The sequence below is a fragment of the Budorcas taxicolor genome, chromosome 17, assembly GCF_023091745.1.
Source record: "Budorcas taxicolor isolate Tak-1 chromosome 17, Takin1.1, whole genome shotgun sequence".
Classification (NCBI taxonomy): domain Eukaryota; kingdom Metazoa; phylum Chordata; class Mammalia; order Artiodactyla; family Bovidae; genus Budorcas; species Budorcas taxicolor.
Genome location: NC_068926.1, coordinates 5317832 through 5606189, shown reverse-complemented (window position 1 = coordinate 5606189; position 288358 = coordinate 5317832). Strand labels below are relative to the sequence as shown.

The following is a 288358-nucleotide window of genomic DNA, read 5'->3' as shown; positions in this document are numbered from 1 at the left end:
TTGTTTTGGGAGCAGAAAGAAAAAAAAAACCCAACCATCCTCCCACCTGTGTCTAGTTAGTACAGACAGTCTTATTTACAAAGCAGAAACGGAGACATAGACGTAGAGAGCAAACACGTGGATGGCAAGGGGAAAGGGGGGTGGGGTGGGGTGGGAGACAGGGACCAATATGCGCATATGCTACTGATGCCCTGTATAAAGTAGCCACCTAATGAGAACCTGTACGGCACAGGGAGCTCTACTCAGTGCTCTGTGGTGAGCTGAATGGGAAGGAGATCCAAAAAGGAAGGGATATATGCACACATATAGCTGATTCACTTTGCTGTACAGCAGAAACTAACACAGCATTGTAAAGCAACTACACTCCAATAAAAATTAATTTCAAAAAAGAGAAAGCAAAGCAGCCGCCCTTGGACTCCCATTTTGTACATGCAGTGAGAGGGCTGCTCAAGGGCATCTAAGGGGAGAGCATGTGTAATAATGATTTCTCCAGGTTCCAGGGCTGGGCAAGCTATGCGTAAGAATTTATTAATCATTTAGACTTACTTGTAAATCTCAATGATTAATGACAACAGCAGATACACCATAATAAATAGTTACAGGAGTCAATGAAGTAAACTTATATGTGGCAGCAATGCCTAAACAATTAAGAGCTGGTATTTGAAGCCTCTATAGAATAAATTCTCTAGCAACTCTCCGCCCAAGTGACCCTGCTGGAGACTCCAGTACAGCAGGGGCCAAAGCTGTGTAGGTTTGGAGAAGGAAGGTTTGCAGTGTGAAGCCAGGGCCCCTTGAGGAATAAGCCCCAGGTCCAGGCCTCTTCTTTTTTTAGTATTAATTTATTATTTGGTTGCCCTGGACTTTAGTTGTGGTAGGCGAGGTCTTCACTGCGTCACGTGCATTTCTTGTTGTGGCTCACGGACTCTCTAGTTGCTGCACGTGGGTAAGTTGCTCCTCGCCATGTGGGATCTTAGTTCCCTAATCAGGGTTCGAACCCACATCCCCTGCCTTGCAGGGTAGATTCTTAACCACTGGACCACCAGGGAAGTCCCCAGGCCTTTTCTAATAATGATCTTTTTCTGGTGAAACGGGAATGACCAGCTGATGCCCTGGGTCAGGGAACCCAGTCACACCTGATCCTCTGGGTTAATCCACCCACCCAGTTCAAGGGAGTAGACCATCAGGAACAGAATCACCTTTGATCACTAAGGTGGTCAGAGCCAGAAAAGGGAAAGAATGTGCCTTCTTTCATGTGAGTTTATAGGAAGGACAGCGTCAGGAAGTGGGGAGTGAGGGGGCAGGGAATTATTCACTGTGCAAAGAGAAATGTTTGAGACTAGGTTGTCTCTAAGCCTGCAAATAAAAAATCTATAAACCTTCAGAATAGGATTATGAGAGTGAAAGTAATCTCTGGCCCAGGTCCCAACCGGGAAGTGCTTCATGGGGACAGCTTTTCTGAGCAAAACAAAGACAGTGAGTGACCCACTAGGCCTGTGGGGCCTGGCCTGGGGGCTGGTTGCTTAACGCTGATTGTCTTCTAAAGAGCTCTGCGGAGAGCAAAAGTCATACAAGCTTCTCAAGTTTTCTTCCTGGGAGAGCCAGCCTCTGGATTCCAGGCACTCCACCTGCCTTATCTGTCCTGTTGCCATTAAACAGGTGCTGTAGGCACAGGGTATACAAAAAGGATGACCACAGGCCCTGCCCTGCAGGCTGGGGCCAGCACAACTAGCTGCAGGAGGGTGTCTGGTGCCCAGAGCAAGGTGCCCCGCTGCTGCACTTCCACGAGGCAGATCCCGCTTCAACAGATTTCCTCTGCCTCCTCTCTTGGCCCTGTCGTGGATAAATGTACCCCAGACTCGCTTGCTCTCTGCGGTGATCTTTGGGAACAGATGTGCATGGAAGGCATCCGCTCCTGGCCCAGTCTGCCTGCCTGCTGTGAGTTAAATCCACACTTCCAGCCCCACTTTAGCAATGCCCCGGGCTGTCCGTGGCTTGTTCCTTCTTCCTGTCCCGGGACTCGGAGGGTCTGCGCAGACTGAGGTCCCAGGAAGGAGGGCTGGGCAGAACAGCAGGGAAATAAGCCACCTGGTGGCCCCCTCACACCCTGAGCCCTCAACCGAAACAGCACTGAGATGTTTCTTGAGCAATCTAAGCTAGGACGTAAATGCACAGCAATCATGGGAACGTCTCCACTTCAGCAGAGAAGCAAACCATCACCTCAAATCTGCCAAGAAGGAGAGAGCTCTTGGAAACAGTCTTTAGGGACCTTGACAAGAAGCTAACTACCATGAGGCTGAATACAATGTCGTTTTCTAGCCACATTTTTTGCAGTTCCGTATTTTGTGTTTGTAATCCCTAACCACTCGCTGTATCACTCTGCCCCCCACTTCTCCAGAAAGGTCCAAGGAAGGGGAGTCTCACTGAGCTGACTTCCAGAGTAGCAGAGTTTCTTGCCATCCACAGGCTGATTGTACAATTCCCCCTCTACAGAACCGGGACCCCTCTTCTCTACCTGACCTCCTCCATGCAGGAGAGCCACTGAGAACTCATTCCCTCTGCCTTTCTGCAGTTTATCTAAACGCCATGACACTGATCGTTCTGATGCACTCTCCCCCTCCCCACCTGTTTCTCAGGGTGCACTGCTATAGTCTGTGTTTCTAAAACCGCTTGTATCGACAGCTACGAGAGCCCAGTTGCATAGAGCCTCAATCTCAACTACTAAGAATGAAACTAGAGCAAGCCATTTGAATGGGTCCCTTAAAAGCTAGATGGATGGCAAACAAGCACGTGACAAGATGCTCAGTACCACTTGTCCTTGCTGCTGCTGCTGCTGCTAAGTCGCTTCAGTCGTGTCCGACTCTGTGCGATTCTGTGCGACCCCATAGACGGCAGCCCACCAGGCTCCCCCGTCCCTGGGATTCTCCAGGCAAGAACACTGGAGTGGGTTGCCATTTCCTTCTCCAATGCATGAAAGTGAAAAGTGAAAGTGAAGTCGCTCAGTCGTGTCCGACTCTTAGCGATCCCATGAACTGTAGCCTACCAGGCTCCTCCGTCCATGGGACTTTCCAGGCAAGAGTACTGGAGTGGGGTGCCATTGCCTTCTCTGACCACTTGTCCTTAGAGAAAAGCAAATTAAAGCCACACTGAGATACCACCACCTATTAGAATAGCTAAAACTAAACTACACCAACAATACCAACTGCTGGTGTGAAACAGTTGGTTTTGCAACTGAGGATGAAACCATCCTCCAACTGAGGATGTGAAACAAGTAGAATGTTCACACACTGCTGGTGGGAATGTAAAGTGGTACAACCATTTCAGAAATCAGCCTGCCAGTTCCTTATAAGGTTAAACACATACCATATGACCCAACAATCCCAGTCTTAGAAATAAAAACCTACGGACATATAACAAATTTGGTATGAATGTTTACAGTAGGCTTATTCAAAATTGCCCAAAGCTGGAAACAGCCTTAAGGGTGGTCCTTTCACTGGGAATGGATAAACGATGCTGTATCCATGTAATGAACTGTTACTCAGCAACGAAAAGTAAGGAACATTTTTAATAATACATTCTACAACAGGAATGACCCTCAAAAACTTTATACTAATAAAGGTCACAGGGACTTAAGATTCAGCATTCATCTCCGGTTTCTCAAACTATGAACGCTGGTGGTCTCCAAAGGTCTACCATTAATGGAGGCTGAGGAGCAGACAGAGGCAGGTTTGGAAGAAGAGAGTGTTAGATTTAGAACATATAATTTAGGTTTTAGCATTGTGAAAATAAGAAGACTTTATGTACCAATTAAGTGGGGCTACAATGACTATAAAAGGCAAAACTGTCTATAGACATAGACCTTTGTCCACACAGAGATAGTGCATGAGTCTTGGATTTGCCAGTCATTTTGCAAGACTTAACGCCAAAACAACAGATTTTCAGATTGTTAAAGTATTATTCTGAGGAAACAAATAGAAGAAAAAAACAACCCACTGCACTAAGTGAAAGAAGTCAGACTCAAAAGTCCACGTGATGCCTGCTTTTCCTCTATTATGATATTTTCATGGGAGTCTTGCAAAGGCAAAACGGTAGGGGCGGAAAACAGGCCTGGAGTTGCCAGGGACTGAGGGTGAGGAGAGGGGCTGGCTACAAAGTGGCATGGGGAGATTCTGGGAGTGGTGGAGGGTTCTAGACCCTACTTAGATCCCGCTTAGGGTGGTGGTTCCACTACTGTACACATTCCTCAAAGTCCACCAGAATTTACAGTGAGGATGAATTGTGCCCTATGTAAATTGTGCCTTAACTTTTAAAATTCGAAGCCAGAGATGGACTCTGTCTCTAAGCCGGCTGCATAAACACCCACGATGATGCATTCGCAGTCAGCCTCTCCTGAAGGGCCACGCCACTGCTTCTCTCCCCACAGTCGGATGAGAAATGTCAGCCTGTCGGCAGCATCTTGAGTGTATGCCTAGTCGTGTCCTGCTCCAGTATTCCTGCCCAGGAAATTCCACGAACAGAGGGCCTGGTGGGCTACAGTCCACGGGGGTCTCAAGAACCAGACACAACAGAGCAACTAAACTACAACCCCATCAGGGAGCCCTCACAGATATCGAGATAGAGAAGCTGTCGCCCCCAAAGCTTTCCTGGTGCCCCTTCAGTAGTCCCTCCTCCAGCCCTTGCTGGCCCCTCGCTCTCAAGAGCCACTAACCTGCTGTCACTATAGGTTAGTTGCAGTTTTACAGTTTTACATAAATGCAGTCATACAAAATCGCTCTTTTGGGGGGGAGGGTCTGGCTACTTTCAGAAAAATTATGTTAAGATTTATCCATGTTCCCACATGCATCAAAAATTCATTCTGTCTCAGCAATGAGATGGTTGGATGGCATCACTGACTCAATGGGCATGAGTTTGAGCAAGTTCTGGGAGACGGTGAAGAACCAAGAAGCCTGGCATGATGCAAAGAGTTGGACACAACTGAGTGACTAAACAGAAACAAAGGCTTCCACCATATGGCTACACCACAATCTGCTCCTGCTGCTAAGTCGCTACAGTCGTGTCCGACTCTGTGCGACCCCATGGATGGCAGCCCACCAGGCTCCTCTCTCCCTGGGATTCTGCAGGCAAGAATACTGGAGTGGGTTGCCATTTCCTTCTCCAACACCACAATCTAGTTACCATCTCTTGATGGACATTTCAATTGTTTCAAGGTTTGGAGCGGCCTTTCTCTTGAACCCATCAGGCTGGCGGTCCTTTAGGAAACACCCAGAGCTCCTCACTCTGGCTTCTTGCCTTGACCTCCTCCTAACCTGCCCCACAGAAATGGCAGGAGTCGTTCTGAAGTAGCAGATAGATAGGACCCAGGTTAACCTGCTGCAGCCAGTTTCACGCTAACCCTTTAAGACAAGGATCAGCGGGAATGACACACCCTGATTGGGTGAAAGACAAAACAGCCCTCCATAGCGGCCTCAATTTTGTGGTCGAGAGGATTTCCCAGACTGACAGGTGCACAGAAGGGGTCTGTTCCTTCGTAATATCATTACAATATCATTAGTATCGTGATTTTGACACACGCACCCTTGTGGGTTTTGTTTCTGGAAAGGTTCAAGATGGCGCCTGGTGGAAGCCCAAATAAGGAATTATAGATAAGGCGACCATAGGGGAGGGAAAAAGGGAGTCACCCTCACCTAAGTCCTGGAAGACTAACTCCATGTTAATAACCTAAGCTTCCCCTGTGGGTGTGTCTCACTCTGCAGGTTTGCCAGGCCACCATCCCACATGCACTGTACTTCTCATAGACTCCTTGTCTGCTCTGCAATCTCGGTCACTTTAATGAACTCTTTCTTCAAGCAGATGAGGACCTTCACCTGCAGAAAACTACTCCACAGAACGTGAGAACGGCAGTGGGGAGCACGGGCATCTCTTTAGGGCCCCTCCACTCCCTCCTCCTCCCCATTGCCCCCCGTTCCAGTGTCCTCTCAAATTGCAACTGCCCCTTGATTTGAGCCAGAAAGAGAGGCGACCTGGTGAGGGCTGGGGGAAAAGGGGCGGTTCAGTAGCAACTCCTCCTCTCTGCATCTGCAGCGTGGCTGGTCGCTGCGTTTCTGTACTGGCTCTCAGAACACATTTTTAAGAGCCCAGCATAGAATGTCCACGGCAGTGCTTCTTAAACTTTGATGTGAATGGAAATCATTATAGGATCGTGCTAAAATACAGATTCTGCCTCAGGCCTGGGAAACAGGACTCAGATTCTAGATTTCTAGCAAGATCCTAGATGACTTGATAAGGTGAGCCTCACACCACACTCTTGGGAAGGGGTCAGCCACAGGTGTGTAATCATTCAGTAATTGCTTTTTAACAAGAGTTTAAGCAGTGCCTGTAAAACTCCACTAAATACAGGCTGGTTGCAGTCTTCCTCTCTCCTGCAGAGCCCCACGGCTCTTCTTATCCAGCCTGGGCTTCCTACTAAACACCTCCTGTGCTCCCTCGAAGCCAGGAGGCAGAAGGACTGGATGATGTCAAATTGTAGAGGGTTAAGAACAGCATCCCTTGTTGGCAAAATATCTGCTACTTCTCTTCTCCTCTCCCTTCTACAATAGTTCCTTGGAAATATCAAGTTCAGGAACTAAGATTCTGTAGAAATGGGTTATAGGACAGGCTGAGAGACAGAAAAACGGGGAAAGGAAACAAGGATATTCAGAAGAAAGCCAGGAGGAACTCCTAAGTATGTTCCCAGGCTGATCCAGTGTCAGACCAAGGACCGAACAGGGAATCAGATGTGCTGTGAGTTTAAAACCTCAGTCCTCAAGAAAACTTTCCAAACAGGCCGTAACTGCTCCACTGTCCCCATAAATGCCCCTCCCCTTCCTCTCACTGGCCCTCAATAACCCCCATGTCTGAGCATCCCTTTGGCTCATTCTTTAGATTATATATACTTGGCACACAGAGCCTAATCCTAATGGAATCTTTTTTTCCATAGGGACCAGCCATCACAGACCTATCTCACGTGGAAATGAGCTGATAATGGTAACTGTGGAAAAATCTCAGCTCTCCGGGAGAAAAGTTTCCATAACGTGATTCACTCAATCATGCAAATGAACGCCCATCTCCCCTAATGTGCCGGGCACTGTGGACACAGCGCTGCCCTCGAGAGAAGACATGACACAGACTGCGGTATCTCCGCTCCTTCGTGTGGAGAGGCACGAACAAGCTTCTTAGGAGACCAGAGAAGAGAAGACCACTTCGAACCATGGTTACAGGGAAGGCGGCCTCGGGCAGATGGCACTTAGCTCATGAAAGCTAGGGAGAGGGTTTTCCCAGACTAAGTTACCCAGGTGAGAGGCCTGCTGTCTGTGGAGAAAGGAGAGGAACGAGGCAGGGAGATGCGGCCTGAGGCCTGAGGCCTACCTGCACGCTCAGTCACTTCAGTCCTATGTGGCTATTTGGGACCCTATTCACTGTATCCCACCAGGCTCCTCAGTCCATGGGATTCCCCAGGCAAGGATGCTGGAGTGGGTTGTCGTTTCCTCCAGAGGATCTTCCCGACCCAGGATCAAACCCGTATGCCCTGCATCTCCTGCTTTGCAGGCACATTTTCTTGCTACCTAAACTATATTTGATGACTAACTGAGGATACGGAAGTGACAGACCCCAAACGGTTCAAGGCTGTTGGCCCCAACGTGCTTGGATCAGAGAATGGAGAGTCGGGAGGTGAGGAGAGCAGTTAGGAGGCCTGCGTGTCAGTCCAGGTGGAAGGGCCTCAGCCAGGAAGAGGTTCTGAGAACAGAAAAGTGGTTTGGATGAGCGGTAGGGAAGCAAGATGCCCCCGGATCAGGCTGCTGCATGTCAGATGTAATGGAGAGCAGCTGCAAATTTGAGTCTTTCTGGGAGAATGACCGTTTTGAACCGTGAGTTTGGTCTTAGGGACATTGAGACATTTATGTGACTGTGCCCAGTAGGCAGTTAGAAACACAAACCTGCAGCTTTGTGAGCCACAGCCTCCTAGAAACACACACTTGGGTTGCTCAGGCCGAGGTCCTTCTACAAGCAAGCAAACAACAGGAGAACCTCCAGTAGCCCACCAGTGCCGCTCACTGGGGCTCAGAGTGGGTCAGAAAGCTCGTGGAATGCTCGTGTTTGTGGAGGGAACAGGCCCCTCTGCAGTAACAGATCTGGGGCTGAGCACGGCCCGCAGTGGAGGTGCATGCAGAGGTGCGGGAGCACAGCTTGCCGCAGGGGGAGGGCAGGCGCTTTTCTCTCAGGCCTACATTTCCCTGGTGCTGACAACGCCAGGCACTGGATGAAGCTCAGCTAAGTGCAGACTCACGCCAGTAGGTTCTGTCTGCCTTCTGTATGCAGAGCAGACGAACCACTCCAAGAAGGAAACAGAAGCAAACAGTCCCAGGGGCAAGAATTCAAGAAGCTGAGATGCCCCTGCAGTCAAAAACAAAACGATTCCAAGTGACAGCAGTGCTTACCATTGTCAAATGCTACCAAAAAGTCAGGAAGGAGAAGAACTGAGCAGAGGTGACCAAACTGGGGACTTAAAGGCCACCGTGACCTTTGGTAGCAATTTCAGAAAGACAAAAACAAATACTGTATATTAACACATATCTGGAGGAGGAAATGGCAACCCCCTCCAGTATTCTTGCCTGGAAAACCCATATACAAAGGAGCCTGATGGGCTACAGTCCATGGGGTTGCAAAGAGTTGGACACGGCTGTGCAACAACCCACATATTAATGCATGTATGTGGAATCTTGGAGAAAGGAATGGCAACCCACTCCAGTATTCTTGCCTAGGAAATTCCATGGACAGAGCAGCCTGGAGGGCTACAGTCTATGGGGTCCTAAAGAGTTGGACTGGAGGAGGAAATGGCAACCCACTGCAGTATTCTTGCCCGGAGGATCCCATGGGCTGAGGAGCCTGGCGGGCTACAGTCTAGGGGGTCGCAAGAGTCAGACGCGACTGAGTGACGAAGCACCGCACACGTGGAATCTGGGAAAGTGGTACAGATGAACCTATTTGCAGGGCAGGAATAGAGACACAGACGTAGAAAAAGGACTTGTGGTCACAGTAGGGAAAGGAGAGGGCGGGATGAATTGAGAGCGCAGAGCTGACGGAGATGTGCGAAATAGATAGCTGCTGGGAAACAGCTGTGTGGCTCAGGGGGCGCAGCTCAGTGTCTGCGACAACCCAGAGGGCGGCAGCCGGGTGGGAGGCTCTAGAGGGAGGCGGTGTATGTACACACAGAGCTGGCTCACTTTGCTGCAGGGCAGAAACTAATGCAACATTGTAAAGCGATTATGCTCCAATAATAAAAATAAAAAACCAAAATGTCAGTATTTTTAAAAATTATATATGTGTGTGTGTACATATGTATTTCTATACATATATATGTATATAGGAAAAGTCTTTAAAAAGTCAATAAGGAGAGCTGAGCAGAGGCCAGTCCCAACTGGGGACTTAGAGGTCATGGTGACCTTTGGTAGCAATACCAGGCAAGCTTCCAGGAAAGTCACATTCTAGGGAATTAAGGAAGGTGGAGGAGGGACATTGCGTGTAGATGTCTTTTTGAAAAATTTTGTAATAAAAGAGACAATGAGCGCTGGCAGCCAAGTGAGAGCAATGTAGGATTCCTCTTTCTTTTACAATAAGAGAGCCTGGGGCAGGTTGGTATTCAGAGGGAGAAAGAACCCATGGGCTGGGAATGTTCAAAGATGAAGGACGTAATTAACATACTAGATTCAAGAACGGAAAACTCTGCCGGACCGCCTGCCTCTGGCGGCCCTGCCCTGCCCACAGCCCTCAGTGGGGAAGTGGGGCCCCAGCCAGCATCCCTCTGGTTGGACCCCGAGTCCGTTCTGGAGCCGCCCTGCGGGTGTCTGTGGTTTCTCTCTTCTGCTCTATTTCCCTGGCAGTGAATCATTGGCCTGAAGCCCAGTTTCCTACCGGTATTAATCCTGCATGTTCTCACCTGCAAATAAACTTCTGCTCAGACCCAAGATCTCAAGAAACAGGTTTTTCTAGTCCTGAACACCAGAATCCCCTGATACCCAGTGACACCCCTTTAAGTGCTGACCACTCGTCCACCTCAATCTCTATGAACTCCAGCTTTGTGAACATGAACATCCAGGATTTGGGACTTGGTTTGGAAATTTTGCTAGTTGTCCTTCTCCTGAGACCTCACCTGGAAAAACACCCTTTTAACCTGTAACTATCGAATAGCTTGCTTTATTTGCCCCAAATAGCCAGTGTTTGGCTTTCTCCAGCTTGGGCAGCCTGCTGTTGCTTGCCCTTCGGGGTTGAGACCAGAAAAAACTGCTCCAGGGCGTGGGTGGGGGTGGGGTGAGGGCTGGCACACCCCTCCCTTCAGGAAGTTTAAAGGAGGGGAGAGTTCAAGGAATTCCAGCAGGCCAGCCTGAGCTCCCCAAGCTCCCCAATCAGTCATCAGCCTATCTGTCCTTTAATTCAGCCTCTGTAGCATCCACTTCCCTGTTTGCCAGAAAACGTTAGGGAAACACCCGCAACATGCCAGGCTCCAGAAACAAGAGAAAAAAACACCGAGAAAGCCTCAGGAAAGACTGAAACTGGCCCATCAGTGACTCAGAGACCTAGACATGCCTGAATCTCCCTGCTTTCAGCCAAAGAGAAAGGGGAAAACCTGTTTTATCTGCAATCTCAGCACTGGGGCTTCCCTTAACCAATAAGACCTCAGGCCTCTCTAACCCCCCCCCCCCCGCCCCCGACCCTAGTCCTCCCATAGGGGGTGGAGGAAGCAAAGCCATCCCTGGGCATTGCTGGGTACAACAGCCAGCACAGGATGCCAGGCATTTAAACACTGCAAGCCTGAAGGTGAGGGTGAATGAATGCAGCCTGCCTGATCATTCTTGCTGTTCATCATAGCAGCAGGAACATAAGCATATAAAAAAATTTTTATTTTGTATTGGGGTATAGCCAATAACAATATTGTGAGAGTTTCAGGTGAATAGCAGAGACTCAGCCACTCATATACATGTATCCATTCTCCCACAAACTCCCCTCCCATCCAGGCTGCCACACGACAATGAGCAGACTTCCCTGTGCTGCACAGTAGGTCCTTTTTGGGTGTCCATTTTAAATATACCAGTGTGTACACGTTCATCCCAAACTCCTTAACTATTCCTTCCCTCTCTCCTATACCCCAGTAACCAAGTTTGTTCTCTAAGTCCAGAGTCGGTTTCTGTTTTGTAAATAAGGAGCATGATGAGTATTTTGAATGTTTGAAACTCAGCTCAAACACCTGGCCCTGCTCCAGCAGAAGCCCCATCCCCAGCGGCATCTCAACCTTCTACTATTTAGCAGTTAAGAGAGCAGCAGGGGCCCCCACATCAGGGTCCCAATAAAACAACCATGAAGAACCATTTCCTTCGTAAACTGCTAAGAAAAAATGAATTGAACGTCCTTGAATCCACAGTTTTGTACACATGCTTAATTATTTCCTTTCAACAATTCCTGCTGCTGCTGCTAAGTCGCTTCAGTCGGGTCCAACTCTGTGCGACCCCAGAGACGGCAGCCCACCAGGCTCCGCCATCCCTGGGATTCTCCAGGCAAGAACACTGGAGTGGGCTGCCATTTCCTTCTCCAATGCATGAAAGTGAAAAGGGAAAGTGAATTCGCTCAGTTGTGTCCGACTCCTAGTAACCCCATAGACTGCAGCCCACCAGGCTCCCCCGCCCATGGGATTTTCCAGGCAAGAAGTCAAAGGAAAAACTTACTTTTGATAACAACTTATATTCTACATATATGAAGGTATGACTTTTTAAAGGATGCTTACCAATGCCGGGTATTTTTTCTTAGCAATTTACTAAGGAAGTGGTTCTTCATGATTGTTTTAATGTGCATTTCCTGGTGGCTCAGATGGTAAAGAATCCGCCTCCAGTGCAGGAGACCAGCATTCGACCTCTGAGTCGGGAAGATCCCCTGGAGAAGGAAATGGCAACCCACTCCAGTATTCTTGCCTGGAGAATCCCATGGACAGAGGAGCCTGGTGGGCTACAGTCCACGGGGTCGCAAAGAGTCAGACACGACTGAGTGACTAACACTCAATTTCCTTGTTTACAAGTTTTACAGAAATTTTTTTCACAAAATTTTAGCTAGTTGATTTTTTCTTATAAATACCCATTTTGATTGTTAACAGATTTTTTTCTGTTATTCTATTTTGATTAGAAGAGTTTCTTGTATATTAAGATTTTAAACCTTAGATCCGCTGTGTTGGAAATATCATTCAAGGTTGTCATTTGACTTTTAATGTCGTTTACAGTGGTTTTAAAAATATATAGACATGTTTAGTTTTTACTGTGTCCAATTCAGTAATTTTCCCCCTTATGTTCTGTCTTTAACATCATGTTCAGAAACCATTTCTGTACCTCAAGAGATTAATGTTCACTTTTATTTTCTTGCAGTTCTTTCCGAACAATAATATTTAATGGCTTTATTATCCAGTGAGAAAAACTGAAGAGAATCAGAACAACTCTCCAATGACTTGGCTGAGTACCCAACTCAATATCTACTTTGCTGTCATTTAAAAGATGTCTCTCTTGGGAAAGGACAGGATTCCATGGCACTTTGTGAGCCTCCTGGGAACTGCCTAGCATTCTGACTCCGGAAATTTTCCCGCATCCCCTGAGTCTTCATTTCCCATCTCAGAAGTTACCCGCTTGCGTCAAGCTGATTTCTTTGCTGCTGTTGATGGAAGCCATGGGTTTACCATCTGTGTGCGCTTGGACCACTCATCTTCCCCTCCAGTCTCCTCCAAAGAATATGTTTAGGAAAAATAAACACCTAGGGCTCCCAAAGACACTGAAAACTGGTCCAAGGACTCCAGCATTTCCTTTCTTAAAAAAGAAGATCATCACCTTTGTAGATCCTCACTAAATCTTCCTGCAGCACAGCCCACCCAGGGGACCGCCTCTATCTGGCTCCGATCCTCACTCGGTAAACTTGTTTTCCCGGCTCTTGTGGACGTTCTTGTGGAGTGGCCGAAGACTCGGGTATTCAGCAGCACCATCTCAGCGGCCACCGGAAGTGGGAAAAGAGCATCTAAGCGCAGGATCATCACGCGCTGCGGCACAGAGCGTCCCTCTAGACGAACTTTGCCAGGTGGGGCAATGCCTAAGCAAGAAGCTGACGCTCAACAAGACAGTCAAGCGAAAGGACCACTTGTGAGTGAAGAGCCAGGGAATTCCCGAACCTTGTAATATTTCTCCCTCCTCATTGTGAACAAAAATGAAGAAAAATATTTTCCCTGCATAATTTATCTTCATGCCCTCATTTCACCATCTTTTCCCCCTTGTATTACAGTTATTACAATTACCGCCATTGTGTTTTTTCTCTTGTATTACAATGACTAAAGAAAGATATTTTCCCTGCATGATTTATCTTCATGCCCTGACTTCGCCATCTTTTCACCCTCTGTTACAATTACTGCCAGGGTCTCTCAAGAGTCATCCCAGAGAGCTATAAGGACAAAGGTAGGAAGGAGAGGCACCTCGGCTGAGACAGGGATGGAGGGACTCTGTTCAACCCGACCGGATTCTTAGGAAACAGCCTCATTGAGCTAATCCAGGTTTTCTCCCTGCCCTCCCGCACACACCCCAGGAAGGTGCAGGAGGACAGGGTGTCTGCAGTCCCTGCCATGGACACTAGCACTGGGTCTGAAGCTGGCAGCATCCTGCTCCTTCTTCTGAAACAGAAGAGCTTCAAACTTAGGAGAGAAATAAATGCCTGTGAAATACCAGCTTTCAGGCATGTACCCTTTCTTCTCTCAGAAACAGACTTAAACAGTCAAGGAGTGCAGGACCGCTGGGGCAAAAGCAGGCTGCAACAGAGATGAAAAATCCTAAGACTCTCAGCACAGCACGCTACCACACTAAACCCAACCATCAACAGCTTGCTTTGTCTAAATACACTTTCCTTTTTAGAGTTTACTTTCAGATTTACAGAATTATTGTGAAGAGAGAGTTCCTGTATACCCAGTTTCTCCTGTTCTCAACATCTGAAGTTCGTATGGCACATTTCTTACAGTTAAAGAACCAAGTATAAATACATTATTATTAAAGCCATATATTATTGAGGTTCCTTGGTTTTTGTTTAATATCTTTTTTCTGTTCCAGGTTCCTATCCAGGACTTCTCCCCGCCACATTGCATGTATGTGCCATGTCTTTTTGGACTCCTCTTGGCTGTGGGTTTCTCAGACTTGACTTGTTTTGAGCACCTTGACAGTTATGAGAACTGGTCAGGTGTTTTGTAAAATGGCCCTCAGTTTGGGTTTGTCTGATGCTACTCTCAAGATTAGACTGAGCCACTCCGTTTTTAGGAGGACGATGACAGAGGCAAGGGCTCATGCTCATCACACCCTGTCAGGAGCACATACCATCAACCTTGCCCACTGTTGGCATTACCCTTGATCATCTGGCTTGACGTGGTATGGGGCAGGCTTCTCCACTGCGCAGTTGCTCTTTTTCTTGCCCTTTCCATTGACTTCCCTGGGGGTCTGATGGCAAAGACTCTGTGTTTCCAATGTAGGGGGCACATGTTCAATCCCTGGTCAGGGAACTAAAATTGTAGTGTGGCCAAAAAAAAAAAAGGAAGAAAGCTATTATGCTGAGGCCACACTTAAGGATTGGGGAGCTGTGCCCTGCGTTCTTGAGGAGAGGTTGTCCACATTAATGATTTGGAGTTCTTCTCTTCCACATTTATTTATTTTTATCACTATTGATAATATTATCATATTATAATACATTTAAGTTCTAAGTTACATACATTATAATTATAGTATAACTTTAGGTTATACTTCAATATGACTTTAACCAACAGGTTTTTTTTTTTACTTTTTATTACAAAATATTTTGAATATATATACAAAATTTTTTAAAAAAATAGTAAAATGAGCCCTCACATACCAGTCACCCAGCCCCAATACCCATTAAACAATGGCAATTCTACCCCCCAAAATCCTTAAGTATTTCTTTAAGTATCCCTAATAGACAAGGATTTTTTAATAAATAACTATAATACAATGAGCACAGCTAAAACAATTAATAAATCCTGAAAAGCGAATAGTCAAAATTCAAATGTTACATTGTTTCATAATCGTAAATTTTATAGTTTTCCTTGTAAATCAAGATCTGAATCAGATCCACACATTGTGATTAATGTGTGCCCATTAAGTCTTAAGAAATCTATAAATTCCCTTTTTTCTCTCTCTTTTTTTAAGTTTTGCAATTTATTTGATTGAGGGAACAATTCTACATCCTGAGAGTTTCCCACACTGGTTAGGCTGCTGATATTACTCAGGTGTAGTTAGCGATTCCTCCAGTCTCTGTAGTTCCTTTAAATTGGTAGCTGATGTAAAGCCACTGCTGGTTTTCAAAGCTTCATCAATCTTCAGTGCATAATGAGACAGAAGTTGTCTTTCCTTGTCAGTGAGAGCAAGCACAGGGAAGCTGGTCCGGGCAAGGTCACTTCTGAGCCTTGAACCAGCGTTGCCTTCAGGCGGATGTGTGCCACGAGCCTTCAGATCACCATCCTCGCCTGAAGCCCCCTGCAGGATGCCTGCTGGCTGGCTGTGGAAATGGAGGCATGCTACCTTGGCATGAACTGCGACAGAATCCCCCTGGAATTCAGGTTCAAAGTGGTCTGCACAGACCTCAACCTCCTGTTTCTATTAATTTTTAAACGTTTCTGAGGTTCTTTATAGGCAGCAGCTGATATGCTGTTTCTTTTTTAAATTTACTTATTTTTTAATTGAAGGATAATTGCTTTACAGAATTGTGTTGTTTTCTGTCAAATCTCAACATGAATCAGCCATAGGTATACATATGTCCCCTCACTCTTGAACCTCCCTCCCATCTCCCTCCCCATGCACCCCTCTGGGTTGATACAGAGCCCCTGTTTGAGTTTCCTGAGACATACAGGAAAGTCCCGTTGGCCATCTATTTTACATATGGTAGTGTAAGTCTCCATGTCACTCTCTCCATACCTCCCACCCTCTCCTCCCTTCTCCTTGTGTTTGTAAGTCTGTTCTCTATGTCTGTTTCACCATAGCTGCCCTACAAATAAATTCTTCGGCACCATCTTTCTAGATTCCATACATATGCGTTAGTATACGATATTTATTTTTCTCTTTCTGACTTACTTCATTCTGTATAATAGGCTCTAGTTTCATCCACCTCATTAAAATGGCCTCAAATGCGCTCCTTTTTATGGCTGAGTAATATTCAAATTAACTATTTAAATTCCTGTGCCCTGTGATCAGAAAGATCTGCTTAATAGGTGTGAAGTCTAGGTTTTGAAGAGGTTGGGATCTCTTGTTCAAAAGTAATAAGAATTTCAAGATGGCAACAGCATAGCTTTAAACCAAGTGCTGGGCCCTTCCGAATGTAGGACCCTGTGTGACTCCAGGATCCAAGAAGCCCTTCCTGCCTGAGATAATCCTTAGGAGGTAGATGGGGAGATGGGTACTCTTAGCATCTCGATCCCTTATACAGGCTGAAGGAAAGGCAGCTCTGCAGACAGGCCACTTCCAGCCAGAGCCCTCCAAGTTCTTGGTGGCACACCCAGGACACCAAGACATACCACCCTCCAGGGCAAAACCCTCGTGATCTGACTCAGGGACACCATCAGCAAAAGCCTTGGCTCTGCATCCAGGCAGGATGGAAGAGTTTTGGGGCAGGTTATCTAGCAGGCAAGAGCAAAACAGGACTCCGTGTTAGATCTATCTCTTTGACTTTAACCTTTGGTTTTCATTACTTTTGTTATTATAATCATACATCATGGCCTCCCTCAGGGAACCCTGCCCTCGTGTGAAAGCCTGCGGTAAAGAAGAAATTAACACAACCCCTCCCCGATGCTGGCCAAGCCAGACAAAACTAATGGCCTTTTCACTTTACTTCCTCACCTCCTCTCCCTCTCTGTCCTATAGAAGAAACTGGCATCCAGACCAATAAGCTGGCTTTGGGGGACCCTAGTTCGTAATCTTCTCTGTCTGCTGGCTTTCCAAATAAAGTCATTATTCCTTGTCTCCCAATTTATTGGCCTGTTGTGTGGTGAGCAGAGGAACTTAGTTTCAGTAACAGTTACACTTCTTGGCACCAGGGAGTTCAGATTCCAAGAGCCCTAGCTTTAGTGTTGTGATTATGTGGGAAATGTCTCTTATTCTTGAGATAAATGCTTAAGTATTTCGGGGTGAAGCATTAAAATGCTTGCAACTAATTTTCAGGGGATTCAAAATAGATTAGCCAAAAAGTTCACCTGGGTTTTCCATAATATGGAAAAACCCAAATATATATGCCACATACATAACATACACGTAGTAGTAAGGGAAGGCCTCTCTAAGAGTATGTCAATTGGAAATCTGGGGAAAGAACGTTCCAGAACAGAGAACCACAGGAGCAAGCCTTGAGCCAGGGTGTGGTAGCCAGGCAACCAGCGTGGCAGAGCTAAAAGCTTAAATTGAGGGTTTCAAAACCAAAGTAATACACCCCAAGATCCCACTGTATTCCATCACAGCGTTTGTCCCTGTAGGAGCTCATCCTGCTCCATCATCTGTCTGTTCCCCCCTCCCCCATTCAGCTAGAAGGGGAGGCTATTGGCGAAGGAAGCTTGTGTTCCTTACACTTCCTGTCCCACCTGGTCCCAGCACCCTGAAACGGGGTTGCACCTGGAGGACTCAGGGTTTGTCAGCTGGGCGACAGTGGATGAATAAGCAGCCAAAATGAGCGTCTAACTCAAGAACGTCCCCATGCCCGTTTCTCTTGCCCTCCCAGCACTGCTGGGAAGAAGGGAATCAGTGATGTCAATCACGTCGACCCGTCAGGGCTGCTGCAGCGTCTCTGGAGTATGAGACATTTCAAAGAAAGCTAAGGAGAGGAAAGAAAGTGCTTTTGCTAGAATGGCCAACATCTGTGGCAGAGCCAGTTGGGATGGGCGGAAGAGGCGGGTAAATGGGGAGCTTTCCTGCTGCTCAAATCATTCCACATAAACAGAGTTTGAGTCCCTCCCTTCCTTTCCTTTTGTGGACCCTCCTAAAATGTGGGGGGTGGAGGAGTCACCGCGCTGTATTTCATCTTTGCTCAGCAGCCCTCTCATATCAGAAACAGGAATTCAAAGGCCCCAGGAATAAAATGCCGTGTCGCCCCCTCACCAGGCTCCCCAGGGCGCTTCACAACCTGTTTGAATTAATCTCCTGATTAGGCATAAACCACAGACAGAGGTGACTACTAGAGTTTTTCAATCTGGAAAGACACAGAAGCAGGTTGATTTAAAGGGAGATTTATATTGACCTGCTTAGAATGATCTGGCAGAGTTACAGTGGAATTCAGGGCCACATTTTCAAAATAATTTTTAGCAGACGGGTCTAGTCTGGTGCCAAGAAAAAGAAAACAACTGTCTGGGAGATCAAATAAAATGATAATTCCGGACCTTGAGAAGCAGAATTGGGTACACACCGTAGAGCTCAGCACTCTTGTTGAACGTGTTTTAACAACAGCGGGTTTCTTAAAGACACCCCCACATGCAGTATTGAGCAACCTGTGAGGTTGCTTCCCTGCCTTGTGAAAATGTGTGCACTTATTCATTCTAAAACACCCTGAGCTGGTCAAATATTAAAAAGTAAAAATAGGACTTGTCATGTCAGACAGGATTTATGAACCAAATATGACTTGTACATCAGAGAGTAAATAGAAAAAGCATCTGAAGAGCTAGAAGTTTGAAAATCTGAAGTCTTTTTGCCCATCATTTCCCAAAGCCAAGCAAGCAAAATAAAAATTATGCCAGATGATTCCAGTGTTTGTTTCTGTTGGTGAGTTTAAAATCCTTTTAGGGAACAGTCCATCTGTTTAGACAAAAGAGCAGCAGGCCCTTAGCCTTGACACAGGTCAAACTTCTTAAGAGACTTGGCCCTTTGCCTCAAATAAAAGCTAGACACGCCAAGTCCATATCAGAAATAAAAGTGATTCCCTTCCAGAAATTAGTTCAGCCATTTGGCAAATGAATAGGTAAGTGTCTTGTTGGCAGACAGATAAAAGTGGCTTGAAAGTTTCTGTAGCTTCTCTCACAGTCAAAGAATAGAACGCTGGTGAAATGAACCAGCCCATTATGGACTAGAAAAATTGGAATTAAGTATTGTATTGCCGCAGAGCTTGTATCATACAAATAACTAATCTAACCAATCAATCACCTAACAATAATTAGAGATTCGCTTAAGAAGAATTGTCATCTAAATCTTCATCGTAGGTCATCATAAGTTTTAAGAACAAACTTAAAAACCACCAGCAAGGTCAAGCAAATCCCTCCAGATGGTAAGCAAGGGTTTAAAGATAACCTAGGAAATAAACGTAAGAGAAGGCCAAGCTCATTGTCTTACTTTTCTTTGGGTCTTTACTTCTGCTTCTTTTGCTTTCATACTGAGACAAGTCCTTTCTTAACAGCATCCAGCTAATGTCTTACGAGCTAAACCAGTAAGACCTGATACAGGGAAACATGCTATTGAGATATTCTCCAAAACACATTGTTTAAATAATAAGTGTTTTTAAAAATAGTTTGAAATCTGAAACTATTTTCTGCAACCTATGTCTGAATATTAGCGAACTTTTTAAAAGACCAACATTTCATGAATTCATTTGGGGAAAAATGTCGTTACATATGAATGTGTTAGTCACTTAATCATACTCTTTGCAACCCTACGGACTGTAGCCCACTAGGCTCCTCTGTTGGTGGAATTCTCCAGTCAAGAATACTAGAGTGGGGATTCCCTCCTCCAGGGGATCTTTCTGACCCAGGGATCAAATCCAGGTCTCCTGCATTGCAGGCAGATTCTTAACCATCTGAGCCACCAAGGAAGCTTGTTATATATGTTTACCAAAACAACATCTTTAATTTTTAAATCTCAGTTTCTTTATTCATATAAATGAAGTCCTTATTTCTATCTTATGATTGCTGCTAGAGACGAAAATGATTATATACTAAGATTCTCAGCAAAGAGGGATGATTATATGATCACATGTGCAGCTTTGGTCTCTCTTGCCTATAATGAAATACAACACTCATCCTCAATTTTCTGAGACTCACTATGTGCATAGAAATGCAATAAAGGCTTTGGTGCACACAGAGATGGCTCAGATGTAGATCATTTTGCTCGAGGTGTATAGGACAAGGAACACAGAGTTAATTAAAGGATTGGATTCTAGTTCTGGGTCTTCCACCCACTACCTGACTCTTGGCAAATCAACCTCTGGAGGTTTCATTTTCTTTATCTGTAATAAGAGGAAGAAACTAGATCAGTATTTCCAAACCTGGGGTCTATGGCCCACCCCACCCCCCCACCCAGGTGTCCAAGGATAATATTCAGGGTTATTAAACTTGTGCAGGGGGGGGAAATGCATTATATTTCCACTAACTGAAAATGAACATTTCCTCCCATTGTGAATTCAGGTAACAAGAAGGTAGTGTTAGCTATAGATCAGTTGTGCTTTGTCACCAGTAGAAACCATAGATATCTTCATTTGGCAATTGTTGCAGATATCTTGAAAAATTGCTTAGGCCCATTATTACTTTGAAATTATGGTAGTTATTAGACCAGCTGCTAGAGGCTTTTTAACTATCATCTTAATAAAAAGCTTATATATCTATTACTATATTACAATTTCATTTTAAAAATATGTAGAAAACTCCACCTTATATCCATTAGGATGGTTACAATTCTTTAGAAAAAGAAAATAACAATTGTTGGTAAGACTATAGAGAAAGTGGAACACATATGCACTGTTGGTGCAAATGTAATATTAACAAGGTGCAGACACTGTGAAAAGCGGTATTTTAGGGCCTCAAAAAATTAAACTTAGAATTACCATATGATCCAGCAATTTCACTTTTTTTGAGTAGATAGCCAAAAGAAAGAAAGAGCTCAAACAGTTATTTGTAAACCCATATTCATAGAAGCATGATTCACAATAGCCAAGAAATGGAACTCAAATGTCCATCATTGGATGAATGAATAAATAAAGTATGGACTATACTTACAACAGAATATTATTTGGCTATAAAAAGGAAGGAAATTCTGACACATGCTACGACACGGATGAACATTGAAGACATGATACTAAACGATGGAAGCCAGTCACAAGAAGGCAATACTTTCGATTCCCATTTTTTGAGGTACCTAAGAGCAGTCGACTCATTGAAAAAGACTCAGATGCTGGAGGGATTGGGGGCAGGAGGAGAAGGGGACGACCGAGGATGAGATGGCTGGATGGCATCACTGACTCGATGGACGTGAGTCTGAGTGAACTCCGGGAGTTGGTGATGGACAGGGAGGCCTGGCGTGCTGCGATTCATGGGGTCGCAAAGAGTTGGACACGACTGAGCGACTGAACTGAGCTGAAAAGCAGTCAAAAATATAGAAACAGGAAGCAGAAGGGTGACTGTTGCCTGGGGCAGGGTTGGGTTGGATGGAGACCAGAGTGTTTGTTTCATTGGTGCAGAGTTTCAGTTTTGAAGATGAAAAGAATTCTAGAGATGGATGGTGGTGATGTTTGCGCACCAGTGTGGATGCACTTAATGTCACTGAATAGAACATTCTATTAATAAAATGGTTAATATGATGAATCTTATGTGTATTCTATCTCAATATAAAGAATAATACTATATTGATAACTATATTTCAATGTGGTTGACATTTCTGGAATCTTATGCATTTTATTTTATGCATTTAAAAATATTGTCCTGAAAGGGGCCAGTGGGCTTCACAAGAATGCCAAAGGGATCCATGACAGAAAAAGACTAAAAACTCCTTAAAAATCTCCAAAGTAGTTGTCAGTTTGGAAACTCTAGAATTCTCTGAAATGGAAAAGGGAGCAAGAGAAAAAAGTTAGCTGTTTTATCAAATGAAAGAATATGGAAATCTTCACTATAAAGTATTTTTTCCTAATAAAAATTTTAAGCTGGATTCAGAAATATTTAAAATGTTCTTCAAGTCCCAAGAAAGAACAATCACATTATAAGCTGCCCTTTTCAAAGTGCTCACCTTGGGAATCTTGTCAGGTGCTCTATGAATGATTTTAATTATCAATTAGAACTAATCAAGCCAGATTTCTTTTTAGCATTTATCAAGATACTGTAGCAGGCTAAGGACTTTTATATCATTTTGCATGTAGAAAAAAAATGGGAAAAAAATCTCCTTTCCCTTTTTTAAAATCTTGGCTTCAAACAGGAAGAGGATAGTAATTCAAATCTTTAAGGCAGTTTATCTGCTCATTCACTCTGATGCCACTGCTATGGGAGCTGGCCCTCCCCTTGTCGGGCTCAACTGGTCCCATTGCAAAAAGCAGGCCAATCTGGGCAAAGGTCAAAAGGAATTTCCTTCAGAAGAAGCAAAGTCCACTCTATCAGTTCTACTTCTCTCACCCGGTCCCCAAGGTTTTCTCCAGTTACTGAAGTTCATTTTCAGTTGTAAATGACTTTTATATGAACTGCTAAATAGGGTGTCCTTTGTGCAGAGGTCTGTCCTACAGAATGTCTTCATGTTCCTTATCTCAGTCGTCCTGCTTTTGTCCCCCAGGGGACGCTGGCCACAAGTGTCTTTGATCAATGGGACTTGGGGCGGAGGAAGTACTGACATTTGGTGGTGAATGGGGGCCGAGAACGCTGCTACACCGTGCTGCAATGCGCAGGACAGCCCATTACCCCCAAGAAGAGGTCATCCTGCTCCAGCTGTTGTTCTTGTTCAGTCGCTAAGTCACATCCGACTCTTTCCGACCTCATGAACTGTAGCACGCCAGGCTTCCCTGTCCTTCTTTGTCTCCCAGAGTTTGCTCAAACGCATGTCCCTTGAGTCAGTGATGCTACCCAATCATCTCATCCTCTGTGGTCCTCTTTTCCTCCTGCCCTCAATCTTTCCCAGCATCAGGGTCTTTTCCAAACAATCGCAAAGTATTGGTGCTTCAGCTTCAGCGTCAGTTTTTCTAATGAATAATCAGGGTTGATTTCCTTTAGGACTGACTAACTCAAAGTGTCCGTAATGTTAAAATTGAGAAACCCTACTTTATCTGATTTTGTCCTAAAGCAAATTAGTCTCAGATGTCTCTTGGGAGCCATCTTGGGGGTGAGGCAGTGGGCAAGGAAGGAGAGCAGAAAGTCATACTAAGCACTTTAGGCTTTACTTACAAACACCTGTCATGCTGACAGCAATCACGTATCAAATGAAGAAATAGGCTTTGAACAAGCCACTTGTTGGGGCTGTAACGTGACAGGTGTAGAATGAACTCGGCCCAGGCTGGCCCCAAAGCCTAGGAGTTCTCTATTATTTGTGATCTAAGTACTGAAAATTCAGTGTAATAGGATGAAATCTCAAAAACCCAGGTCCTCAGTCTTTATTAAACCCTTATCATGTTAGGGACAGAGACCTAGGATCTCATATGAGACCCCATCCCATCTAGCCTAAACTTCTGTTGCTAAAGCAGCTTACCAAAGAAGCATTAGATTGTCTGAGTGGGGCAGAAATGAACTGAGGAGGAAAAAAATGAACCCATATGAAGTTACTAAATAGCACTTCATGTTGCTAAGTAGCACCACATATTATAGCACAAAGTATTGAACTGAAATAATAGCACAGTGTGTGGCAAGAGTTGAGTTATTTAGCATCAGCTGTGTGTGTGATGGGAGCTGAGAAGGGGCGCCTCCCGCGTGCATGGGTATAGACAGGATGGTTTGATGAAGGAACGCTTCCAGAGAGCACAGACTTTGAAGACAGAGTTAAATTCGGGAGAGGAAGGTAACTTCCCTGGTGGCTCAGACGCTCAAGAACCTGCCTGCAGTGCAGGAGATGCACGAGACTCGGGTCCCATCCCCGGGTCGGGAAGATCCCCTGGAGGAGGGGATGGCAGCCCACCCCAGTGTTCCTGCCTGGAGAATCCCGTGGACGGAGGAGCCTGGCGGGCTACAGTCCCTGGCGTCGCAGCGTCGGACACAACTGAGTGACTAACATACACACACACAAGGCAACTCGTTACTGTGATGAGTATGAGGTGCTTTGGCACCAGATGCCCTAGGTGTAAGTCCTTCTATCACTTAACAAGTGGTCTGACCTTGGGCAAAGCACTGAAACTTTTGGTGTTTGTTTTTTCTTGTGTAGAATCCAAATACTACATTTAGATTGCTAAGAGAATTAAGTAAGATAATGCACGTAAAGGCTTAGCATTGTGCTGGCCCCATGGTAAGTGCTCACTGACTGTTAGCTAAAAAAATTTAAAAAGACAGGGTATGTGTGTCTATGTGCACCTGCGTGTGCGTGCACCATGCCAACAGGGATTCCTGTTTGAAAGCAACAGAAGTCAAGCTAACCTAAGCAGGACCTAATTTTGCTACAATGTCCCTTCAAGGATTGACAGAAGGGAGGAAACCTGGCTTGAGAAGCCAAGGGCAGCTGGGTCACTGAAATTGCAGCCCTGATCGTGGGGTGACGGTCCTGCCTCCCACCATGACTTACCCAGGAGGGGGTCCCTCAAGGAGGAAGGGGACGAGGAAGTGGGGTAGCTCCTCAGTTAGCAAATATCTGCTAAGGTGGGTGTTGTGTTTGGGGGGAAATAGAATAGATTTTAGGGGTTTGATGGTGAGGGGTAACAGAAGGAAAGCCTCAAATATTGAACGGGCACAGGGTCGGAGGTGCAACGGAATCTTCCATGGGTGCCTGTAAGAGCAAGGAGAATGAAAGGAGGTGTCTGTGGAGGGAACTCAACTTCACCGGTAGGTGAAGGAGAACGAAGTCTTGCCTCTGACCGACCAGAGCAAGCAAGCAGAGGGACCTGCCACTAACTCAGAACTTCTTTTAAGTGTCCTGTTCGGTCTTTAAAGTTGCTATGGATCTAACCTTCTTGTTCCTAATAGGTTGGTTTTAATATATAATATGATTTACCTAAATTTAACTATACTAGTTAAACTTTTTAATGTTTTCCTCCCAAATCTCCAAGTAAAATGAATGTTTACAGGGAAATACGTTTTATCCATGTGTCTTCACACATCCACACCTAACCTAGCCTTTACTGTCCCGGGGGATACTCACAGTTTCAAGCATTCCTTCATCAAACATTGATTAAGGCCTGCCTAAGCAGACAGACATGCATAATAACCAGTGAGGCTCCTTCCCACATGGAGTGATGGTCTAAGTCAGGCTCTGGTCTAAGGAACATGAATCCTAGAGGGCTGTGAATGAATACAACTGGAGAAATACGGATGAGGCTGACCATGGAGTTGATCTCAGTTCAATAAACACCAACCATCAAATAGAAAAACAAGTTTACACCAAGCAGCAGTGGCAGCCAGGGAGAGGAGAAAATTAGAATGTGGGCAGAATTACCTAGAAAGACTTGTGAATGATGCAATTCCTGATAGAAATCTCTATAAGCAAGAGAGATGGCATGAAGGAGGCAGAAAGATTCTGCAGGGAAGGAGCTCTTGGCCTTGGTTTTGAAGAAGCTATCCAGACAGAAAAGGAGGGAAGGGCCTTGCAGGTGAGGAAGACTGGCCTAGTGACCCAGCGTGGGGTCTTAGGGTATTTTAAGCATGAGGGAAAAAATGGAGAGGAGACCAGGGATCAGACAGTGGTCTCTTTGTCTGTCAAATAAACGCTGAGACTTAATCTGAAAGCAGTGGGGAGTCACCGAAAAGTTTTAAAACAGGAATGAAATGATCAAATTTGTTTTCAAGAGACATAACTATGGAAGCATAGGGTGGGTCCAGAGCAGGCCAAGCCAGGGACTGGAAGACAACTTTTGAGAGCAGTGAGATAGTCTAGGCAAGAGCTAGTAAGAGCCTGAGATGGTGAGGATGGAGAGGAGGGTAGATCCAGCAGTGATGAGGAAGACGACGACAATCACAGCAGTAAAAATACTGGATAAGATGAATAAAACTATTACTATGGTCCAGGCACTGTTCTAAGGCCATTCGCCGAATTATTTCATTTCATGAATTCACTCCATAAATATTTATTGAACACCTACTATCTGCCAGATTCAGAGCCAGGCAATAGGACACAGTGATGAAAAAATCAATAAAAATGAAAAAAATCAATAAAAAATCCTCATCTTTACAGAGCTTACTTTCTACCAAGGGAAACAGGGTGATCAGCAAGACAGTAAATTTAGTAACTTTTTAGAGAATGCTAAGAACTAAGGAGAAACATCTAATGAAGGAAAGGGAAATAAAGTATTGTGAGGGTATAAAGATTTTAGAGAGCAGAGCGGGGCAAGGCCTCAATAAAAGAGGAGATTTGAATAGACTTGAAGAAATGAGGAAGCCAGGCACAGAGATGTCTGGGGCAGGGCACGGTACACAGAGCGGACAGAACGTGTGAGACACAGGCAGGAGCGTGCATGGTCAGTTCCAGAAACAGCAGGAAGGCCGGTCGGTCTCAGTCAGCAAGAGAATGCTGAATGCAGTGATGGAATCCTAATTTTGTCGAGACTTTGAAAGTCACGATAAGGACTTCGGCTTTTACTGAGTGAGCTGGAGAATGCTGAATGCAGTGATGGAATCCTAATCTTGCTGACTTTGAAAGTCACGATAAGGACTGCGGCTTTTACTCTGCGTGAGCTGGGACTGGGACACCTGGAGCAGGAGGGTGACATGGTGGGGACTTCAACTTTAGAAGCGTCACTCAGGCTGACTTTTGAGACTAGATTGCAGGGATCAGGGCAGACTCAGAGAAACCAAGGTGGTGCTGCCATCCAAGAGAGAAACGATGGCAGCTCAGGGATGGCGAAAAGTGACCTGTTTCTGATCAGAATTTGAAGGTTGACTCAATAAACTTTGCTGATGGATCAGATACTCTGTGTAAGAGAGAAAGAGACAGAGAAGAGAGAGAAGACAGGAACGAAGGATGTCTAAGGATTCTGGCTGAGCAGCTGGGAAAAATGGAATGGCCTTTAGGGGCAGAGTGGCAGGGAGGTGGATCAGCACTCCTGTTTGGGGCCTGATAAATTAGCAAAGTCAAGTTAGCATCTGGATGCGTTGGCCTGGACGTCAGGGGCGTGGTCTGTGCTGGAGATAAAAATTTAAGAATGATCAGCACATAGGGGATGTTTAAAGCTCCATGATATCAACTAGGGAGTGAATAAATAGGGAAAAATAAAACGGTTCAAGGACTAAGCCTTCTGACAATTAGAGGCTGAGGAGTTGAGGAAGAAAAAGAAACTCTTATAGCAGACGAAGACGGAGCAGCCAGAAAGCGGGAAGGAGAATAAGGATGTGTGTCGTCCTGGAAGCCAAGTGAAGAAAATGTTTCAAGGAGGAAGGTGTCAGAAAGATTTCCTGTGTGTGACTTGAAACTGCTGGGACTTCAGACAGGGGTAACAGTGGAGACACGGAAGCTGAGACTATCAAAATAATAAAAAACCCCAAGAATGCCTGGAGACTCAGTATTCCATCTGAGGACAAGATCATGGGTGAAGCAGAAGGAGGAGGCCTGCCCCACCTCCAGCCCCCGCAGAGGGCACAGGGGAAGCAGTATCCCCAAAGGACTGAGGCACGGTTCAGCGAGGGAGGGCAGGGACCGCTCAGGAGGGGTGCGGGATGAAGGATTTTGCTGATGATTGACCCAGGTTCCAAAACAATAAAGTCTGTCACTGTTTCCACTGTTTCCCCATCTATTTGCCAACAAGTGATGGGACCAGTTGCCCATGATCTTAGTTTTCTGAATGTTGAGCTTTAAGCCAACTTTTTCACTCTCCTCTTTCACTTTCATCAAGAGGCTTTTTAGTTCCTCTTCACTTTCTGCCATAAAGGTGGTGTCATCTGCATATTTGAGGTTATTGATATTTCTCCCGGCAATCTTGATTCCAGTTTGTGCCTCATCCAGCCCAGCGTTTCTCATGATGTACTCTGCATATAAATTAAATAAGCAGGGTGACAATATACAGCCTTGACGTACTCCTTTCCCGATTTGGAACTGGTTTGTTGTTCCATGTCCAGTTCTAACTGTTGCTTCCTGACCTGCATACAGGTTTCTCAGGAGGCAAGGTCAGGTGGTCTGGTGCAGCACTTTAGCTAAGACAGTGAAATTGGGAGTGAGTAGGGGTGGGGGTAAAGGCTCTGAGGTCATGCTGAAGGTTCTGGAGACTAAGGATGGTGACGGGGCAGCCCTTTCCCACTGGTTGTTGCTGCTCCCGTGATTCCCTCTCCAGACCCTCAGCCCAACATCTAGGATGCTGCCTATATGCAGAAGGAAAAGGCACCCCACTGCAATATTCTTGCCTGGGAAATCCCACTTCATGGCAAATAGATTGGGGAATCAATGGAAACAGTAACAGACTATCTTTTTGGGCTCCAAAATCACTGCAGATGGTGACTGCAGCCATGAAATTAAAAGACCCTTGCTCCTTGGAAGACAAGCTATGACCAACCTAGACAGCATATTAAAAAGCAGAGACATTACTTTGCCAACAAAGGTCCGTCTAGTCAAAGTTTTGGTTTTTCCAGTAGTCATGTATGGATGTGAGAGTTGGACTATAAAGAAAGCTGAGCACCAAAGAATTGATGCTTTTGAACTGTGGTGTTGGAGAAGATTCTTGAGAGTCCCTTGGACTGCAAGGAAATCCAACCAGTCCATCCTAAAGGAGATCAGTCCTGAATATTCACTGGAAGTACTGATGTTGAAGCTGAAACTCCAATACTTTGGCCACCTGATGTGAAGAACTGACTCATTGGAAAAGACCCTGATGCTGGGAAAGATTGCAGGCAGGAGGAGAAGGGGATGACAGAGGATGAGATGGTTGGATGGCATCACCAACTCAATAGTCATGAGTCTGAGTAAACTCTGGGAGTTGGTGATGGACAGGGAGGCCTGCTGTGCTGCAGTCCATGGGGTCACAAAGAGTCGGACAGGACTGAGTGACTGAACTGACTGACTGGCTGACCCAGGTTCCAGAGGACAGGTGAAAGTGTCTCAGGAGAGGCAGAGGGGGGCCAGATGAGGTCAGAAAAGGGGTGGGGGTTAGACTACCAGGTTTGAAAGATGGCCTGTGACTCCTGGGTCTTGTGGGGATGGATATCAGCGGGATAAGGCGCATGACAGGGTTAGTCCTGGTGGTCACCAGCAAATAGCAAGGGATCTTGGTGGTCTTTTTTCAAAAAGATTGTTTGATATGGACCATTTTTTAAAATCTTTATTAAACTTGTTACATTACTGCTTCTTTTTTTTTTTTTTTTAACATTTTTGGGGGTTTTGGCCTGAAGGCTTGTGGGATCTTAGCTGCCTGACCAGTGATCAAACCCACATTCCCTGCAGTGGAAAGTGAAGCCTTAACCGCTGAACTTCCAGGGAATTTCTGAATCTCGGGGTCTTGATAGGAGCTGGACAGGTTCTGGGGCTCACCTGATGGCTGCTGGGAAGGGTGTGGAGTCCTGCACAGGGCTGGTCTTACCCTGAGCTGGGCGCTCTCTAGGGCTCTATTTAATCCAAACAACACTGTGATGTGAGTACCTTCATTATTCTGATTTTACAAACGAAGATACGTTCAGAATGCAAGGAGGATGGAAAAGCAGCAGGACTTGGTGAATAAAGGCCTCAAATCGCAGGGCGTGTCTGGTCTTAATCATCAGTAAGGGAGTTGAGAAGAGAGGCTATTTGGGTGTGAGAGTGGAGAGAACTGACTGGGAAGTTGATTCCTGTTTAACAGGTTTTGAGTTGAAGCTGCAGGCAGAGGGGATTGGCAAATGGAAATGGGTTGAAGACAATGGGCCATCTAGAAGCGGGCTTGGCTGATGCATCAGAGCAGGGGAGACTGACTTAGAAGTCATCAGTCTGAGCCAGGGCATACCTTCCCACCCCAGATCTTCCCCAGTAGGGGTCTCACTACCACAAGAAAACAGATTTGTTTTCCAGGGATGAGAAACAGGAGACTAGAAATGGATTTCAGTTTTGAAATGTGATAAAATTTCAGCTGTTGCTCTCAAAATACCCATATAATACCTTCTCACCTGGTGTACTCTGAAGGCTTTTTTCTCAATTTTATTGCTGATGTAAGGCTGATGCTTTTGAAATATTGCTGTAACAGTGACCTCTAGTGTTATAAAGAGACCTCTACTAGCCTATGAGGCAGTCTGAACAGGAAAATTCCCTTAACCTAAGAGTCGCTGTGAAGATTCGTATTGCCGGAGGGTACCTTCATAAATTATTCAGTTCATCTCTCTGCCTTTAGGGAGGACATCACTTGAACAATTCCGGGTCGCTTCCCTTCAAGGCAGATGTAATGGAGCTTGAGAAAGTTCAGAGAGTAGCTACCAGAGTAAACAAGGGGAAAAATGTGCTTTCCTCTGAGAACAGATTTTTTGTAAGATGAAAAAGAATACACACAGACTAGAAAGTTGTCATGTGTGAAACACTGAGCTAATAGAACAAATGTTCAAGTGTGAGATCTCTTTGAAACCATGAAGAGAGGGCTTTAGGGTATCACCGGCTACCACTTCTGAGCATTTGCTCCATTTCAGGTATGCTCACAACCACCTTTGAGGTAAGAGCCTTTATTATCTCCATTTTACAGATAAGGGAACCAAGGTATAGCAAATTGATTGCTATTGTAATGAACCAAAATGACACAGCTGAAAGGGTGGCAAAATCAGGATTGGAACCTGGCTCCCTGACTCCCGAGTCTGTGCTCCTAACCTGTAGGCACAACAACCCTGAAACAAATGGGAATGCTAATTTAGATATAGGATGCACGTGAATCAATGAATCAACAAAAGACAAAAATACAAATTTGTTCAAGAAAAATGTGGGTGTGGACATGGCTGTTTGGGAATGACTGGGATGTTCCAGGCATGGATGGTTCCCTTCCATTTCTCACCCAGCTCAGTCCTAGCAAACCCCAGATCTACAGACCCTCAGAGAAGAAACCCCATGCAGACTGAGCCATGCATTTCAATTTTTTAAAATCCTCGTTAGCAGAGAAATTACTCCTGTCTGTCCTCAGTGAAGGTGGAAAGCATGCGGACAGAAACCTCTCTAACCTTTTCTATATGTGAATACCATTGGTGTCGCTCTTAAGCCATCTGGTCAACTCACCTTCATGATACACGGTCCCCCATGCATTCCAGTATCTCCACAGGTCTTTGTCTACCCTGAGGCTTTAAGGCATCTTATGGGAGTATTTTTAATCCTAAAAAAGAAGTCTGTGCTTACATACTTAGTAAATCATAAATATGTCTTCCTTCCTAATATTTATGCAGTGTTTCTCATTTTCAAAGGACTTCCGTATACTTTATCTTGCTTGATTCCCAAGTGTTTGACCCCATTTAACAGAAGAGAAAGTAGGGCTCTGGGAAGTGAAGTGATTTGCCGAAAGTCCCACAAAGTTGACAAGAAAAGAGGTTGCATGGTATTTGATGACCACCCCCCCCCCCCACAAAAAAAAAATCGGGAAGTTTTTTTAGAAGGCACGTAAGGGTTGGAAAATAACCCTTTTTGTCTTTTCTGTTTGTTTTGGTAGCTATCAGCATCTGATAATAGAAATATCTATTTCTTTTGCAAGCGAAAGTACAGCCTACCTTTCTGGTCAACCTGGGGGGTTTTCATTTATATAACTGGAGCTCTGAGCCTCTCATTGAACTTATGGGATTTAGGTAGCTGCCAACTCAGTGCCACCTAATTATTATTATGGTTCAGGCACTCTTTCAACCACCCTCCCTGTAACAATTCATGTGATCTTCACCACAACCCTGTGAGTGAAAGTGAAAATGAAAGTCACTGAGTCGTGTCCGACTCTTTGCGACCCCATGGACTACACAATCCATAGTTTTCCAGGCCAGAATACTGGAGTGGGTAGCGTTTCCCTTCTCTAGGCAATCTTCCCAACCCAGTGATCGAACCCAGGACTCCCGCATTGCAGGCAGATTCTTTACCAGCTGAGCCACAAAAGTAGAGTAAAATCTGTCTAAATTCTGCTATAAGCAGTAAGCATCCATCACAGACTGTGATCTGATATGAAGCTGTGCAGACAGGACAAATACGCTTCCTTTGATGCTGGAGGAATTTGGATTTCAGTAGGGTTAAATCACTTAGTGTTGGTCACACAGCGAGGCAGGCTTCTCTAGCGGCTCAGAGGGTAAAGAATCCACCTGCCAATGCAGGAGACCCATGTTCAGTCCCTGGGTTGGGCAGATCCCCTGGGGAAGGGAATGGTTACCCACTCAAGTACCTTTGCCTGGAGAATTCCATGGACAGAGGAGCCTAGTAGGCTGCAGTCCCTGGGGTCGCAAAGAGTCAGACACACTGAGCAACTAACACACTTTCACGTTCACGCAGTGAGGCAGGGCTGGTACCCAGTGGCGCCCTCCCGTGGTCAGACCAGTTGTCAAACATGCAGGTGGACGATGTCAGTGGACCAGGCCTCCCTGGCGGCTCAGCTGGGAAAGAATCCGCCTGCAATGCTGGAGACCCTGGTTCGATTCCTGCGTTGGGAAGAGCCACTGGAGAAGGGATAGGCTACCCACTCCAGTATTCTGGCCTGGAGAATTCCATGGACTACAGTCCGTGGGGTCGCAAAGAGTTGGACACAACTTTCACATGCTGGTGGGCAGTGCTGTTGCCTCAAACTCCCCTAGAATCCCCAGCACCCCTGCTGCCCAGGCTTCTTCCCTGCAAGCCCTTCAGATCGCGCTGCAGTCCAGCGACTCCCTGGCCCCTGTTCCAGGGGTGGTTTTGCCTGGCTCTGGCAGGCTCCCTTTAGGAACTGGCATCAGGGAGACAAGAGGGGACACGCCGGAAGGGGAGGGGACCAGAGAAGGGTCAGCAGCCAGGGACAGAAGAATTTGAGGGTTGCCTGCTGCCTGGGTGGTTTCATTTCCGCTCTGCATTATTACCTAAAAGACGAAACAGTTCTCGGCGACAGCAGAGGAAGTATTTCTCCTTTGTTTCACATTACCTGGAGAACTCTCAGAGTCTGAGCACGGAGGCAACCCTGTCTGTGCACTGGAGGCCTCAGAGGGGAGAGGACCAGCATTTGGAAAGAGCCAGAGGGCTGGAAATGAAGACTAAGTGATCCCTCTTCTTCCTGTTAGTTGGATCCATGATAACGTGTCTGTGTGTGCGCTCAGTCGTGTGCAACTCTGTGATCCACGGACTGCAGCCCGCCAGGCTCCTCTCGCCATGGAATTTTTCAGGCATGAATGCTGGAGAGGGCTGCCGTTTCCTCCTCCAGGGGATCTTCCTGACCCAGGGATCGAACCTGTGTCTCTTGCATCTCCTGGATCGGCAGGTGGATTCTTTGTCACTAGCGCCGCCTGGGGATCGTCCATGATGTTACACACACATAAAGCCCTCCTGTACCAGGTCACAGAGAAGACAATGGCACCCTACTCCAGCACTCTTGCGTGGAAAATCCCATGGATGGAGGAGCCTGGTGGGCTGCAGTCCATGGGGTCGCTAAGAGTCGGACACGACTGAGAGACTTCACTTTGACTTTTCACTCTCATGCATTGGAGAAGGAAATGGCAACCCACTCCAGTGTGCTTGCCTGGAGAATCCCAAGGACGGCGGAGCCTGGTGGGCTGCAGTCCATGGGGTCGCACAGAGTCAGACACGACTGAAGCGACTTAGCAGCAGCAGTACCAGGTCAGGCCCTTACCCAGGCCTCCGTAAATGTATATGTTTCTTTCTTGGCTGAGTTAGGATGTGAGTTGTTTTAAAAAGAGCTGTGGGTCAGATCTCAGCCTTGAATCTAGTAGGGGATTGCTATAGGTCCAGAGCAGGCAGGCAGCAGTCTGGAGGGGGTTACCAGAAAAGGAGATGCTGTTTGGGTCAAATAAAAAGTCTCTGAAATGGGCCAGTCATTAAAAATATCAGTGGCATGCCTGTTTGCTGATGTCGGAAGATGAATAGTAAGAGCGAGGATGTCTTAGGGAAGACCTGAGAGTAACTGATTCTTCTAAGTCAACCCTCTCAGTTCGTTCTCCGTCTCCTCAGCCGTTATCCTCATCCACCCGTCGGTACAAATACGCTCTCAGGGCACAGGGAAACAGAAACAAGAACAGAAGCAGATATCACAGGGCGAGGAGTCCAGACGGTGACAGATGACCGACGAATGGAGCCTAGAAACCAGCAAGGGTTTGTGAGGAAGCGTTCCTTAGTCAAGAAAGACAGTCCTCAAAGATTCGCTTGCTGAGCTTAATAACCTCCTTCCGACCAAGGGTAGAGCAGAAAGAGAACTGAGTCACAAGAGGCAGAAGATGATTGTATTACTCTGCTAGGACTGCTAACTTGAGAGACAACAACAAAAATTTATTCTCTTACAGTTCCAGAGCCCAGAGTCCAAACTGAAGGTGTTGGTAGGGCCGGGCTGCCTCTGAAGGCTCCAGGGGACGAGGCTTTCCTGTCTTCCAGCCTCTGGAGGCACCTGGCGTCCTGTGGCCGCTGGCAGCATCGCTGCTGTCTGCCTCTGTCTCCACAGAGCCTTCTCCTTTGCATGTCTGTTGGTTTCCTTCCCTCCTTTTATTTTCTCTGTGTGTGTGAGCTTTTTTCTTCCAGTTCTATTGAGATTTAATTGACATAACAGCGTTGTATCAGTTACAGGGTCATGATCTGACTTACATACATCATGAAATGATAACCATAATAAATTGTGAATATCCCTCACCTCGCATACAGAATTAAGGAAAAAAAAACGTTTCTCTTTGTGATGAAAATTCTTTAGATTTACTCTCTTAACAACTTTCACGTATAGCATGAAAGTGAAAGTGAAGTCGCTCAGTCGGGTCCGACTCTTTGTGACCCCGTGGACTGTAGCCCACCAGGCTCCTCTGTCCATGGGATTCTCCAGGCAAAAATACTGGAGTGGGTTGCCATTTCCTTCTCCAGGGGATCTTCCCAACCCAGGGATCGAACCCGGGTCTCCTGCACTGCAGGCAGACGCTTTATCCTCTGAGCCTCCAGGGAATACAGCAGTGTTGATGATGTTCATCATGGTGTGCCTTTCATCCCCAGCATTGATTTGTCTCATATCTGGAAGCTCATACTTTCTGACTGCCTCCAGTTCCACTTACCCACCCCCACAACCACCGCTCCCCACCTCTGGTAAACACAAATCTGATCTTTTTCTGTGAGTGTGTTTGTTTGTTGAGGTACGATGAACCTACTATGTCAGTCCCAGGCACAACTTCTCCTCCCCTTAGAAGAACACTGGTCATTGAATTTAGGGCCTGCTCTAAATCCAGGATGATTTCATTTCAGGATACTTAATTACATCTGCAAAGACTCTCCTTCTAAATAAGTCCACACTCTGAAATTCTGGGTGGATATAAATATGGGCGGGGCACATTGTGCAACTCACTACCATGTGGGACCTATTGCAGAAAATGGACAAAAGAGGAAACTGCATTTATAATGGAGAAGGGAATGGCAACCAACTCCAGCACTCCTGCCTGGAGAATCCCATGGACTGAGAAGCCTGGCAGGCTACAGTCCATGGGGTTGCAAAGAGTCAGACACGACTGAGCAACACACACACACACACACACACTCACAGACGCATACACACACACATGCATTTATAAGATAGGAAATTAACTTCCTCTTTGTGATTAGCCTGGCATTCTTATTACAGCCAACTATCTCATGCTCATTGACAGTTAAGGGTAAACTTGACCTTTATCTATATCCTGTAGGACGGAGGTTCCCAAACGCTCAGCGACAGAGCAGCACTGATCCAGGGCAATTTTCACAGGCCAAAGCATCTTTGCCCACAAACCCAGCAAGCCCTGAGTTGGAACCCTGGGGCCTCCAGCTGCCCAGCCTCAGCTAAGGGGAATCACTGAATAGGGGTAACTTTCATGCATTGGAGAAGGAAATGGCAACCCACTCCAGTGTTCTTGCCTGGAGAATCCCAGGGACGGGGGAGCCTGGTGGGCTGCCGTCTATGGGGTCGCGCAGAGTTGGACACGACTGAAGCGACTCAGCAGCAGCAGCATAGGCACCTGGGGGCTTCCCAGGTGACACTGGTGGTGAAGAACGTCCCTGCTAAGGCAGGAGATGCAAGAGACAGGGGTTCAGTCCCTGCGTGGGGAAGGTCCTCTGGGGGAGGGCATGGCAACCACTCCATTATTCTTGCCTGGAGAATCCCATGGACCGAGGTGGGCTATAGTCCATAGGGTCGCAAAGAGTCAGACACGACTAAGGTGACTTAGCAGGCACGCACGCATAGGCACCTGGGTCCTACCACTCCCGGATTCTGCAGGGTCCAGTGAGGAATAAGTATGGCATCAGAGCTCTCAGTGAACTTGCTTCAGTTTACATGAAACAGTCCAAATTTCCGGAAATGCCATGAAGAGTGTTACTTCCATTTTTTGTTAACAAATCTTTGAGAAACATAGTTTCATAGTGAATGATAAAGGCGAAATATAAGGATAAACTGAAAATTTCTGCTCTTCTTCATGGTATCTCATTGAACATATACCCACAAGCTGACAAATGTGCATCACACTCACAATTATATAAATGTAACACCGTAAAATAAAATTTCACGTTGCAATTCTCCTAAAGTCAAACACTAGGTATACATTTGTAAAATTATATTTCACCTGTATTTGTTGTCAGGCTATACCAACTGACCTTTATGCCATGTCCTTTTTACTTTTTATGTCAAATTAGTATTTCTCTAATGAAATAATAGCAAAAATATATTTCTACCTCACAGAATTTAGAGAGGGCAACTTTTTGCTGTTCTGTACCTTAAAAAAATACTGAATATATTTCACGTTTAATGACTTATTAATCTATTGCTTTGCAACACAAAATAATTACATGAATAGATTTCAGAATATAAAGGTTTTTCACCACAACGAAACATACCGTTTAAAGTCAAATTTAAAGGCAATATTGGTTAAAATACTACTATCTGAAATGTTTTGCTTTACAGTTTGCACTTGAGGGAAGGCCCTTTGGATGTCCTTTACACATCAACTCCTGGAGTGCATTTATAACATGATCCCATTTTACATTTCAATCCAAAACTTCAAGAGCATGGACTCTTTGCAAATCAAATGACAGCCATTGGTAGGCAAGATATTTTATCTGTAGCCCCTACCCATCTAGTCAAAGCTATATTTTTTCCAGTGGTCAGGTACGGATGTGAGAGTTGAACCATAAATAAGGCTAAGTGCCAGAGAATTGATGCTCTTGAACTGTGGTTGTTGGAGAAGACTCTTGAGAGTCCCTTGAACAACAAGATCAAACCAGTCAATCCTAAAGGACATCAACCCTGAATATTCATTAGCAGGACTGATGCTAAAGCTGAAGCTCCAATACTTTGGCCACCTGATGCACAGAGCCATCTCAGTGAAAAAGACCCTGATGTTGAAGAAGATTGAAGGCGAAAAGAGAAGGGGGCAGCAGGGTATCAGATGGTTAGACAGCATCAACGACTCAATGGACACGAACTTCCTCAGACTCCAGGAGACAGTGGACAGAGGAGCCTGGTATGCTGCAGTCCGTGCACCGCAAACTCCAGGAGACAGTGGAGGACAGAGGAGCCTGGTATGCTGCAGTCCGTGATTGCACAAAGAGTCAGATATGCCTTATCGACTGAATAACAGCAAAAACTTCACCTGTCCCGCTCACCTGAGTGCTCCCCAGGCACCCTGGGACCAGGCAGGTGTGAAGGCTGGAGAGCTGGGCACAGTCACCGTGCCCGGGGCATTGGGTTTCCTTTTTCCTGGCCCTCTACTGGAACTGACCCGCACGTGACAGCTCACCGCGATGACAGGTCCCTGGATCGTTCTCCCCATCAGTTCCAGACATCAGAAGACCCCAGTCCTCTTTCAGAAGGACACCCACACCTCCTTGTATAGAGGAACCTGAACACCTACTCTGTCCGAGGTGCCCCAAGGGGAGTGGCTTACGGTCTAACCCTGTCTTATTGTCATTTCCTCGTGGATGTTCCATCTGTGTAATTGCGTCTGTGCTTCTCTCCCTGTAAGCTTAGGGAGAAATGTCAAAGCTTTCAGGTGCTTTACTAGGAACCGCTTTTGTCAGCTACTGACAATTAGAAAAGCGCTACATCAGGCTGTCATCTAGTCTTTCTGAATAATTTCAGGTTTTTAGAAGCCATGGTCAGTTCACTTTAACTGTCTCTGAATTACAACCAGAGGCTTTATTTACCAGTCTCTAGTGCAAAGAGGTATGTCTGTTTTGTGGCTGACATGCTTTCCGATTCTAACTCGTGGAAAACTAACCACATACTTACCTTTGCCGGTATACGACATGCTTACCTTTGCCAGTATACGATATATGCGTCTCTCTGGCTGATTACAGTGAACTCTCTTATTCGCCTCCATGGAGATACATAGTTTAACTTGATGCATCAGATTGCTTGAATCCTGCATTCCAGAGAAGGAGCTGGTGTAGACACAGGAGATAAGGAGTCTAAAAAAGATGAAAAGCAGTTTCATCTTGGTCTTTTTTATGCTTCTGCAAATCATACATAAAATATATTATGTCCTTGGAAATGGCCCTTTTCTCTCTCCTCCTACCATCGTGTCACAGTCTAATATATCACAGTGTGAGCCAGATATGAGCACCCTTTTGGACTGAGCTGGCCAGTAAATTAACTTATGCTAAACGGCTGTCTGCCCACGACTGTCAACTCTGTCATCCTTGTCAGCCGCCTTTTCTTTCCTCCAGACATTTCATTTCACTGGGGATGACATTTCATTTCATTCTCAATACCACTTCATCTCTTTGCAATGGATGAAATTTTTCAGTGAACAGCATACGCGCTGACCTTTCTGAAGCCGACAAGGATACTCACACGCCCCCAACAAGTCCAGTAATAAAACAGTTTGAATTTCCTTCCAGTCTCTCCCAAGCTTGTCTACACTTTGGAGGCTGAGTTCTTAAAAAGGGGAACCTCTCCCATCTTGCTCAAATTGCCAAACTGGACTTAAGCCTTCATGATAGACACACACCATCAAGAATAATCTGTCACGTGAAAGTCTTTAATAGTGGGCAAAGGTCACCTAGGAATCAGAGATAAAGATACTTTCTGAGCACTTCCAGTGTGACCTTGGGTGCTGGCCTGGTCTCAGAGTCATCTTAGGAACACTTGACCCCCATGTGTTTTATGATAATAAGAAAAGATCTGTATTCTTGGCAAAGCAAATTTCTGGAAGTCTCCTAGAAATATACCGGGAACCTAAGTTCCTCCCACCTCTTCAGTCCCGCAACCACCTTTTCACACAACTATTTACTGAGGTCCTACAAAGCGCCAGGATTAGATATTGTACAAGGCTGGAAAAGATGGGTATGGCTTAATTCCTCATTGAGCTTATGGTCTGGCGGAGGATCTAGACAAGAAAACCACGAAGAAGCTGGCAAGTGTAGAACGCTGTGGGAGCACACAAAAGAATCCCTTCCACAGGTCTTGGGAATCAGGAGGGCTTCCAAGAGGAAGCAATTTTAAGCTGAAACCTGAAAGGTGAGTGGAAATAAGATAAGGGGACAATGAGGGGACCAATCTCCTGTGGGTTAAACATTGACCAGGTTTATTGTAGTAATCACTCACACACATACACACACCATTCTAGACTGACTCTAACTGAAATCTTACTATTTCATGCTTGTCTGAAATGCGAGGTGCAATTTCTGGCTTTACTGCCTAATCTCTACAGCGTGGGCTTGACTAAGTCCTCTCCTGGCATCACAGATCAGGAGCTCCTAGGAGGAGCAACGTCTAACTCTTTTGTACAGCAACAATTACCAAAATGACAATGACTCAAAATTCGACAATAACTCACATGTGTTAGTTTCCAAAGCACTAGCATGTGACATTTCATTCGATTCTTACAGTTTGACAGATTTTATTATTCCCATTTAACAGATGAAGAAACTGAGGCTCAAAGAAGTTAAATGATTAGACCATAACCACACAACTTGTAAGGAACAAATTAGGGCTCCTATCAAGATCTAAGCGGCTTTGAACAGTGTCTGGCTCATAGTAAATGATACATGGGTGTTGGTTAAATAAATAACCCCAAATGCTTATAAAACAGACTTTATGATTTCCCAAACAGAGCTTTCCCCTCAATCACAATGGTCTCTCTTGTGTCCTGTGGAGCAGGTGAGCTCCTTGAGGGTTTATTGGAGGTCACCTTAGGGATTCGAGGACAAGGCTGAGTTACTGGGGCTCAAGGCCACCCTACCCCCCACACATACACCAACCAGAAGGACTCTGCTTCCCCCCGCCCCAACAGTTCATCTGCTTGAAGACTTTCCTGGGGAGCAGGGGCATGCAGGGGAGCTGCTTCACCAGTGACCCAGAATGCATATAGTCTTTTTAAACTGAAGTATGTCTTGATGAAAGTGAAAGAGGAGTGAAAAAGTTGGCTTAAAGCTCAACATTCAGAAAACGAAGATCATGGCATCTGGTCCTATCACTTCATGGGAAATAGATGGGGAAACAGTGGAAACAGTGTCAGACTTTATTTTGGAGGGCTCCAAAATCACTGCAGAAATGAAAAGACGCTTACTCCTTGGAAGAAAAGTTACGACCAACCTAGACAGTGTATTCAAAAGCAGAGACATTACTTTGCCGACTAAGGTCCGTCTAGTCAAGGCTATGGGTTTTCCTGTGGTCATGTATGGATGTGAGAGTTGGACTGTGAAGAAGGCTGAGCGCCGAAGAATTCATGCTTTTGAAGTGTGGTGTTGGAGAAGACTCTTGAGAGTCCCTTGGACTGCAAGGAGATCCAACCAGTCCATTCTGAAGGAGATCAGCCCTGGGATTTCTTTGGAAGGAATGATGCTAAAGCTGAAACTCCAGTACTTTGACCACCTCATGTGAAGAGTTGACTCATTGGAAAAGACTCTGATGCCGGGAGGGATTGAGGGCAGGAGGAGAAGGGGACGACCGAGGATGAGATGGCTGGATGGCATCACGGACTCGATGGACGTGAGTCTGAGTGAACTCTGGCAGTTGGTGATGGACAGGGAGGCCTGGCGTGCTGCGATTCATGGGGTCGCAAAGAGTTGGACACGACTGAGCGACTGAACTGAACTGACTCTATTGTGTGTATACCACATCTTTATCCATTCACCTGTCAATGGACATTTAGGTTGCTTCCATGTCTTGACCCTTTCAAATACTGCTTCAGTGAACATTGCTGCTGCTGCTGCTGCTGCTGCTGCTAAGTCGCTTCAGTCGTGTCTGACTCTGTGCGACTCCATAGACGGCAGCCCACCAGGCTCCCTCGTCCCTGGGATTCTCCAGGCAAGAACACTGGAGTGGGTCAATGAACATTAGGGTGCATATATTCTTTAAGTACTGTTTTGGGGTGATGATGACGTTATTGGGAAGCTGTAACCTAAATGTGAGGAAGAGAAACAATAGCTTCCTAATTTCCAAATACTGTGTCCCATGGGGGAGAAGAGTTTATATTAAGGGAATAGTAGGTCGAAGTAGCATTATTTCCTGGGCATAGTGGGGTGGAAACCAGAACTTTTGAGAGATTTAAATTTAAACCCTGAACCTTCAACTGGCTAGGGTAAGCCTCAGTTTTATCATTTGTAATAATGGCACCAACACATTCCCTTTTTAGGACTTTCATGAGGATGCCCTCTGTTTGCTTCACTTTTGTATCCTGATGCCCAGAACAGTACCTGGCACATGGTGGGTGTTCAATGAACAGTGGGTAAATGAATGAACGGCAACTATGAAACTTTCTATAAAACCAGCATTTGACTCTTTGAAGGTGTGTTACTTTTTTCCTGGAAAGAAGAATCAACTGAATGGAGACAGAGAATGTTTTTGGAGAGGAAGTAGAATGAGACAATAATAATAGGTAACCCTTACAGGCTCATACACCAGATACCATTCTACATGCTCATGTGCCTGCATGCTATGTCGCTTCAGTCGTGTCCAACTCTGTGCAACCCTGTAGGCTGTGGCCTGCCAGGCTCCTCTGTCCATGGGACTCCCGTGCCCTCCTCCAGGGGATCTTCCTGACGCAGGGATCAAACCTGCATCTCTTGCATCTCTTACATTGGGAGGCAGATTCTTTACCAGTAGTACCACCTGGGAAGCCCTTACCTGTCCACACATATTATTAAATAATGCTGTGCTCTTAGGACAGTTACTTAACCTCTCTCTGCCTTGGTTTTTCCAACTCTAAAGCAGAAATAGTAAAAGCGCTGACCTCGTATGACCTCATAGCCTTGCCGTTGAGAGCAAAGTCAGTTAATCCATATACAGTTCTTATAACAATTCCTCATATGCAGTAAGTCCTCAATATGTTTTAACTCTGATTAGGTTATGAAATCACTACTCCATGTCTTACCAACGTGCTGTTTTGAGATGGAGTCAAGGTAGGCAGTGGGAGCATTTACCAGAGGACATAGGAGGTAAGCTGGGCCTTCACTCAGGATGGGTGGGCAGAGTGGAGTGGGAAGGGCCTCCATGAGGAGGCAGGATGTGGGGGACAGAGTTAGCCACCTTTTAAAATGCCTGCCTCCCCGCCTGACCACTCACTAGTTTTTCCCTGCGTAATAGCAGGACACTATCTGCCTCACAGGTTTATTGCTGTTCGGGTGTTATATGGCATAAAGAACATAAAATTCTGAGCACAGTGTCAGCACATTGGAAGCCTCCAACATAGGTAGCTTGTGTTACTACTGCTGGGCAGAAATACAAGTTTGTGAGAGATCTGAGAGAGTAGCAATGAAACCTGTATATTACCATATGTAAAACAGATCGCCAGTCCAGGTTCGATGTATGAGACAGGGTGCTCAGGGCTGGTGCACTGGGATGACCCAGAGGGGTGGGATGGGGAGGGAGGAGGGAGGGGGCTTCAGGATGGGGACACAGGTATACCCATGGCTGATTCATGTCAATGTATGGCAGAACTACTACAATATTGTGAAGTAATTAGCCTCCAATTAAAATAAATTTAAAAATAAAAAATAAATTTAAGAAAAAAGAAGAAGTTTGTGAGACCATGAGGAAACTCTCCACTTTCATCTAGGAACTGATCTAGCCCTGGCTCCCTAGATCCTATCATTAACTTAGTGATTGTTTTCACCTACATAAGACCTATTATTAGCACAAACCTGGTTTAAGTAGAGCCTTACATTTTAATGGTTTGGAATTGAGGGGTGGCGAGTGGGACCTGATTTTGACTAGACTGTTTAGAATAACTTTCATTCTTAACTTGGTTAAGGTTAAAGTTACTGAGAAACGAAATCACTAGCAAGTAAACCCAACAGTAACTGTAGCGGAGCAGGGAGTGGTGGGGGAGGCGGGGGTTGCTCTCTCATCCCACCCTTGCAAGCAGGCAGCCTCATGCTCCCTGTAAGTCACCTTGCTGCTGGGGCAGGAAGGAGTAACATGAGCCAGATGCCTTTCCAGCCACTCCTTAACATACTTGATATGAACTTCAAGCTCCCAAAATAATTTCCCTGACCTCAGCATTCTTCTGGACACGGCTTTTCCTTACTTGATCTTTCAGCCAACCCTACCCTCAGATTTATTATAGAAGCATAAGCTTAGGTCCCCTCTAACTTTTTCGTTCATATCTAGGGCAGGAATTGCTGTTTTGATCATTGTTTGGCTTCCTTGTGAAGATTCCATGCACATATGGAATGGAGGGCATTCTCTCCTTGGAGCTTGATTGCACCCAAGGGTGGCTTCTTGTAGATTTATCCACAACCTTTACAAAGTCCCAGGGCTTCACGGACCTGTCTTCTACAGTCTACATTTGGAGATCCTTCTTATATACAGCGCATGCATGGGAGCTAACTCACTTCAGTCATGTCCAACTCGGTGCGACCCTATGGACTGTAGCCAGCAGGCTCCTCTGTCCATGGGATTCTCCAGGCAAGACTGAAGTGGGTTGCCATGCCCTCCTAGAAGGGATCTTCCCAACAAGGATCAAACTCACGTCTCTTATGTCTCCTACATTGGCAGGCGGGTTCTTTATCACTAATGCCACCTGGGAAGCCCTATACTCAGCACAGAAAATAGCAAATTAAAAATCTCTGCATTCTTCCAGCTTGGCTTTATTGCCCTGTATTTCACCTGTCTAGGCCTAGGACCCTCTGCAGGAAAGCTTCCTGCCTAAAGCAGCTCACACCAAGCTCCTCTCTGCACTTTCGGAATTCTTGTGCTGTGCTGACTTGAAACTTAACATACAACGGCTTTATCATCCAGTGTGTTTATTCTGTCTCCCCAACCAGATGGCAAAATCCAAGGCAGGGATGAGATCTTCAGCGCCGCTTTATCTCCTCTCGCTACCTAGCACAGTGCATTGGCAGAGTAGGCTCTCGAAATATCTTCCTCCAGCGTGACAGTCCTCCTTCCAGTTCAGAAATCACTCAACTTATAATCATTCTACGGTTGAATCGTTATTTTCTTTGCTCCAAAAAAAGAAAATATGTCATTCTGAAGACATTAGCTTGGGGTCTGTAGGTTCAGTTTTTAAACCTAATGTTTTGGATGCTTCACCAGATAATAATATCACCATGTGTCAAAATGAGCATTTCCTGGAGACAGAGACTCAGCCAGAGACTAATTCTGGACTCTGTGTTCAGCTGCTAGAGAGCCACGGCCTCAGACAGTCCTATTTATTAGTTGGATTTGGCAAGGGGAGCTAATTCCTTGTTAAAATATACAAGCAAGCTATTAAAAATAACATTCAAAGAAGAAAATTAAAAATAACTTGCAAAAGACCAAATCGCTTAGCTCAAATACAAGTTTAGCGAAACAATTCTACTAAAATTTCTTTAAGTATTTATCAGTAACACTGAAGTGTTTGGCAAAGAAAAGTCAGAGCTGAGATGTTGGCTCAGTCTCCTCAGAGACCGAGGGTTTGGTTTTTCTTTTTCTAACATGCTGTGTAGCTTCGAATAACAAAAACTTTATATATGGTACTGAAATTTGAAGCAAATTCTGTGTGCACGTCCTGAAAATCCAAAGCTTTATTTGGATTCTTAGAAGACACTATTAATTAGAAGAGATTTAAAAACTACAGGTAACCTTCCTACATATTACTCTGAGTTTAATAGGAGAGGTGTAGACACTTCCAAATTACCTTTATTCCAAGTACATCTCAAATGTCAATGTATTTTTTACTTCTTTTAAAGTAAACCAAAAAAAAAAACCCCACAAAAATTCTATAAATTTACAATCTTAAAATTAAAAAAAAAAAAAAGAACCCCCCCCCCCCCCCCCCCCCCCCCGCCGCCACAGGTAGTATCTATCCAAAGTCTAAGCTTTTATAAGGTTCCCCTGGGCCTATGGAACTTGACTAGGATTTCTAGAGTTGCTCTCCAGAGCTTTGAACATCTGCATTTCTCATAGCAGTGGGCCACTTAGTCTTTAAAAAGTGTCAGCTTTTTAGTTTGCCTGATTAAAAATGTAGTATCATCTCCCTCAGGTCCTACAAAACCCACTAGAAGTACTTAACAGATTTCCCACGCAGTGAAACCATTCTCTCGGCAGTTAATTAGGAGCTGGGCCTTTCCTAGACTCAGGTGCTTTGGAAAAAAGTGAGTGAAAGTCGCTCAGTCGTGTCCGACTTTTTGTGACCCCATGGACTACACAGTCCATGGAATTCTCCAGGCCAGAATACTGGAGTGGGTAGCCTTTCCCTTCTCCAGATCTTCCCAATCCAGGGATCAAATCTGGTCTCCCGCATTGCAGGCGAATTCTGTACCAGCTGAGCCACCAGAGAAGCCTGCAATGCAGGACACCTGGGTTTGATCCCTGGATTGGGAAGATCCCCTGGATTGGGAAGATCCCCGGGAGGAGGCATGGCAACCCACTCCAGTATTCTTGCCTAGAGAATCCCCATGGACAGAGGAGCCTGGTGGGCTACAGTCCACGGGGCTGCAAAGAGTCGGACACAGCTGTGCGAATAAGCACAACACAGCACAGATGTTTTAGAGCTGATCAGCAAAGTGTGTCTTTTTCACACATTATTGAAAGTAAGAAAAAAAAAAGAAGGTTGCCTGAACTCTGAACTTGTGAAGAAGATCCTTAAAGATAAAAATCAAAAAAGCCATCTTCTAACCAGAGGCGTTATGCGAGATAGTTTTTAAGAAATCTGGCTTCTGGATAATGAAATAAGGTGGAAGTGGAACACTATGAGAAGAAAAACTTATTTTCAGCGAATGATTTTAAAGATGCCTGCTCCTGTCAATGTGCTCGTCGCAAAGCAGTGAGTGACACTCCAGCTGGGAACTGTGGACACACAAGTGACAACAGAATTTGTGGGCAAGAATGGCAAATAGTTCTAAAAATATATATTCTATCTTTTATGTTAAGGATATCTGCAGAATATGATTAAAACAGCGAAGACTCAAGAAATTAGAGAATGAATCCTATCTTTTGTGTTTTCCATGTCCTAAAATATACTTTTATTCTGCACCTTCTTGAGCCCCAGTCTGTAATATAGACCAACACATCTTGTTACTATGTGTATGTCTGTTAGCTGCTCAGTCATGTCCAATCCTCTGTGACCCCATGGGGTATAAAGCCCACCAGGCTCCCCTGCCTGTAGGATTTCTCAGGCAAGAATACCAGAGTGGCTTGCCATTTCCTTCTCCAGGGGATCTTCCTCACCCAGGGATTGAATCTGGGTCTCCTGCATTGCAGGCAGACTCTTTCCCATCTGAGCCACCAGGGAAGTTCTACTAGATAAGAAAAAAAGAAGAGAGAGAGAGAGAAATCGTTAGACAATCATTTGTTTTTAAACATTTATTTTGCCTTTTGTCATTGTTTTTCCCCTCCTCAAGTGTTTTCAAATCCTCCTTTTGAGGTTTAAACTTTAAAAAACATGGCTTTCAAATGGATTATTTACTTCTTTTCCAATAGTATTGAGGATGTTTTATTCCAAGGAGAATGTTTACTCCCAATAAGAGCATTGGCCTAACATAATTCAAGCTGTCCCTGAAAACCACACCTTGAAACAGAAAATTAGGAGAACCCTGGTTATTATTCTACCTGTGCTTCCTAATTACACACAGTAGTCATAACATTTATAGAGAGGTGGCAGGAGGCGAATCGAGAATGTTGATAGGAGACTGCTAAAACCTACTTTGCTTTGTAAAGATGGATGTCTTGCGGCATGATCTATCTATTCGCTCCATAGACATGCTTTTTTCTTCTAGGTTTATCTTAGCATAAAGGAAATGGTTTCACCACTTTGGGAGCGTGCATTGAGAGGAGAGGGGACAGTTTACAGAGACCTTAGATGAGCTCTGTTTCAGTCCTATTTCAGGAAAGGGAAGAGCTCTCTACTCACCCGCTGCCATCTCAGAAGTGTCCAAGGTTCATCCACCCTTCTCTTGGGCAGTTGAAGGCTAGGCTGCTCCTGTGGGAAAGTGGGTAACATCTGCCAAGTTCTTGGGGCTGAGACTGGATCATTTTTGCAAGGTGGTGTCAACTTAAAAAATATTCACAACCTAAAAGTTGAGAATAATGTTTTATTCAGTGGAGATTTTAGATACTTTAAGCCCAAGAGACAGCATCTCAAGTGACCCTGAGAGAACTGCTCCAAGGAGGTGAGGGGAGGAGCCAGGTTGTATAGAAGTTTTGCAACAAAGGGCAGGGAGTCTGAACATCTGAACAAAATAACAATATTATTGCTAATTAAAGAAAACCAGATAACCCAAGTTAAGGAATTTAGCACTTTTCTATGTATGGGAAGGTGCAAGAGTCTGGGTTCACTGAAATAATTCCTTTCTTGTGCACCTCAGCTATCAAGACAGTATCTTGTGTTTTGACATCCTGAGCTTCCTCTCCTCAGGGTTCACCATAGGGAGTGGCTGCAGTCTGATGGCTGCTAGACGGCGGGGATTCTTCTCCCTCCTGAGTTCCCTGAGGGCTCACTGGCTCACATAAGAGGGTTGCAATCGGTAATGACTGTGACATCCTTGTTTACTGATATGGCAGGAAATATTCCATTTATCAGTTTCCTCTCTTGGCCCAAAATTCAGCCCATATTTAGGAGACATATCATGACCAATTTTTGTCCCACAGTGCTGGGAGGTTCATCTCAGAGCAAGCAAAATTTCGTATTGATGTGCCATTCCAGGTGCTAATTTTTGGACTAGGCCCGACGATAGTTAACAAAAGATTCCATGGATCCTGTCTTACTAGTCAAGAAATGTTTTCACTTGTTGTGTCTTCCCATATCTAGAGTTGCACTATTACAATCACTGATTGCATACAGAACTGTATATCTGATGAGCTGCTTCAAGTCGCCTCAGTTCAGTTCAGTCACTCAGTCGTGTCCGACTCTTTGCGACCCCATGAATCGCAGCACGCCAAGCCTCCCTGTCTATCACCAGCTCCCGGAGTTCACTCAGACTCACATCCATCGAGTCAGTGATGCCATCCAGCCATCTCATCCTCTGTCATCCCCTTCTCCTCTTGTCCCTAATCCCTCCCAGCATCAGAGTCTTTTCCAATGAGTCAACTCTTCGCATGAGGTGGCCAAAGTACTGGAGTTTCAGCTTTAGCATCATTCCTTCCAAAGAAATCCCAGGGCTGATCTCCTTCAGAATGGACTGGATGGATCTCCTTGCAGTCCAAGGGACTCTCAAGAGTCTTCTCCAACACCACAGTTCAAAAGCATCAATTCTTCGGCGCTCAGCCTTCTTCACAGTCCAACTCTCACATCCATACATGACTACTGGAAAAACCATAGCCTTGACTAGACGGACCTTAGTCGGCAAAGTAATGTCTCTGCTTTTGAATATGCTATCTAGGTTGGTCATAACTTTTCTTCCAAGGAGTAAGCGTCTTTTAATTTCATGGCTGCAGTCACCATCTGCAGTGATTTTGGAGCCCAAAAAAATAAAGTCTGACACTGTTTCCACTGTTTCTCCATCTATTTCGCATGGAGTGATGGGACCGGATGCCATGATCTTTGTTTTCTGAATGTTGAGCTTCAAGCCAACTTTTTCGCTCTCCTCTTTCCCTTTTGAGTCACCTAGTCATCAGTATTGTTGTTGGAGGCCAAAACAACCTTATGAAATAGACAAGACGTGAGCCACATAGCTAGTAACATTGAAAAGTCACAGTGTAGCAGAGACACCAGCATAAACAGTTTGGAAACGAAGAACAAATTAAAACAGTGATTAGTACAACTAGTTGTAATCCAGTTGCAATAAACCATCAAATCCACAGTAGAGCCAGTTAGAGAAGCCAAATTCTGGCAGGATCAGGTACAGAGAAGAAGATAAATGCTTTATCTTGGCTTACCAAGGTATACTTTATCAACTTGTGCTCAGAGTATAAAAGTTTTATTGGAAAACAAAGGTTCAATCTAGTTTATTTTCCAAAGTCATAAAGTTATAAATTATATTCATCAGTTTATTCAGTTTCAGGTAATTGATTCCTATGTCTGCATGAAGTAATCAGCTTTTCTAAATTTAATTTTGTCATTTGTTACCCAGTTCAGTGGTATTATCTACAGGCTATCAGAAACTTATACTTGTTTCAAAAGTTCTTTTTATGAGTTTTATTGAAAATCTACATTTTGTAAAAGCAATGTAAAATTATGACTGTCTATAAAGGACAGAACTTAATTAGCATGGCTAATATAATTAGCAAGAAACTTGTATATTTCTTTAACATACAACATTTTAGGATAATAACTAGAATTATGACCAATAACATTGCATCAGGACATATCAGATGTTAGAGATTCCATTTACATTTTGGAATATTTATATTGATGACATTTATCTATGCATTGCAACCTGAAGTTCACCTTCAGTCATTTGATAATATTTCTGAATTTAAAATCCGAAGTAAATGTAGGTTAGCATTCCTCTCTGAGATGTCTCAGAGATGTTTCTTTGAAGCATCCAGAGTCAGCTGGAGGCTAAAAGAGCTTTACTTAGATTTTGTCATTTGGGAAGTTTGTTTAAAAAAATCAAAAAGTTTTATAATGCAACAGGATCATAAGTCACTGAAACGATACTTTTTCATTTAGCCAAAGTGACAAAACAATTAAAAGAAAACAAACAGAGATCACCTGGGGACACAGAAACTCACACCATCTGTTATCAGAAAGAGGCACTTTTAACAGAGAGAGAAATCAACTTTCTGTCTTGCATTATTAGCTTACTAAACAAAATTTATTTAGTTAACTTCAAACTAAATTTAATTATGTGATTGTGGTTTTCAGTCTGTCTGCTCTCTGATGGAGAAGGATAAGAGGCTTATGGAAGCTTCTTGATGGGAGAGACTGACTGAGGGGGAAATTGGGTCTTGTTCTGATGGGTGGGGCCATGCTCAGTAAATCTTTAATCCAATTTTCTGTTGATGGGTGGAGCTGAGTTCCCTCCCTGCTATTTCAGTTCAGTCACTCAGTTGTGACTGACTCTTTGCGATCCCATGACAGCAGCACACCAGGCCTCTCTGTCCATCACCAACTCCCGGAGTTCACCCAAAGCCATGTCCATTGAGTCAGTGATGCCATCCAACCATCTCATCCTCTGTCGTCCCCTTCTCCTCCTGTCCTCAATCTTTCCCAGCATCAGGGTCTTTTCCAACGAGTCAGTTCTTCCCATCAGGTGGCCAAAGTATTGGAGTTTCAGCTTCAGCATCAGTCCTTGCAATGAACACTCAGGACTGATCTCCTTTAGGATGGACTGGTTGGATCTCCTTGCAGTCCACGGGACTCTCAAGAGTCTTCTCCAACGCCACAGTTCAAAAGCATCAATTCTTTGGCCCTCAGCTTTCTTTATAGTCCAACTCCACATCCATACATGACTACTGGAAAAACCATAGCCTTGACTAGACAGACCTCTGTTGGCAAAGTATCATTTCTGCTTTTTAATATGCTGTCTGTCTAAGTTGGTCATAGCTTTTCTTCCAAGGAGCAAGAATCTTTTACTTTCATGGCTGCAGTCACCATCTGCAGTGATTTTGGAGCCCCCCAAAATAAAGTCTGGTACTGTTTCCATTGTTTCCCCATCTATTTGCCATGAAGGGATGGGACCGGATGCCATGATCTAAGTTTTTTGAATGTTGAGCTTTAAGCCAACTTTTTCACTCTCCTCCTTCACTTTCATCAAGAGGCTCTTCTCACTTTCTGCCATAAGGGTGGTATCATCTACGAATCTGAGGCTATTGATATTTCTCCCTGCAATCTTGATTCCAGCTTGTGCTTCCTCCAGCCCAGAGTTTCTCATGATGTACTCTGCATATAAGTTAAATAAGCAGGGTGACAATATACAGCCTTGACATACTCCTTTCCCATTTTAGAACCAATTTGTTGTTCCATGTCCAGTTCTAACTATTGCTTCTTGACCTGTATACAGATTTCTCAGGAGGCAGATAAAGTGGGCTGGTATTCCCATCTCTTGAAGAATTTTCCACAGTTTCTTATGATCTACCCAGTCAAAAACTTTGGCATAGTCAATAAAGCAGAAATAGATACTTTTCTGGAATTCTCTTGCTTTTTCTATGACCCAATGGATGTTGACAATTTGATCTCTGGTTCCTCTGCCTTTTCTAAATCCAGCGTGAACATCTGGAAGTTCATGGTTCATGTACCGTTGAAGCCTTGCTTGGAGAATTTTGAGTATTACTTTGCTAGCATGTGAGATGAGTGCAATTGTGTGGTAGTTTGAGCATTCTTTGGCATTGCCTTTCTTTGGGATTGGAATGAAAACTGACCTTTTGCAGTCCTGTGGCCACTGCTGAGTTTCCCAAATTTGCTGGCATATTGAGTGCAGCACTTCCACAGCATCATCTTTCAGGATTTGAAATAGCTCAACTGGAATTCCATCACCTGTACTAGTTGTGTTCGTAGTGATGGTTCCTAAGGCCCACTTGACTTCACCTTCCATGTGTCTGGCTCTAGGTGAGTGATCACACCATCATGATTATCTGGGTCATGAAGATCCTTTTTGTATAGTTCTTTTGTGTATTCTTGCCACCTCTTAATATCTTCTGCTTCTGTTAGATCCATAACACTTCTGTCCTTTATTGTGCCCGTCTTTGCATGAAATGTTCTCTTGGTATCTTTAATTTTATTGAAGAAATCTCTAGTCTTTCCTATTATATTGTTTTCCTCTATTTCTTTGCATTGATCACGGAGGAAGGCTTTCTCATCTCTCCTTGCTATTCTTTGGAACTCTGAATTCAAATGGGTATATCTTTCCTTTTTTCCTTTGCCTTCACTTCTCTTCTTTTTTAAGCTATTTATAAGGCCTCCTCAGACAACCATTTTACCTTTTTCCATTTCTTTTTCTTGGGGATGGTCTTGATCACTGCCTCCTGTACAATGTCACGAACCTCTGTCCATAGTTCTTCATGCACTCTATCAGATCTAATCATTTGAATCTCTTTGTCACTTCTACTGTAAATTGTAAAGGATTTGATTTAGGTCATACCTGAATGGTCTAGTGGTTTTCCCTACTTTCTTCAATTTAAGTCTGGATTTGGCAATAAGAAGTTCATGATCTGAGTCACAGTCAGCTCTTGGTCTTGTTTTTGCTAACTATATAGAGCTTCTTTCTCCATCTTCGGCTGCAAAGAATATAATCAATCTGATTTCAGTATTGACCATCTGGTGACGTCCATGTGTCAGATCTTCTCTTGTGTTGTTGGAAGAGGGTGTTTGCTATGACCAGTGTGTTCTCTCGGCAAAGCTCTGTTAGCCTTTGCCCTGCTTCATTTTGTACTCCAAGGCCAAATTTGCCTGTTATTCCAAGTATCTCCTGACTTCCTACTTTTGCACTCTAGGCCCCTATGATGAAAAGGGCATCTTTTTGGGGTGTTAGTTCTAGAAGGTCTTGTAGGTCATCATAGAACCGTTCAGCTTCTTCAGCATTACTGGTTGGGGCATAAGCTTGGATTACTGTGATATTGAATGGTTTGCCTTGGAAACAGAGATCATGCTGTCATTTTTGAGATTGCATCAAACATTTCGGAGTCTTTTGCTGACTTGGAGGCATAGAAAAATGCAAGTTTCCCTCTAGAAGGCCTTCGTTTAAAGTTTCACCAAGCCAGCTTTTTTTAACCTTAATTTAATTGTGTACACAATAGAAGAGCCCCTCATTTTTAGGGCTTGATTTCCTTTAACTCCCGATTAAGCAAATACTTGTAATTTTTGTACGTATATTTACCCAGTTGGGATATTAGCTGTGCTGTGCTTAGTCACTCAGTCGTGCCCGACTCTGTGCGACCCCATGGGCTGTAGCCTGCCCAGACTCCTCTGTCCATGGAGTGGGTTGCCATGCCCTCATCCAGGGGATCTTCCCAACCCAGGGATCAAACACAGGTCTCCCACATTGCGAACGGATTCTTTACCATCTGAACCACCAGGGAAGCCCTGGTGTTAGCTGGAGGCCGGCAATCTGTTGTTCTTTTTTTTTTTTTATTTTCGAAACTTTATTTCCCACTGTGAAGTCAGTTTGTCAAACCAAAATTGCTAGTGACGATTGTGTGTGATGGGCCCAGTGTGGTGCTTGAGAGTTTAGTTTTTCTGGTTTTGCCCCAGAGTTGTGTCAGCCCCCTCTTACATGTCTCAGGTGATTCCAATGCAGTTAAGACTTCCACAGGTGCTTATGTCGCAGAACGGCCAATTATTAGGTGAGTGCCTGGCTGAGCCGGTTAATTAAGTGTATGAGTTTCCTTACAGGGATAACTGCAAACCATGAGGTCTTTCCTCTTCCATTACTGCGTGTTTTCCTGAGAAAGCCACTGCCAGCCAGGAGGAGAGAATCCCTTGTGCAGAGCTCAGAGCCTCTCATAAGATTTCAGTTTCTATTAAGGTAACCAATTCTAGGAAAAATGACTGCCAATCTTCCCTCTAATAACTCCCTCTCACCTTACTCTGTTTGAGCAAAGTCTCCCCAGACTGTAAACTGAGGATAACCCTCAGTATCCAAACTGAGTCTTCCCAGTGCCTTTTTCACTGAGGATAACCTGCAGAGGATAACCACTCAGTATCCAAACTGAGTCTTACCAGTACCTTTTTCACTGAAGATAACCTGCAGAGGATAACCACTCAGTATCCAAACTGAGTCTTCCCAGTGCCTTTTTCACTGAGGACAACCTGCTCCAGCAAAATCTTCCCAGTGCCTTTCACTGAGCTTAACCTTCTCAGCCACCTATACTGAGCAAAATTTTCCCAGTCCTTCAACTGAGGATAATCCAGTTACTTCTTCTTGAAAGCAAGTTTCAAGGATAATTTTTCCCCAGTGAATAAAACTTCAGATCCTCAACCAATATGGGAGACCCTTGAACCAGGAGACACTCATTCAAATTCATCTGGACTCCCTGAGGAGGCAGATGGACACAAAAGTATACCTTGACACCTCTATGGGTATCAAGGCCCTGCATCCTCATAGAGTTCAGGCAGAAGAGAGGAATATGCTCTGGTCCCTTTGTGGTTGCTGTAATTGTTGACTTAAAAAATATTCACAACCTAAAAGCTGAGAGTTATGTTTTATTCAGTGGGAATTTTTAGCACGTCAAGCCCAGGAGACAGCATCTCAAGTGACCCTGAGAGAACCGTTCCAAAGAGGTGAGGGGAGGAGCCAGTTCATTTAGAAATTTTGCAACTGATAGCAGGGAGTCTGAACCTCAAAAGATTATTGTTAAAGAAAACCAGATAACCCGATTTAAGGAATTTAGTGCTTTTCTATGTCTGCGAAGATGCAAGAGTCTCGGTCCATTGAAATCATTCCTTTCACACGCACCTCAGCTATCTGCGGCCGGCGCTCTGTGGCTTCACACCCTGGGCTTTCTTTCCTCCGAGCTCACCATGGAGAGTGGCTGCAGTCTGACGGCTGCTAGCTGGCAGGGATTCTTCTCCCTCCTGAGTTTCCTGAGGGCTCACTGGCTCACATAAGAGGGCTGCAGTTGGTAATGACTGTGACATCCTTGTTTACTGATATGGCAGGGAATATTCCATTTCTCCGTGGTCACCAGAAAAGTACTGGCTGCTGTCAAAAGAAGACGCCCCAGGAGGCCACGAGGAGGGAGGGGTGCTGATGATGCCGCTCCCTGGCTGGGGCAGTAGACACTGCCCACCCCAGGGGCGCTGGGCCTTCTCAGAGCCAACTCAGCTCCCCTGGCTCCTTGACCCTCAAACAATGTCCCTCTCAATGGCCTGGGCTATAATCTTCCTCATTCCTGTGTGGCTCGCCAGGGCCTTTGTTTTCTCCCCACACCTGGAAGAAATCTTTTTTCATCTTGAGAGGACACTTCACTTTCCTCACACTCTCTTCTCTTACATGGTTCAGCCTTTGGAAAACAAAGATGAGACAACTTCTCCTTTTACTCTTTTTTTTTACTAGAGAGTGAATGCTTACCCAGGCCTGCCTGGCAGGCTTGCCCTCTACCTGCCTCATGTCACTTTTCCTCACCTGAGAGGCTTTCTTCCAGTTCTTTAACCTACTCAGGTCCCTTCCCTCCCAGAGCCCTTGCCCAGAACGTCTCCTTTCATCTCCTTTACCTCACTGACACTTATTTATTAGACAAACTTCAGGTCTCCGCTGACACTTCCTTCTTGACCTTGAGATTAGGCCAGTTTCCCATATTACATGATTTTATAGAAGCAGATACTACTCCTGTAGAGTGTTTAGCACGGTTGTAATTTTATATTTTGTGTGTCATTATTGAGTATAGTCTGTCCCCGCCCCCTGCCCCCCACTAGCCTGACAGTTTCATAATGGCAAGGATATTTTCACTCTCACCGTTACATCCCCAGTGCCTTACATAAAGAGTGTGACAGATTCTTGTGGAATAAACAGCTTTTTTTTCCCTTTGGGAGTCACTAGGCTTGAATTGAGTCTATTTGGAAAATTCTCTGAGAAACAAAACAAATTAGGCAATATCAGTCAGGACTTCCTAGGATTTCGCATGATTTCTCTAACAGAATAATTGAATATGGCAGATAATGATCAAATGCAGGGAAAATGACAAAGTCTAAGTCTCAGTGGCTGTTGTGGAAGGTTATTAGCCTTGTAATAGACTTAACCTGTACAACTACAACTCAGGAATGCAAGAACATACATTTAAAAAAAAAAATCAAAATTAAACTTTACTTGTCCACAACTCCTCATTCCCATTAAGTAGCAGAAAAACAACAATCTTTTCCCTTAAATATTACCTTTCTTCTGGTTTAAAATTTAATTTAATTTTAGAATTACTCAGACATTGTAGGGTTTAAACTGTTCAGCACAACCTCTCAAAGAGGCTGCAGGAACTTATTATAAATAGAAAAGGCACTACAAAAGAGTAAACTAGTCAGCAGAGGGTGATAACTTTCCTTTTAAGAAAGTTAGATTAGCTCCTTGCCTCTACGACACACAGGATAAACCCAAATATGAAAACAAAGCTTGTAAGCTACTAGAAGAAAATCCAGAGGACTATTTCATGGCCTTCAAGTAGGGATGAGAAAAATAAAACACTTAGCATAAATTTTAAAAAGCATGAGATTGTGATTTCAATTTTAGTAATAAAATGATCTGACTAGAAAACATACTTGAATTAATAAGAAATCTTGATGATATGACTGGAGGTAGTCAAAAATCACTCACTAGTCTCTATATTAGCAGTAGAGCTTCCTTGGTGGCTAAGTGGTAAAGAATCTGGCTGCCAATGCAAAATAAGTGGGTTCAATTTCTGGGTCAGGAAGACCCCCGGAGAAGGAAATGGCAACACACTCCGGTACTCTTGCCTGGGAAATCCCATGGACAGAGGAGCCTGGTGGGCTACAGTCCATGGGATTGCAAAGAGTTGGAGAGGACTTAGTGACTAACCAACAGCAACACAATAGCAGTAATCAGAAAATTAAAAAGGAAACTATTACGTTCATAGTGGCCATCAAACTATAAAATATTTAGGAATATTTAGGAATATTTAAGAAAATAAATATTTAAGAAAATAAAGGACATATATGGTCATCTGAAGACAACATCATGTTATGTAAATTGGTAGATATTTATATATACTTCCCTATACTTTTAAATTAAAAATTAGAGTATATCAGATTAGTGATTACTCTCTTGTGATATTGCATATGAGTCTTCTTTTACCACGCTTATTGTTGGCTGACTTTATAACAACTAAAATAGTTGCAGTGCATACGTCTGAGTCTTTTTTTGTTACTATTTGCTTTATTTTGCTTTCTTAATTTTTGGTAACTAATTCACTTAATTTAACTTGGTAGTTGACTGTTCATTGCAAAAACAGTATGAGAGTCTCCTGGATATTTAGAGTGTAGGGGTGGGGCAAATATCTCTCTGCAAACCACTCCAAGTGTTGAGAGAAGTAATTCTGAATCTTTTTTTGGAAGCGGTTGCTCAGTGGGGCAGGTAGTAACATGAAAATGACTCTTATCTCCAGGCTGAGTTATCTATTTTGCAATATGGAAAATAAGGTGTGGCATCAGCCAGCAACACTGGTGTGACTTTGCATTAACAACAGGGGAGTTTAGTGGCATTTAAAGAGGAAGTTAGAGGAAAACAAAACAAAACCTGGTCTTTATGCCTATTACAGGAAACAAGACTATATGTAATATCACTGAGTTCCCCAATTGAGCAAATATTAATCATATCAACAACCTGCTTATATTTAATAGGTACTCTTGGAAAGATATAATGGGATTAAACAGCAGCCCTTTAAAAAGCAAAACATGATCTTGTTGGGATTTGATGACTCAGAAAAAAATAAGTAAAAGTGGAATGAAATAGGGCTCTTATTCTTTTGATTTTTCTTCCTGATACATTGGCCAAGAGTTCTCCGATCAAGGAATCTGATTTCTTTGGACTTATATTGGGCTTATGCCCAAAGATGAACATATATTATAATTTATAGTATGTTAAACCAGTAAGTCTAGTTTTTCACCAATTCAATACTATGTATAGTTTCTGTTTTACTTGGCAAGAAATTTCCTAGCCTTGTGGTGGCAGTAAGGTGTTCAACAAGGAGAATCAGAAGATTTTAGTTCCAGAATTTGAAATTTAGAAAAATTTGAATTTAGAAAATATTCAGTTCATGCAAGCAAATTCGCAAATACACACAGTAAAAAAAAATTCTTAAAGTTTAGATGTTGATATTTCATCAATGTAAACATATATTTAATCAATTCTCTTAAAAACATTCAGATAGTTTTCAGCCTTTTGTTTTATTATAGGACTACAATCTGCTATCTGCATTCTGAAACATGAAGAGCTCTGAAAACCTTTTTGTAGCCTTGTGGTGGTAAAAGCTGACTGACATGAACTTATTGGGCAATAAAAACTATGAAGCTACTAAGCTATTTATAATCTTTACATATCTGACTTCAAGTGAATATGTTTCATTGCAAAATTATTAATGTTTGGTTGTGGGATGCTATCGTAGTATTCCCAGGGGTGCTATATAATATGAAGTCTATGCACATACTCTCTTTTTCAAACCTGGGAAATTCTGAAACATACATGCCTCCGAGGTTTTGGATATGGGACTATGGCCCCGCATTGCACGTGTGCCCAGTCAGTCAGCTGTGTCCAGCTCTGTGTGGACCCATGGACAGCAGCCCACGAAGCTCTGCTTCCTTGGCGTTTTCCAGGTAAGAATACTGGAGCGGGTTGCCATTCCCTTCTGCAGGGGATCTTCCTGACCCAAGGACTGACTAAGTCTCCTGCATCTCCTGCGATGGCAGGGGAATTCTTTACCGTTGAGCCCCCTGGGAATCCCATGGCCCTGTATACACACTACAACAAATATTCTTGTTATATTCTGTTTCGTTAGGATAAATTTTTGTCATGTACAACATATTTCTCAGTCAGGTTTTTAATGTTTAAATCTTCATTTTGGTATTTATTAGCTGTTGTTGTTGACTCACTAAGTCGTGTATGACTCTTTTGCAACCCCATGGACTGTAGCCTACCAGGCTCCTTAGTCCATGGGATTTCCTGTAACTATATCTATACTTAAATTTCCTCATTGGTAAAATGGGAATGATAATAATTGGAATTATTCTGAGGACTGAGTGAGGTAGCATGTGAAACACTTAGAATAGTTTGGTAATTAGTAAGCATTTAATACATGCCAGCTATAATTATAGTAACAGTGTACCAATTTTTATTTCTGACAGCAGTGCATCCATTTTTCCATCCTGCCTCTATTTAGTATTATCATTCTTCATAGTCTTTCTAATGTGCTAAGCCTTCCCCACAAAGCTATCCCATTTTGCTTATATTTCTTTGACTTCCAGTGTTGTTGAAAATATTTTCATACTCGAGTGTTCTCTTGAGTGTCATATTTTTTATAAGATCTTCTCTATTAAAAGATGTACCTTTTTTGCCCCTAGTGTTCACAAGTTTCTTCCCTTTCTCTCTCCACTTTTTTCTGTGTCCTTTCTTTTCCCCTTCCTCTCCTCCTTCCTTTCTTCCTTTTTGCTTTCTTTCCTTCTAAGTCTTTAATTCTTCTAGGATTCATTTCGAACACAACTTTAAAAACTCCCTTTCTCTTAGCCAATTGCCTCAATATCAGTTACTGAATAATCCGTCTTTTTCACCACTGAATAAAAACCATTTTTATCATATGCAAATTGTTTTTTTCTAGACATCATATGTCATTCTTTTGACTGACCTATTAATTCTCTTGCCAACATCATATTGCTTAAATGTTTGGTATGGGTCAAGTATTACTTATTTTTATTTTTCAAGAATTTCTTAGATATTGATACATTTTTATTTTTCCAGATACAAATCAGAATTATTTTTTCAAAAATTTCAAACAATGTTTTGCAAAATTTTCAACAAACCTGCAATGGGATTTTGTTTGAAATTAACTTGGAGGAAATAGGCACATTTCAATATTGAGTCTTCCCATTTGTTCAAGGACATGAAATATGTCCCCATTTCTTCTTAAAGTTTCCATAAGCTTTAAAGTCTTTGCTAATAGCTACTGCTAATTAATTAGTTCCGAAATATGCATGTCCTTTTAGTTTATAGCAAATTGAAAACGAAGCTGATTAATATGTGGAAAGTTAACCCTTGAACAATGTGGGGGTTAGGGGCACTGACCCTCCAGGATGTTGAGAACATGTGTATAACTCTACAGTGTGCCCTCTGTATACATGCATTCAACCAATGGAGGACCAGTGTAGTACTGTAGTACATATTTAGCAAAAGGAATCCACATCTAAGTGGACCCTTGCCATTCAAACCTGTGTTTTTCAAGGATCAACTGTACTTTCATCGGTATGGGGTAGTTGGATGACTCAGAATTCGTATGTTAAAGCCCTAACTCTCCAGTGTGATGGTACTTGGAGATGGGGCTTTGAGAACATAATTGGGGTTAGATGAGGTCATGAAGATGGGTCCTTCACAATGGGACAGTGCTCTTACAAGTGACATCAGAGGGCTAGCACTTTCTCTCTCCCTGTACTGACAAAGCAGAGGTCACATGAGCATCTGGAAGATTATAACTGTCTGCAGCCCAAGGCAAAATTCCTCACCATAAACTGACCAGCTGGCACCCTGATTTCAAGACTTCTGGCCTCTAGAACTGTGAGAAAATAAATTTCTGTTGTTTAAGCCACCCAGTCAGTGGTATTTGGTTATGGCAGCCCAAGAAGATTACAATAGTAGTGTATTTATTAGTCTTTCCCCAGACTCTGAGTTACCGTCAGACACACAGCCCAAGGAAACAGGACAATTCAATTAGCTAACGACAGGCTACTTAGAAAGCTACTTCGCAATGAGTACTTATTTTATTGAATTGCTTTCCATGAGGATCAATGAAGCTAAGTCCCCTTATTCCCTCATTCAAAACAGAAATAATTTTTTATTTCTACAGATAAATGGCATATTTCTAGAAATGTTGACTGTCCTATTTTACTGCACAGAAGAAATTTCAATGAGAAAATTCTCATTGGTGTTTAGTGAGCACAACACTAATACTTGGGCATATCTGGGAGTAGTAACCTGGAAGCACCTTTCAGTCATTCGCTATAGTTGTGGAACACTTCTGAGTTTGCTGAAAGCATTCACATGCAAATTGTTCTTTCATCTGCAAAATAAATTCAAATGAAGTGTCAGTCTCATTTTATGAATGAAGGAAACTGAGATTCAGAGAAATGAAACGTCTTTTGCAAGACAGGATAGGACTCTGACTAGATTTAATATATCCGGTGACTGAAATGTTTTCTGAGAACTTAATTGTATGCATACTGTGGCCCCTTTCTCTCAAGAGATCTCCTCCCAGCAACTAGGGTAGCTGCCTGCACTTAGCCTGGAAAACCTTTAGTGCTGACAAAGATGCAACCCACCACTGGACTCTGACTCTCTGAGCAGACCTGTGGAGTTATCTTCCCTGAGGGCAAACTTCTGTCTGCCAGTTTCTACGGAGCCCCTGCTGGAAGAGGGACTGAAAAGGCTTCTTTTAAAATCTGAGGCATTTGTGTTGCAAGCTCTCCTTTGACTCTTCCTCTCCTACTTTACTTCCCCTTCCAATTTTTCTGCTTTGTATAAGTTAAAAGGGAGGTTTAACATTTGATCTTAGGTCCAAATAAGAAGCCAGGCAGGTACCATAAAACCCAACAGGCCTTGATTTGCTCGTTGTCCTCTTTTATCCTGAACCAAACCCCTCACTGATGGAGTGAAACAGTGTCCCAAATTCAACATAAAACGTATCGCTTGATGAAGTAGAAACAGGCAAAAACATTGTTGAAACAACAGGAATTTGTAAGGAAGAATAATGTCATATTTAACTGAAAAACTAATGAATTGTAAATCAAGTTCTTCTTTGAAAAGACAAGTGACATTCAGTCCCAACTCTGTACTGACCGTGTGTGTGTGTGTGTGTGTGTGTGTGTGTGTGTGTGTGTGTGTGTGTGTGTGTGTGTCAGTGGCTCAGTCGTGTCCAACTCTTTGCGACTGTGTATAGAGAAGATAGATCAGGAGTGAGGCAGACAGTAGTGGCTGTCTTAGGGAAAGTGACTTTTTTGTTTTGTTCTGAAAATGATCTAAATCTATATATCTTGTATACTACATGGAATTGTGTACACCGTCAACAATTTAAAGTTTACCTTTGATTTAGATCTCGGGCACCTTTTTCTTAGTCTTCATAGGAGCCTTGTTTTATTTTATCACCTTGAGATTCATTATGCACAGAAGTAAAAAATGGATGATGTCATATAGAGGAAATGACTAGGTTCTTTCAACACTTTGGGAAGATTAAAGTTGTTTTTAAATATTTTCATAGAACTCCACCGAACTTCTGTGCTAAAATGGTACAGAGTACCAAATCAGAAAGCCCTGGTATTTCATTAGCAACAATGTCCTTATGAGAGAGGTCTGAATACAGCTATCAGCAAAGACTCAGGTTAGTCTCTGAAATACTTCTGACCTCAGAACCCTAAGTTCAAGGGGAAAAAACCCATAGAATTTTCTTTTATAGAGTACAGAAAAGAAGTATTGTGGTATATAGTTAGCAGAACACAGGACTAGGTGATGGGGAACTGTTGCGTTTTAGTTTTCATCCTGAGATTTTAACCAAATCACCGTTTCAGGTTTTAATTCCCTCATCTGTAAAAATGGAGATAATAATTCTTATGTCATCTGGAATCATTAAATAAAATATTTGATATCCAAATGGTATGAAGTGGAGAAAGAGAAAAAAGTTATTGAGGGCTCAGTATTTACCGGGTACTTTAGTTTCAAGTGGGGCTCTTAAGAGAGATCAAGGTCCATGATTCCATCACATTAAAATTTTAAATCAAGTCATTAATAAAAATGCTTTTAATTAAATATAAACAATCTATATTTTACTCTAAAAGGAACTTTAATATTAATACATTTTTCAGGCTTAACAACTACTAAATCTCAATGCAAAGTAAGTCAACAGTGGAAAATAAAAATACTTTCTATAAATAGTCACTTCCAAATGTGTCTTGTGTTGGCAGACTAATAACTCAGAATAAAAATCATTGGTATAATGTTTTATACTCTTTCAAAATACTTTTCAAAGGGGACACTAAATTAGATGTAATAACTTAAATGTATTTAAAATTTGACAACAAAAAAGTCAGACACATTGTTATATTTTTCTACTGGTTAAAGACTATTTTATAGAATATAAATAATTTCATACAATATTTTAAAACATTCTGAATACAAAACTCCCTCATACAGAAAGTTAATCCAAAATGCTACCCACTGAATTTGAAAAAAAAAAAAATCAAAATACGCTGAAAGAACAGTTTGTCCTGAAAACAAAATTCAGTAAAATAAAAAAAAATCCAATGATTGTTTCAGCTCTTAAAATCAGAAAACTAAGAATTACATATTTTCCTTTTTAGTAACTGCATATGTTTCTTCACATTTTTAAAGAGTAATCTTATTAAAATATAAAAAGAATTTAATACATATTTTAATAATATACTTTTCTGTTAAACACACACACGTATACATACAAATATTTAGGAAGAATCCATATCGTCTTCTGGTTATAGATGATTTAAGAAAACCTGATAAGGTCATAGTCTTTCATTTGACCTTATATAGAAATAATTTTAAAGTAGATGCATATTTTTAATCATCTGGGTTTATAATTGGGTCAAATTTGTTTCCAGTAATTTTTCATAATTTTTATTAGGATGACTAGCTAGTCATGAGAAAATAATTTAAAATTAGCACTTGATACTTGAGTCTAGTTAGTATATGTTTATAAAAATAAATATCTAACCGATAGATAGATGTTTTGGTTCTTAGATGAGGTAGAAAAATTAAAATATCTTACAACACGATCTGAACTTGAAAAAAATAGAAAATAGCAATCACCAGTTCAACCTGTGTGAATCAAATAGTTGGAGAGTTCTTTTTGTTTTTGACATATATGCCATATATTTCAAATATAAGGCCTGTGAAATTTATTTTCTGCTCCCCCAAATCTTACTAAATTGAAATTCATGTTTTTCATTTACTTCCTCATCATTTAATCTACCTAGGGAACTTTACTCTGCAGACAGACCAAAGATATCTGCAATTAAACCAAAAATTATTAGTTAGGCATTTTTTAGGTTTAAGAGGCATTTTTCCCTTTACATACCTTAAATATTAATAATAAAATACAATATAAAAAGCTCTATTATCTTCAGATGTTGTACAATAAATAATTACTTAGATGATAAGGAGTTAATAAAAATTTCAAGGTCTGCTAAAGAATTATGAAGCTCATCATTTATATCTTGACTTCTAAGAAAAGTTTTCAGAGTATCTAAAGCAGTTATTGCCTCATTTTTTGATGGTAAGGGGAGTTCGCTCTCCAGAGATCCACCGTCATCCTCCTCGTCAGAAGTGTAAAACCCAGCTTCCTCGGATTCCCTTTCTTTGCGGCACACAGCATCACCGCTTGGAGAGACTTGGGAGGCAGCCTCACAAGTCTCTAAGTCATCATCCAGGGCAGCATACTCTTCTACAGATAAGCCTTTGGGAAATTCCACTCCTGCCGCCTGGGCGTCGGCAACCAAATCAAGGCCAGTGTCTGCCTCTGCGTTTGCCTCCTCACTTTCGCCCCTTTGAGATTTGAATCCTGCCTCTTCATAGCTCTTCACAATGGTCTCTGGGGTGACAGCCCTCCAACAGAGATGCAATGTGTCAACTGCATCTAGAAGGGAAAAAGTAAATTCTTTGCTGCCTTCAACAGAGCTCAGAAATTTCTTAATAAGACAATGTCGATATTTGATTTTAAGGCTTCTAATAACACCTTGTTTCATAGCTATAAATTTGGAAGATAAACATGATGGAAAGAACGCTAATTCAATGGACTTCAGGTTTTTTACCTCTGGGTGTGCAGGAGAAGATTCAACAAAAATCACCACTCTTCTTTGCTGAGCTTGAAATCTCTCATCCAGCTTCTGCATCCACTGTTCAAACACATCTGCAGTCATCCATGCCATTTTGTTAGCTTCATAATACACAGGCAATGATTTTATGCCTTTGAAGCAATGAGGATTTCTGTTTTTTCCAATGAGAAGCAGAGGAAGTTTCTCTGAGCCGTCCATGTTTGTCCCAACCACCAGAGTTATTCTGTCTTTGCATAACTTGCCGATTGAACAGGTTTCTCCTTTAAATGCAAAGGTATTTGTAGGCAACATTCGATAAAGCAGCCCAGTCTCTTTTACATTAAAAACATTTTTAGGATGATAATCATTTAAATAATAAGGAAGTATGTTTTGGTGCCAGACAGCTGAAGGGTCTGCTGATACACCTGTGGCTTCTACAGGTTGAGCTCTAAATACTAGACCATACCTGGATTTAAACCGATCCAGCCAACCATTGCTGCACTTAAAATCATTATGTCCCAGTTTCTGGGCAAAGTCATTAGCTTTTAGCCGCAACATTGGGCCATTAACTGGCACATTCAGACACTGAGCGATTCGGTACCACCTCATTAGCGCCTCTTCCAGGTCTGTGTAAAAAGCAGTTCTCAGTCTTTTTCTCTTTGGATCAAATCTCAGTGATTCAAAGGCTTCCAGAACCTTGTCTTTATTCTTCATAATAGAAGACAATGAATTTTTCTTTATTCCATATTCAGCTGCAATCTCTGCTTTTTTCTTACCGCTTTCTACTGCATTTATGATGTCGATCTTTTCTTCAATGGATAGACTTTTTTTTTTCTTCACAGTTACAGGCAGAGTTGAGGCATCCACAGGAGCTTCGGCCATCTCACCCTGAGCTTATGTAGAGATGTTGTCTCTCTCTGGGTCTGTTTCTTTAGGAAAATTTATTTTCCAGTATGATACAAATTGCTTTTGAAGCCACTGCATATATTAAAAGTTGGTCAGTGTCTAATGGTCTTATTTCTGTGCAAATGGATGAATAAATACATTTCTTCAAAGGATCTGACTAAGAAAAATATTATCTGCAGCTAGAATATTTTAGAAGAGAAACCTCCTCCCCAGGACCTTGTGCAGTTCAGTTTATTCGGAGTTCCAGAAGTCAAGCTAAAATAGAAATCTCATTATGTCAAACCTGTCCAGTCCTGCTGATGTATTTTTGGAACTTCAATCCTTTAAGATGATCCATTTTATCCATGCGCGCATTCAACCTCCTCTTAATTCTCCACAGAAGCCCTCAGAGATAAGAAGAAAAGCAGTCAGAAATTTCATGCAAAACGTCAGCCGCTAATTTCCAAGTCTCTTTAGGGTGGAGAAGAAAATGGTAGAATCCTTCCAAGACTTGACAATATCCTCCGTCACTTGAAATGTTTAAAAAAAATAAAGAGGAATTTTAGCGATGATATGTCAATTTAATATCAAAAAATATTTATACTAATTAGTTATGCTTTTAATAATCATGAAAAGAATGGGAACATGTTTCTAAAAATACACTAACTGAAGCTTCCAGAAGAAATGCTTACCTCCCAAATGGTGTCTCTGTGAAAAGCTCTCCAGCTCTGCTCTGACCCCTTGAGTTTTCACTTGCCTTTGAATGCTTTGTAATATATACTTCTGGAATAAATCAGACAAATTTAGTCTCTTTTAAAAATGTGAGCTTACCAAAATTAAAGAACTAAAAATGATGCTGGGTAGATCTTTGGTGGCTGTTTTCCCCATGAAGTCACAGGCTGCCCCTCTGGCTTCTCCAAAAGAAAAACATAGTCAGACGGTGGTCACAAGGTCCAACTTTTAATAGCACATGGGAGACAGTGTCTCCCTTGTAGGAGTCTGGTAGAAAATGCTTCACTAAAAATCCCATCAAGTGATTCCACTACAAATTTTAAAAACTGAAATCTTATTCTAGTTGCTTAAAAATCTAGTAACTTTTTATCACTTTGACACATTGGCCGGATGCACAGAGGCCAGAAAATACTTGACAAAATGCATGGGAATAAACAAATTACTGAGAAGATATAATGTAAAAAAAACAAAAGAAGGAGAGAGATCATGGTCTCAACCTCTCAGGACCTCTACTTCTTTATCAGTAAAATAAAGGGCTTATCACAGTGGGAGAAGATGGGCCTTGGTGCCAGACACACCTGAACTGACAAGTGACTCCCAGTTAGCACTTAAGGTGACCCTGGGTAGTTCGCTTAAGCCTTTGAAGCCTTGGCCCCCTTTTCTGTAAAATAAAGGTACCTACAGCATGTGGAATAATGGCACATTCAGTGAGATTCAGTGAGAGCGTGTTAAGCACTTAGCACAGTGTTTAGCACCTTACAAAGTACTCAATAAATATTTGATGACCTCATCATCATTTTGTGGCTCAGCCGGTAAAGAACCCGCCTGCAGTGCTGGAGATCTGCGTTCGATCCTTGGGTTGAGAAGATCCGCTAGAGAAGGAATAGGCTACCCACCCCAATATTCTGGCCTAGAGAATTCCATGGACTGTATAACCCATGGGGTTGCAAAGAGTCGGACATGACTGACCGACTTTCCCTTTCACTGTGACTGCTGTGTCAACCTATAAAATTCTGAGATTTCATGAAAGCCTACTTCAAATGATAGCAAGAACCCCACCTTAAATATACACTGAACGCAGAACTCTTCTTAAGCCAAATAGTGCAGTGAGAATGGTCACCCTGCATGGGCTGGTCCCAGCCTTCCCAGGTAGCAACTCCCCGACTAGAATCCACAGGCTTTGGGCCTCCTACAGGCCAAGGGAACAAGCTAATCTGATGAACGGGGGTGGGGAGGGTTTGGGCGGGAGGGTTACTTCCTTCCCTGTGAGAGAGTAGACACCCCATTCCTCCAGTTCTCCTCTCTGTCCTTGGAGGTTTTCAAGATAACACATGCATTCTTTTTTTTTTTTTGCACAAAACTTTATCAAAATTCCTCTGCCTTTGTTGTCCAAAACAAAGAAGTAATTTTATTATAGGAAATAAAACCAGTAAAGGAAACTTTTGTTGTTGCTATTATTGCAAAAAAAGATCTTAATAATAATTATGAGAGCCTAGGGTGTTAACTTCCAAACTGCTTTACTTCCTGTATTCCAAACAACTCCGGAGGAAGGTAAAACTGGACTTCAAAGCTCATATGGTTATAACATGGTTGAATGCAGTCCAGAATCCAGGCTTTCCAAGGTCAAGTCCACCATTCTTTTTACACATGGCATGGCTCCTCTAACAGTTACACATTCTATGCCTCCAGCACCAAGCTAAAGATAGAGTTTCCAATGCCTTTCCAAACCTATCCCCTTCCACATATGCCCCAAAAGGCACTATAATGTTTCCACAGGAGAACAGCCATTATGAATTCTGGGGACATAAACAGAAACCATACCCCATATCCGATTTTAGGGTGAGCTTACTTTGTAAGTAAATAAGATTTGACCATTCAACTAAAAAAAATTCTTATATATGGAAACTACCTGCATATTTTTCTATTATATCCTAAAAATATACCATTATTTCAGAATAACAAATTAAAAACATCTTCCTCTTATTAGGAAGGATACCAACCTCCAGAAACTCAGGGAGCAAGAACCAATTTTTTAAGAAAAGTCAAAACCAAGGAAAACTACTCTCCAAGAGTAAAAGGGAATCTCTTCCTTCTTTCTGTTTGGTTGTTTTTGTTTTTTTTTCTTTCTTCCTCTTCTTTCCTTCCATTTTATTTCATTTGTCATGTATAAACCCTATCATCTCAAATAATAAGGATTATAGAAAAAGTGACTTGAATTTTCTCCCATATCCTATCGCAAATAAAGCAATATAATACATACAATCAGAGATGATTATCTTGATCAAATTGAAAATAGTGATACTTTTTTTAGGACGATAGTAGGATGTTTTTCCTGAGAGTTCAGTTCAGTTCAGTCTCTCAGTCGTGTCCGACTCTCTGCAACCCCATGAATCGCAGCACCCCAGGCCTCCCTGTCCATCACCCAGAGTTCACTAAGATGTCAATCAAGTCAGTGATGCCATCCAGCCATCTCATCCTCTGTCGTCCCCTTCCCCTCCTGCCCCCAATCCCTCCCAGCATCAGAATCTTTTCCAATGAGTGAACTCTTCGCATGAGGTGGCCAAAGTATTGGAGTTTCAGCTTTAGGATCATTCCTTCCAAAGAAATCCCAGGGCTGATCTCCTTCAGAATGGACTGGTTGGATCTCCTTGCAGTCCAAGGGACTCTCAGTTAACAGTATATATTTCCTTCTAAAACGGTTGTCAAAGTTACAGTTTTCCATGGTAAGATGCAATACATCTTTATTCCTGAAACAACCAAATTTCCAACGCCAAATCTGACAAGCTAGGCTTTTTCCCTAGCAAACTTGGGCAATACTGTCTAATCAATGAAGCTGAATTCATTGAGAATGGGAATTTTCCATTCTCCCACAGTCCAGTGGCTGGTTTTTTTTTTTTTTTTTGCAGGGAATGATGGCAGCAGCTAATACTTCTTAGAAGTAATAATTCTCTCAATCATGCTGCTCCTTGAAGATGGGCATGAATTTGAGCAAACTCCGAGAGACAGCGGAGGAAAGAGGAATTTGGTGTCCTGTTGCAGAGTCGGACACGACTGAGCGACTGAACTGACTGCCTGATAGCCCATGGGGTCGCAAAGTGTCAGACGCTACTTAGCGACTGAACAAAAACAACCACCCCTGGAAGACAGTACAGCAGAGAAATGCTGTACTACTCACTAGCAGTTAGGAACTATTTTCTCTGCACCAACGGCAAAGCTAACTAAAGACTAAGACTAGGCAACTCACTAAAACAGACTTACCAACCCAACTCCAAATAAAGAAAACAATTGTCTGTTCCACTGGTAGTAAGAGAAGCGTCAATCTTCCTTCAAAACAGGAGCTACCCTTTTGTTTCTGCTTACCAAAACAGCAGTATCTAGGGTGTGCCAGGATTCAGTAACATACATTGCTGGAAGGCACATAGATTGGTACAAAGCTTGCTGAGGGCAAATTAGCAATATAACATGAAAACTTTAAAAATGTGCGTAACGTTTTATCCAGCAAGGCCATACCTACCATTTTATTCCATCTCCCTCAAAATTATAGATGCAAAAATAATCTATCTTACAAATATATTCATTTTCTATTGCTGTGTAACAAATTAACAGACATTTAGGTGGGCTGCCATCTATGGGGTTGCACAGAGTTGGACACGACTGAAGCGACTTAGCAGCAGCAGCAGCAGCAGCAGTAGCTTAAAACAATATCCATTTATTATCTCACAGAACTAGCCAGAAGCCCAGGTGGGCTTAATTGAGTCCTCTGCTTAGTGTCTTAGAGGGCTGAAATCAAGATGCCAGTCAGGCTGGGCTCTATCTAGAAGCTGGGGGAAAATTTGCTTCCAAGTTCATTCAGGTTATCTGTGGGGTTCCCTGATAGCTCAGTTGATAAAGAATCCACCTGCAATGCAGGAGACCCTGGTTTGATTCCTGGGTCAGGAAGATCCGCTGGAGAAGGGATAGGCTACCCACTCCAGTATTCTTGGGCTTCCCTATGGCTCAGCTGGTAAAGAATTTAGACTTCTGTGGTTGTAGGACTGAGGTCCCTGGTTTTTTGTTGACTGTGAGCAGAGATTACCCTTAGCTCTTGGAGGCCTCTCTCAGGTACTGGCCTGAGGTCCTCTTTATTTCAGCAACAGAGAACCTTTCTCACGTCAAATCTCTCTCAAGCTTTAAATCTCTCTAATTTCCTCTGCTGCCATCAGCTAGAGAAAACGCTATGCTTTTAAAAGGTTTATGTAACCCAGTTAAGCTTGAAGGCTTTTGGACTGCAAAGGAAACCATCGAGAAAATGAAAAGACAGCTTACTTGAAGAATGATGTGACCAAGAAGGGGATAATATCCAAACTATATAAATAGCCCATACAACTCAATATCAAAAACCAAACAACCCAATTAAAAATAGGCAGAAGATCTGATTAGACATTTTTCCAAAGAAGATATACAGATGGCCAATAGGCACACGAAATGATGCTCAACATCATAATCCTCAGGAAAATGCAAATCAAAACCACAATAGGATATCACCTCATACCTGTCAGAAAGGCTATCATCAAGAACAATAACAAACGTTGGCAACAATGAGGAGAAAAGGAAACCTTTGTACACTGTTGGCAGAAATGTAAATTGGTGCAACAATATGGAAAATAGCGTGGAGGTTCTTCAAAAAACTAGAAATAAACTACCATATGATCCTGCAATTCAGTGCTGTATATATATATATACGTGGAGAAAACAAAAACATTAATTTGAAAAGATACACACACCCCACTGTTAATAACAGCCCTGCAATTCAGTGCTGTATATATATATATATGTGGAGAAAACAAAAACATTAATTTGAAAAGATACACACACCCCACTGTTAATAACAGCATCACTTACAATAGCCAGGATATGGAAACAACCTAAGAGTCTATCAACAGGTGAATGGATAAAGATGTATATTATATATAAATACATAATAGAATATTGCTCAGCCACAAAAAAGAATGAAATTTTGCCATTTGCAAAAATGTGGATGAACCTAGGGGGTATTATGTTTTGTGAAATAAGTCAATGAAAGACAAACACTCTCTTAACACGTTCATGTAGAATCTAAAACAAAGGAATGTATATAACAAAACAGGGACAGACTCACAGATACAGAGAACATGCTAGTGATTACCAGTGAGGAGAGGGAAAGGAGGAGGGCAAGGTACGTGTATGGGATTAAGAGATACAAACTACTATGCGTAAAATAAATAAGCAACAAGGATATATTGCATAGCACAGGAAAATGTAGCTATTATTTTGTAATAACTTTAAATGGAGTCTAATCTATAGAAATATTGAATCACTATTTTGTACATTTGAAACTAATATTGTAAATCAATGATACTTCAATAAAATACATAAAATATAAGATTCATGTAGTCAGTTTAGGACTAGCCAGATTAACTTCGTTTTGAGTAACTCAAAGTCAATGAGTAGTTACTTCAGTTACATCTGCAAAATTCCTTTTGCATATAATATAACATAATCATAGAATGATATCCTATCATGTTCGCAGAGGAAGGAATTATACAAGGTGAAAGTCATTGGAATTCATCTTAGAATTATACCACACAAGACTATTTCCTACATGGTTGTTTTATAATTATAGAGAAAACTTAAAGTAATCCAAATCTGTAACAAAAAAGATTAGATAAATAAGGAATAGCTATATGTTAAAATAGTATTGAGCCACTGAAGGAGAATGTTTAATGATATGAGGGAAATTTCATAATATATCAATATTGTGGGAAAAGCAAAATACAAAGTTGCATGCCAACAAATACAACCTGTACTGAAAGTTCCTTGAAGGCAGAGGCTCATGGGTATTCCTACAGCGCTTAGCGCCCAGCTAACTGTAGGTTCCCAATAACAATTTGTTAAATAAATGAAGAAAAAAATTTGCATAAGATATTGACCAAAATGTTGATGTTAACTGTAGACAATGGAATTATGTTTTCTCCTTTGTAGTTAGAACAATTTCTACTTTATGTTCTACCCATTCTACTTTTCATGGGGTTATTTAAATATTGCATTAATCAGTACCCTTTAATAAAGGGTTTACTTTCAGGGAATTACACTGTGCAATCAGTAACTAAATATGTCTTCATGAAAAGGAAGCTGTCGATAAAGAGTGATAAAATTACTGCGACACTACCAGAATTCCTCTAGAAAAGACCCGAGGGTCACACCTTCTTCTCTCTTTTGAGGAAACAACATTGATGAGCAGAATATAGTACTCAACATCATAATCCTCAAAGCAAAGAGAAAAGATTATGCCCATTGAATTCACTTGTAAAGGGAAAATAACAATATCCTTTAACCCACTGCCTGCTTTTCTTCCTGGTCAATAAATAAAAAATAGGCTGCTATAGTTCCCCTATAAGCCAAGCAAATAAATGTTACCTGATTTTTCTAAAGCTGAATAATAGCCAATAGCAGTGCAGCGGTAAGTGATTAGATAAGCCCCCTGTCATAAGCATATATGGCAGGCAGCTATTCCCTTCTTGTTATGCTTCTCCAAACACAATGCCAATTAAAAGAAAAATAGTAATCTTCTATTCTTCCCAAGGAGAATGGGCAGGAAGAATTCCCCAAGCTGTAGGGAAACAGGGAGGGAGGGGGAGGGAGGAAAGCAAAGAGTGAGAGAGAATCTCCATCTAAGCAGGATTCGGTTTAAAATAGTCTTTTGAGTCAGCATGAAAAAATTTCCCCAAACCCAAGAATAATAGCTACTACTTCCTTTTTCCCCAAAGAAAGTGCATAGACTTTCACTGTTTTCCATCACCAGCTGAAGCAATTTCCAGTGTATCCTTCAGGGCTTCCTACTTTCCAATTTCCCTGGGGGTAGCAAAAATCATAGGGGGATTAATCCTGTGTATAGCCTTGCACAGCATGACACTATGTATTAATACAAGGACTCACTGTGCACACTACCAGAATCACACTGGACCAGAGAGTACCTAAAATGATTCACAGCACCCTCACCAAGTAGAAGTTAGCATTAGTTCCAACCACATCTGAATTTCTATCAAAACCAGCAGCTGCCAAGAAAACGATCCATCGAAGGACGAATAACTAAACCAAGTGTCTACCTTTTTAATATCAGAAATACTTCTGAGCTTAACGGTCTAATAGATAACTTTAGTTAAATGTCCCCAAACTCAAGAGACAGCTGGCAGGAGTCTTTATAGCCCCAGCCAGCCCAGACAGTTAAGTACACATCTTTCTAGCACCACTGAGCACTGTCACCCACCTCTTCCCAGTCATCCTTTGGAAACTCTAGTCCTTGTACTTGCTGCTAAGTCCCATTCTGTTCCTATATAAGAAAAGCAGTAATTATTCTAGATGGGGATCCTTCTCTTATAATTGAGAAGACTAACAGGAATGCTTCGAACCAGAAAATCCACAGTAAACTGTAGAACTAGAGCTAAATGAACGGACATATATATTCATCCATTCCCCCTGGAGGAGGGCACGACAACCCACTCCAGTATTCTTGAATGGAGAATCCCCAGGGAGGAGGAACCTGGCGGGCTACAGCCCATGGGACAGTAAAGGGTTGGACGCGACTAAAGTGATTCAACATGCAACCACAGATTTATGTTTTGGGATTTCGTTACGGTTTTTGTCAGAGAAGGTGTCCTGGAAATGTCAGACAATAAATATTGATATTTACTTTGGAAATATTTGTAGTGCATTTACTCTTCACAGATATGGGATAGGCATTTGTACAGGGATGTATGGTTCACTATGCTGAAACTCCCTACAAATTCAGAGAGGCAGAATTCTGCCTTTGGGCACTTGGCCAATAAAAATGTCTTGTCAGCTAATTTGACAAGGCAGGTGAGAAGTCTGGTCTCGAGAGGTAGATTCCACGGAGTGCGCTGTTACCTTTGGCATTTCTGCAGGCGACAGGGCTGTCAAAAGCAGTCTAGAACCTGGAAGGGATACTAGCGCGGCTGTAATACCGGTACGTACTGTATGCAAATGAGCTTCAAGTGTCTAGCACCACTGCTGAGCCGTACTGTGAGGGGACAGGCAGAATAGCCAAAGTGCAGGTTGGGGCCTTCACTTGGGAGACTACCACGGGATCCGAGAGGACTGTTCGGAGGTCTCTGTAGACAGGGCAGTGATCTATTAAGCAATGGGGCAAGCAAAGAAAGCAGAAATCGGTCATCTGAGTAAAGAGGATCACGAGAGAAAAGTATCACGGATCCACTCTCTGCGAGCAAGCAGAGCAGAAAGTGATCACAAAGACAGCAAATCATAACTCAGGGATGCTGAACAAGGGAGTGTAGTCTGGTCGTCCAGAAGAGGGTGGGCGTGAGTGGACAGCGGTGGTGGGGGGGGCACTGGGGAAGGAGAGTGAGGCACCCGTATCCCGTCTGCTCCCTAAACCCCGCATTCCCTCCACCCTCTCAACGCCCGCGGAGTTGGAATAACCTTCTGCGTGCTCTCCGGCAGTTGAGAAAGAAGCTTTGGCTCTCCTGGGATTGCGAGGCGCCCTCCCGCCACCGGCTCACCATCTGCTGGGGGAAAGCTTAACGTGTGAAACTGAGGTGTGTGAGTGAGAAAGTTATGCTAAGGGCTCCTGGACCGCCCTGGGGCAAGCTCGGGCAGGTGCATCTGTACCCGGGCTCACACCCCTCTAGGACCTGGCCGCAGCCAGAAAATTACCCGGGCAACGGCGCCGGCTGAGTCCCGGATGTGGTTGCTAGGGCCGCAGTGGGCGGGACGGGGCCCGCCCCCCTGGAGAGGGGACCTCGCGGAAGGTGCGCTGGCACCATCGAGACGTGGCTGGGCTGGCCACATTGAGGGAGAGAGAGGCCATCCAGGGCCACGGACAACGCTACTTCCGGTCCCCTCACTTCCGGCTCCGCTGCTCCGGGTGCAGGAGCTGTAGGCCGCCGCTGGTGGAGAGGCTGCCGGTCCGAGTAGCCTCGGGGGTTGGACAGTGTGAGGCTGTGACAGTTGCAGTTGCTCCCCGCCCCGGAGGAGCCGAGGTGCGTGGCGGGAGGGGAAGAAGGAAAAGGCCCCGGTCGCGTTTCCGCTCACTTCTGGCCAGGGCTGAGGCGACTTCAGGGAGCAGAGGCGAGGATAATCCTCGACGTGAGTGCTGCCGGCTTCGCTGCAGACAGGTGAGGGCGGAGCTGCCCGGCTGGGAAGGAGGCGGGGTAAGGCTGCTTGGAGCTGGTTGCCCGGCCGGACACGTTGCCTCTGGGGTTCGCTGTTCCGTACTCTCAGAGGGCACTCCTGTCCTTAGACTGTGTGTGCCGTCTCTCTCTACCCAGGTACTCGGCCTTGGATTTCTACCCCCTCGTCCCTCTTGTCACCCTGAGTGTGCCCCCGAAACAGCCGGGTGAAGAGGTAGGACCGGCCCTCCCAGGGCGGCACCCTCCCGGTTGTGAATGCATTGAGTGGGGAAAGGGACTGCAGGATCCGAGTCTTTTCGACTGAGTCTGCGAGTGGGCCACCCTCAGGTTTGGTGTCCAGCCTGTATTGCTGATCTTCTTTCCCTGCATCCGCCACTTCCTCTCTCCCGCAGCGATAGTCCCTGCTCAGAGGTTCCTCAGGCTGTGGTGCAGGGAGGAGCCTTGCCTAGGAAATGTCCCAAGCCTGACTGTGCTGGTGAGGACGTCCAAGGAATGCTGGAGTTGGGAAGGAAGTTGTGCTGTCGTCTCGTCCGTTCCTCTTTGCCAAGTTACTACTGTTTACGTGTCTAGGAAAAAGGGAAGAGGTTTTTGTTGCTGTTTTTGTTTTTTTAAGAACAGTTTCTAGACCCTTTCCCCTTTTACTTTATTTTATTATTACTTCCTTTGTGTTCTTATCCGCCCTGTTGAGCTCTTTGATCTCAAAAAGTTTGTACTTTCCACTTCCTGCACATCCTTTTAACCATCCCCCTTTTAGGATTTCTGTCCCCCTCCCTTCCTTTTCGCCTAGATTAAAACATGTAATTTCTCTGAGTCGGTTCTTAAGGAAGAAAAAGATGGAAGATTTGAAGGGCTTTTGTTAAACTTGTGCTTTCACCTGCAAAAGTGGCAGGTGTGTGTGTGTTCCCATTTGCTGTTTAATTAACCTCACTGGTGTGGGAATGTGCACAAGAATTGGTTAAATCCTTCCTGTGTTAAGGCTGTAGGAGGTGGCCCTTTTATTGCTGCTCTTTCGATTTGAAGACAACAGATTACCTGTCAGTACTGTTTTAATCCCACTTTTGTTTTTCCTTGCTCAACCCTCCCTCCCAGCCACCAGGTCTAACGCTTCTTAACTGAGAAAACAGCAAATATTTCTAATTTTATTTTATTTTTTGGATTAAAATCTCTGCCTCAGTTACTTTCCTTCTTGTTCAAATTGATAAATTAGTTTGCCTAAATCCTGGGTCATGCCTTAGGGAGTCCATGGTCTGTGAGTTTCAGGGGACTTCCTCATCCCTACCCCCGAAATTATGGGCAGAGTTTTGTTTCAGTGCATTTTCTCCCCTCTGAAGAAAATTCTTAAATGAGGTATATAACCTCTAGTAGATTAAAAACCACTCCTTCGGCAATGTCTTCTTGAAGTTAATGAAAACCTTTTGTGTGTGTGTGTGTGTGGAGCTTTTTTTTTCTTTTCAAACTCTACATAGCTAGTTTGGGCACCATGGAGAGTAGAATGCAGAGATTCTAGCTTTATGGTGATGAAATCTCTAGGTACCTCAGAATTTCAGTGTTTCTAAATTCCTTTGTAGACCTAGAGAAGGAAGTAAGGCTGCCTACTTATTTAGTTCCTGATTTGTGGTTTTGAGGTTTCTTTTTAGGGATAGCTCTTTGTGGCCAATATTGTAGAGATCCAGTGGATTTATAAATTGATAGGTTTATGATTATTGAATACATATTAAATATCACGAACCCACTGGGTACAGCTCGGTAAAAGTTTAAACTTCTCCTGTACTTTATTTTCATTTTCTTATTTTTCACCTAAGGTATCTACTTCGGCCTTCAGCTTATTTAGAAAGGGCAAAGCATGTTTCACTGGTGTGGTCCCTAAGTTCTTGCTGCTCATCTTGACATCTCCTTTCTCTCCATATTACCTCTAGATTAAGAATTTAATGATAATTCTCTTTTGTGAATAAATTAGTATCCTTCCAAACTTAATGTCAGTTCAGAGTGCATATTGAAATTTGCTGATTTGATGAAGTGTTTGTTGATCAAGGGTTGACCTTCTAAAATGTTTGACGCCTATTTTATAGAATGTTTAAACTTGAAGAGAACTATACAGCTCATCATAGTCCATACAGAGTGACCAGTGTCTTCTGCTCAAAAATTTATTTTCCCTCTATCTAGCATCCTTACTTTGGTGGGGGGGGCGGGGCAACAGAAAACGTACCTTTATAAAAAAATGAACCACGCTAAATTGGTTTCCTTCTAAGGTAATGAGGAAGCCAGAAGACTGATACCCGGCTCCGTCCGTCTGTCTGCTTGCTGTGGGCCGGGCATCGTGCTGGGTGCTTTGTGTGACAACCCAGCTCATCCCACCCTCGCAGCAGCCGTGTAACTCAGCTAAGCCTTTCATTTCTGTAGATTAAGAGGGGCTTCTCCGGTGGTGCAGTGGCCAGTAATCCGCCTGCCAGCGCAGGAAAAGCAATAGACGCAGTCCCAAGGTTGGGAAGATCCCGGAAGAGGGCATGGCAGCCCACACCAGTATTTCTGCCTGGAGAATTCCATGGATAGAGGAGCCTGGTGGGCTATGGTCCGTAGGGTTGCAAAGAGTTGCACGACTGAGTGAGCACACACACAGATAAAGAAACTGGAACTAAATGGTTAACTGAAGCTCATCTGCTCAGAATTACACTGGTGGAGCCCGGGTTGAACCTGGGTTATCTGAATCCAGACTGAGCTACCGAATCCAGACAACTCCTGCTCCAGACTGCTGCTAGCCTGTTTTCTTTACATCTTTTCTGGTACAGGTTGGAGGTATTGCACCTGATTTTCTCTCAGACATTAAGAAGGTCTCTTCCTTTATTAATTTTCAACAATTGAACACTTGATTTCATATCAAAAAGTATGATGAAAAGAAATGAATTTGGAGGAGGCCTATGGAGTGTTATTTGATAGTTTTCCTATGGGGTAGATATAAGTCTCTGTGTGTGTGTGAGATGACATATGAGGAGTGGGAAATGTGAAAATAAGGCTTTTAAGTAATAGACTTAGCATTGTAAGAGTCTGGAGGTGTAAATACATTCCAGAATGATGGATTTGGGATGGGATAAGGAGTAAATTGAGGATGGAGTAAGTAAATTTAATAGAGAATTTAAGAGAATATGGTTATGGATGAAAAACTAATGATATATGTACAGACTGGAAAGAGTAGTTCCACGAAATATGGATGATGATGACTTAGGGACTCTAACGGTCTACAAGTCAGGTATTCACCAGCATTAGTTCTAGGAAGTATGAAAAAAAGACTAAAACAAAGGAACTTGAAAATAATCTTGTTCTCTTGAGTGTCTCCTACTTTAGCCAGTCATGGAAGCCACTGAACAGCTCTTACAAATCCTCAGCTGTTCTCTACAAAAGTACACATTTTCGTTTTCTCTTTGCTTTGTGACTTTCTCTTTCATCTTTCCTCCATGACTTCTAAACTTCTGCCTTAAAATAGTTACAGGCAGATACTGCTGGAAATCGCTCAAATGCTTTGTGAAAATTTGGTAGCATCTCTGCCATCCTGTCACCTGAGAATTTTTGTTTCCCTTTTTGTGTGTCTGTGTGGCGTTGGGCTCGCAGCTCCTCGATGCTCAGGCCTGATCCTTTGGGATCCTTTGGGAGAACTGTGGCGCCACTGTCTTTGAAGCAGAACCGTGAGAAAGACAATTTGGCGGTGAGACCTAGACCGTCTAGGGGAAGGAAGCTGCCAGCTCCAACGCTCTGCCAGCGTGAGACAGTGTGCTAGAGCGAGGTGTCCAAATTTTATTGCACCGTGGCACACATAAAATGATTATTTGTATGGCAGACTCCCTGGCTCCCTGAAAGCTGAGGGGCCAGGGAGTGGGGGAGGGGGCGGTCAGTATTTCAGCGCATCCGTAATTCATTCTTGGCACGTTGGTTGGAAAAGCTTTGTCCAAGAGAAGAGGAATATGGTGTTCTGGTAAAGTACTTCGTAAAGTACCTAATAAGGGATGGATCAGGAATTCACATCCCAGGTAGAAAGAGTCCCTGGGCTTAAGCCAGGGGAATATAACCTCTAGGATGGCTCTGTGTTTTGTTTCAGAGCTCTATTAAGCATCTAGGATAGCACCAGGATGTAGAAGTCCACAACAGGCTAGGCATTATGCTTTATAGATGCTTTATGTGTTTTAGGTAGTCTTATTTTCTGTTAAATAAGGAAATAGGTGTAGAAACCAGTAGAAGTAATTAGTCCAACAAATTGGACTAATTAAAGGAGACTCACAAAGTTGCTTGACTCCAAAGCATGTACTCTCTTTCACTGTAGTGACTAAATGAGTTTGTGACATTGTGGTTTCTGGTTAAAGTGTGAGACATTGGTGGCAGAGGGTGATGGTGGTGAAAGGGAGGTAAGCAAGAGGACTATTGTTTGTCTTTGGCAGCCTTGAAGTGGAGTTCTAGAGCTGATGGCTTTCTCATAGGATTTCCGAAGTGTTGGGGATGGGGACGGGGGAGAAGAGAACTGTGATCAAACTCAGAGAGAGTAACTGGAGCCGTTGATGCTCCTTCTAACAAAAGGGCTAAAAATGTAGATCCTCTTCACGTTTGACTGAATGTAAATTGTAGATTGTTTCTTAAAGGTGCGTTTATAGATTATTTTTGTTATTTCTGTATTTCCTCATTTTTCTGTATAGTGTATTATTTACTTTTAAAATTAAGCATATTTTCAGCATTACAACTAAGATATATTCTTGAAATAAAAATTCAGATAATGAGCAAATGGAATGGAAGAGTCTACTTCTTTAATCCCTCTATCCCTCACACCTGCTGTCAGTTAATTCACAAAGTAGATGTTGGGGATTGGATGAAGTTCATGAGAAAGCCCTAAACTGCTGCTGTCTGACAGAGTAGCCACGTGCCACATGTGGCTGTTTAAATTAGTTATGATAAAATAGGGGGGGTAGTCTCCACTTAATTGCCCAGCGCAGGTGTTGAATATTTCCAAAGACACTGGCCAGCCCTGCTGAAACTTTAAAATACTATATGGTTGGTGACATAATAAATATACTATTGAAATAAGATTTTTAAAAATATCTGTTTCGCGAGCTGTGTAGTTTTTGTTTTAGCTGATGAAATATTACTGCCATGTTTTTTCTCAGCTTTTTGTTTTAACTAAATCCAGATGGTCAGAGTCTAATATTTTCCTTGGATGTTTGGGGATTATGGTTAGCTGCTTTTCTAGGATAAAGATGTCAGCTTTTCTAAGGATGTGAGTGTTTTCTATCTCCTCTGAGCTCTAGGTCTGTATATCTTTAAGTTGGCACGTCTCTGGAATATATTAAAGATATCTCATATACAAGGTCTGAGACTAAACTGATGTCTCCCTCATTCTCAACCCCCGCCCCAATATGTTTTTTTCTCTTTCTTTGTTTTTTATTTTAGTGAATGACTCCATTATCTTTCCAGTTCGAAACTCCCGGAAAGTAGGAGTGACCCTTCACTCCCTCTCCCTGATATATCCAGTCTGTCAACAAGTTTTTATTAGTCTCACTTTCCAAGTATCTCTTAAATCTGTCGAGTGTTTCCCACTTCCACCACCACCACTTTCCTTTGTTACCGTATCTTGCTTGAAATTTCTACAGTAGCCTTCTTTCTTCCTTACCCACTTCTCCTTCAGATCATCTCTAATTCATTATGCATCCTAAAGGCACAGTGATTTATTTTGAAACACATCTGATTGTCAACTCTTCCCTCCTCCCTCCCAGTCTTTTTATGGCTTCTCATTGCTTTTTGGGTAAAAACGAAGCTCCGTAACAGCACTTAGCCCTCCAGCCGCAACTCTCCGTTTCACCCGCGCTGGCCATCACCAGTCCTTTGCGCTCGTCTTGCTCTTGTGTTACACGGCTGTGGCACACGCGTTTCTCCCTGTCTAGACCACTCTTTCTTTACTTTGTTTCACTTGTTGGCTTCTATCCTTCATCGCCTTGACTCCTCGACTGAAGTTTTGCTTCTTTAGCACATAATCTAACCTCCCCGATGAGAGTAACATCGTACATTTACCACAGTTGCAGTTTACATTTACATGTGTGATTGTGTGCTTGTCTTTCTCTTCCACTCTCTCCATTTCCATGCACACAGGAACCACATCTTATTTTCTTTGGCTCATTGACTCCCACGGACCTGTCTCAGTTCCTGACACCTAAATATTGATTGAATTTCCAAGTTGATAGTATGAAAGAGTTCAATTCATGGAGTTTTGTAATATAGGATTTTAAATATAAATGTTTATAAATATAACAGTTAAATTGCCAGTTATATTGTGTTTTCCAAGTGCATGAAAATATTTTAATAGCATAAGTTTGTATTAACAAAACAATACATATTATATAATACTATAGCACAATATTCTTTGATTATTTTATAGTAAACTTATTTTAGAATAGTTTTAGACTAACAATTATTGTAGAAATAGTGTATAGATTCCTGTGTACACTATTCCAGTTTCCCACATTATCAACATATTACGTTATATGGCACATTTGTGGCAATTCGTGAACCAGTATTTATACATCATTACCTAATGTGTGTGGAGATGCCTCGGTTTTCTCTGAACATGCTTTTTCTATTGCAGGATTCCACCCTGGAATAAATCCAGAACTTAGTTGTCATATGTCCTCTTAGCAGTCTCTCGTGAGGACACCTCGTTTTTGACGACAGGTGATAGTTTTGGGGATATCAGGTCAGGCGATTACAGTGCTGCGTGTGTCCTCGGTTGCCTCAGTCGTGTCCGACTCTCTGCGACCCCGTGGACCATGGCCTGCCAGGCTCCACTGTCCATGGGATTCTCCAGGCAAGGGCACAGGAGCGGGTGAGTGTAGATTGTGCCTTGGTTGGGGTTTGTGTGGTTCTTTTCTCATTATTCAACCGGGTAACGTGCTTGGGGAGAAAGACCACTGAGGTGAAGTGCAGTTCTTGGATCAAGAGTAGATACTGTCAGTCTGCCTACCATTGTTGATGTTAACTTTGATCACCTGGCTGTTGACAGCATCAGCTCTGTACATTGTAAAGTTACCCTCTGCTTTTTATATTGTACTTTTTAGAAAAAAGTCATTATATGAAACACACTCTTAATGCACGGGGTATTATCTTCTGCCTCCTTAACCGTGCTATGTACATAAATTTGGGGGATTTTTCTGCGAAGATTTGCCTCTTTTCTCATATTTATTTATTCAGTCATTTATTTATATCAGTATTGATTGACTCTTGGGTATTTTATACTTTGCATAAAATTCAGTCTTACTTTATACGGTAATATAGTATATAATCCATTATTTATTAATTTTGTTGCTCAGATTGTTCCAGCTTTGGCCTTTAGAAGCTTTTTCAGTTGGTTCTTATATTCTTTTGAGACTTTTTTTGTTGTTCTGTTCTGGTGGGGTTTTTTTAAAAAGCACATTCTTCTTTCCGGCAGTACGAGATGCTCCAGGCTCATCTTGTATATATCCTGCCCCAGTCCTAGAATCAGCCGTTTCTCCAAGAAGCTCCGGTGCCCTTTATTGGAGAATGGTATTAGAAACCAAGATCTGGGCACTGTGTGTGCTCACTGTTGCTAGGGTTGCTTCTAAGAAATATGCACTGATTCATGTAAATACACATATCTATACATATCTATTTCTTTTTTTTAATTTAAATTTATTTATTTTAATTGGAGGCTAATTACTTTACAATATTATATTGGTTTTGCCATATACCAACATGAATCTGCCACGGGTGTACATGTGTTCCCCATCCTGAACCCCCTCCCGCCTCCCTCTCCGTACCATCCCTCTGGGTCATCCCAGTGCACCAGCCCCAAGCATCCTGTATCTATTTCTATATAGCCATCTGTATGCATACTACTAAGCTGTTCCCTGATGCTGGGAAAGATTGGGGGCAGGAGGAGAAGGGGGCGACAGAGAATGAGATGGTTCGATGGCATCACCGACTCGATGGACATGGGTTTGGGTGGACTTTGGGAGCTGGCGATGGACAGGGAGGCCTGGCGTGCTGAGGTTCATGGGGTCGCAAAGAGTCGGACACAACTGAGCAACTGAACTGAACTGCTTCTTAGATTATTTACTCTGAGCTTTTTCCCATTGAAAAAATTACCTGTGAATATTGAGTGGTCTATTTTATACGGTTTTGGAAATTAATAACAGAACTAAAGGAACTCTCCAATTCTCTTGCTTCACTTCACTGCTAGTGTTCTGGACCTTAGCTAGCCATCTGTGAAGAATGAGGCCACAGTATATTGAATAATTTAGAGTTTATTTACAACTAGGTTTCTTTCCAGGGAGTAATTTAGCTTTGAGAGTCTTATCATTTGACTTCTCATTAGTTTTGCTGTAACACAGTCTGAATGGGGCAAATAAAAAGACTTCTCCAAACTGTTAATTTTGTCACTTGGTTAGAAGTTGGTGATAATGATGAGGATGAAAATAGTTGAATCTCTGTTATGTTGACTTTTAAATTGTTTCTCATTACTATATATAATTGAGAATTAACTATATTTTGTCAGAGTTTTCTACTTTTGAATTGTCTAGACTGTGTGTTTATCTTAATGAGCAACATGAACTGAATTTATTACTACCTAAAAGGACTAATGAGTGTCTAACAACATAGCTTTTACAGATACCAGATAGTTATTGAGATAAAGACAGCAGTATAATGCATATATATATGATTTTTTGAATCTTATTTGATTATTCTACTTATGAAAGAAAGTGTAATATACTTTGAACATATTGTATGGTAAACCGCTCTGAGTTCAACATCATTTGCATTGACTTCAGGGAAAAGGATTTTCCTTGTAGATTAAGGAAGCTATCGTCATAAAAAAAAAATTACACACTATTTTAGATTGTTTTGACTAAGAAAACTAAGTTTTTAGCTTTATAATTTTTTATTGTAAACCAGTCAGTGCAACTTAAAGATTAATATTGAATTATGAAATAAAAACAAATCTTAACCATTCTCTTTTATTTATCCACGAACAAGAAAAGATAGATATATTTCAGTAGATTCTATCTAGAGCAAAAGAAATAGAGCCACTTTCTTTTAATCAGTAACCAGTGTCTGAAATCAGTGACATACTCTGTCTAGAGAAGTTAAAGCAAGTTCAGACAAAGCAAGCCCAGGTTTTGCTACTGATTGCCCTCAATTTTCTGTTACCTACCTCACTAGCATTGTCAATGAGTTCCAGCAGAACTCCTTCATAATTATTTATAGTACTTCTCCAACTTTTTCACTAACGTAATCTACAAAGAATAACTCTTCAGGTAGTTCTTTGGAGACTTGTATTTCATCATAAAAATTCAAGAAGTTTCTTGGATGGCTTGTATGTATTTTATTCAAGTGAATTTTGTTTTAGATTTCGTAATAGCATACCTATTTTCATTCCAAAAATGTAAATTCTCATTCTACTATGCTGTGCTTGTGTATCCTGTTCATGTCTGCCGTGCTTATATTTGCTTTCCCGTGCCTTGAGCATACCTTTTCAGATGCCCTGTGATATGTGAGTACCTTAATTTGAAATGTTCACGTTATAATTTCTGTTCACCTTCCTTTCTTTAGTATTGTACTTCTAAATCTTTAGCTCCTCAGCATCATGGCAGTTGTAAATGCAGTTTTTTCTTTTCTGGTATCCATGGAGTCTTGTGTTTCTTTTTATCTTCCAGGGTCCTGGCAGATCTCTGCCTTCCTGTCCTCTCTTTCTTGGGTCCTGAGAAAAATCCTGAATGCATTTAACAGTTGTAGGATATTGAATTCTCCCTCATTAAACTCTTCTGCATTGGGACAGGTCCTTTACCACTGAGCCATCAGGAAAGCCCAGATATAGAACTGGTCCATTCAGTTTGTAGAAAACAAAATGTGATTGTGATAATAAATTAAAAGCAACTCCAAACAGTGGGATGAAGTATAAACTTTATGTAATATTAATTATACATTTTTACGAATGCTAATTAGTAATTCACTTTATAGGTCACTGGTTCTTACACTCATTAGTTAATGAACACTCTGGTCAATTTATAGAAGTAGAACCCCAGAGATGACAAGAGATTTTTGGCATCTAGTATAAACGAGGCTATGAAGCTTCAATGTTGATGGTAGTTTTGAAATAATGAGTTATCATTTTGAGGATCACTGTTAAATATAACTTTAAATTCGTGTAAAGATCAGAAAACGTATATCTTAAACAGCACATATTGCAAGTCACTTTTCCCTCCCAGAGTTGTAAGTTTTATTTTTCCCTCCAGCTTTTTTGAGGTATAATTGACATAAAGCACTGTCTAAGCTTAAGTTGTACAGCATAATGATTTGATTTACATGCATCATGAAGTGATTGTCACAGTAAGTTTAGTGAATGTCATTATTTTTAAATCTTGTCATTCCCAGTGTTGCCAGTTATTAAAGTTATGAACAAATGAACTTCTAAAAAATGTGAAGATTGGAACATTTAAATGATATGAATGAAACACAGACATAGTACCTGTCTCCGTAATTCTCAGAAATTTGATTCCCCCTTTCCCTATCTGCCAGGAGTTTTTTTTTTTAAATACTTAGCAGTTTATTATATATTAATAATAAAGGGTATGGTAAAGGACACAGATAGATAGCCAGATGAAGAGATATATTGGACAAGATCTGGAATGATTCTGAGAACAGGCGCTTCTGTCACTGTGAGTTAGGGTGTACCATGATTCCAGGACATGGATGTATTCACCACAGAGTTTCTCCAGACTGCGTAGTTCAGGGGTTTTTGTGGAGACTTCCTCAGCAAGCCATTTTCAGCTGTCAACTCAGTCTCGATCTCCTCTTGCCTCTGAAAGTTCCAAACTTCTAACCATGGCGTGGTCATTCCAGTAAGCAGCCCCCATTCTAAAGCTATCATTTGGTCTTCTGAGCTGTGTAATAATGATATGTTTTCCCATTTGGTGCTACTGGTTCATACACGGGAGCAGACAGCAAAAAAGAGCTCCCCTAGCTCTCTTCTGTTTTCCATTCCATGCGTCACTATCTCTGTGGGTTCCTTCCGACTTTGATTCTTTCCTCTCTGGAACAGGTTTCCTCCTTCTGTCTGAGGGTAATTCCTCTAACTTTGCTCAGGCTTCTTTACTGTTCTTAAAAAAATTTTATTTTGATCTGATTTTAGACTTGCAAAAATAGTAGTTTCCTTATACTTCTTACCTTCTTCCCCTGATGCTCACATAACCGTAACATAATTATCAAGAATAGGAAACTAACGTTGGTATAATATTATTAACTAAACTACAGCCGTAATTAGAATTTCACCAAATATTCAACTGACTGTCCGTTTTCTGTTTCAGGATCCTGTCTGGGAACCTGCATTGAAATTAGTCATTTCTCCAAAGTCTCTTTCAATATGTACATTTCTCACACTGTCCTAGTCTTTCATGACCATGTCACTTTTGAAAAGTACTGGTCAAGTATCTTCTAGAATGTTCCTCAGTTTGGGTTTGTCCAGTGTTTTCTCATCATCAGACTGAACTTATGCATTTAGGGGACGAATACTGCAAAAATGATGTTGTCCTCAGCTCAGCATCTTAGGGATTATGCTCTTGGTATGTCTTACTACTGGTGATTACTTAATCGCTTTGAGAGAGATCTGCTGAGTTTCTTTACTGTGAAGTGTGAGTTCTACATTTACAGTTGTTCTTTTTTCAGTTGAGTAGTTATGGGAGATAATTGCAGATTATGTGAATTCTGTTTCTCCTCCAACTTTTGCCCTTTTATTTTAATATCCGTCTGTAACACTTACTACCCAGGGGGCAAAGCTAGGAGGCCAGTACGTACATGCGTATGTGTGTATAGCATATATATACACACACACACATATATTAGAAACAGTACTGATAGCTGTTTCCAGTCCAGTACAACAGTGCTTATTTAGCATTTCTCCTTTCTTTGTAATTTTTCCTCCCACAGTGAGAAACTTAAGTTTTTAGTACCTACATTCTATTCACATATTTGTTCTGTTCTGTTACACACATAGAGTAGTTTGAGAATTATTAACCTGTACCCCTGTGAGAAATACTGTATTAATATGCTTTGTATCTAATTCTCTATCTTTAGCCTCGTAGTGTCCAGGCAGGATATTCTTCTGTCCTGCCTTTCCTTTGTCTCCGGCCCCCCATTCTTCCCCTCCCCTTTCTCCGCTTTCTTCTCCTCCTCCTCCCTTTGCCCATCCTCATTTCCCCCTTCTGTTTCCTGGGTTATTCTTGTTTAATACAGTTAGTTTCATTTATTATGATTTTATGCCATTTGAATTTCTCTCAAAGTTACTGTGGTTCTAAGAGTCAGAATTATTTAAAACTAAATATTCAAAGGAGTGCCACTTGTTCCTTATTCCTGCTCCCCTGCTCCCATTTCCTAGTCTTTTGCACCCCTTTCTCACCTGTTTCCTGTAGGTAACCTACCTCTGTAGGTTTTGGTTTATTCTATTTTTGTTCCAGTGAACAGAAGCATGTATTTTCAGGTATCCTTTCTGTTCTTACATTGAGACAGCATATCTGTAGGTACTTTTGAACTTTGCTTTTCTTGACTCATCACTGTGTCTTGGAAGGTGTTGCATATCATAGAGATCTTCGTTTTTTTCTACAGGTGTACAGTGCTCCATTGTCTGGGTGTGCCACAGGTTGGTCAGTCAGTCACCTTCCTATATGTAGACATTTAGGTACCTTTCCCCCAGTACTTTACATTTGTGAAGAATGTGGCAGTGTGTATGTAGTTTTATATTGCTGGTAATGTATTCCCAGGATTTATTCCTAGAAATGGACTGCTGCTAAGGCGCTTCAGTCGTGTCCGACTCTGTGCGACCCCATAGACGGCAGCCCACCAGGCTCCCCCGTCCCTGGGATTCTCCAGGCAAGAACACTGGAGTGGGTTGCCATTTCCTTCTCCAATGCGTGAAAGGGAAGTCGCTCAGTCGTGTCCGACTCTTCGCGACCCCATGGACCACGGCCTACCAGGCTCCTCTGTCCATGGGATTTTCCAGGCAAGACTACTGGAGTGGGCTGCCATCGACTGCTGGGTTCAGAAGTAAGTGCGTGTGTGATTCTGTCAGGCATTGCTGAAGTTCCCTCCAGAATGAATGTGCAGGTTTGTATTCCCGTCAGCAGTGTGCTGAGTGCCTGTCTCCTCACATCCTCAGGAACAGAAAGGTTTGTTATTTAAAAAATTTTCCTTATCTAATAGATGAGAAATGGTATCTCAGTGTTGTTTTAACCTGAATTTCTCTGACACAAGTGAATTTGATTATTTTTTATATTTTAAAGGCTATTTTAATCTTTTTTTTGTGAATTGTCTGTTCATGTCTTTTTCCTGCTTTCTGTTTTTTTGTTTTCTTCCCTTTGTTTTTAAGAGTTCTGTATGTTAGGACTATTAACCTATTGTTCAATTCAGTTCAGTCGCTCAGTCATGTCCGACTCTCTGCGACCCCATGAATCGCAGCACTCCAGGCCTCCCTGTCCATCCCATCTCCCGGAGTTCACTCAGACTCATGTCCATCGAGTCAGTGATGCCAACCAGCCATCTCATCCTCTGTCGTCCCCTTCTCCTCCTGCCCCCAATCCCTCCCAGCATCAGAGTCTTTTCCAATGAGTCAACTCTTCGCATGAGGTGGCCAAAGTACTGGAGTTTCAGCTTTCGTGTCATTCCTTCCAAAGAACACCCAGGGCTGATCTCCTTCAGAATGGATTGGTTGGATCTCCTTGCAGTCCAAGGGACTCTCAAGAGTCTTCTCCAACACCACAGTTCAAAAGCATCAATTCTTCAGCACTCAGCTTTCTTCACAGTCCAACTTTCACATCCATACATGACCACAGGAAAAACCATAGCCTTGACTAGACGGACCTTTGTTGGCAAAGTAATGTCTCTGCTTTTGAATATGCTATCTAGGTTGGTCATAACTTTTCTTCCAAAGAGTAAGCGTCTTTTAATTTCATGGCTGCAGTCACCATCTGCAGTGATTTTGGAGCCCCAAAAAATAAAGTCTGACACTGTTTCCTCTGTTTCCCCGTCTCTTTCCCATGAAGTGATGGGACCAGATGCCATGATGTAGCGTATGTTATAAGTATTTCCCTAGATTTTCAGTCCTCTTTTGTCTTTTTAACACTAATGTTATTCAGTTTTAAAATTATTTAGTCAAATTTATCAGTTTTTAAAATTGTCTCTAGATTCTTAGAAAATTTAAGGTACAACTCATCTGTGTTTTCTTTCAGCAATTTATTTGAGTGTTCATTCTTTATATCTAGATTCCTAGTTCATTTGGAGTTTATTCTTGTGAGATATGGATCTAATTTTGTATTTTTCCAAATGGCTACCTAATTTTCCTGGTATTATTTATTGGTAAGTCCATTTGTAATTAAGTGATTTAAGGTGTCATCTTTGTTATGTATTAAATTTGTGTGTGTGTATGGTCTAACTTGGCTTTTTATTCTGGTCTCTTTGTTTATTCTTGTGCTCCTGCCATGCTGCTTTAATTATAGATGCTTTATGGTATGTTTTCATGTCTGACAAATTTAGTCCTCTTGTGATGTTCCTTTTTCATTGTTTTCCTGGCTATTATTGCATGTTTGATTTTTCCATATCAACTGTAGTGTAACTTGTCTAACTGTATAATTTAACTTGTTATATATTTTTCTTGCATTGAATTTGTAAATTAAGTAAGGAAGAAATTACTTCTTTTAATATCATCATGGGCTTCCCTGGTAGCTCAGTGGTAGAGAATTTGCCTGCAATGCAAGAGATGTGCATTCAGTCCCTGGGTTAGGAAGATTCCCTGGAGGACATAGCAGCCCACTCCAGCATTCTTGCTGGGGAAACCCCATGGACAGAGGAGCCTGGAGGGCTGCAGTCCATGGGGCCACAGGAACTTGGACACAACTGAAGTGAAGGAGCACGCATGCACGTATGACATCATGGCTAAGAACGCGATACACTTTTATGTTTGCTTAGTCTTATCAGTTACGTGTTAACATTTTTTTCATATAGACTCTATGCAGTGTCTAATTTATTCCTAAGTTATTTAATCTTCTTTGTTGTTGTTATTGTAAATAGGATTTTTCTCTGCCATTAAGTCCTCTGATTATTCCTTTTCAATATTATTTCAAAAATTATCTGTTTTATGTACAGTAGTGTGTATATGTTAACCCAAAACTCCTTCTGTAAGTTAATTTTATATCCCACTTTTTCACTAAATTATTCTATTTTTTACATAGTTTTAGCATTGGTTTTTTGGAGTTTTTCAGGTGTACTATTATATGATCTGCAAAAAGAATGTTTACTTCTTTACCTATCTTATAATTGATTTTTCTTATCTGCTTGGATTGGCTAATACCTCTAGTTCAGTGTTGAACAGTAGCAGAGATGGTGGGCATCAACACCATCAGTACCATTGCTGCCAACAGTAGCATTGTTCTTAGTCTTAATGGAAATGCCTCTGTTATTTATTGAATAAGATAATGGTTGTAGGATTAAAGTCTGTATCGTGTTGAAGATGTCTCCCTTAATTCCTTCTTCCTTGATTATTGAATTGTGAATGGGTGTTGAATTCTGTCAGTAGATTTCTCATCTGTGTAGAAAACCATGTTTTTCAGCTTAGATTAATGACTTTATTATATATTAAAAGGTTTTCTTAATTGAACAGTCTTGCACTCCTGGGATAAATCCCACTTGTTCATGTTGTATTATTTTCTTAATGTGGTACTGGACTCAGTTGGCAAGCAGTAACATTGTTTTAAGAAGGAAATGGCAGCCCACTCCAGTATTCTTGCCTGGGAAATCCCATGGACAGGGGAGACTGAAGGGCTATAGTCTATGGGGTTACAAAGAGTCAGATATGACTCACTGCTTGACTGAGCTTGCACAAAAATTGTTCCTTCCATTGTGTTTCATGAGTTTTTTTGTTTCTCTGTTTCTCTGCGTTGTAGTACCTGATGTGGTGTTTTGTGCTTATTTATCTATCTCCTTGATTAGACTCAAAGTACGGTCACCCTTGGTATCTGTGGGGCATTGGTTCTTTTACACTCTCAGATAAGAAGGCCTTTGTATAAAATGGTACAGTATTTGCATCTAACTTATGCACATACTCCCATATACTTTAAATCATCTGTAAATTACTTATAATGTTATTGTTTAGTCGCTAAGTTGTGTCTGACCTGACTCTTTGACCCCATGAACTGTAGCATGCCAGGCTTCTAATATGTATTTAATCTGTACATATATATATAATATGTACACGTTAGTAGTATATAACGTAATGCAAATGTAAGTGCTATGTAAATACTTGCTGGTGTATGGCAAATTCAAGTTTTGCTTTTTGAAACTTTCCAAAGGGGGGTTTTCTTTTCCTTTTTAAAAAATATTTTCAATCTTTGTTTGAACCTGCAGATATGGAGGACTGACTACTCTTTTAGCTTGAATTAGATTTTACTTTTCCATCTCCTTATTGCTGTTGTTCGGTAACTAGGTCGTGTCCCACTGCTGAGACCCGATGACCTGTAGCACACCAGGCTTCCCTGTCCTTCACTGTCTCCTGAAGTTCACCCAAACTCGTGTCCATTGAGTCAGTGATGTCGTCCATCCATCTTGTCCTCTATCGTCCCCTTCTTCTCCTGCCCTCGATCTTTCCCAGCATCAGGGTCTTTTCCAGTGAGTCAGCTCTTCACGTCAGGTGGCCAAAGTCCTTCCAATGAATATTCAACGTTGATTTCCTTTAGGATTGACTGGTTTGATCTCCTTGCTGTCCAGGGGACTCTCAAGAGTCTTCTCCAGCACTACGGTTTGAAATCATTAATTCTTTGGTGCTCAGCCTTCTTTATGGTCCAGCTCTTATATTCATACATGATTATTGGAAAAACCATAGCCTTGACTATGCGGATTTTTGTCAGCAAAGTGGTGTCTCTGCTTTTTAATATGCTATCTAACTTTGTCATGGCTTTTCTTCCAAGGAGCAAGCATTTTTTAATTTCATGACTACAGTTACCATCTGCAGTGATTTTGGAACCCAAGAAAATAAAGTCTATCACTGTTTCCATTGTTTCCCCATCTGTTTGCCATGAAGTGATGGGACCGGATGCCATAATCTTTAGTTGAGTTTTAAGCTAGCTTTTTCACTCTCCTTGTTCACCTTCATCAAGAGGTTTTTTAGTTCCTCTTTACTTTCTGCCCACTTGACTTCACATTCCAAGATGTCTGGCTCTAGATTAGTGATCACATCATCATGATTATATGGGTCGTGAAGATCTTTTTTGTACAGTTCTTCTGTGTATTCTTGCCACCTCTTCTTAATATCTTCTGCTTCTGTTAGGTCCATACCATTACTGTCCTTTATCGAGCCCATCTTTGCATGAAATGTTCCCTTGGTATCTCTAATGTTCTTGAAGAGATCTTTATTCTTTCCCATTCTATTGTTTTCCTCTATTTCTTTGCACTGATCGCTGAGGAAGGCTTTCTTATCTCTTCTTCGCTATTCTTTGGAACTCTGCATTCAGATGCTTATATCTTTCCTTTTCTCCTTTGCTTTTCGCCTCTCTTCTTTTCACAGCTATTTGTAAGGCCTCCCCAGACAGCCATTTTGCTTTTTTTGCATTTCTTTTTCTCAGGGATGGTCTTGATCCCTGTCTCCTGTACAATGTTACGAACCTCATTCCATAGTTCATCAGGCACTCTTCTAGTCCCTTAAATCTATTTCTCACTTCCACTGTATAATCATAAGGGATTTGATTTAGGTCATACCTGAATGGTCTAGTGGTTTTCCCTACTTTCTTCAATTTGAGTCTGAATTTGGTAATAAGGAGTTCATGATCTGAGCCACAGTCAGCTCCTGGTCTTGTTTTTGCTGACTGTATAGAGCTTCTCCATCTTTGGCTGCAAAGAATATAATCAATCTGATTTCAGTGTTGGCCATCTGGTGATGTGCATGTGTAGAGTCTTCTCTTGTGTTGTTGGAAGAGGGTGCATTTTCTTGGCAAAACTCTATTAGTCTTTGCCCTGCTTCATTCCGTATTCCAAGGCCAAATTTGCCTGTTACTCCAGGTGTTTCTTGACTTCCTACTTTTGCATTCCAGTCCCCTATAATGAAAAGGACATCTTTTTTGGGTGTTAGTTCTAAAAGGTCTTGTAGGTCTTCATAAAACCGTTCAACTTCAGTTTCTTCAGCGTTACTGGTTGGGGCATAGACTTATGGCAGAAAGTGAAGAGGAGCTAAAAAGCCTCTTGATGAAAGTGAAAGAGGAGAGCGAAAAAGTTGGCTTAAAGCTCAATATTCAGAAAATGAAGATCATGGCATCCGGTCCCATCACTTCATGGCACATAGATGGGGAAACAGTGTTAGACTTTATTTTTGGGGGCTCTAAAATCACTGCAGATGGTGACTGCAGCCATGAAATTAAAAGATGCTTACTCCTTGAAAGAAAAGTTATGAGCAACCTAGATAGTATATTCAAAAGCAGAGACATGACTTTGCCGACTAAGGTCCGTCCAGTCAAGGCTATGGCTTTTCCTGTGGTCATGTATGGATGTGAGAGTTGGACTGTGAAGAAGGCTGAGTGCCGAAGAATTGATGCTTTTGAACTGTGGTGTTGGAGAAGACTCTTGAGAGTCCCTTGGACTGCAAGGAGATCCAACCAGTCCATTCTGAAGGAGATCAACCCTGGGATTTCTTTGGAAGGAGTGATGCTGAAGCTGAAGCTCCAGTACTTTGGCCACCTCATGTGAAGAGTTGACTCATTGGAAAAGACTCTGATGCTGGGAGGGATTGGGGGCAGGAGGAGAAGGGGACGACAGAGGATGAGATGGCTGGATGGCATCACGGACTCGATGGACATGAGTCTGAGTGAACTCCGGGAGTTGGTGATGGACAGGGAGGCCTGGCGTGCTGCGATTCATGGGGTCGCAAAGAGTCGGACACGACTGAGCGACTGAACTGAACTTACTTTCTGCCATGAGTGGGGTCCTCTCCATATCTGAGGTTGTTGATATTTCTCCCAGCAATCTTGATTCCAACTTGTGCTTCATCCAGCCCAGTATTTCACAGGATGTACTCTGCATGTAAGTTAAATGAGCAGGGTGACCATATATAGCCTTGTTGTACTCCTTTCCCAATTTTGAACTAGTCCATTGTTCCATGTCCAGTTCTAACTGTTACTTCTTGACCTGCAGACAGGTTTCTCAGGAGACAGGTGAGGTGGTCTGATATTCCCATCTCTTTTAGAATTTTCCACAGTTTGTTATGATCCATACAGTCAAAGGCTTTAGCATAGTCAGTGAAGCAGAAGTAGATGTTTTTTCCGGAATTCTCTTACTAACGGATGTTGGCAATTGATCTCTGGTTCCTCTACCTTTCCTAAATCCACCTTGTACATCTGGAAGTTCTCAGATCACGTACTGCTGAAGTCTGGCTTGAAGGATTTTGAGCATAATCTTGCTAGCATATGAAATGAGTGTGATCATATTGTAGTTTGAACATTCTTTGGCATTGCCTTTCTTTGAGATTGGAATTAAAAGTGATTTTTTTTCTAGTCCTGTGGCCACTGCTGAATTTTAATTCTTTATTTGTAGTTGGCATTCTCTAATGTTGTTGAACAAGTTAGAAGCAGAAATAGCCTCTGAAAGTTGTATTGAATGAAATCTGATTTTAGTGTTTGATTTTGACAATGAGCAGTTACATTTGTTACAGTATTAAAGAGCACTAGCCAGGGAACTGGAACATGTCTAAGTTCTAATCTGAAACTTTGATTTTATGTAGGCCATAAGTAATATTTTGGCTTTATCTTTTGATACCTTCACGTCTTTGGATATCAGTTTTTTTATCCGTCAAATCAAGTGGACACTTTGATCTTTTGACTTGTTTCATATCCAAAAGGATTAAATGAAATTATTTTTTAGTCATTAAAGTATGTATTTTTGCATTTTGCATAAAAACTTTTCCTAAATTTGTGTTTGTTTTTAGACTCACCTGTTACAATCCATAGATACTCATATGATTGTAGATAGTTTTGCAAAACAAATTCTGACTGCAAATAAATAATTTATGTTGTGGAATGTTTGTAAGAATATCAGTGAAGTGATACAGCTCTCTTAACTAAATTATTTAATGTGTGCTTAACACATTTTACTTTTAGGTATGTCTGACTGCAGCAATGATACTTCAACTCTTGGTACATCTAAACTAGCCACAGAAGAAGTCAAGTCTAGTTCTGAGGTGATTGGCTGATATTTATATTGTTTTTTTAAAGTCAACCCATATCAATCAAGTTTAGACTGTCCAAATTGAGTTAGTTTGTCTAACCATGTGCCGTTCTAAATAACTCTTCTACACACATAGACACAGGAAAGGCATGGGAAGAAAGAGAGCCATTTCTTCATAATTGTAAGTCAGTTATCATTTGCCTTTGAGCATATGAAATTCTACAGTATACCTGTCCCATAAAAATGAAATAAAAGTCGAGTCAAACTATAGTTTTAAATTTAAATATGCAGCGAAGTTTCTGTTGAAGTAATAGTAGTAATTGGTTCACATTTGTGCTCATCTGACCCTGTATTGTCTCTAGTTAATTATACATCAGAATCTAAGTGTCATGTTTAAAAAAAATACTGAGTTCTGGACTTTACCTCAGACTCACTAAATCTGAGTGTGTAGTGCTAGATACTGGGCTGTGTGTATGTTTTCCTTGTTGTTGTTTTAAATTCTATAGGTGATTCTGTGTCACCTCAAAACCACTGTTCTAGCTCATTAGAATACAGAAATATTAAGAAATTAATCTTACATTGAATTCAAGTAATCAGATATTTCTTTGAACATCTAATCCTAGTAACAGCTCTCAAATTTATAGTGGTTAAAGATTTACAGAGTAGCACTTTCATATTTTTCTACCTTGCCCCTCAGACTGATTTGATATAATCCAGTTAGGTAAGAAGAACAGCCGTTGTTTCCCTCATTTATTTGTTGAACATATTTTAACCTTTAGAGAGGTAGTAGCTGACTTTGGGCAACGGGGAGGTCTGGAGCATAACATGGGTTCTTCCGACTCCAGTGGCAGTGTTAAAAAGTCAGCTTGCTGTCTGTGTAGGTGGCAGTGCTAGGCATGATGTTTCATCATCGTCCCAAGACATTGAGTCTGTATGGCAAGCTTCAATGTAGGATTTAGAGCTAGATAATTTACTTTTCACTCAAAAGTCAAAGATGAGCTCTGGTTGGCAGAATATATATTGTCTGTGAGGGATCGGAATTCTTTGTGATTTAAAATAGTTTGGCTGTTTACCATTTGTCAAAGAAGTGTTGTAGTTATATTTAGTTCTGAGAACCTAGGGAATCATATATACCATATTTGTCTTAACTCGTGTTTTTTATTTTTTACGATCAGACCTCTGAATTTGTACTGTTGAGAGATGATCAGAAGTTTGACACCTGTGAACTATAGGGAGGATTGGCAGCCCAGCCAATGATGGGGCTTATAATTGTAAATAAAATTATTCTTTTTGTGGTTTACCACTGTGAGTTTCAGCTACTTGAATGTCACCCGGATAGATACTAAACTAGAAATTTCCTGCTCAGTAGAGAGTTAAACCTGGATGGCAGTGATCTGAAGGAATCCACTGCTAAGTAATTGTTCAGAATTTGTGTGTAAATTCATATCAGGCATTCTCTGTATTTTTAGCCATACCCAGGGATATTGTACTTGAAAGAAGAAAAAGAAAAACCAGGTGTGTGAATATAATCTGAATTTATACCCCAATTTAAAAGGTTTGTATGAGTTTATTACAGTTAACCAAAGTTGGATTTAGGAATATTTTGTGACTTTGAAATTGCTCATTTCTTAGAATTCTACTAACTTAAATATTCTTTTTTTCAGTATCCTTGATGAAAACATTTTAGGGCTCAAATTTGCTTATACGAATTCTTCTTTTATGTACTATAACTCTATTTGTATTTTGGCCATTAACTCTTAAATGTTCTATACATCAAACTTTCCAGTAATTCAGGATAATCATAGCAGAGCTTGGCACATAAACTGATGGTCAGTTTGATGAATGAATGAATTCTCACTCTACTAGTAAATGATATATGGATACTAGTTTCTTAGAGATAGAATATGATGACCTGAATTATAGTTTTCATTTTTCTAAAAGCAAAACAAGAAGCCAAAACTCTCAACATTTTGAACTGAGCCAAAAACATCAACCCTGCAAAGAAGAGACTTAAGGTTCATGTAGATTCTATATGACAGTACTGTGTGGGTCACAACAAACTGTGGAAAGCAAACTGTGGCGGCAGAGACCTGGAAGTCTTAACATCGATAATGAGGAAAGAGCTGTGATTTGAGCATTAAAGAAAAATGAATAAATTTAAGAAACTTAATAGGGAAAAATTATATAAAGACAGAAGCAAGGAAGTTGGGAAAACAGGTGTATTTTTGCCAACAACAACAAAAAGGGAAAGCAGAGTAGTTGCATTGGGTATTTATTAGTGTGTTTTAGGGTTTTTGCATTACTTTTCTGTCTGCCCTTTGATATAGTAACAGTAATGCATATACTTAATTCTAATACCCAAAAAACAGATATACAAATGTTTTTATTCCCTCTTTACATAAGTAACTCAGAGGTCTAAAAGTGAATTTGTTCAGATCCTGCACACAAGCTGCATGTTATTAGGGGAAATTTTAAAATAAGTAAACGAGAGTGTAGAATAATAATGCTTTTGGAGTGGTTCACATGAAGAATTATAGCAGTTCAGGAAGTGTCAGCCAGGAATATCCGTGAAGGTGGTCTTTAAACTGTCTTACAGTGTGGGGTAGCATTTGAGCATGTGACTGGTGATGGTCACTACCTGGGCAGTCATAGAGAAAGGAAACAGTCGTGTGTATGGGGAAGCATGAGTAAGTTTGATTTAATAGGGTATCTGAAGAAGCATAATTGGTGTTAAGATAGTTCAGGTCATGGAAAGATTGTGTCAGGTGGAGTTGGCTTTTATGTTGTAAATATATTGGGGAGGAAGACAGACATGTTAAAAAAATATATAACATATACATAAATTATAGACAACAAAGGTCCATCTAGTTAAAGCTGTGTTTTTTCCAGTAGTCATGTATGGATGTGAAAGTTGGACCATAAAGAAAGCTAAGTGCTGAAGAATTGATGCTTTTGAACTGTGGTGTTGGAGAAGACTCTTGAGAGTCCCTTGGACTACAAGGATATCCAACCAGTCCATCCTAAAGGAGATCAGTCCTGAATATTCATTGGAAGGACTGATACTGAAGCTGAAACTTTGGCCACCTGATGCGAAGAAGTGACTCATTTGAAAAGACCCTGATGCTGGGAAAGACTGAAGGCAGAAGTAGAAGGGGATGACAGAGGATGAGATGGTTGGATGACATCACTGACGCAATGGGCATGAGTTCGAGCGAGCTCCAGGAGTTGGTGAAGGACAGGGAATCCTGGCGTGCTGCAGTCCACAGGGTCGCAAAGAGTTGGACATGACTGAGCAACTGGGCTGAACTGAAATTATGTTTACTGCTATAAAGCAGGATAAGAGGCTAAAGAGTGATGAGTGCTAATTTGCATGGGTTGCTCAGGAAAGGCCCTTTCTAGGTGAGCAAATACCTCAGTGAGTTGAGGGAGGGGCATGTGAAAATATGGGAGTAAGAACCTTCCAGAAAGAGGAAACAGCAAGAGCAAAAATAAGATTGGTACGTTTGAAGAATAGTGGTGAGGACTCTGGCTGGAACTGAGGGTCAGTGAGAAAAGAGTGGAAGGAAATGCAGTAGCTAGCTGCTAAGATTTGCTTGGCTCAGAAATGAGAATGACAGACATGATTAGAAACTTGGGAGATCTGAAATGCAGGATTCAGGTAGCAAGTGGTTGGAAAATATAAGACAAATAGGTGTTGATGCTAGTAGATTAAAACATTTGTTAAGAAAAATGTGCAACATATGAAATAAAAGTGGAGTAGTAAATGGACTCCCGTAGACTCATCATCCAGATTATCATTGTTTCCACTTGACCACATTTGCTTTACCCATTCTTAGGTAGGATCATCTCCCTTTTAAAAACCACGAAATTGACAATGACAAGATGGAATAAAGACAGACAGAAAGAGCTTGGCCAAGACAGTAACATTTGTAACCTTATTTCAACTCTGTCTTGATACTGGTCTGTTTTAGAGAAATGTAGTTAGGGTACTGCTGCTGCTAAGTCGCTTCAGTCGTGTCTGACTCTGTGCGACCCCACAGACGGCAGCCCACCAGGCTCCCCTGTCCCTGGGATTCTCCAGGCAAGAACACTGGAGTGGGCTGCCGTTTCCTGACAAAGTTAGGAGTAACTGTGCTGGAACTCCAGTATTTGTCCTGTTGGTCCTTAGCTAAAATCAGTGTGCTAGAATTACAGCATCTTTATATAATGTTTTTAATTTCCTGAGCTATTTCACATTTGATTCTTTTAATAGCTATATGAGGTATAGGTTAAGAATCTTGTTTTATAAAACAAGTTAAGAATCTTGTTTTATAAAAGAGGAAATTGAGACCTAGGGAAGGACAAGTGACTTCTGTACAGTTATAAAAAGGGGCAGAGCCAGTCCTTAAATCTGTGTCTCCTGATAAGTTGATTAGTTCTCTTGAGATACCATGGATGGGCTTATTCACCTAATGCTCTTGAACCATGTTAAATTAACTTTGCCATAAATACACTAACCATGTTTTAAAGGCCATATTTTTACTGATTCAGATGGAAATTTCAAAGACTGAATTATGATTTTAATAGAATTGCTTTCTCTTTTTGTAGGCAAAAAAAGAACGTAATTTCATCTGACACAGAAGGCATTTGTGCTTTTTGATTTTAGAACAGAATATGGTCTCTGTTGACATGCATAATTAGTTCACTAAGCACTTCGACCTTCGTTGTCTGAAGCCATAACTAGAGCAATTAGAGTTGAATATTTGTGACTTCTTTTTCTTATTTTCCACACTGCTTGCTTTATTCATTGCTGTTTTGTTTAGGTTTGACTGAGATTAAGAAGTTAATCTTTTAAATTAGAAGAAAATATAACTACTTGATAGCAGAACAAAATACCTACTGATCATTAGAGATATTTCACAGTGCTTTTATAATGAATTTTCAAATAACATTTAAAAATGGTAGATAGAAGAAACAGTTGGAAAACTTGAAGCTTATTATTGTACTTTATTTTTACCTGCTCAGTGGCAAATTAGATTAAACAGCAATGTTAAACATGTGTGTTTTAGAAGAAGTAATGTCTTGTATTGTTCCAGAAGTCTAACTAAGGCTAAGACAAGTTCTTTTACATCCTTTCTGGAAAGTTTCTATCTTGTTCCTAATAAGCATTTTAGAAATTAGGTTTTACTGTTCTTAATGTAATGCATTGATAACATCAAGAAACTTACTTCCAGTATGCCTTCTGTTACACTATTAAGGTAGACTTCTAGTCTTTGGGTGAATTTTTGTTATTGTTGCATCTTTGATTTTCTGTGAAGTGCTTCCATCATCATAAATTGTTGCTGATTTAGTTGCTAAGTTGTGTCCAACTCTTCTCAACTCTTTGAACTGTAGCTCCCCGAAGCTCCTCTGTCCATGGGACTTCCTAGGCAAGAATACTGTAGTGGGGTGCCATTTCCTTCTCCCAGGAACTTCGCGACATAGGGATCAAACCCACGTGTCCTGCTTGTCAGGCAGATTCTTGACCACTGAGCAGCCTGGGAGCCCTTTTCTCTAGTTTTTGCTTTCCTGTTTTTTTTTTTTTTCATCGTGTTTGTTTGGTTATTTTGTTTGCTTTGCTTTGTTCCTTGTGGCACTCTACTTTGGTCTTGTTTTGTGGTTTAGTTTTGTTTCTGATTGGTGGGTACCATTTTTGGTCTTCTTTGCTCACCAGTCACTCTCTCGTCCTTCGTTTTCTTTGGGCCGTTTTGGCTTCGTTCGTGTGTGTGTGTTCCTTTGTTTTTGTATTCTGTTTGATTTTGCTTTTAACATTTGTCTGCGTTTCACTTTTTGTTTCTTGGTTGTGGGTGTGGTATTTTTGGAGGTTTTTGTTGTTTCTGGGGAGCTTGTGTGCGTGTGTGTGTTGGCTTGTTTGTTTTAATCCCCTTTATTGCCATAACAAACGGCTTGTGGAATCTTGGTTCCCTGACCAGAAGCTGGGCCTGAGTTGCTGGAGTGGGAGTAATGAATCCAGGGCACTAGACCCCCCCGAGAACTCCTGACCCCAGGGACTGTTAATCAGTGAGCACTCCCACGAAGACCTCCACCTGAATCCAAGACGCAGCACCACCCAACTGCCCGCAGCACCCAGCGCTGGATGCCTCACCCGAACAACAAGCAAGACAAGGACATAAACCCAGTCGTCAGCAGGCAGGCTGCCCACAGACACCCCAAAGCATATCACCGCACACAGCCCTGCCTATCAGAGGGAAAAAACTCACCTCCTCATCAGTAGTCATAAATGCTGACTGTCAAAATGTAAAGCCTTTTATAGTGTTAATCTCAAGGCGTTTTTTCAGGATAGAAAACATAAACAGTGTGAGAAAAAATTACTGGAGCTTTTTCTTTTAGTTTTGGTCTTCACAAGCTACAGAAAAGACTATAGACTGGGGGTTGAATTTATAGGAGGAGGAGTTATTGCACCAACCACAGGGGTGCAGAGGCAGTGAGCAGGCAGGTGCTCCGTGGGCCGGGACGGAGGCCGTCACGGGAGAATGGCGTCTGAGCGGTGACTGCAAGTGGGTAGGGGTCAGACTGTCGGCAGCTTTTTGTTTTTGTTTTTTGTTGTACTGATTTCAGGCTGTGCTGGATCTTGGCTGCCGTGAGGGCCTTCTCTGGCCGTGGGGAGTGGGGGCTGCTCTAGCTGTAGCACACGAACTCCTCGCTGCGGTGCCTTCTTTCATTGCGGAGCACGGGCGTCGATAGTTGGGGCCGGCGGGCTCGGTGATTGTGGCTCGCGGGCTCTGGAACTTGGCCTCAGGAGTTGGGGTGCACAGGCTTAGTTGTTTCACGGCATGTGGGGTCTTCCCAGATCAGGGATGGAACCCAGGGCTCCTGCATTGGCAGGCAGACCCTTAACCAAGCACTGGGGGAGCCCCATCAGCAGTTTTTTGAGCCATATTATAACATTGGAGAAGGCAATGGCAACCCGCTCTAGTACTCTTGCCTGGAAAATCCCATGGATGGAGGAACCTGGTGGGCCACAGTCCATGGGGTTGCACAGAGTTGGACACGACCGAGCGACTTCCCTTTCACTTTTCACTTTCATGCATTGGAGAAGAAGATGGCAACCCACTCCAGTGTTCTTGCCTGGAGAATCCCAGGGACAGGGGAGCCTGGTGGGCTGCCATCTATGGGGTCGCACAGAGTCGAACACAACTGACGCGACTTAGCAGCAGCAGCAGCGGCGGCATAGCTAGTGTAGTGTTGAGAAAGTTCGCTGGAGTGATGAATAGTCTTAAGGGCTTCACCAAAGAAGGCCCCGGTGTGGTTAGTCGTATGCTATGAAATGCGTTACATTTATGACATTGAAGTTGTATTTTGTTAAAGTGTAGTTGATTCACAATGCTCTGTTAGTTTCTGGTGTGCAGCAGAGTGGTTCAGTTATATGTATATACACACACACACACACACACACACACACATTCTTTTTCATATTTTTTTTCCAAAATGGTTTATTGGTGGTAGTGGTTTAGTTGCTAAGTCGTATCTGACTCTTGCGATCCCATGGACTGTAGCCTGCCAGGCTCCTCCGTCCCTGGGATTGTCCAGGCGAGAATACTGGAGTGGGTTGTCTTTATTACATGATACTAAATACAGTTCCCTGTCTGATACAGGAGGACTTTGTTATTTATTTTATACACAGTAGTTTGTATCTGCTAATTACAAACTCCTGATTTATCCCTCTCCCAGCCCCTTTCCCCTTCAAGAACCATAAGTTTGTTTTCTGTGTCTGAATTTGTTTATATTTTTGTAAATATATTCATTTGTGTCGTGTTTTAGATTCTACATATAAGTGATATCTTATAGTACTTTTTTTTTCTCTGATTTACTTCACTCAGTGTGACAATCTCTAGGTCCATCCATGTTGCTGCAAATGGCATTATTTCATTCTTTTTTTCTGGCTGAATAGTATCCCCTTGTGTACACACACACAGACACAGACACACACACAGACACACACACAGACACACAGACACACACACACACACGGACACACACAGACAGACACACACAGACACAGACACACACAGACACACAGACACACACACACAGACACACATACAGACACACACACAGACACACAGACATACACACAGAGACACACACAGACACACAGACACACACACAGACACATACAGACACAGACACGCACACACACACACACACGTCGTCTTTACCCATTCATCTGTTGATGGGCATTTAGGCTGCTTCCATGTGTTGGCTATTGTAAGTAGTGCTGCCGTGAACATTTGGGATGCATGTATCTTTTTGAATTATAGTTTTCTCCAGATATGAATTATAGTTTTCTCCAGATATGTGCCCAGGAGTGGGGTTGCTGGATCATATGGCAATTCTGTTTCTAGTTTTTGAAGTAATCTGGTGCTAGTGATAAAGAACCTGCCTGCCAGTGCAGGAGACATAAGAGACACAGGTTTGATCCTTGGGTTAGGAATATCCCCTGGAGGAGGATCCACTCCAGTATTCTTGCCTGCAGAATCCCATGGACAGAGGAGCCTGACAGGTTACAATCCATAGGGTCGCAGAGTCAGACATGACTGAAGCAACTTAGCATGCACACACTCAGACTGTTTTCCATAGTGGCTGCACCAACGTACAGTCCCCCCAGCAGTGTAAGAGGCTTCTCTTTTCTTTATTTCCTCTCCAGCACTTGTTTGTACACTTTTTGGTAATGGCCATTCTGACTGGTGTGAGGTGTAGTTTTGATTTGCATTTCTCTAGTAACTAGCAGTGTTTAGCATCTTCTCATGTGCCTGTTAGCCATCTGTGTGTCTTCTTTGGAAATATGTCTACTTAAGTGTCTCCCCATTTTTTGATTGGGTTGTTTGTTTGCTTGGTTATTGAGTTGTATGAGCTATTTGTATAGTTTGGAGATTAAGCCCTTATCAGTCACATCATTTGCCAGTATTTTCTCCCAGTTCATAGGTTGTCTTTTCTTTCTGTTTATAGTTTCTTTTGCTGTGTGAAAGCTTCTTTTGATTAGGTCCCATTTGTTTCTTTTTGCTTTGGTTTCTTTTGCCTTGGGAGACTGACCTAAAAAATCGTCTGTACAATTTATGGCAGAAAATGTTTTTCCTGTGTTTTCTTCTAGGAGTTTCATGGTGTCATGTTTTATATTTTAAGTCTTTAAGCCAGGGGTCCCAGCTTCCAGACTGAAGACCAGTACCTCTTGTCAGATCAGTGTCCTTAGATTAGAAATAAAGTGCACAATAAATGTAATGTGCTTGAATCATCCCCAAACCATCCCTGTCACGCCTGGGCAATGGAGAAATTGTCTTCTGTGAAATAAGTCCCTGGTTCCAAAAAGGTTGGGGACCACTGCTTTAAGCCATTTTGAGTTTATTTTTGTATATGGTGTGAGGGTGTGTTTTAACTTCATTGATTTACATGAGGGCGTCCAGCTTTCCCAGTACCATTTGCTGAAGAGACTGTCTTTTCCCCGTTGTGTATTTTTGCTTCCTTTGTTAAATATTAATTGACTGTAGGTGTATGGGTTTGTTTCTGGGCTCTTTGTTCTGTTCCATTGATCCATATATTTGGGTTTTTTTTTTTTCCTCCAATACCACACTGTTTTGATTATTGTGACTTTGTGGTATTGTCCGAAGTCTGGAAAGGTTATGCCTCCAGCTTTGTTTTTTTCCTTAGGATTGCTCTGGAAATTCTGGTTCAATATAATTTTAGGATTATTTGTTCTACTTCTCTGAAAGATGTCATAGGTAATTTGATAAAGTGAGTATGTATTAGACCAATAAGTTCTGCTATTATAAGAAGCAGTATGAGTCTGGGAGGGATTAGGGGCAGGAGGAGAAGGGGACGACAGAGGATGAGATGCTGGATGGCATCAGTGACTCGATGGATGTGAGTCTGAGTGAACTCTGGGAGTTGGTGATGGACAGGGAGGCCTGGCGTGCTGCGATTCATGGGGTCACAAAGAGTCGGACACGACTGAGCGACTGAACTGAACTGATGTAGCATCAGGCTATTTACAGGGTTTTTCAGCCTTAACAATATGACATATTTTGCTATAAGGTTTTTTATTGTGGGACATTATCCTGTGCATTGTAGGACCTCTGGCAACATTCCTGCCCTGCATCTTCAAGATGCCAGTAGCATGCCATCCTCAGCTATAACATACAGAAATGTCTTTAGAGTGTGGGGGGAGATGGGTACTAAAATTGACCCCAGTTAATAACTATGAAGTTATCAGGTAACGTCCATATTTTCTGGCAGCTGATGCTATTTGCAATAACAGGCTTAGTCCGTGTCTTGAAGCTCCTGATTCCCAGACATCCTAGTTGAGTTATGCAGCCTCCCACAACTAGGAGTAGGAAGTCCTAGATGCAGCTGTCTCTGGGGTTCTGGTATTAGCAAAAGGCAGCACTAATGACATAATTGGAAGCTGATGCTTCAGTCTTGAATTGTTGAAAGTGAAGGGTCAGATTATGACAAATGCTGCTCTAACTGTGTAGAATGATACGGAAATAGAGAAAACAGCAGTACAAGTGGTCAGCATCAAGGAAACAGTATGTTTGACTCATAAATGTCTGAAAGCAAGTATATTGGCTGGCATGACCCATGTGTTTCACTCGCCTTTGAGAGACTGTGTAATGTTGAGGTTAAAAAAAAGGCCTCTTGAAGCCAGTGTGCCAGATTGAATCCCATTTCATCACTTGGTAGCTGCATGTCATTGAGAGATTTCTTAATCTGTCTTCTTACCTGTAAAACAGATATAATAATGGTACCTAAGTTTGAGAGTTTTGTGGGTTTTGAAGGAGACAATGCACATTGAGCAATTAGAATTAAATCAGTTAATATGTGAAAAACATATACAGCAGTACCTGACATATAGTCAGTACTCATTGTTTTCATTGTAGGGCTCCATTTGCAAGAGGGTACATTATTTAAATTATTTTAATCCTTTAACCGACCTAGTCCTCAGTTTTCTTATCTGTTAAATTGGGAAAATTTTATCTCCCTCACGGGCTTCCCTTGTGGCTCAGATGGTGAAGAATCCACCTGCAGTGCAGGAGACCTGGGTTCAATCCCTGGGTCAGGAACACCTCCCGGAGAAGGAAATGGCTACTGACTCCAGTGTTCTTGCCTGTAGAACCCCATGGACAGAGGCCTAGAGGACTGCAGTCTACGGGGTCACAAAGAGTCGGTCACGACTGAGCTACTAACATTAACTCCTCACAGGGCAGTTGTAAATGTTAAAGGAAATACTTCAGGTAATAAGCTTGTTAGCATGGCACCTGGCATATATTGATAGAAGGCAGTTAAGAAAGGTCAGCATTTAGTTCTTACTGGCAAATTAGGGAACCATGCAGCTATCAAACAGATTTCATAGGTAATTCATTTACTAGCATTCTGAAAGGTTTCTGGAGCGTTTCATAGTTATCATTGATACTCAAAAGTACCAACAAAGATATTGTAGACTTCTTCCCATTTATCCAATTCTTGTAGTTCAGCTTTCAGTATCTTATGTTGCAAGCAGATGAAACCAATTCCAGGTCACTTACATAGAAAAGACATTTACTAAGAGGATCTGAGGTAACTTACAAGGATGTTGGAAGCCAGAAGCCAGGTTCCCTATCGGGGAGTATGCCCCAGATCTTGGTTCAGCACGGTTTCAGCGCGGGCACTGTGCTGCTGGGGCTGGGCAGCTGGCACTGCCAGGACTCTGGGTACTGGCTGTGGTAACTGGTGCTGCCCCCTGTAGTGGCAGCTTGGTCTCACCGCAGTTACTGCCGCCCCTCAGTGAGTTCTCATCACTCCTCTTGTCACTAGTTTCTGATCGCAGGCCTGGGGCACGTGCCTTCACAGAACCTAGGTTGCATGGCCAGTTCCCCAAAGCCTGGGAACAAACAATAATAATGTGACTTAGTAGAGCTTAGCCTGACACTTTTCTAAATACTTTTTATTTCATTTTATTGTTACAACAACTGAGGTAGGTACTACTATCATTTTACTGATGAGGAAAGAGAAGTTTAGGAACTTTGGGACTTTTAGGAAGTTTACATAATATGTGGAAGAGCTAGGGATTGAACTCAAGTCATCTGACTGCAGGTATTCGCTTGATTATCAGGTATTTTGAGCTTTTATATAAGAAGAAGCAGGTTCTGCCTTTCCCCAGCCTTATGTGGAGGCTTTCCCTGATATTAGAAGGGGACTGTGACTGGGCAGCCAGAAGAATGAGATACAGACTCAGTACTTGGCTAAAGTCTGACTTGGCAAACCAGTCATTGCCTCTGTTGCTGTTTTAAAAGCTCCAGGATGAGGGACACTGAATCTGAGGATCAGAGGGATTTTTTTTTTTTTAATGTTCTGCCATTTTTTATTCACTTAGAGGAGAATACTTGTGAGATTTCAGACTCTGGGTCAAATAGGGAATATGTGTCTATAAATAACACTTAGGATTGTGTGACGTTTTTATAGTGAGAGGGCATTGGCCTAGTTTATTTTTGTCCTGAACACCAGTTTTGGAAAATTGGTAAACTTTATTTGCTGCTGGGTCTTAGAGCTGCAAGTCAGTCCTTGCTGGTAGGTGGGCACTATATTCAGGACCATACACCTGCCACCACAAGACTGGTGTGGTCTCCCTAGGGGTGGATTTGGGGCTTTCAAGAAAAGCAGATCCTCTCCCATTAGAGGTGGTAGAATGGAATTTCACCCTGTGAAAAGCTGACTTTATTGAGGTACATTTTGCATATGATAAAACATGTTCATTTAAAATGTACAGTTGGATGAGTTGTGACAAGTATATACATCTGGGAAACCATAACCTCAGTGCAGACGCAGACAAAGCTTCTTGTGCACTGTTGCAGTCAGCCCTCCTGTATCCACCCTCCTCCTTGGGCAAGAGCTGGGCTATCATGATACCTTAGTTTTGTGTGCTCTGTGTGTGCTCAGCTGTTCAGTCATGTCCGACTCTTTGTGACTCTGTGGACTGTAGCTCTCCAGGCTCCGCTATCCATGGGATTTTCCAGGCAGAAATACTGGAGTGGGTTGCCTTTTCCTTCTCCAGGGGATCTTCCCAGCCCCAAGATTGAACCCCCATCTCTTGTATCTCCTACGCTGGCAGTGGATTCTTTACCACTGGGCCACCTGGGAGGACCTTCTTCATCTACAAAAGTGAGAATTTTGTGTTCTGCAGTTCTGGCATGTATGCTTTTTGTGTCTGGATTTTTGGCTCAGAATATTGGGATTAAACAACAGTTATTGTATACATCAGTAATTCACTCCTTTTTATTGCTGAGGAATATTCCATTATAAGTATAAACTATACCTTGTTTATCCATTAACCTGTTGATGGACATTTTTTTCTTCTTATTTTGGGCTCTTATAAGTAAGCCTGCTCAAACTACTGCACAATTGCACTCATCTCACACGCTAGTAAAGTAATGCTCAAAATTCTCCAAGCCAGGCTTCAGCAATACGTGAACCGTGAACTTCCTGATGTTCAAGCTGGTTTTAGAAAAGGCAGAGGAACCAGAGATCAAATTGCCAACATCCGCTAGATCACAGAAAAAGCAAGAGAGTTCCAGAAAAACATCTATTTCTGCTTTATTGACTATGCCAAAGCCTTGGACTGTGTGGATCACAATAAACTGTGGAAAATTCTGAAAGAGATGGGAATACCAGACCACCTGACCTGCCTCTTGAGAAATCTGTATGCAGGCCAGGAAGCAGCAGTTAGAACTGGACATGGAAAAACAGACTGGTTCCAAATAGGAAAAGGAGTACATCAAGGCTCTATATTGTCACCCTGCTTATTTAACTTATATGCAGAGTACATCATGAGAAACGCTGGACTGGAAGAAACACAAGCTGGAATCAAGATTGCTGGGAGAAGTATCAATAACTTCAGATATGCAGATGACACCACCCTTATGGCAGAGAGTGAAGAGGAACTCAAAAGCCTCTTGATGAAAGTGAAAGAGGAAAGTGAAAAAGTTGGCTTAAAGCTCAACATTCAGAAAACGAAGATCATGACAGATGGGGGAACAGTGGAAACAGTGTCAGACTTTGTTTTTTTGGGCTCCAAAATCACTGCAGATGGTGATTGCAGCCATGAAATTAAAAGATGCTTACTCCTTGGAAGAAAAGTTATGAGCAACCTAGATAGTATATTCAAAAGCAGAGACATTACTTTGCCGACTAAGGTCCATCTAGTCAAGGCTATGGTTTTTCCTTTGGTCATGTATGGATGTGAGAGTTGGACTGTGAAGAAGGCTGAGTGCCAAAGAATTGATGCTTTTGAACTGTGGTGTTGGAGAAGACTCTTGAGAGTCCCTTGGACTGCAAGGAGATCCAACCAGTCCATTCTGAAGGAGATCAGCCCTGGGATTTCTTTGGAAGGAATGATGCTAAAGCTGAAACTCCAGTACTTTGGCCACGTCATGCGAAGAGTTGACTCATTGGAAAAGACTTTGATGCTGGGAGGGATTGGGGGCAGGAGGAGAAGGGGATGACCGAGGATAAGATGGCTGGATGGCATCACTGACTCAATGGACGCGAGTCTGAGTGAACTCCGGGAGTTGGTGATGGACAGGAAGGCCTGGCGTGCTGCGATTCATGGGGTCGCAAAGAGTCAGACACGACTGAGCCACTGAACTGAACTGAAATGTGGGACGTTTGTTTTTATTTTTCTGGTAAATGCTTAGGTGTATGAGTCATGATCAAGTGTATGTTTAATTTCATAAGAAATTGCTAAGTGAAGTGGTTTTTTACATTTCCTCCAGTAGGGTATTGGAGAAGGAAATGGCAACCCGCTCCAGTATTCTTGCCTGGGAAACCCCGTGAACAGAGCAACCTGGTGGGCTGCAGTCCATGGGGTCGCAGAAGAATCCGGCATGACTGAGCGACTAAGCAACAGTTTATTTTGAACACCAGTTGTTTGTCAGATACTTACCTTACATCTATTTTCTCCCAACCTGTAGCTTGTCTTTTCATCTTTTAAATGGTGTCATTTTGAAAAGACATTTTTAATTTTGATGAAGTCCAAATTATCAGTGTTTCTCTTATTGTTTATGTTTTCCATTTCCTAAGAAAATATTTGCCTACTCCAAAGTCATTGTGAAGTCTACTAATAAACCCATCAAAGGCATTCTTCATTTCTGTTATAAGTGATTTTTATCTCTTGCATTTCTTTTTGGTTCTTTCTTAGTATTTATACATCTCAGTTCATGTTGTCCAGGTGTTCATGCATGCTGTCTGCTTTATCCATTACAGCCTTCTGAGCCACCGGGGAAGCCCATATTACTCATAGTTGTTTTAAGTTCCTAATCTGGTAATTCCAACATCTGTGCCATTTCTGATTGTGATGTTTGCTTTGTGACTTCAAATTGTGTTTTTTGCCTTTTGTAGACCTTGCAATTTTTGCCTGTTAATCGGACATGATGTATCAGGTGAAAGGACCTGCTGTAAATGTGGGCGTCAAGTGTAGGAGGAGGGGAGCGTTATATATCCTATGATTAGGTGTCAGTCTTCTAGTGAGCCTGTGCCTCTGGATTGTGACTTTCTCGAGTGTTTCTCATTTTTTCTCTCCTCTCTTTAGGTGGCACAGGATAGCTGGAATGTGCTGGGTGTGGCTGTTTCCCTGCTCAGCCCTGTTAGCTGCTGGTTATGCCCAAGCAGGCTAGGTTCTCGTTTCTCCTGAGGGTAAGCCTTGTTAAGAATAGAGTACTTAGGGACCTCCCTGGTGGGGCAGTGGATAAGAATTCCCCTGCCAAAGCATGGGACTCGGGTTCAATCCCTGGTCTGAGAAGATTCCACGTGCTGTGTGGAGTAGCTCAGCCTGTGAGCCACACTGCTGAAGCCCACACGCCCTGGAGCCTGTGCTCCAGAAGAGAGGAGCCAAGGATGGACTGCTGAGTGTGTTCCACAGTGGTTCCAGTTCTCACCACTTGCTGGAAGGATGAGGGCGTTTTTCTGTGATATTTACTGGGGTAACCTGGTCCCGTTCTTGAAAGCATTGTGGGTCCTTGCTTTTGACTGGGTTCCTCTGGAGTCTTTAACTCTCAAGAGTTGTCCACGCTGAGCCTCCAGCAACTCATTGATTACAGTTCAGATTTTCCTGCCACAACATTGGTTACTGAGGTGGTTCCCACTGGTTTTTGTTCTAGTAAGCCATGACTGTTTGCATTTGCCTCTGTCCAGTTTTGGGAGTAACAGTGTGCCCTGTGTCCTCCCCTCTTTTATGAATCCAAGAAGACTTGTTGAGTTTTTAGTGTGTTCAGTGTGCTTGTTAGAATGAGATGGTGATTTCCAAGCTCCTTAACGTGCAGAAACGAAAGCAGAAGTCCCCACCCCAAGATAACTGCTGTTCTGCCTACCGTAATCATACCTTACTGGTTTTCTTCTTGAATTGAATCATATAGTAGATACTCGTTGGGTCTGGCTTCGTTGGCTCAACATGGCCTGTAAGAATTTTCTGTTTTTAATACCAGTAGTTCTGTTTTATTGCTGTTCTGTTTTATTGCTACACTGCTGTAGTATTCCATTGTTTGATTACACTGCAGTTTCTTTCTCTGTTCTGCTGTTGATGGACATTGAGTTGTCTTCGGTTTTCAGCTGTCTTATGGGTAAAGCTGCTGTGAAAAGTCTTGTACTTGTTTTATGATGGACAGATGCACCATATTTCACGGGTGTGTTTCGTAGGAGGAGAATTTCTGGGTTGTAGAATAGGCACATGTTTAATAGTATTGCCAGAAAGTTTTCAAAGTGATTTTACCAAATTTTACTTGCACCAGCAATGTATGAGAACCGACATACTTGCTAACACTTAATTTTGTCAGTCTTTCTAAATTTGGCCGTTCTAATGGGTGTTAGTAGTATTCTGATCTGTAGTCTTAATCTGCATGACAAATTAAACTGAATGACAGGGCTGTCCTGGTGACTCAGATGGTTAGAGAATCCGCCTGACCCGGGTTCTTTTCCTGGTTCAGAAAGACCCCCTGGAGAAAGGAATTGCTACCCACTCCAGTATTCTTGCATGGAGAATTCCATGGACAGAGGGGCCTGGGGGGCTGTAGTCCACGGGGTCCCAAAGAGTCGGACACAAGTGACTTGTGGCTCTTCCCTAACACTGAGGTTGTATGTGTGCTGGAAGAGTGTAGTGCATGCTTGTAGCAGTGGTTCTCACTGCATTTTGAAGGAAGCGTTCTCTGCCTCTGGGGACTCTGCTGTACCCTCTGGTGAGTGACATGTTTGGCTTTCTCATTGCCCAAGCCAACAGTTGGGTAGGGAGCAGGGAGAAGGCCTGGATTACCCTACATCTCTCCCCTACTCTTGGTCCCCCACGATCTAGTCACTCTGTAAGGCTCCTACTTTACCTCCTGAAGAATTCTCAGAAAAGAACTCACCTTTTTCTGTTCCCACAGCCTTCATTTAGATCATTGTTATTTCTTACTCACGCTGTAAACTGCTTCCTAAATGGTTTTTCTCCTTCTAGCCATTCCTTCTTTCCCTTCAGTCTAACTGCCTATCAGGCTGCTCACTAAATAAGTTGATCAGATTTCTCTACTTCCCTCTGCACATCTCTTTTAGAAGCGCGCAGTTCTTGGTCCAGCGTTTATAAAGCCCATCGTGATAGTCCCCTACATACTTTGCTAGCCTCCTTGTCATTTTTATTTTTAAAACCTAATTTTGATAAAATTTCATACAGAAAAATTAAACTCTTTACCCAGATTCACCATTGTTTTGTCCTATTTACTTTAACATTTTCTCTTTAAATACAGAGTTTCTTCTCTTTTGAAGAGAACAGAAGAAACCAGTTCTCATTTGAGAGTGTTTTGCAGACGTTATGTACATTTGTTCCTAAGAACAAGGACTTTCTCTTATATAATCTTAGTACTTTTATCAAAATTAAGAAAACTATTAAGGAAATTGATACAGCTCTATTATTTAATCCACAGTTGTTCCAGTAATATTGTTCACGGCTATTCTCTCCTGCTTTGTGATCCAGTCTATAATACAGATCACAGTTGTTCCAGTAATATCCTTCACAGCTATTTTCCCTGCTTCGTGATCCAGTCTATAATACATGTTGTATTTAGCTGTCTTTTGTCTTGTCTGCTTTTATCTGCAACAGTTCATCTGCTTTTTCGTGAACTTAAGCTTTATCAAGTATAGGAGCCAGGTTTTCTACTATCTGCCATCTGTTTCCGTGATTTTTGGTCTTTATTATTTCCTTCCTGCATCTTACTTTTAGTTTAATTTGCTCGTTTTCTGTTTTCTTAAGGTGCAATCTTAAATTGTTGGTTTAAGATCTATTCAGATGTAAGCGTTTAAAGCTATAGATTGCTTTCAGCGATGGTTCCTTAGGTGCATCCCGCAAATACTGCTGTGGTGCATTTTCATTTTCTTTCTTTTTTTTTTCCTTCCCCTCCCCTGCATTTTCATTTTCATTTAGTTAAAAAATATTTTCTTTCTCTTGTGATTTCTTTGTTTTCATATTAATGTTTTAGATATGTTGTTTAGTTTCCAAATTTGGGGGAGGTCCCTGCATATCTTATGTGAGTTGATTGTAATTAAATTTCTCTGTGGTCATAGAACATTCTTTATATGGTTTCAGTCTTTTAAAATTTATTGAGTTATGTTTTATGGCCTAAAAGATGGTCTGTTTTGCTGAACACAGCATGTTCACATGAAAATAATATATATTCTGCCATTATTGTTTCCTATTCTGTGAGTGGTTGATGGTATTCAGATCTTCTGTGTTTATGCTGGTTTTCTTTGTCTAGTTCTGTCAGTTGCTATAAGAGTGATGGTAAAGTCTCCAACTGTGTGGAATTCTGTTTCTCCTTTTAATTCTGTCAATGTTTGTTTCATTTATTTTGAAGCTCTGTTATTGCAACCAACATAACACATTTTGATTGTTGTGTATTCCTAATGAATTGATCATTTTATCATTATGAAATATCAAGAGTGATACTACCCTCTTTATCTCTGGTAATACTTAAAAAAAAACACTATTTTATCAGATATTGTTAATAATAAAACTGTGCCAACTTTCTTACGCCTACTCTTTGTATGGTATATCTTTGTTCATCTATTTATTTTCAATCAGTAGTATTTATACCTTTGTCTTTAAAGTGCATCTCTTGTAGGGTCATTAAATATATGTATACACACACATATATTCAGGGGCTTCCCTGGTGGTCCAGCGATTAGACCGCTGTGCTTTCACTGCCAGCGGTCTGGGTTCAGTCTCGGTCAGGGAACTAAGATCCTGCAAGCCACGTGACAGGGCTTGCGATAGTGATCATAGTGCACATATTAAACTTGTCATATTTCACTTACAATTAATAGTGTACTGCTTTTCTCTTAAAACAGAAATTTCGTAACCTTTTGGGTCTATATTTCCCTTTTGTTGGTCAATCCTTAAGTCACGTGACCCCATGGACTGCAGCACGCCAGGCTTCCCTGTCTCCCAAAGTTTGCCCAAGTTCATTTCCATTGAATCGGTGATGCCATCCAACTGTCTCATCCTCTGTCGCCCTCTTCTCCTTCTGCCTTCAGTCTTCCCCAGCATCAGGGTCTTTTCCAGTGAGGCAGTATTTCCCTGGCCTCCCTTCTTGTTCTTTGATAGACTTGTTTTGTATATGTTACATCTGGGTACATTGTAAACCACAGAAATGATGTTATCAACATTTGCTTTAAGCAGTTATATGGTTTATAAAGAAATTGAGATGAATTGGTAAAAACAAAATGGTTTTTGTGTTTACCCAGGTAATTACCATTTCATTTCTTTCTCATTCTTTTCTGAACATTCATTTTTTTCTGTCTGGTTTTATTTCCCTTCAGCAGGAGAATTTCGTTTAGCATTTTGTATAGTTCCGGTCTGCTGGGGATGAATTCTCTTAGTTTTACTTGAAAATACCCTTAGTACCCTCTGTAATTCCTAATATTTTCCCTGGATATAGAGTTCTAGGTGGACAGCGTTCTTTTTACCAGTGTTCTCCTCTTTTCTGGCATTTACAGTTTTTGATGAGAAATCAGCCGTTTGTTGGAATTTTGTTTCTGATAGTAATATTTTTTTTCTCTTGCTGCTTTTGAGCTTACCTGTTTATCTTTAAATAGTTTGACTGTGATGTACTTTGTGTTTATTCTGCATGTTGTTCATTAAATATCTTGCATCTATAAATTTTTGTCTTTCATCAGATTTGGAAAAAATTGGGCCATTAGTTCTTCAAATACTTTTTCTGTATCCTTTTCTTCTAGCCATTTTACTTACAGATAAGTTGGAATATTTAATAGTGTCTTATGGTTCCATGAAGCTTTTCGTTTAGTCTTTGTTTTTGCTCTACTCTCTACCTTGGATAATTAGTATTTATTTAGTTTTACTTACTGTTTTGTATGTCATCTTCATTTGGCTAGGTCCATCTAGTGATTTTTTCTTTGAAAAATTGTGGTTTTCAATTCTATAATAGAATCCATTTGCTTCATTTTTACTGTGCTGAGAGAATTCTTATTTTTTTCCACTGAGATTTTTGATCCATTGAAAATGTTTCACTTATTTGCAGGTACTGTAGCTTTGTTTGAATCTGTATCCGTTCCAGTCTCTGCTTCATATCAGAGCCAGACTAAATTATTTTTCTTTTCTCCTGGGAATCCTGTGTCACTTTCTTGGTTCGTTATATATCTGGGAATTTGGGGTTGGATCCTGAACTTTTTGAACATTGAGATGTGGAGATCGGAGATTGCCTTACTGTTTTCCAGTGAGTATTACTTCCTTTGTTTTGGTTGCTGATTTTCTTGGCTGGGCTTGCATTACAAACTTAGTTTCTTGTCTGTGCAGGTACATTGAGGGGTTAGAGATCCCCTTTCTGGACCTTTCTTTTTCAGTATTACCCCCTTCCTTTTACTTTTGTCAGCTTAACTTTTCCCCAACTGAAAAGACTAGTTTTCCACTGGATGCCCTGACAGCTACTGGGTGCACAGCATGGACAGGATTTAGTTTTTGTCTACAAGCCAAAGAGATGGAAACTTCCTCGCATAGCTCCCTGTCTCCCCTTCTCCAAGCAAGCATGCTCTCTCCACTAGCTTCTCTTTGCTCTCCAGTGCCTTCAAATAATTGCTTTTAAATTGTGTTCAGTTTTTGCAGTTGTTTTCTATGCAGGGTTGGGGGGGTTTAGTATAGTTCCAGAAACAAAAACCTGCCTTCCTTCTTACCTGTCCTTGGAAGCCGCCTGTTGTGGTTTTTGCTCCTACCCTGCTTGCCGTCCCTTCTGAGTTTTCCTTTGCTGGTTCCCCCCGTGTCCAGGTATTGGCGTGTCCTAGAGCTCCGTCTGCACAGCTCTGCCATCTGCATTGACTTTCTAGGCCAAAAGCCAAGCCAGATCTGCGCGTGTGCTCACTCACTCAGCTGTGTCTGACTCTCTGTGACCATATGGACTGCAGCCCGCCAGCTTCCTCTGTCCGTGGGATTCTCCAGGCAGGAACGCTGGAGCGGGTTGCTGTTCCTCCTTCAAGGGATCTTCCCAACCCAGGGATCAAACCCATGTCTCCTGTGGCTCCTGCGTGATTCTTTACCACTGAGCCAGTCCCGAATCCATGGCTAGTTATTTACGTATTTTCTTTCGCTGCTTTGGTCTACAGCATCAGAGTTGACAGCAAAGTTGAGTAGTTGTGTAGGCTCACAAAAGCCTGTAGTGTTTGCCGTTTGCGCCTTTATAGAAAATGCTCGCTGACCCCTGATCTAGGTAATCTTATGTAGTCCAGGAATTTAAATGCCGTCTACAACACCAGTGACTTATAAATTTCTTATCCCCAGCTTCAAGCTTTCTTCTGGACTTCAAGCTCATACACCCAAAAGCCTGGTACCCTTACCTATACAAACCTTAATATATCCTGACCTAAACTCTAGCTGGTTTTTCTACCTCGTGCTCCACCCCGAGTCTTGCCTAGTTCTGTTAACAGCAGTTTCACTTTAACAGCTGCTCAGGCCGGAAACCTTTGTAGTTGTCCTTGACCTCTCTTTTTCCCATCTCTCACATCTGTCTGTAAGGAATTCCAGTTTGTTCTACCTTCAGGATATGTCTAGAATCTAACCACCTCTTACCTCCTCAGCCACTGTCACCCCACTCCAAGCTACCATTATCTCTTGCCTAGATTATCGCATAAAATTACTCTCCCTGCTTCTCCTTGTGCTCACTTATAGTTTAGTGCACCGCAGCAGGAAAAGAGTGGTCCTTAAATGTAAGTCAGATCATTTCACTCTAAAGTTCAGAACCCTCCGGTGGTTTCTCATTTCACTAGGAATAAATCTGGAAGTCTCGCCAGTGTCTTTAGCACCTCACGTGTCCCTGCCGCCTCTCACGTGGTCCTGCTGCCTCTCACGTGTCCCTGCTGCCTCTCACGTGTCCCTGCTGCCTCTCACGTGTTCCTGCTGCCTCTCCTGTGTTCCTGCCGCCTCTCACGTGTTCCTGCTGCCTCTCACGTGTCCTTGCTGCCTCTCACGTGTCCTTGCTGCCTCTCACATGTTCCTGCTGCCTCTCACGTGTTCCTGCCGCCTCTCACGTGTTCCTGCTGCCTCTCCTGTGTTCCTGCTGCCTCTCACATGTCCTTGCTGCCTCTCACGTGTTCCTGCTGCCTCTCACGTGTTCCTGCTGCCTCTCACGTGTCCTTGCTGCCTCTCACGTGGTGGTCCTGCTGCCTCTCACGTGTTCCTGCTGCCTCGCTGACGTTTCTCTCTGTTCTCCCCGGCTGCAAACTGCCTCCTGCTCCTGGAGAAGCTGGGCCTGTTCCCACCTCCCGTCTTTGTGTTTACTCTTTCCTCTGCCTGGGGCTCTCTACTCCCTCACTTTACTAATATGATGCCTCTTTTAAGTTTTTCCCTGACCACCTTGTTTAAAACAGCGCATTCACGAACAAATGTGTTTATATACATGCCCATTAGCATTTAGGACTGCATAATGTGTGTATTTATTTGTTTTTTTTCCCCAACTAGGATATAAGCTCTTTGAGGGTAGGAAGTTTTCTCTGTTTGGTTCACCACTCTGTCTGGAGTATCTGACATCCTGCCCAGCACATCAGAGAGCTCGATAAATCAGTTGAATCCATGAATGTGTGAATGAACAATCGCCATTCTAGCTAAATTGCTTTACTTGGGTTTCTGGAATATACTAGATTCTATCCTGCTCCTGTTATTCTTTCTATTTAGAATCTCTCCTTTACTGTGTCCCCATCTGTCATCCTACAAGGTTCAGCTAAAGTATCCACCCCTGATTAAGGTTTCCTTCTGAGTGCTTACCGTATTAAGTGCCTCCCTCAGGTGCTCACGACACTGTATTGTAACTGCTTTTTGCCAGCACTTCTAGTTCTTAGAAGCCAAGATCTGATTTCTGTTTCTGTTTTATCCCATGCATGTTGCATAGAAGATAGCAAGTGCCTGTTGAATCTAGCTGATGTTAGGAGGGAGAAAGCAAGAGCATATCTTACGATTTTTGGAAGAGTGATAATTATGTAGATAACAAACCTTAGTCTTTCTGGTTGGATTAGAGATCAAGCATCTAGTTAGTATCTGTGGTGGTTTAGTCACTCAGTCGTGTCCTATTCTTAAAACCCCACGGACTATATAGCCTGCCAGGCTCCTCTGTCCATGGGATTCTCCAGACAAGAATACTGGAGTGGGTTGCCATTTCCTTCTCCAGGGGATCTTCCCCACCCAGGGATCAAACCCAGGTCTCCTGCATTGCAGGCAGATTCTATCTCTTATTTGCAAGAAGTAGAAACTTAACTCCAGTAGCCTCAGATAATCTGGATATATTGTAAGGATGCAGTGGCAGTGAAGAAAATAGGGCTCTCAAAAGTATCCAAGATGATGAGACCCCTCCATGGAAAAGGGAAAGCCTCTTTAACAAATGGTGCCGGGAAAACTGTATATCAACATGCAGGCTGGACCCTATCTTATACCATACACAAAATCAGCCCCCAAATGTATCAGAGACCTAAGTGTAAGGCCTGTAACTGTAAAACTGAGAGGAAGTGCTTTTGATAGTAGTTTTGGCCGAGATTTCCTGAACATGACATCGAGCACTAGCAACAAAAGCAAAAATGGACAAATTGAACTACATCTAAACTGAAACCTTCTTATACATCAAATAGTTATCATACATCAAAATGTTTATCGCAACCAACAGAGTAAAAAGGTAGCCTACAGAATTGAGAGAAAATATTTACAAATTATACATCTTTTGAGATTAATATCCAGAATATGTAGAAAAGTCCTAGAAGTCAAGAAGTAAAACACAAAGAACCCAATTAAAATATGGACTAAAGACTTGAATAGACATTTCTTCAAAGATGATACATAAATCGCCAACAAACATATGAAAAAGTGTTCAACATCACTAATCATTCAGTTCCGTCGCTCAGTCTTGTCTGACTCTTTGCGACCCCATGAACCGCAGCACGCCAGGCCTCCCTGTCCATCACCAACTCCCAGAGTCTACCCAAACCCACGTCCATTGAGTTGGTGATGCCATCCATCCATCTCATCCTCTGTCGTCCCCTTCTCCTCCTGCCCTCAGTCTTTCCCAGCATCAGGGTCTTTTCCAGTGAGTCAACTCTTTGCATGAGGTGGCCAAAGTATTGGAGTTGCAGCTTCAAAATCAGTCCTACCAATGAACACCCAGGGCTGATCTCCTTTAGGATGGACTGATTGGATCTCCTTGCCGTCCAAGGGACTCTCAAGAGTCTTCTCCAATACCACAGTTCAAGAGCATCAGTTCTTCAGTCCTCAGCTTTCTTTATAGTCAACTCTCACATCCATGCATGACCACTGGAAAAACCATAGCCTTGACTAGATGGACCTTTGTTGGCAAAGTAATGTCTCTGCTTTTTAGTATGCTGTCTAGGTTGGTCATAACTTTCCTTCCAAGGAGTAAGCGTCTTTTAATTTCATGGCTGCATTCACCATCTGCAGTGATTTTGAAGCCCAGAAAAATAAAGTCAGCCACTGCTTCCACCGTCTCCCCATCTATTCGCCATGAAGTGATGCGACTGGATGCCATGATCTTAGGTTTCTGAATGTTGAGCTTTAAGCCAACTTTTTCACTCTCCTCTTTCACTTTCATCAAGAGGTTCTTTAAGTTCTTCACTTTCTGCCATAAGGGTGGTGTCATCTGCATATCTGAGGTTATTATTTCTCCCGGCAATCTTGATTCCAGCTTGTGCTTCCTCCAGCCTAGCGTTTCTCATGATGTACTATGCATAGAAGTTAAATAAGCGGGTGACAATATACAGCCTTGACATACTCATTTTCCTATTTGGAACCAGTCTGTTGTTCATGTCCACTAATCATTAGGGAACTGCAAATCAGAACCACAATGAGATATCTCCTGTAAGGAGATATCTCCCCTCCTGTGAGGAGATATCTCATTGTTAGGATGGTTACTATTTTAAAATTGTAAATAACAGTTATTGGTGAGGATATGAAGAAACTAGAGCCTTTATGCACTATTGGTAGGAATATAAAATGGTGAAACCGTTAATGGAAAATAGTGTAGTGTTTCCTAAAAACATTAAAAATAAACTTGTTACCAGAAGAGTTTGGGGTCTGGCTGCTTGCCACTGAAAAGCCAATAAACAGCCTAGGTTGGTGAAAAGGAAAGTTTGCTTTAATTCAGATGCTGGCAACTGGCTGGGAGGATGGACATCTGTCCAAAGGCTGACTCCCCCCTACTGGCAATCAGTGGGGCAAGAGCTTTTGTAGACAGAAGTGAGGGGAGGGGGACTACATGCAGAAAGAGCGCAGTCACCTCTGGCACTCATCTTCAAATTGGCCATCAGCGGTCTGACCAGTGTCATCTTGATTGTTTTAGGCACAGTTAATCTTCAGTTCCGAGGTCCATTTGTTCTTATTTCTTTGAGGCCAGTTCTCGGAATTGTGGCAGCTTACGCCATGCGCACAGTCTGGTCATCGTATAGCTAGCTTCTTTCACCTGGGATTTCAGTATCTGTAAGACAGCTCACACAGTATGGCTCAGGATATCGTCTGTAGTCCTTGAGAAGGAGCGAAGAGTCCTTGACTATGCTTAATGATCACATTATTTTTATTTTTCTCCTTTGACTGTTTTCCTTTGTTTCTGCATTTCTCGTTTCTCTGATTAAGCTTATTCTTCAACTAAAGTTTTCCACAGACAAAAGGCAGGCAAAGGACATGGGACAGAGGGGCAAGGACCATAGGGTCTTGCTGTGTTTCTGAATTACCATGTGGTCTAGCAGTCCCACTTTGGGGTATGTTTCCGAAAGAATTGAAAGCAAGATCTTGAAGAGATACATCCACACCCATGTTGATACAGCAATAGCAGCACTATTCATAATAGCCAAGAAATGGAAGCAACCTAAACGTCCATCGGCGAACTGAATAAATGTGGTATATACACGCAGTGGACATCAACTTAAGCAAACTCTGGGTGATAAATAGTGGAGGACAGGGAAGCCTGGCGTGCTTCAGTCATGGGCTTGCAAAGAGACAAACACGACTTAGCAACTTAACAACAGTATATGCAGCCGATTATTATTCAGCCTTAAAAAGAAGGGAGACTGACACATGTCCAATACGGATGAATCTTGAGGACATCATGTAAAGATGGAAGCCAGTCACAAAAAGTCAAATACTATATGACTGCCTTGATGTGAGGTGTTTAGAGCAATCAAGCTCATAGAAAGTAGAATGATGCTCACCAAGGGCTGTAGGGGAGCTGGAGGACGATGGAAATGGAGTCATTGTTTAATGGGTATAAAGTTTCAGTTCTGCAACATGGAAAAATTCTGGAGATTGATTACACAGCAGTGTAAATATATGTAACCCTGCTGAACTATACATTTAGAAATGGTTAAAAGGGTAAATTTTTATGATATGTGTTTTTTACCACAATAAAAAAATATAAAAGCAAGGTTTGTTTGATTATAAGGTCATAATTTGGAAAGAAAAGATCTAGACACAGATAATACTTTGTCAGCAAACTTTCACAAGTACCCTAGTTGGTTGACTCACTCAATATCCCCAGTTCAGACCTTCAGAAAGAGTTTGATTGCCTCTGGAAATTCCTCTTTTCTGTATTGGCAGTAATTTTCTAACCAGGTCCTGTTGTCATGCCTGTGAATTGCAAGGCCTTGTGTCAAGGATTCTTCTTTGGCTCAATCAGTGGCCACCTCTTAACTGAGGACTGTGAAAGAGGCAGTTTCTCTTATTAGAGATCAGTGAACGTCCGTAAATACATGCGTTCAGTTCAGCTCAGTCCATTGTGTCTGACTCTTCGCAACCCCATGGACTGCAGCACGCCAGGCTTCATACATGCATAAAGGTAGCCAGATATAATTTAAATAAGACATTTCAAATCCTTTTAAAGTAGATACTACTTTAGAATAATCATAAGGAAGATACAGTGGATGCTATGATGAGGGACTCAGTTACCTGCTTTAGGACCAGGGCCCTCCTTCCAGGACTGGTGCCTGCTGAGGGCTCATAGCTGAGTCTCTCCAGGAATTGCCTCTGCGAAAGAGAGCTGCGTTGTCCACAGTTATACCCCTGTCTAGCGGATAGCTTGCATCTAACAATCAGGTATGGATGTGGGAGCTCAAAGGCCTGGTCCCGTTGCCTTAATTTGGAACAGCTTAAGGAGCCTCGGCTTCAGCGCTCTGTGTAGGCTGGGCCGAGCCTTGTGGCATAGCAGCGCTGCGGCTCTGGGGGCCTCCCTGCCCTCACTCACGCTCGGGGAGGGCTCTACAGTAGGCCTCCTGTGCTCAGAGACTTCCCCAGAGTCCAGGCTAAAGCAGAGGGATGTTTTGTTTTCCTGCCTTCGACTTTTTGAAATCTTCTCTCTAAAATTTCTTTTTTTCAATTTTCAAGGCTTACATGAGATGTTCAGTTTATTAATTCCGTCACTAGTTTCAAGCCTGTGGTATGATAGACTCTGAAATATGGCATTTTTTTAAGCCAGTATTTTTTATAAGCTATTTTAAGAATGCAAGGAAATAACTAAGTTTTCTGAGAAATATTTTAAGTGATATTAATAGGATTTGACATTATTTTGAAAGTTCTTTTTTCATTGGCTTAACCAATTAGGATTTCAGTTTGACATTTTAGTCTTTTATTAAAACTGTCACCAAGTAATTAAAGTACACTGATTTTGAGGTACTTGATAATTCACTTTTTTTTTTTTTTTTGGTTTAGTTACTTCCCGTTAGTTTGTCTTCCCGCAGTGATATTCATAAGTAACGAACATATGGCTCCAAGGTCCATGAGTGGGACAGAGGAGTGCGTGTGGAGCCTGAGTGTATAATGATCAGTCTAACACCTCCGTAACCGTGAAGCAGACTTTTGATGTAACTACGTCCTTTTGACTCGGCAAGCCTTTGTTAAGAACCTCTTGCTTGTCGGACCCTGGGCCAGTCTGATGGAACAGCGATGGCCCTGATGTCTCTGCCCTCAGGGGCCTGACCTGGGGGAATGTATTGATTTGCTTAGATCTGTGTTCTGTTGCCCTGGGGATACAAAGATACAGAGATAGTCTAGTCAGCTTTGTGTCAGACATTAGAACATTATTACGTATTAATATAAAATTTGTCATGGTAAAGAAAGAGGTTTGTATAAGGAGTAGAAGTGTAATTAAGAGAGGATCTGTCGAAAGTAGAACATTTCTAGAGCGGCCAAGAAATAGGAATCTGGCCTAGGAAGACCCTACGATCTATGTAACCTATAGCATTCCAAAAGTTTTAGAGGATCCTCAAGAAAAAGGGACAGATACTTAACTGTCCTAGGTGTTTACTGAAGAGTCCAGTCATCTCCCACACGAAATCAGCGGTTCTTTTCCCTAGAGCAGTGACTGCCTTACTTGTTTTTTATACTCTGTGGAATCTAGTAGAGTGCCTTGCGCATAACAAGTTTCACTAAGTGTTGGTTAAATTCGTTTGTGCTAGCGTACCCAGTCGCTTCAGTTGTGTCTGACTCTTGTGACGCTGTGGCCGGTAGCCCACCAGGCTCCTCTGTCGATGGGATTCTCCAGAGAAGAATACTGGAGTGGGTTGCCATCCCCTTCTCTAGGGGATCTTCCCGATCCAGGGATTGAACCATGTCTGTTACCATTAGTGTTAGTGTTAGTGTTAGTCGCTCAGTCATGCCCGACTCTTTGCGACCCCATGGACCGAAGTCCACCAGGCTCCTCTGTCCATGAGATTTTCCAGGCAAGGATACTGGAGTGGGTTGCCATTTCCTTCTCCAGGGGATCTTCCCAACCCAGGGATCGATAGTGCCACCTTTTAAAATTTCTCTATACCAGTGTTTTTCAAAGTGTGACCTGTAGATCCAAGAATCTTTCAGGGAGCCTGCAAGGTTAAAACTATTTTCAGTAATGTGTGATAGTCACTCAGTCATGTCTGACACTTTGCAACCCCATGGACTATAGCCTGGCAGGCTCCTTTCTCCATGGAATTCTCTAGGCAAGAATAGAGGGATCTTCTCCAGGAGATCTTCCTGAGCCAGGGATCGAATTCAGGGGTCCTGCATTGCAGGCACACTCTTTATCCTCTGAGCTTCCAGGGAAGCCCATTTTCAGTAATATTATGACATTCTTTTCATTACAAAAATTTTTGTGTCATTTGCCCCCGGGCATCTACAATAAGGTACCTACAGTAAGATCAAGAAATCTAAGTTGAATGCAGTTTTAAAAGCCAGATGTGTTTTTATTATATTGGTATCATGTTTATTATATAAGGATTAGGTAGGCTATAATGGTGGCTTTTATGTGCTATAAACACGAATATAGTCTTTTGAATATTTGCCTTTTGTGATTTGGTGTTACTTACGACTATCTCTTTCCTCATTTTTTTAGGAGTCTACCATGGCTCAAGAATCTCCAAAAAGTTCAGCAGCAGAAATCCCGGTGACTAGTAATGGCGAAGTTGACGACTCTCGTGAACATGGCTTTAACAGGGTAAGAACCCTTCTGTCTCTCAACACAAAGACTTGTGATAAGCCCTTAAGTGCTGAGATGAAAGTAATAGAGTCTATTCATGATATAGGAACGTGTTCTTAGATTGACTGTATTCTGGAATCTAATATTATTATGGAGGGATGACTAGGTGGGTCATGTTAGTAATTTGTCCAGAATAAGCTTCTGGCCAGTAAAGCATTTAGGCTTTGATGTTACTATCTGTAATTTTATTGTATAATCAGAGCAAGAGTGTCTCTAATGATTTTGGCATATAACTTTATTAAAAAACTACTTTATTCTACTTGTGATAAAAAATATTAACTATAGGTTATTCTTTAAAACATTGGTCTCTTTTCTTAGTACATAATCCCTAAGTAGGTGCCTCTTCATTTTGCTGTTTACTTTCTAGAGTGACATATTTGACTGAGTGGAAAATGAAACTTGGGATCTGTTTAATTTTGATCTGCCTCTCATTTGAAACTGAAATTTAATGCATTTAAGTGGAAACACCATGGGTTTAGAGATAATGTGGGTTCAAATTTCAGCTGTGCCTTTCCTAGCAATGTAACCTTGGCAGATATTTACTTATTCTAATCTCTCTAAATGGGAATTTTATTTTTATGGTAATGTTAATGTTAAATGATATTAAAATAAGTAATATGCCTAATATGGTCCTAGAAATGAGAGTGATGTTAATTATTTCTGGAGATATTTCCTTTAAACATTCCTTTTTGACGTGTGTGTCAAACACTGACACGTGTACAACATAAAATAACTTGAAAAATACAGTTTTCATATTCATGAAAAAGTAATGGTTGAAAGATACTTGAATTATTTTACAGCTTAAATTGGACTCTTTTACTTCATATGTTTGAGAATAAAGTTCTTTATTTTAGTTTAACAGAAGATAATACTTTACTTTTAATTTTTAAAAATTTAATCATTTTTAAAAATATTTATTTTTGGCTGCATTGGGTCTCCACGGCAGCACATGGGCTTCTCTGTGGCGGGGGCGCAGGGCTCTGTGGCGGGGGCGCGGGGCTCTGTGGCGGGGGCGCGGGCCTCTGTGGCGGGGGCGCGGGGCTCTGTGGCGGGGGCGCGGGGCCCTGTGCTTGTGGCGCGGGGGTCTGTGGCGGTGGCGTGGGGCTCTGCGCTGGTGGCGCTGGGCTCTGTAGTTGCAGCACACAGGCTCTCTAGTTGGGGTGCAAGGTCTTAGTTGCCCCACAACGTGATGGATCTTAGTTCCCCGACCAGGAATTGAACTCATGTGTCCTGCATCAGAAGGCAGATTCTTAACCACTGGCCCATCAGGGAAGTCCCCAGAAGGTGATATTTTAGGTCACAGTTTCTCGTTCCCAGCATCACTGACATTTAGGGCCAGAGAAATTCCTTTGTGGAGGGTTGGCCCGTGCATGTAGGGTGGTTAGCAGCATCCCTGAGCTCTTCCTAGTAGATGCCAGTAGCCCCTCCAGTAGTTAACAAGCACAAATGTACCCAGGCATTGCCAAATGTCAGGGGTAGGGAGAAACTTGTCTCTGGTTGAGAACCGCTTTTTAGATAGATCATTTTAGTGGACTTTTGGAAAATTCCACTCTATTTCACTTATTTTTGGCTCAAGTCATTTAGAAGAAATAGATGTGTCTTCAAGCTTGGGATGTGTTTTTAATTGCAAGTGTTTTAACTTGGTTTATAAGGACCGACGGGCCAATACCGAGTGACTGACAGAATTTGCACACCTGGGACTCAGACAGCGCTGTAAATCAGCTGTGTGTGTACTCACTCAGCTGTGTCCGACTGTTGGCAACGCCGTGGTTGCCAGGCTTCTCTGTCCGTAGTATTTCCTAGGCGAGAACACTGGAGTGGGTTGCCATTTCCTCCTCCAGGGGAGCTTCCCGACCCAGCGATCAAACCGTTGTCTTTTGTGTATCCTGCATTGGCAGGTGGAAATCCTGAGCACTCGGAGGAAATTTTCACTTCAGATTTTAGTCTTTCTGGTATTCGAAAACACTGAGATATGCTTGCATGTTAAGGAAACTCAAGTTACCATCCTTAGACGTTCTACCAATAGCTTTATAGACTTCTGTTGATTTAAATAACTCATTATACCAGGATTTTGGTTAATGACTGCTTTGTCTTATTTTTGGTAACAGCCCCTTTTTGCGAATCTATCCTGCAGATATTTATTGCATGTATGTTGTGTACCAGGCACTAGGGATGACAGTGCCTGGGCCACAACAAAATAACAGAGAAGCCTGCCACCAGAGAGTCGGTGTTCTTACACACAGTCTGGTGAGACTTTCTATCTAAGAAGAGTGCAGCACGTACAAAACGCGGCATTGTTTTGAAGATTCACCTGCCATCTTTAGCTTGGGGTGGTTTTTTTGAGCTACAGCTTTTGCATAGTAAAAAATGCACATGTTGAGTGTGCAGCTCGGTGGAACCAGCGCCCACACCAATCTGGAGACCATCTCCAGGCCTTTCCCAGCCCCGTCACCCTCTTCTAGGCAGTACATCCCCCGCCCTTCCAGAGTCATTCCTGTCATCATTCTGGCACCACTGATTGCTTTTGACTGTCCTGAACTGCATGGAAGTGGAATTACACTCTGCGTACTGTTTTTGGACTGGCTGTCACGCAGCATTGTATCTGTAATGTTGCTTTGGCAATATCTAATTCTTCTTTTCCCCTGGAGAAGGAAATGGCAAATCACTCCAGGATCCCTGCCTGGAAAGTCCCATGGACAGAGGAGTCTGGCGGGCTGTAGTCCATGGTTCGCAAGAGTCGGACACAGCAACGGCTGAACCACCACCAGTTCTTTTTCACTGTAATACGGTTTTCCATTGTGTTAATACACCGCAGTGTGTGTTAATAGGCCCTGATTTGTTTATCCATTTGGTTTGTTTGTTTGTTTTTAAATTTTGTTTTTCCTTTTTCTTTTCTTTTTGTTTCTGGTGGGGTTTTTTTGTTTTTTTAAAAATGTATTTACTTTTTAATTGAAGGATAATGGCTTTACAGTTTGCTGTTTGTTCCGTCAAACGTCAGTGTGAATCAGCCATAGGCGAGGCCTAGGCTGTCTCCAGTCTGCCCCGCTGTGGCCGTTCTGGTACAGGTCTTTCGGTGCGCACGATCACCCGCTTCTGTGGGGTATTTACCATGCAGTGGAATTGCAGATCATGGGTACGTGGTGTTTGCCCTCGGTAGATTTTGTCAACTAGTTTGCCAGATGATCAAATTAGTTGGCAGTCCTGCCAGCGGTGAATCAGTGTTCTAGTTGCTCCACATCATTGCCAGTTTCTGGTGGTGTCACACTTGTAAGTTTTTGCCGTTCTGGTGAAATCGTAGCAGTTGCCTCTTAGTTTCACCTTGCATCTCCTTGATGACTAATGACGTCGAGCATGTTTTCAGGTTCTTACCGACCATCTGAATATTATCTTTTATGAAGTGCTTTTTCGAGTCCTTGGCTCGTTTTCCTGTGAAGTGGATGCCTTCTTCTAGGTCATTGGTCGCAGTTCTTTGCATGTTCTGGGTATAAGTCGTTTGTATGGATGTGTGTCTTGCAGATGTTTATCTCCAGTCTGTAACTAGCTTTTGTACCATATTAATGGTATCCTTAGATGGCCAAAGGCTAATTTTAATGAAGTCCAATTTATTAGTGTTTCTGTCCCTTTAATGATTTTTGTGACCCTTGTATCTTTGCCTGTCCCCATATCATAAAGATACTCCATCTTCTAAAAGCTTCTCTGCCTTACTTCTTGCACATAGGTCTGTGATCCATCTTGAATTTTGTGGATGGCATGATGTAGAAGTCAAGGCTCTTTTTTTTCCCCACGTGCATATCATGTGATATGCATCGTTAATTGAAAAAAAATCCTTTCTCCACTCAGGGGCCTTTGCTGTTGACCACGTGATCATATATGTGTAGCTGTGTTACTTGGCTGACTGTGTTATTTCTTGGTCTTTTTGTCTATCCTTGCAGTAATACCACACTGTCTTACCCACTTACCAAAGTAATTAAGTCTGAAATAAATAGTAGCTTCAGCCTTGGTACCTGGTAATTCCTCTAGCTTCGTTCTTCTTCAGGGTTACTGTGTACCTGAAACCTATTCATGAGTCTTTAGTTGAGTACCTTAATTTGCCTTTGAGTATCATTGAAAAGGTTTTTTTAATCCTTTCAAATTTTAACTTCAGAGTCTTTTTAGAGTGAAGTGAATTAACTCATATATCTGTGTAAGTTCTTTGCTTACATAGTCAAAACCAGTTAACTTGCTGCTTTATAAGTTAACTTCTTACTTAACGTCTACTTCTCTTTTTGGAGATTCCCCTATAATGTTTCATTTTCTGTTGAGGGATAGAGAAGGGAAAAAGGAAATGTTGTCCTGGAGGTCTCCTCTTAATAGGTATGAACTTTACCGGTAGGCAGAGTTCTTCCCTCATAGCTCAGTTGGTGAAGAATCCGCCTACAGTGCAGGAGACCCCAGTTCGATTCCTGGGTCAGGAAGATCCACTGGAGAAGGGATAGGCTGCACACTCCATTATTCTTGGGCTTCCCTTGTGACTCAGCTGGTAAAGAATCCACCTGTAATGTGGGAGACCTGGGTTTGATCCCTGGGTTGGGGAGATGCCCTGGAGAAGGGAAAGGCTACCCACTCTAATATTCTGGCCTGGAGAATTCCATGAACCGCACGCATAGTCCATGAGGTCGTAAAGAGTCGGTCGTGACTGAACGAGTTCATTTTTGCTTCACTTACCAGTAGGCGAGACTCCTTGGAAGCAACAATTCAGTCAACCAGTATACCCCACTTTACCTCCGTAAAGAAGCTCAACATCATAAAGCTTGTTTCTCTTTGTACCTGCTCTTATGAAAGAAAAAATATACCATGAGAGTTTCTTACATATTTAATATTTTAGAATAAAAATCACCTCTATGATCCCTTTTACTGAGTGAAAATAGTATTTCAATAGCATCTTTTGACTCCTTTAAACAAATTACACTCAAGACCTGTTAGGCATATATTTACCAACATTTTGGCACACTCCTTTATTTTCCTGAGCGATAAAAGGGAGATTTTATCAGTATTTAACATTAAATTCGTGTTTCTGTTTTCAAATAGATAGAAGTTCATAGAGAAAGTGGGTGTAATGTACTGAATATTGCTTAGCAGTATATAGACTAGTAAAGAGATTGTATAAAAAACTGCCTCATAACTAGAGTTTTCTAGTTTTAAAAGCGTGTTTTACTAATACACATCTTCTTTTATACATACCTGATGTCTAAAATTATGTAACTCACAACATTGTAAATGAACTATCCTTCAATTTTAAAAATTGATAACAGTGAATAAATCATATAATGGCTTTTATTTAATGCATATTACACTTTTAAAAGTATAAAGTCTTATACAAAATTTTATATATATATATATGTGAATGATATGAACGTGTTAGTTGCTCAGTTGTGTCCGACTCCACGACCCCATGGACTGTAGCCCGCCAGGCTCCTCTGTCCGTGGAATTCTCCAGGCAAGAACACTGGAGTGGGTAGCCATGCCCTCCTCCAGGGGCTCTTTCCGACCCAAGGATCGAATCTGGGTCTTCTGAATTGCAGGCAGATTCTCCATCTGAGCCAAAAGTTAAGATGGCTTATTAAGTTGCCATAACTTGGCTGGCCAGTCGGTGTCACTGTGGCCCAGGCAGTGAGAGAGTGAGTCGCTGCTTCTGTTCTCTCTGTGTCTTATTGCCACTGATTGCTTTTTCACTTGATTTCCCTTCTTAGTCTCCTATTATGAGAGGCCCTGGTGGACTGTACCTCAGCATCCACGTTGAAATAGAGGGTATAATGGGAGAATTTGCCCTAGAAACTCCCTGGTAGCAGCGTAACACCTGTTAATGTTTCGAGGTTTGTTACTTGTCTTAGAGGGGCAACAGCTATGTGAAGAGAGAACAGGATGATAATCTTAGTATTATTGCAGTTCTTTACAGCAAAACTATTTTTTCTCCTAAATAAAAAGCAATTGGTATTTTTTAAAGAGTAGTGTAAAGTTTAATCTCTAAAGAATACAAATGATTCTTTTACTTATAAGCTACATGCTATTTATAATTTATTCTGTTATATTGTTCAGTCACCCAGTCATGTCTGACTCTTTGTGACCCCCATGGACTGCAGCGCACCAGGCCTCCCTCTCCTTCACCATCTCCTGAAGTTTGCCCAAGTTCATGTCCATTGCATTGGTGATGGTATCCAGCCATCTCATCCTCTGAAGCCCTCTTCTCCTTCTGCCCTCCATCTTTCCCAGCATTAGGGACTTTTCCAGTGAGTCAGCTATTTGTATCACTTGACCAAAATACTGGAGCTTCAGCAACAGTCCTATCATTTCAGCAACAGTCCTACAGTGCTGGTCAGAATATTAGGTTAGAAATGTGCAATTTGTACCATGAGTTTAAAGAAGCAAATACTAGCTCCTTGTGAGTTAAATTGAAACTTCTTATGAATTAAGTTATATTTGGCAGATTTAGAAAAATTACCTTAGCTAAAATAAAACTTTTCCTCTGGTAGGCCCAAAACTAAAATTCCTAATTTAGCTTTTTCCACCTATGGACCTTGTCTCTAGAAAAACGTACGTATATACAAAACTGCCAAATCTTGTGTTCAATTTCAAGGAGTTTAGGATCACTTGAATTCTGCCTGTGGACCCTTGGGTTCCTATGTCTTAAATATTCCTGGTCTACAAGTTTTGAGTTAAATCACAGAATGTTAATTCAATAGAAGTACCTCGAAGATCCCTGGATCTCACTACTTTAGTTTACAACTGAGGAAAGGGGCCCTGAGGTTACGATGGAATTGCCTACACTGACTAGCTATACCAAAAACTTACGTGATTGGCTATAAGTACAGTGTGGCCAGGCATGTTCGTTCATTACCTTATCTCCAGGGCCTGGCAGCAGTGCTACACGTAATTGATAATCGGGCTTTCATTAGATGTTTGGTGAACGAATGAACAAATATTAGAATGAGAACTAGAAACACAGTTTCAAGAGTTCTGTGGAACAATGGGAAGAAATAGACTTTTAGACTGGACACATCCTGTGTCCTTAATTTCCCGGCGTGCATCATGGTCGCTATTGCTGCTGCTGGAAATTTTGTTGTTTTGAAAGTTTTTATTGTTATTTTTCTTTTACTCTTTTTTTGTTGTTGTTTTGTTAAATTGTTTTCTCCATTCCCCTGTACTTATCAGTTTGGATAGCAGTCTAAAGACTTGAGAAAGAATAGGAATTATAAGAGCCTGTTTGAACATATTTCCTCCCCTCACCTTAATAATGTAACTGTCCATTTATGTATCTGCTTTTCCCAAGAGCTTGCAATTACATTTAGGACAGAGATAGTATATGCACGCCGTACAGCTTATGGATCACAGTGATTTTTCAATAAAAGATTGAGTTTTAGTTTGACTTAAATCTAACATATTTTCTACCTCATTCATCCTACCCTGGAGTTTGAATAGCATGTGATGAATGTTTCTGCGTTACCTGAAAAATTTAGTAGCTCAGTCACATTAGATGAGGGCTTTTCCCTAAGGCCAGTTTTTACCAGATGTATATCTTGGACACTTTTAAAGGAATGGCAAATGTTTTTCAAGGATTGTTTAATCCTTGCAAATATAGATTCATTTTAATATTTTCTTTTTAAAGTATAGAATATATTCTTAGTACTGTTACCACAAATTAAATTTTTAAATGTGTTTATTATATATACATCTATTAAATTAACTCTGGATTTGTATTCCTGTTTGGGAAATACAAAATTGTGAATAAACATAATTTTTAATGAAAGGCTGAAGCCCTGTGTATCTTAGTTATAATTTTTAGATTGTGCCTTTATAAACAAATGCTATCATGGACAACTTTCACTATCTAGGAGAAATTGTTTTGAATGTAGTTACATAAACATATTTCCATAGTAATAGTTTTTGAATGAATTCGGAATTTTCTTGCTGCAAATTGGTACATGATTTCATTCTTATCAAACTTCAGTACTACTTAGAATTGAGACTATAGTCTGGACGCAGAGGTTGGGGTGGGACCAAGAGAACAGACAGTCAACTGTCAAAAGATAGTGATGCTTTAAATTCTTGTTAAAAGTTTGTTGAGTGACTGAGAGGGAAGTGGGCAGGGAGAGAGAAGTGAGATTGAGATTGTGTGTGCATATATCTGTGTGTGTGTTGATAAAATGGGGAAAGCTGGCAAGCCAGGAGATTTGCTGTCTGGATCACGAGAATTAACAGATATGAGAGGAGACTGTGGTCAGAAAATAAGTTGTTAGGTTTAAAATTCCAGAAGTGTTGCTTCCTAAGCAATGACAAGGTTCAAAGAGTGGCCCTGGGAGTCCCAGTTGCGTAAGTAGAATTGGGCGTGAAAGATGAAACGCATTGTAGCTGAGACCTAAGTGTAGGCTGGGTGTATTGTATTAGTTGAGTACATTTTTCATCTGCCGTTCCACTTTCTTGGCCCCTTGTCTAGCCACATATCACCAAGTCTGGGTCAAACTACCTACTTCACGCTTCCTACAAACATGCTGAGGGGGAGACTGACACATCTTTACAGACTGTTATTACTGCAGCCCATCATTCTACATCAGTGTAGGTAGACGGGCTTATGCAGTGGACTTTATTTCAAGTATTTCACAATTTATATTTTAAAAAACGCAACATACTACATGCTGGATGTACCATGTAGAATGTTTGATGAGCTGTGAAAACTCAGCTTAGATGCCTTATATATTGCTTTGGAAGGGTTGCAGATTGAACATAGAATCATTCCCTGAAATTGTGCCCAATGCAGCATGCAAAATGCTGGGAACACCCAGGATGATAGTAGGAGTTGTGGATAGAACAGAAACCCTGGGTGTGTCAGCGCCCTGGACTGGCTGAGAAGGTAAGTGACGGAGTGGAGTAGTTTGGGCCATCCACAGGGCGGTGAGGGGTGGAAGTGAGCTGCACAAGGACAGAAAGCGGTTCCCTATGGCAGAGCTCCTCAGGACGCAGACAGAGGGTTCCCTGCAGCAGAGTCATCTGGCTTACTTGTTTGAAATTCTGACTCCTGGGCTCCACACTCCAACTTAGCAAGAACTACAGCAGGCGGCTAAGAACTGCGTTTTTAGTAGTTTTCTCAGATGCTTCTTACCCAAGCTAAAGTTTGAGAACTGGTAGTTTACCGTGGAGAGCTGAGAACATGCTGCCCCTCCCTCTGCCCACTTGATAAGCAGAATGTTGGCGAATAGCCCGCTGTGACCCAGTGTAATTGTCAGAGAGGGCACCACGAGGAGGCTAAGGATGCTGTAGTATGCTTAGAGCCGGGTTGGGGGTGGGAAAGTCTGGTGAACCACAGCATTGCTTCTGGCAGACATTCCTTGTAAGTAGCTAACTGTCAAAACAACAAGAGGAGATTTTTAATTACCAGAGTTCATAAAATATTTAACACAGAATTTTCAAGCTGTTTCTTTTGAAATTATATAAATGCTATGGAAGGTTTTATTCGTTTTGAAGAATGAGATGTGTAAATTGAGAAAATTAAATTAAGTATTAGTATTATATATCTGCTGATGCTGCAAAGTCACATCAGTCGTGTCCGACTCTGTGCGACCCCATGGACGGCAGCCTACCAGTCTCCCCCGTCCCTGGGATTCTCCAGGCAAGAACACTGGAGTGGGTTGCCATTTCCTTCTCCAGTGCATGAAAGTGAAAAGTCAAAGTGAAGTCGCACAGTCGTGTCCGACTCTTAGCGACCCCGTGGACTGCAGCCCACCAGGCTCCTTTGTCCATAGGGTTGCTAAATGCTATTAGTGCCAGAAAGGAGTAAGGTAGATGGTCTTAGGGAGCTGCTGTCTTCAGGAAGAAAGAATACAGACAAATACTGTTGATACCGTATGAGAGGTGATGTTCTTAGCCTGGTATAGCATGGTGTGAGAGAAAGGGTATGAATGACTAGGGAATTGCTCTCCAAGCCAAATCTAAAGGATGAACTAACAGGTGAAGAAGGATAAAAATAGGCCCATCAGTAGGAGACCATAGAATTGAAAATTCACCATTATTGCAGTGGGGAGTATGGGGGCAGAGGTGTGCGAAATGCTGAAGAGCCAAGTAGGGATAAGGTTCTGTAAAACCTCAGAATCATGTGGAGGTTCTGACCCTACCTAAAAGTGGAGGACTTCAGACTTTACCTAGAATGATGTAAAAACTTGAAGGGCCTCGTGGCGTTTGCACTTTTGAAAGTTGTTTCTGCCTACTGTTCAGGGAATCCGTTTCAAGGCTGACGAGACAAAGGAGTTTCAGCTGGGTCACCACGGGAAGAAGGAGAGTGAGACTGTGGACTCTGCTCTCAGCAGAGAAACTAGAGCCTGTAAAGGACCCCGAGCCATTTTTAAAGCTGCAGATAGGAGGAAAACCTGGAAGATGCAGCGTGAGGAAACTAGAGGGAAGAGTCTGTAGTTTATAGACTGCTTGGAGAATCCGTACTGATGGTTGGTGCTTACAATGCAGTGCATGCCTAGCAATTCCTCCCTCTTAAGCTTTTTCCTCCTCTCTCTGAGTAAAAACGGAGTTCTCATCAATAAATCTCTAGTTCTGCTTCACTGTAGTGCTGTGCGTCTTATTAAGGATGTGTATTTTAAAGCACATTTGCCAAACATTTGGTTTCTTGTTAATTTTGCACTAACTTTAGTTCAAAAGTAGATTACTATGCTAAATTATAAGATTACATTTTTAACCTCATACTTACTCTTACCTCTGTTAAAATATGCAAATGGAAACAAGTCATTTTGGTTGAAAATGAGCCACCCCTTCACAGCTTTATGGAAGCTTAACTACAAGTATTAACTTATGTCCTTTGAAAAGAAACTGTACGTGAGACTTTTTTTGACAGAAGCATTATATTTTAATTGTTTGAAGATTTATTTTTAAAAGCTATTAAATACTCCAGTATTACAGTATTATCCTAGTAGCTTGAATAGGAAGTTAACTTCAGGTTTATACTGTTTTATTGTACAGTTGTTAAGCATGACTTTGCAGAGTCTCCAACCTTGAGTTGAATGTGAGCAATATAAAAATGCAAAGTAGGGATTTTACCTTGTTGGTTGCAAATAGGCTCGTTGTCTCCCAAGTACATTCTGGAAACTGTAGAAGGAAATGCAGCAGCAGCTACTTTAAAGGTCACTAAGGTAGTCACAGCCTTACCAGTGAGACATTTAAAAATTTAAGAGTTACGTAAGGCACATTTTAAAGTTCTTGTGAACTATGGGGCTAAATTATGTTAGAGAATGTGTGTGTTACAGAAAGCATTCAACAAGTTTGTAAAATACTGAGTGTTTTCTCACAAGTCATGCATTCCTCTCTCATAGAGCACATCGTTTTGTGTTGGAGCAACTTTGAACAGTCAGACAGCTATCAGAACGATAATTCTGTACACACTCTGAAGGGACCTATTCGTACCACTTTGGTAAGGCTCCTTCTGTTAGTAACAATTTAAGCAAAGGAGCCATAGTGCCTTTCAGATGTTACAGCTGTTTTACATAAAGGACAGGAGGCTCTTTTCCTGGAAGAACTTTTTGTTTGTTGAGTTAAGGACTCTTGGGAGACCATTGGGAGGGGTTTGAGTGAAATGTAATATCCTCAGAAAGCTAGCAGTTGTTTCTTCCAGAAACCATGCATGACAGAATGAAAGCATCCCGTAACTTCTTGAAAACTTAGGGGGTGAGAGGTGTACATCACACTTACTACTGAACCTGTTACTGTCTCCTCTCTTCCCAACTACTACATCTCTTTTTTGGGAATTTGCACACTATTTTATGACAGGACAGATGATTCAAATGAGTAGAGTTCTTGCAGTTAAGTTCTAAGAATATAGTAAACACAACTCTCTTGGACCTCTCTTCCCCTTTGTATGTTGTTTACAGTTTTTTATCCCTCATATTTTGAGAGATGTCTTCAACACTTTTTTACTTATGGAGAGCTGAAAAGCTGTCAAGACCTGAAGCAAAGCAATATCTAGGGAAACCACTCTATAAATAATTAACCTTAATAACCAAATTCACAAAGTTTAAGAAATATCTTCGTGCTTTGATACTATTTATTTTGTAAGTGATGATTATCTGGTTTTTAATATGTGGTTTTAATGTAAATACAAATAAAAGGATCACTAATATTTAAAACTAGAAACCATTAATTTAGTACATTAGTATATTAAAAAACAAACTGGGAAGGTAAGGATGATTTATTCAGCAAAATGAACAGACTCAGAGATTTGGTTTTAAAATAGGAAGTAAGTAAAAGTGAGGGTAAAGAGTGGTTTTAATTCGAAGTGCTCCCCCAAAACACTGCACAGATGAAAAAGATGTCCTGTGACAAGATTTTAAGTGACACTAGAATATAAGTGAAACAGAATGACAGATGTTGTCTGTTTTGTACCAGTAGGAAATTACAGGTGGAGAATGTATTTGCATTAGTATGTGTAAACTTGAGCAGATTCTGAAATAATGAGTTTTAAAAGCTATTTCTTAACTAAAGTGTTTAAAGAAAACATACTAGGTAAAATAAATTCCGAGTCTCTAATAAATTGCTAGTAGCTATTTACATTTATGATAGATTAATTACTATTGTTTTTTGATGCTTAGTCCTATTTCTGTGTGGCCTTTTTCCCATTTGTAAAATAGTAGTGATAATACTACTAAATGAGGTTATTTTAGGCAGTTCTTCCTTGTATAGTTCCAAATGTATTGATTTTGGTTGCTGCTGCTGTTGCTAAGTCACTTCATTTGTGTCCGACTCTTTCCAACCCTATAGACGGCAGCCCACCAGGCTCCCCCGTCCCTGGGATTCTCCAGGCAAGAACACTGGAGTGGGTTGCCATTTCCTTCTAATGCATGAAAATGAAAAGTGAAAGTGAAGTCGCTCAGTTGTGTCTGACTCTTAGCGACCCCATGGACTGCAGCCCACCAGGCTCCTCTGTCCATGGGATTTTCCAGGCAAGAGTACTGCAGTAGGGTGCCATTGCCTTCTTCTAATTTTGGTTGCTGTGGTTTAATTAAATAATGCCTGTCCCCAACACCACAGCTCAGATTGCTGTCACCACATTGTATTAAGTGTAATTGTGTAAAGTACACGGAAAAGGCAGTGGCACTCCACTCCAGTGCTCTTGCCTGGAGAATTCCAGGGACAGGGGAGCCTGGTGGACTGCCGTCTGTGGGGTCACACAGAGTCGGACACGACTGAAGCGACTTAGCCGAGGCAGCAGCAGTAGTATAAAGTTCAAACAGACTATAAATGGCGATGTGAATACCAGCACACATCATGATTGTTGTGTAATCATGTCACTTTCAAAATCTTTTGGTGATGGTCACTGTATTTGCTATTCATTTCACACAGATAGGAAATCATGTGGCCGTGTTATCATCTTGCTCATAAACCCATGTGATATTTTACAGAAGTGGATAAGCAAAAGGACATAGGTGAACGAAAATACAAGTGCAGCAAAGAAGTGAAAAAGAGTAACAGTGGAAGGAGTGAAATTCAGATCAGACCTAAACGAGTTGTAGAGGAAATAGCTGACCCATAGGTCTGTTGGCACTGTTGGAGGAGCTCTAGATTTGAGCCAGAGGAACTTAGTGAAAGCGCACTTAAAAACATAAGCGAGAAAAGAATCTTTAAAGTTTTGAGATGAATTTTTGAAGTTCATGGAATGATCGGTTTTTCCCATTAACCACTTTGCATGGTTTCGACCTGCTTGTTTAATTTTACAGTCTTGATCTTGCCCTGTCGTGCAGAGTGAGGACTGACTGTATATAAAGTGCTTAGGACAATCCCTGACACATAGTAAGTTCTTGAGAAACGTTTGCTATTGTGATTATTACTGATAGCACTGATTAGTTGTAAACATGATTTCAACAGAGGAGTGCGATGGCTAACTTCAACTGAGTGCCAAAAAATATGTACTGGGTATCTTACCCATATTACTGTATGTTTTTTTAATTTTGCTTTTTATCTTTGTGACTGCTGCTGGGACTTGGTTCCTGGGCATAGGCTTTCTCTCACTGCAGTGAGTGGGGCTCCTCTCTCCAGCTGCAGCACATGGGGCTCGTCACGGTGGTAGCCTCTTCCTGAGCTCTGGAGAAGCGTGGGCTCTTGGGCAGGCAGGCCAAGATGCCCTGTGGCCTGTGAGATCTTCCTAAAAACTACAGAACATCGTGGAAGGAAGTTAAAAAGGATCTAAATAAATGGAAAAGCATCTCACGTTCAGGGATCAGATGGGAATCTCCCCAAATTGATCTGATTGAGCACAATCTCTATCAGAATCACAACTGGCTTTTTTTTTTTTTTTGTAGAAATTGACAAACTGATCAGATGTAAACACAAAGGGTGCAGAATGCCCAGAGAATTGAAGAGCAGAGTTGTAGGGCTCATTACTTGTGATTTCAAAACTTCCTACCACAAAGCTACAGTAATTGGAACAATACGGTACTGACTTAAGGATGACATACAGATCACTGTAAGAGAATTGAGGGTAGAGAAATAGACCCTACATGTATGGTCAGTTGAGTTTCAGCAAGGGTGCCAAGGCAGTTTTCAGTGTGGAAAGAATGCGTCTATGCTGAGTCACTTCAGTTGTGTCTGACTCTTTGTGACCCCATGGACTGTGGTTCTTCAGGCTCCTCTGTCCATGAGATTCTCCAGGCAGGAGCCGTAGAGTGGGTTGCCATACCCTCCTCCAGGGCATCTTCCTGACCCAGGGATTGAACCTGCATCTCTTACATGTCCTGAATTAGCAGGTGGGTTTCTTACCAGTAGCGGCACCTGGGAAGCCCGTGGAAAGAATAGTCTTCAACAGTTGGTTCCGGGACAACTGGATATCCACATGTGAAAAATGAAGTTGAATGCAGACCACACACCATCGCCCTCACCATAGTTAGAAATTAACTGAAAATGGATCTATGACTCAAATGTAAGAGCTAAAACTATAAAACTCTTAGAAGAAAAACTTAGTGGTGAATCTTTATAACCTTGGATTAGGCACTTTAGTTTCTTAAATATGATGCCAAAATCGTAAGCAACAAAAGAATGAATAGGTAAATCAGACTTTATCAAAATTTAAAAGCTTTGTGCTTCAAAGAACACCATGAAGAAAGTAAACAGCCAAGAAAGTGGGGATAAAATATAAGTCATATGACTGGTAAGTGATTTTTATCTGTATCAGTGGAATGATAGATGCCCCAATTAAAAACGGGGCAATAGACTTGACTAGACATTTCTCCAGGGGAGATATTCAAATACAAATAAGCACATGTAAAGGTACTCAACATCACTGGTCATCAGGGAGATGTAAGTCATCACTTCAGTAAGATACTGCTTCACACCTGCCTAGTTGGCTGTAGCCAAAAAGACAGATAATAACAAGCATTGATGAAGATGTGGAGAAATTAGAACCTTCACACATTTCTTTTGGGAATGTGAAATGGTACAGCCCTTTCAGAAGACAATTCTGTCAGTTCCTTGAAAAGTTAAACATAGAGTTACTATCTGACCGAGCCAGGAACATAGAATAATGTCCAAAACTGGCTTGAAACTTCAGCATTCAAAAAACGAAGATCATGGCATCCAGTCCCATCACTTCCTGGCAAATAGATGGAGAAACAGTGACAGACTTTATTTTCTTGGGCTCCAAAATCACTGCAGATGGTGACTGCAGCCTTGAAATTAAAAGACACTTGCTCCTTGGAAGAAAAGCTATGACAAACCTGGACAGCCTATTAAAAAGCAGAGACATCACATTGCCCGCAAAGGTCCGTATGGTCAGAGCTGTGGTTTTCCAGTGGTCACGTATGGACGTGAGAGATAGACTGTAAAGAAGGCTGAGCGCTGAAGAACTGATGCTTTCAAATTGTGGTGCTGGAGAAGACTCTTGAGAGTCCCTTGCACAGCAAGAATATGAAACCACTTATTCCTAAGGAAATCAACCCTGAATGTTCATTGGAAGCACTGATGCTGCAGCTCCAATACTTTGGCCACCTGATGCGAAGAGCTGACTCATTGGTAAAGACCCTGATGCTGGGAAAGATTGAGGGCAGGAGAAGGGGACGACAGAGGATGAGACGGTTGGATGGCATCACCGACTCAATGGACATGAATTTGAGTAAGCTCCGGGAGTTGGTGATGGACAGGGAAGCCTAGTGTGCTGCGGTCCATGGGGTCGCAAGGAGTTGGCCATGACTGAACAGCAACAGTAACGACTGGAGTAAGCAGTACGCTGAAAGCACGTTAGTGCTGGTGAGGGGCTGGGGAAAGGTGGGAGTGGGAAGTGACCTCTAATGGGCGCAGTTTCTTTTTGGGGTGATGAAGATGATTAGACAGTGATGATGTCTGCACAACCTGTAAATATACAAACCCCACAGAAGTACATACTTTAAAATGGTAAACTTTATAACAGTGAAGTGAATTCACAGTACGGTGGATACTGTGTGTCTATCATTCAGTCAAGAAACAGCATCATTATGACCGTTTACATCACTGCTCTTTCCCCACATGAGCCATATGGCTCAGTCCCTCATTTTGTTCAGAATTCTGCACACATTTTACCTCTTCAGATAGACCTTCCCTGAATATCCCATCCAAAATAGCACCCTTTGCTTGTCACTCCGTATCCCTCTTCAGTTCAGTTCAGTCGCTCAGTCGTGTCCGACTCTTTGCGACCCCATGAATTGCAGCACACCAGGCCACCCTGTCCATCACCAACTCCCGGAGTTCACTCAGACTCACGCCCATCGAGTCTGTGATGCCATCCAGCCATCTCATCCTCTGTCGTCCCCTTCTCCTCCTGCCCCCAATCCCTCCTAGCATCAGTGTCTTTTCCAATGAGTCAACTCTTCGCATGAGGTGGCCAAAGTACTGGAGTTTCAGCTTTAGCATCAGTCCTTCCAAAGAAATCCCAGGGCTGATCTCCTTCAGAATGGATCGGTTGGATCTCCTTGCAGTCCAAGGGACTCTCAAGAGTCTTCTCCAATACCACGGTTCAAAAGCATCAATTCTTCAGCGCTCAGCTTTCTTCACAGTCCAACTCTCACATCCATACATGACCACAGGAAAAACCATAGCCTTGACTAGACAGACCTCAGTTGGCAAAGTAATGTCTCTGCTTTTGAATACGCTGTCTAGGTTGGTCATAACTTTTCTTCCAAGGAGTAAGCGTCTTTTAATTTCATGGCTGCAGTCACCATCTGCAGTGATTTTGGAGCCCCCAAAAATAAAGTCTGCCACTGTTTCCACTGTTTCCCCATCTGTTTCCCATGAAGTGATGTATCCCTCTTACCCTGCCTTAAAAAATTAAACTTACTACTTACTGCAGTTTATACTTGAACTGTGGGTTGGGTGTCCACCCTACCTACAGTCAAATTTTTGTATAACTTTTCCTTTGGTTCTCAGTATCCACAGTTCAGCCTCTGAGGAGTCAACCACCTTGGATCTTGTAGTACTGCAGTACAAGCATATTTATTGAAAAAAAAAATGCATATGAGGGGACACAGTTCAAGCCTGTGCTTTTCAAGGGTCTCCTGTGTTTTCCAGTCATGCATTGTCTCCGAGACGCTTATCTACTGTCAGTCCCCCCTTCCATCACGCCTCAGGTGTGTCTGCTGGACAGAGGGGTCCGTTTCCTGCAGCGCTCCCTGTGTAGCGGCTAGAGCAGTGGCTCTCGTGAACTTGGTGCTCAGTAGATGCTGATTGAATGAATAAATAAATCCTCTAGATTTCAGAGTTCAAGAAGTACTTTTTCTTTTCCTGTTCGGTTCTCCTGGACTTAGCCCCTATTCCAAATTCCTCTGATATGTCTTTACTGTGGCACCAAGTTCAACTTTTATATTAATGTTTGTATATCTTGTCTCTCCCTTATGTTATCTTTTTCTTTGCCCAGCAAGTCTAACATAGTAAGAATAAGCAGATACTCGATGAATTTTAAAGTGAGCTTGTTGCTGTAGCAACTCTGTTGGTTGGTTTGGGGATGTGCTGGGTCTTCGCCGCTGCGCAGCCATTTGGCTTGTTGTGGCGCATGGCCTTGTCACTGTGGTGGCTTCTCTCGTTGTGCAGCACGGGCTCCGGGGCCTGCAGACGTCAGTGGTCGTGGCTCCCAGGCTTGAGCGCACAGGCTCAGTAGCTGTGGCACATGGGCCTAGTTGCTCTGCAGCAAGTGGGATCTTCCCAAATCAGCGGTCAGGCCTGTGTCTTCTGTGTTGGCAGGTGGATTCCTTACGTTGAGCCACCAGAGAAGCCTGCAGCTTCTTAATCTATATGTGTTGTCTCTTAATTTAACAAATTCATTTACTTATTTGTCCAACAAATATTTATTGAATATGTTAGTGATAATCACTATGAGAAAAATAAAGATGGATAATCAGAAAAGAAGTTCCTGTGTGAAGGTTGCTGGAGTTTCAGATTATAGCTGTACATTGTATGTGGTGGAATAGGGCCTTAAGGCAGAATTTCAAAGACATCTTTTCGTGAAGAAGAACCAACAGGGTCCAGTCATAGACTGATTATGAAAATTGAGTAATTCCTCATATCCAAGCCAGAGGCAAGAAAGAACTTTTAGTTGGAAATCTGTGTTTCGTGGCGTTCTCTCTTTTCTTTTACTGTAAGACTGAATGTCAAATATTGTATATATTACAGTTACAAGCTAAATTGCAGTTAGGTTGGCAAATATCAGTAGTTTAAAATAAATCTAAATCGCAAGAAATTTTCTTTCCCTCACACTGATTGAAGCCCTGTGTACCTAGCTAACCTGCAAATCAAAGGGAAGCTTAATATTGCAAGTGAATGATTTATGTGAAACATCACCGAAGGCTCATCAAGATGATATTAAACATCAGTGAGCTTTTTAATATTAGACATGACTTTTTAGTCATCTTAATTCTTGAAATGATTTTCCTTATGTATCAGAAGATTCAGAATTTGACTTTGAATTTTAATATGTCTGATGCTTAAGTCTAAACTAGTGAAAGTATTTTGTATTTGGTATATGCTGTATCTCTTATAGCAAACCTTGCTTAGTTTGCTGCAGATATACATCATCTGGCACCGCCATGACAGCAGAAGGGAATACTAGATAGTAGAGAGAAAAATAGTTCACCCTGTGATTAACAGGACATAATTATGCTGGACTGCTATGTGATGGGAGATGTTTTACAAGATTTTCTCTTTTATTCATATGTTGCTAAGGATTTGAAGCGTTCATTACCAGCTGGACTTGGTCTCTCAGAAACGCAAATCACATCTCATGGCTTTGACAGTACCAAAGAAGGGGTTATTGAAGCAGGAGCATTTCAAGGTAAGGAACCCATTATTTTTAAAGATGAGTAGGGTAGAACATGGGAGAAGGTCACCAAAAGCTACCTTTATTAGAGTTAAGAACTTTGATTTCATGATAAAACACTGATTATAAACATAATCCTTTTTTCTTTAATTTAGGAATTGTTTTAATAGTTGTTTTTATATAAACAGATCAGTGTGCATAATAATTTCACTGATTACTACTTGAAAATTGGTTTTAAAATACCGAAATAAAAACTCAAAAATTATATCAAGAATGCAGATTTAAATTATTTTAGTGGTAACCACAAAATTTATGTCAATATTGATTTGTATAAATACATATTTCTTATTTCAAAGCAATTAGAAAATGAAACTTTTATTTTTCTCACTATATATGCTGTGTCAGAGGTCTCCCAAGAGCACCCTCCAATAAAGTAATTTTCAAAGAGGACTAACAGGACTCAGTGTGTAGTCATAATTCAGACTGTGATTGTAGCAGAGGTGTGCCGAGCACAGTCGGCAAATGCAAAGGGCACCTGCGGTGAAGACTGGGGTCCTTTCCCAGCCCAGTCACAAAGGACATGCTTAACTCTCCCAGGAGAGCTGTGGCAGCAGATGTGAAATGTCGCTACCCAAGGAAGGTAACTGAGTGCCTAGGGTTCTTACTGGAGACTGGTCACATAGGCACCCTCTGCCTAGCATGTGCCGGACTCCAGGCTCCCAGAAGGAAAGCATAAACGACACTGTGTGTATAAACAGTTTAGGCATAGTGAGCAAGTCTTACAAAATTCCGGGAATGGCAAGAATCACTCTGAAATTAAAGTTCTCAGATGCCATTTGAGGGCCAATCTTTTGTAAACTGGTCTTTTCAACAGTAAATAGTTAGACCTCGTATGTTAGCTCTTTTCTGCATACATCCCATGTATGTGTTTTTTTTCTTTTTTAATATAAAGAAAAATACTTCCTTTTTAAATACTCTTGCCTATAATACCCTTTTCAGGTATTTTTTTTCATTTTTACACAAGTGAGAGAAAGTAAAATCATGTGGATGTAAAAATAATTGTTTTCTTGACAGAGCTCTAGTTAAAGTAGCGATAGTTGGGTGTTCAGTGAGGTATTTTAATTTTAATACTGCATTCAGTTCAGTTCAGTTGTGTCCAACTCTGCAACCCCATGGACTGTAGCACGCCAGGCCTCCCTGTTCATCACTGACTCCTGGAGCTTGCCCAGACTCAGGTCTGTCAAGTCGGTGATGCCATCCAACCAGCTCATCCTCTGCCATCCCCTTCTCTTGCCTTCAATCTTTCCCAGCATCAGGGTCTTTTCCAATGAGTCAGTTCTTTGCATCAGGTGGCCAAAGTATTGGAGCTTCAGCATCAGTCCTTCCAATGAATATTCAGGGTTGATTTCCTTTAGGATGGACTGGTTGGATCTCCTTGCAGTCCAAGGGACTCTCAAGAGTCTTCTCCAGTGCTTTTTTTCCTCCAGTTCAAAAGCATCAGTTCTTCGGTGCTCAGCTTTCTTTATAGTCCAACTCTCACATCCATACACGACTACTGGAAAAACCAGAGCTTTGACTATACAGACCTAGTGTCGTAGCTTTTCTTCCAAGGATCTTTCTTCCAAGCATCTTTTAATACTGTATTATAATTTCACAAGTTGAGAGAAATATCTCCATGCCTTTGTACTCCTTAGCCCTCTTGCAGTATTCTATATTTTATTATACTAATGGCCGATATCTTAGTGAGAAACAACTTATATTTTAAAATATATTCCTTGCTAAATGGATCCTAGAAATAGGCATTTAGCATAACCCAGTATACTATCTTCTACAAAATGAGTGGGCTCTCTACTGACATGGTTTTTTTCACCCTTCATTCTTATGTTCACAAAAATAAAGATACAGAAAAGCAACATGTGCATCAGTATCTCAGTAGTCATTGCATAGCGTTGTGGTGGTGTTCTCTAGGCTTTGAATAACTTTGAATAACTTGAATAACTTTGAATTGGAGAAGGTTGACCGATTGCCTAAGATTATGACCTTTGAAGACACAAGGCACACTTTGTGTGACAGCATTTTCCAACCAGTCACCAATTTCCAAATTTAAATGTCAACATAGAATTAAAAAAAAAAAGACTTTTACAATTAAGATGTTTGAAGGTTTTCAGTGAAATTATTTAGCTGACGTTTGGTTTTATCCTTTCCCCCTTAAACAGAATAGTATATACAGTAATCAAAGTCAGCTGGCATTGTAACCTGTTGTACATGAACATGAAAATGCCAGTCAGTTTCACTTGCTTATAGATCCATTGTAGTCCCTCAGATTGGAATAAAAAATATGTTTTGTGATAATGGCAGTAATTTATGCCTCTTTGAATTGACCTTATAAAACACTTTTTAAAACAAGCTACATAGTTAATCAGTATGTTAAAAAGATAATCATTCTGTCATACTCAGATTTGTTAAGCATTTACTGGAAAGTTGTAGTTAAGTGTCCTTGTTTTGAGGCATGAACATGATTTTCTCATGTTTAAAATTTAGAATATGTTCTTATTGTTGTTCAGTTGCCAAGGTGTGTCCAGCTCTTTGCAACCCCCATAAACTGCAGCACGCCAGCCTTCCCTGTCCTCCACTATCTCCTGGAGCTTGCTCAAACTCATGTCCATTGAGTCAGTGATGCCATCTAACCATCTCATCCTCTGTTGCCCCCTTCTCTTTCTGCCCTCAATCTTTTGCAGTATCAGGGTCTTTTCCTCTGAGTTGGCTGTTCACATCAGGTGGCCAAAGTATTGGAGCTTCAGTTTCAGAATCAGCCCTTCCAATGAATATTCAGGGTTGATTTTCTTTAGGATTAACCTGGTTTGGTCTCCTTGCTGTCCAAGGGACTCTCAAGAGTCTTTTCCAGCACAATTCGAAAGCAACAGTTCTTCAGTGCTCAGCCTTCTTTATGTCCAGCTCGCACATCTATACATGACCACTGGAAAAACCATAGCTTTGACTGTATGGACCTTTGTTGGCAAAGTGATGTGTCTGCTTTTTTGAGTTTTGAGTTTTAAGCCAGGTTTTTCACTCTCTTCTTTTACCCTCATCAAGAGGCTCTTGAGTTCCTCTTCACTGTCTTGTCATTAGAGTTGTATCATCTGCATATCTGAGGTTGTTGATATTTCTCCTCACAGTCTTGATTCCAGCTTGTGATTCATTCCAGTCTGGCATTTAACATAATGTACTCTGCATATAAGTTAAATAATCAGGGTGACAGTATACAGCCTTGTCATACTTCCTGCCCAATTTTAAACCAGTTCATTTTTCCATGTAAGGTTCTAACTGTTGCTTCTTGTCCTGCATGCAGGTTTCTCAGGAGACAGGTAAGGTGGTCTGGTATTCTCATCTGTTTAAGAATTTTCCACAGTTTGTTGTGATCCACACTGTCAAAGACTTCTAGCATAGTCAGTGAAAGAGAAATAGTTGTTTTTCTGAAATTCCCTTGCTTTCTCTATGATCCAGTGGATGTTGGTAATTTGGCTTCCGGTTCCTCTGCCTTTTCTAAATCCAGCTTTTACATCCAGAAGTTCCAATTCACATACTGTTAAAGTCTAGCTTGAAGGATTTTGAGCATTACCTTGCTAGAGTGTGAAATAAGTGCAACTGTGTGGTAGTTTGAACATTCTTTTGTATTGCCCTTCTTTGGGATTGGAATGAACTTTTCTGGTCCTGTGGCCACTGCTGAGTTTTCCAAATCTCTGCATATTGAGTGGAGCACTTTAACAGCATCATCTTTTAGGACTTGAAATAGCTCAGCTGGAATTCCATCACCTCCACTAACTTTGTTCCTAGTAATGCTTCCTAGGGCTTCCCTGGTGGCTCAGAGGGTAAAGCGTCTGCCTCTAATACGAGAGACCTGGGTTCGATCCCTGGGTCGGGAAGATCCCCTGGAGAAGGAAATGGCAACCCACTCCAGTATTCTTGCCTGGAGAATCCCATGGACGGAGGAGCCTGGTGGGCTACAGTCCATGGGGTCGCACAGAGTCGGACACGACTGAGCGACTAAAAAGCCTAGAAAGCCTAAAGCCTAATGCTTCCTAAGGCCCACTTGACCTCACACTTCAGGATGTCTAGTTCTAGGTGAGTGTCCACACCATCGTGATTGTTCAGGATATGATAGTTCTGTGTATTCTTGCCACTTCTTAGTCTCTTCAGCTTCTGTTAGATCCATACTGTTTGTGTCCTTTCTGTCCTTTGTTGAGCCCATCTTTGCATGAAATATTCCCTTGGTATCTGATTTTCTTGACGAGATCTCTAGTCTTTCCCATTCTATTTTTTTCTTCTATTTCTTTGCATTGATCACTGAGGAAGGCTTTCTTATGTCTCCTTGCTATTCTCTGGAACTCTGCATTCAGTTGGGTATCCCCAAGAAAACGAAACGCAAGAAGATAAAAGTGGTTGTCTGAGAAAGCCTGAAGAATACCTTAGAAAAGAAGAGAAGTGAAAGGCAGAAGAGAAAGGGAAATATATACCAAACCAAATGCAGAGTTTCAGAGAATAGCAAGAAGAGATAAGAAAGCCTTTTTAAGTGAACAGAATTTAGGATATATGTCTCATGAAAAAATGTTAGGAGTTGGGGCTCTGTTAGCTTCTGGGAAAATGACTGAATGATAACTTTATAAGGACTCTATTACCATTTATTTTTCCATCTCTGGGGCAAATTTAGAAGAAATTGTGCTTAAATTCAGTGTAACAATAAATATTGAAATCTACCCAAGAGATGCATGGTAGAATCAATAACAGTGGAAACCGTGGATAAATCAGAACTCTGAAGAGTGAGTTGTTCTTGGTGTCTGAGTTTTGTTTCAGTGGGGTTCTGATCCTTGCATACACATTATTCATATTCCTAGACTTCTCCTGTTGAGAGAGAGCTGAGCTAATTCTCCAGATTCCATCAATTAGCAAGAGCCTAGAGTTTTAAGAATTATTTTTGTTGGAATGATTTACTTATTATTTGTGAGTGATTTTAGTAACTAAATTAGTCTGACTTAAAGATTTGAAGATACAGAGAACAATTAACCCTTGAAAGTAAATCAAATTGTTGAAGGTGTCTACTTACCTTAGCACTACGTCTTTTTGCTACTTTAGTTTGGAAAGTTCTGTATCACTTGTGACATATATGTTATACATATCTCATGTTAAATCATGGGGTTATTTCTTATGCAAGATTAATAAACAATAATAGCCAGAACAACAGAGCTCTGTTCCTGGGATTCTCACGAAATGGAATTATAGTAGTCATCATCTATTGAACTCTTCTTTGTGTAAAAGTAGAGATAGAGTTTTTGTTTAAAATAGTGATTGCAAACATGAACCCCCCTCCCACCTCCCTCCCCATAACATCTCTGTGGGTCATCCCCATGCACCAGCCCCAAGCATGCTGTATCCTGCGTCAGACATAGACTGGCGATTCAATTCTTATGTTTGGGAACACATGTAAGAATTAAAGATTTTAAAATTAAAAAAAAAAAAAAACTATAAAATTAAAAAAAATAAATAAATAAAAATAAAATAGTGATTGCATTGGATAATCCATTAAATGCCTTCCAGCTTAACAAGTAATTTATGGATTGATGTTTTTTGTATTGAATTTAATAATAGAGATATTATGGTATGGATTCAGAACATCTGAGAATCTAATAAGAAGCTGTTTAAAGCTCTCTGAGCCTCTTTTTTCCTGTAGTTTAGCCTCAAACTAGTTGATTTCTGTTGTCCCTTCCAGTTTTAAATTTTTGTGGTTCAACAGAATTTTTTTATGAAAGACAGATATCTCATTTTGAAAGGTAATGCCATTCTATTTAGATACATTGCGTGTTTTGGATTTTAATGTTAGATTCAGTCCAGATTAAGTATTCCATATTATTAAAACTGGTGACTGTTCCTGATCAGAACTTAGTATATCTAGGATATGAGAAAGTTGACATTCATTCTTATTGGAATATTTTAATTATGAATTTGATATGTTATGTGAAAACCGGAAAAGAGTATAGTTGTAATAAAATTATCTTAGAAACATTAAAATATATTCAGCTAAATGTGAAGGATGTTAATTTTTTCAGTTTCTTTTCAATGGTCACTTCCCTAAAGACGTACAACGTTTAGAATTTAAAATAGTCAATTGAAGCTGTACAGTTTTATGCTGGACATTAGCAACAATGTTGGGTACTCAGTTTTTCTTACTTTTTAAAAAAATTAGGGCTCAGAGATGTTGAGTAATTTGCCAGGGTGTTCCTGGTACTATTTGATAAATAGAGCCAGAATTTCAAACCCAGAGTTAGAATTTTAAAACTCAGTGTGTTTCATTCCAAAATTGTATTCTTTCCTCAGGTTCTCAAACTTAGCTGTGTTTGAGAATAAGTAGCTTTTAAAAAACTACTGTTGCCTAATGAGTAGCATGGTGACTGTGGTTAATAATAATGTATACTTGAAATTTGCTGATAGAGCTCAGGTTTTCTCACCACACACACAAAGATGGTAACTGTGTGAGGTGATGGATGTAATCATTTCACAGTGTATACATACATCAAAAAATCACTTTTTATACCTTACATATATGCTATTTTTATTTATCTAATAAATAAAAGCAGAAAGTCAACCTAATAAAAAAGCTAAAGCTCCCCCCCGCCCCCCGGAAAAGCTCTAAAGATAGCCTGTTTCAGTGATAATCAGTAGATCTTGTGGAATGTCTCAGGTATGTTTTAAAAGCTTCAGAAGTCTTATGATTAATCAGAATAATACTCTGTATTATCACTTCTCAGGCTTCAAAACACATACAGATCACCTGAAGATCTTGTGAAAATGCAGATTCTAGTTAAGTAGGTCTGTATTTCTGATGAACTCTGAGATGACATAATTGGCGGAAACCCCTTGCATCCACACTATGAGTAGCAGCGATCTGTACTAGGTGATACTTAATTTATGATTTGAAATTTGTGGCTGTAATTTCTGTGAAGGGTGATTCATTCACGTTTCTGTGAATGTTAATGATAAATTTGATACAGGTGTTTATGCCTTTGGATTTCTACTTGAAGAGCTTTCCTCCCTATGTTAGAGTAGCAAGTTATAAAATGTTGAGTTAAGCTTTAAAACCGTTAAGCTGTGTCCTTTAATCACATACTTTTAATTGATTTGAAAATAGCAAAGTCCAGGTAAAGTACTGATTAAACATGATCTTACCAAGTTTCTTCTTACAGTTATGTGTTTTGTTTGGTTTTAATAATTCTATGAAAAGTTTAGATAAGAGCTCATCCTGGTAGCATCCATTTCTGCATGAAAGCAAGTATATTAGTTCCCAGCTTTTAATCCTTTTTTTGAATATTTTGAAGGAAATGTCAGTACAGCTATATTCAAAATGTATATTGTGTGGAGGGAGAGAAGCATTTTCACAGTGAAATATCTGCCCTTTTCAGGTTCCCCAGCACCGCCTCTGCCATCTGTTATGTCTCCTAGCAGGGTGGCAGCTAGCCGACTGACTCAGCAAGGAAGTGATTTAATTGTTCCTGCAGGTATTCACTGCCCTGATTGGATAAAGCCCTTCTTGCTCCTGCTGAAGCTAAACTAACTCACTCAGTTTCATGTCGCTTGCTTTATATTCTTAGGTGTGTGTCATTCTGGCTTTTTTGGTGGCTGCCTTTTTTTTTTTAACAATAAGGAAAGTAATCTCTCTAGCCATAGCTTATCTTTCTGGCTTTTCAAAGTTTATTAGGCACAATCCCAAACATGAAATTTAATTAACTTTACAAGAAAAAAAGACATTAAAGTTCGATTCGTTTTTAATCTACCTTTCTTTTCTTTGCTCTGGAAAATGTTGCTTTACTTATATGATCCTAAACTCTTGGCTTTGCAGCTCTGCCATCTGTTCTCAGTTAAATAAAAGAGGACTTTCAACAGTTGGGTTGTTCATTATTTGGAACGAATCAAGTGGAAAAGGTTGTGTCTTCCTTTTTTCAACTTTGACTTAACAACTAGTTGTCAAATTGCCTCAAAATACTATGTAATTTTCTAGTTATGCCGAGTGAAAAGTACTGGGAAAAACCTATTTCTTTGCATTGGATTTGCTTTTCACTTTAATATTGCTGGACTATAAAAACAGGGCAGAAAGTAAACTCTGTGTTTCTTTTTACACAAAATGTTAATATCTTATATTTTGTTTATGTGAGAATTTTGTAAACTCTTAAATGCATTTGGCTTTGTATACTGTTCTCCTTAGATAATGGCTAAAACTGTGGTAAAGCCTGGCCTGGCTATAGGGGTGAGAGAAGAAATTTTTGCTGACTCTAACCTTTTAAAACCATTTTATAAAATATTTTCTCTTGTCTTTTTAAAAAATTTTTATTTTAAAATTATGATGTTTCTATCCCAAGTTATTAGCATCATAAATGTTACTAAATATGTTCTTCTGTGAAAAATATTTTACTGTGAGGAACTGTATAGTTGTGGAGTTGCTGTTATGTCATAATTTCTTAATTGTTGGAGTAATACATTATCAGGGCTTTATACTGCCTGTATTAATTATGGCTTTGGGGGATGTGCTGGGTTTCTTGAGAAAAACATGAGGCACAATGAAGGTCTTGTTTTAACAAAACCTCTTATACTACAGTAAGCTATTTTTGATGGCTATCTAAAGTTACAGTATTTTTAAACCCTCCAAAATTTTGGTAACATTGTATTGTTGCTCTCTTCTGTGTAGTATAATGAAAGGAGATCACTGTGAAGAGTGTGAGCCTTTCAGATTTTTAATGACAGTTTTTTTTAAGAATTATTAGGTTATAAGATAAATTGTGGAAATTTTATCTTCCTTGAAGTAAATAGCAGTTTAGAGAAGAAGGCCTATTGCAGCATTATTTTTTTTTTAAGAAGATGGACAAACCAAAGAAAAATTTTTTTTATTACAGTATCAGAAAATCATCCTTAAAATGATTCCAAGAAGTTCTGGTCCTTTACTTTGTGGGAACCTTCTTATTTCTCTAAATGCATAAGTGGTTCAACTTGAACCGCATCAGTATTTTGTTTTCTTTCTACTTGCCTGTGTGGCTTGCATTTTTATCTTTTGTTCTGACGTTACAGGTGGCCAGAGTACACAGGCAAAAAGCGGTCCAGTTCTTCTAGCAGACGAGACTAAGAATCCCGCGATGGAGAAGCTCGAGCTTGTCAGAAAATGGAGTCTAAACACCTACAAGGTGTGGCATTTTTTAAAATATTTCCACCCTGAGTAGCTCTAAGAATTTCATTTGAATGTTACTCAAGTTATTATTTTCCAATTATATAAATGTATAGGAGACAATAATGCTCTTTAAACATAAATATACAATTAAAAATAAAGTATTTTGTCTTACTGATCTTTGCATAAATGTAGTTTAAAAAGTCAATAGGTTGAGTTCTAAAAAGAGCTACTAAAGTTCTTATTAACTGACAGATAACACATAATTAAAGAAGAGATATGTTGTCTGGGAGCACATTTAGCTGTAGAACCGCCATAGATATGTTTGTCACAACCTCCATCTTCTTGATACTTTATAGCAGCAGAATGTCAAGAGAGGTATATGAGTTTTCCAAAGTTTGAAATTCTGTGATCTTATTGTAATAACTAAGCACTAAACTGTACAGACAGTATATGAATTGGATAGCAAAGATTTACAGTGTATTGCTTCAGAGTAAGTATTGATTAGTTTTCTTACATTCTCCTAAAGTAAATAAGCAAAATTTACTCTAAAGCAATACAGCTAAATTTGATGTGTTACAAATAGATAGCTCAAACCCCAAATGAACTTAGTGCCTTTGAATCTTAACAGGGATGAGACAGTAGAATTCGTAGAATAGTTAAGTGGATGAAAACCCTAACAGTTCTATTTAGAGCATCAGTGTTAACACGCGCTCTGTTTTTGAATTGGTAGTGGGCCTAGTGGTTTGTGAATCAGGAATTGTCTGTATTTTTACACAGGAGTCTCTTATGTATCTTCTAAAGAGCAATACAGAAGTGCATTTATCTTTTCAGTTAGTATTTTTTAAGTATGATATGCAATTTTCCACAAAAGTACAGGTTTTCTTAAGATGATAAAAGTGACCTGAAACTGCTGCATGAAACTTTCCAAAAATCATTTAGCTCATGTCAATGTAGAACTGAGAAATGCCAGTGGTAGCCGTCAACACTTGATGCCTGCTGAACTGTTCTTACTCAGGATATTCTGTTTGCCCACTGCCCCTTTTGTTCTCAAGGATGTGGATTCTCTCATTCCATGAATACTGTTTTTTCTTTTGTACTCCTTCATATCACAGCAGTTCATCCACATATTCAGATGTCTACTTCATCTTCTCACTGATTCCACATGCCCAGTTAATTATTAAAGGGCCTCTGCCTCTTTAATATTACTTGACTTTATCCTTGTCTCCATCTTAGCCTTCACAGCCGTGTGATTATTCTCTTACATTACTGTAGTAGCTTCTCAACAAATTATCTCATCCTACAGATTCTGCTCTGCCTGACATGGTTCGGTTTGCTTAATTCCTTCCCTCAATCCCCATCTACCTTTCGGTTTTTATCCTGCTGCTCCTCTCTTCCACCCGCAGGTCTCGTGATCCATACCAGCTTATCCAGAGATTCCCTAAACAAGCTGTGCTTTCTCACATCTCTACAGCCCTGTTCTGTATCTGCCCACTGCCTGAGATTCCCCTTCATACGCCCTTTCGTTTCACTTGTCTATCTTTCATACCAGCCTGAGTCTCACTCATTTATTTATTAAATTCATTTACTCAGCCATTCCTTTGTTCATTTTATTCCTGAAATTTAGCCACACATCTTGAGCCTAAAGCGTACAGGTCTTATTTTTGAACCAAATCCTAATAACCGTAATCTGACAAATGATCAAGTTTAATTCTTTGTCATTTTGGCCTTCCTCTCTTCTGTCAGTTGGGTTTTCCTGTTGCTTATCTTTTTTTTTCCTGTATGTGTGTTTTTATCAGCTGTTCTTTTCTTCTTTTACTTCTGCAATAATCAGAGTTGAATTATTATTAGTTTATAGTTATCTCTACCTTGACATGGGGCTTCCCAGGTTGCTCAAATGGTGAAGAATCCTTCTGCAATGCAGGAGACCCAGGTTTGGTCCCTAGGTCGGAAAGATCCCCTGAAGAAGGGAATGGCTACCCACTCCAGTATTCTTGCCTGGAGAATTCATGGACAGAGGAGCCTGGTGGTCGGGAGGAGTCCATAGGGTCGCAAGGAATCGGACACAACTTAGCAACTAACGCTTTTACTTTTTTTCTACATAAATATACCACATTCAGATTTTCTGTTATTGAAAATAACCAGACTTCATAATGTATACACATGGCATAGTACTACGTGATCATTCTTTCAGAGTGATCATTTTATTTTTAACTGAAAAATTTTTTCATCAGAATAATTTGTGTATCTCAATCTAAGTCAAAAGAGAGAAAGTTCTAGCTTACGTAATTTTATGGAGTTTGTAGCTCAGTGTGTCTGGACTGACATACAACTCTGTTCTGTCTTTTTAGCCTTTTTAGTCCAAATTATGAGCCGACATAGGATATTCATTGTCATTAGGATAATCCTTCAAGTGTTGATTCTGATTTGTGCTTATTATCCATCATACTCTGAGGAATTTGATTCTGGCTGTGACTTTGATTCTCTTTCATGGACTTAGTTTCTTCATGATTTTGTTTCTTAATTTCTTCTGTTCTCTGGCAGACACGTTAAAGTTTTCACTCAAAGAGAATATTAGCACTTCTTTATTGGTGTTTAATCAACGAAGTGCTAATATTGGCTCCAAGATTAGTCTGTTGATTAAAACCAAATATGTAATAGAAGTGATTTTAAGTTTAGGCTTTGAACCTATTTTCTTAAATATTATTTTAATCTACCTGTTTTATTCCAGTTTGAATCCAAAATTTATTTATTTTCTTATTTTTTCTCATCTGTAGGAATCAGTGTGAATAATAAACTCTGGTTTATCATTTTTGTATTTTGTATTTTTGTATTCTGTCTTGTTTTTTAAATAATAATCTCAGTTTTAGCATTCAGACCTATTTAATGTCTCTTCCAAACATTAAATTCTTTTTCAAAATGTTTTAAGAACTTGCCACCAGTATTCATACCTTTAGCAAATTAATATTTGTTGGCTTAAAGCCAGTATCTTTTAAACTCTCATTCCTGGCTTTCTTACCATATTGTCTTATTTATTTACTAGTTCATCTGTTTCCACTGTTCAGGTTCTGATATTTACTGTTATGCTCCCTTCTTCCCTATCCTTCAGTCTTAACAACTTTCTTAATATAGTATCTGTCTTTTGCTGCCATTGGCTTATTCTTTTCCTTGTACCTAATTGTTTTATTCTAAGCTGTTGGTGCTATTTAAATACTAATAGTATCCAGTGGTTATCTTATAAATTCATGATCTGTGTGGTGCTGATTCATGGTATTTTATACCCTGTTTATCATTATTTTATCCTCTCCCAAGTAGGAAATCTCTGTAGAGCAATAATTTACTTTTGCTTTTTCCTGCCTGTTTAACTTTACCCCATTTGTCCTTTTATCCTCAAAATAAATCATTAACTTATATGGAAAGCTGGACAGGACCACAGATCATGGTAAGTCATCTGCATTTTCAGGGACTTTGGAGAAGGGTAAAGAACTGAGAATTTTTAGTTGTCTTCTGTTTTAAACTTGCTTTATAATATATACCGAAGGTATATAATATATACCTTCGATTATGCACTTCAATTTCAGTATTTACTAGGAAGCAACTTAAATAAAATTCTGTTTTTTGGTGATCCTATGAGAAACTTGCTCTGGAACCCTGATGAGTGGGGAAATGCCTCGCAACTTTGTTTTCTCACTGCAGCTTTCTTTACAAAGCCCCACAGAGGCTGTATGTAGCATTCTCACCTCCAGATTACTTAGATTTCCTTGAGAGTGGTTAGTTATCTGTATTGGAATATAAGCTCTGTAAGTTCAGTTTCAAAATTGGTTTAAGGTGTCCAGATTTGATGCCTTACTCTTGCCTTACTTTTCCCATTGCCATAGCTTCCTGGAAACAACAAAAAAAAAATTTCCTCATTAAACCTTTGACCTTACTGTGTGCTTATCACCATTATTTCTGTAAAAAAATGACCACTCAGACAAAAGTAGACGTTTCTTTCATTTTGCCCAGTCTGCCAAGTTCCTTCAATGAATTCTGGCTTCTTGGTTTTCAGCAGACTATTATATCTGGATAGCTATGGAAAGTACCCCACATGCTTTGGCTTCAGTTCAGTTCAGTTGCTCAGTCATGTCCGACTCTTTGCGACCCCATGAATCGCAGCACGCCAGGCCTCCCTGTCCATCACCAACTCCCAGAGTTCACTCAGACTCACATCCATCGAGTCCATGATGCCATCCAGCTATCTCATCCTCTATCGTCCCCTTCTCCTCCTGCCCCCAATCCCTCCCAGCATCAGAGTCTTTTCCAATGAGTCAACTCTCGCATGAGGTGGCCAAAGTACTGGAGTTTCAGCTTCAGCATCATTCCTTCCAAAGAAATCCCAGGGCTGATCTCCTTCAGAATGGACTGGTTGGATCTCCTTGCAGTCCAAGGGACTCTCAAGAGTCTTCTCCAACACCACAGTTCAAAAGCATCAATTCTTCAGTGCTCAGCCTTCTTCACAGTCCAACTGTCACATCCATACATGACCACAGGAAAAACCATAGCCTTGACTAGACGGACCTTAGTTGGCAAAGTAATGTCTCTGCTTTTGAATATGCTATCTAGGTTGGTCATAACTTTTCTTCCAAGAGTAAACTCCTTTTAATTTCATGGCTGCAGTCACCATCTGCAGTGATTTTGGAGCCCAAAAAATTAAAGTCTGACACTGTTTCCACTGTTTCCCCATCTGTGTGCCATGAAGTGATGGGACCGGATGCCATGATCTTCGTTTTCTGAATGTTGAGCTTTAAGCCAACTTTTTCACTCTCCTCTTTCACTTTCATCAAGAGGCTTTTGAGTTCCTCTTCACTTTCTGCCATAAGGGTGGTGTCATCTGCATATCTGAGGTTCTTGATATTTCTCCCTGCAATCTTGATTCCAGCTTGTGCTTCTTCCAGTCCAGCGTTTCTCATGATGTACTCTGCATGGAAGTTAAATAAGCAGGGTGACAATATACAGCCTTGACGTACTCCTTTTCCTATTTGGAACCAGTCTGTTGTTCCATGTCCAGTTCTAACTGTTGCTTCCTGGCCTGGATACAGATTTCTCAAGAGACAGGTCAGGTGGTCCTGGTATTCCCATCTCTCTCAGAATTTTCCACAGTTTGTTGTGATCCACAGTCAAAGGCTTTAGCATAGTCAATAAAGCAGAAATAGATGTTTTTCTGGAACTCTCTTGCTTTTTCCATGATCCAGCGGATGTTGGCAATTTGATCTCTGGTTCCTCTGCCTTTTCTAAAACCAGCTTGAACATCAGGAAGTTCACGGTTCACGTATTGCTGAAGCCTGGCTTGGAGCATTTTGAGCATTACTTTACTAGCATGTGAGATGAGTGCAACTGTGTGGTAGTTTGAGCATTCTTTGGCATTGCCTTTCTTTGGGATTAGAATGGAAACTGACCTTTTCCAGTCCTGTGGTCACTGCTGAGTTTTCCAAATTTGCTGGCATATTGAGTGCAGCACTTTCACAGCATCATCTTTCAGGATTTGAAAGAGCTCAACTGGAATGCCATCACCTCCATTAGCTTTGTTTGTAGTGATGCTTTCTAAGGTCCACTTGACTTCACATTCTAGGATGTCTGGCTCTAGGTGGGTGATCACACCATCGTGATTATCTGAGTCGTGAAGATCTTTTTTATACAGTTCTTCTTGTATTCTTGCCACCTCTTCTTAATATCTTCTGCTTCTGTTAGGTCCATTCCATTTCTGTCCTTTATTGTGCCCGTCTTTGCATGAAATATTCCCTTGGTTCTCTAATTTTCTTGAAGAGATCTCTAGTCTTTACCATTCTGTTGTTTTCCTCTATTTCTTTGCATTGATTGCTGAAGAAGGCTTTCTTTATCTCTCCTTGCTATTCTTTGGAACTCTGCATTCAGATGCTTATATGTTTCCTTTTCTCCTTTGCTTTTCACTTCTCTTCTTTTCACAGCTATTTGTAAGGCCTCCCCAGACAGCCATTTTGCTTTTTTGCATTTCTTTTCCATGGGGATGGTCTTGATCCCTATCTCTTGTACAATGTCATGAACCTCATTCCATAGTTCATCAGGCACTCTATTATTATTCCTATATTAATAGTCCAGTATTCTTAAATCAATGCTAAGTTTGTCAGTTGTTTTAAATCATCTACCAAAATGCACAAAGCTTGAAATATGATTACATGAGAGAACTCATCTGACAGTATATAAATTAGCTAGGTAAGTTTTGAAAATCTCTCTGATTAGTAATAGTTAATAAGCATAATTGGTAAATTTTCTTTCTGAGTCCTGATGAACGTCTAAAGGGGACTGAAAGTTTGCAGTTTGTTAGGCTAGCTTGTTTGAAGCTAGAAATGTTGTATACCCTTTGCTTCAACGTTTGCACTTTGGATTACTGCTTTTATCTTTTTTCTTTTTTTTTTTTTCCTAAACAAAATACATCTTTCTACTTTTAGTGCACTCGACAAATTATCTCTGAGAAGCTGGGCCGTGGATCAAGAACTGTGGACCTTGAACTTGAAGCTCAGATTGATATATTAAGAGATAACAAGAAAAAATACGAAAATATTCTAAAACTGGCTCAGACCCTGTCGACCCAGCTTTTCCAGATGGTGCACACCCAAAGGCAACTTGGAGATGCGTTTGCTGACCTGAGTTTAAAATCACTAGAACTCCATGTAAGATTATTTGAAATAACTATCGGAGGGGAGAGGGGTGAAAATGGCAATAGGAGTGTTCTAAGAGGCAATTTGTTACATTTCTGATTTGTTGAACTCTTTAATAAAATTGGAATCTTGTGGTATTCTTTTAAGATATTTCAGATAATTTTCAAGAAGGCTCAGCTGACTTTTCTCAAAATACTGATCCAAAGAAAATGCCAGCTGGAGATTTCAGGGAAAGGGAACTTGGTTAGAGGAAAGGAAAAAGAGTACTCAGCCTGCGTGAGCCTAGGAAGAGTCATATATAATCATGTAAATAACTGGGTGTGGGTAAACAGTAAATTCAGGCACCTGTTGAAAATCTTGGGGCTTCCCAGGTGGCGTTAGTGGTAAGGAACTTGCCTGCCACTGCAGAAGACACTGGTGTGATCCCTGGGTCAGGAATATCCCATGGAGGAGAAAGTGGCAACCGTCTTCAGTATTCTTGCCTGGGAAATCTCCTGGACAGAGGAGCATGGCAGGCTGTTGTCCATTGGTTTGCAAAGAGTCAGACACAACTGAAGCAACTTAGCACAGCATGTTGAATATCTCTTACCTAGTCTCTGAATGTGCTAAACAATACTTGCTGCTAAGTCGCTTCAGTCGTGTCCGACTCTGTGCGACCCCATAGACGGCAGCCACCAGGCTCCCCCGTCCCTGGGATTCTCCAGGCAAGAACACTGGAGTGGGTTGCCATTTCCTTCTCCAGTGCATGAAAGTGAAAAGTGAAAGGTGAAGTTGCTCAGTCATGTCTGACTCTTAGCGACCCCATGGACTGCAGCCCACCAGGCTCCTCTGTCCATGGGATTTTCCAGGCAGGAGTACTGGAGTGGGGTGCCGTTGCCTTCTCCGAAACAGTATTTAGTTGACTTAATTTGTGATACACTTTTTCATTAGTATCAAGTATGAATTTTAGAATGAAGTTGTTTTTCTGTGTATATCCATATGAGTATGCAGCAGACAGCATTATTGATTTCCTGTGCTGTCTTTTTTTTGGCTGGCTCTTTGTCGCTGCATGTGGGTTTTCTCCAGTGACAGCAAGCAGGGGCTGCTCTGTGGCTGTGGTGTGCTGGCTGCTCACTGCGGTGGCTTCTCTTACTGGGAGCATGGGCCCTGGGTGCATAGGCTTCAGTAGTTGCAGCCTGTGGGTTCACTAGTCATGGCAAACGGGCTTAGTTGCTCTGCCACATGTGAGACCTTCTTGGACCAGGGATAGAACCTGTGTCCTCTGAATTGCAAGGTGGACTCATAATCACCGGACCACCTGTCTTTTTTTCCTCACCTGGAACCAAAAGATGTAGAAATCCCTTTTTTACGAAAATCCCCTACAGACAAATAACTTGAGAAGTTAGATCATTTAGAGCATTAAATTATTTGTTAAGAATCTGGAATCTTGGACAAAGAAAGCTTGGCTGGAGATGACAATATTGAGATAAATATTGAGATTCAGTTCTAACTGAGTCACTAGACAAAAAGAAGAATGAAACTAATATTTAGGAAGCTGAGTTATTGCAGCTGTTATTACTGAGTATCCACAATTTCAATGTGATGGGTGGAGTGCTTTTTAGCCATTATATCATGTAATTTCTCTAATAACACTGGAAGAAATGTTATCCTGACTTTATAGATGAGGAAATGGAGGCCAGGATGGTTAGGTAGTTTTTATAAAATCATGAAAAACAAAAGATGGAAGTGGAATTTATATTCAGGCCTTTCTGTCTCTTCCTGATCTCTGCCTGTCTCTTTAAGTGAGAGCTTTAGAAGGTGTGACCCAGAAAAAAGTCCCCACAGTATGGAAAGAGATGATCAGAGTATAGGGTCTGGAGAAGTACATCAGTGTTATCAGTGACGCTACATTGAATAGAGTCTATTAATTATAATACTTAACGCCAGCTGGGGACTTACTATACATCAGATACAGCTCTAAGTTTCTTACATGTGTGTTAGCTCCTCTAATGCTCAGTCTTAGTAGTACTTTTGTTACCTTTCTTTTACAGATATGAAGTCCTTTTAAAAAAGAAACCTGAGAGTATTCAGGTCCATTGTTGTTATTGTTCAGTTTCTAAGCCATGTCCAGCTCTTTGCAACCCCATGGACTAGAGCACACCAGGCTCCTCTGTCCTCCAGTGTCTCCCAGAATTTGCTCTAATTCATGTCCATTGAGTCAATGATGCTGTCTGACTATCTCATCCTCTGCCACCTGCTTCTCCTTTTGCCTTCAATCTTTCCCAACATCAGGGTCTTTTCTAGTGAGTTAGCTCTTCCCATCAGGTGACCAAAGGATTGGAGCTTTAGCATAGTCCTTCCACTGAATATTCAGGACTTATTAGGATTGCTGTCCAAGGGACTCTCAAGAGTCTTCTCCAGCACCACAATTCGAAAGCATCAGTTCTTTGGCTTTCAGCTTTCTTTATGGTCCATCTCTCACATCCATACATGACTACTGGAAAAACCATAGCCTTGAGTATATAGATCTTTGTTGGCAGTGTGATGACTCCGCTTTTTAATACACTGTCTGATTTGTCGTAGCTTTCCTTCCAAGGAGAAGCGTCTTTTAATCTCTTAGCTGCAGTCACCATCCATAGTGATTTTGTTGTCCAAGAAAATCAAGTCTATCACTGTTTTCACTTCTTCTCCTGTTTGCCATGAAGTGACGGGACTGGATGCCATGATCTTAGGTTTTTGAATGTTGAATTTCAGCCAACTTTTTCACTCTACTCTTTCACTCTTATTAAGAGTCTCTATAGTTCTTCTTCACTTTGTGCCATTTGAGTGATATCATATGCATATCTGAAGTTGTTGATATTTCTCCTGGCAGTCTTGATTCCAACTTGTGATTCACCCAGTCCGGCATTTCGCATGATGTACTCTGCATCGAAGTTAAATAAATAAGGTAATATACAGCCTTACTCCTTTCCCAATTCTGAACCAGGCCACTGTTCCATGTCCAGTTCTAACTATTGCTTCTTGAACTGCATACAGGTTTCTCAGGAGACAGGTAAGGTGGTCTGGTATTCCCATCACTTTAACAATTTTCCACGGTTTGTTGTGATCCCCACAGTCAGAGGGTTAAGTGTAGTCAGTGAAGCAGAAGTAGATGTTTTTCTGGAGCTCCTTTGCTTTCTCCACAATCCAATGAATGTTGGCAATTTGATCTCTGGTTCCTCTGCCTTTTCTAAACCCAGCTTGTACATCTGGAACTTCTCAGTTCATATACTGCTGAATCCTCGCTTGAAGTAATTTGAGCATAGACTAGCTAGCGTGTGAGATGAGTGCAATTGTGTGGTAGTTTGAGCATTCTTTGGCATTGCCTTTCTTTGGGATTGGAATGAAAACTGACCTTTTCCAGTCCTATGGCCACTACTGGGTTTTCCAAGTTTGCTGGCATATTGAGTGCAGTACTTTCACAGCATCATCTTTTAGGATTTGAAATAGCTCAACTGGAATTCCATCACCTTCACTAGCTTTGTTCATAGTAATGTTTCCTAAGGCCCACTTGACTTCACACTTAAGGATATCCAGCTCTAGGTGAGTGACCACACAATCATGATTATCTAGGTCATTAAGACCTTTCTTGTATAGTTCTTCTGTGTATTCTTGCCACCTCTTTTTAATTTCTTCTACTTCTGTTAGGCATGATAAAAGACAAAAATGGTAAGGATCTGCCCTTACATGAAATGTTCCCTTGATATCTGCAGTTTTCTTGAAAAGATTTCTAGTCTTTTCCATTTTATTGTTTTCCTCTTATTTCTTTGCACTGTTCATTTAAGAAGACCTTTTTATCTCTCCTTGCTGTTCTCTGGAACTCTGCATTCATTTGGATATATCTTTCCCTTTCTCCCTTATCTTTTGATTCTCTTTCTTTCCTCAACTGTTTATAAACTCTCCTCAGACAACCACTTTGCCTTCTTGCATTTCTTTTTCTTTGGGATGGTTTTGGTCACTGTCTGCTGTACAGTTTTGTAAACCTCAGTCCATAGTTCTTCAGGCACTCTATCAGATCTAATCCCTTGAATTGATTTGTCACCTCCAGTATATAATCATAAGGGATTTGATTTAGGTCATACCAATCTTCACCATCGGTGGCTGGGGCATAGACTTGCCTTACTGTGATGTTGAATGGTTTCCTTGGAAACGAACCATGATCATACTGTCATTTTTGAGATTGCACCCCAGTACTGTATTTCAGACTCTCTTGTTGACTGTGAGGGCTACTCCATTTCTTATAAGGAATTCTTGTCCGCAGTAGTAGATATGATGTTTATCTGAATTAAATTCTGCTATTCACATCCATTTTAGTTCACTGATGCCCAAGTTGTTGATGTTCAGACTTTACATCCCCTGCTTGTCCACATCCAATTTACCTTGATTCATGGCCCTAACATTCCATGTTCCTGTCCAATATTGTTCTTTACAGCATCAGACTTTACTTTCGCCACCAGACACATCCACATCTGAGCATCATTCTGGCTTTGGCCTCGGCGCGTCATTCTTACCGGCCCTGTTAGAAATTGTCCTCCGCTCTTCCCCAGTAGCATATTGGACACCTTCCGACCTAGGGAGCTCATCTTCCAGCATCCTGTCTTTTAGCCTTTTCATGGGGTTCTCCAGGCAAGAATACTGGAGTGGTTTGCCGTTCTCTTCTCCAGTGGACCACAGTTTGTCAGAACTCTTCAGTATGACCTGTCTGTCTTGAGTAGCCCTGCATGGACAGCGTGGCTCATAATTTCATTGAGTTACACAGCCCCTTGTCTGCGACAAGGCAGTGATCCATGAAGGGGATTCAAGTCTGTTGGACCCAGTTTTATTTTTTAATAACTTTATTTTTTTCTGTTTTTTCCTTAATTTTATTTTTGTGTTTATTTTTTTATGTTTGGCTGTGGTGGCTCTTCATTGGTGCGTAGGCTTTCGGTGGCTTCTCTTGTTACAGAGCACAGGCTCTGGAGTCCTCAGGCTTCAGGACTTGCCGCACGTGGGCCCAATAGGTGTGGCTCCTGGGCTCCAGAGCACAGGTTCAGTAACTGTGGCACACAAATTTCACTGCTCTGCAGCATGTGAGATCTTCCTGGACTAGAGATTGAACCCATGTCTCCTGCACTGGCTGATGGATTCTTTAACCTTCCACCAGGAAAGTTAGAGGACTGAGTTTTAATTTTTGGGTTTCTTATTTGAGCATTTCTCTTTGTAAAGATTGATATTTTATGACTTTTATTCTTTCTTAGAGATCTTCCAATGATAAATATACTAATTTTTAAAAATAGAATAAACGTTTTATCTTGCAACTACCATATGAGTCCATTGGAGATAAAATACACAGTATGGGATCTTATTTTCCTATATCTTAAGACATTTTGCTGTTTCCTCATCTTAGGAATTATTTCATTATTACTCATCAGTTTTTCCCTACCATGTTAAAAATGAGTAAGATAATAAGACGAAAGAATGACAGTATTGCCTAGCAGAATTACATAATAATGAGATAAACACTTTTTGTTTGTTTGCATTACCAAAAAAGAAATCTGGAGAAGCTATTTACATCGTCTTTTTTTTTTTTTTCACTTGAAATTTAAAAGTATTTTTTAACAAGGTCAGAATTCTCAAATAATATACCTCATATATTCAGTTCTAAAATTGATATGATCAAAGTTTTTATTTGTTCAGATATGTTCCTGATAATCAGTTAGTTAATCAAACTTAGACTGGAAAGCTTTCCCTGCTGAAAATCTAGTTGGTCCTTGCTGTCCATATGTAAAGGAGTTGTGTGTAATGTTTGCTAAGCCAAGACCAGTTTATTCAGAGAGAATGAACTAAAACTGGTGTTGAGTGATCTTTCCTCAGCTGTTTGTCCAGATAGACCTGAGCTTGAGAGTTAGTTGGTCACTAGGTTTACAAAGAAATGTGTATTGTTAATATTTATAATTTGAGGAGATTCAGTCAAAACACAAAAATTGTAGTCTATTTTATGTCTGAAAGTTTTAGCCAATTGTTACCTAATTTGGTTGTGAAAGTTAAAGCCTCTCTGATTAATAATCTGCTATATTTTTCTTCTTAACAGCTGTGCTTACAGTATAATAGAAACAAAACGTGGAAATGAAAATATTCTTTCTAGTACAAAGTAGTTTAACTTTTAAATTATTTGATTTTAGCTGTACATCTAAGCTAATGACAGTTTGGTTTACTAGACTTTTTCTGTAATTATATAGCTAGTTGTGATTTAGATTCCTGTTTATTTAAACATTGAAAGAAAAAACTTCTATAGCTAGATTTCTAAATCAAATATTTTCCCAATAGTGATGTGTTTGAGATTTTCTTTAGTCACATTTACTGATTTACAGCTGGATAAATTAAGGTGACTTTTTTTTTGTTTTAGGAAGAATTTGGCTATAATGCAGATACCCAGAAGCTGCTAGCTAAAAATGGAGAGACTCTTCTAGGAGCCATTAATTTTTTCATTGCCAGTGTAAACACTTTGGTGAATAAAACAATTGAAGATACATTAATGACTGTGAAACAGTATGAAAGTGCCAGGTATGTATAGATTTTCATTATATCATTTGTTTTACAGATAATACATAATTCAGGTAAGATTTGGGGTTGCCAAAAAGAGAAACCAACTCTGGTCAATACGAACAGAAAAAGAATGTGTTATTAGAGTGTTGTAGGAGAGCCCACATTGGAGAAGGAAATGGCAGCCCACTCCGGTGTTCTTGCCTGGAGAATCTCAGGGACGGGGGAGCCTGGTGGGCTGCCATCTATGGGGTTGCACAGAGTCGGACACGACTGAAGCGACTTAGCAGCAGCAGGAGAGCCCACAGAGCTAATAAAAAGGCAGGAGAACAGTTCTAGAAATGAGCAAGAGCCAAAGCCAAAATAATGCCTCAGAAGAATCTCATTAGGGTTCTGACGCCTGGGTGCCTCTGGTACTAGATGCTGCTACAGCTCACACAGATAAAAATTCCAAAGGCTCCTGAATACTTTGCTCATTGCCTTGAGGGCATCCAGCTGAGCCTTGGTCATGTGCCCACACCCTGCCCGTTTGCATTAGGAAGGTGGGGGCTCCCCGCTCCAGCTTTCTTGGCAGAGCGCAAGGCCTTGTTCTCCACCAGGCTGCCAGCAGGCGCCCTGTCTAATCTGGCCGGAGCCTGCCTGTTCAGCCACGCTGCTCCCCTGTAAGCGGCACAGTGCTTCTGCTACAGCCAGATGCATAGTTTCAGTTGCTTTGAATACAGAAGCTCATTTCTGCCTCCATAATTTTATGTTGGTTATTCAGATTCTAACCAGTCTTCAGTCTTCCAGATTTTATTTTTTACATAAATTATCTGCCTTGTATTTCCATGGTGGTTTATAGTACAGTGTTTTCATACTTTTTTTACACACCTCCACACACACATGATTTCTCTGTCTCATATCCATCCTGTTAGGTAAACAAAATACATATTAATAGATGCTTAGAAATGTCTCAAATGCAGCAGATCTATGATAGCATTTTTCAGGTTCTGATTCCAGACGCAGTTTTCTTCCCCTACTCATTTTTGTCCCCTTTTAGTTTTTTCCCTCTGAACACTTGATTTCTTTATTTTTTGGTATACTTTTTATAGCATAGCCAAAGATAGTACAGACTTCACCTTTTCGGTGTGTAACTTTACTTTTTGGCCTCTTGGTCTAGTTTAGTGATATGAGAAGTGCCTGTGGAAGTACTAGATGTATCTAGACTTTTTGCAGTTGAGTGCTTATTCTTAAGTATATATGTCCTTATGCTTTGCATAACTAAAAGCCCAAACCACATGGAAAGTTAACTGGTTTTCGTTTTTCTTTAATTGATAGTAGTTGCTCAAAACATTTTTATACCTTATAAACACTAACATAGTTTCTATTCAAGCTTTAAAAAGTTATTACCGTGTTCTTTCAATAGCTTACCTTTTTACACACACCCTCTTTCCTGAAATTTTCTTTTTTATGTTGACCTGTAGATTGGTTTATAGTATTGTTAGTTTCAGGTGCACAGCAAAGCAATTCAGTACACACATACACACATACTCTTTGTCACATTCTTTTTCATTATAGGTTATTATAAGATATGGAATATAGTTCCCTGAGCTGTGCAGTGAGCCCTTGTTGTTTATGTACTTTATATACACACACACACACAAATACACACATACTCCCCATTTTTCTTTCTCCCCAACTTTTCCCTTTGGTAACCATAAACTTGTTTTCAAAATCTGTGAGTCTCTTTCTGTTTTGTAAATAAGTTCAATTGTATCATTTTTTAGATTTCACAAATAAGTGATATTATTTGTCAAGTAAGTGATATGTGATATTTGTCTTTCTCGGTCTGACTTCACCTAGCGTGGTAATCTCTAGCTCCGTCTATGTTGCTTCAAATGGCAGTACTTCATTATTTTTTATGGTTGAATAATAACTTTAATTTTTTAAGGAACATCCGTAGTTCTCCATAGTGGCTGTACCAGTTTCCTTTCCCACTAACAGTGTAGGAGGGTTCCCTTTCCGCCACTCTCTCTGTAGCATCTATTGTTTGTAGAATCTTTTCTTTGCATAGACTTTGTGATAACGGCCATTCTCACTGGTGGGAAGTGATACCTCATGGTAGGTCTGACTTACATTTCTCTAGCAATTAGAGGTGTTGAGCATCTTTCCCTGACGCTGTTGACTATCTGGATGTTTTTGGAGGAATGTCTATGTAGATCTCCCCATTTTTTGATTGGGTTGTTTGTTTTTTTGTTATTGAGTTGTATGAGCTGTGTGTATATTTTGGAAATTAAGCCCTTGTCAGTCACGTTGGTCACCAGTATTTTCTGCCAGTCTGTAGGTTGTCTTTTCATTTTGTTTATGGTTTCCTTTGCTGTGCAAAAGCTTATAACTTTGATTAGGTTTCATTTGTTTATTTTTGCTTTTGGACACTGACCTAGAAGATCGCTACAATTTATGTCAGAATGTTTTACCTGTGTTCTCTTTTGGAAGTTTTTTTGTGTCATGTCTTATATTTAAGCCGGTTTGAGTTTATTTTGTGTGTGGTATGAGGGTGTGTTCTAACTTCATTGATTTACATGAGACCTTCTCGTTTTCCCAACACCAGTTTGCTGAAGAGACTCTGTTTGCCATTGTATAGTCTTGCCTCCCTTGTCAAAGATTAATTGACCGTAGGTGTGTGCATTTATTTCTGGGTTCTCTGTTCTGTTCCATTGACCCATGTGTCTGTTTTTATGCTAATGCCATGCTGTTCTGATTACTGTAGCTTTGTAGTATTATCTGAAGCCTGGGAAAGTTATACTTCCTGCTTTGTTCTTTTTCCTCCGGATTGCTTTGGCAATTCTGAGTCTTCCGGAGTTCCATATAAATTTTAGGATTGGTTTGTTCTGGTTCTGTGAAAAAGGTCATGGATAATTTTAATAGCAGTCACATTAAACCTGTAGACTGCTTTGGGTAGTATGGCTATGTTAACAGTTCTGATTCTTACAAACCGAGAGTATGGACTAGCTTTCCATTTGTTTGAATCATCTTCAGTTTCTTTATCAGTGTGTTACAGTTCTCAGCACATAGGTCTTTCACCTCCTTGGTTAGGGTTATTTCAACTCTGTTTTTCATGGTTTTATTTGTTATTTTTGACAATTTTAAATGGGATTTTTTTTCTTTTTAAAAAACTTTTACTCATTTATTTTTGGCTGTGCTAGGTCTTTGTTGCTGTGTGTGGGATTCCTCTGGTTGTGGCGAGCAGGGGGTACTCTGGTTGTGTGCATGGCTTACTGTGGTGGCTTCTCTTGTTGCAGAGCAGAGGCTCTAGGGAGTGCAGGCTGCAGTAGTTGCTACTCATGGGCTCTCTAGTGCACACTCAGTAGTTGTGGCGTATGGGCTTAGTTGCCCCACGGCATGGGGGATCCTTCTGGACCAGGGATCGAACCCATCACCTGTGTTGGCAGGTGGCATTCCCAACCACTGGACCACCCGGAAAGTCACCGGGAAGTCAAGGATTTTTTTTTTTTTTTGAAAAGTTTACTTTTGATCTTTGCATAAGAAGAGATACTTCTATCCTATGCTGTGTTTGTAGCTCTCATTTTAGTATTAACATATCAGATTCTCAATGACTTGGAAAGGAAGGTCAAGACAAGTATTTGTGGTTTGGTGGGAGAAGGGCACAAATAGATCTGTGTGCCTTATTTAAGTTTTGGACTTGGTTTTTTACTTTCTTTTATTGTTTGAAGAATTTAGTAATATAGTATTAAATCAGAAGATGGGAAAAAATGAAGAAATCTATTGAAGGGATGTCTCAGTAAAATATCCTTCAGTAGGACTTCCTTCAGTAACATTCCCAGTAGTTGGTTTTCCAATCTCTGTTTAAATCCTTTCATGGATATTCCCTGTATTTTTCAAAGGATATATGTTTATTATGTATATTTTTATTTGTATAGGCTATTTCTTCTCCAAATCTGTCTGTTCATTTTCATAGCATCCTAATTTGTTCATAATGAATGTTCTTCCTTTTATCTCATAATCATTTCCAACATTCTTATTTTCTAATCTAAAAATGATTGTTCTAATATCTGTAGTTTTGAAGTTGACATTTCTTTTGTTCTGAAAGTATCCCAGTTAAGAACTATGTGAATGTAGTTTCTATCTCTCTACTTTGTAATTGTCCACCTATCCTGATTTTTAAATATTAAGTATGTTTATTTGAAACATGTAATATCTTTCTCTTCAGCATTTATTTCTAACATGTTTTAAAAAATATTAACCCATATTAAAGAAAAATACATTAGATGTCACTTATCATACACAAAACATTTTATATTTAATTTGCAAAGGAGAAAAATAAACCTCTAGAGGTTAAGTGGGTTATTTATTTGGAACCGATTTCAAAGTTAAATGAAAATCCATAGGCTCCTGCCTTCTATTTTTGATCATCAGGCCTCAAACTTGAATTGGACTAGTCTCAAATTTTCACATCTAATTTTAAAAAGTAGCTTTCACATCTTATGAGGAATCTGACTTAATGTATAATATGATATAAAAAATCTCAACTTATCCAATAATATAGGTTCATTTGAAATTTTTGAACAGAATTATCAATCAAGTTTTATATACTGGATAGCTGGTTGTCAGGAAACCTTTACACAACCTCTGTATATACTTTAAAAATCAACAACAATAATGACCCACCCCATAATTTATTCTTGTATTGAAATTTCAATATATGATTTTATTCATTAAGCTTAGCTTGGTGGTTTACTCTTCTGTACCGTTTTTGGAGTAGCTGAGGCATTGACTAGTTGTAACACTAAAGCATTGCCTACTGAGGGATAACATTGAAAAAGAATCCCAGACTGAAAGTTTCTCAGTAGTTGAATTTTCTCCTCTGTCAAAACCAGAATTTATTGACTTTGAGGGCAAGGGTCAGCTATTTGATCGGCACAGAAAGTGACAGTGTAGGCAGATGTCTGGGGTGGCCTTTTAACGCTCCCTATTATGCATTGCACAAGTATTTCCTAGCTGTCTGGGGCTTCATGCATAGGAAATCTTATAACAGCCTATTCAAGACTTCCCCAGAGCAGCACCGACAAGGGAGCCAATTGTGGTCAGAACTTTTCAGATGTGGACACCTGTTTCCTATGTTTTACATAAGCCATAAAGTAACCAACTATCACTAACTTTATTGGTAGGGACTCAGTTCAGACTGGCAACCTTGAAGTGAAGAGTTGCATTTTGAAAACTTAGTATTTCTCTTCCTGGTGGTAGTGAGCACTCTTAGCTCTTAGGGAAAGTTTTACTTTGACATCATCTGCAAACTAAAAGTAAAAATTAATGTCAGTATTTTAACTCTGACTGTGTTTAAATTAACTGCTGTCATTTAAAGGTATACCCCATGGCAATGAAGAATATTTGTCTTCACATTAAATCACCACACATTGCTGTTTATTTTTGTTCTACTTATTTCTCTCTCACTTCTTACTGATTTTAGTATGTTTGCTTCAGCCCATCCCTCTTCTAATTTGGCTGAAATGATAAAGCACTCTAAAGATATTAGTTATTAGCAGGTGTCCTAAGTACTTTGTATATATGGGTTTTGGTGGGGAAAAAAATGTTTTTAGATTGTTATTCCCATTTCTGAAGCAGAAAATGAGAGCAAGAGGGGAAAGAAAAAAAAAAGCGTAAGACATTGGAGCCAGTGAAGGACAGAGTGGTCATGCAGTTTGACCACTGAATCCGTGAACTTTAACTGGCTATTACCATGTCAGTTGCACCTCCTAAATTTTTAGTAACTCTTCACCTCTATAGCTTTACTGTCATTGGTCATTGTCTTTCTGAATTCAGTGACTCATTTCTCTTTTGCCCATTGTCTTCTAATTGATTTCCTTCTGATTTCTTAACCTTCTCTAGTCCATCCTCCATGCATGACTTTACCACTAAAGTCATCTTTCTATCCTGAGCAAATAGGACATGGCACTTTCCAAATCCAAGTTCTTCCCTGGCTTTTTATCGCCTGTCCCTGGGTTCAGTCTGATCTCTGTAGTAATGGCCTGCATTGTTGCTGTTCGTTCAGTCACTCAGCTGTGTCTGACCCTGCATCCCCATGGACTGCAGCACGCCAGGCTCCCTGTCCTTCACCATCTCTTGGAGCTTGCTCAAACTCACGTCCATGGAGACGGTGATGACATCCAGCTATCTCATCTTCTGTCATCCCCTTCTCCTCCTGTCTTCAATTTTTCCCAGCATCAGGGACATTTCCAATGAGTCAGCTCTTTGCATCAGGTGGCCAAAGTATAGAAGCATTAGCTTCAGCATCAGTCCTTCCAATGAATGTTCAGGGTTGATTTCCTTTAGGATTGACTGCTTTGATCTCCTTGCAGTCCAAGGGACACTCAGGAGTCTTCTCCAACACCACACTTCAAAAGCATCAATTCTTCAGCACTCAGCCTTCTTTATGGCCCAACTCTCACATCCATACATGACTACTGGAAAAACCAAAGCTTTGAGTTTATGGACCTTTGTCAGCAAAGTAATATCTCTGCTTTTTAACATGCTGTCTAGGTTGGTCATAGCTCTTCTTGCAAGGAGCAAGCATCTTTTAATTTCATGGCTGGAGTCACCATTCACAGTGATTTTGGAGCCCAAGAAAAATAAAGTCTGCCACTGTTTCCATTTTTTCCTCATCTATATGCCATGAAGTGATGGGTCTGTATACCATGACATTAGTGTTTTGAACGTTGAGTTTCAAGCCAGCTTTTTCACTCTCCTCTTTCACCTTCATCAAGGCTCTTTAGTTCCTCTTTGCTTTCTGCCATAAGGATGGTGTCATCTGCATATCTGAGGTTAATGATATTTCTCCTGGCAGTCTTGATTTCAGCTTGTGATTCATCCACCTGGGCATTTTGCACGATGTACTCTGAATATAAGTTAAATAAAGCAGGGTGACAGTATATAGCCTTGACTCACTCCTTTCCCAATTTTGAACCAGTCTGTTGTTCCATGTTTGTTTCTTAGAGTATGGCCTGTAAGGTCCTGCTTAATCTCAATTCTGCCTTCCTGCCTGATAACTAATTCCTTTTGTAATCTTATTCCAACTTCAGGTTGTGAGTTACTGAATTACTTGCCCAATGTGTCATGGTATCTTACAAATCTATGCCTTTATGTATACTGTTCTCTTCCTGAAATGCTCTGTCAATTTCCCAGCCCCAATCCACCTCAAAACCTCTTAACCATCCTTTAAAACTTGTTTTAATTTTCTCCTGAGATGCTTGTTCAGATACCTGATTAAGTAATTCTTCATCTTGATTTCCATCTTCCTTTCCCCATGGCAGTATCCCTTATCTCATTTTGTTGTAGTTAAGAGCTTCTCTCAGTCTAGACTGTTAACTTCTTGAAGATAAGCTATGAAGATGGTAGATTAGCACAGTGCCTGAAACTTATAAAGTTAGCACTTAGTATTTGTTGAATGAATTGTATCATGAATGAACCAGTGATATGCTTTTGACCTTGAAAGGTGAAATTTATTAAATTCAATATGAGTCGAGAATAAATTGGGCTTGGTGTGAGGGACTCATGTTCTTTCTCGAGTCATATATACATTATAGAGTATGTTTAATTCCCCAAATAGATACAAATTGTACTATAGATAGTTTAATAAAGAGCTTTAGTTTTAGGGCATAAGTTTGTGGTGCTGATTTTGACTGAATTGCGATCACTGTCTGGTTGCTCAGTCATGTCCAACTCTTTGCGACCCCTTGGACTGTAACGCACCAGGCTTCCCTGTCCATCACCAGCTCCTAGAATTTGCTTAAACTCATGTCCATCCAGTCAGTGATGCCATCCAACCATCTCATCCTCTGTTGTCCCCTTCTGCCCTCAGTCTTTGCCAGTATCAGGGTCTTTTCTAAGGAGTCAGTTCTTCCCATCAGATGGCCACAGTATTGGAGCTTTGGCTTCAGCATCAGTCCTTCCAGTGAATATTCAGGGTTGATTTCCCTTAGGATGGACTGGTTTGATCTCATTGCAGTCCAAGGGACTCTCAAGAGTTTTCTCCAGTACCACAGATCAAGAGCATCAGTCCATCAATTCAGCTTTCTTTATGGTCTAAACCTCATACATGACTACTGGAAAAACCATAGCTTTGACTAGATTGGAATTTTGTCGGCAAAGTAGTGTCTTTGCTAATTAATATGCTATCTGGGTTTGCCATAGCTTTTCTTCCAAGGAGCAAGCATCTTTCAATTTCATGGCTGGAGTCACCATTTGCAGTGATTTTGGAGCCCAAGAAAATAAACTCTGTCACTGTTTCTGCTGTTTTCCCTTCTATTTGCCTTGAAGTGATGGGATTGGATGCCATGATCTTAGTTTTCTGAATGTTGAGTTTTAAGTCAAATTTTTCACTCTCCTCTTTCACTTTCATCAAGAGGCTCTTTATTGCTCATCGCTTTCTGCCATAATGGTGGTGTCATTTGCATATCTGAAGTTACTGATATTTCTCCTGGCAGTCTTGATTACAGCTTGTGCTTCATCCAGCCCAGCATTTCGCATGATATACTCTGCATAAGTTAAATAAGCAGGATGACAATATACACCCTTGAGATACTCCTTTCCCAATTTGGAACCAGTCCATTGTTCCATGTCCAGTTCTAACTGTCGCTTCTTTACCTGCATACAGATTTCTCAGGAGGCAGGTAAGGTGGTCTGGTATTCCCATCTTTTTAAGAATTTTCCACAGTTTGTTGTGATCCACACAGGCGAAGGCTTTAGCATAACCACTGAAACAGAAATAGATGTTTTTCTCGAGTTCTCTTGCTTTTTCTATGATCCAGTGGATGTTGGCAATTTGATCTCTGGTTCCTCTGCTTTTTCTAAAACCAGCTTGAACATCTGGAAGTTCATGGTTCATGTACTGTTGAAGCCTAGCTTGGAGAATTTTGAGCATTACTTTGCTAACGTGTGAGATGAGTGCAATTGTGTGGTAGTTTGAACATTCTTTGGCATTGCCTGTCTTTGAGATTGGAATGAAAAGTGACCTTTTCCAGTCCTGCGGCCACTGCTGAGTTTTCCAAGGTTGCTGGCATATTGAGTGCAGCACTTTTATAGCATCATCTTTTAGGATCTGAAATACCTTAACCAGAATTCTATCACCTGTACTAGTTGTGTTTGTAGTGATGGTTCCTAAGGCCCAGTTGGCTTCACATTCCAGGACGTCTGGTTCTAGGTGAGTGATTAAAACCATGGTGATTATCTGAGTCATGAAGATCCTTTTTGTATAGTTCTTCTGTGTATTCTTTCTACCTCTTAATATTTTCTGCTTCTGTTAGGTCCATACCATTTCTGTCCTTTATTGTGCCCATCTTTGCATGAAATGTTCCTTTGGTATCTCTAATTTTCTTGAAGAGATCTCTAATTTTTCAAATTCTGTTGTTTTCCTCTATTTTTTTGCATTGATCGCTGAGGCAGGCTTTCTTCTCTCTCTGCTGTTCTTTGGAAGCCTGCATTCATATGGGTATATCTTTCCTTTTCTCCTTTGCCTTTAGCTTCTCTTCTTTTTCATAGCTATGTATAAGGCCTCTTCAGACACCCATTTTGCCTTTCGGCATTTTTTTTCTTAGGGATGGTTTTGCTCACTGCCTCCTGTACAATGTCAGGAACCTCCGTCCAGAGTTCTTCAGGCACTCTCTCTATCAGATCTAATCCCTTGAATCTATTTGTCACTTCTACTGTATAATTGTAAAGGATTTGATTTAGGTCATACCTGAATGGTCTAGTGGTTTTCCCTACTTTCTTCAATTTAAGTCTGAATTTTGCAATAAGGAGTTCATAATCTGAGCCACAGTCAGTTCCTAGTCTTGTTTTTGCTGACTGTATAGAGCTTCTCCATCTTCATCTGCAAAGAATATATCAGTCTGATTTCAGTATTGATCATTGGTGATGTCCATGTATAGCGTCGTCTCTTGTGTTGTTGGAAGAGAGTGTTTGTTATGACCAGTGTGTTCTGTTTGCATAACTCTGTTAGCCTTTGCCCTGCTTCATTTTGTACTCTAAGGCCAAATTTGCCTGTTACTCCAGGTATCTCTTGACTTTCTACTTTTGCATTCCAGTCCCTTGTGATGAAAAGGACATCTTTTTGGAGTGTTAGTTCTAGAAGGTCTTGTAGGTCATCATAGAACCATTCCACTTGAGCTGCTTCAGCACTGGTGGTTGGGCATAAACTTGGATTACTGTGATATTGAATGGTTTGCCTTGGAAACAGAGAGATGATTCTGTCGTTCTTGAGATTGCTCCCCAAAACTGCATTTTGGACTCTTTTGTTTACTATCAGGGCCAATCCATTTCCTTCTAAGGATCTTGCCCACAGTAGTAGTAGATATAACTGTCATCTGAATTAAATTCAGCCATTCTGGTCCATTTCTAAAATGTTGATGTTCACCCTTGCCATCTCCTATTTGACCACTTCCAATTTACCTTGATTCATGGATCTAACATTCCAGGTTCCTATGCAATATGGTTCTTTACAGCATTGGACTTTACTTCCATCACCAGTCACATCCACAACTGGGTATTGTTTTTGCTTTGGCTCCATCTCTTCATTCTTTTTGGAGTTGTTTCTCCATTCACCTACTGAGCTAGGAGTTCATCTTTCAATGTCATATCTTTTCCATACTGTTCATGGAGTTCTCAAGGCAAGAATACTGAAGTGGTTTGCCATTCCCTTCTCCAGTGGACCAAATTTTGCTAGAGCTTTCCACCATGACCCATCTGTCTTGGGTGATCCCACACGGCATGGCTCATAGTTTCATCGAGTTAGACAAGGCTGTGATCCATGTGATCAGTTCAGTTAGTTTTCTGTGATTGTATTTCCTGTCTAAGTACTGAACAGTTGACACTACTGCGTAAGTCGCTGTTTAATGAGCAGAGTAATGCTGTTGCTACTTGGCTGCTATGACAGAGTGCTTGCGAGGACTGGGATCGTGCAGTGGCCATGCTGGGGTGACTGTCAGCTTTAATGGCGAGAGAGCATCAGGGGAGGGCCTCTCAGGGAGCGTGAGGTGATGAAGTGCTCCATAGGAGATACTGTGGTCATATTCTGAATACTAATGATATGGAAATCCACCTAGAGTTATTCTGTGCATACGGTAGCCACTCAGCACAGGTATCTGTGGAGCACATGAAATGACTAGCTTGAATTGAGATGTGATGGAAACTTAAACAGTGGATTTCAGAGACTCAGTCTCCCGCGCCCGCAAAGTACAGTAGCTCAGTAACAAATTTCTTACACTGATTATGTATTACAGTGATAATATTTTGGATATGTTGGGTAAAATAAAACATACTGTTAAAGAGATGAAGTTAACTTTTTTTTTTTTGGCTCTGCCTTTGTGGCAAGTGAAATCTTAGTTCCCTGACGGGGGATCAAACCTATACCCCGTGCTTTGGAAGCAAGAATTCTTAACCACTGGACCACCAGGAAAGTCCCTAACCTGGTTTTTAAATTGTGGAAATTTTACTTGCCAGTTGATACTGTGCTTGAAAAGGAAGAGTTAATGAGATTAAGAGACAGCCCCCCCCCCCAAAAAAAAGCAGCAGCTCCCCCACCACCATGCTTATATTAATAGCTCTTTGTAAGAAGATACTTGATTTTAAAAGCATAAAGTATCAAATATGTATGAGGATTATTATATATTAATGTATAATATGGGACTGTTGGGTAGTTCCACTTCACCTCCTGAACTTACTGCACACTGTCTTTGTAGCGTGCTTTACTTATTCCCCTCTTTCCAGAATTGAATATGATGCATATCGTACTGATTTGGAAGAACTGAATCTTGGACCACGTGATGCAAACACTCTGCCAAAGATTGAGCAATCACAGCATCTGTTCCAAGTACATAAGGAAAAGTATGATAAAATGCGCAATGATGTTTCTATCAAGTTAAAATTTCTAGAAGAAAATAAGGTAAGTGTATTCTCTACCTTCTGAGATTTTTTTGTCTCTGTTAACTCCTTCATCATAGAGTCGACCCTTGAACCACCTGGGGACCGGGGCACTGACCCTCCAGTGCAGTTGAAAGTCTGCGTGTACCGCACACTTGGCTCCCTGAATCCAGGGTTCCCCTGCGTCTGCAGCTCCGCATTTGCAGACTCAGCCCGCCATGGGTCAAGCAGTGCTGCAGGATTTACTGTTGAAGAAACCTCACATGTATGTGGACCTACACAGTTCAAACCCATATTGTTTAAGGGTCAACTTTGGAGTTGTTGGAAATGAAATTCCATTTATAAACAGTGTTTTCATGTCTATAAGTACAAAAAGTATATTTACCTTCACCTTTCTGTCATTAAAGTCATCATCAGCTGTGCTGTTCCAGTCTTTCACATGTAACAATTGGCAAAAAATACTTGATGTTGATCTTCAGACTAGTGTTATTATCAAGTGCTTTAAAAAGTTACATAATGGTATATTCTGTTCTGACTATTTTGAAAACTTTTTATTAATGGTAGGTACAGATTTCAGGAAGGGAACAGCATTCTTCTCAGTACCTAATGAATAAGGAATAACTGAAAGGTTCTGATTAGGGCTGCAATTAGCATAACCTAAAAGAAACAAGCCAAGAAATCAATTTTCCAGCTTATTTTCATGTAACATGAACACATCCAAAACCTAGAGCAGTGAGAGGTGATATGGACCTACTGTAGCTTTCGTTGGAGGTAGATGTGATAACAGGCTAGGGGTGCCGGTGTTTAACGTCACATGCATACTGGGATCGGGGAGAAGGATTGCAGTTCTCCTCCCAGGTGGGAACTCCACGCAGAAGAGGTGTGGCATCCTGTGGAGATAGGGTCTCAGACTGCACATTGGTGGTCCCTTTCCTGTCCTTTTCACATCCTCTGAGGTCATAATAGAACCTCAGCTCTGCTTTCTCCCAGGTACCTTAGTATTTTTCAGTTCTGTCTCTTGATATCTTCTTGTCTTCTTTAGTATTTCCTTAGAAACTCTTCTGGCTGCTATAAAAGCTCATAGATTTCCTTGAGACCAGGACTGGTCTTACCTTTTTTTTTTTCCTTTTACCCATGGTGCATGAAAAGTGCCGATTTTCCATTACACTGAAACCATTATGTTATCAGTAAAGGAAATCTCAGCAGAGTCATCAGACAGGTTGCTCAGCACTACTCAGACAAGAGCACAGTGAGCCTTTTAGTTTCATTAGCTGAGCACATGCTGTGGCACTCATTTTGGTCATTTGGTTTAATATTTTGAAGGATAAGAATATGTCAGTACTTAGATATAGACATATATTTTAGAATCAGCACTGTACAGCGTAGTGCTGCATAAAGTATGCTAGCGTTTTACGGGTTCTACCTGAAGCTGATTTGAATGGAAAAAAAGGAATTCATCTAGTTTGAGGGTCCAGGACCTCTGCTAGAAGAGGGAATGGTTTTAGGGAATCATTAAAATGGTAATTGTGTTCTCTTGGAACCTAATGGTATTTGTTGTGTGCTAGTCTCTGAATAGTGAGATTATAGGTATTTTTTTGTATTTTAAACATTTTCTATGAAAGGTTATGTTGCCTTTATAAAAAGGGAGATAAGCTTATTTTGAAATAATTAATGTCCCTAAACCACCCATGCGTATATGGTTCTTGACAGCAAATTATACAAGGGTAAATAATGGCTGTGTAACTGTAACTCTCTTACTGTATAGCTCTTCTTGAAACCTGGCAGTAGATCTCCAGATTTAGACATGAACCAGGGAAGGCACTTACTTGTTATTTACTAGGCATTTCACATCTATTCTCTCACTCATTCATCAAAACAGTCTTCAGACTCAGGAGACACACTGAGCAGTGAGGAAGGTCGGGAATAATACAAAATCGTGACTTAAAAACACTCTTCAGGCACCCTTGTAAAAAGCCTGGACTAGGGTAACTCCATTAGCCGAGAAAGGAAAGGGCAGTGGTTTCGAGGCTGCATGAGAGGAATTGGGAAATTGACAGAGGAAGCTAGTTTGGCCTGAAGGTTATGAGGGATGAAGGTGGGGAACTTGTTCTACTTAACTCAGTGTTTAGTTTGAAATGACGACAAAATACTCACATGGAAACAATTGGTAGGAAGTTTATGGTGTGGGTTTGCAATTTGGATGAACAGGGTCAGAGTTCCAGAGATTAAAGTTTAGAAGTCATTACTGTGACAATAGTATTGTCATTGTCTCACCTTCTCTTCTTTAGACCTTTCTTCAGTCAGTCAGTTCAGTCGCTCAGTCGTGTCCAACCCTCTGCAACCCCATGAATCGCAGCATGCCAGGCCTCCCTGTCCATCACCAACTCCTGGAGTTCACTCAGACTCACGTCCATGGAGTCCGTGATGCCATCCAGCCATCTCATCCTGGGTTGTCCCCTTCCCCTCCTGCCCCCAATCCCTCTCAGCATCAGAGTCTTTTCCAATGAGTCAGCTCTTCCCATGAGGTGGCCAAAGTACTGGAGTTTCAGCTTCAGCATCATTCCTTCCAAAGAAATCCCAGGGCTGATCTCCTTCAGAATGGACTGGTTGGATCTCCTTGCAGTCCAAGGGACTCTCAAGAGTCTTCTCCAACACCACAGTTCAAAAGCATCAATTCTTCGGCACTCAGCCTTCTTCACAGCCCAACTCTCACATCCATACATGACTACTGGAAAAACCATAGCCTTGACTAGACGGACTTAGTTGGCAAAGTAAAGTCTCTGCTTTTGAATATGCTGTCTAGGTTGGTCATAACTTTTCTTCCAAGGAGTAAGCGTCTTTTAATTTCATGGCTGCAGTCACCATCTGCAGTGATTTTGGAGCCCAAAAAAGCAAAGTCTGCCACTGTTTCCACTGTTTCCCCATCTATTTCCCATGAAGTGATGGGACCAGATGCTATGATCTTCGTTTTCTGAATGTTGAGCTTCAAGCCTATTTTTTTCACTCTCCTCTTTCACTTTCATCAAGAGGCTTTTGAGTTCCTCTTTACTTTCTGCCATTAAGGGTGGTGTCATCTGCATATCTGAGGTTCTTGATATTTCTCCCTGCAGTCTTGACTCCAGCTTGTGCTTCTTCCAGTCCAGCGTTTCTAATGATGTACTCTGCATAGAAGTTAAATAAGCAGGGTGACAATATTACAGCCTTGATGTACTCCTTTTCCTATTTGGAACCAGTCTGTTGTTCCATGCCCAGTTCTAACTGTTGCTTCCTGACCTGCATACAGGTTTCTCAAGAGGCAGGTCAGGTGGTCTGGTATTCCCATCTCTTTCTTACTATAAACTAAAAAAAAAAGTTACATTTATTCTCAAGGGTTTTATTTATATTCATAGAGAGCCTAGAGATACACTGTTTGGGGTTTTCCACAGTTGTCATCAAGCTTCAGTTTCAACTCAGTCAGCTTTGTCTAAAATAAAATCTGTAAAGAAACTCTTAACATTTTTATCTTTTGTGTTTAATTCTTTCAAACTATAAAGAGATAATGTTCCTTTTCTCAGTTATTTCAAGCAGTAGACAGCTGTGATTTGGCTGAAGACTTCAACTCATAAGAAGAGTTTTTTGTTTTCTCGCTTTTGCTGGAGCAGCTTCTGGATAAAGCAGGCCTCAGAGCTGCCACCAGCCCTGCTTGCTCTCTCAGCAGTCTGCAGTGCCTCACGTCTGGGGTTCTTCTGTTGTGAACTGCAGCTGAGTTTGTTCCTTAGTATTTCTTTTCTATGCAGTTGTCACGTAATCTGATCAGTGCTTGAATGTGAACAAAACATGAGCTTTCTATTTTTTAAATATCATATGTCGAATTTTTTTTAACATAAGTCACCTTAAACATTGGTGAGTGCTAATTTGTAACTTGATGGTGTCCTAAAGGCTATTGTTTTTTTCTAAAGCTGTTTGTGCACTTCCTTTTGCTGGGACATTGCGGGGACAGGGAGGGCCTTTTGATTATCCTGGCATTTGGAGTATCCTCCCATAGCAACACTCCTCTTATAAAATGTGAGGCCAGATAATCAAACAGCTAGAATATTGCAAAATTGAAAGCAAATAGTCGCTGAGTATAGGACTAAAGAGCGTCCTGTGACTCTTGTAATAAGTTTTAGTGGCCAAACATTGTGAGAATATTTTTGTTTATTTTGTTTTCAGAACTTAAGGAAAAAAATTGAGAGTGATTGGGAGGTAGATTCTTTGCTACTAGAAAATTGAGGTGTTTATATGTGCTTAGTCTAGCCTTTTTTCTCTCTGGCAAAACAAAAGGAATAGGTATGTATTAAAAATACCTGTGTGTCCTTACCTGGGTATGTATGTGTATGCATTAATGCTGAGAGCTGTGTACATATGTCCATGCTTGTCATTTACCCTTAATGGGAAAACTTGGATTCTTCTGCTGTTCACAGTCTATACTCTCTCTGTCCACCCCCTTACCCCATCCCCCCCCCAATATATTGTGTTTACCTTTAACCTAAACAAACCTCTGAATTCTCTTTCCTATTTACTAAACAAGATTAAGTTGCATAACAATAAGAGCACAGCTAATTAGGCTCTTATAGTGTTTCTGTTTTCATCAATATTTCTTTTTTCCTAGACTTTTAAATAATGTAACTTGAGCTATTTTCTGACTTAAGGCAGTTTACCTTTTACTGTTCCTCTCAAGGTTCAAAACAAAACATAGACTAAAAAATACAGTCAAGGTAAAGAAAACAGTCATTTTTGGCGCTTTGTAGACTTTGTTGGAATAGGTGCCATGCCTTCTTTTACAGCCTCATGATGCCTAGCAATGGTGTTAAATGTATAGTAGTCATTTAGCAAACACGTTTGCATTTCTTCCCAAAATTTGAGGCATGCTGCAGGGAAGGGAGGAGATGGAGGTGAGTAAGAATCAACTAGGACAGAGTAGATGCTTACCTCGCTGTTTGATTTAGTGAGGCCATAGCATGCTCTCTCAGAAATGCTTCTGTTGTCTGCAATATGTACTGCTTTCATGGAAAGAAAGCAAAAAATTAGAGGAAAATAAACACATCAATGTGAGAAGCCAATGTTTACTTTCTTTCAAAGCTTTTTATGGCTTAGAACCATGTAGAATGTGAAAAAAGTAATTTAAGATGATTAACATTTCCCTTAAGATAATTGTAATTTAAGAGTACAAGTAAATATCTTTTCAGGTCTATTAATATATTGTGGGGAGGACCCTGAATGTATCAGAGATTCAACAATAGTTTAGGGTATAAGCAAAGACTAAGAATCTCATTAATTTTGTTATAGTCTTACTTTAAGAAGGATGGAATATACTCTTACTTTAAGGTAATGTCAGTTAATTAGCTATAACCATTAACTGCACAGTTTTTTCTGTTATTATAGGGAGTTGGGGGTTGGGAGGCTGGGAGAAAAAAGATGAGCCAGACTTGGGATCTATCCTAGGGACATGTTTGATTAATATACTTAATTTTTAAAAATTTTCTTAAAAATTATAGTCATTCTTAAGATTAGGTTGATGAAAAGAACTTTACTCACATCATGTTTCATATAGAATTATAATACAGTGATAATCCTGTATGTTAGGATTTCTTTTCTGAGATATTACAGATTTATTTCGTATGTGTGTTATTACGAATTTAACTTATCAGAGACAAGTCCAGTAAACAAAAGAGGTGAGACAGAGAAAGAGGGGAATACATAGAAAATAAAAACAAGACACATTGTAAGTCGACTTCACTTCAGTTTTAAAAAACACAAAACAAAGTAAACACAGGACATGTGAGACAGCTATGTGTGTAGTTTTGGTGGCCCAGTGACTGTATACAGATACGTTCTGTTATAGGAACTACTCAAAGCCCACTACATTTTTATAAAATGCGCTGTAAATGCTGGGAAAGGCTAGGAGAGCAAACATATTCTTCTCTTTGAGAGGGTATGAGCCTCTGAGTTTAAAAAATGGATATCTGTTGCCAAATTTTAAGAAGCATGTTAATTGTTACTTAATATGTACAAGCAGATACGTTCTTGAAATCTTTTTCCCCATTCTCCAAAGAACTCTCATTTTTTACTCTGGACATTTTCAAAAGATTCGTGTCAGTGATTTACTGTCGTCTTTGTTTCTGTAACTGTAAGTATAAACAGTATTCTTGGTATTTGCTCCTAAATCATGTGAGGTTATTATATTCTATAGGTAAAAGAACCTGGTTCTAGGTAAAGCATAAGCCTTAATGGATTGAAAGGTGGCAGTGTAGTAAGCAGCCACAACACCGCCAAGTATGGTTACCTCCATTTGGATCCTGTGAAACAGTCCCTTACTCCTGCAGCTTTATTTCCAAACGTGATTCCTGAGTGGATTCAGTCATGTAATTTCATGTTGTTACTGTTTTTTATTTATTTAGCAGACATTTATCGTGTATTATATACTGTGTTCCAGGAGGTGTTCTGGGCATTCTTCTGGACCCAGTGAGCAAAAGTGAAAAAAGTTCTACCCTCCGAGTTTATAGCCTAGTAAAAGAAACAGGGAAGCCTGGCATGCTGCAGTTCATGGGGTCCCAGAGTCAGACACAACTTAGCAACTGAATAGCAACGAAGGAAGCAACACGGATCAAATCACACCAAAATTCATGTATATATGTGTATATAGACTGTGCCTGTGACCAGTGAGTGGGCAGGCTTCTCTTAGAATGTGATGTTGAAAGTTCACCAGGTAAAGTGAGAAGCAGAGTATTCCAGATAATTGGAACAGTCTGTGGGAGGTAAACAGGGGCCAAACCATGCCGGCCTTATAGGCCACGTTAGGGAAGAGCTTATTTGAGTGTTGGTGGGAATCCATTGCAGGAATTCTTGGCAAATGACAAGTCTTAAAATGGTTCAGAGGCTGTAGTAGAACATAAGAGTGAACACAGGAGTTTAAACAGGACGATGGGAGCGAGGATTGGGGTAGTGTTAGTGGAAGTGGAGTGAGCTGAAGATTTCAAGAGATACTTTAAATGGTAGCACAGAAATACATGTGAAATATGAAGAATAGATTGATATATAATTGGCAGCTTTGACTTTTTTAATTCCTTTATTCAGCAAATATTCAATACTTGTTTCAGTCACTGAGTTAAGTAGAAATATAATGGCCTTGCTGTCATAGAGTCAAGTAAGAGAAATAGACATTAACCAGCTAATTATAAAAAAAATACAAGCTGCGATTGGTGCTGTGAAGGGAAAATAGAGGGGTCTTATGATCTGATAGATAGAGTGCCTGATGAACTATGGAATGAGGTTCATGACACCGTACAGGAGACAGGGATAAGACCATCCCCATGGAAAAGAAATGCAAAAAGGCAAAATGGCTGTCTGGGGAGGCCTTACAAATAGTTGTGAAAAGAAGAGAAGTGAAAAACAAAGGAGAAAAGGAAACATACAAGCATCTGAATGCAGAATTCCAAAGAACAGCAAGAAGAGATGAGAAAGTCTTCTTCAGCGATCAATGCAAAGAAATAAAGGAAAAGAACAGAATGGGAAAGACTAGAGATCTCTTCAAGAAAATTAGAGATACCAAGGGAACATTTCATGCAAAGATGGGCTCGATAAAGGACAGAAATGGTATGGACCTAAAAAAGGCAGAAGATATTAAGAAGAGGTGGCAAGAATACACAGAAGAACTGTACAAAAAAGATCTTCACAACCTGGATAATCACGATGGTGTGACCACTCACCTAGAGCCAGACGTCCTGGAATGTGAAGTCAAGTGGGCCTTAGGAAGCATCACTACAAACAAAGCTAGTGGAGGTGATGGCATTCCAGTTGAGCTCTTTCAAATCCTGAAAGATGATGCTGTGAAAGTGCTGCACTCAATATGCCAGCAAATTTGGAAAACTCAGCAGTGGCCACAGGACTGGAAAAGGTCAGTTTCCATTCCAATCCCAAAGAAAGGCAATGCCAAAGAATGCTCAAACTACCTCACAGTTGCACTCATCTCACATGCTAGTAAAGTAATGCTCAAAATGCTCCAAGCCAGGCTTCAGCAATACGTGAATCGTGAACTTCCAGATGTTCAAGCTGGTTTTAGAAAAGGCAGAGGAACCAGAGATCAAATTGCCAACATCCTCTGGATCATGGAAAAAGCAAGAGAGTTCCAGAAAAACATCTATTTCTGCTTTATTGACTATGCTAAAGCCTTTGACTGTGTGGATCACAATAAACTGTGGAAAATTCTGAGAGAGATGGGAATACCAGACCACCTAACTTGCCTCTTGAGAAATCTGTATGCAGGTTAGGAAGCAACAGTTAGAACTGGACATGGAACAACAGACTGGTTCCAAATAGGAAAAGGAGTACGTCAAAGCTGTATATTGTCACCCTGCTTATTTAACTTCTATGCAGGGTACATCATGAGAAACGCTGGACTGGAAGAAACACAGGCTGGAATCAAGATTGCCGGGAGAAATATCAAGAACCTCAGATATGCAGATGACACTACCCTTATGGCAGAAAGTGAAGAGGAACTCAAAAGCCTCTTGATGAAAGTGAAAGAGAGTGAAAAAGTTGGCTTAAAGCTCAACATTCAGAAAATGAAGATCATGGCATCTGGTCCCATCACTTCATGGGAAATAGATGGGGAAACAGTGGAAACAGTGTCAGACTTTAATTTTTTGGGCTCCAAAATCACTGCAGATGGTGACTGCAGCCATGAAATTAAAAGATGCTTACTCCTTGGAAGAAAGGTTATGCCCAACCTAGATAGCATATTCAAAAGCAGAGACATTACTTTGCTGACTGAGGTCCGTCTAGTCAAGGCTATGGTTTTTCCAGTAGTCATGTATGGATGTGACAGTTGGACTGTGAAGAAGGCTGAGCACTGAAGAATTGATGCTTTTGAACTGTGGTGTTGGAGAAGACTCTTGAGAGTCCCTTGGACTGCAAGGAGATCCAACCAGTCCATTCTGAAGGAGATCAGCCCTGGGTGTTCTTTGGAAGGAATGATGCTAAAGCTGAAGCTCCAGTACTTTGGCCACCTCATGCAAAGAGTTGACTCATTGGAAAAGACTCTGATGCTGGGAGGGATTGGGGGCAGGAGGAGAAGGGGACGACAGAGGATGAGATGGCTGGATGGCATCACGGACTCGATGGACATGAGTCTGAGTGAACTCCGGGAGCTGGTGATAGACAGGGAGGCCTGGCATGCTGCGATTCATGGGGTCGCAAAGAGTCGGACACGACTGAGCGACTGAACTGAACTGATGAACATACAAAGGGAATATGTTTGACATGAGAGAGGCAGTGACACGGGAGCTGATATCCAAAGGGATGGAGCGGAGGTAACCAGAGGTGTATAGGGAAAGGAATGACGGGTGCGTGCTCAGTCGTGGCCTGGCTCTGCTGTCCATGGAATTCTCCAGGCAAGAAGACTGAAGTGGGTTGAAGATCCCTTTCCTCCAAGGGATCTTCCCAGCCTAGATCAGGGCTGAACCCAGATGTGGGATCAAACCCGCATCTCCTGTGTCTCCTGCATTGCAGATGGATTTTTTATCCCTGAGCCATAGGGGAAATAGAATATGCAAAAGCCAGTCAAAGGTCAGTGAGTCCAGAGCATGCGGAGAACCAGGGAGAGTAGCTCTGGATGAAGCTGGACAGATAAATCTGGCCAACACAAGGATGAAGTGACCTACATACAAGGTTGTTCCATCACGGTATCACTGGTAATATCAAAAGATGAGGAACAACTGAAACAGTTCAGCAGTAAAGAACAAGTTGAATAAACTCTGGTTCATTTATACAATGGAACACTTTTCAGCCATTAAAAACAAAAGACGGGATGTAATTAATAGAAAGATCCTCAGAGCATACTGGGAGAAGGCAATGGCACCCCACTCCAGTACTCTTGCCTGGGAAATCCCGTGGGTGGAGTAGCCTGGTAGGCTGCAGTCTATGGGGTCGCTAAGAGTTGGACACAACCGAGCGACTTCACTTTCCCTTTTCACTTTCATGCATTGGAGAAGGAAATGGCAGCCCACTCCAGTGTTCTTGCCTGGAGAATCCCAGGGATGAGGGAGCCTGGTGGGCTGCCGTCTATGGAGTCGCACAGAGTCGGACACGACTGAAGTGATTTAGCAGCAGCAGAGCATACTATTAATAATATATGAAAAGACCAAGGTGCACAGCAGTGTATGTGGTACAAAACCTTTTGTATAAGAAAGGAAAGACTTAAGAATGTATAATCTTATTTTCTTGTATTTGCATAAAGAAAACGCAAAGGAATTAACTAGTTAACGTTTTTTTGTTTTTTTTACCTGTAAGGGGAATAGAGTAGTTGGAGACAGGACTGAAAATCTTGATATATACTTCTATCCTTTCCATTTTGGTCCTACCTATTCAAAGGATGATTTTGATTTAAAAGAAAAGAAAATATGTATAGATAGAAAATGTTTGTTTTTAAATAGGGTACCTTCTGTTTTCAAAAAGAATCAACCAGATTTCTATTTTTTAAACATAATTTTATTACCTATGATCTGTAATTTTGCTCATGGCTTAAAATCAAGTGATTGATTCTGTGTTGGAAAGAATAGAAAAACAGTTCCATCTGAAGTGTGAGGTTAGAAATGATATGATAGTGCCTTCCATATACATCAGAAAATATTTTCTTGTATACTCCCATGTTTGCTGTGTTTAATGGTTTGACTTCCAGGTCCCTTTAAAACTTTTTAAACACACATGAAACAGGATAAATTTGCCTGTGATTTGCATTGCCTCCTTTCCCTTTTTATAAAAGAGATGGAAGTCAACTGTCTTTGCATCAATCATGCAGCTAAAAAGAATTGAGAGTTGTGGGTTAATTTTAAAATTAACAGCATCCAAGCCATACCTGTTGGCTGATTTTGAAATTAACAGCATCCAGTTACCTGTCTTAGTGATTTGCGGTCCTCAGCTGGTGAATGAGGGAGAGGGCACCCCTAGCCAGCCAGTGCTGGTTTCCAGCAGGCAGTGTGAAGGAAAGACATTTTGTACCCTAGATTTAAAAGCCTTCCCAAGGGGTAGCTCATGAATTGCTGTTTTTATATATTTGACTGTGTGTGTGTGTGTGTGTGTGTGTGTGGCAATTATGTTTGAAGTGCTCGTGTTTTCGTGACCTCTTGTGGTCAGAAGTTCATGATTCTGTTGCTTATCTTAGAGGGGAGGGGAGTGTTCAGTGCTTCTACTTGGAGTGTATAGGGTTCACTTATTACAGTTTAATTCTTGACCATTACTGCTGCATTGTCTCTGTTCTGTTAAATGCTGGTACTTGGGTGCGCCTCAGATCCACATTTCACTTACTTTGCCAGCCTTGATTATCACCCAAGTCAGTTTGCCAGTTTGTCAGTTTGTGATAAAGGTGAGTTTTTAAGTCTGCAACCAGTGTGAGATTTGAACAGATCACTGGTATCTGCATTCGTTTTATTATTTTTTTTTCTTCTACATTCGTTTTAGTTACAGTAGCATTACTGCATTTTTTTTTCTTTAGTTCTTAGTAGTTACCGTCTTGAGATTTACTTAAAAATAAACCCTTTAATTAGTGTCTCTGAGTAAAAGCTCAGACTAGACCAGCAGTGTTTAAGAACGTGACTTTGCGTTGTTCTTTTTGACCTTTCCTTGAAGTCCTCTAATGACTCGGTCCTTTCCTGTTGACCATATATATATTTCTTCCATGACTCATCTACACTTTGCTTTCTTAGATTTGAAATAATCACTTTATAACTAGATTTTTTTTCTTTATTCCTCTTAAATCTTGTAACATTCTGGTTTAATATTTCTTTAAGTTTTCAAAAGATCCCTTTTAAAAATTATTCAGTACATTTTTAAGGTGCTTACTTTGGGCTAAATCTAAGGAAATATTGTATAGTTCTATTATGACAAACTCTGCTAACAAGCAACTTACAGTCTCATGGAGAACATTTCTGTTTTATACAAAATGGTAACTGAAGCATGAGGAAGAACAAACCTGGAATTTGACGAAGAAAACCTCAGTGAGGGCTGGAAGAGGCGGTGTGGCTCAGTGAGGGCTGGAGTGGCAGTGTGGCTCAGTGAGGGCTGGAAATGGTTTGGCTCAGTGAGGGCTGGAAGAGGCAGTGTGGCTCAGTGAGGGCTGGAGTGGTGGTGTGGCTCAGTGAGGGCTGGAGTGGTGGTGTGGCTTGAGCCAGACAACAGAGTAAGGAACATGAGCACTGGCAGAAAGAGGCCAAAAAAAGTCTTCAAGAAATCCTGGATCATATGTTTCAATGATTTGTAAACTTTTGTTATATTTTCTGTTCTTTTCCTAAAGCAAAACACTTATAGACTTTTTTCTTTTTTTTTTTAAGAAAACTAATGGTTTTATTATAACAAATTTTGGTAAAGATTTTTCAGATTTAAACAGTTGTTAGGTGCCTGGGATGAGAATTTTGAAAGCTGTTGAAGAGGAAAAAAGTTAGTTTTCCAAGATAAAATACAGAACCACACTATGAAGGAAAACTATCTTGTGAATGTAAAGATGAGTTTGAATGGACCATTAGTTTATCTGTAAGATCCTATGGCCCTAAATTAATTTTAAGCTAGGAGTTCATATGCTAACTGGAAAGATTTATGCTATAAAATGTGTCCTCGAGCAACTTGAAAGTTTCTTTCTTTTTCTGTGTATTATTATGGCGTCCAGGGCTTTCTCCAGTCAAAGCACCAATCATACTGTGCTGTGAATGCCTGTTAATGTGTTTCTTCTCCTAGACGTGAGTGCCACGGGTACATAGTTAGGGCCTTCCCTTCCTATAGTATTGAACTGATGGACACGGCTCTTTGAGTAATCTGCATGTAGAGGACGTCTATCATCTTCTCAGCCAGCCACCTTTCCAATTAAAGTTGTATTCCTTGCCTTTAAAAAAAAAAATTAGAGGGAAAAGGTTGGAGATAACCTTGAAAAACAGAAGCCATATTGGTCACCTCTAAACCTGGAACCTTTGGAGGAAAGGGTGAGGACTGGGAGTTAGCTAGCTTAGGCATTTTTGCTAAAGGGGAGAAAACTTGTGCGAATCTGTTACTGGAGTTTACAGATTGCGTTCCATCAGTTATCTTCTTTTCAAAACAGGACTGCCCTTTTTTACCTCATGGCATTGGGCTCCACTCAGTCATGTCCGACTCTGCAACCCCGTGGACTGTAACCCTCCAGGCTGCGCAGTCCCTGGGGTTTTCCAGGCAAGAATACTGGAGTGTGCCATTTCTTTCTCCAGGGAATCTTCTGGCCCAGGGATGAAACCCGGGTCTCCTGTATTGCAAGCAGGAGCCACGAGGGAAGCCACTTTTTACCTCATAGGATGCTTTTTTCTTTTTTAACCTAATTGTCAATGATTTGTTGAAACCCATCCCAGTGAGTCAGAAAAATGAAATCTGTTCTTCCACCTCCATATTTGTCTTTCCGTCTCTCCCTCCCTTCCCCAGGTCCACACCCATATTTCTGATAGTGCTTTTCTTTTTCAGCTGGTAGTTGCTTTTATGACAAGCCATTTCCACAGCTATTACAAATAAAATTATACTTTGCAAACCTAATAAAAGGCCAAGACAGGTATATATTCCTGCTATTGCTATTCTGATTTCTTACTTACTGGAAAAAGATCAAGGATGCACAGAGAAAGCACATCATTATACATTTTTAAATAGTTGAGAAAAAAGAAAGGCGTTAATACCTTACATATTAGTGGTTGGAGACTTCTTACTAAACAGTGATTTTGTTCCAGCTTTTCCTTTCATGTTTAAGCCAAGCTACTGCCCCCAAATTACTGTACACTTAATATAAAACCCTATTTTATAGAATTACTATAAAGGAGAGCCAAATAAGTTTGAAGAACTTAACAATTGTAAATAAAATTATAAACTAATAACTTATTTTAACTAGAAATTACCTCATTTAAAGCAATTACCTCAGTGTCTCTGATAAGAAGGTATGTAATCTAAATTTGATTTGGAAAAAAGTTCATTTGGTAGAAATAAAGTACTTTTTTTATCATTTGATGTCTATGAAATAATACTTTAAGTTTTATAGTCAGTAACTTTGTAAATGGTATTTATCTTCTATTGATACATGCTGTGTAGGCAGGAGAAAGTTTTTAGTGTTATCCACTTGGTATCATTGAGTTAGACAAGTCTGCCTAGACAGCATATTAAAAAGCAGAGACATTACTTTGCCAACGAAGGTCCATCTAGTCAAGACTATGTGAGAATTGGACTATAAAGAAAGCTAAGTGCCAAAGAATCGATGCTTTTGAACTGTGGTGCTGGAGCTGGAGAAGACTTTTGAGAGTCTCTTGGACTGCAAGGAGATCCAACCAGTCCATCCTAAAGGAGATCAGTCCTGGGTGTTCATTGGAAGGACTGATGTTGAAGCTGAAACTCCAGTACTTTGGCCACCTCATGCGAAGAGCTGACTCATTGGAAAAGACCCTGATGCTGGGAAAGATTGCGAGCAGGAGGAGAAGGGGATGACAGAGGATGAGATGGTTGGATGGCATCACCGACTCAATGGACATGGGTTTGGGTGGACTCCAGGAGTTGGTGTCGGACAGAGAGGCCTGGCGTGCTGCGATTAATGGGGTCGCAGAGTCGGACACGACTGAGCGACTGAACTGAATTTGGTATCATGTATCAGTTCTGCTCTTAAATTTTTCTTACCCGATTTCTGTTTAAAACCCCAGCTTGTCTCTATATGTTAGCAGTCAGTGTTGAAGTTTGGTTTGCCCTTTAACAATTACAGTATCGTATGGTATATTTTAGGTCATTCACCAGATGTTGCTGTAGTGGTTTTCCTTTTGTCTGGTCAGGGTTGCTCTTTGGGAGATCTTTATGAAAGTTCTCTATGATTGACTTCATAATGATTTAGTGTATTTCTAAATTACTGTAACTGTTTCTGATGTTAGGTGTTAAAAATCGGTCAAATTTTTTGTCATCCCACAGGCAGAAAATGTTGCTTCTGTCTTCTATTTTAAATCTGGTTTTCTGTTGTGTTTTATTTAGCCTTATAACCACTTTAAGTTAGGAGATACATACATAAATAGATCAATATAGATTTTATTTTCCTGCTCTGTAATTATGGAAAGATTATATGAAAGTTTTTTATCACATATTCATATATTTAATATGAATATTTAATATTGCATTATTCTTCATAACTTTAGAAAGAATTCAGTTTTAGCTGCTCCAGCCTCTGTGTGCGTGCAGCTTGAGGACCAGAGACAGAACAGAAAGAAGGTTAAAGTGTCTTTTCTCCATCACTGCCCTTCCTTTAGTTGATCTGTTAAACCTGTCCGTGTTTATTTCGAACTTTGTTTAAAAGCTTTCTAAAATGCTTATCGCCTTATGAATAGAGGCAGGTTAGAATAGAGGAAAGAAGCCAGTCTTGGAATAGACATTCCTAAGTTCCCCAAATCCTGTCTGCTTCCTGGATGTCTAAAACTTAGGTGAACTCCTTAACTTTCTGAGTCTTTATGGTTTTAAATGATAACATGGAGAGAATAGAAGATTGCAAAGAGCAGATGTAAGGGTAACATTTGTCTGTTGAACAGGAAGAGCTTCACAAAAGTTAGGGGCACCTACTAAGAGCAGTCTGCCGAAAATTCTTGGCTGTTTCTTTGATACTGTATGCTCATAACTTCTCATGATTTTGTAGCACAAATGTAGAAGTAATCTGAAAAAATGTAATAACCCTAAAATATTTCCTTCAGCATTATGGCTTTTTGACCCTTCTTCTAAAAGTAGGGTTTGATCTTTTCCCCTCATTTTACTTTCTTCACGTCTCTCCACAAGTCAGTTCTAATTGAGAAGCCAGAATCTTGCCCAGACTGACCTTTATAAAGTGAACCTGATGAAAAAACCAAATACTTAAAATAATGCTTTTGAGTCTTGTTAAAATTGCTTATATACAGAGACAACAGCATAATATCATTACCATGGTTGCAAAAATTACCTTTAAAACTGTACCACAGCTGCTTTTCTAATAGTTGTTAATTTTTCCCTCTGTTGGTAATGGTTTATATTTATTTAATAACTAAAACATCCTAAGATTCTTCGTAGCTATCATAGCTTCATTGAATACATTATATGAGTGCATATCCTAGTGCAAATTAAAATTAGTCAAAAATAAGTAGAGAAAGAATAGAAGAAAATTTACAAGAAAAAGATGTAGTAAAAGCAAGATATTCTGGTTTTAATTCATTTAATTTAGAAGGTGTATTCTTATGATAATTGATTTATTAGTTTAATTTACCTTTATTTTTGAGTTACTAATGGTTGTATTAAAGAGTCAACTTACTATTCTTATTTAAATTTGCATCTGATTTGCAGACTTAGTACCAGAATCAAAACTTGCACTAGAATAACACAAAATCAATGCTAATAGAAAAGTGAGATAAGTTATCTGTTTTGGTATAAAACAGCTTCTGAGGTTAAAGTGACAGTGAAATTTTATACTTTATTTCCATAATTATAATTGAAAAGTTGTGAATCCCCAGAGCCTCTCTTTATACTAGAAACTTTTCTGAAGTGTGACTACTTTAAAATGCTTTTACACATCAACCTTCTCACAGTTACCAAAAGAATGTTTTTGTGAAAATGAATATTGTCTCATTTTATTATGAAAATTAGAATTTGGTCCTAAAAAGCAGCCTCTTTTCTTTCTGGATTAGGTTTCCCTGAGGGGTGGGGAGCCATTTTAAATACAGCTAATGTCTCCGTTTTGAGGCTCGGTTGGAGAAGGAAATGGCAATCCACTCCAGTACTATTGCCCGGAAAATCCCATGGACAGAGGAGCCTGGTAGGCTACAGTCCATAGGGTCGCAAAGAGTCGGACACGACTTACACTTATCCCTTAGGGTGTCTGTTAGGTTGGTTGACTCAGAGGGTGGGGACCGTTGTGTCAACATCAATAGGGCTAACTAAAAATTGTCTGATGCCCTTCCCACTTTCTTTTTGACTCTCTCCTAACTTTCGAGATTGTTGTAAGAGCTCTCTGCAGTTTAGTATTTGAATCAAATCCTGTGCTCTTTTATTGTCTTCTCCAATTCGAAAACATTGACAATTAAAATTCAAACCCAGAATTTTTTGTGGCCCAAAAAAACAATAATTAGCTAGACCCTATTTCTAAAAATTAGAATTTCACACTAAAAATACAGAAACCTTTTAGTTTCTCTGTAATTCCAGGAGCCAAGGGTCATCTGAAATTGGAAAACAAGAAAAGCGAAATACTAGAAGAGCAAGGCAGAAATATTGCTTTGTGACTCAAGTAGGTTTACTAGTGTGAAAACCTTAAGCAATAACTCAAAATAGGGAAGAACATTCATAAACTTGTACATAAACTTTCAGCTGAATTTAATACTTCTCTAATCGAAGTGCCAGTTTCTGTCCTTTAAATAGAAATAATGTTTTTCTACTGAAAGAAAGCCTTTCAACAGAAAGGTTTTCCAGAGCCATGTGAGTTTCCAAATATATGTATACTTCTATTTAGAAAGCAACTTTATCAGAAAGTTTCAGTAGAAAGGAACCATGAAAATTACCTGAATCTCAGTTTCTTCATTATTCAAGTGAAGAGAGAGTTTGCATGGTAAACTTGGGACAGAGACGGGAATGAAGCCCAGTTTCCTTGAACCTGTCATTCTCATTCAACTCTATCACCCTCTGCTGCAGTTAACAGGGGTCTCTAAGGGCAAAGAAAGGGATTATCTACTTCATGGACAGAGAAAATGGAACATTATTAAATGATTTATTTGTAGTAGATTTGCTTTGTTCCTAATCTGGTAAGTGGCATTTTTAGTGAAGGAAATTTTACTTGTGTGCTTTTGCAAAAATTCAAAACTCGTCACATAGCAGTTTGTAAGGATCGTAACATGATGTTTTAGAGACAGAAGTTTACCTTGAATTCTCTGAGGTGTATTACTTTAGACTCTACAGGCAAAGGTGAATGTCTTAATTATAAACAGAATTGATTTGTGGCTTTAGAGAGAAATAGAAACTAGAAAGATTATTTGAAACGTTCTAATTTAGTTTCATTTTTAAATCTATTGATTTATAGTCTTTATTTTTTATGCTATAATTGAGTCGTGAAGCTTCATCATTGTCCTGTTTTTTCCTTTACTTTTTTATTTAATTGGTGTACGTGTGTGCGTGCTTGTCATTTAGTCATGTCCAACTCTTTGTGACCCCACGGATTGCGGTCCGCCACCAGGCTCCTCTGTCCATGGAATTTTCCAGGCAAGAATACTGAAGTAGGTAACCATTTCCTCCTCCAGGGGATTTTCCCTACCCAGACAGGGATCGAACCCATGTCAATCTCCTGTGTCTCCTGCATTGGCAGGCAGATTCTTTACCACTGAGCTACCTGGAAAAGTCCCAATTGGGCTACACACAGTTTTTTGGGTTTTTTTCTTTTAATTTTTTAAATTGGTATGCACACAAAATACATACCCTTGGGCTTCCCAGGTGACTAAGTGTTAAAGAATCCGCCTGCCAAGCAGGAGATGGGGGTTCAACCCCTGGGTCTGGAAGTTCCCTGGAGAAGGAAATGGCAACCCACTCCAGTATTCTTGTCTGAGAAATCCCATGGACAGAGGAGCCTGGCGGGCTACAGTCCATGGTGTTGCAAAGAGTCGGATACAACTGAGCGACTACATACATGACAAAAATTCAATGCAGTGCATCCTCTTGCATCCCTCTTAGGTCAGTACCTAGTTGTGGAATAGCTGGGCTGTATGTACGATAACATGGGAATAGTAGGTGCGTGTTTAACTTTTTAAGAAATCGACAAACTTTTCCTCATTTCAGTTCAGTTCAGTTGCTCAGTCGTGTCCGACTCCTTGCGACCGCATGAACTGCAGCACTCCAGGCCTCCCTGTCCATCACCAACTCCTGGAGTTCACTCAAACTCACGTCCATCGAGTCCGTGATGCCATCCAGCCATCTCATCCTCGGTCGTCCCCTTCTCTTCCTGCCCCCAATCCCTCCCAGCATCAGAGTCTTTTCCAATGAGTCAACTCTTTGCATGAGGTGGCCAAAGTACTGGAGTTTCAGCTTTAGCATCATTCCTTCCAAAGAACACCCAGGACCGATCTCCTTTAGGATGGACTGGTTGGATCTCCTTGCAGTCCAAGGCACTCTCAAGAGTCTTCTCCAACACCACACTTCAAAAGCATCAATTCTTTGGCGGTCAGCTTTTTTCACAGTCCAACTCTCACATCCATACGTGACCACTGGAAAAACCAGAGCCTTGACTAGATGGACCTTTGTTGGCAAAGTAACGTCTCTGCTTTTCAACATGCTGTCTAGGTTGGTCATAACTTTTCTTCCAAGGAGTAAGTATCTTTTAATTTCATGGCTGCAGTCACCATCTGCCGTGATTTTGGAGCCCAAAAAAATAAAGTCTGACACTGTTTCCACTGTTTCTCCATCTATTTCCCATGAAGTGATAGGACCAGATGCCATGATCTTCGTTTTCTGAATGTTGAGCTTTAAGCCAATTTTTTCACTCTCCTCTTTCACTTTCATCAAGAAGCTCTTTAGTTCTTCTTCGCTTTCTGCCATAAGGGTGGTGTCATCTGCATATCTGAGGTTATTGACATTTCTCCTGGCAATCTTGATTCCAGCTTGTGCTTCTTCCAGTCCAGCGTTTCTCATGATGTACCCTGCATAGAAGTTAAATAAGCAGGGTGACAATATACAGCCTTGACGTACTCCTTTTCCTATTTGGAACCAGTCTGTTGTTCCATGTCCAGTTCTAACTGTTGCTTCCTGACCTGCATATAGGTTTCTCAAGAGGTGGTTGTAATATTTGACATTTCCACCAACAATATATGAGAGGCCAATTTGTTCCACGTCCTCACTGGTTTAAGTCAGAATTTCCCTAATAACTAAAGACGTTGGTCATCTTTTCATGGACTTATTTCCCATCTGTCTTTTGTTTTGGTTTTTGGTGACATGCCTGTTCAGACTTTTCCCCTACCTTTTGGTTAGGTTGCTTGTCGATTTCTTCTTCATGTGTAGTATTTTGTATATATTTTATGTGTATCAGTTCTTTGTCTAATAGGTTTTCCAGATGTTGTCTCCCAATATATGGCTTGCCTGTTCCTTTTTATAACAGTGTCTTCTAATTAATTTTGGGGGAGTTGCCATGCTGGGTCTTGGTTATTACGTGGGCTTGTCTCTGGTTGCAGCAGGTGGGAGCTACGCTCTAGTTGCAGTTCGAGGGCTTCCTGCTGCATCTGCTTCTCTTGTTGTGAGAGCGTAGGCTCCAGGGCACTCGGACTTGGGTAGTTGCGGTTCCGGAGCACGGGCTCTGCGGTTGTGGCACACAGGCTTAGATGTCTCGTGGCGTGGGGCCCTCCCGGATCAGGGGTCACTCATGTCTCCTGCACTGGAAGGTGGATTCTTCACCACCGAACCGCCAGGGAAGCCCATAACAGTGTCTTTTGAAGAGAAAACATTTTAATTTTGATGAAGTCCAGTTGATTGTTTTCTTTTTATAATTTATTCTTTGTGTGAGCTGTTTTAGGATTTTTGCCAAACCCAACATTAAGATTTTTTTCCTATGTTTTCTTCTAAAAGGCTTACAGTTCTTAGCTCCTACATTTAGGCCTGTGTTCCATTTTGAGCTGACTTCTGTATATGTGGTAAACTATAAGGGTCAGGACTCATTTCTCATGACTCGTTCCTTGGATGTCTTTTCCGTCTCTCCGCTCTCTTGCAGAGCTTTATCTAGCCATATGGCTTTGAATATCATCTGAACATTGTTGTATACTGACTCTTAATTTACCCCTCCAGCCTAGACTGCCGTATTGAACTCTGTCCAGTCTGACAGTTGTTGTTGTTGTTCAGTTGCCCGGTCGTGTCTGATCCTCACGACCCTGTGGATTGCAGCACGCCAGGCTTCCCTCTCCTTCACTGTCTTTCAGAGCTTGCTGAAACTCATGTCCATTGATGATGGAGTTGGTGATGCCACCCAGCCATCTCATTCTCTGTCACCACCTTCTCCTCCTGCCCTCAGTCTTTCGCAGTATCAGGGTCTTTAGTCCACTGCGTCAGCTCTTCACATCAGGTGGCCAAAGTATTGCAGCTTCAGCTTCAGCATCAGTCCTTCCAATGAATATTCAGAGTCGATTTCCTTTAAGATTGACTGATTTTATCTCCTTGCTATCCAAAGGACTCTCGAGTCTTCTCCAGCACCACAGTTGGAAAGCATCAGCCTTCTTTATGGTCCAACTCTCGCATCCATACATGACTACTGGAAAAGTCATAGCTATTACTGTACAGACTTTATCGGCAAAGTGATGTCTCTGTGTTTTAATACGCTGTGTAGGTTTGTCATAGCTTTTCTTCAGGCAGCAAGTGTCTTTTAATTTCATGGCTGCAGTCACCATCCCCAGTGATTTTGGAGCACAAGAAAATAAAGTCTGTCACTATTTCCATTATTTCCCCATCTATTTGCCGTGAAGTGATGGGACCAGATGCCGTGATGTTAGTTTTTTGAATGCTGAGTTTTAAGCCAGCCTTTTCACTCTCCTCTTGCACCTTTATCAAGAGGCTCTTTAGTTCCTCTTTGTTTTCTGCCATTAGTGTGGTGGTGGTCTCAAAATTACAGTTACCTGTTGAACATTTCATTTCATGTTTACTTGAAAAGTATCTCGAATTTGTCCAAAACTGAGCTCCTAATGTCCCCTTTCCCTTGCTCCACACCTGCCCCTCTCGTAATCTTTGCCACGTAACTGTATGTCAGCTTCAGTTGTTCAGAGCAAAATCTTCATGCCCTCTTTGTCCTCTTTTTCTTGCACCCCACCTCTTGCTCTTTCTGTTGGCTCAGCCCTCACACTGAGAAGCCCCCTCTTCTCACCGCTTGCTTGTCACTGCTCTAGTCCAGGCCGCGGTCCCCTCGCCTAGGTTGCTGCTGAAGCATTCTAACAGGTCTTCCCAGTTCTCCCCCCGCATGTGTATTATCTGAGTTAGGTATTGTCGTTTTCTGCTCAGGATCTTCTCATGCCTTATCATCTCCCTTAGAAAAGTAGCCAGAGTCTTTAATGACATCTGAATTCTCACACCATCTAACCCCTCATTACCTATTTGACCTCATCTCCCACCAGATTCTCTCAACTCCAGTCGCACTGGCCTGGTTAGTGTTTCTCCAACAATCCACCTGCCCACCACAGGGCCTGTGTACTTGCTGTTTCCTCTGTCTGGGGTCTTCTAAGTGTTTTAAATTTGGTTCATTTTCTTACTTCCCATGGCTTCCCTGATAGCTCAGCTGGTAAAGAAGCCACCTGCAATGCAGGAGACCCCGGTTCAATTCCTGAGTCGGGAAGATATGCTGGAGAAGGGAGAGGCTACCCACTCCCGTATTCTTGGGCTTCCCTGGTGGCTCAGCTGGTAAAGAACCTGCCTGCAATGTGGGAGAAACTGGATTCGAACCTTGGGTCGGGACGATCTGCTGGAGAAGGGCTTTCCCTTTGCTACCCACTCCAGTATTCTGGCCTAGAAACTACCATGGACTGCTTAGTCCACAGGGTCACAAAGAGTCAGACACCACTGAGCACCTTTCACTTCAGCTCAGTTCAGTCACTCAGTCGTGTCCGACTCCTTGCGACCCCATGGACTGCCCCACACCAGGCTTCCCTGTGCATCACCAACTCCCAGAGCTTGCTCAGACTCATGTCCATCCAGTCGGTGATGCCATCCAACCGTCTCGTCCTCTGTCATCCCCTTCTGCCTGTTCGTATGATTAGCTTTCCTCTGTGCATTGCGACACCTCTCCCGTACACACCGCTCATACTCTCCTTTGCTGCTTTGTTTTTCTTTGTAACATCATCTGACACATAAGTGACATCGTCTGACATACTGTGTACTTTACTGATTGTATTTCTCTTTATTCCCTCAATGGAATACAGGCTTTTTGAGAATTGTCTGTTTTGTTGCTTGCTTGCATTCCAGCCCCTAGACCAGACCCTGGTAATATTTACTGAGTGAATGAATGTAAGTAACATTTTAGGTGCAATATTTTTTTTGCTCTGAGTACAAAGTGGAGACATTATCTTTTTTAACCTTTCCTTTATTTTAATAATAAAAAGTGGTAAACACATTCAGAAGAGAGTTTCAACATACAGGCAAGATAGAAATAGTAATGACCGCAAATAGCAACCACTCCCCGCCACCCGGGTTAAGAAACAGAATGTCAGCGCTGCGGATGCCTCCTTGTTGCTTTCCCTTGTCTCACTTTCCCTCATCTGCTCCCTCTGTAATCTGTTCTGAGTCTTTCTTAGTGTGATTGTCGGTTTTCTGAGTAGTTTTACTACATGTGAATGTCTCCTTCAGTTACCTGTGTTTCTGAACTTTATATAAATGGAGTCCTGCTGTGAGTGTTCTGTCTTGTTCTCTCTGATCTTCCTGAGAGCCGTCCGTGTTGATGCATGGAGCTCTAGTTCATTTATTTTCACTATATATTAATAGTATCCCCATTGCATAAGGAAGCTGTAGTTTATCGGTTTTCCTGTAATTACAAATTTAGGGTTGTTTTCTTGTATTTTTATGCTAAAAACAGTGTAGTTATGAACATATTTGTGCCCATCTCATGTAAAAGTGTTAGTCGTTCAGTCGTGTTCAACTCTTTACAACCCTATGGACTGTAGCCCTCCAGGCTTCTCTGTCCATGGAATTCTCTAGGCAAGATATGGGAGTGGGTTGCCATGCCCTCCTCCAGGGGATCTTCCCAACCCAGGGACTGAACCCAGGTCTCCTGCATTGCAGCGGATTCTTTGCCATCTGAGCCGTCAGGAAAGCCCCATGTCTCGTGGAACACATGAGAAAGTTTTTCTGGGGCATGTTTTTATGAGTCAAATTGCTATTCCATAGGGTATATGCATCTTTAATTTTACTGGTTAATGCCAAACTGTTTTCAGAAGTAGTTGTACAGATTTATACACCAATTGGCAGTGTACAAGAATTACTACTAAGTTTTCCTAAGGTAGAAGATACAAATAACATCTCACCTCAGTCTTAATGTGTGTTTCCCTGTTTTCTTGTGAGGCTGGTGTCTTTTCAGATTTAACTGGCCGCTTCTGTTTCCTCTTCTGTGAAACGCACATCCATGTTACCCGCTCTTTTTGACTGGGTTGTTGGTGTGTGGGAGTCCTTCCCGTTTTCTGCATACGTACCCTTTGTCAGAGCCTGTAATGCAGACCCCTTCCGCACTTTTGTAGCTTGTATTTTCACTGTCTTTGGGTGAATAGGAATTCCAGATTTTAAAGTAATTGAATCTAACAGTCTCTTCTTCATAACTTATGCTTGTTTACCTTTAAGAAGTTCTTTGATACCTGGAAACTTTCCCACCCTTCTGTCCCAGTATACTGCCCTCAGAGCTCTCCTCTGACCAGTCCTTGACAGTCTCCAGAAGAGATCTGAAACTCAGTCACACTGGCAGAGGTGACTGAGAACAGGTCAGTTTTAGAAAACATTTTTACGTAAATAGGAATCAAATGAGACCTAGCCTGTAATGTTCTGTTTTACCTCTTTTTTTCTAGCTGTGATTTTCATTGTGGCATTCCTGGTGACTCTGGTAAAGAATCCGCCTGCCAGTGCGGGAGATGCAGGTTCTATCCCTGGGTCGGGAAGATCCCCTGGAGAAGGAAGTGGCAGCCCACTCTAGGATTCTTGCCTGAGGGATCCCAGGGACAGAGGAGCCTGGCAGGCTGAGTCTGTGGGGTCGCAAAAGAGTCGGACATGACTTAGCGACAAAACAACAGTTTTCGTTGATTCTAGTGGCTTACAGGGGAAAGATTTGGTCCTGAAATCAAACTCCACTCATGTAAGGTAAACCTAGGTTATAACTTTAATAATTTGACCTTATCTTAGCAGATACTTAGACAAATCAGTTTTCATTTTAAAGCTTGTTTTTAAAAGTGGTTGCCATGCAAAACTTTTCTGTCTAGACATAGAAAACGAGATCAATATGGATTAATTAAAGTCTGTATTAAGAATGTGTAAACACATTTTTAATGTAATACTGTTAACTTGAACGCTGTTAACCCAAGGATAGTTAGGAAGAAATTAAGTGCCTTCTTGGTGCTTGAAAAATGTGTTCATTTCAGAAGTACAGAATCGTGGGATTATAGAGGGACCCTTAGAGGTTCTTCTGAGATGATCCATCTGGCAGAGGAATTCCTTCTAAAGTATCTCTGCCTTTGGACTGAAGGCCTTGTCAAGGCAGGCAGTGTGGATAAACCAATTGTGTCCGTGCACTCCTGTCAACAAAGCTTATTTGCTGAGCGCACACCTTTTTTTCATTGTGCTTAGGTAAACTTCACCTCACTTTCTATCTTTGAAAAGCAAAAGACTGATTCTTGTTTCACTTACCACACTTTTCTAACATCAGTTGTATGTGGGTATCTTCCTTCCACACAGACAGTTCTCTGATTTTCTGGACACTAGCTGGGTGTCCTGAAATTCAGCTGGCTTCTGGCCCTGTAGCACACCCTGCAGCACCACCTGTGCACACAGTTGGAAACTCTGGGGCATTACCTGCGCTGCTGACTGGTCAGCTGTAAAGTGGTTCCCACAGCCCCCTCAGGAAGCTCAGTCGTTTGTTAGAGCAGCTCACAGAGCTCAGGAAGCAGTTGGCTTATTACATCACCAGTTCATTACGGAAGTGTTAAAGATGAAGACGTCCATTGGGCAAGGTCTGGAAGGGGTCTGAACACCAGCTCCTGTGCCCGTGGGGTTTGGAGGGCACCACCCTCCTTGTTTGTGAATGCGTCAGCCAGCCCAGACATTTTCCAGACTGGCTACTGCAGGGATTTTCACATGGGCTTCTTTGCGTGGGCACAGCTGACTAAGTAATTGTCCAGAGGGTGGGGGGGTGAGGGTGAAAATTCCCACCTAGTCACAGTTCAGTTCCCCTGGCAACCAGTCTCAAGCAGTGGTTATCTAGGGGCTTTCCAGGAATCTTATTAACATAAAGGCTGTTGTGGTTGAAAAGTGCTTGTTGTGGATAACAAGACTCCTTTCACCTTTAATAGCTCTGGGACTATTTCAGGAACTGAACCGGAGACCAAATATTACAACTAAAGATGCCTCCTTGGCTCTTATCACTTAGGAGATTAACAGGTTTTAGGAGCTCTGTGCCTAGAATGGGACCAAAACACAGTATGTATTTCTTATTATAAATCACAGGATCACACTCTTACGTCTTACAAGTTCCAAATCAGTGGGTTCTAAATAAAGGAAATTTTATCTCACTAAAAAAAGTCAATGTCATTTGGAGGCTTAAACCGTCAAATAGGTAAATTTAGATTCCACTGAAGTCAAAGGAGTAGTTACTCCGTGTCAGACCGTGTGCTAGGTAGTATCTCGTTTCATTTAACCTTTCCGCAGCACTACAAACGTATTTCTTGGTAATGGCAGCCCTAATAGACAGATGAAGACCTTGGCCAGTGAAGTTAGAAGGACCCTGTGCCTGATACCACTGCAAGGTGGGACAGCCGGGCCTGGCACACATGCTTCCTGATTCCAGAGCTCCTGGTAATTTCTATAAAAGAACTGTACTAGTAATGGGGATGTTTTACTAAGGATCTAGATGAATAACAAATACAGATTTGGGGAGGCTGTGCCCAGTATCAACTATACCTAATGCAAGTCTGACCAGAAAATTGGAAATAAAAGTTCTCAAAGAATCCATATTCCATTTACTCATAAACTGCACTTAGGTCTTGAGGTTGGTTAGTAGCAGTTTTGAAACCGTGTGACTCAGATTGGGACTTTCTTTTAGACCCATGTTCTTTTAGAATCACTCACCTAGTGACTGGACTTACTGAGGCCCAGGTTCTTTGTGTCTCAGCGCAGAAGGAATCCAGCAAGAGGCAAAATAATAGGCAAGAAGTAGTAGATGTATTGATAGAGGATGCTTGTGAGAGATGCGGTTGGGCAGTCAAGAGGCCTGTGCCCCAGAATTAAGCAGCTGCATTTTTATAATCAAAGGAAATCAGCAGAAGGATTAATCACTTAATGATGTGGGGGCACATCTCATGCTTTTATGGTTAAGCAAGCTGCTCTGTCCACGCTGTTCTGAGAGCTTTTTTGAGCGATCGTTAACTCACAGCAGCCTCCCGAAGCTCCGTAGGTTTCCCTCTGTTTGCAGTCCCCTGTTGGGACTTCTCCAGCTGCCTGCGTAACTGCGCTAGTCTCTCCGTATCAGTTTTCTGTGTAACTGCGCAGTTTTGCCTGACTTGTTTGAGTATCTGTTCCACAGCTGCTTTCTCTCGTAGTTTCTCTCATGTATCACAACCACCCTGCTTATTAGCTTTTCCTCCTCCTAGACCTATCGTTCTGCTTCTGATTTTCCTTCTTTTCACTGTGTTTTCTAAATCCTTATTAATTCCTAGGAGAGCACATTCTTAACCTTTTTCATGATGCATCTCTTTTGCTACCTAACAAAAACACCCACAACTTGGTGACCTAGAGCTCTGTTACTTCCCACAGTTGCCTGGTGGCTTTCAGCTGGAAGGCCGCCTGGGCTCTGGGAGCAGCTGGAACCATTGGACCTCTGTCCCTGTGGGCTTTCATCCAGAACGGAGGCTGAACGGGGCTTCCTCACACTGCAGTAGCAGTAATCCCACATGGCTGGCACTTGTTTATTAGGCCTCATTTTCCAGGTTTTATAGGCTCAGCTCATTGTCACTGTAGAAGCCTCCCCCAAGGGTGTGGATTGAGAGGGCTGATTGGAGCCGTTGTTGTAAGTTAATTATAACAGTATACTTTGCTCACCTCCTGACTGCCTTCTGTGTGCTTGGGCACTCAGTCGCATCCAACTCTCTGCGACCCCATGGACTGTAGCCCGCCAGGTTCCTCTGTCCATGGGATTCTCCAGGCAAGAATACTAGAGTGGGTACCCTATCCCTTCTACAGGGAATTTTCCTGACCCAGGAATCGAACCAGAGTCTCCTGCATTGCAGGTGGCTTCTTTACCATCTGAGCCACCAGGGAAACCCAGTTGCCTTCTCGGAACCTGCACTTCCTATGATCATACTGTCTCCTGAACAGTTGTCCCTGAGTGGAGGTCCGTCAACGTCCCCCTTATCTCAGAACCAGAGGGCCAGGTTCTGCCATCCCAATGTTCTTGTTCAACCTTTCTGGAAAAAACCCTCTTCTCCCCACAAGTGCCTTTAAGTTAACAAGATGTACTTTTACTACCCGTTTATCATATTAATCATCGCTTTCTACTGCCCTCTGCTCCAGTTACCCTCGTGTTCTTGCATCCCTAGGCCAGCACCTGATACACAGTGTTAAAGGTTTTGTGTTGTCCTTATACCTGGTACCAAAGCCTTTCATGTAGGAAGGCTGCAGGCCTTAAATTTCTGACCAGGTGGATTCAAGGTATTTTTTTTAGTTGTCATCATTTCATGCTATCTGGCCCTGTTAAACTATCTCCTTGCCAGAAACCTTCTTATCTCTGTCAGAGAAAAAGGAAAAAAATTCCTTTTATTTTTTTAAACAACTTCAGTTGAATCAGCAGCTTCAGATGCCCTGAATGTTAACCCATCTTCTTCTCAAGGCTTGAGCTACTCATTCCCTGGGGTCAGTACTTTTTTGTTTCTTACCTGCCTCCTACCTTCCCAATCCCTTAAGAATGTAAGCTTGGAAGAATCCATTTGAATCAGTTCTAATCAGGTGAATGAAACTGGAGCCTATTATACAGAGTGAAGTAAGTCAGAAAGAAAAACACCAATACAGTATATTAATGCATACATATGGAATTTAGAAAGATGGTAACGATGACCCAATATGTGAGACAGCAAAAGAGACACAGATGTTAAGAACAGACTTTGGGACTCTGTGGGAGAAGGCAAGGGTAGGATGATTTGAGAGAACAGCACTGAAACCTGTATATTACCATATGTGAAACAGATCGCCAGTCCAGGTTCGATGCATGAGACAGGGTGCTGAGGGCTGGTGCGCTGGGATGACCCTAAGGGGTGGGATGGGGAGGGAGGTGGGAGGGGTGCTCAGGATGGGGAACACATGTGCACCCGTGGCTGATTCATGTCAGTGTATGGCAGAACCACTACAATATTGTGAAGTAATTAGCCTCCAATTAAAATAAATAAATAAATTTTTTAAGAAAAGAATGTAAGCTTGGGAGGGAAGGAATGTTTTTCTGTATCTCCTAGAACAGTACCTGGCATTTAGAAGGTACTTAATCTCTGTTGAATGAATAAGTGAATGAAATAAAAAGTTTTCTAAGATACTTTAAGTAAAAATCTGTTACTGAAAGTGTGTGTAGAAAGTGAAAGTGTTAGTTAATCAGTCGTGTCCAACTCTTTGCGACCCCATGGACTGCAGCCCGCCAGGCTCCTCTGTCCACTGATTTTCCAGGCAAGAGTACTTGGGTGGGTAGCCATTCTCTTCTCCAGGGGATCTTCCCCACCCAAGGATCAAACCTGGGTCTCCCGCATCACAGGCAGATTCTTTACCTTCTAAGCCACAAGGGAAGCCCTAAGTGTGCATAATACAGTCCATTTATGTTTTTAAATATTGTATATAGCCCTAGAAAATTTCTCAACGGGCACACAGTAAAATGCTGACAGTGATTCTCTTGGGTGGGAAGGAGAGGGATAAATGCAGAGTGGAGACTTGACTTTATAATTTTGAGCATATGCCATTTTTACAATATTTTAATCTTAAAAATAAAGGCTTTACAAATCAAAACTGTCCAATATGAATATATTAAGTGTTTTCCTTTATAGAGGTACATAGACAAAGAAATGGCTAGAGACTCTGCATGTGAGTTAATAGTGAATACAGATATCTTATCGTATATGTTATATCCTATATCAGATGTTTTTACATCATTAAAAATTATTATTAAAAGTGCAGTTTTAGTGAATATTGGACTGGATGGGTAAATTTTATGCTTTATTGTTGAACAGTTTGTACTTATAAATAAAACTTGAGGAAACACTTCATATCTTTGTGATATTTTAAATAGAAGAGTCATAGAAATAGTGTTACCTGGTTAAAACATACTCATATCATTTGAAGTAATAAGCAGTTGAAAATAACTGAGGAGTATATGAACTTTTAAGTAAATTGCCTTTCAGGGCGGCTCTTGCCATCACTTCTTCAATCTTTGCAGAGAACAGCACTAGTGAAAGGTATCCAGCCTTTTAAATACTCAGTTTTCACTTAAAGTGTAGCCTTAATGTCCATACTTGGCACAGCTCATATATCATATAGTAGTTATTTATATATAATTTTGCTTCTTTGACTTTGGACATACTTAAAGAGGGAGCCACTGATACTTTTAAATTAAGGTATGCTCAGTAATGTTTGAATATGGTTAGCATCTTATTAAGCTGATCTGTTCCCTTCAGGGAAGGTAAAAAGCTATGAAAGGCTCAGTGACTTTGCAAAGCAGTGTACAGTTGGGGTGTGTGAAATACTTCGTCAAAACAAGTTTTCCTCAGGAGAGAGATGTTCTTTCATTAAGACATGTAACAAACCACCTTATATTTTATTATCATTGGTGTTCATGCTCGTTCTTATAACTCTCCTCTGTTCACAGGTTAAAGTATTACACAATCAGCTGGTCCTTTTTCACAATGCCATTGCCGCTTACTTTGCTGGGAATCAGAAGCAGCTTGAACAGACACTTAAACAGTTCCATATCAAATTGAAAACCCCTGGAGTTGACGCCCCGTCTTGGCTTGAAGAACAGTAAAATCCACCTGGAGACAAAGAGAAAGTCACATTGTTATATTTCTAAACAAACCTAGTAAGAATTAAGCAAAGCTGGGGGAAGAGGGAAGGGGTGACAACCATTGTAGTGATTCTTGCACAAACAGCTTTAATTTTTCCCTTTTTCATACTCTAACAATCGAGCTGTTAGATTTGATGGGAAGGTGGGTGGTTTTAATGTAAACATAATTTCTATAACCTGAACACAATAATCTTCTTTTTTGAGAAATCCTTTTGTATTGTGAGGGTTGATGGCTGTTTCTGTAGTTTGAAAACACCTAATATAGATTTGCACTGACAAAATAAAAATTCAAGGTTTTTGGTCCTGCAAATGAGGACCAGTTGTAACTTTTCCAAAGGAAGGTTTACATGATTTGTATCAACATCAGATATTTTATATAAGAATATATTAAACATCTTTAAGAGAGTCATTTTCATGTATTGTCTTAAAGAGAAAAAGAGACTATTTTACAGAGTAATATTATATGGTGTTCCTGCAGCACCCACACAGAGGCGGCAGCTCTGATGAATGACTGACTGGCTTGTGGAGTTGTGGCAGATACCTTTTTAAAAATGAATCTGTACCATTGTAGTTTTGTTTAGACTTTTTCTTCAAGACGCAGGAATCACACTGTCATTTCTTTGAGGCTTTTGAACTTAAGAATTTGCATCACCCAAAGTCATGGAGCGGTTCTGTTAGCAATTTCTTTTGATTCATAATGAAACCTGATTGAGAGAATTTTTTTGACAGATGGATCTGGAAGTAGAAATTCTGAATGGTTTCTAGAGTGGAAATCTGTGCTTATTAGAAAGCTAGTTTTTGGGTAAATTCCATTTTGACAGAAGTGAATTCCTAGACAGCTTTCACTGACTTCCATATGTAACAATACCGGTTAAGCCTTAAATCACAGATATGTGCCTTCTCAGATATAGTAATTCTCATTCAACCAGTGTACATAAATCCATAAAGAAGCCCCTTTCAGATAATGTTTGATGTGTCTGTTCCTTCCTTGGAAAGGAGCACTGTGTATAAATGTTGAATTTCTTTATATTCATTGAGCACATTTAAGGTTTATGGAGAAATCAACTTTTGAATTTGCCGTTTGGATTTTCTTTGTGCTTTTTGCGAAAGGGGAAGACGGAGGACTTGTTTGCCTTGAGTAAAGGAAAAATAACGTGGGTCAGTGTGGTGGCAGCAAGAAGACGGGGGCTGGAAAGGCCAGTACTGTTTCAGTTGCTCAGCACTGTTGGTCTTGTTTTATGGCCTTCTGTGTGATTTTATCAGTAATGTAACCCTTTTTCAGTATAAGTTCTCTTGATTTTTGTCATAAATTAATATCTTGAGATGCATCTCTTCACCTGTTCATTTCTTTTGTGTTGAAATGAAGTACTTAAAATTACTGTTATACCAGAACTTCATGGACTGTAAGATTTGTTATATATGTTCAAATGCCATTTAGCTGGCTTTTTAATTAATATGCTTGTTTTCAATGCTTAACACAGTGTAATGTGACTGTAAATCATAAACCTATTTTAAATCATTCCCTCCTGTATATTTGTACTCTGAGAGAGCCTTATTTTATTGTTCCAGCAGAATTACTACTTGTGATAGTTCATTTACATTCCCCAGAATGTGCCTCTGGTGTGAATTTTGTATTCTTATTAAAAGTGTTTGCTGCAGTACCTCATATCTCTCTCTGCCTCTTCATAATTCAGAATAAGGAACAGCTCTTTGGAAAAAGAGAGGCCGTATGATTTGCCTTTGGAAACAGGGACAATGACCAGAAAACGGTGCTTCTATCCCTTAGATTGTATTATTTCAGTAAGTTACTCTTCCCTCAGGGGGACTCTGCAGGGAGCAGAACGTGTCCACTCTTACACACTTCAGTGTAGCTCAGTAATTAAATCATCTCATTTTCAGAAGAAACCAAAATTTTCAGTAATGTTAAGCAGTGAGTACATGTGCCGAAGAAATAAGTGAATTAATATGTGGTTTAGTCGCTCAGTTGTATCCGACTCTTTTGTGACACCACAGACTGTGGCCCGCCAAGCTCCTCTGTCGATGGTGTTTCCCAGGCAAGAATATGGGAGTGAGTTGCTATTTCCTTTTCCAGGGGATCTTCCTGACCCAGGGACCAAACCCTCCTCTTCTGCGCTGGCAGGCAGATTCTTTACCACTGAGCCACCAGGGTAGCCAGATTAACATATTAGCCAGTGGTTTATTTACTTTGTTAGGAAAGCAACTCATATTCGTTGTATTAAGTAGAAAAAAAATTAGAAGAAAATCTCAAAAATTGAGGATAACTTCCCAAATCATTAAGTACTGCATGGGACCCCTTAACTCCCTCTGATGTTAGATACTTTAGTTACCAGTTGTTTGTATTATAGGCTCTAGTTTGAGTATCCTTTCACACACATGCAAACCAGGTTATTACCTTAGGTTAGATCCGTAGAGTGAATATGAGCCCTCACAAAGTGTATGAGTTTATTATGCATTGCCAGTTGTCTTTCAAGAAAGATTTTGTCAATTTATACACATGTGCCTGTTTAGCATATTTTTTAAAGCCAGTACACATAAAAGGACATCATGCATATAATCAGCAGAGCATCATTTTATAAATATTTAAGTGGAAAGGGAAAAATTGTCAAGAAGGTAAGGGCTGAACCATCAGGATTTGGGGAATTGTGGGGTGTGAGGCAGGGGATGGATAGAAATGTTTAACTTTTCTCTCATTAAAATAGAAATCATTCAAGAAAGAAAATGCACTGAAGAGCGAATCTGTGGAATTGAACTCTTCATCCTGTTAAAAGGTAAATGGAGGCATGTTAAAAATTGTAACGGTTTATATTTAAAGTTGATTGGAATCAAGCAGCGCCAACCCGAGACCTGGTTACCCTCCACCAGCAGGAGCTGGGCTTAAGGGAGACCGTGGGAGAGAAGGGGGAGGTACCAAGGAGGAAATATATTTGACCGGCTGCAGCTTAAGGGTTGCTTACTTGGGAAAGCCTAGTTGGCCGTCTGTGACTGGTTGTCTTGAGTTTTTATTTGTTTTTTTCTTTGTCAGTTGGCACCGGGACCTCAGTTCCCAAACCAGGTACCCAGCGGTGCGCTCCCTGCGCTGGAAGCGTAGAGTCTTAAGCACTACGGCCGGGGAAGTCCCTTCATCCTAAGTTTGAGGCACTTCGGACTTAGGTGTTGGTTTGCTTACATAGACTACTAAGTCATTAAAGCCACCTCAGTCTAAAGGCCTCCTTGTCTGTTAATTTAACAATCCCAAAGCCTCCAGAATGTTAGGGCCCTGCAAGGGCCTGGACTTAACAGAAGTAGTTTAGCTGAAATGTAGACTTTAAGAAGCATCTTTTCAATATTCAGAGCATATTGATAATATTACTGAAGTGTAGCCCAGAGAGTAAAACTAGGAGTTTCCTTAGAGCTACCTGTTTAAGGCCTCCCTTTTTTTTTTTCACAAAGGCCCCAAAACATCAAACTGACTTAGCCAACTCCCATCTCCAAATGTGATGCCCCAGGTGAGTATTTGCAACTAAATGTATGAATTCCTCTTCAAATCCTTGCAGTTTCAGCTGCAACTATATAACTAATTCAGTGTCAGCAGTGTCATTTCTTCTGTGCCTAGTCGCTCAGTCGTGTCCAACTCTTTGCGACCCCATGGACTTAACCTGCCAGGCTCCTCTGTCCCTGGGGAATTCTCCAAGCAAGATACTGGAGTGGGTTGCCATGCCCTCCAGGGGATCTTTCCCACCCAAGAACTGAACCAGAGTCTTCTGTATTGCAGGCAGATTTTTCACCAGCTGAGCTACCAGAGAAGTCTGAGTTAGCAGGGAAGCCTGTCATCTCTTCTACTAAAGCACTATATGGATAAATGTCTTCTCAGTTGAAAAAATAATGCACCCCCAAACAGACTCATATTAGATATATTTCAAAGTATATACAATCCACTGATCTTTAACTTAAAGCATTCTGAAATACTGTGAACCCAAAAAGGATTACATTAAGTAAAACTATACATATTGTGAAAGCTAAAAATAAATCTTTTAATCATGGGGCTGTTAATTTGAAGAAGAATGTGATACTTCATGTGCCCAGCCTCCTTTACCCTTCACTTGAGATGACTGTAAGTGTGAAAAATAAACGTGTATTTATCTAAACTGCTAATTCAGTATAACATCTGTAGTTAAGTCATACTGTTGTGAAGCACTAAGAAGGCCTGTATTTTGTAGTAATATTCCTTAATATCTTTCGCCAGTAGCTCTTGAACCTTTCTGGGAGGGTTGAGACTGTCTGAGATCCTTTATTGTAATCAAATTTAGGCCTTTAAAAAAGTATTCTCCCTGTAAGACTGCAAATTTTTATACTGGCTAAGATTGACTGTCCAGTTGTGAATAGGCTATTTTCTGACCAAAAGGCCAGTTATATTTTGCATTAGTCCTTAACTAGCTGTACAACAGAGCAGGACCTGTTAAAATGGAATGGCAGTGCAAACAGCTTACCACTGTTAAGGGCTTGCATTCAATTCTCTTCTGTGTTCCCACTTAAAGGTTTCCTGCTCGACAGGTTTCCTGACATAAATGGGTCTTTATAATAAATTGCCAAGTCGTTCTAATGTATGGAAAACTATGAAGTTCAGCTTTGTTTTTTGTGAAATAAAGGCGAAGGCAGTTTCTGTATATGAAATGAGAACTATTTATTATTCTGGTTATGACTCTGCTATGGGAAGAGTGTGTGTGTGTGTCACTTAGTCCTGTCCAACTCTGTGCGACCCCATGGACTGTAGTACACCAGGCTCCTCTGTCCCTGTGATTCTCCAGGCAAGAATACTGGAGTGGGTTGCCATGCCCTCCTCCAGGGTCGGGGGATCTTCTGACCCGGGGATCCAACCTAGGTTTCTGGCATCGAAGGCAGATTCTTTACCATTTGAGCTACGCTCCATGTGAGGGAGGGAAATTGGGCCCAGTCTGACAACCCTAACTCTGTTCCTGAGTAGTTACTTACGTTAGTTAATATGCTAGCAGGTCTGGGAATGTCAGTGACATTTTTGCAAATGAAACTTCCATTTAAAAAATAGCATTGATATATTTACACTTGTGTGTGAAATAGATACCTAGCGGGAAGCTGTTGTATATCACAGGGAGCTCAGCTTCATGCTCTGTGATGACCTAGAGGGGTGGGGGGGTCGGGGGGTCGGGGGAGGCTCAAGAGAGAGGGGATGTTTGTATACACATGGCTGATTCACTTTGTTGTACAGCAGAAACTAACACAACATTGTAAAGCGATTGTACTCCAATCAAAAGTAATAAATAAAACCAATTTGGTTTGTGCCCAAGCTAGGTTTTGCCAGAAGTGTCCTTTGTCAAAGACAGCTTTCTGCAACTGGTTCACTGTGAGTTGTTGATTCATAAGAAAAATGATAGAACCAGACACCACCTTGTTGGCCTTAGACACAAAAATAACTTCCTATAATATACTTTGCTGTTGCTTTGCTTTTGGTACAGGTATGTGTTTGTATAAATATCTTAGAAGTGAAATGTACATGAAGTTGTCATGGGGCACATAGGGGAGAAAAATGTAAACCCTACTGGTCTTCAGTATATGTTGGAGCTTTGATTATTGAATTTCTACAGAAGAAGCAAAATCTCACTTTAAAAAAAGAGTGGAGGGTATTATAGGGTACAGAGAAGGAGTGTAACTTTAGTCCTGTTGGCCTTGCTGAAAAGTTTTTAAATTACAAATTTTTTAGAATAGTGAATTAGGTACTGTATATGTGGATATATATGTATGCAACTTGGCTTTGATCCTCCCCCTAAGTGATTTCTAGGGGCTTCCCTGACAGCTCAGTTGGTAGAGAATCCTCCTGCAATGCAGGAGGGCCTGGTTCGATTCCTGAGTCGGGAAGATCGGCTGGAGAAGGGATGGGCTGCACACTCCAGCATTCTTGGGCCTCCCTTGTGGCTCAGCTGGTAAAGAATCCGCCTGCAATGCGGGAGACCTGGGTTGGATCCCTGGGTTGGGAAGATCCCCTAGAAAAGTGAAAGGCTACCCACTCCAGTATTCTGGCCTGGAGAATTCCGTGGGCTAGTCCATGGGGTCTCAAAGAGTCAGACGCGATTGAGCCGAGTTTCACTTCACAAGTGACTTCTAAATCTGTGTTAGGAAGCTTTTTCTGAAAGGCTACCTGAAGTTTTAGGCAGAGAATTGTACTTCTCTGCTTTGAGGGATGTATGTGTACTTACGGCTAGGCTTCAAGCTCTTGGGGAAAGCAGAGGGTGTTGCTTTTTATCCACTCGGCATCCCCAGCTCCTCGGATAGATTTTAACTCAAAGGAACCATGTAGTAAAAAAATGTGTCTGCTTTTTGATATAAAGTTCTAGTATAGAAAAGCATTTGGAGGTTGCACTGCCATTTCATTTGAATGAATTATAAATAAGGTGGTACATTTATATCAGTAACTTACTCTGAATCAACATCAGGGTGTTAACTGAGGTACTAGGATGTTTACAGATGAATGGCCAGTTTTGTGTTTTTTTTTTTTTTTTAATGAAAATGAGAGATATTGGAAGACTTAGAAAAATCACCATTTTACAGCCCCTACTGAAATACTGTTTCACACAGGGATCACCAGTGGAATGTAAAATCATTAGAGATTGAAAGAAAACAGATGATGTCCAAAATACAAAGCATTGCTTCACATATTACTCAATGTGAATGGGGGGAAAGGTGCCATTCCTAAGAGTTTTGCCTCAAGAGATCAAAGTTAACATCGCTAATAACCAGATAACCAGGTACCTCCAGGTATGATGAAGTGAAGTTATGCAACATCACTTGTGAGATGAGATAGTCCCGCTGGGATTGTTTGGCCTACATCTCATCAGGACTTTTACCTTAAATTCCAGTGAACAGAAAGTACAAGGGGATAAAGAACAAGTTAAATACCATAAGGAATTAATTGGACAAACCCAGAATCTGGAGCTTCCTACGAGACAACTGGCGTAGTTTCTTCAAGAAGTCGGTCAGGAAAGAAAAAATATTTTAGAAATTTGTTAGAAGATAAAAGAGACTTTAGATTACAGTTCGAAAAATAGCTATTGGCAGACTTAGAAAAATCACTTGAAACACCAGGGGAACAACTGAGCAATTTGTATTCGATACAACTGGGGACTTTTCATTCACTTTCCGAGGTGTGCTCTTGTGGTAAGGTAAGGGAACAGCCTTTTGGAGATGCAGGCAAAAAAGTACTGAAAAGTGAAGCGGCCTAGTGTCTGAAATGTACTCTCGAGTGGCTCAGCAGAAATATACACATCTCTACATACATGTTTGCAGAAAGCTGGAGGAAAGAGAAAAAGAAGGAGAAAAATGTCTTTAAATATGACCCCTGCTCAATCTTATGTATCCCCCTGGATGGAGGAGAGGTTGAGGGAGAATGGACACATGTATGACCGAGTGACTCTGCTGTGCACCTGAAACCATCACAACATTGTTAATTGGCTATACTCCAATGTAAAACCAAAAGTTTTTAAAAATAAAGAACAAAATAAATATGGCCCAATGTAATGGGTGGGTGGATGTGTGGGATTTCATTGTACTAGTCTTTTAACTTTTCCTCTTTTGAACTTTTTCATTATAAAAATTAGCAAGAAAATATCTAGGGTGTTTGGTCCAGAAATGCAAGTAGGCTTCTATTAAGGCCTCCGTCTTGCAGCAGCATGGCCATCAGGGGCTTCCTTTGGTTATAGCCAATGACAGCACTTGTTTCACTCCTGCAGCTATCAGAATCCCTTCACCAGCATGTACAAGAAATTGGTTTGTACTTGGAAGCACAGAAATTCAAAAAAGTGTAAAGTTGAACAGTTTTCTGTTTGTCAGTAAAGATTACAGAAACTTGGGACAATTGAAGAAGTAGAAATAATTTAGCATATGAGGCTAGTTAGAAAAAAAGTCTCGTGAGAAAACATGCATTCACTCAACTAGACATTTTTCTCATCAGCTTTCTAAATGGCCGTGTGAAGCTGTAAGAAACTGCGTGCATGCATGTCAAGTCACTTCAGTTGTGTTCTGCTCTTTGAGACCCCATGCACTGTAGCCCTCCAGGCCCCTCTGTCCGTGGGATTCTCCAGGCAAGAATAGTGGAGTGGGTTGCCATGCCCTTCTCCATGGTTATCTTGCCCACCCAAGGATTGAACATCACGTCTCGTACATTGCTGGAAGATTCTTTACTGCTGAGCACTGGAGAAGCCCCATAAGAAACTGTAAGGGAAGTTAAGTCCCAGAATTAAATAGTAACTTGGTGTTAATACCAATTTCTCTTCTGTCTCCATTTTTTCTGCTCATAAGCAAGCATAGATGACAGACTCAGTGTACTGAGACGCTATATTTCTTAAAGCTCAACTTCTTAACAGTTTCACTTACAATAACAACTTAGATTGCTTACTTTCAGGTAAATTACATTTATACATTGGTATAACTTATTTTCAATCTGAAAGATATCTAAATAGTTGGACAAATTGTCCTTAATTCACACTTGTTCATAAAATAGCTTAAATCTTTAAAGAACTCCCCAAATAATGGATACTTACATTGATCTCAAATTCTCTTTCTCCTTCCCTCACCCCTACCTTAGGTTGAGTGAGGAAAATCCCATGGATTAAAAGTTTCTAACTAGAAATAGAAGCAGTAAAAAAGCGCAGAGGATGTTTTGAGAATTTGAGTTTTTACCATGGCAATGGTTACTACATAATCACTGGTATGATCACGTGAGTAAAAAGGAAGACTCTGTGTAGGTTTAAACGGTCATGAGTATTTGCTGAACAAACCGGTTGGCCTGTCCATGTTGCCTTTCATCACCTGATCCCACTAACACCCTCAAAAGGGCCAGAGAGCCCCTGAAGTGGGTCGGGCAGTTCCTTCTTGGACTGGTGTTGGCTACCAGAGAAGGCCAGGCCTTTAGTTAGTCAGTTAGATTCACTTAGATTTCCCACAGTATGGACTTAAAAAAAAAAAACCTGTCTTCATGTTCTCTAAACAATTTTTATGTAAAAAACCTCACTACATTTTCTTCTTTAAAAAAACCACTGTGTTTGTTTATCTAGGCTGTCCTGGGGCTTCTTGCTGCACGGCCCTCCTCCAAGTGCGGTGAGTAGGGGCTCCTCTTGTTGCTCTGTGGGGCCTTCTCTTCTTGCAGAGCAGGGGCTCTAGGGCCTGGGGGCGTCAACAGTTGCGGTCCCTGGGCTCTAGAGCACAGGCTCAGTAATTGTGGTGGATGGCCTTTAGTTGCTCCAAGGCATGTGGGATCCTCCCGGATAAGGGATTAAATGGGTGTCTCCTGCACTGGCAGGTGGATTCTTTACCACCACTGAGCCACCAGGGAAGCCCTCCCCACTACATTTTCTTTGTGAAATCCAGCATTTCCCTCCAATTAAGGCAGCCATAAAAGAAGATAAATTAGTTAGGCACTGCAAATGAAGAGCTCTGAGTCTAATGATGAGACTTTTGTGTATATATGTGTGTATGTATACGGGTCTCCCTGGTGGCTCAGTGGTAAAGAATGCAGTGCACGAGCTGCAGGGGACACAGTTCAGTCCCTGCGTCAGGAGGATCCCCTGGAGGAAGGCATGGCAACCCACTCCGGTATTCTTCCCTGGAGGGCCCCATGGGCAGAGGAGCTGGGCAGGCGCAGTCCATAGAGTCAAAACGAGGCAGACATGACAGGCGGCTTGGCACACATGCACACGCGCACACACGCACACGCACGCACACACACACACACATATATATATGACCTCTCTAAACTCGCAAAGGAAGAGAAAGCATCACTCTTCATAGGAAGCTCTAGTCCTAACTTGCCTCTTTGTCCTTTAAAAGTAAAAACAGTGACATCCTAAGAGGCTGCTCGGCTGTCTTTGGGCTTTCAGGCTTTGGAGTCATGATGTGTGCTCATGACTAAAGCAATGAAAACAAGCCTTTTTTCCCCAAGACACAGTAGCTTCAGTCCAAGCCTCTCCAGACTTCCTTGCCAGTGACCTCAACACTGACCTTGACCTATCCCAGGAAGAATTCTGTTTAGTTCTTTTAGCTCATTTTTATGTGAATTTCTCTTCACTAGAAGTGAACTGGATCACCCAAATAATTCAGAGAACTTCATTCATGAATCACTTAATTTCTAGTGTGCTGGCTCTTCATCGTTATAGCCTCTCACTTCCCCACAGTGGCCTCTCTGGGACCCTGTACACCTGGCCTACAAAACGAGTTTCCAGAAGCAGTGGAAGAACCAGAAGGCTGTCTCTCCAAGGGCCAGCTTGGCTCTCTTCGTTCGAAATCCGAAATTCCCATCTCTCTTTGATTCTTAAGCCTCTGCATCAAATTTCAGAAGAGAGACAATTCCCATTGGCCATCTGTTTTATATATGATAATGTATGTTTCCATGTTACTCTACATCCTACCCTCTCCTTCCTCCCTCCATTCTGTATCCATAGTCTTTTCTCTGCCTGCATGCATCTCCATCGCTGCCCTGCAAATAGGTTCAACAGTACTGTCTTTCTAGATTCTATTTATATGTGTTAGTATACGATATTTGTTTTTCTCTTTCTGACTTACTTCACTCTGTATAATAGGCTCTAGGTTCATCTACCTTATTAGGACTGACTCAAATGTGTTCCTTTTTATGGCTGAGTAATATTCCATTATATTTATGTACCACAGCTTCTTTATCCATTCACCTGTTGATAGACATCTAGGTTGCTTCCATGTCCTAGCTATTGTGAATAATGCTGTAATGAACATTGGGGTTGGAGAAGGCAATGGCACCCCACTCCAGTACTCTTGCCTGGAAAATCCCATGGACGGCGAAGCCTGGTAGGCTGCAGTCCATGGGGTCGCGAAGAGTCGGACACGACTGAGCGACTTCACTTTCACTTTTCATTTTCATGCACTGGAGAAGGAAATGGCAACCCACTCCAATGTTCTTGCCTGGAGAATCCCAGGGATGGGGGAGCCTGGTGGGCTGCCGTCTGTGGGGTCGCACGGAGTCAGACACGACTGAAGCGACTCAGCAGCAGCAGCAGCAGCAGCAGAACATTGGGGTAAAGCAATTATCCTTCAATTAAAAATAATTTAGAAAAATTTCAGAAGAGAGAACGCAATCCCAATCACTCTTCTTCCCAAACTGTGTCAAAGCTAGAGGTGTTGTTTGGTCCAGGGTTGGGACACATTGACACACTGCTATGCAGTGGCCATCAGCGTGTCCTTGGACACATTTCATGTGACCAGCCTGTATGTGCCTGCATTTCTGCAGTTTACTATGGAATGTTACAGCATCTGGTTATTCTCTTCATGTGCTGTTCATCGTGCTCCAAAGAGCTGGAGTCTCCTTTGGTGGCTTCCTTTCTGGATTCTAGAAGCCTCTTGAGAGCAGAGCTGTTTTAAACGTGTGTGTAGCCCCCTCTATGCCTTGCACACAACAAGCATTCAGTTTTGTCCATAATGATGATGGTCATTGCTGGGGCTTCCAGTTTGGAAGGGTGGAGGTCCATCGGCACTGTTTGCCTGTGATGAGGACTGAGTCTAGTTGGCAGACAAAATGACAACCAGCGATTCATTGTCGGAGCCCTTGGAGCAGATACGATTAATGCTGAGACATGAAGATGAGTAAGGCGGCCCAGCCCTCCGACTTTGTGGCTTAATAGGGATAAAGGCCTTGCAAATCCTGGGAACCTGTGGTGTGGGGAATACGTGCTATTAGTGGCTGAGTGGGGAAGCAGCTCCAAATCGGACTGTCTGTATGAGCGTATGCTTTGGGTGCAGAGGGGTGTGTTTTACCCCTGCAGCTCTGTCACTGGAAACGCTCCTATCTGCTGTCAAACTAAGCCTTACAGAAGTCAAATCTTAAATATAATACAATGTTATTTATTTCTAAGCTTTGAATCTTAACACTATCCCCCACTGCTCCCAGTCAGTCAAACAGAATGCTTGGTTCCTTTCTTTCTAATATCAATAGCGCTAGAGTGTATTTAGACAAAAAGGCAGAACTAGCCTATGGCTCCTAGGTCATCAGGGCAGCCTTGTTGGTCAGAATATATGACTGACTTTGCATCTGGAAGTCAACTTGAATGCTCCCGTTTTTTGTTTTTGTTTTTTTTCAGTACCCCCATTTTTGAGAGGGAAAAGAAATTGATAACTAGTTCCCTAGCTGCTCAAATGTGTGGATTATAACTAGACACGGACTAGGGTGCATGTCTGTTTCAGCGTTTCCCAGGAAAGCCCTAGAATCCACAAAAATAATCTTCTGGAATTTGAAAACAATTCTGGTAAAAGTCCTTTATTGTGATATTGATGATTGCAGTCTAATGTAGAAGAAATCAGCTTACTTTGACAGGGAAGACACTCACATACAAAAAATGTGATTGGTAGTTTTACTCCAGAGTTTTAGCCCAAGTAGAATCCCACATGACTGTTAACAGTCTGATGCTAATAAGGATTTGGGGGTGAGTCATCATCTCTGTGGCTGCCCCTTCTCCCGTTATGCCTGCTCCAGTCTCCTGAATCAGCTTCTCTGATTTCTTTATGGTGCCTCAGCCCTGCCTGTCACACAGGACAAAGGTCTTTGAACATCGAGTGACCCTTGTAGACTCTGTACCATGAGCATGGGATCACAAGGGCCCCCCTTTTAATGAGTTCTGTGCGGTAGAGCTGCTGGCTAGAATGCCTTCCTTTTGCCCTCCCCTCCAGGAGACAAGGTTTAGCCTGACTCTGCACAGCAGGCAAACAGGGCCCTTGGAAATGAGTCTCATTATTGAGATCAACTGTGAAGAGGGCCTGCATGTAAAGGAAAGACTCTGAAGCTAGGAAATGTGTTCAAATCTTTGATAATAAGGAATATGAAGAGCAGAACAAGTCGTGTGAACAACTAGCATTTTCTCTGCTTTTCCTTATTTATCCTCCCCTTAAAATTGCAAGTGAGTCTTGTCTTTGTGGCCCCAAATTTGAAATAAATACAAATCCAGAGTGAAAGGGTATTCAGTTTTCCTGGGAAGAGAAACTCCCTTTGTGTGTGTGTGTGTGAAGCCATTTCAAAATTTTAAAAATTCCCTGTACAGTGTAAAGTCAAGTCCTCTGTGTCACTGTGTGCTTGCTGAGCATCCCCTCCCCCCATCGTAAACCAGACCCTGGGAGCAACACTGCTCACTCATCATCCCACAGGAAACACAACAACTCGAAACTCGAAAATTCAGAAATTCCTTCACCTGCTTCCTCAACAAAAGGATGTGGTGGGCAGTGAGTCTAGGGTTTTACTTAGAAAACCAGCGACATTTCAAGAAAAATTAGAGTCATTTGCTCTGTTCTCTAGCCTAGTCCTGAAACATCATCACTGATGGAAAAATATTTTATATAGGTACATTTTACTCTTTTTTATGACAATATACAGTTTACACAAAGTTGATCATATGCACAAGAACACTACATAAAATGAACCTAGAATGTGAGGGGAAATTTTTTCATCCGCTTTAACTACAAATGCCTGAAGATGTAATACCACTCCCTCTGTGAGTTAGATTAAATATAGGAGCCTCTTTCTTCAGGAGGGAGCCGGCAAGCTATTTAATTGGAGTGAAGATGAGAAGTCCTGGATTTCACGCCATGCACCCCCTGCCAGTTTTAGCCTGGTCAGCCCACAGAGGGACAGGACTGCGAGGGAACTGTGACACTGAGTGTTTTGACAGGGATCATCTTTGTGCAAAGGCCAGTCAAAACCTGAATAACGGTGCTTCCAACAAAAAGCTCACCCTCTTCACTTTCTCCAGAGTGGTGCATCTTCAGATTTCCCTGGCAGTCCAGTGGTTGGAAATCCGCTTGCCAATGCAGAGGACATGGGTTTGACCCCTGATCCAGGAAGATTCCACGTGCCCAGGAGCAGCTGAGCCAGGGCACCACAGCTGCTGAGCCTGGGTTCAGGAGTCTGTGCTCCACAAGGGACACCTCCGCACCACAGTGAGGAGCACCCCCGCTGCCCTAACTGGAGAAAGCCTGCAGAGCAACGAAGCCCACCACAGTCAAAAATGCATTAAGTAGTTTTTAAAGTGGTCCATTTTCATTATTTTTATAGATCTGGCTTGAGAAATATTAAGATGCTAATTGCTGTTGGCTAGTTTTGTTGTTTGCTATCATACCCAGAGTATTTACCTTCTTATTATGGAGTTAGCCAAAAAGTTCATTTGGGTTTTTCCATAAGATCTAACAGAAAAACCCAATGAACTTTTTGGCTGACCTAATAAAATGGCAGCTTAGTGCAAAGGGATTGTTCATAAACTAAATACAAACTCAGTTTCCCAGGGGAGCAAAAAAAAGAAAAGCTTTCCAAATTGCTAAGTCATCAACATGGCTTTTCTCCCACCTTCATACACTCTACAAAGCCCTGTATGGGACATACACAACACACACACACACACACACACCGTCGCATCCCGACACTGTTGGTTCGCTGGGTTTCTGTTTGGGGACTGCCCATACCGCGTGTGTTATGGTTTCAAATTACTGTTTGCTCTTCTAACTTCTTGGAAGGTAAACAACTTGGAAACAGAACCGGTAGCCAAAGAAATTGGCATCTGACACCCTCTTTACCTTAATTCCTCCTACTGAGACGCATACTTGTTTTTGATGATGGGTAGTGGAAAGAAGTGATATACTTTCATGTTTTATTTTAAAGCTATTTTTTCCTCATAATTTGAATGTTATAACAGCTAGACATACATTTGTAGTTAAAATCAACCAGTTTTCTAAGCACTGTACCAAATGTAAACTAAAAAGTCTAGCTGAAGGGTTTCTGGGTGAAAACTCAGTGATACCTGCAGCTTTTCTCTTACCTAAGTCTCCTTTTTCTTCCCTGTCTCCAGACACACACACGCATCTTAAAAAAGAGAAGGTGGACACTTTGCTCCAAGGAAACGTGGACATGTAGGGACAAGGGGCGTCTGACTACACCGGTCGTGCATTGGATAAGGACTGTCCGCAACCTCTCCCACCCGCAAACAAACGAGGCACTGCTGTTGACAAAGTTTCTGCATTTACCTCTGGCAAAGGAAAGGCCGTTATGCTGCCATGGATATCAATACCACGTGTGGAATCATTTTCTATTTACAACTTTCAGAAATCACTGCTTAGCATCCAGAAACAAAGTTTCTCCCCCGTAAGGAGCAAAGCCTAGATATTATTTCCAATGTTCATAAAAGGCGACTTGCTATTCAGATTTCTTAGCCTATCAAAATAAAGCCTCATTTTGTCAGTTCCAAGGGCGTTTGGAAAATTATAATAATGCAGTGTCTGCAGTTTGCAGTAAGGTATTGGATGCACATCTGCATCCGTAGTGATGTTATAAATTCTGCTCAGTTTACTCATTTTACGCTTTGGTTCTCTGAAGGAAACAAGGTCTAGCAATTTCTCTTAAAAATGGCTGTGGCTAGAAGGGCTGGTGAGACTTTGCCTTTGTCTGCAAGTCTGTTTAACTACAGAGTTGGTAAAGTTTGTTTCTTTTTGCAGTTTCCAATTGTTAAGTGTGAAGATATAGCCTATAACCTACTGAACAACTGATTTCATCAAATACATGTTTTAAGAAGAGCAAAGATGAAGTAAATCTCAGTCTATATTAGAGAGAAAGGGAGAGGGAAAGATTCAAAAATTAATTTGTGGCCTCACTACTAAGCCAGAGGGGACTCGGTGTGTCACTGCGGTCCCCAGAGGACCACACTCCTTGAGCAAATAAGCCTGTCTCAGAACTGTGAGGTCTTCCTTAGATTGCATCCTGACATTTGCCTCATTTTGGTTTGAAAGTTTTCTTTCGTGGCTTCCTGGGCGGCTCAGACAATAAAGAATCTCCCTGCAATGCCGGAGACCTGGGTTCGATCCCTGGGTCAGGAAGATCCCCTGGAGAATGGAATGGCAACCCGCTCCAGTATTCTTGCCTGGAGAATCCCGTGGACAGAGGAGCCTGGTGGGCTGCGGTCCATGGGGTCACACTGAGCCAGGCAAGACTGAGCGACTCAGCACCCACACCAAGAGATCCAAATCTGAAATGCTCCATGTAGGAGAAACTAAAAACTTCTCAGGCCGAGGAGCTGAGGCTGAAAGAAATACAATGAGCTGGGCAAAGGAAATGAAGCCCTCAGGGAAGGACAGCCTAGGGAGAGGGAGGGAGAGCTGCAAACAGAATTCTTCAGTAGGGCTTGCAGCTGGCACCTAGGAGGCCACTTTGAGCCCCTGCCACGCTCCCAGGAGGCCCAGCTGGCCTGGAGAGGTGCGGGCTGGCCATAGCCCAGGAGCCCAGAAGTAGCAGCAGCAGCAACCTCCTGGCCACAAACTCCAGGAGCTGCGCTGACTGGGCAGCCTGGCTTCAGGAGTCTTTCCAGGCTCCCCGCAGCGTGGCTCGCACATTACTAGGAAACAGATGAACTGCAGGTCTTAACTCCTGAGCACAGTCTTAGATGAGATGAAGGTGTGGCTCACAATGAGTGAAGGATAAATTGCCCTCTGGATTTGCAGCATCAGATCCAACCCAGTGGGACATTAGAGTGAGAACTGTGTTCTGCTCTATTCAAGGGCGTTTTGGCCGCCTCATATACACAACAAAGAGAAGAAGAATGAAAATAAATATGTCTCATTCAAGGTCAGCACACGGTGCTGCTCAAGGGAAATGGGAGGGAATCAAGGTGGCGGAGTACAAGGAAGTGGAACTCACCTCCTCCTGCAAATACATCAAAAATGCATCTCTATACAAACTGAGTGAAATGGGGTGCTTCACACTGCAGGAGACGAAGGAAGGATGCTGCCAGAGTGTCAGATGGAAGATGGCCATCTCCTCCCTGCAGGCACCTATGCAAACCTACAGAAGGTTTCAAACGGGTGGGTAATGGGATGAAATCAGGCTTTGAAAAACGCTGACCCGACAGCAGAGTCAGGAGAAGAGAGGCAGAAGCACTGCTGAAGCAGTGGATACAGGAGTCCAGGTTTCAATTGTCCAAGCTGCAAAATAGAAAAGGTAGGATTTCTAGGATGGTTGTGAGAATCAAGCGGGATGCCTGACACACAGCCAACAGCAAAGAAACATCACCTCCTCCTTCCTCTCACTGGGGCTGGTATAGTGGCGGTGGATGTAAAGTACAGATGGAGTAGATACCACTTGGTAAAGAGCAACAAATGTGGCAAATACTTGGATATAAAAAATGTAAAAGAGAAAAACAACCCAGAGGAAAACTGGGATTTTAAAGTTTAAAAATCTGGTCTTGGGATTTCCCTGAAGGTCCAGTGGTTACTGACTTGGACTTCCAATACAGAGGACGCAGGTTCCATCCTTTGTTGGGGAACTAAGATCCCACATGCCTTGTGGCCAAAAAACCAAGACGTAAAACAGAAGCTATATTGTAACTCATTCAATGAAGACTTTTTAAAAAATGGTCCGCAACAAAAAAATAGGTTTTTTAAAAAATCAGGTCTTAAATAAGAGGGGCAGGCGGAAGAGTACTAGTATTGAGAGACAGATGTGACTTTTGGACAAGGAATTTGGACTTGAACCATTACAGGGGCAGTGAGTACGGATACAGAGGTGGAGTCAGAAGTGAACTCACCTCGGAGCTCGAGTTCTCCTGCCTCTCAGTTTCCCCAGACACTCCTTAGGACACCTAGCTGGGTTGTGTTTGTCATTCTTTACTGTTCTTTTAAAAGCTCCCTGGGGAGTTGTATATCCAAGCATCAGGCTCTACAAACTCTGGACCCCTGTGGGTTGAAGTCAGAAGGCAGTACCCATGGGATAAGGGGAAATAAAGAAGCTAGAAGAATCCAGTTACTGTCCTCAGAGGACAAGAAGGGTCAGTAGAGGAGGCCGGAGAGACAGAAGGCCTGCAGTCAGGATGCTGCAGGGACATCAAAGGGCTGAAGGACTGAGGATGGGTCACTGGACTTGACCCTGCAAAAAAAAAAAAAAAGTGACATTTTAAAATGCATACTCAGTACATTGTGAGGAAGGGGGCTTGCTGAGCAAGAAGTGTCTGTAGATGCCTCATCAGGCAAGGTTAACATGAAAGAAGAGGATGCCGTTAGCACTTCACTTTGCTATTCTGTAATTTAACTTTTGGGCTTCCCTGGTAGCTCAGATGGTAAAGGTCTGCCTACAATGCAGGACACCCGGGTCGGGGAAGATCCCCTGGAGAAGGAAACGGCAATCCACTCCAGTGTTCTTGCCTGGGGATTCTCATGGATGGAGCAGCCTGGTGGGCTACAGTCCGTGGGTTCGCAAAGAGACACGACTGAGCGACTTCACTTTAACTTTTGTCTCTGTGGTCAGTATTCCTTTGAGGCCATCTCTTCTGTAACAGACACTCAGCACCCCTTGAGATTTTCCGCGGTCTTCCCTGGATCTCCTTTTCTTGATGGTAGTGTAAGCCTGCTGGGCAGGATTTTGTTTGGGGTTGGGGGGTTGTTTGTTCTCCGTTTTACCCTAATAGCTTCTCGTTTTCTATCCACGTGGAGGCCAGGAATTCTGTCCTGGGAATTCAGGGGCAGTGGACCAGGGCACAAAGGCGGAAGTCCTCAGGCACCAGAAGCTGGATAAGCCCTGGTCTGTTATCTGCTGAGCACAGAGCCAAAGGTAGCAATGACTTCATCCTCGCAGAGGGCACCTCCCCACCCCTGCAGCTGATTTCCCATCAGCCGCTTCGCTCGGGATGGGTTTTCTTTGACTACTCCTTTCTCACTGCCTGGCGTCACAAGTCACTTTGAAAAAAGATGCGATTAAACCGTTCCCGGGTTTCCTCCTGTGAGGGGCCTTTCCCAGACAGCTCTGTTTATCCAATCAGTCCTGGGGTGGACTTTTTCTTTTATATATAACTGAAAGGTTTCTCTTACCACTATCGTTGAGGAGATTAAAGAAAAAAAAAAAAAAGTAACTTACCGGATGGCAGGGGCCAGGGAGAAGCTGATTTGGGAAGCTACGGCCCGGCTGGGACTTGGCCCCGCGGGCTGGGACAGTTCACCCCGGTACTGACTCCTGCTCCCGGTAGAAACAAGTGTGTTAGGCAGAGGGTGGCTTGGCACGCGTTTGTGTGTGCGCGCGGGGTTTGAGCGTGCATGAATGTGCTAATATGCGTGTGCGCGCGCGTGTGCAGAGGCAATGGTGTTGGGGAGGCTGTCGCAGGCTGCTTTGTGGAGCCACTTGCCGGTTCAGAACCAGCTTGGCGCCTCCCTTTGCTGGTTCCAGGAAGACACCTGGTTCTTCTGCACAGTCCGTACCTCTCTGTCCCCTGCCGCCCCTCGACTTTCCTCCGTGGCCGCTCTGCGCCAGCCTTCGGGTGCCGGCAACCACGCCCCCGAAGTCCCGCGCAGGTGAACGCGGCAGTACCGGCGTGGGCGCTCACGGAGGGAGGGCGGAAGGGCCGAGCAGGAAGGGGCGTGCTGCCCTTTGCGGCTGGCGCAGGGAGCAGCCTGGTCTGCAGCATTGTTACCTGCGGCAGCGGCCGCGCCCCGCCCCGCGCCGTCCTGCCCCCTCGCGGTCCCGAGCTGACGAGGCTACAGCAGCAGGGAGGAGGCGGCGGCGCCGGGAGGCTGCAGACGGGTAGGAGAGGAGCGCGCGCGGGGAGCACCGGCCGCGGGTAAGTGAGCGGTGCGGCCCCAGAGGAGCTATCGCTGCTCGGGAGTACCCGGGGACGGAGAATCCGCCACTCCGGAGGAGCGGATCAGCCCGGACCCGGTGCTGGGGCGCCGAGTCTCGGCTGTCTTGGAGCTTCACCGGGAAGGCTGGGGAGGTTTGAGCTCCCCTGACCTTGTGGCTGCAGTCGCCCGGCAGCAAAAGACAGCGATCGACCCCTAGAGGGGAAGACGCTCCGGTCTGGACGCGCGTACGTAGAACCAGATAGGTCCCCGGACGCCTCCGGGTTAAACCTCGGCTGGCTGATTGAGCTTCAGCTGCGAGGACGCGGGTAAATTGCGCTCCCACTGGATCCCCGCCCATCCAAGAGCGCGCAGCGAGGGGCGCCGCGCCGGGTCCCTGGGCAGCTGGGAGCCACGACTCGCCCCTCCTGCCAGTGGGCGCGGGGCTGGCCAGAACGGCGTCCGGGTGATGCGGGCCGACGACAAGGCGGCACTCGCACTGGCACGTCCGCTCGGCCCGTGCGAAGTTCAGGTTGGAAGTTGAACCCTGCGCTCGTCCAAGTTGAGGGAGGAAGGGGTGGGCTGGCGGGTCACCTCCAGCAGCCGCGGTGCCCCAGCTCGGGGACCCGGGGCTGCCGGTTTAATCCCCTGACCAAACACCAGGCGTCTCCCGTCTGTTCTCGCCGGCTCTGCCCCGCTCCCTTTGGCTGCTCCGCACTGCGGCCGCGAGGCTCTTTCCCCCGCGCCCCGGACTCGGACCCCGCACCTGGGAAAGCGTCTCCGCGGAGATTCGAGAAGCGGGCGGAACCCGCAAACCGGGAGACCCCCTCCTTTAGCGTCAAGCCCAGGGACACCTCCCCTAGTGAGCGAGCCCCCCACTCCGCTTGGGGGAGCCGGGCTCGGCGGCGGGGCGGGGCCCCGGGGGTCGGCGGGGGCCCCGGAGGCGCGGGGCGGGATCGCCGACCGCAGCGGGGCCAGGGGAGGGCGCGTCGGTGCGGTGGTTGCTCCGGGACCTTCTGCCGGAGGACTCCCGCCCGGCGCTCCCGGGAGGCGCAGGGTCCGGCCGGGCCCCGGCGTCCGCCCGACGGGCCCGCGTGTCCCAGCGTCGAGGGCGGCCGGGCCTCCCGGCGCGCGCCCCGGGCCCGCCGCGGAGCCTGCGCGGCGCGGGGGGGCGTCTCTCTGGGCCGCGCACCGGCGCCCTCGCCCTCACCCTCCCGCCGCCGCCCAGATAAGGACGCGCAGGCGCCGGCGGCCCAGCCGGCACTGGCCGAACGGGGCTCCCCGGGGACTCGGGCGGAGGCAGCGCCCTCGGAGCCTTTCGTGCGGCCGGGCCGGTGGCGCTTCGGTGAGTGGCTGGGGCGGGACACGAGCCGGGGGTTGGGGATGGAAGGACGCGGTGGACCGCTCGCCAGTGCAGAGACCTGGGGAACTGCTGGGCCTTCAGAAAGAAATCGGGTCCCGGTGTCCCTCACGCCGACTCCTCGGGAGTCCATTTTCAAACAGCTGTTTGCATAGAAGCTGCCCCTGGGGTTTGACTGTCTGTGGCCCCCTCTCTCCTGACCCACGGTTGTCTTCCTGGAATGAATCCCAAGCGCTTTTTTCTCTTTAGAGCATCCTTGGGCGCCTGTGTGCTTTTTTTTTTTCCCCCTCCCTCTTGGTTTGGGGATATTGAGAGAAGCTGAAAATGTACATTCAAAACACAGGCGTTTTTCCCTCTGCTCCCACGGTGTTGCGCTCAGGGGTGTCTGTGGATTGTTGTGCGACAGCGGATTAACTGCGGGGACTGAAAGCATCTTGGGTTCTTCGCTGCTGGTGAAAGTGCCAAGGTGAAGAACTGGTTGGGTGTTGTCAGCTCTGGTTCCACTGTGTGGTTGACGTTTTGTGTTCAATAATCAAGAAAGGTTTTGAAAGGTAGATGATGGGGGGAGGCGTTTTCCCAGTAAGTTGGTGGGAGCAAACATTCTGTGTTTTAGAATTGACTGTTCCTTCCCCACCCTCTCCTCTCCCCCCAAATAAAACAGAGCTGTGGGTTCCTCTGCCTCTTCTCTCCACACCCGGCTTGCTCTGCCCCCGTTTGTCATCAGAAGGGTGTGGGACAGGCTTTCCTCCCACCTCATCTGTGACACAAGTCAGGAATCAAAGGGAGAGGTTTTTCTGGTAGGTTTTCCCTGGCGTTTACTTTTGCTTATTGTTGACCTAGCGGGTGAGTGATCAGCTGAGCAACAGGGCCCTACTAACCCTCTTTCAGGGAAGCTCTGAGCCCGGAAGGAGCTTTCAGGAACACGTTCTCCTCCTAAACACACTGTGAAATGAAATACACTTATTCTTTTCTTCCCTGCCACCCACTCCCTTCAAGAGCTTCAACACTGTTTCTGACACCAAGAGCAAAGGCAAGAGTTGGGCTCCTTTGAAGACCCTTATAAACATTCTCATTCTAAGACTTTTTGCTTACTGATCAGCTCGAACATCCCCTTATTAAAAACCCATAGTTGGAAGATGCTCAGCTGAGCTACAACCTCCCCAGGAGGGACCTCCACTTGGGTTTACCCCCAGTGGGTCCTGATTAGCAGTCAGGGGACTTGAAGAGAAGTTCTCATCTAAAGAGACGGATTGTGACACCTCTATGATATACTCAGGGCTGGGCATTTGTCAACCTTAGCAGCCGTCCCCCCTGCTGCTGAGGTCCCCAACCTGTAGGTGAAATGTTAAATACAAGCCTGTCTCTCTTTGCCCTGGGGGAGATTGATGAGACACTTGACATTTTCCAGATAGAGCCCAAAGCTCATTCCATCGTCCGGGAGGCAGCTGCCCACTGTGTGAAGCAGTCTGCTTCGGGGCTGTGTCACCTGGGTTCTCGCGGGCTTGGAGAGTTCACCTTTACATCTGTACTGCGGACAAGCTTTAATCTGGCACTTTGTGTGCCACGCTTTGTGTGTCCTCCGTTTTAGTACCTCATGGGACTGTGGAAAGGGTTAGAATGTCTGTCTGCACTTTCTTTTTCCTGCCATCTCTTTGACATTGGAAATCCTGGCCCAAGGGGGAAGCCCTGTCAAAGCCCCATTGAGGCTCCTAGCAAAAGCATTAGCATCTTAGCTAATCATTGCTGGAGAACTCATTCATTAGAAGCTGTTGGGGGCCTAGGATCCTTGTATGTTACCCTGGGAAAAAATTAGCCAGACAACATACCAGGCACAATGTTGTAAATTTTCTTTTGTTCCTTTAACTGTCTAAAATAGCATTCTTTCTCAAGACAGAATAGTGGTTAGAATCCTGCCCATGCAAAACCGACTAGTGTCACTTTTTACTTTGAGAAGCTTTAAGCTTGTACTTCCTCTGCAGAAAAGGCTATACTCAAAAGAACCTATGTGCTTGGGGCTTTGGTATTAGGAGACAGTGTTGTTGCACGACCTTTGAGGGCATAGTCTTTCTCTCTCTTTATTAGTATCTTCACATTAGCTATGGGAGGCTTAATGGCACAGCTGTGCATATACTAACACAGCAGCGAATGTGTTACTTCTTTCTAGGATGGGGGCGTTTTTAGCTCATCACCATTTTTAACAGGGATTATCTATAAACAAGTCAGCATATCTGGAATTGGAGGTGAATTGGAGGATTAGCAATTCTTCTATATATGAGATATTTCGTGTACAGAAGTATTTTAAAATATGTAAGGATAAACTGCCAAGATTACCTGTACAGTCTTGAGAGAAGAAGAGTTCAAATATAACTATAAACTGTAATTGACAATGAGTCATTTGCTTTAGGAGTGCCAACTATGAAAACAGCCTAGTTACGCCCCTAATGATAATTATGAAAATTCCTTTTAAAAGCTGGTTGCATCTCTAGTGAGTTGTAAGTTGGCTTGGATAAATATTTTCAGTTTTACTTTCTAAAATATTATCCCATGATGACACTTCACACAACAGTGTGAGTGTATTTAATGCCACTGATGTGCACTTAAAAGTGTTTAAAATGCTAAAAAAAGTTATCCAATTATCCTATTTTCTACCCATATATAATTTTTAGAACTTATATATTTAAATGCTTCGTAAAAACATTTGTTCTTGTGTAGAAATGTAATACACAATCACTAAGTATTGAGAAGGGACAAAGGTCACAAACCTAGTGACTTAGAAAGCAGAGACTGGAGATATTAAAGGTATGTTTCTAGTAGCCAAGGGCAACTTAGCATTTTACTTATACACCCAGTACGTATTTTAAAGCAAATGCAGTACTTGTGAAAATAAAGAGAAATTGTATATGCATCTGCTCCCAGTTGTTAGTAATAGCTGACCACGTACCAGGCGTCTTGGTAAGGGTGTACATGTATGAGCTCATTTATCTCATACAAACCAATGGAATGGTATATGCTTACAGTGTGGAGTACAGAGGAGGATGCTGAAAGGTAAGTTAAATAATCTACTTCAGCCCAGGTTGCACCCCCAAAGAAGTAGCAGACCTGGCATCTGAGGAAGAGACTCTGTTTTGGAGTCTTCCCTCCTCCTCCCGAGGCAGGCCTGCCGTTTGTGTGTGATTCTGTGTGAAACGTTTAATAACACTTACACCTGTAGAATTCTGCTGTGTTTGAGGAAGGTGCGTAAGTGAGTGCTGTAGAAGGGTGATTCCTCTCAGAAGTCCAGGCTAAAACGCCCCTCCCTGGGACCCTTTGTCACCTGGACGGAACAGCCCCCTTTTACACGCCCACACACTTGGGTGCACACGCCACAGCCCGCTCAGGGCCCTGTGCTCTGTATCTCCACTCACCTGTCCTCATAGCTGAAGAAATGTAGTTGTTTTGACCCCTGTTTTCACACCAGATTCCGCAACAGCTTCACACCAAAACCAAACATTTAAAGGTCAATAAAAACATAAGCCACTGAGATAAGCCCGTGACTGAGCAGATGAAGGGTAGACATGTGACAGGCGTGGTTCGGGCACCTCCCCTCTTGTGCAGGTGTCTGCTCTGCCAATAGTCTCAGATGGAGCAGAAGAGGCAGAGAAGCGCTCTGACGGTGCACAGAGTGTCTTAACACAGGCTCGAAAGCGCTGCTGCGGGAGCGAGCGTGGAGGTCACTCCCAGCCTCCTAAGTTTACAAACGAGAAAGCCCAAGTCTAGTGAGAAGAAGTGGCCCTTCTAAAATTGTAAGTAGGAAAGCTGGGTTTAGAGCTGGAACCTTTCATTTTCATGCCTGGCATTCTTTCCTCTGGGGAGAAGCAGCATCACCAAGTATAGGTGGAAGATGGTGGCCTTGATTCTGGGAGAAGGTTTGGCCATTAGTTTATCATATGTGCAAGGTGAAGGATGCCCTTTGACCCGCTGACCCGGGGATATGTCCCTGCTGGAGAAAGGCAGAGTCGCTAAGGCTGCAGCCATCTGGGTAATTTCCCCAGGGATGGAGATCCGCTGCCCCAAGGAAACGAGCCAGTTAGTGAACAAGTGGCTTATTCAGAAAGTGAGCTGAACCTATCGCAGGTTCTTGGTAAATATGTGTTTTATTGGTGAATGGAAGGTTTCCAGGTGGGGTTTACCATTGCTGCTTTGGCAGCATTTCGAGGTAGTAAAATTTGGTTCACGTTTAGAAAGCTATTAGGCCCTTTCCGTGCTCTTCTGGACGTGCGGCCCCTCATTGATTTTAACATCCAGCTGCTCTGGGAGGACTGGCACTGGCCTGGGAAGGGAGTCGCCATGTATCAGTGTTCTCCTGAACGGAACTGAAAGTTGTCTTATCTTTGCAGGTTTGGAAGAGGACACAGCACCCCGCTGCCTTTTCTCTGGCGGCCTACTAGCAGATGGAAAAGCATGGCACTAGTTTGATGGCTGTGTCTGCTTCCCCAGAGGCAAGAAACTGCCTCCTGAGAAGGCGACGGTGCTATGCATGTTATGAACTGTGTCTCCTTGGTCAGCGATAAAGGCAATGGGAACACCGCCATGGCAGCCGGCTTCATGACTGCGCAGGCACCGCCCCCGCCGCCTCCCCCGCCACCGCCGCTCGGTCCCTACTCGGGGGAGGGGCTTGCCCCCTCCCCGCCCCCTCCCCCTCCGCTGCCAGGGGCACCTCCGGGGCCCCCACCTCCTCCGGGACTACCCCCAAACTCTCACCTGAACGGCTACAGCCAGCTTGGTAAGAAAAAGCGGATGAGAAGCTTTTATTGGAAAACCATTCCAGAAGAGCAAGTTCGGGGCAAAACCAACATCTGGACCTTGGCAGCCAGCCAGCAGCATCGCTACCAGATCGACACCAAGACCGTGGAGGAGCTGTTTGGGCAGCAGGAAGATGCCACCATGGCTCCCCCTTCCAGGAGGGGAGGCTCTTTACACTCGTCCTTCAGGGAGGCCAGAGAAGAGGTAAGAGTGGCCCACGGCGGGGCGCAGCTCCTGGTGCTGCGTGGTTTTGTGTTTGGGTATGTGCCTCCGTTCCCAAACCTGCTAGAGGCACCGAGAAATGAGATAACCCGAGTGAACATGCTCTGAAAATGAAAGGAGGGCCCTATATGATGAGCCTGAGCTAAGCAGCAAGACAGTGTATGAGGCCTGCGAGCCGTATCCTCCCAGACATCCCAGAGGACCATGACCTCATGCGGAGAACATGCTGTCTGGGGCCTCACTGGCCTCCCAGCCCAGCCCTGCCTCCAGCACATCTGCATGTCCCACGCCCCTCCCTGCACCCCGGGTGGAAGAGCTCCGCTGAAACAGAACCCTGCGCTTCTGAACTCAGTTACTTGACATTCACTGGAGCTCTCTGAGACAAAATGTCTTTTATTAAATAGCATCATTAAGTAATGTACATCCTTAGACATTTATCTTTGTTTTTCCCTCCAGTTTTCTTTCCACACGTGTTTTGGGGTGGTCTTTATTCCTCTGGCCTCCTAATTAAATTTTGGCCATTGTGGAACGGAGATTTCTGACAGCTAAAGCATAACGCTATTTTCAGATAGACTTTCTACAAAGCACGTTTCCAGTGAACACGAACTGCGTTACTTTGAGAAAAATAGAAAGCTAGCAAGTTCTGAAAAGTTAAGTGAAAGCATGGCCCTAGAGAAACAGGTCACCATGTCTTATAGAAACTGAGGCAAAATGACCTTTGTAAGTATTCTCTGTTTAGAAACAGGAAGGTAAACTAAGACAACTCTACTTGCTAGAAGAAGTAATTAGGAAACCAAGAGGGAAAAGAATATTGACACCCCCCAAAATAGGGGCAATAGAAATGCATTATTTTTTAATCTGTTGGAAAGGAGCAAGGAAAATAGGTTAGAGATAGAGCTGACTAGATAGGAGAATGGGCAGGGCTCTGGAATGAAGTAGTAGCTCTCCACATTACTGAATTCTTGAGCTGGCAGTATTGACCTCTTTTCTCTGTCTGGGGGCCCTTGAAACTGGCTGTATGGTCCCCTGTTGAGACAGCCAAGTTTTTATGAAATGCGGAGAACCCTAGGAGTGGAATTAGGCGTGAGCTGAGAGGCGTGTGAGAGGAGGTCTCCAGGACATGCTCAGTGTCCTGGCTTTCCCTGCTCTCTCTCAGAAATCTCTTTGATTTCTGAGTGCATCGCTTCAGTAGCAGAAGGAGCAGGAAGTCGTTTCTTCAGTGCCCTGGCCTGTGACCTCACTTCCAGCAGAGGCGCCTGCTAGACAGTAGGTCATCCTCACCGTTGTTCCCCGGCTCTGCTTGCTGGCCTGCCAGCACTTTGAAGGAAAGAGTGGATCGGGGCCCGGAGTCAGAACACGTGTCTCAGGAAAGCCCATCACAGACAGAAGGGGGTCTGGCCAATGGGGCCCTCAGGGAGGCTGCCGGCCAGGTGTTCAAGAGGCTGTACGGAACTTGCTGCTGGATGTTTGTGATTTCAAGAGGGATTAAGACCCACTCTGATGGAAGGAACAGGAGGGGCTTGTAACATCTTTTCCCAACTAAGGCAGAAGCAGAAATGTCCGTATCTTTATCTTAGGCCAGATCTAAAATTCAGGTAAAAGAGTCTTTCTCTTCCCCGCCCTTAACTCTAGGTACATCTTTTCTTTTCTTTCTTTCTTTTTTTTTCTTTAACTTAAAAAAACAAAACAAAACCTGAAAGTGAATAATTATATTTTAAATTGTGGTGATATGTACATAGCATAACATTCACCCTCTTAAAATTTTTTAAAACTGTTTATTGACTTGGCTGTGCCAGGTCTTAGTTGCAGCGTGTGGGATCTGCTTTCCTGACCAAAGACTGAACCTGGGCCCCCTGCATTCGAAGCACAAAGTCTTAGCCGCTGGACCATGAGGGAAGCCTCTCTGAACAGTTTTTAAGTGTATCGTTTAGGAGCATGGAAACACTCACGATGTTGAATGGCCACCATCGCCATCCATCCACAGAAGTGCTGGCATCTTGCAAAATGAAAACTGTCCCCCCTGTCCTCTCCCCTCGTCCCTGGCAGCCCCCTTCCCCTTCTGTCTCTGTGAGTCTCACCACCCTAGGTACCTCGCACAGTATTTGTCTTTTTGTGACCGGACTGTTTTACTTAGCACAATGTTTTCAGGGTTCACCCATGTTGTAACACGTGCCAGAACTTTCAGGCTAATATCCCATCGCATGTATATATCACAGGGTTTCCCAGGTGGCTCAGTGGCAAGAGATTCCGCCTGCAAAGGCAGGAGTTGTAGGAGACTCAGTTTCGATCTCTGGGTCAAGAAGATCCCCTGGAGGAGGAAATGGCAACCCACTCCAGGACTCTTGCCTGGAGAATCCCATGGACAGAGGAGCCTGGTGGGCTACCATCCAGAGGGTCACAAAGAGTCGGACAGGACTGAGTGACTGAACACGCAGGCATATGTTCATCGCATTTTGTTTATCTAGTCATCCTTGATGGACGCTTGGGTCGCTCCCACCTTTTGGTTTTTGTGAATAATGCTGCCGTGAATGGTGGGTGCGCAGACATCTTTTAACATGTGTAGGTCCTAATCTGAGAGACAGCTGTCTAGAAGGAAAAATGAAATCACCATGACTGTGTTATAAGGCGATGTAACTCTTCAGCTCTTCAGCACTCAGGGTAAGTAGAGAAGATAGATGGATTTAAGGGTCGATTAGGTAATATCGCCACACCACAGGGGTCCAGAATTCATTTCCAGTTCTCATGCTGTCTCCAACATGGCTCAGAGTAAGAAGTGTCACACAAACTACATATGCGTCTTTTTTTTTGGCGAAAGAGTACAGTACATGCTATTTTATTCCCTCGTTAGATTTTCTTCTAGAGAACAAATTACAGCCCATTCTAGCACTGGACATGGTAGACTAACATGGTAGTCTAACACAGTCCAGTGATACATCTTCCGATTCCCTCAGTAGTAAGTGGGGTCCGGGGCTGAAACTGTGCAAACTGAAGCACACACAGGGAGCCTGTACAGCCGAGGAGCCCCGTCCTGAGCCTGGAAGTGGGGCTTTCCAACCTGCTGCCACACAGCTCACAGTTCTGGAGACTCAGACATGCCACGGATCCAGTTATGTCCCCTTGAAATGTAATAACCTACAGAAATGACCTGCCATTATGCAGTTGGCTGGTCAACTTATAAAGCTTATACAGCATTACAAATAAGTTCCATTATACTCTGAAGGAAGAAGTTACTGGGAGACAGGGAAGAACTGGATTTGAGAATGGCTAAATTTAGGAAGAGCAACATCTAAAATAGTAAATTAGAACATTTAGTAAGGGGGAAAAGGTTATGAAATACTGTCTGTGTATCTTTGTTAGCTAAAAATTAACTTGAAGAGGCTACAGATGCTACAATAGTAAATTGCAATAAAGTAGCTAGAAATAACAAACCATGTTATTGGGGTAGTAATAAAGAAATTCAACTCAAACTCCATCTTCTCTCTTGAGTTTAGTGGTTTCAGGTCTGAGAAGCCTCTGTCCATCTGTTAGCGTTGCTCTTCAGCCCCCCAGAGCTGGTTACTTAGGGCTGCATTTGTCTCCCTACAGAATCTGAAATGCTCTGAAGGGGAAGAGAGTCCTAGCCATCTGGTCTCCTCCGAAGAAAGTAAACTGACCTGCCAGAAGTGAGCCAGAGGAGCAAAGGGACTGTCTTATGAGACATCAGTAGTAGAAGTAGTAGTTTATCGCTCAGTCGTGTCCGACTCTGTGCGACCTGGTGGACTGTAGCCCGCCAGGCTCCTCCCTCCATGGGATTCTCCAGGCAGAGTACTGTAGTGGGGTGCCATTTCCTTCTCCAGGGGATCTTCCCGACCCAGGGATCAAACTCAGGTCTCCCGCATTCCAGGCAGACACTTTAACCTCTGAGCCAACAGGGAGGCCCCAAAGACATCAGTATGATGGGTCAAAATAGGTGTTCACAGAGAAAACTGTGAGATGAATGGGGTCTGAGGACATAATGTGGAACCTGGTGACTAGTTGATAACACTGTATTTGCTAAGAGAGTAGAACTTCACTCTGCTGCTGCTGCTGCTGCTAAGTCGCTTCAGTCATGTCCAACTCTGTGCAGCCTCATAGACGGCAGCCCACCAGGCTCCCCCGTCCCTGGGGTTCTCCAGGCAAGAACACTGGAGTGGGTTGCCATTTCCTTCTCCAGTGCATGAAAGTGAAAAGTGAAAGTGAAGTCGCTCAGTCCTGTCTGACTTCTCGACCCCATGGACTGCAGCCCACCAGGCTCCTCCGCCCATGGGATTTTCCAGGCAAGAGTACTGGAGTGGGGTGCCATTGCCTTCTCTGAGAACTTCACTCTACACACACACAAAAGAGAAATATGTTAGGTGATGGATGTTATTTAACTAAATGAGGAGAATGTATATCAGCATACAGTGTGTGTGTATATATCAAATCACCATGTATTCCTTAAATTTCTTACAATTTTATTTCTCAATTACATGTCCATAAAACTGAAATTTGAAAAAATAAATGTAAACGTTGAAACACTTGAGGTCATTCACTGTGGTGTCTGTAGTAATATTATAATTACTGTTCATTACTCATACCACATAAGAAAGAATTAAAATTGCTTATTAGAAAAAGGGAGGACGGGACAGAGAGAGGGAGGAAGGGAGGCTAGCTTTTCTAAATTTGTGAACAGTAATGTTATTTTCCCACATAGTAATTCAGGTATCAGTCATTCTTTGTCAGCTTCTGTTCTAGTCCCAGAATGTTCTGAAGTCTGAGACAAGTAAGAGGTGGCCTCCAGCGGTGGGGAGGGGAGGTTAGTGTGTAATGGGGACGGAGCCTCAGTTTGCAAGATGAAGGGTTCTGGAGATGTTTACATGATAGTGTGAGTGTACCTATTACCGCTGAACTTTACACTTAAAACATGGTTACCTGTTATGGTAAAATGGTAACTGTTATGTGTATTTTGGGGCTTCCTGGGTGGCTCAACTGGTAAAGAATCCTCCTGCCATGCAGGAGACCTGGGTTTTATCCCTGGTCGGGGAAGATCCCCTGGAGGAGGGAGGGCATGGCAACCCACTGTAGTACTCTTGCCTGGAGAATCCCATGGACAGAGGCGCCTGGCGGGCTGCAGTCCACGGGGTCACAAAGAGTCAGACACGACTGAGTGACTCAGCACAGCACAGCACGTGTGTGCTCCACCACAATTTAAAAGGAAAGTTTCTTCTTCCTGAAATAAATATGAGAGGCAGAGTTTGGAGCAGGTGGATGAGAGTATAAGAATGGTAGGAGAAAGGCGAAGCGCTTAGCTGGAGGTCTCACCAGCTTCCCTGAGCACGGAGGCAGCGCTGCTGTCTCAGGGCTGCAGAGGGGCCTGAGCCCTGGCCCTGGCGGCCTGCGGGGAGGCTGTTCCTAGAGCTGCTGGGCTCCTGCCCTCGCATCTCGGCTCCCCTGTGCACCGGGGGTAGTGATCTCGCAGGCAGGCCCCTCCTGGGAACGGTCACGAGCTCTGTGCACGCCGAGGGCACGGGTGTGGCAGGCTGTGGTGTCCCGAGGAGTTGATAGAATTGACTGAACTGGTGGGGAGGGAGGGGCCGGGTCAGTGACCCTGTTCTTGGGCTGCTGGAGTGCACTCCTGGGGGTGACTCAGAGCACCAGCACCTCCTGCCCCACACTGCCGGGTATCTGAACCTCCGGCCAGCCTTTGGGGAAGTGAGATAAGCTAATTTACACGCGTCCTGATAACCCTCTTCAAAGGACTGTGTGATAACACCACTTTGGGAGGTTCACAGGCGATGCCCTCTGAGAGGAGGCTGCCCGCACTGGGCACAGCTGAGGAGGCCTGGGGGGAAGGGCGCCGTCCCCACCGGGTTCTCGGCCGCCTCACTTTCCTGTTCTTTGCAGGAGGCCCTGGGTGCCGGTTTCCCTTTAAGACACTTGGTGCTGGCCAACCCAGGCATTCCCCGAGGAGCCCCTCTAATGACGGACCAGGTTCTGAAGCTTCACTTCAGGCTGTGGAGACCGCTGCTGCCCCAGGCGTAGCCCCCGTGCCGCACCCCCCCAGCTCAGAGCTCTGCTCCCAGAACCTGGGTGCTGTCGTCCGTCCCACGGAACAGCCCTGGCGTCACCGGGGCTTTGGCCAGGCCTATGGACCACTCTCTGCAGAGCTGCCCCCATTCCTGGAAAAGCATCTCAGTGTGAATACTAGGCTGGTGGGGACCTTCGCTGTTTCTCTGTATTCCTGTATCCTTAGCAGAAGGGAAGGTCATAAGAAATAGGTGAATAGGAACCAGAGAGAGCCTGCTGCTTTGGGAAGGTATAAAATGACACCCCTAAGGCTCAGTTTCCTTATCTGTGAAATAGGAACAATGACAGTGATTTCTCCACCTGCTTTCCCAACAGCAGCAGCAGTGGGTCCAGACTGAGCGCACGGGGTCCCGAGGGTTACGGGTGAAGAGGCTGAGGGTGGGGCTGGGCGAGGGTGCTGCCGTCAAGGTTAGATATAGCAGGAGGCAGTAGTCGAATGAGAAAGTATAAAAGAAGGTTTGTCCCCATTCTGGGTAGATATGAACGCAGAAAAAGCTCTTCAGATCAGTGTGCATGCTCTTAATTTTTAGTTGTGAATTGTAATAACCACATTGTTCTCTGTCTGAAATCCGGATTCCTCTTTTTGGTGTAAGCTCTCCTCTTAGAGGATGTGAAGTGTGACTTTCTCTCCCATCTCCTCTCCCCTCCCTTCACACTGAACTTGAACTGTAATCCCTGGGTAGGATTCCAATAAGGAGCCTGTCCTTTTAGCTTAGGAGTTTATTTTACGGCTGGCAGGTGATTGTGTTAAGATGAAATAAACCCCTCAGATAGTAAATAATGTGATTGTTTAAGATTAGTCTTCAAAAGCAGGCAACCATACTCTTGTAAAAATTTAACCTTCTAGCCAGGAAGTCCCATTAACTTTGGTTAACAATCTTGCTGCCTCTTATAAACTTAGAAGCAGGCCCAGAGATCAGGAATTTAATCTGAAACCTGATTCTTTTCTGTTCACAATGAATCACATACATTTGGAAAGAAAGAGCATTCCTATTTAGCTAGTCTCCCTCCTCCAAAAAACAAATGGGGAAAATGGGAGAATTTTAAGGTTATCTTTCCTCCAGGTATTCTGGCTGGATATTTACTTCCAAAGAAATGGCTTCTGTGTTTAATAATACCCACCCCCTAAAAAGGGGCTTCCCTGATGGCTCGGACAGTAAAGAATCTGCCTGCAATGCAGAAGACATGGGCTGGATCCTGGGGTAGGGAAGATCCCCTGGAGGAGGGCATGGCAACCCACTCCAGTATTCTCGCCGGGAGAATCCTGTGGACAGAGGAGCCTGGCGGGCTACGGTCCACGGGTCGCAGAGAGTTGGACACGTCTGAGTGACTGACACTACTACTACCTCCAAAAAAGGTTCTAATTTCCAATCTGATAAGCCCTCCCCACTTAATACAGTAGTTCTCCTGTGTCTGCAGGGAATGCTTTCCAAGACCCGGGTGGATGCCTGAAACCATGAACAGTACCAAACTCTGTATATACAGATGGTCCCATGATGTTTTTGACTTAAGGTTTTTCAACCTTACGATGGTATGGAAGCAATAGACATTCAGTAGAAGCCGTGCTTGGGCTTTTGAGGTCTGCTCTCTCCGCACTGGCCGTCTGCGGCACAGTCCCGTCTTCCGAGACTGGGCAGTGGGCGTGCGGCCGCTCCCGGCAGCAAGCCATCTCGAGAGGAAGAAGCCGGCGCACTGACAGACGTTGTTTTGCGCTTCCAGTACAGCGTTCCGTCAGTTACAGGAGGTGTTCAGCACTCCATTATAAAATAGGCTTTGTGTTAGATGACTTTGCTCAACTGTAGGCTCACGCAAAGGTTCTGAACACTTTTAAAGCAGGCTGCGCTACGCTGTGACGTCAGCCGTTTAGGTGTGTGAAGCGCACTTTCAGCGTTTTAGCTCGTGATGGGTTTCTCGGGACATCAGCTGCGGAAGATCTGCACTGTGTTTCTCCCGGCACATACACAACTGTGATGAATTTTAATGTCGGCTAGGCACAGTAGGAGCTTAACAACAATACGGAATAGTAAAATAGAACGGTTATGGTGTTGCTGAGCAGAGTTTATCTAAAAAAGACAAAATTTTATTTGCGCCAAATTGAGGACGATGCCCCGGGAACAGCCTCTCAGAAAGCTCAGAGAACTGCTCATACAAAAGCACAGTTGTATCAGGGTTTGAGACCGGGGGATGCACATCCTACACAGTCCAGATCTACCCATACAAAGCGGGTGATGGGCCATGGTGGCCCCTTACAAGATTAAGAAGGAAGGTTACCTCCTAAGGAGTTATCTCGTTGATGCCAAGAGAATGTTGCCTGTTATGGCTGAGCAGGTATTTCTGCCGATGGGGACTTTTGGTCGATGCGTAAAACAGATACACAATTCACACTAGAGGAAAAGAGGAGGCCAAAGAGCAGAGAAAAAAATTTGTTTACATTTTCCTTGATTTGCCTTAGAATATGAATTTTTATTTCATGAATAATAGTGTATTGTAATAAAAGTTATGTGAATGTGGTCTCTCTCAAAATATCTGGCACATGTTTAATGCCTTTTCCAGCATAACAAAGCACTTATGCACTGTGGCTGTAACTTCTGCAATTTAAGGTGCAGCAGCAAAGCTAGGAGGAATTTCTTTTTCCTTCCTCACAATTTCATGGGTGGAAGATTCTTTCTGACCATAGATCTTAGCAACCTTAGCAAATGAGTTTTTTCTTTCCTTATTAAGTTAAGAACTTTCACCTTTTCACTTAAAGGAAGCTCTTTACAGCCTCTCTTTGGCATATCTGAGTTGCCAGTGTAACCACGCTTGTGCTTTGGGGCCATTACCAAGTAAAATGAGCAAGCATTGTGAATGCAAGTGCTGTTATACCATGCCAGTAACCCCATAACCCATAGCTACTGAGTGACGAATGGGCAGGACACGCTGGACAGGGGGTTGACTCACGTCCCTGTGGATGGATCAGGATTGTGCGAGGATTCCAGAAATGCTCGCATGCCAAAAAAAAGCATCTTAGACTTGGTAAAATACAGCCTAGAAGATTTCCCTTATAAATTCCCTTTTAAATTCTGAAAAAGTGTAGGACACTTTCTTACCTCCTCCTTTAAAAGGGGTACTGGATCTATATAGTCTCCTTGAATGAAAATAAAATTTTTGTTTAGAAAAATACTAAGAATTTTATTACGTTTCTGAAAATAACAGTGTTGGTCTTTTAACATCCCTAAATCAGGGTTGGAGCTCATGCCTCAATATCTTCAGAGTTCAAATCTCATATGATTCTTGCTATGCTAAGACAGCTATTTCCAAATTGGGGCTTTTAAATATGGGCTGTGTTGTTTTAAGAGGAAATTGTAAAATTTAGAAAATGTTGATATAGTTTATTTAAGATTATGCAATATTAAAATAGATCTGTATGGGAATTCCCTGGTGGTCCAGTGGTTAGCTCAGTGCTTTCACTGCTTTGGGCCCAGATTCAATACCTGGTCAAGAAACAGGTCCCCAAGCCCTGCAGCTTGGCCAAAACATACATATTTGTATGATTTGGCCAAATCATACATATGATTGTTATATATATAAATATATATATATATGATTGTTACCATTAAGGAAATATTGCAGAAAGCTTGGCGAGATAATATTTTGAAGCTATATTAGGTATCAGTCTGCAGAATTACATACTGGGAATTATTCTGTTACTTTAATACATTAAAATTATTCTCATATTAATACATTATGTTGTATTTTGATAGGTCTTAATTCTCTTCTCCGACTCTTTTTTAGGAAATCATTTTATTTATTTCGGCTGTGCCGGGTCTTCACTGCTGTGTGGGCTCTGCTCTGATTGCTGTGCACGGGGCTCCCCTCTAGCTGTGGCGTGCAGGCCACTCGTTGCGGTGGCCTCTCTCGCTGCGGAGCACGGGCTCCAGGGCGCTGGGGCTTCAGCAGCTGCCGCGCGCGGGGCTCGGTAGTTGTGGCTCCTGGGCTCCAGAGCACAGGCTCAGCAGTCTCCAGCTCTTCTCCTTCACACTTTAACAATCTTATGCGTCTTGTGTTTTCTTCCAGATTACTCTCTTGGATGCAAAACGGAGCATGAACATTGGGATATTTCTTAAGCAGTTTAAGAAGTAAGATTTTTGCACGCATTTGAAACTTTAGTCACACCTCTGCTGTCAGCATCAGACTCTGTGGGTGTGAGCTGACACGCAGCTTCTAGTGAGGGAAAGGCATCCCTCACCCCTTCAGACTGTGTTAGGCACATGTCTTAAAGAGTCCCCAAGTGTGTCCCTTTCTGCTGTTTTCCTCCATAAAAGCATAATCTAGTCGCTTGGAGTTCAGGGAGAATTGCCTTGGGACATCTCTTCAAGCCTGACATGTCAGGGAATTTACAAATTCGCCTGAGGTGTTGCCCTGTTAGTGGAGGATGGACAAGTGAGTCAAAGAGTGGTTAAATTCAGGTGTGCTAACGTGGAAAGGCGGAGAAGGCAATGGCACCCCACTCCAGTAGTCTTGCCTGGAAAATCCCATGGATGGAGGAGCCTGGTAGGCCACAGTCCATGGGGTCGCTAAGAGTTGGACTCGACTGAGCGACTTCACTTTCACTTTTCACTTTCATGCGCTGGAGAAGAAAATGGCAACTCACTCCAGTGTTCTTGCCTGGAGAATCCCAGGGATGGAGGAGCCTGGTGGGCTGCTGTCTGTGGGGTTGCACAGACTCGGACATGACTGAAGTGACTTAGCAGCAACGTGGAAAGGAGAGGACTCTGGCTCCAGGAGGTTGACCAAACTGCTTTTCTTCTCCCAAAGAAGATGCTACTGTTAGCCTCTCTGGGATGCCTGAGGGTGGTTTCCCGTGGAAGGGGCCTGTGGCATGTCAGGACCCCCGTGTCCCCTGGCAGGGGGCCGTTACGGTCACTGACACAAGGCCACCTGTCAGACAGGGAGGGAGCCGGGGTGGGAAGGAGGGTGGAGGTGGTCTGTTTTCATTTCCACTGGCTTGTGTTTCTTAGGCACTCCAGCAAATGTGAAATGGAATCTGATTGTTGTCTTTTCAAGGTCTCCTCCATCTATCGTGGAAGATATCCATCAAGGAAAGAGTGAACACTATGGATCAGAGACATTGCGAGAATTTCTTAAGCTTTTGCCAGAGTCAGAGGAGGTAAGGAATTTGGGGCATGAGTTTTTGATGCTAAGAGTGATAATAAAAGCTTCATCTGTTTTAGGAATGTCAGAACTCACATGGAATGGGCACTCTTTTACCCAGAGCCCGAGTTTTCTCTTGTAACAGTAAAGAACCTAGGTTTAAATTGACATTCCTTCCCTTAATTGAGAACGTGGGCAAGTTTCTTAAGTCCTGTGAACCTTAGTTTCCTCACCTGTAAAATAAGGATAATGAGGCTTACCTCATTGAATTGTTGAGATGATTAAGCCCTCATTATGAATCTAATGTGGTACTTGGCACAGGGGAGCTCAATAAATGTTAGTTCCCTTTTCTGTCAGCTAAGGTGATCTTTGCCTAGGGTGTACCTGGGGTTGTTTGATAATGCATTTTTTTTTTTTTAAAAAAAAGGAAAGATTGACCACTTTTGAATAAAAATGCTTTAAAAACTAAGAGGTAGGTAAATTGTTAATAGATATTGTATATTTTAATTGACTGAAGATGGAGATGGCTATGGTGACAATATAGTGCCACAGTGTAAATAAAGTTACTGATTTTGCAGGGGCTGAGTTAACTGAATCTTTGCATGATTAGGAGCTTGATAGGATAAAAAAGAGAGAAAGACAGTTTTGTAAAACCTTCCAAAAGTGTGACACTATTTCTGAATAAGTGACCCTTGAAAAAAAAATTCGTTAAAAGGCTAAATAAATACGTGCTATTTGAACAATACAAAGTCTTATAAAGTAAAAAGTGTAAGTTACGCTCTTACCATACGCTGCTGGTTCCTCCCTCCCCAGGCTCTCTCCTTTTCCCAGACATAATTTACGGAACTTGATTTTAGCGCCATTAATAACCAAAAACAATGTATTTATGCTTTTTTCTTTTCGTTTCCGTGCTGACTTCACAGTGCCAGGCTGAGGGTCTTGGTGGGCGACTGGGTCTTCAGGTATTCTGAGCTGCTCTCTTCACCTCAGGTTTCTGTTCGCAGGTTAATTGTCCTTTTCCAAAGCCAGCATTAGTGAACAGCATTTGTTGCTGTTGGGAAAGGGTCCTACAGAGTTGAGGGTAAAGTACATCAGATGACAGTTCACCCTGGGTCCTACCTACTGAACACTCCTTCATCTTTTCTGTGAAGAAAGGCGTTCCAAAATCTTTTTTTGTAATTGAACTATATTGATTTACAGTATTGTGTTTCAGGTGTACTCAATATCTTTTATTAGGATGGATAGTTTTAATGAATTGAGTTTTTAAGAAGATTTGGTTGCTCTAGAAATCTTTATTCCTGCTTGGGCATTTCTCATGCCTGCTCCTGAGCCCGGCTCCAGTACCTTCCTAACAGAGCTCTGAATTTCCAACTCAGTGGGAGTTAAGCATGAGGGGAGGCTGCCAGCTTTATGCCACTGAAGAGGGAGGAGGTTAGATATGGTTTCCTTATTATCTTCCTTCCTAATTGAAAAATCAGAGGCAATTGAAAATTACGTTTGAAAAATCTTTGAATGCAAAGGCTGTGGAAGACTTAGGGATCTTCCAAAGAAGCAACTTAGCTGTCCAACCTCTCGTTTTCAAGAATCCTGTTTTTTTGTATGTGGGAATAATTCAGAGGGAAGAGGTGGTTAAGGACGAGGTGACCAAAACCCACCCCAGCGCTGCCCTAAGGATCCCCAGGCACTCTCAGCTGCAGATGATCGGCTGACCCCAGAGTCGAGACAGGGTCCCGCTGAGGCCTTGGGGTCCTGCAGGGCCTTCCCAGCCCCGGGACCCGCCGTCCCCTTCCCCTGCAGGGCCCCCCTCCGTCTGTATATTTGACAAGTTTGGTCACACTCTGCTCGTTTACATTCCCGCCTCCTGGCCTTTGACGGGGCACACCCTCCTCCGGGAGCTGAGCTTCCTGCAGCAGGAACACCCTGACAGTCCCCAAGGCTGCCTGGCAGCCCTCCTTCAGCCCCTCCCTGGGGGCTGTGTGCCTCCCTGGGCAGGAGCCACCTCTCGACCGCTACCCTGCAGGGACAGGCTGGCTTTGCCATGAGTGCTGGGCTCTGGCCGCCCTGGACCCCCACGTGACAGGGGTGACCCTAGAGCCCTGGTGGGGGGCAGAAGCTGGAGAAGAGGCCAAGGAGGAGGCAGGGCCCAGTGAAAGAGGCTGAGGAATGCGGCAGAAACACGCTAACCAATGTATCAGCGGGTGCACAACTGCGCCTTGCTCAGCCCGAGGGGTACGTCCCGTGCTCGTTTCAGGCACAGGGAGGGGCCGTGCACTGACTGCGTGCCCCGAGTTCCTGGCACAAGCCAGGGCCACAGGGAGCGAGTGCTCAGCCCGGCTCTGGCACACAGAAAGTCGGTAAATCATCCCTGTGGGGGCTGGGTGTGTTTTTTTCATTTGATCCACACGGTGACATTGTAAGCTCTTCCTCAGGTAACAGACGAGACCCCATCCGGTGCCATAGAACTGATGGGCCCCGGAGGGCAGGGGGCTTGGCCTGACTCATCTGACCCCTGGGCTACCCTCGCCACCTCCCTCTGAGGAAGGAAGGACAAGGGTTCCCCACCCCCTACCTGCTCCAGGCCAGCCCCCCAGGCCTGCATCACCTCTGCTCTCACAGGGAACCGAGGCACCAGTGTGTCAGCACAGTGACACCATCAGCAGCAGCTGAGCTGGTGAACAGGACCGGCTTGGCCACCAGCTCACCTGGGTTCATTTGTTTCCTGGTGTTTTCTGCCCTTTACCACAAAGCTTTTTATCTGGCACATTTTGTTCGTCTTGCCTCAGACTCGTGTTTAAAACTTGTAGAGGGAGATGGTGGTGGTTTAATTGCTAAGTCGTGTCCAATTCCTGGCAACCCTGCCAGGCTCCTCTGTCCATGGCACTTCCCAGGCAAGACTGGAGTGGGTTGCCATTCCCTTCTCCAGGGGATCTTCCTGACCCAGGGGTCCAACCTGGGTCTCCTGCATTGCAGGTGGATTCTTTACCAACTGAGCTCCCAGGGAAGAGGGAGATGGTAGACCCAGAAATGAAAGCATGTTCCCCGCCTGGGCCCCGAGAGGGGTCTTGACAAGGAGCCGTGCCCTCTGTGGGTGCCGGTGCCCTTCTGCCGGCTCAGCATCAGGGACTTGGGGCTGGAGGTGGCGCTGCTGTCTGTAGCAGCAAGCTGACTTGCCCCTCCTGATGTTTCTATCACCTCATTCTTACCTTGTTTGTTCACTCTGCTCCTGGGAGAGGAGGAAGCCCTGGGGTCTTCTGTTGGTGGGTCTGCTGTTTGGTGGGAAACCCTGCTGCTTCACGGCCATGTGAGTGGGCTTAGCCGGATGGAGGAGGCCTGCTCTGTGGAATGCATGAGTCTTAAGGAGCAGGCTGTTTGTTGTCAGGGCAGAAACCGGGCACAGCCGGGTCATAATGAGAGTCCCTCGGCTCAGCCAAGAAAATGATGCCTAACAACGTTTGATAAATGCTTTTTGATGGTGATGAGAATACACAATAATTACAGGGTTTGTCCACCTCTCTTTTTTACCTCCCTCACTGTGAAGGCACAGTAATCCCTCTTAATGAACATAAATCTCATTTTGAAATGGAATTAAGAACTGTATACATGGCATTTAAACCAAATACTATCTTTAGTATCACTATTTTCTTAAACTCCATAAACATTTTTCACTCATTATATAAGAGAAGGCAATTAATCATTGTTCATTTACCGTTCAGCACATGTTTAACAGAAATATCTACCAAGTGTACTTTGCATGACCTGTTCCTGTGCTTCAGACAGGAAGCCGTGCTGTGATTCTCAGAAGTTTGGCCCATGCTACATATGTGGTCTTGTAAAAGACACAGACAACCCCGCTCTGCCCCTGCCCATATATGGGAAATCGTTAGACTCTAGCTCAAGAGGGATCAGAATTCATCCTGTGGCTTTTTCAGTTCAGAAACTGGGCACTAGTTTGGGTTTAAGTAATGCAGAAGTTCCATCTCTCCTTAAACTTAGTAAGGCTGAAAACGGAAAATCCACTTTGAGGCCCTACAGGTAGGGGAAATAATGCAGTGCCATAAATGGCTGGTTTTGCCCATCAGGAGGAAAATGCAGTCTGAAGGCCCAGACTTAATGCTGGGGAGTCTGGGGTGTGTGTCTGCACTGTCACATTTTGTATTTCAGAAAAAAAATTGATGCAGATGTTTCAGTTTGGGGATCTTCGCAAATACTCCCTCCTCCCTGTTTTTGAACGGTTAATTCCTATTTTTCAAGAGGTTTGAAAATTAGGTTTTTATTATGGGCACCTAGCATAATTCAGGGGATAGGAAAGAGAAAGCTTTATAAAGTGTTAAGTGCTTACTGGGAACAGTTAGCTGCAAGGATAGAGTATCAGCTTTACTCTGCGTCTTCTTGTTTGTTTGCTTTTAATTAGAGTAGAGTTGGTTGGTGTGTTAGTTTCCGGTGTCCAGCAAAGTGATTCAGTCATACGTGTGCACACGTCTGCTCTTTTTCAGACTCTTTGCCCATATAGCTTATTACAGAACTCTAGCAGTCTTAAGGTGCTACTGACCGTGAAGTGTTTGTGTTGGGAAACTCCAGTCCAGTGGACAGGAGTGTGTTTGGGGTTGGTCCTGTTTTCTGTGTGGGGAAGGCACAGTTTGAGAACTTTCTGTGCCTGCATCCCTACTTGCTGGCTGTTATATTCCTGTGTCAGAATGCTTTTTTTTCCCTTACTACAGTTGAAGGAATATGTGTGCATTTAATAACGTCTAGCTTAGTTTAGCTTTTTGCAGGACTAGTACATGTTCACTGTGGACATTTTAGGAAATAAGAATGAGCAGCAGATGCAAGAGATACTGTGATTCCCTCACCTCGTGTCGACGCCTGGCTCATCTTGTTCTTGTTTGTAGCATGTGCCTGGAGGGCCAGGGCATAGAGGCTTCTTGCCTTAATTTATAGAAGTGGGATTCTACTGATCCTTACCTGACCCTTTTTCAGAGGGGAAGATCTTGACATCTTTCAATTGTTTAAGACATTTTCCTCTCTAGCTTCCTGCTGGAAAGCCAGTGCGTACTCACCTCCACATCCAGTGGTCCCTTCCTATAAAGCTGCTAAATGTGAAGGGGAGCTTGATCTCAGAAGGAAGATCTGTGTTAGCCACCCCGCCCCCCATCTAAGTATCTTATATCTGAAATACTCAAAATAATGAGACATTTCATGTGTCACTTAGGCTCTGCTAGAGTGACTGTATATATCGAGTCTCTTCTTTCTTTTTCCAGACGGGGGTCTCCCCTCCAGCTTATGACTTGCTCAGCATCTCCGTCCTGGGCCTGACCCTCTGTCTGGCTCCCTTAGTAACCCCTGCGGACTCGCTCCAGTGGCTCCGGCTCTCCGGTTTGTGTGGGACCGTTCATACCCACATGAGTGACGCAGCTCTCCCCTCCCTAACTTGCTTGTTTGGGCTTCTTTGAAACATCAAACTAGTCGATGACTTTCTTTCGTCTTTCCTTAGGTCTACATGTTTACTAATTTGAATTTAGCTCGGAAATCCTTATTTTCTGGAAGGAATTCTAAGGTGGAATTTAAAATAATGCTGTATTTCAATCATAGGTCCTTTTTCCTTGACCCCCACCCCCTTTCCCATTTGTCTTTCAGATAAAGAAACTAAAGGCGTTCAGTGGAGACGTGGCCAAGCTGTCCCTGGCAGACTCCTTTCTGCACTGCTTAATCCAGGTGCCAAAGTAAGGACCACCCATCTCTGCTTTTGGCAGCTCACAGTTCTCAGGTCAACAAGCATCACACGCTACAGCTCGCTTCTTGTTTTTCAGCTATTCCCTGCGGATTGAAGCCATGGTGCTAAAGAAGGAATTTTTGCCTTCTTGTTCTTCTCTATACACAGATATGACGATTCTAAGGAACGCTACAAAAGGTGAGTAAATGCATGATGCTTTGGGTAATTTGTTTTTATTAATTTTGGTAGCAGCCTATTTTTTAAAAACTGTTCAAATGAAAAGTTGTAGATATGGGAAGTTCCATTTCTGATACACTCTAAAAAGGGAAATGACGTGTTACCAAGGATGGTATTTAAGGTTTAGCTCCATTTACTACCCCCGTTAATTAATTTAATTAATTGACCAGTCAATCAATTAATTAGCATATTATCCTCCAATAAAAGAAAGTTATTTCATCTCAGAAAGGGAACGTGTTAGTTGCTCAGTCGTTTCCGCCTCTTTTGCAACCCCATGGGCTGTAGTCCGCCAGGCTCCTCTGTCCATGGGATTCTCCAGGCAAGAGTACTGGAGTGGGCGGCCATTCCCTTCCCCCGGGGGTCTTCCGGGCCCAGGGATTGAACCCAGGTCTCCTGCACTGCAGGCAGACTCTACCGTCGGAGCCGCCGGGGGAGCTCATCTCTCAAGTTCAGGAATGAGCCTGTTGCTCGCAGCATGCTCTTGTTCCTCGCCTAGACTAGCTTTCTGAACGTGTGTGTGTGTGTGTGTGTGTGTGTGTGTGTGGTGTATGTTTCGTGGGTGGTGTGTGTGGTTGTGTGTGCTGTATGTTGTGTGTGTTTAGTGTGTGGTGTGTGTGTGTAGCGTATGTGTATGTTGCATGTTCTCCCTGTGATGTGTGTGTGTCCTGTACACACTGTGCATGTGTGGTGTGTGTCATGTGTGTGTTTGGTGTGTGTGGTGTGTGCATAGTGTATGTGTCTGTTGCGTGTTCTGTGTGTGGGGTGTGTACCCTGTGTACACTGCACACGTGGTGTGCATCATGTGTGTGTTTAGTGTGTGTGGTGTGTGTGTAGCATGTGTCTGTTCTGTGTTCTCCGTGTGGTGTGTGTGTATATCCTGTGTACACTGTGCATATGTGGTGTGTGCCATCTGTGTGTTTACTGTGGTGTGTGTGTGTGTAGCGTATGTATCTGTTGTGTGTTCTCCGTGTGGTGTGTGTGTGTCCTGTGTACACTGCATGCATGGTGTGTGTCATGTGTGTGTAGTGCGTGTGGTGTGTGTGTAGTGTACGTGTATATTGCATGTTCTCTGTGTGATGTGTGTGTGTCCTGTGTACACTGTGCACACATGGTGTGTGTCATGTGCGTGTTTAGTGTGTGGGGTGTGTGTGTAGCGTATGTGTCTGTTGTGTGTTCTCTGTGTGGTTGTGTGTATGCTGTATGTTGTGTGTGTTTAGTGTGTGTATAGCATATTCTGTGTGGTGTGTGTGTATCCTGTGTACACTGTGCATGCATGTCATGTGTCATGTGTGTGTTTAGTGTGCGGGGGTGTGTGTAGCCTGTCTGTTGCGTGTTCTCTGTGTGGTGTGTGTGTCCTGTGTACACTGTGCATGCGTGGTGTGTCATGTGTGTGTTTAGTATGTGTGGTGTGTGCGTAGTGTTTGTGTATGTTGTGTGTTCTGTGTGGTTGTGTGTGTGCTGTATGTTGTGTGTGTGTAGTGTGTGGTGTGTGTGTGGCGTATGTGTATATTGTGTGTTCTCTGTGGTGTGTGTATCCTGTGTACACTGTGCACACGTGTGTGTCATGTGTGTGTTTAGTGTGTGTGGGGTGTGTATAGTGTACGTGTATATTGTGTGTTCTCTGTGTGGTGTGTGTACCCTGTGTACACTGTGCACGCATGGTGTGTGTCGTGTGTGTAGTGTGTGTGGTGTGTGTGTAGCGTACGTGTGTATTGCGTGTTCTCTGTGTGGTGTGTGTATCCTGTGTACACGGTGCACGCGTGGTGTGCGTCATGTGTGTGTATGGTGGCACGTGCTCACAGCCTGGGCCCCGCCCGCCCGTGCCCCCCACGCTCTGGCCTCTGTGGGCGGCTCTGCCCCTGCGCCCTGCTCTCTGGGAAGCGGGCCTCCTTGCCTCCTGACCCCTCCCCAGCGGTGTCTCCCGCACCCCAGGTCCCCCCAAGACGCTCCCGTCTGAGAGGAGCGAGCGGGCCGTTTCTGGTCCTTTGGACAGCGTGCTGAGTTGCAGTTGCCGCCGTGGAGAGCCTCCTCGGGCCGCTCTGGCGCCTCCTCCACAGACTGGGGGCTTGCTCTCCTGCAGGCAGGCGGGCGAGAATGCTGGCCGCAGCCCCTGCTTCCTTCTCTGGGGCAGCCTCCGGCGCTCCCTGGACTCCTGCTTCCCTTTGTCCGCTGGGGTCCCTGACCTCATTTCCTCCTGGTCACTTTCTAGATCTCTAGTTGCTGTGGCCCACTGCTCATTCCTATTTGTGTTTTCCCTGCTTAGTGACTCTGACTTGTGTTGACATTAAGTCGTATTTCCTTCAGCTCATTATATTTTCTTCATTTAGAGAAGAGGCTAAGAATTAAGGGCATTTTCTTCTTTCAATATGGAGCCCTTTTAAAATTTCTTCCTATACTAAGGCTAAAGCAGCAGCTTTGAACGGATTGTTTCCTCTGTTCAAATAGAGATGGAAGAATGTGTTTTCATACTAAGCAATGCAAATTTGTGGGCACCGTGGAAATGTTTTTTATCTGGTTACCCTTTAAAACCTGGCCTTCTTAGATAACACATTATAGGCAGTGATCCATATGTTACTTTTTGAAAGTAATACCAGACATAATGGAGAACATTACCAATATCATAGATGACATTTTATTACCTATATCTACTATAATTTTAATAATTAAATTATCTCTTTATCTTTTCAAATACATTAACAGATTTTAATATTGTTTATTTGTCTTGGTGGATAACACAGAAGCTTTATGCTTAAAGAACTGATTTGCCAATATGGCAGTGATGGAGTTCCTTTTGAACTTTAAGCCAATCCAAATAAAATGTTTCGTTTTGAATACAGTGGAAAGATTCTCTGGGTACCTGCCTCTGAGAGTTGGAGCTTTGCAAGTTATTTACGTATCATGCCAGCCTGTTTATTTTGTATCTCCTCACAGCTCATCAGCTAAGCAAAATGCTGCTTACTATTCATTTTCATAGTCCATAAACACAATCTCAAAGGATATAAAGGAGAAAACCAAGAAATAACTGTTGAGGAGATTATTCCTCTAATACAGTATGCTGCTTTTCCTAAGATTTTTGTATTTTCTGCTCCTTGGAAATTTTCATCATTGAAGTATATGGGACACTTAAGTGTCATACATATCTGATTTCCAGTTTAATACTAGGCTGGGCACCACCAGTAGCCGGTGGTACATTAGATATACCATGCTGCTTTGTTTCAGTCTTTTACACAGTTTAGGGTCAGAGTTTGCTTCAGACACACTTAAATTTGGGTGTGGTAGCTGTCTTACGTGTGTTTGAGCTGCAGGCTTCTCTAAGGCACCGTGGTGTGTTCTCTCTGGCAGAGCTGATGTCGTGTGAGGAATTACATTCCATATTACACTTGGTGCTACAAGCAGGGAATATCATGAATGCAGTAAGTAAAGTTCAAAAAAAATTTTAATGTTGCATTTCCAACTTTATTTGTCTGTCTAAAAGTGTGTATATTTTTTTTTCTTTTGATTTGTCTTCTTTAGGGAGGGTATGCTGGCAATGCGGTAGGATTTAAACTGTCTTCTTTGCTCAAATTGGCAGACACAAAAGCAAACAAACCTGGGATGAATCTCCTGCACTTTGTTGCACAGGTATGTGGAAGTGACTGATAGAGTGTTCGTGCACCCCCGCTGGAGGCAGTGAAGTTTTTCAGAGGTGTGAGGTGGCATCAAACAGTCAGAAAAGGGCATGGTAGATGCCAGGAAGGCTCTGTGTGCAGATTCCTGAGTTGAGCTGAGCCTGGAGTCACAGGGCTGGAGGGAGGTGAGGGGTCAGGACTGGGCACAGAGGTTGGTGAAGCCAGGTGATGAAGGATTCACACCCACAGCTGGGGAGTCTGGATTTCACGCATTAGCACTGGTGAGCCAGCAGTGGTTTGTACACATCATCATGGCATGACCAGGGATGTTTTTTCTAGGAGAATGAGGCATTGTGGGGGATGGGTTGGAGTGGAGAGAGAAGAGAAATAGGGGTGCCTCTTGGTGGAAGCTGGCGTTCATCGTTTGAGAGAGTTGAGAATCCGAGTAATGCCATGGGATAGAGAGCAGAGGCCTGGGTGTTGAAACATTTCTTCCTAGTGTTGAGTTGACTGGAGTTTGACCAGTTGTGTGTAAAGAGTGAGGGGTCAGAGCAATGAGAGGATGGATCAGTTCGTTTTCTTTGTGAACTGGGGGTGAGGGAGCCTTGCCACCCACGCAGAGTCTGGGGTCTGAACCCTGTCCACCACTTGCACACACGGACTGGGTCTGTGTGACCCCCAGATAACCAGTCACAAAGCCAAAGATAGCCAAGGACAGCTTCCTCTTGGTTGAATTATCTCAAATGACGAATTGTGCGGGCTTGTTCTTCCTGCTGAATCTCCTTGTCGTTTTGACAGCAGTCATGTAGACATAACCGGGGAGGAGGGCTGTGTTGCAGGCTTAAATGTGAGCTTCTGAACAGGACGAAAGGGAGATCTTTGACCTGTCCTTTATTAGCTGTACTTCCTCACACAAGTTATGTAAGCCTTAAGTTCCTCAATTTCTTCATCTAATGATGAGGGGCAGGGAGTGATAGCCTCAAAACTAGGTAATTGAGAAGGCGGAGGAAGATAATTCCAGAGTGTGATTATTAACTCAGTGATCTGAATATAGTAAGCACTCCATAAATAATACACCCTATTATTACTATATTCTTCCGAAGACAGAGGGCATGTTGCACTTGGTACTAACTGAAGAGTCCATTTTCAGGACATTAAGACCAGAAAATGTGTTCCTCAGCCCTGTTAGATCCCCATATCCAGGTGCTCTGTGTGACTTGGTTCCTGCTCCTTGTGGGGAGGTTTCCTGAGTTGCAAATTGCCCCCTTCATACTTGCCTTCCTTGTACCCTCTGAACAGGGGAAGGGTCCAAACTCCTCCATGGCCTTGTGCCGTCTAATTAAGCTCAGTTTGCAGACTGGTCTAACAGCTGCTGCTAGCTGGGTCACACAGAGGCGTCCTCATAGGTGTGGTGGTTTTCAGCAGGATAGATTGGATTCTTTTAGGAGCGGTGGGTCCTGCGAAGCCGCCTCCTCCTTCCACTGAGTTTTCACACGCATGTGTTGTGTTTCATGTCAGGATCAGTTGCTCTGGGAAGTTAAATGTTTCTTCAAAGTGGGAGATTTCTGCCCAGTCTTACTGAGAATGTCAGACTGAGTTTGTGTCTCTGGGAGTTACTTTGACTATATCAAGCCTTAAAGGGGGACAGTGATTTTAGGGTTCCTTTAAGCCCTGAGAAGAATTTCTCCATGTAGTGGATAAAATTCCAGTTTTGTCCCCATAGAGTGAGAGAAAATTCTGTTTTTGTTCCAGGAAGCCCAAAAGAAAGATGTTGTGCTTCTAAATTTTTCTGAAAAATTGCTTCATGTTCAGGAGGCTGCCAGGTAAGCAAGAAAGAATATGGTGAGACAAACGTGGTTGGTGGTTTTTTCCTTAACTACCTTCTTATAAAAACTGATGAATATTATACAACTTCTGGATTCAGGTTTGAACTTTCAAAAGTTTTGTCTAGTTGAACTTCAGACCTTTCTTTCATTTGGTTATAGAGGTGTGTGTGCACCTTTGGAATGATGGGGGTTTTGAAAAATTAATCTTTATTTTTAATCTAAAAAAAAACCCCTATTGCAGTTTATTCTAATGAATATCATCAGTGTAAAAATGTATGTATATGGATTAAGAACTTCAAATACCTCCACACCCAAAAGACAGGGCTCAAAGAACACAGTACTTGGAGCTGGTATACATCAGTCAAGCTCTCAGGGCCCTACCTCACTGATTCCTTTAGAATCTAACATGGTACGTTTACTTTCTATTGCATTAAAAGAAGTTGGAACCATATCAAGGGCTGTGAAAGGATCTTGTTTTAAATTAGTCACTCAACTTTACAGAGAAAGTATCTAACAAACATAACGCTCTATTTACATCACTGCTCTTTGCTTCTGATCCCCATATAGATGTGTATTTTAATGGAGCTATAATCTGTGTATCCATTCTGAGTCCTGTGCTTTTAAATTTACAGTGCATACCCGTGCATGTAAATGTTAAATGGTGGTAATGTCCCATAGCCAGCTTTTTAAGGTAAAAGGTCCTGATTTGTAGCTACTGCTGATTTCCGTGGTATGAATACTGCTGCCATGGCTGACCTCACGTTCCCAGTGGCACTGTTGATTACGGAGCTGGGGAACGATACCCACAGCCACAGCCGTGTCCCGTGAGCAGGCAGCAGCAGCCACCTCACGTATCAGCCCAGCGCGTGTCGTCTGCTTGTTATCTGAGGGACTCTATCCAGTTGGGACAGCTGTGAACCAGATGCATAAACACTCACCAGAACTTCTCAAGCCCCGCCCATCACTGGCCCACATCTCAGGGTTACTGCCTGAGAACATCTAACCGTCGATGACGTCTTTCCCAAAGTGAGAGGATCAGTCCTAAGTGTGAACAGTTGATATAGTTCATATTTACAGATCACCAGAGCATTCCTCCTACAGAATGGGCATCTGCTAAGATGTAAACTGTTTTCACTTTTGAATTACTAAAAGAAATTTGCGTGGAAATATTTTTTCCTCCTTCCAACACAGAAATGTTTCTAAGAGATACACATAGAAATAAGGGTCCCATTTCTGGTCAGAGTTAGATGGGGAAGGGTAGCTAGATATTGTCTTAGGAAAAACTTACTAAGGTTTCTTTGAACTGGAAAGTGAAGTATGAATAGGACATAGGTGGGTGCCAGCGAAGGTGGACCACTCCTGTGTAAAGAAAAGTTAGAATTGACAGTGGAGCTTGAAAGCATCTTGATCTGTGAATGTGCTAACTGAATTCCTCCTGGACTCAGGCTTCCCCTGTTCACTTTACCAGGTGACATGAACATCATTCATGCTCTATTAATCTTGGTGTGACGCTTATAACAAAAGCCTTGCCAGCAATCCCTCCGTTTCTCTGCAGGACTCTTAGCTGTGTGTCCATTCTCTCCAAGACCCAGAGGACTGACTCTGGTTGCTTGTGGCAGGCAACGTGCAGTCTGTGCAGGGTCTCTGCATCCTTGGTAACGTCCTGGTTATCAGCATGTGCTGCCACCTTGCTTTTCATGGGTTAGGGCTTTTGTATTTGCATTTTTGTGGCCAGAGGAAAGTATAAGTATGTGAGTCCTGCTGGATGCTAATGCTGATGGCATAAAGCTGCTGAGAGTTCATGAAAGGCTTCGGAAGTGGTCATCGCTCCAGCAAGAACAAAATTACAGCCCGCTCTGTTTGAACCACGATGTGTCTCTAGGAAGGAATCGCCTCTCAGAAAAACATAGGAGGGAACTGTAAATACAGAGGGTGGTAACGGTGACTGCAGCAGCCCTCCCCTCTATTTCCAGGGTCTCGTTTGATGTGCCTGGGGTGGCCGCCCCCTCAACCCCAGTGCCAGCTGCCCACTCTCTCCTTTTTTTCTTTCAGATTATCTCTGGATAACACGGAGGCGGAGCTGCACTCGCTCTTTGTCAGGACGAAGTCTCTCAAGGAGAACATCCAGCGGGATCGAGAGCTGTGTCAGCAGATGGAAGATTTCCTTCAGGTGAGTGACTCGAGTCAGTCTCTCTGATCTCCTCCTCAGTGGCCCTGTGAGGCCACTTACGTTTGCAGGGCTGTGTTTGTGGAAGCAGCAGGTTCCCATTCATGTTTTCCCCCCAAGCCAGTCGAAGGAGCTTGATGCTTCAGTCTTTATGGGGGTGTCCCCGGTAGCTCAGCAGTAAAGCATCCGCCTGCCATACAGGAGACGCAGGAGACCCAGGTTCGATCCCTGGGTCAGGAAGATCCCCTGGAGGAGAAAATGGCAACCCACTCCAGTATTCTTGTCTGGAAAATTCCGCGGACAGAAGAGCCTGGCGGGCCGCAGTCCATGGAGTCGCAGAGTTGGACACTGCTGAGCAGCTGAGCACGCGTTCTTTGCTGGATTGGTGTTTTGGCAGAGGATATGCAGTATGTCTGACCCTGAGCTTAGTTAGAGATGGGGTCTCTGTTTATTTCGGCTCAGTCTGCAGGATGGCACCCACTCCCACGTGGACTGGGATCACTTATGCTTACGCTTGGCGGCTGCTGCTGCCTGGCGACTCAGGTTTTGGTTTGAAAGCTCAGTTCTGGAGTTCCTGCCTCCCAGTTAAACTTCTGGATGTCAGAATGAGGTTCTCATTAAAGACACCTTAGCACCTGTTGTTCCTTCAGTTGTTTCTGTGGAAGAAACAAGCTCCGTTTTGGCATGTTTTATAGGGAGGCAGGAGAGCACACTGGAGCCAGGGCCTCCCAGCACCCTAGATCCACCGGCCCACAGGGTGTGGTGGGAGCTGCCCCGAGTAACGTCAACAGAACCCGGCAGAGTGGACCTGTTTGTGACAGCTCATCGTGACTCACTAATCACATAGTCTGACATACTTCTTTTATCTTCCTTATTTAAAAAAAAAAAGAAGAAGTGGCACCTCTTCATGCTTTCAGTCTTCAGGAAATGGTGTGCTACTCAATTTGCCTTCGCCAAACAGGTCTGAAATCTCAGCGTCAGGGCTTTGAGGCTTGTGGGCCAGGATATGTGAGGCAGGGCTTCCCTGGGAGGTGGGAAAGGGACTGTGTGCTTGAAGATCAGACCAAGGTCAGCCCCAGCCTCCCCTGGTTTCCTTGAAACAAAGCCACATCAGATGCTGTGAGCTGCAGCTCCCATCAGGGAACACCTGATTTTGTTTGGCTCTGCTGGGAGTTGGTTTTTATTATTAAACACATATTCTGTATTTTCTTTCAAACGTCACTGAACTTTAATTTTCCCTGAAAAGTGCACAGATTTTCTTCTCTGAGACAACTAAGTAGACCTCACCACAGAATCACATGAACAGGAGCCAGGAAAACACTCAGCAATAAATAAATGAGACAAATGGAACAATCCAGGAGTGTGAGGAGAAGGCCCGTCACACGTGCAGAGGCGCATTCTGGAGGCCTGTTTCTCGATTCTTATATGAGATGCTAATTTCTTCTGTTAAATAGCAGCATAGGAAAGCTTACGATGCAAAGTCGCACACCCAGATGGCTGCTGAGAGGCAGCCTTGTTTTCACTCAAAACTCATCTTCCTGGTACTCATTTTTATCTGTGTAAGTGAAATATTCCATACAGCTATGGAATATTTTTCTCAAGTTTACTTTCTTTTTAAATAGGGGAAATACAATTGTTAATGTAGGTTAGGGTCAGGCCATAGAAGGCCCTGAACGCCAGTCTGAAAGCTTTGCTGTCTAAGCCAGGTGGGGAATGATGGAAGGGCTTTAAAAGCATTGTGTTTTCATTTCTTACTTTGTCTGTGCTGAGTCTTCGTTGCCGCTCTGGCTTTTCCTCCAGCTGCGTGGGCTTTTCACGGCAGTGGCTTCTCTCGGTGCAGAGCACGGCTCTAGGTCAGGCGGGCTCCAGCACTTACGGTTCCCAGGCTCTGGAGCACAGGCTGCATAGTTGTGGCGGACGGGCTTGCTTGCTGCACGGCATATGGGATCTTCCTGGATCGGGGGTTGAACCCGTGTCTCCTGCACTGGCAGGCAGGCTCTTTACTACTGAGCCCCCAGGGGAGCCCCATTGAAGGTTTGGAGTGGAAAAATGATCTGCTATTGCAGGTCTGTTTCACATTTTGACCCTTGGGGTGAGAAGTGTCAAGTGCACTGGGGTGGACTTTGATAATCCATAGCAGACAAGTTTGAGTTGAAGCTGAATTGGCTGCCCCAACCACCCATCTGTCATTCACACTTTGCCAGCGTTGCTTTGAACTTTTTCATCTGCGGCCCCAACCGTGAGGGAAGAGTTCAGAAACCAGCTCTTGGGCAGTGACTACAGGCGTGGTGGCTTTTAGGCTCTGTTCTCCAAGTCCCGGGGGGCGTGCAAGCGTCCAGGCGCTCTGCTGTCCCCACGGCATCTGACGACGAGATGGCCCAGGTAGAGTCAGCGCCCGTGAAGGTTCCTGTCTCAAAGTCCTGTTTTTCTGCAGTTGAGCTGTTCTTGGCTAGGATCCACCTTTTCCCCTGTGCAAGCACGACAGGCAGAGATTTATCCTTCCATTAATACCCTTCCCTCCACGAAGGACAACACAGCGTGAACGCACACACTGCCTCAGGCTACTGACTCAGATGGTTCCTTTCTCTGGCATTTGGTTTCCTAAATAGTTTTGGTTTCCTACTGCCTCTGGAAGGCATTTGGTGTGAGAAAAGGGCTTTGAAAGGGGGTGGTGCGTGGAGGGGATAGGAAGGAGCGCGTCTTCTTAAACTTTCTCTTTCTCTTGAGATTCTCTTTTGGGTTCCGGATTCGAGCCCGGCAGCCAGGGAGCAGCCCACAGCGTCACCGTTGCCCAGGCCTGGCCCCCTACCTAGGAAGAAGTTTCTCAAATATCAGTTTGGCCAAAAACTTTGTTTAGGGGAAAAAACTTATAGAAAAAACCTGAACAAACTTTTTGGCCAACCCAATTAAAGTGTGATTTCATAAAGGAATATACCCCATGCATGCCTTCTTCATAAAATCCTTGTTTCCCAGTGAAAAAGAAAGCACATGAGGCTTCTGTATGAACCTAACAGTGGTCATTTGGGATTAAGTTTAAACCCTTCCCAACTGTGAATAAGACAACTGGTCAACACAGGGGACCTCTGGGACCCTGACGCAGACCCATGACCAGTGTGTGACTCAGTCATGAGGGCAGGAGGAACAGAGGCAGACGGGGTTCCCCTTAACGACACCCACTATGCCAGTGCCACGTGTCCAGTGACATTACAGGGGGACACTGGGTGACAGCCTCCAGGTTAGAGCTCCTCGGCCTCCTCTGGCTCCCCCGACACAGGGGTCCACCTTGCTCTCTGGAGTTTTGTTTGGGGTGACTTACTCCACTGTCGGCTCTGGGGGCCCTGCCGTGAGATCTGAGACTGAGCCCCGGGCCCCTGGCAGCTGTCGAGTGCTCACCTCCACATCTGCCGTCTGTGCCTCCCCCGCAGTTTGCCCTTGAAAAGCTGGCAGAGCTGGAGCGATGGAAGCGAGAGCTCCAGGACGAGGCCCACACCCTCATCGACTTCTTTTGTGAAGACAAGGACACCGTGAAGCTGGACGAGTGCCTGCAGATATTCAGAGACTTCTGCATCAGATTCAACAAAGCAGTGAAGGTACATCTCGGGGCAGCTCCATGTTTTCTGAGTTCTCTGGATTTCCGCCTCTTCTCTTCCCAGCCTGGCCCCTGCCTGTGGCGGAAAGGTGCCTCGCTGGCTTCACAGCAGCAGCAAGGTCTGGCCCTGGTGGCGCTGCCTGGCTGTCCCTCAGGGCTCCAGGGAGGCTCTGCCCTCTCAGCCCTGAGCCTTCCCCTGCTGCCAAGTCTAACGTGTGCTGCTCGTTCCAGCGCTCGTGCTGATGCTCTAAAAGCATTCTGTTCGGCAGGCTTGTTTAGGATGGCACTCATGCTATTAAGGCATCTCTTTGAAGGTCCTTCTCTCTTCCCAGGAGATACTTTCCTCCTTCAGGGGGTCCTTTGTTGCAGCGGGGTGATCGGAAGGCCCCCTTGTCCCTCTTTCAAGCTCTGTAGCCATCTGGGGGTCGGCATCTGGGGAACCAGGCTGTCCTTGGCCAGAGTGGGCTTCAGAATGCCCAGAGACTGAGGGAGCAGGCTGCTGTCTGCCACAACTGCCGCCTTCTTGCCCGTCAGCCTCCAGGTCATAATCTCTGAGTTCATGCAGAATCCAGAAAACTCTTTGGGTTTCTTGACTTTGCACATAAAACTTTCATCTGCCAACTAAAAACAGAACCAAATACTCCTGTGCACCTCTTCCCCTCAGTTTTAAGCGCACGTTTGTCCATAGCTGAATTTCTCTGAGGGGCTGCTCAGTGTCTCTGCAGCCCTAAATGAGTAGCTCAGAGTGACTGGAGTTCCCAAACTGCCTTTCTCTGTCCACTGAAAAGGAGGCTGAGCCTGTGGCCACGTTTCCTCTCCTCTGTCCAAGCAGTGAGGTCAGCAGGGGAGGTGCTGGTGGGGTGGTACTGGCCAAACTGGCCCTGAGGCCCTCACTCCCAGCCGGAATTCTCCGCGCTTGTGAGGCCACCTGTGTGATGCTCTCAGCCCATCTGTCCTGAGAGCCAGGAGCTGGCCCTGTGCCCTCCGCAGGCAGCCTTGAAAGAAGACCCGGGGACCTTGGGGAGGCCGAGGCTGCAGGAGGGGCCCAGTCCCTGGTGGTTGGAGCCAGAGGCTCACAGAAACTTGGAAGGGAAAGTGCACCACTTGGAAGGGAAAGTCCACTGTTTGCGGAAATTGATTTTCAAGTAAAAAGCACTAATGATAACAGATTTGGGTTGTGGGTTCCTCACGTTTGTGTGGCACGAGTATAATGAAAGTGCAGGCAGTAAACTGTTCGGTGTGTGTGCGTGTTCTGTTCGGTTTTGTTGGGCGAGGGCTGGCTCCTTGGAGCAGGGTGAAAGGCAGAAAGGTTGATAAAGCAGATCCCCGTCTCTGATTGTGGGAAGTGTGTCGGGAACAAGGGACGGAGCCTCTGTGGCATTTCTGGTGTTTACCAGGGAGCATTCAGAGAACACAGGCATCTCTTAATATCCGGAGTCTGCATTTATCCATCCCAACCACGAAGTAGAACGCGTGCACATAAGTGTGTGTGTGTGTAGACATATGTGTATATGTATGTATGTTGGCAACACTGATTCAGACTCCTTTTAATACCCATAGTATTTTTCTCTCTGTGCCTAAATAGCACTCCTGAAAGTCCCTTCTGTCTCGCCCTACTTAGAAACCAAGTTGCATTCTGGGAGTTGAGGTCACAGACACATGTGCAGTCACAGCCCACACTGAGGGCACAGTGCCTAGACTGGAAGTTGGGCCCCGGGTTCTGATGACCACCTTAGGCAGATGGTTGGGGTCAGGCCTAGTGTGTCCTGGTCATGCCCACGCAGCTTGAGGGGAATGGAGGCCTCCAGCCCTCCTGGCACATGCATGTGCAAACACAGGCCGTCTCCCTCAGTGAGTGAAGCCCGTGACTCTGGGCTCTCCTCCACCCAGTGTCTCTCGGTGGGGTGTTCGGATAGCTAGCTATGGAACTGCACTCGGTCTCTGTGGCTCATGCATCTTCCCGCCTCTCCACCCCACCTTCAGGACAACCACGAACGCCAGGTGCAGGAGCTGAGGCAGCTGCGGCGGCTCAAGGAGCTGGAGCAGAAGCGGCGATCCTGGACGGCGGGGGAGTTTGGATTCGGCCGGAGCAGCAGCGAGAACGACGTGGAGCTGCTGACCAAGAGGGGCGCGGAGGACCTGCCCCCTTTTCTCTGCTGCAGGCCCGCCAGCCCCTCCTACCGGCCCCCCACCACCCGCCGCTCCCGCCTCTCCCTGGACACCATGGCCGACCGGGAGCTGCTTAGCTTCCTGGAGAGATCCACAGGCAGCCCCGAGGAACTCAAGCCCAGCAACTCATCCCAGGGCTGCCTCTGGCAGGTCCCACCTGATGGAGCCTGCAGAGAGCCTGGAGAACCGAGGGGCCAGGACTCCAGCCTAGCGCACAGACCTCGGGCCTTGGAGGGCCAGGAGGAAGCCCCCCACCCCGCCACAGCTTGGGCTAGCTGGCTCCCTGCAGCCCACCTCGAGGATCCCGCCTGCACTTTACGCCACCCTAGGCGCAGTGGGGTCAGCACCCTCCGAAAAAGGAACAGCGCACCGGTGGGCCTGGACCCTGTGCGGTCCTCGCCCCCACTCTCACCGTTGGCTCTAGGGATTAGGGAGCATGAGCTGGTGACCGGGCTGGCCCAGTTCGACCTCCAGGCTCCCAAGGACCCGGAGGAGCCGGCCCAGCTGACCGGGAATGACTGCAGCCCAATGGAGCTGGTGTCCGTGGGGGATGCGAGCCCACAGTCCCTGGGCGCCCCCAAAAGCAGCCCGACGACGCCCGTGGGCAGAGGTGCGGGAGTGGCTCCCAGCCCCGTCCCCCGGGATGGCGAGGCTGCCCCTTATGAGCCCAGAAGCGCAGCTCAGCTCTCTGAGGGGAGCAGTGACCCCGGGAGCCAAGACCCTGGGCCTCTGTTCTGCATCTCGGACACCAGCGACTGCTCGCTGACCCTGGACTGCTCTGAGGGAGCCAACTCCAGACCCTTAGAGGGGGACCCGGGCCAGGCGGGCGATGGGGAGGGCTCCGCGTCCCCCGGGGCCTGGGAGATGGGCGGCAGTCAGGCCGCCTCCAAGCCCATCTGCAGCCCGACTGCGGGGGCTCCCGCTGCTGCCTCCACCTCCGGCTCCGTCTCAGGGAAGAGCGAGCCGGAGAGCTGCAAAGGCGGCCCGCCCAGGGACAGGCCGGCCAGAGGGAGGGAGGCGACGGCCCTCAGGAGGAGCTCCCCCAGAGAGGCTCCAACGTTGGCGGCGCCGCTCCGGGCCGGGGCCGCCCGGCGGAGCGCGGGGCCGGCGGGGCCGGGGCGGCCGGCGGGGCCGGGGCGGCCGGCGGGGCCGGGGCGGCCGGCGGGGCCGGGGCGGCCGGCGGGGCCGGGGCGGCCGGCGGGGACGCTGACCGGCTGCGAGGACGAGAGCATGCGCAGGGTCGTGCCCATCTCGCGCGCCGGCCGCGCGCCCCCGGCAGCCAAGGGCAGCAGCCCCCGCGAGGCCCCCGGCGGGCCCGGCCCGCCGCCGCCGCCGCCGCCGGCGCGCCGCAGCTCCACGCGGGGGACCGCGGACGCGTCGCCTGCGAGGCCCGCGGCGGCCCGGCCCGGGAGGGAGCCGCCCTCCCCGCTGCGGAGCTCCTTCCGGAAGCCCAGCGCCAAGCCCGTGCGCAACGTGCCGCGGCCCAAGCCCGAGGAGGACAAGGCGTGCCGCGCGGGCGCCCAGGGCCCCGACGGCCCCGGAGAGCCGCCCCGCGCCGCGCCGGCCGCCAGCGTGCCCCGGGGCCCGGCCCCGGTCCCCAGCTTCGCGCGCGACACGCTCGCCTCCTCGTCTCGAAGCCAGAGGCCGGACTCCCCCGCCGCGGCCAGAGCCCCCGGCCTCACCCGGACCATGTCGCAGCGGCAGCTGCGAGCGAGGGGCGGCCCCGAGGGCGCCGCCCCCAAGGACAGCGGCGCCCTCCGGCGGGCCGGCAGCGCCCGCACCCTGCGGAAGGGGTCCGAGGCGGCCGAGGGCCCCGGGGCCGGCGCCGAGAGCCCGCCGGAGGGCCGGCTGAAGGGGGCCGGCCGCGCGGCGCTGGGGCGGGGGCTTCAGCCCTCACGTCAGTGAGGGGCGTCCGCCCTCCCCGCTTGCCTTCTGCGGTTCGGATGGTGAGCACTGACTTGTGCGGAAGGCCGACCCTGAATGTCTGTTCCACATAGAACCCCTCGCTGGGGCCGCCTGCCAGGGCCCCTGAAGGTGTAGCCTGCTGGACCACATCCCCGCTGGACCCGGAGGTGGACCCGGTGAGCCCCGTCCTCCAAACACAGAGAGCGGTGAACGACTCAGACAAAGTCGTTGTCTGACCCAGCAGCATCTGATGTTCTTAGGTGACCAGTAACAAGATTTGGGGGCCAGTTTTTATATACCAGTGACATTTTTTACTATTATAAAATTAAACGTTGTTTTAGTTGGCTCCTTTCACAGAGTGAAATGCCTCCCAGGGGGAAAATGATGAAGGTATTTTTTATCTTCCTAGTTCCCTGGCCTCAGGGTTCCTCCTGCCCATGCTGCGCAGCTGGCAACTGGACTTCCACCGCAAAGCCTTTGGGTGTCCTGTGGTTGGCACCGTCTTCCTGAAGACTCTCCCTTGCTCATCCACCTGCTACCTTTGGTGAGGTGAACAGGAGGGAAAGCGAAACTGGTGGACAGAAATCCAGTGCTCCGCGTGTACTGGGGCTGTGGGGCAAGCCTCCTCTGTAGACGGGCGGCGGCCCCTGGGAGAACGCTGGAGCTTCCAGAATTTAGAGGTGCCATATTTTGATGGAAGGTCATCAGGGACTGTTCAGCTCAGAACAACTTTCCCGTTCTCCGTTTTCTCATTTGAGTATTTGTAACACTGAGCGAAGGCTGCTATGACTTGTGTTCACTCTAGTTCCTCCAGGGAGGGATAAACCCAGACTTTCTCCTTTGCTAATGTGACCTGGAGCCTGGAGAGAAAGATTCACTTTCTCTCTCCATGATATTTTTAAATGTTGATGTCTGTCCTTTGGTACAATGGTTTTAAATCCTGAGAAAAACCAGGTCAAGTTTGTAAAACCAGACCAAAATTGAAATTGCTTTAAGAAGACTTTACATTATCAGGAAAATTTTGAAGAAAAAAAAAAGTAAGGCTTCATTCAAAAGAGGAAAACATACTACTCAGTTCCAATTTCACTGTTTCCGTCCCAACTAGCTAATTGGGAAGTGGGGGGATTCTTGAAACATTTTTGTTATTTAAAAATTGCCCCTCCTCCCATTTTTTCACTCTTAATCACTTATTAGTGAAAGTTTGTTTTAGATCTGACAGCGGGAGGTGGGTTTAGGCAAATAGGGTTTGTATTCCTGGTGAATCCATGCGGTTGATATTACAGTCCCCCTCCTGTAGAATGTTGCCCCCCATCCAAATTAACTGGAAACTCTGAGCTTCCATAAGTCAGCTAAACTGAAAAGGAAAACAAGGCGCCTGACCACAAAACCTCTTATAAAACTAGCCCTGAGCAGTATTTCCAGGGCTCCACAAAGATGGTTGTGAGAATCCTGAGCCATTTTTCGTCATCTCAAAAAGCCTTTAAAAAAATCATGTATTTAACCATGCAGACAAAACTGTTTGAAACCTAGGGCCTGTGAAAGAGGTCAAAAGTTTGTGGGTTTGTGGGTAGCGTCAGGGTTGTGGCCCCTTGGAGAACCCTGGAAAGCAGGGTCCAAATCCCTGTTCCCTCACTGATGCTGTGAGGCAAGTCAGCCCCTCTCCTTAAGCCTCTGTTTCCCAGTCTGCATAAGTGGGGGCATGGCCTCTGCCGTGGTCTTCAAGGGTCCTGCCAACACCCAGAGTCCAAGTCATTGTGAACAGCCAAGAACCCATCTCTGCCCTGGCATCAGCTTCCAGAACTAAACTCCAGCATTTCCACGGTGGAGGTCTCACATAAAGGCTCGCTTGGAAGAAAGCACCTTCAGAATGAGTTGTTGGTTTGAAATCTAATAAGCTGAGTTTCCTGAGAAGTGGCGTTTTGCTTAGCCCTGTGGACCAATTGTATGCATCTGTGTGAGCGGGTGATCATTCTGTTACCTTTTATTGGTAATAAGTTTGGAAAATAATTTAAATATATAATGCAGAAATGTAAATAAGTTTATATATAAATTTTAAGATGAACTGAATGTATTTAAAGGTCCATTTATATGTTTGTTCTTTTATGTAATGTGTAGTTTAATAAAGTTCATGTTTATGAGATTTGTGTTTTCTCCTCAACTGCTGTGGACGTGGGTATGTGACCCCGGTAAGAGATTTGCGTAATTTACTGTACAGAGAGAAGGGTGGAGATGGGGTGGACAGGAGGTGCCAGAAGGTTGGGGTAGAGCAGCCGTAGCTTCAAACGTCTCAAGAGCCAAAATGAGCTGTTGATGTGTGTCTTCTTAATAGCATAGAACCTGTATTTAACTGTGCGGGCCCTGGGCGGGGGCTTTGTGCCATACCTGGGATGCAGGCATGCATCTGATATGCGGGCCACGCATGGAATGTTCAGCACCTCGTGCACACTTGTGTTATTCCGTGTGGTGGGCCAACCTTTGCGCAGTCTCCATGGGGCCAGCAAGTCTGAACCTGCCTCTGTGCGCTCACATGTGTTTTGGCTCGGGACACTATTGGGAAATCTCAGCTCACCTCTGTGGCTGCCTCAGGAATGAGTAAAGAGGGAGGGAGGCATGCTTTTATTTGGAATGCAGTATTGGTTTGAAAAGAAAGGGGGACTGTGTCTAAGATGAGACTCATACCTTGGGATTTCTATCAAGTTTTAGTCCTAGCTGCTCTCTGAATTTAGCTGACGGTTAAAGGAAGATCCTGGGGTCAGACAGCAATGGATGAGAGCCAATGACGTCCTTGTCCGGCTTGTGAGGTGCTGCCCCGTAGACGTGTAGAGCCTGGTATTGCCTGGGTTGTAAGCGGTTTGGAACATTGGACCCCTCCTCTACCATCATCCCTGTGGTAACAGGGCTTACTGACACAAACCAAAGCTAGGCCTTTTATTTCCATAGTGGGTCTTAAGTAGTTATCTTAGCCGTTTTATTTTATGACTTTCTCAAGGAACCTGTGTTCTAGTCTTCTTCTAGCGATTCTCGTTGAAACCCAGGGACCACAGTTTCCTAATTGTTCATTCAACAGTCTGCATATTTATATATTATGGTGAGAGGCTCTGGAATGGTTTGCTAATTCAGGTTTCCGAGGTGAGCACCTTTGCCACCTCCTGCCTGTAAGGGCGAACTCTCTTCCCTCTATCTCCTCCCACCTAGCAATGATGATGTTTTGCAGTTTCACAGAATTTTCTACTGAAACTTAAACTTTGTTCTTAATTCTTCATTATACTTTTGCTTCGTGCTTCTGTCCCGCCATGAAAATAGAAGTGTTTGTTTTTTTTTTTTTTTCTGGTATGTGTTCCTGAGAGCATATGAGCATACACATTTAGGCCAAATGTGACTAAGAGACATTGCAGTTGCCCCACTAAGCGCTTCTTAAAATTATTTGGGTTGTGAGCACAAAGTGAGTGACAGTGGGTCTGGAGAGTCGCCCTGCTCAGCTTCTGTGGAGCCACAGTGCACAGCTCGGAATGAATCCAGGACAGGCTTGAAAACATAACCCAGAGCACCCTCTCCCTGGGGGTATTTTCATCTGCAAATATCTTCCCGTGAAATGCCCCGTGGCTCACTGGGATTGCCTCAGTGAAGACGAAGGTAATGTCCTTGTCGTTGAAGAAAGTGGCTTTTCTATCTTCTAGGCCAGAGCCCTGCAGCTCACTGCCTCAGCTTTCCTTCCTAGTTGGCAGGTGGGACAACTGGCCACTGCCAGGGGGGTCTTGGCCCGAGCAGCACCCATGGTCTCCTTCATGGCCCTTGACCAAAGGCCACCTGGAGCCTGGCACGACCTGACCGCCAGCCTGTCAATGCTCGAGGTCCTCTTAGGCACATTCATACCAGACCTCTGGAGTCAGGCTTTGTCCCCAGCCTTCTCAGAAACATTCAGACGCCGAGTCATAGAGGCGGTCCCTAACTTGCCAGCAAATGATGTTCCCCAAGTTTGCTCCAAATTAGATTTGAGAAGTTCAGAATGCACATTCCCTGAGCAACCATGTCACAGTTATAGGTAGGTTTCCAAGGCAGCCCATCAGAAACTTCCTTAACCCGTCTATGGGTGGGCGGCGGCACTGAAGTTTTGTAGGCGAGAACCTCACTTGTAACTGTCCTTCTAGAGGAAAACACCAGGGTGCCGCGAGCCTGTCCCCCCTAGTTAATGATGTTGTGTGGAGGTGAGGGCACAGCCATGCTCACTCTCTGCCACTGGACAAGAAAATTCTCTCCCCTCTGAGGTCAGCCACAGGAGCGCCCGTCCCCTAGGCCAATTCCAGTAAACACAGGCTGTTTCCTATGGGAGACTGCTTTTCGTCTGTCCTTCCTGATAGCACACTGCGCAGCAGAAAGGTATGTGCCTTGTGCTTTCAATCCTGCAGGACCGGACTCAACCACACTCCCTCAGCCTCCTGAAAACCAGCGGCAGGTGGCAGGATTGTGGGGAGGCCACCTGTGTGGCCAGGGTGTCCCTCATGAGCCAACGGCAGCTGGCTGCGGGGCCACTGGGCCACTGCAGTGACAGCCGGGTGTTTGACGAGGGCGGTGAGCTCTCCATGGTGACCCCGACCGTGTCAGAGCACCAAGCGGTGCCCACTTTCCTCTGGTGCGACGGGACCCCTGCGGGGAAGGGTGGGGGATTCCTGGTCTCACCCCAGACCTGCACCAACTCAGCATCCTTCAGTGGGGCCCCTGATTTGCATTGAATGACTCCCCAGCGACTTCATTTTTTGCTCTGCTCTTGAGAACCAGTGGACCAGAGAGAGGCCAGAGGCTGGCTTCTCTGGCCTGGCCCTCTCCTTGGGCCTCTGCCGGGCAAAGCAGGTGCTTTTCCCCTGGGCAGGGGACACAGCTCCCTACGGACTCAGCACCCGGATGGGAGGAGAGCTGCCCCCAGGAACCTGAGGAGGATCTTGCAGCAGAAGCACCTCCACTGGGTGGCACGGCCACTCCTTTGAGTCTGGAGCTCTCAGGAGCACGGCACCAGAGAGCCCAGAACAGTGGCTCCAGGGGAACATAGGAAGTGACGCAATGACTGCCTTTAAGGAAGATCATAATTGAGTGTCAGTGAAGCAATTTGGTAATAAGTGCTGAGCAATGCCACACCCACCTGACTGCCCACGGTGAGAATTTTGTCAGCAAAGTTGCTCTTTGGAACCCTGCTCCCTAGGCCTCTTGGATTCTGGAATTTTCACAGCCTTCATGAGTCACTGCAACTCTGTTCTTTGGAGCTTTTCCTCGTGGCCGCGGCTCCTTCTCCCGCTTCGAGCTGAGGCCAGGCGGGCGCATCTGCGCTGACCTCACCGCTTAGGATGGGGGTGGGGCAGCTCTCCAGGGTGCTGACTCAGGGCGGCGGCGCGGCGCCCTCACGCGAGGCCGCAGCGGCCCGAGCTCAGCCCTTCTGTCCTGCTTTAGGAGGTAGAAGCCCTCCCTGGAAGGAGGACCGCCCCCTGGTTCTTTCCAAAGCTGTCAGCACAGAATAATTCACCTTTCACCGCTTCGTGCTGTAAACAGCTCCCCATTAGACCGGGAAAATTGCTGAGGTCTAGCCACTTCCAGGGACAACTGTTTTGCCAGTTCCCAGAAGGCAGCAGAAGCGATTTAGCTATATTTGGATTAAAACCATGGTTCAGCCTTGGAAGATGCTCCAGCAGGAAGAACAGTGCCTCCATTCAGCTGTGGAGATGGCAGCCTGGCTGGTCAGCTTTCTTTCTCTTTCCCAAGGCACCAGCAGTTCCCACAAGCTGATTCATCTCCAGGGAGGAGAGGGAAGAGGTGGGCTGCCTGCAGGGCAGGCTTCTTGCCTCAGCCGAGATGGCGGAACTACCTCCCCACCCCCACAGGGCCTCCTACTCCCGAGTCCAGGTTTGCCTTTTATACAATGGAAACGAGAGTCATCAGATCAGCACCTGGATAAGGTGCCCACTGCTCCCAGCCCTTCCCCGGCCCCTGTGGTTCTCAGCCAGCTCATAATGGGTTGGACTCCGGCTAGCGCTTTCCTCCCAAGAAGCTTATGGCTTTGCAGACAGGTACTCACCACACACCCACCATTCTAGTGACCTAGTGGGAGGTGAAATTTGCCATTCCCACTTTTCAGTGGAGAAGTTCCTTCTCGGAGAGGTGGAAGGGAAGCAGGTGAACCAGTGATGCTGTGTGGCTGCCCAAGGCACCATCTGTGGGGGTGATAATACCCAGCATGAGGTCCTCAGCCCTGGGCTACCTTTTAGGAGGAAGTGTGATGAGCCGGATCATGGTGGAAGCAATGAAGGGACCCCCAAGGGTCTGGTTGTCATGTTTGAGGATGAGCCCACCAAGAGTGTTCAAACTGAAAAAAAGTGATAGAACATGGTGGTGAGGTTAATCGTATTCTGTGTTGTTCCAAAGCAAAGCACAGCTAAATCTTCAGGTACAAGGAGAGCTCATGCCAAAGCTGCGCGTCCACCTCCCTAGGCCAGAGGCTCCCAAGTCCCTTCCACTTGGAAGACTCTGAGCCTATGAGATGGCTGCCTCAGACTCAGTTGCTGAGTTGACCCTGAAGACCACTTTTTCCTCGAAGGGGATCACCTCCTGGGAGGCCCAGCTGTACCTTATATGTCACAAGAAGCACCTTCAGAACAGGCGCCCTTGTCACTATGCCAAGAGGCCCTCATGCAGGGTCTCCTGGGCGTAGGGCCTCTGTTGTCCTGGCAGCACCCGCTCAGTCCTCTGGATCTGACTGCACAGCAGGAATGCAAGGACGGTCGCCTCGTGACAGATTCTTGGTGGGAGTTCAAAGCGAGCTTGGGATCCTGAACAGCTCCAGGTCTTGCAGGGATTCTAGGATTCTAAAACACAGTGCCCAGGCCTATGCCATCCGGTGGCTCCTCAGAAGCGCAGCTGTCTCCAAGTCCAGATCAAACAGTTCTTTCCTCCTCTGTCCTTTTGCTCTGGAAATCTATCTTTCCCTCCCCTGAACTCACAGAGTGCCTGGGATTAAAACTCTGATCCCCACCTGTCTTGTAAGGATGGTTGGTCGTATCTGACTCCTGGACTAGGGGTATGTGTCTCCCGGGTGGGGATGGGGGCAATTCTTCATCTGTGGAGGCCTCTAGGTCCCAGCAAGGGCTGCTGCTAAGTGGGTGCCCCGCCACACGAGTGGGCAGATGGAGTCCAGTGAGTGAGGGCAAGGCTGAGGGACCTGTGTGCTAGCGGAACATGTGGGTGAAGACCCCTGCCTGTGTCTGGACCTGGTCTAGGTAGATCAAGGTGGAGTGCACGTGACTCCCAGCAGAAGGCCCCGTGGAGGGGGCAAAGGGCTTCTGGGAGAGGAGGACTCTGAGAAGCACGAGGAGGGACAAGAACAAAGATAAAGACAGTACTGGGCACCCAGGTAATCAGTCTGCACTTCACACGGAAAATCACGGGAGCCTCGTGGCCACGTCGCCAACCTGCAGGCCTGCTGAGGGCAGCTGGACACCCCTTAGCCTTCCCCTTGGGCACTGAGAGCAGAATGAAGTGGCCATGGGCATATCAGTGCAACGCTGCATCCCTGATTTGCACAGGGCGGTGACACAGTTCTGCACACGTGGGGAGAGGGAGGTAGCTAGGTCCCGGCCCCCTCGACAGCCAGGCTCCTGCCCACTCTGCCATTTTATAAGCTGTGTGTGACTTTGGGAATTGCTTAACACCTCAGCTTGGAAACCATATCCCTATGTAACTTCAGAGCAGCTGAGGGGGGTTGATGGTTAAATACGCTAGACAGCACGTTTGCCATCGTCACTGTCCGAGGTCAGAGCCCAACCTGGCAGCTTCTCAGGGGCCCAGTGACGGCGGCTGGCTAGAGAGGAGGCCAACAGACCCAGGTGCAGCAGGCAGGGGGCTCACCTGAAGCAGCCTGCCGACTCAGCCCTGTGTCCTCACAGGACTCTTTCCCTATCCATCTGGTGACCTGGTCCCTGAACGCACTTTACTTTTATTTCTGTTTCCTCCTCTTGCCAAGTAAGCAAGGCAGGGCCCCGTGACACCTGCCAGTGTATAACCAGGCGGGTTGTGTCTAATTTATTGGATCTATAAAATGCAGCTGCTCCCAAGACCCATGATCTCACTCTCGAGGCCAAAGTCTTCAGGGGATTCCCTCTCACCTGGGACTCACCTGGCTGGCCTTTCCCTGGGAAAATATTTGTCCACCAGGTGTCTGGGGGGAGGTGCTCTTGACAGCAGCAGGTATGGTGTTGGTTCGGGAAAAGGAGCCTCCCTTGAGGTCAGCGAAGCCCAGTGGGAACGCGAGGAACGGGGGTCCAGCACCTCCTCCCTTCCCGGCTCCATCATGGGACCACCTGCTGCCTTGGGCCACCTGAGGGGGGTGTGTCCTCTGCCCACTTAAAACCTGCCACCCCGGCTGCAAGGAAGGCCAGACAGACAGATAAAGGAGGCCATCCAGTCTGGGGGGAAGCTCAGGGGCCTGGAATTCCTTCTGGTCTGCCCTGGGTCACCCTGCTCAGTTACACATCCCCTCAAAACATCTGTGTCCTCGTCCTCCAAGGAGGGCGGGGGGCTGTGTCCTCCCAGTTGCCATCAGTGCTGATGTTCTTTGGAGGTCTGTTTCTTGGCGAGAGTGTGAGTGGTGCTGGGGCCAAGCCAAAGCCCACCTTCTGCCTCGTCACTCACATCTTACACCAGCAGCCTCACTCCTCTCCCAAGAAGGGCTCAAAGAGCCCACCCGTCTCTTGTTCTGTGGTTGCCCCAAAGGGCCTTTCTGAGGACCCTTGAGGGCATGGGCTGTGGAGAAGGACAGACTTGACTCAGATCTCAGCTCTGCTAACTGGATTACTGTGGGGAAATCACTTACCATAAAGTCTCAGTTTTCCATCCTTAAAATGGTATAAATCAGGCCCACTATTGGGGGTTGCTATTAAAATGGGAGATATATTCTGGTGCATAGAAGGTACTCAATAAATGGTGACTGGAATGATTAGGGAAGTTTGTTTCATGAATGTTTCCCATTTGCTTAGTGACCGTTGACTGGGGCTCTAGTTTCTGATGAGCCCCCGTGTGAGAAAAACGGTGGGTTGTCCAACAGGATTATAGTTGTCTTTCATTGCAAACATGATACAACCTCAACATAAAAGAAAAAAGACTGACCATCTGGCTCCACTTTGCCGATAAAGGTCTGTCTAGTCAAGGGCATGGTTTTTCCAGTAGTCATGTGCAGATGTGAGGGCTAGACCGTAAAGAAGGCTGAGCACTGAAGAACTGTAGTTTTTGAACTGTGGTGTTGGAGAAGACTCTTGAGAATTCCTTGGACTGCAGGGAGATCAAACCAGTCAATCTTAAAGGAAATCAACTCTGAATATTCATTGGAAGGACTGATGCTGAAGCTGAAGCTCCAGTACTTTGGCCACCTGAAGAGCTGACTCATTAGAAAAGACCCTGATGCTGGGAATGATTGCAGGCAGGAGGAGAAGGGGACGACAGAGGACGAGATGGTTGGATGGCATCACCGACTCCATGGACATGAGTTTGAGCAAGCTCTGGGAGATAGTGAAGGACACGGAACTCTGGTGTGCTGCAGTCCATGGGGCTGCAGAGTCAGACGCAACTTAGTGACTGAACAAGAATCTGGCTCTGGAGGAATTTGTAAAAGAGGAATTCTGAGTGATTTGAGCACACCAGACCACTGTTTCTCACACGTGGCCACAATGTTTGATTGTTTTCCACAGTTTAATACATCTTTAAGCTTGAGGTTTGTCGCCATTGGAGCCTCTTAAAGGAAAGTGCTGACAACTCATCCAGGTGCCTACATCACATGCCAAACCTATGCACTCCCAGCAGAGCCCAGGTGGCTCAGCAGAGAGCTACTACCCATTGCATGATGCCCAAGGATGTCAGAAGGCGCAGGGCCAGCCGGGAGTCCGCCCACTGGTGGACTGGTTGAGCAGCAGGTTTCTGCTGACTCCTCACAGGGCTCTAAGACGAAGCAGTCCCTTAGATCTCTTGGTCCCTCCGCACTCCAAGGGATGGGGACATTGCCAGTCACCTGCCTATCTCACTAGAGAACAGTGGGGGCAAATGCATCACTGTTTTAAAGGGACTTTGGTCAACTAGCCCAGGGTTTCTTTTCTGCTGACACCCTGACCTTGAGGCTGACAGAGTTAAGATGGGAGACACACACTCATCTGTGTCAGTAGAAGTCAGCATAGTAGCGACTGCCCTGGAGAGTGGGCAAGGACCCGAAAGGGATTTCTGCCGTCTGGGACTATTCTGGAATGTGATCAGATATTGATTATATGAGGAGGGAGAATTTGTGAACATTCATTCTTTTCTTCTTTTTTTTTTTTTTTCTGGGTGTCTGTTTTTCTTTGTTTTTGAACATTCTTTCTTACGATATACGCTCTTTCCCCTGTGTAAGCTTATGGTGCTTTAATCATGAAAAGCCGGGCTGTGTAGGATTGGGGGGCGTTGATGATCTTAGCCCGTCTTTGAGGGCTGCTCCTTAGAGAGGTGCCCCAGGATTCACTGTTCATTTCCTTCTCCCAGGAAAGTTAGCCATAAATCTCCACCAACTGCCTACGTTACTACCCCGTCTGATTTTCTCGTCAGCAGTGTTACGGGTCTGTGGGTTCCAGCAAATCCGTTGGCGTCAACACCCGAAACCCACCCTGTGCAGAGCTTCTGGACGTGCAGAGGGCTGGCTCCTCTCTGCCTCGGCACCACAATGACACCATTCCCTTCAGCAGGACTCACTCCCATTAAAGCCCTGTCCAAGTTCTGCGCTTACCTGCCCAGGTGAGTCGATGAGCTCATCTGAGCTTTGAGGCAGTCCTGGAAGGAGGAAAAACACGAAGCAACAGAGATAAAGGAGTCTCTGAGCCTCTCGGTTCCCCAGGAGGTTCTCACCTTGAACCCCACACAGGAAGGGCCAGTTAATGCCAGTGTATTACCTCAGCCCGTGTGCTCAGACAAGCACAGCCCAGCCCTTTAAACAAGCACTCTCAGGAGGCTGGGCTGGGCGGTCAGAGAACGGAAATGGAGAGAGCAGAACACGGGGGCCAGCCACGCACCAGCTCTTCCTCTTGCCCTCGAGTGGTTGCAGCTGGCCTACTCATACGCCCTCTCTGGGCCCTGGGTTCCTCAACCCTCATGGTGGGGAATTGGGTGGGAATAATTCCTATAGCCCCTGAAAAAAAATGGAATGCAGTCATCGTGCTCAGCTGAACAAGGCCAGGGCTCTCACTAGCCAGTTGGTTGGCTTTGAACTGTCACACGCTGTGTTGGACCACGGGAGCCCGGGGTAAAGCTGCCCAGACTCGGTCTTGGAGCACAGCTCTCACCGATCTGTGCAAAGCCCCTTCGTGCTGGACACTGCTGTATCTCTCCACCTGTGATCTCCACTCCCACCCCAGCTCCCCTCGGGAGCCCACCGCAAGATATTTGATGTCTGTTCTTAGATTTGCGTGTGTGTCTGTGTGTGCTCCGGAGAAGGCGATGGCACCCCACTCCAGTGCTCTTGCCTGGCAAATCCCACAGATGGAGGAGCCTGGTGGGCTGCAGTCCATGGGGTCGCTAAGGGTCGGACACGACTGAGCGACTTCACGTTCACTTTTCACTTTCATGCACTGGAGAAGGAAATGGCCACCCACTCCAGTGTTCTTGCCTGGAGAATCCCAGGGACGGGGGAGCTGGGTGGGCTGCCGTCTATGGGGTCGCACAGAGTCGGACACGAATGAAGCAACTTAGCAGCTGTGTGTGCTCAGTTACTCAGCCACGTCTGACTCTTTGCCACCCTTTGGCCTGTAGCCCACCAAGCTCCTCTGTCCATGGGATTTTTCAGGCAAAACACTGGAATGGGTTGCTATTTCCTTCTCCAGGGGCTCTTACTGAACCCGGGATCGATCCAGCATCTCCTGTGCTTCCTGCATGGCGGGCGGATTCTTTACCTGCTGAGCCACTGGGGAAGTCCATGTGTGTCTATATGTCTATATATAAACACATCCCATTGCTTTGCGTGTGGATTTTTAATTTACATGGCTGACGGCATGCTATGCATCTTGTCCTGTGTCTTCACTCCCCACTGTTCTATGACCCTTCCGTGTTTCTAGCTTATTCATTCTTACTGATGCACTCAAGTCCTGAGTATGTGGCCACCACATCGTTCCTGTCCATCCCCTACTGATGGACCCCTGTGGCACTCCCTCACTGTCACGAGCCCTGGCACCGTGGCTGGCATTTCCACACACACCCCCTGAGAACCGCAGAGCTTCTTGAGACTGCCCTGCGCAGTCTGTGTGCGGCCACTGTCGTTGGTCCTGGCAGATTGCTCTGGACGGGACGGGGCGGGCAGCTGCCTAGGGCTGGTGAAGCCAGGCCTGGATCAGGGCCTGTGAGCCTGGGCGGCCTGGGGCTGAGCTGTCGGGCGCTGGTGCTGGATTCCCTTCTCTGGGCAGGGCCTAGCTTTCGCTGGTTGGCTCCAATTTTGAGGCCAGTGTCCTCTTCCTTTATAACTCACGTGTGTGTGTGTGTGTGCGTGCACGCACATGTGTGTGTGTTAGTCATTCAGTCATAGCCAACTCTTTGCGACCCCATGGACTATAGTCCACCAGGCTCCTCTGTGCATGGGGATTCTCCAGGCAAGAATGCTGGAGTGGGTTGCCATGCCCTTCTCCAGGGGATCTTCCCTAGCCGGGGGTCGAGCCCTGGTCTCCCACAGTGCAGGCAGACTGTTTACCATCTGAGCCACCCAGGAAGCCCATGACGGTGAGCTGTAATTAAAGGTGATTTGATTGACATTTGATTGTCTCCTCACCTCCTAGACTGCAGGTTCTGCAAGGACAGGGCTCTTTGCCCCTGCCATCAGATTGGGCCCCACACCTAAGGCTGAGCTGGTCCAGCAGACTGACGCAGATGCTGGGTCTGTGTCAGTGGTGAATTCGGGATGTGAGGAATGAGTGAAGCCTGGGTGGGGCCGGGCCCAGGGGGAGGGAAGAGGGGCTCCTGGGGGGCAGAAGTCAAGCAGGCCCGCCCTCAGATGCTGCCTACCCACGTGCCCCCTGAGACTGGGGTCCCCTTGCCTGGGCCTAGAGCCCGCTCTGATTGTAGGTACTTCTGCCTTAGCACAGCTCTGACCTCAGCTTAGCATCCAGCCTGCTCCCTTCCTCTCTCTTCCCCCTAGCCTCCACCCCCTTTCATGGACCTTCATTGTGGGCTCAACCCTGTGCTAGGACCCGGCAGGGTCAATGTCCCCAGGAGAATAGCCATTATGATGCATGGACGTGAGTTTTAAAAAAAAAAAACAAAACGAGTCATCGCCCAGGATGTTGGAGGCAGGGATGAGAAGATAGTCAGTCACCTCTGCCAGCATGGAGGGGGGATGGCTTTGGGTGGAATTTTGTCAAGAGGTGGTATGTGGAGGGTGTCTGAGCCACGCTCTGGGTCAGAACCACATGTGTGGTCAGGGCTGGGGTGGACCTGTTCCAGAGCCTGAGGTCCAAGGCAGAGGCAGGGTTCTGGGTCTGGGGAGCAGTGGGGGCCAGGCTGCAGGGGCAGGGGATGTGGGGGTGATAGGGGAAGGGTAAAAGTGGGATGCTGTTCAGAGGGGCCACTCAGGTGGTATCCCGGGGGTCACGATTTATGGAAGAATTGTAAGCTGGGCATGGCAAGAAGAAGCGTGCCCTTTAGAAGATCACACATTTGTGTAAAAGTGTGTAAAGTCATTGCTGGGTGTCCAGAGGATAACTGAGGCATCTAGGGAGCCACTGGGCAGGGTCTCACTGCAGTCAAAAGAAAGGGAGCCCCTCTGAGTCAGAGATGCTTCCCCAGCTTTGTGACCCAAACAACCATCAGCAAAGCTGTTTTCCGGAAGCGAGAAAGGCCCCCCGCAAACTGTCCTCTTGCTCGGAAGAAGCAGGACCTCTACCCCAACCTCGCCCCCAGAGGGGCCATGCAGGCCCCGGGCTGGCTGTCCCCTTCTCAGGACAGGGGGCCTCTTCTCTCGGCCCCGTGAGGGGGGCTTTCTCTTCCCTCTCCGGAAACTGAAGCCTCCGAAGCAGCCTTGGGAGGGAGTGGGACCCTCCTGCAGGGCCAGGCTGAGGAGCCTCACGACCGAGGGAGAAGCCATGATCGCCGCGCTCGCCTTGCCCGGTGCTGAGAAGGCTCTCCACCCGGCCACCAAGCTGGACTTGCAGGCGGGGCTGCCCTCCCGGACGGGGTCGGGGGCTCCCGGCCTCCTCGCCCGCCCCACCCCGGCACTCTGTCCATCGGCTGCTTCCTCTGACTCTTTGCTCTGTCCCGTGACCCCAGGCCACCAGGAAAATGCCGGCGAGAGCCAGCTCCTGGGCTCCCTGTGCTTAGAGACGCTGCCCCAAACTGGGCTCTGCTGGCTTTGCTGTGCTGCTGACTCTCATGGCCCTGCTGTGCCCCGCACACCTTCAGCCCCGGCTGAGGGCACCAAGCTTCCTCTCTCTCCTGTGGAAACAGAACTTGGGGACATGCCCAGCCTGGTGAGAGTGGCATAGACTTGCAGGTCCCCACTCAGGGAAACGTCAACATTATCTGGGGGCTTATTTTTTCAATTAAAAAAAAAATTCAGTTGGTTGTTTAAAGGTTTGTTTTTTTTTTACAAAAGGTTCAGCCTGGGATGGCGGCTGCCCCACTCCCCTCCCACCCCCTCCTTCCTGTCTTATCGCTTCTGACCCCCCCTGGGCTGTGGGCGGGCGTGAAATTGTCAGCACAAATCCCCAAGAGAGCTCCCCAGGGCTCTGGTGCGATCCACTGGTCTGGCAAACCCCCCCATCGCACTGTGCACTGTTTGCTCTAAGAGAGCGCTGGGTTGTTCAGATGCTCAGTCCAGGGAGTGGAGGCCTGGGAAGCAGACAGAGAAAGAGACGTGGTTGCTTGGGGTTGAGGCCATTTGTGTCCATGGAACCCGGCCCGCTATTTGGCCTGTTGGTCAATGAAACCTCTGACCTCAGCCCCCAGGGCTTTCCACGTGTGAAGCCTTGACCTTCCCCTGTGTGTCTGAATTCGACTCTTTGCTATGGCACAGGCCAGGTCTCTGAGTTCCTGCGTCTGCCTGCAGCCCAGGCAAGATAGGAAAACAGAAGGAGGCGGGGAGAGCACAGCTACCTGGGATCCTCCGGAAGAACTTATCTAGGCTTAATTATTGACAGTAGCTATTTCAATGCTCGTGCTCTACAGATGTGTACGGTACAAGATGACAGGTGACCCCCCACCACAGGCCAACGCTGCTGACAGCGCTCCTGGGAGCCCGTCTGTCTCCCTGGCCTCCTCCCTGAACCTGCGCGCACGCTGCACACCCAGGGCCGCGCAGCGTACTTGCTCAGCACAGCCTCCTGCCCATCCGGGAGAGCCTGAAGCCGGTGCTGATCCCCCCGGCAGGGGAGTCACCAGCAGCCCGTCCTGCCTGGCAGAGGGTGAGGCCACCTCTCCAGTGCCAAAGCGGGAGTGAAGAGTGACTCACGGCTGTTCTCAGGTGTCCAGTGTGTGACCAGCTCTGTGCACTGAGTAAAAGAGGGCAGGCCTTTTTTGGGGGGATGAGCTGTTTTATTCACCTGATTGGGCCCCAGCTTTATGGTTTCTTCTTTTTTTAGTTTTATTTATCCCATGCAGCATGCCAGGTGTTAGTTCCCCAGGAATCAAACCCGTGCCTCCTGCAGTGGAAGCTGGGTGTCTTCCAGCAGTTGCTGGACCACCAGGCAAGGCCGTAAGGTTTCTTCCTAAATCCCTGGTTCATAGGTGGGTCAGAGAGTAGATCATCAGTGTAGAAAGGGCACTGGACTAGGAGCCCACCAGCCAGTCAATAGCTATTTACTGATGTCCTACTATGTGTCACCGGTCAGGCACAGCGGTGTAGCAAGGACAAGAGAAAGCAAGTCCCGAGGAACTTACCTACTGGTGGAACTTATGTTGGAGATAGGAAATAGTCATGGAAATATGAAGGCATTTAGACGCTGGTCACTGCCATGCAATTGAAGTTAAAATGAAATTAAAATTTAATTTTAATTTCAATTAAATGAAATTAAAAGACGCTTGCTCCTTGGAAGAAAAGCTATCACGAACTTAGACAGCATATTAAAAAGCAGAGACATTACTTTGCCAACAAAAGTCCTGGTAGTCAGTCAAAGCTCTGGTTTTTCAGTGGTCATGTACGGATGTGGGAGTTGGACTATAAAGAAGACTGAGGGCCAAAGAATTGATGCTTTTGAACTGTGGTGTTTGGAGAAGACGCTTGAGAGTCCCTTGGACTGCAAGGAGATCCAACCAGTCCATCCTAGAGGAGATCAGTCCTGGGTGTTCATTGGAAGGACTGATGCTGAAGCTGAAACTCCAATACTTTGGCCACCTCATGCAAAGAGTTGACTCATTGGAAAAGACTCTGATGCTAGGAGGGATTGAAGGCGGGAGGAGAAGGGGATGACAGAGGATGAGATGGCTGGATGGCATCACTGACTCAGTGGACATGAGTTTGAACAAACCCTGGGAGTTGGTGAGGGCAGGGAAGCCTGGCGTGCTGCAGTCCATGGGGTCGCAAAGAGTCGGACACGACTGAGCGACTGACCAACACCCCCGCCATGCCGAAGGTTCGGCAGGATGAGCTGCTGGGGGGCTGAGAATCCGCAGACACGGGCAGCTCCAGGCCAGCCAGGAAGCCGCTGTGTGATGCAGACAAGGCGTGGATCCCGCTCTCCTCTCCCACACGGGGACGATGTCGGCCTAGCTCGCCTCGGGCCTCCTATCCACAGCGGGAGCACACCGCTCTCAGCACAGTGTTCTCCGGTCCTTCCCGGAGTCCATTTTCAGTGATTGCGGCCTCCAGGAGTGGTGATCTTTGTTAACATTCTTCATCTAACAATGGCCGAAGCCCTAGAGGACACAGAACAGAAGCAAGAGCAACCCAGCCTCGAAACCAACACATCCTTACGAGTCAAAGTGGTTCTGTGCCCTCTGGGGCTTTGTCAGAAGCACAGGTGGGAGGAAGGCAGGTGACTCCCTGCAGGTGACAGCACCAGGCCTCTGGGCTCCTGCAGTCAGAGACCTCGAGGGCAGGGCAGAGCTAGACACCTGCGGAGGGAGGGGGGCAGCAGGCTCTGAAACAGACTGGCAGAAGCCTCACGGGCCCTGGCCTCAGCTGCCACACACCTGCTGGCCGGGGAGGCTCCCAGCCCGCTCGTCACACCCCAACTCCACCAGTAAGTCCCCCTCGGCACGGCTCTGCTGCAAACAGGGCCAGCAGATCGGGTTTGCTGGGTGCTCCCAGGACCAGCCCCAAGGGGCCCTGGGTGCAGGCAGCACCAAGAAAATCCTGCTTTGCAGAGAGGACCAGTTTGGCCCTTGAGAACCAGAGTCAGGAGGAAGCAGTGAACAGGCCCTCTCTCCCTCTCCCTCTCTCAAAGTGCAATGACTCATACGATCTCTCCCATTTTTAAACAATTTTTTTTAAGATTTTTTTTTGATGCGGACCATTTTAAAGTCCTTACTGAATCTGCTACAATCTTGCTTCTGTCTTTTGTTTTGTCTTTTTGGCCGTGAGGCTCCCTGACCAGGGATCTGACCGGCACCCCCTGCATTGGAAGATGAAGTCTTAACCACTGGACCACCGGAAACATCCCTCTCTCTCTTTTTTTAAATGTACAGGTTCACATGTCACTTAGTAAATGGGGAACGGTGCCCGGGGTTTGAGGACCGGCCCTGGGCTCTTTGGGCTCTAGTGGGTATAGGATGGCAAACGTCATCCCATGCTGAAGTTCTCCCGTCTCAGCCTGACAGGCATGATGCACAGCTGAAAAGACCGTGCTTTTTTACTTTAGGGGAAAGAAGAGAACTCTCTGGAAACGTCCTCTCTTCTGATGCATGCTCATTCATAACACGGCAGGCTTAGGGCCTGTGAATGACATACATTAGTGCAAGAAAGCAAGCCAGTCAGACAGACTCGTATATCATGCTCCCTGACACACAATTATTCACACTCCTCAGGCCGGTAACTTCACAGGGACCCAGGAAAGCCAGGACCCGAGGCAGCTTGGGGGTGGGTTGAAATGAAGGCAAACTTGAAAGCTCCAAACTACACCACCTTGAGTCTCTCTGAACCTTGGACCTGCCACTGGAGGAACATTCCAGATCAGATGGGTCTGCTTACAAAGACCAGAGCCCCCGCTCAGCAGCAGGGCATGGAGCTTCCCTGTTTCGTGGGCAAAGTGGAAACAGACAGGAGGGCAGATTAAGTTCTCCTGCCAAGCCAGGAATCTGGGGGATTTGCCTGACCCACCAGTGGCAGAATTCTGACTTCTCAGCTGGACCTTCCAGCATGGAGGCTGACCCACAGTGCTTTGCCTCTTCAATCCTGCCAGAGCCTTTCTCCTTCGGGTGGAGCATTCGGTGGTGCTGGTGCTGGTGGTGCCCACAGATGAACCTGTTCTCTGAGAGCTGAACTGCGGCAGGGAGTTAAGCCTCTTCCCACCGCCCCTCCCGCTGGCCGTCCACTCACCCTCCCACTTACTGTGTGGAGGTCAGTGGTGGGTGCTGTTCGGGCCCAGGGTCCCAGTGACACATCTCAACTGTCTGCAGACTCACACTAACCACAGGTGACCTCAGAGGGGTGGGAAGTGAGCCAGGGATGCCCAGGACTCCCAGTCTGCCTGGACTTGAGTGCAGAGCCTCAGATCTGATCCTGCCGGATTCCACACTAAACTCCGCCCTCTGTCCCATCCGAGCAGTCAAGCCACTCTGAGACTTCCCGAAGTCCCCTTCCTGAAGCTGGGAAGGAAGAGACCGGTGCCAGGGAGAAAAATCACTGGGGTCGGGGCGGGGGCGAGGAGGCTGGAGGTGGGGCGCGAAGTTACCGTCTTTACCTGCGCCCCGCCCCACGAACTCGGGCTGCCGGCCAACCTGGCCGCTCCTCCCAGCTGCTTGCAGGTCTGCGTCACCATGTGGGATTTGGCTCTGGGAAACCTGAGCTGAGCTAGCCCCGAAGCAGAGGTGACTCCGCCCCCTTCCGCATTGCCCCACCCAGCACGGAGCACACCCCCGCGCTCGTTGTCAGAGATTACCTGGGTGCTTGCTGGTGTCTTGAACTTACTTGTGCCCCTGGCACTTAGCTCGATGGGCACTTAAGATGTGCTTATTACGGGAGGAAATTTGCTCAGTTGTGAAGACAAGTCCTGGGGAAGGAGCAAGAGCTTAGAGCGGGGGCAGGGTGACAATCTGCAGGGTCACTTTCTGGTTGTGTGGCCCTGGGGGAGAAAGGAACCTATGGGAGCCTCGCCTGTTAAGTGGAGAGATGCCCATCTCGGGGTTATGATGGAAGTTCAGTGAAAGAATGCTCAGGACAATAATAAAACAGTATGATTGGGTGCCAACCGTGTGACAGGCACTGTGATCAGCCTGAGGAATTAAGCAACAAATTAACTGGGAGACTGGCAGGGATAGACCTTGGGGACACATTTGTGTGGGAAGGCCCCTGGCAGGTGCTTGGTGTTCACTATATGCAAGTTAACAACCTGGGGGTGAGAGGCCAAAATGGACCCCAGGGACCAGTGGGAACTAATGGCTGATGGGGGTTCTGTCTGGGTGAGGGGGTGGGGGTGGGGGTGGGGGGCAATGTTCTAAGACACCTGCAAACCAGCAAGAGACCCCACCTCCTCCCCGCCCC

The 288358-nt window shown here is 43.5% G+C and overlaps 3 protein-coding genes across 7 annotated transcripts; 2 read left to right on the top strand and 1 right to left on the bottom strand.

The window, feature by feature from the left end:
• Positions 1-64147: 64147 nt before the first annotated feature.
• On the bottom strand, positions 64148-65698 carry TIGD4 (tigger transposable element derived 4). Its single transcript, XM_052655188.1, has one exon. The coding sequence runs from the start codon at positions 65696-65698 to the stop codon at positions 64148-64150; it is 1551 nt and encodes a 516-aa protein (XP_052511148.1).
• A 9654-nt stretch (positions 65699-75352) lies between these two features.
• ARFIP1 (ADP ribosylation factor interacting protein 1) lies at positions 75353-211893 on the top strand. Of its 5 annotated transcripts, none has more exons than XM_052654627.1 (9): positions 75353-75468; positions 125730-125831; positions 145077-145185; positions 152622-152717; positions 154279-154391; positions 160837-161058; positions 167450-167607; positions 179347-179521; positions 210089-211893. In XM_052654627.1, the coding sequence occupies exons 2-9, from the start codon at positions 125739-125741 to the stop codon at positions 210242-210244; spliced, it is 1122 nt and encodes a 373-aa protein (XP_052510587.1). In that variant the 5' UTR covers positions 75353-75468; positions 125730-125738; the 3' UTR covers positions 210245-211893. The 5 variants fall into 5 exon arrangements, with proteins under 5 accessions (XP_052510587.1, XP_052510584.1, XP_052510585.1 ...); XM_052654624.1 differs by having other exon boundaries at positions 75365-75603; XM_052654625.1 differs by lacking the exon at positions 75353-75468 and adding an exon at positions 75650-75756.
• Positions 211894-235678: 23785 nt separating this feature from the next.
• Positions 235679-268692, top strand: FHDC1 (FH2 domain containing 1). The gene is made up of 11 exons (XM_052655013.1): positions 235679-236246; positions 246405-246466; positions 247395-247497; positions 253116-253201; positions 253289-253389; positions 256771-256841; positions 256942-257049; positions 258789-258859; positions 260915-261032; positions 264455-264619; positions 266602-268692. Exons 1-11 carry the CDS (start codon positions 235773-235775, stop codon positions 268690-268692), a joined length of 3450 nt encoding a protein of 1149 aa, XP_052510973.1. The 5' UTR covers positions 235679-235772.
• The last annotated feature ends 19666 nt before the right edge of the window (positions 268693-288358 follow it).

Excerpts from the sequence above, each read along its gene's own strand:
- TIGD4 (XM_052655188.1), bottom strand. The coding sequence starts at position 65,698 with ATGGCCGAAGCTCCTGTGGATGCCTCAACTCTGCCTGTAACTGTGAAG.
- FHDC1 (XM_052655013.1), top strand. The coding sequence starts at position 235,773 with ATGCATGTTATGAACTGTGTCTCCTTGGTCAGCGATAAAGGCAATGGG. Across the intron at positions 246,467-247,394 it reads TTTCTTAAGCAGTTTAAGAA|GTCTCCTCCATCTATCGTGG; the intron begins GTAAGATTTTTG and ends TGTCTTTTCAAG. Across the intron at positions 258,860-260,914 it reads CATGTTCAGGAGGCTGCCAG|ATTATCTCTGGATAACACGG; the intron begins GTAAGCAAGAAA and ends TTTTTCTTTCAG.
- ARFIP1 (XM_052654623.1), top strand. The coding sequence starts at position 111,514 with ATGCCCAAGCAGGCTAGGTTCTCGTTTCTCCTGAGG. Across the intron at positions 161,059-167,449 it reads TAAAATCACTAGAACTCCAT|GAAGAATTTGGCTATAATGC; the intron begins GTAAGATTATTT and ends TTTTTGTTTTAG. Across the intron at positions 179,522-210,088 it reads AATTTCTAGAAGAAAATAAG|GTTAAAGTATTACACAATCA; the intron begins GTAAGTGTATTC and ends CTCTGTTCACAG.